The sequence below is a fragment of the Pogona vitticeps genome, chromosome 2, assembly GCF_051106095.1.
Source record: "Pogona vitticeps strain Pit_001003342236 chromosome 2, PviZW2.1, whole genome shotgun sequence".
In the NCBI taxonomy this organism is placed as follows: Eukaryota; Metazoa; Chordata; class Lepidosauria; order Squamata; family Agamidae; genus Pogona; species Pogona vitticeps.
In genome coordinates, this window is record NC_135784.1 from 160,394,734 (window position 1) to 160,664,024 (window position 269,291).

General features: G+C 41.9%; 5 protein-coding genes and 1 non-coding gene across 19 annotated transcripts in view; 2 read left to right on the forward strand and 4 right to left on the reverse strand.

Moving 5' to 3' along the window:
- Positions 1-8,896, reverse strand: part of SMURF2 (SMAD specific E3 ubiquitin protein ligase 2) — a 115,685-nt gene extending 106,789 nt beyond the window's left edge. The window contains exon 1 of the mRNA XM_072991003.2: positions 8,518-8,896. Within this exon, the coding sequence (XP_072847104.1) occupies positions 8,518-8,569 (52 nt within the window). The 5' untranslated portion in view covers positions 8,570-8,896. The remainder of the gene's footprint in view (positions 1-8,517) is intronic.
- A 59,030-nt stretch (positions 8,897-67,926) lies between these two features.
- On the reverse strand, positions 67,927-95,960 carry KPNA2 (karyopherin subunit alpha 2). 2 transcript variants are annotated; one of them, XM_020782330.3, is made up of 11 exons: positions 95,721-95,960; positions 79,125-79,226; positions 78,904-79,041; positions 76,726-76,814; positions 75,674-75,942; positions 74,724-74,818; positions 74,363-74,626; positions 72,176-72,409; positions 70,903-71,085; positions 69,353-69,502; positions 67,927-68,467 (listed from the first exon to the last, which is right to left on the reverse strand). In XM_020782330.3, exons 2-11 carry the CDS (start codon positions 79,197-79,199, stop codon positions 68,381-68,383), a joined length of 1,584 nt encoding a protein of 527 aa, XP_020637989.2. In that variant the 5' UTR covers positions 79,200-79,226; positions 95,721-95,960; the 3' UTR covers positions 67,927-68,380. The 2 variants fall into 2 exon arrangements, with proteins under 2 accessions (XP_020637989.2, XP_020637973.2); XM_020782314.3 differs by having other exon boundaries at positions 67,927-68,470.
- Positions 95,961-97,604: 1,644 nt separating this feature from the next.
- Positions 97,605-122,415, forward strand: C2H17orf58 (chromosome 2 C17orf58 homolog). 2 transcript variants are annotated; one of them, XM_020782350.3, is made up of 5 exons: positions 97,605-97,688; positions 113,702-114,313; positions 118,448-118,528; positions 119,920-120,111; positions 121,047-122,415. In XM_020782350.3, exons 2-5 carry the CDS (start codon positions 113,728-113,730, stop codon positions 121,235-121,237), a joined length of 1,050 nt encoding a protein of 349 aa, XP_020638009.3. In that variant the 5' UTR covers positions 97,605-97,688; positions 113,702-113,727; the 3' UTR covers positions 121,238-122,415. The 2 variants fall into 2 exon arrangements, with proteins under 2 accessions (XP_020638009.3, XP_020638003.3); XM_020782344.3 differs by lacking the exon at positions 97,605-97,688 and adding an exon at positions 108,464-108,671.
- TRNAR-CCG (transfer RNA arginine (anticodon CCG)) lies at positions 101,916-101,988 on the forward strand. The gene has a single exon. It is a non-coding gene; the product is annotated as a tRNA-Arg (tRNA).
- Positions 122,416-127,663: 5,248 nt separating the features above from the next.
- Positions 127,664-243,384, reverse strand: BPTF (bromodomain PHD finger transcription factor). 11 transcript variants are annotated; one of them, XM_072991017.2, is made up of 32 exons: positions 242,372-243,384; positions 218,843-219,665; positions 211,218-211,441; positions 202,694-202,903; positions 202,241-202,426; positions 199,242-199,415; positions 198,955-199,130; positions 197,875-198,230; positions 197,092-197,223; positions 195,660-195,789; positions 193,529-193,664; positions 191,701-191,952; positions 186,063-188,442; positions 183,628-183,752; positions 181,461-181,589; positions 181,189-181,339; positions 179,719-179,842; positions 177,815-178,067; positions 176,219-176,380; positions 175,166-175,317; positions 164,700-164,823; positions 163,679-163,899; positions 159,569-159,791; positions 158,283-159,199; positions 156,086-156,168; positions 155,171-155,396; positions 152,421-152,767; positions 147,552-147,725; positions 146,646-146,838; positions 145,677-145,761; positions 130,011-130,197; positions 127,664-128,568 (listed from the first exon to the last, which is right to left on the reverse strand). In XM_072991017.2, exons 1-32 carry the CDS (start codon positions 243,108-243,110, stop codon positions 128,532-128,534), a joined length of 9,831 nt encoding a protein of 3,276 aa, XP_072847118.2. In that variant the 5' UTR covers positions 243,111-243,384; the 3' UTR covers positions 127,664-128,531. The 11 variants fall into 11 exon arrangements, with proteins under 11 accessions (XP_072847118.2, XP_078240706.1, XP_072847114.2 ...); XM_078384580.1 differs by having other exon boundaries at positions 164,715-164,823; positions 179,800-179,842; positions 242,372-243,244; XM_072991013.2 differs by having other exon boundaries at positions 179,800-179,842; positions 242,372-243,244.
- Positions 243,385-252,853: 9,469 nt separating this feature from the next.
- The window catches only part of NOL11 (nucleolar protein 11), a 21,644-nt gene continuing 5,206 nt past the window's right edge, over positions 252,854-269,291 (reverse strand). Inside the window, exons 5-18 of one of the 2 annotated variants that reach the window (XM_020782289.3) lie at positions 268,750-268,807; positions 266,576-266,717; positions 265,494-265,691; positions 265,088-265,164; positions 263,629-263,752; positions 260,917-261,020; positions 259,789-259,854; positions 258,267-258,451; positions 257,151-257,276; positions 256,541-256,768; positions 256,289-256,367; positions 254,879-254,971; positions 253,457-253,564; positions 252,854-253,005 (exon numbers count right to left, since the gene is read on the reverse strand). In XM_020782289.3, the coding sequence (XP_020637948.3) occupies positions 252,892-253,005; positions 253,457-253,564; positions 254,879-254,971; positions 256,289-256,367; positions 256,541-256,768; positions 257,151-257,276; positions 258,267-258,451; positions 259,789-259,854; positions 260,917-261,020; positions 263,629-263,752; positions 265,088-265,164; positions 265,494-265,691; positions 266,576-266,717; positions 268,750-268,807 (1,702 nt within the window). In that variant the 3' untranslated portion in view covers positions 252,854-252,891. The remainder of the gene's footprint in view (positions 253,006-253,456; positions 253,565-254,878; positions 254,972-256,288; positions 256,368-256,540; positions 256,769-257,150; positions 257,277-258,266; positions 258,452-259,788; positions 259,855-260,916; positions 261,021-263,628; positions 263,753-265,087; positions 265,165-265,493; positions 265,692-266,575; positions 266,718-268,749; positions 268,808-269,291) is intronic. The other variant, XM_072991019.2, reaches the window with a different exon arrangement.

The following is a 269,291-nucleotide window of genomic DNA, read 5'->3' on the forward strand; positions in this document are numbered from 1 at the left end:
ATTTGAAGTGACTTGTAGGCAATGGAAAAAATGTAGCTTGACATGGAGGCCAAAATCTGACAAAAGGTGCAAGCTACATCTTTTTCCACCTTGCTCTTTGAGTGTACCACAATGAACCAGTCATTTATGTATGGAAATATCATTATGCCCTGAATTCTGAGGTATGCAGTGATTTCATTAAAAAAATCATTGCTCATAAAAAAATTGAGCATAGATAGACCAAAGAGGAACAATCTGAATAGGAATGTTGTTTGCCATGGCAAAGCAGAGAAAACGTCAGCGGAAATAAGAATCTTTGAGGTCTATTAAAGCAAAACAATTTCTTTCTTTTTGAGAAGTAGCAAAATTGTCTACAAGCTTGTATTTTGGTCTTTTTTGACTAAAGGTTGGAATCAGAGGATTTCTTTTTCCTTTTCTGCTGGTGGTGTTGATTTCAATTGTTTACAAGTGGAAGTTAGGAACTGGGGTTTCTTGGCTGGGATCTAGCTGAAGTAGGCTGCTCCTCAATAGTCTTAGTACAGGTAGATTCAGTTTAAAGAGCCTTCATGACAAGTTTCTTTGATGGAGTTTTACAAACTGAGACTTCAGAAACTGAGGAGTCCTTAGCCTGCAGAGGCTTTTCCCACAAATAGAACTTCAAGTGGGATTGACATTTTTTGATGACTACTTTTGTGAATTTTTTGCAGAACTGGCAGTATTGCAGTTGGTGACCCTCACCATGGCAATATAAGCATTATAAATGTCTGTCTGTGAGGGGGATTTTATTGTTGTAGGTAATGCACTGTTTGAATAGGTTCATTGGGGCCATAAAAAGATGGGAACAGCTGTTAACTGCAATACCAACTATATACAACTGGTTTGAAGAAACATATGGTAGGAGCTACGAAAAAACCTGAGGTGTTCTCTTAATGGTGGCAGAAACGGAACTGAGGACTATCCTCAGGGTGGGGAGCATGCATGGTAAAAGGACATGTCCTAACATTTTTATGATCTAGAAGATTCCAAGAACATTTGCACTGGTGCAGAACTAATCCATATGTATTTCACAGAAATCACATAGTAGAATACTACTATGTACAGCATGAATTACCTAGGGTTAACTTAATAAATACAGGAGGAAATAGTCCTATATAAACTTTTAGAATGTTCCTTTTCATTTAACTTATAAAATTGAGAATATGTAAAGAAATCACTCTGCCTCTGATATTTTACCCATCTCATATGATGGAATGACAATGATAATCAGACTTTCCAGTTAAATTATAATTCTAACAGTAAATTAATGCATATTCTACATTTAGATCTGGCACTTAAAATTAAGCTCATCTCTGAAAAGACTGGTACAAACAGAATGTCAGGCAATAAATAACAAAAAAAGGCAAGGAAACCTGGAAAAAACAACAATTTGTTGTATTCTGAAAGACCATGGGATTAAGCAATGACAGTCTGAGAAACAGGAGCTAAATCCTAAATTAACAGTTTCATAGGACAGTTATATCACAGTGTCTGCTTCTTCTACTTCAGATTAAAATATATAACTAGTTTCCTATTGATATTCCACTGAGTAGAACATACAGTACCACTAGTGTAGTAACATGGATCACACCACTTATTCAAGTCTTGCCATGGCACAAGCAGTACTGATTCACCATAAAGAAATCCTATTTTTTACTCATTGCCGATAGCAATGCTTGTACAAGCAGTATGATCCCATATTCCTATGATGGCAGGACTTATTGGTCAGCAGAAGCTCAATAGCACACACTGGCCAATTACTCTTTGCTCAGTTTTTAAGTGAGTTTCAACAGACTGAGAGAAACAAGATAGGTAAGTTTCAGACCAGGCTAAAACAAGAAACTAGGTTGCACCCCTTCCTTGGAAAAGATACCCACTTCCCTGGAAATATGTAATTCCACGAGACTTCATCTGAAGGAGCAGAAGACCTAAAGGAGAAAGAACTGCGTGAGCTGTCCCCTCAGCTAGTGACGTCTGAGCAGAAAATAAATATAGAAGTAGGGAAGACCAGAGAAAGTGAGGAGTTGAATGTAGAGGAGAGGAAAAGAAGGGAATCAAAGTGGAAAAAGGAGAAGATTGAAATCTGCCTAGTGGAAGAGAGGGAGGGAGGAGGAGGAGAAGGATTAATTTTGCTTGCGTGGAAGGAGACAGTTCAATATACCGAGAGGGGGAGAAAGGAGATGGAGAGAGAGAAAAGGAGGAAAGAAGGAGAAAGTGGAATATGCGAGAACGCGCGGGTTGTTGGAAGATTTCCTTAATTTGAAAGTAAGAGGGCTGCTACCTGATCCAGATAAATACTGTATAAAGAAAAGAAGATGTCGGAAGAAACCCTAGACTGGACGGTAGTGGTCTTCCCATGAGGACAAGGTCACTCAAGGAAAGTGATTCGACCAGATCCTTCCTTCAAGCACCCACCACCGGAGGGAGATTGGGCCAGACACCCTTGCTGTGGGAGAATATGCGTGGTTCGGAGTGCTCCCTTGAGGAGGCCCACAGATCAGGAACGTTTTGGTCCAGCCTCTCAATGAACCGTGTCAATTTACAGACGGAGTTATCATCTTCACAGTTTGGACACTTACCAGATCTTACTTGTTTTGAACCGATAGAAGTTATAGTAGATTCACCCCCATGTTAAATTAAATAAATCTGTTAAAGTTCACAAAGAGATTCAGTCGTCATTTCCCACCAAAAAGGAGGAACTGTTCCAGGTTTTTAACAAACCCAAACACACTTGGGTTGAGACATACACAGGGGCACACTGTCAGCTTACTACATATACTCTGATTCATCATGGAAATTAGTGAAAAGCAGGATGGAAATTCTTAGAATTTTTTCTTCCTATTCATGGTTTTAAAACAGCTGCCAACCCATCCATTTCACAGTTAATGTTAAAGTTTGCTCTTTTTTTGCCAACATGCAAACTGTCTGTGGGCTCTTTATCTTGAACATTCATGTTCCCCCTGCAAAGCAATAGTTCCAGTTAACAGTTGAGTCTTATAGTTATCTCAATAATACAGAAGCAGTATACTCTGCTTTTGAAGATAAATCCAATTGTTTGGGCAATGTCTTTGTTTATAACAAAGGAAAAGAAATGGACACATAAGTTTCAGTAACACTATTCAGTAGACAGAAGCCACTGAAATGTATTAAATATGAAAAGGGTTGGAACTTGTTTAAGCAGGAGAGCCTGGAATGTGTATTTGGCTATAATTTGGGGTACTATTCTGTTTTTCCTGCAACCTCTCCAGCTCAGTACTGTCCAGCCTGAGAAAGAATCCTGAAGGACTTGAAAGCCAGTACCTTTGTGTAAGATTAATGGTATTGTCCGCACTGGTTTTTCAGTTTTAAATATGGGCACCTATGACCAAGAGATTCAAGCTGTTCTCCACTTACTGACAATCTACAGAACCAGTAAATAAATGTGTCACTGGATCAACTTAACTGAAAAATTTAGACAAATTTTACAGTTCTATTAAACAACAAGATCTTAAGTCCTGTTTAGAAAAGAGAAATTTTCAGAAAATTGTAAACCAAGTCCATCTCCTCAAAAAAAAGTCAGCCACTACATAACCAAAGGATTATTATTTGCTGCAACTGCAATCTGAGAAGAGCAGTTATTATAACAATCAATTTAATTCTTTAGTGTGCCTTTATTTTTGGTATAGACAGATCTGCTTCACCAAAAGGAGCAACAAAGATTATCCAAATCAACCTCCACAGAAGTTTCAGGTTTTCTCACCAGCATACACACACACATACACACACTCACAGACAGAGAGGCCATCAATAGGATCATGACAGCCAGAGGCAATCCAGTGATTTTTGACAGCCCTCCCATCCATTCCAATGCTCCCAAAACCTTAAAGCCTTCCCCAGGGCAAAAGCGAGCCTTAGGGAGCCTTGGAAGCTAAGTTTGGGGGGGGGGGAGAATAGATGCTTTACTTTAATTTAAACTAATTACTCCAACACACAGTTTACACCATGCAAAGTGATGCAATAGGATTTTGTCCATTGATTTAAAACATCTTATTTGCTACTACCTACTTAACTTACCAGCACAATATTTCATTCAGATTATCATACCTATAGTGTTACGTCCCATGCTTACTAGCCTGTGTGTCAATTTAAGATCTTTTCACAAGTGATATACACATTGCAATCTAAAGCAGGTTTGCTCAAAAGTAAATCTACATGAGTTTAACAGGATTTGTTCATTAAATGTGCACAAGATAGCAACTGTACATTTATCATTACTGAATGTCATATGAACAGACTTAAGAATCAGTTTGAAGAAGTGCCTTCTCATACCATTAGTCTCTTTTCAGAAGCCAGTTCGACAAGAGAAATAATTAGAGACACCTTCTCCATAACCCATGTAAAATGACACTGCTGTCATGGGCAATGCTGAGTTGACAGTAGTAAAGTGCAGGGTAATACTTGCTTGAATTCTACTGCAGACAGGAACCAGTCCTTTGTATTACATATTGTCAATATCTGTACACACACTAATCTGTTATAGATTGTTCAGTGATATTTTGACAAGTAAGAAAGTCAGAGTGAAAGATATAGGGCAGAATCCTGTTGTCTGTCAGGCAAAATATTGTGCTCCACAATCTGCCATTGCACAAGTGGAGACTGATCCATCAGAATAAATGGGGCTTATGTGTGCATAAAGAAGTACTATATATCTCCTTGTCCAAATTCAGCTGGTGTTAATCTGGTTGCACTACAGACCACTGTGTACATGGATCTAACAGGATTCTGACCTCCGAATAACTATGGAAATGCCAGCTATCCAGAAAATGAGAAGTATGTCTATACAGCAGTTACAGAACAGAGATTTAAATAAACTGTTAAACACTTAGTGCAAAGGCATGCGAAACATTTCTTAAACATTCTTAAAACCTCACAAAGAATCAATCTTTTATTTCTAAATCAGGCCTAGGCTAAATATTTTATTTGGCTTCTCAGGACAGAGCAAGAAGTTGGGCATTAGCTCTAGATCAGTTCCTGGACATACATCAAACACTGTCCTGTCATCTATCCAGTCAGCCAAAACAGTGTTTCCATCTAAAAGTTTTTGTCCTGAAAACAGCTAATTGAATCCAGTTATTCCAATATATTTTTCACACTCTATCCCATCATACTCTGAGATCATAAATTTGAAATAAATGTATATTACATGCTGACTACAGAATCAGTACAGGGCAAGAGAAAACGTTAAAGCTTCATGTTAAAATGTAACAACAAAACATATCAAGATTCTTAGATTAAAACAGCTTCCTAACACTTCAATCCTGTATGTGTTTGGTCATAAATAAGTCCCATTTAGTTCAATTAAGCTTACTCCCAAGCAAGTGTGAAAACGATTGAAGTCTTATGTATTTCAATTCAAAATAAACTTAGCATTTAGAAGTTCCTAAAGCATGGGTAATCAAAACTACAGAACACATGAGGTTGAGGAATTCCAAAGTAAACCTTGGGAAAACTACTTATAACCTAGTCCTACACATATTTATTCAGAAGTGTCACTGAATCAGTGTGCTTACTTCCAAACAGATGAACACAGGACTAAGTCTTAACAACCACACTTTAGTGCTTAAGGTCTTTCTCCCATAGAAACTTCACTGAAATAAAGACTGTAAAGAACTTTCCCTGTAGAAAAGGGGAGTTTACATGCAATACCTACAATTAATTCTAACCAAAAAAAAATTACTTGTTCACAAAAGCTCACATCAAAATACAGTATAGCAGTTATTCTTTAAGATGTCATAGTGTTTTTTCTTTTTCTTTTTTTGACAAATGTAAGAGTGTGTGATGTTTTTCATTGGACCACTAAAAATCAAACAAATTGCAAGTTTTCATAGAGAAAAATCCACTTCTTCAGGCTTAACACAACCCCTTCATGGAGAGTACAGAAAAATTGAACACAAAATTGTACACAATAACAAAAAAGTCTCACTTCAATAATTCTTTTTGATAAAACCATAATATCTGCTCATGCATTCTACTTCTATCAACATCTTGGCATCCAAAGTCCCTTACAATATTCCTTAATTCTTTCATATAAAGCAAACTACTACAGTTTCCCCCACTGCCCTTCAAAGCTCCATTTCTACCTATCAAATCACACTGGCAAAAAGAGTGCACCACTCCAGCAACTGCTTGCTTACATGCATCCTTACTATTGAATAAAAATACAATGAGAAATAATTTATTCCTTTTGGCTCTTACATAAGAACACATCATGAAGCACTATCATGAAGTAGAATCCTATATTCAAATTCTAAGGGGGGAAATGGAATCTGAAGTAGAAGTACAGATGCCAAAGACAACTGTCTAAAAACACTTCTTCCCTTAGGCATCAGCAGAATTTTAAGTTTAAAAGCAAGCTTTTGTTTCATAATACTGCAGCTTAGTAAGCCTCAAAAACAGTACCATAACTATTCAAGATTCCAACAAACTTGTTCCAAGAAATTATTTCTAAGGTGTTTACACAGAGGAACTATAAGAACCCTATATAAGTAAACATACAATTTGTTAGTCTGAAAACTCAAAAGCTCAAGACAGTTACAGTGTTGTTATCATAATCATTACAGTATTAAAAGCTGGATGTCGTCTACAATCCTATGTAAATTTACCTGGGAGTAAGCTGCACTTAACACATTACCCCTGACTAACCATGTACAAGGCTACACCACAAGTTAAATGAAAACTTGTATATTCCTACTTTGTTAGAATTTACAAAATGTAAATATCAGCTTTCAAACTATGCAAAAATTATACAGTAATTGCATTTTAGGAAAAGTTAAATTAAATCGCTATTATGTCTGATTGGTATCTGCCATCCTGTTTTCATACACTTCTCTTATGGCTGCAATCCTACATACATTTAATTAAGAGTAACTCTTACTGAAAACATACATAAGAATGGATTATATTTGCCTTGTTTTTAAACACAAAGTACGGTAAACTTCAGATTTATTCTGCAAGAGATATCCCAACATTTTTGGAAATAATTCCTTCCTATTTTCACTCCCCTCCTTCAGACAGGATTACAATGACATAAAGCACTATATTAAAAAAAAAACCTCCTGAATGATCTATGTTTTAACATGCTGCAGCATGGGAAACTATACTGAGATAACCTTACACTACCTTTACCAGAAACGTTTATTCATGCAGGGCAAGCACAGCCAGACCAAAACAAACGATACAAAGAGGCTAACGACTGATTCAAGTTTATGGTGACAGAAGAGAGGATAAACTATCTCTTTGGCCCCTCGAGGTTGGAACTTAACACTGCTCCTTTAGCAGATTGAGCCTCCCGCATCGCAAGATCCATTACCTGATTCATACCTCACAAACTGTTTTTGCAGATTTAATGAATCGCCCCGAATCTTTAAAATTTTGAGGCTGGGGGAAGGGTTGGAAGCTGGGGGGGGTGGTGGAATAACATACACAACACAACGCTTCCTCTGCACGTTCAGTTTTGCTTTGAAAGAAGGCTTTGCCATTTGCAACAAGCAGCCCCTTCACACGTCGTCTCGTCGTGCACCCTTTCACCTAGAAACTTCCCAACTTCCTTGCCCTGCCACGAACACCTTAGCAATCCCCCAAACCGACCCACACACCGCCTTCGGCTGCCGAAAGCTTGGGGGGGGGGGGGAGAAATGTCGGGTGAAGACTGCTTTTTTTTTTCCCCTCCGGAGGCCCAGAGGCTTTCGAAAGCGTCCTTCAGACGGACTACACAGGTTCAATCTCAAATACACATGGAAACAGCTCCCTCGCTTGTTCCCAGTCGGTTGAGCCCTCATGCACTCCCCACCACCACCAAAAACCCTTCAGGTTCGGAACTCGTCCCGTGTCTTGTCTTTAAAATAAAATAAAATAAAATAAAATAAAATAACCAACTGTGTTCCCAAAATGTTCTCTCCCGACGGCTCCCCCCCACCCCCAGCCCCCTACAAACACATGGGGCCCTCTGGTCCTTCACCCTCCCCATTCAATGCACTCAAGCGCCCCACAACGTCGGTCCTCCCCCCACCTCAAGCCTCGTCCAAAACTTTCTGGGCCCCCTTCCCCCCCCCAAGGGCTTCTCCGAAAGACGGCAAGCAAAAACTAACCCCGAACTACTGCTTTCTTCAAAAGAACCACCCCAACACCCCTCACGACTTCAGACGCGCCTTCCCGCCCCCCCCGCCACCGCCGACGACCCAGTTCGTATTAAATACGGGCACTCAAAACACCCACAAGGGAGGAAAAAAGCAAGGGACCCCTTCCTTCATTCCTCCCCCCCCCAACACACTCCTCCTTTCCCATTCTTCTTCGGTCTGTTTCCTCAAAGGCTCCCCTCGGTTCCCTTCAGAAACCACAAGGAAAACAAGGCCCCGCGCCGACCCGGCCCCTTCACGGGGCTCCCTGGTCTCGTGTGAATGGAGCGCCCGTGTATGTGTGTGTGTGTGTTGGGGAGGGGTTTGTTTGCCCCTCCGACCCTCTCACCTGTCAGGCGTAGCTTGACGGGCCCGTTCCTCCGGGCCCCTTGGTTGGACATGACCCCGTGGGGACTCCGAGGGCTCGGCGGCGGCGGAGGAGGGTGCTTGCCTTCCCGGGGGCCCTCCCTGCCGGGGACGGCGTCGGCGTCGGGAAGGAAAGGAAGCCGGGGGACAGGGAAAGGGCGGGTAGAAGGGAGGGGAAAAGACCCGCTAATGGAGTCGGGCTGGACGCGGCTCAGAGAAGCAGGAGCAGCAACGGCGGCGGCGGCAGCCGCCGAAGAAGGAAAGCCCCGGATGTGCCCAGTGTCGCCATGAGCGGGGCGAAGCGTCAGGAGGAGGAGGAGGAGGAAACGCAGCCGCCTTTCCTTTCTTTCCGCCCCCTTGCCCGAGGCTCAGGCGGCGAGTACAACAAAGCAGGAGGCGAGACGGGGCGGAGGGCGTTGTTGACCTGAGGCGAGCGGGGGGGGGGGGGGAATCGCGGCTGGCTGTGCGTGGTGGACACAAAGGACCCGCCGCGCTCTGTGCCGCCTCCGCACCATCAGGTGCTTCAAAAATCTGTTCTCTTCACTCCCTTCCTCCTCCTTTTTCTCTCTGGCCTTTGAGGAGAAAGAGTAAGGGGGAAAGGCTCTCTTCTCTCTCGTCGCAAGAATGGGGAGCCCTTCCATACCCCTTTTCCCGGCCGGCCCCTGAAGGAAAGCGTGGCCCCGGCCATCACCCCCCCCACTCCCCCCCCCTTCTCTCTCTCTCTCCCCCGGACTCTCCGGTGCCAACGAGACCCCTGGGGAGGTGGCAGACGCATCGTTCCCTGGCGCTTGATGGATGCCCGTTCATGTTTCGGACCTCGCCGCTCCAAATCTGATGCCTGTTGTGACAAGAAGCAGCTCCCTCCCAGTCCAGTGGGACTTGCTCCCAAATCGAGCGTACACAGGACTTCTCTAAATTGTTCCAAACTTTTTACTAAGCTGAGGCAAACCTCCCTGTTCAAATATTTGGGCACCTCCCTTTCTGGGTGATCTTATTTCAGGGACCCTGGGAAAGAGCTGAGTACAGTACAGTACTGTGTTTCTCCTTCCCTGACGCTTAGGCACGCTTGACCAGGATAAAAGAAATATGCATCCTGATGGCAATGTAGTAGACAGAAACGTGCCCCAGGCGTGCAGTTATTACACCTTTATAGAAGAATCAAGGGCCCTGTCCCATCCAGTCCTAAGAAACATCTAAATGGGTTAGATGCCAACTAGCTTTCACAGCTACAAGGAGTGCTGTGAAAACTCTTGTATCTGGAGCTTCAGACGGGTCTCAGCCTGTCACCAGGAATTTGTAGGGGCCTCCGGTGTTCTTTGGGTGAACGCTTCCAAAAGACTTACTCTAGCCCTCACTTTACACCCCAATCGACGTCTAACACTCTGGCATCCTACCGTTCACTAATTTGACCTGGGAAAGGAAGGGTATTCTATGACAGTGGTACTCCAGGAAACACTGGCATGTAGAAGGCTCCATGTTTAATCCCTCACATTTCCTTACAGGAAAATTAAGCTGTAAAATATTTTTTCAGAAAGCAAAAGCAATATACAATATATACAGTATATATAAATATATATAAAAACAATATTTGGTAATATGGTCCTCTCTGTTTTTAATTTAAAAACAATTAAATCCGCCACATTTTAAAAGTTATGTAAAATACATTCTTTTATCTATTTTATTTATTTAGAATATTTTTACTCTGCCTTTCTCTCTAAAAAGGACCCAAGGTGGCATATATAATTGAAAAACAATATTTAAAGCTGAAAACAATTATACAACAGTGGTTTACATCATTAAAAGACAACATTTAGAACCAAGACCAATGAGTAAAAAAGGGCAGCTTACATCATTAAAAGTTAATTTTGTTGTTGTTTAGTCGTTAAGTCATGTCCGACTCTTCATGACCCCATGGACCAGAGCACAGCAGGCCCTCCAGTCTTCCACTGCCTCCCGGAGCTGGGTCAAATTCATGTTGGTAGCTTTGGTGACACTATTCAACCATCTCGTCCTCTGTCGTCCCCTTCTCTTGCCTTCACACTTTCCCAACATCAGAGTCTTTTCCAGGGAGTCTGAGATGGCCAAAGTATTCAAGCCTCAGCTTCAGGAGCTGTCCTTCCAGCGAGAAAAGACAATATTAACTCTAAAACAATAAGTATACAAATATTAAAAAAGAATAACCAAATACCGCTCTGAGGAATGGTAAACACAAGTAGTAAAAAGACACAGAGCAGCAATGCATAACGATCCATCTAAAAGTTACTTGTGGTCAGCCATGTAGCCAGTCACTCATGTAGGCAGGCACTGAAGAAAAGCTTGCCTGAAGAGAAAAGTCTGCCTACTTGTGGAAGGACAACAAACTTGGGGCCAGTCTGGGATCCTGTGGGAGGTAATTCCAAAGTCTGGAAACAGCAACATAGAAGGCCCTCTCCCGTGTCCCCATTAGACACACCCATGAAGGTGGCGGGACCGAGAGAAAGGCCTCTTCTGAAGATCTTAACACCCGAGCTGGCTCATAATGGGAGATGGTCTTTGAGACAGCTTGGATCCAGGCCCTTAGGGCTTTATAGGTTAAAACCAGCACTTTGAATTGTGCCCAGAAGCTAACCGGCATCCAATGGAGCTGCTATAACAGCAGAGTTTTTTTTAAAGAAATCCCTGTTACCAGCCCCGGTCAGCAACCTGGCTGCTGTATTTTGAACCCACTGAAGTTTCCTGACACTTTCCATCGGTAGCCCCATATGGAACGCGTTACAGTAATGCAGCCAGGAAGTCACTAGGGTGTGTATCACAGTGGCCAGATCAGATCTCTCAAGAAACAGAGGTAGCTGATGCACTAGTTTTAAAATGTGCTCCTTGCCACTGCTGAAACCTGGGCATCCAGGCTCAGAGATGCACCTTCTCTGCACAGATATTTGTGAATTGCTCCACATTTTCAGGAAGATGTCTTAATTCCTGTAGAGGTTTCTGATTTATTCTTGGTGGCATTCTCAAGCTCTACATATAAAAACTGCACACTAAAATCTTAAGCAATTGTCTTACATCATCCTAACCATTAATGAAGCAATCTAGTCTTGTAGATAAATATCAAAGCATATAAAAGCATACACACATGCTTCCCTTTATGTCATAAGACAGATCAATGTGAAGGCCTGACAAGCTAGTTATGTGGAAAAATTACTCACCTTACATGAGCTAGCATGTGGCTAACTTCAAAGCTATCATCATGAATGATCCACTGGTGCTGTTTAACATCTTTCAGAATTTACATAATCCATGTTGTAATTCTGAAGTCATCCTACTGAAAAGTCACTTCCATGCAGGTGTTCTAAGAATGTCAGAGGTTCACAAGTAGTTTCTATTTAAGATCACAAGCAATTAAATATTAATTAGAAGAACATGACAGATTATTTTAAATAACTGTTTAAAGCAAAGTATTTCAAAGGAAGTATAAAAACAGCAAACAGTCTGTATGTCTAGGCAAAACCTGCTGTATTTGAATTACATTTCGAAAATCATTGTCCTTGATAATCAGACAACGTCTTTGCCTAGAGCTCATCAGCCCATCCCCCAGAGTGTTCTTTCCCGCACCTTTCTGGCCCCTGCCAAGAGGCCTCTGCTTTTTGGATGCAGGTAGAATCACACTGGTTTAAATCATTTCTAGCATATGTGATTGCTGGGACAATACGAGTAAGCTTTCCTCTTTCCATTTGCCAACATTGTGAAGCAGCTTAATAAGCAAGCCACCTCTGGAAAGTGGAAGATTAATCACTTCCCCCACTCAGCAGACGACTGGGGAAGTGGGAGGAAGTGTTTCTTTACTGTATGTAGACTATCACTGATAAGCTACATTTTAGTTTTCTTTGCCCTATCTTAAAGATCCAGTTAAGAAATTGCCCACTGCCAAATCTATGGTGGTAGCTCCAGCTGCAGGCAGTTTCTCAACCAACCTTTTAAGAGAAGCCAATGAATAGATTTTTTAAAAAATATTTGTACTTGATGCAGCACATCAGCAATAGTCTATACAGTATAAAGTGTTTAAAAAAAAATTAAAACTTCCCATGCACTCTTCAAGGCAGGGGAAGTGATTAATTTGCCATTATCCTGAAGTGGCTTTCTTATTAAGTCATTTCATGATATTGGCAGGAGTCATTTCCACATGAACTGTCAGTTTGATTAGATTGTTCTAATCAAGACTGATCATTCCCAAGCGACCTGCACTAGCTTGCTCCCTGCTGCTAGTATAGCTATATTGAAATATGTATCTACCTTCCACTGGTCACACTGGATGATGATTATTAATCTAACAGTGATGAGAACTGAGAAATTCTAAGAAGGACAGTTACTGGTCAGAGTAGTAGAAAGTGACACTGGTAAAGGGTTTTTCAGAGATAACTGCAGTGATACTGAAGCTAACTTGTAGTAGTAGTGTGCAGAAGATGGTCATAGTAAACCACTTTTGAATGCTTTTTACCTTGAAATCTCTGTTTACAAGGAAATGCAGAACGAAACAGGTAGTGCTGGAAGATGAAAATGCCAGAGTGGAAGGCACTGAATCAGCTACCAAGGCTTGCCTAAGGATAATACAAGTAGTCCTGTTCTTAATGAACCAACTCAACTAAAGCTGAGACAATGTTCAGCTACTGATATGCAGAAATACCCTGTTTCCCCGAAAATAAGACCTACCCTGAAAATAAGACCTAGTATGATTTTTCAGGATGCTCATAATATAAGCCCTACCCTCCAGATAAGCCCCAGTTAAGTGAAACCCAGGCCTCCACCGTTGTGCAGCAACCAGAAGAAGATGACATGAATGTATTTGAATAAATGTATATTGTTGTACATGGAAAAAATAAAACATCCCCTGAAAATAAGCCCTACTGCATTTTTGGAGCAAAAATTAGTATAAGACCCTGTCTTATTTTCAGGGAAACACGGTAAAAAATAAAAATCTGAAGCTCCACGAAATAGCTGGAACATGGAACAATAGTATAAGCCAAGAAAAATTCAAAATTATAAAATTATAGTGCTGGAAGTAGAATGTGCAAACATTGTAAAACTTGATGTGAGAGAACCAAGATGGACTAAAATAGAACATTTTCTGTTAACTAATTACAAAGCATTTTACTTTAGAAAGAATCAGAAGAAATGGGGTGACTCCAACAGTGATGCATGATGTAGCACAAGCAATTATAGGCTGATATTAATCAGTCAGACTTCATGAAAAATCTATTGATGTAACCATAGCAATTTAATAAATAGATAGATAAACCATTGTTGAAGTCAGTGCTCCAACTACAGGTGCTGAAGAAGTCAAGTCAAAAGTTTTGAACTTTCAGTGTCAAAAATTAGTGTAAAGCTATAGAAGAATAAAACCATAATGTATAATAATATAATTGAAATGATATGCCTGAAAAATTTAAACACTATATAAAGCATTGAAGAATAAGCACACAGGAATGCAGAAGCAACAGTGGCTTATAGATTCAGATGAATGTTGGTGAAAGAATCAATAAGTGATCCCATGTTATTGACAGAAAATAGCAACAATCCAAAACAACTGCTGATGAAGTTTAAAGAAGTACAAAAGGAGGATTGCAGGAGAACAGAAGACAAAAAACATGACTACTGAAAAATTACATGACTTTAATGCAGACAGCGAAAAAAACTGAGATTATTAAAGATTGCTATATCTTGTTTCAATCGTCAGCCTAAATGGACACTACAGTAAAGACATTAGAAAAAGAATTAGATTCAGAAGGGTAGCTATCCTCTACTGTAACAATGTGCCACTCCAAACCAAGGCCATTATCATGCATACTGTAGTGTCCTTGGTTACTATGTTCAGATATGAAAGCTGACAATTTTTTAAAAAATGACTCATTTGAAATTGAATATTGAAAGAGGGCTTTACCATGGACTGCTAGATAACAACCACTGTAAACAAGTTCTAGTTCAAGTCAAACCTGAACTCTCAGCCCAAACTATAGTTAATAAACAGAGTCAATTATGACAAGGCAAGACTCAATGGGAGCTATAATAGGTCCTAAATAAATAAATAAAGGCCAGAATCAATTGGTAGTTGCAAAAATGTTTGCATAACTTGCTGCAGCTAATTGCAGCCAATTGACATCTCAATTGTGCAGTCAGGGACATGACCAGGCACAGGACCCAGGAATTCATCAGTTGGATGCAATTAGCTATAGCAAATTATGTAAACCTTATGCAAACACTTGTAGGATTCTGGATGATAATGTTGGGAAAGGTTAAGCAGCAGGAAAAGATGAAGGCTGGACATCAGTTGGAGAGACTCAACAAAGAAACCCTCTGTGAAGGAATTGGCCAAAAAAAGGGGGGTAATCACTCCTAATTGCCCTTTTAAAATGTACGTCTGTTGTTTTTGGGCCAAGAGAGAAACTGCCCCTTAGTTAAGAAACAGTGTACAACTGGTTTTTATCTATGGGAACCTAGCCAGAGCCTCCCCCCACATGGTATGTTAATGGGAGGGGGACTGCTTCAGCTGAATGACAGGGTGGGGGAAGAGTGAGGTCAGAAAAGTTACTTCCTTCTCCAAGTTTCAGAGTAATTGGGGATTTGGTTGGTGGAGAGTCACTGAAAAATTAAGAAGGGTGGGTATAAAAGTAGCTCAGACAATGGAACAAGCCTCGTCTCTTTTAGGAGAATGCCACACTTGTTATTCTCTTGCACTCTGCATATACTCTGGAACCATGCTTCACGTATAGTAAGTATTAGTGGTACTAAAGAAAGTGGCTTGCCTCAGGTATTTGAGTTTTCCTACCTTACAAGGGTGGCCCTTGGTTTCAAGCAAGCAGCCTTGGGATCCCTGGAGCACCGAAGGGGCGGACAGGCTCCCAGCGTTGGGAGGGGACCATTTAGCAAGATTTCCCCAGCCAGCACTACACTTGACCCTCCTGGAAATCAGTCGCACCAGGCAAGTCTGGGCAGTGTGGCTGAGTAGTTTGTGCTGACCTCTCTGCTGTGGCCAGAATCCTGACACCCTCCTACCTGTATAATGTGAAGTGTCTGAAGAAGGCTGTCTCCATATGAGACTCTGAACCCCAGAAAATCAGGAGTTTTCCCTATTCAGATATGTTACTGCCCATGTGAAGGGTGGTGACCGCTGGGGACTGAGGGTCTAAGGGTTAGAGCATTTCTCTCTGTCTTTGGTGAGTTTTACCAAAATTGTAATGCCAAAGTACAGTATGGCTTTTATCTCTGCACATTTGGTATCGGAACCGGCACGCCCAACACTTGGGGGCACATCTTGTTCCCAGGCGGTGGCAGGCACGCCCCCTCACAGCCGCAATCACTTTTCACTCTCCCATCCTCATCCCAACGGTATGGAAACCCAGCTCTTCTAATCAAAACTGTTTGTCTGCTGTGTGTTTATAAATTTTAACAGGGTTGATTATTATACTTTACTTGTTTTTACTGTTCACATACTTTATGTTTTAAAGTTGCTCCATGTTGCTTTGAGTGCTCCTTTTTCAGTGTAAAGGCAGGGTAGAAATTTAATAAAGAAAAAAAGAATTAAACTGAAAAGCTTTACAGTATATTAATGTAAATGAAGAGTTGTGTCACTGACCTAACACTAGGGGTCGCTTCTCACACTATATAAGTACTGTACAGTACTGTATAAGTATAAAGCTGTCCCTTGCACATGGATTCTGTAATAAGTGAGAACGGTGTACAGGTACAGTACTTACATTTTTAAAAAATCTATATACCAGTATATTACATTACAGTTTGTCCTACTCCCTTTGCCAGGCATGGACCCACAGATTTTATGTTTTTTTTTTAAAGAACATGGCTCACATATATTACATGTATTACCCAGATGTATATCAGCGAATCTCTGTAATTTGCAAAGTGGCCTCCGCGTAAATATCATCACCATCGGCTTAAAATTGTAGTGCTGGAAAGGAACCTATGGATCGAATCAGAATCACAGCATAAAGGCAAGCCCATCTCTCAGACTGGTGTTTGTTTGCTCCTTTTTAGTATTTGCATACTTACTGTTTTAGCTTTAATATTGTCTTTTAACGATGTCAGCTTTTTATACTCATTGTTCTTAGCTTTAAACATTGTCTTTTAATGATATAATCCACTGTTGTATACTCCCTGTTTTCAGCTTTAAATGTTCTCTTTCAAAGACATAAGCTGTATTGGGTCCCTTTTAAGGAGAAAGGCAGGGTAAAAATGTTTTAGATAAAAATAAATAAATGGAAATCCAGACATATAATAAGTTTCATATATCTCACACCAACTCAGATGTTTAGTATACCTCATGCTGAATAATATGATGCTAGCTGAAACCCAGCCTGTTCCAAGTCTAGGGGCCAGTATTATGATTATTTTAATGGTATATGGTATATCAGTGTTGTGGGATTAAGGAAAATTTCAATAGCACCATCTGTTTAATTGGATATTTTATATTTATTTAAAATAAATGAAATAACCTTTCCAGAGGTGGGATTAGCTTTGTATCTAGGAATTAAAACAATTTAAGAATTTGCCTGCTTATTAAGATGTAATCCAGTTAAAAAGTATTTAAGGTAATATTAAATAAATTATTTAGCATTCTGTCTTTTAATATCAAATAAAACATGTAGTGCCCAGAGGCCTGTATTTTGTGACTTGGAAGCAAAAGGCATTTAATATTTTAATCTAAAAGTGCTTTTCATAAGGCACTGATGGAGCATAGATCAATAAAATCCTCCAGATTTTCAGAAAATTGTATAATGAAATCTAAATGATTTCCAGGTTATTTTTAAAGGGTTATTTTAAAGAAAATTCAGTGAATATATGCAGAGTATCTAAGCATATCAGTAAATCTTTGTGTCTTTATATCGGTAATTTTGATTACTATTTGTGTGCTGTTTCTTCAAAGCATTTTCAAAATAGGTTTTAGGTTGACCTGAAATGGTGAAGCTTTAACAAAAAAATAAATAAATAGAATAGCCGTATTTTAACCATTGTTTCCTACAGCTATTTTGGACTGGAAAGAACTTGAAGACTTCACATATTTACCACTTACCCATGAGAGTGTCCATTTGAAATCACTGGAGCTGACATCTCAGAGGACATGTGTAGAAACTGCAGTATTTGGCATGCAAATTATGGAAAAACTGATTAAGCAAGACTAAAACACCCTTCAAGAGGATGCTTGACAGTAGTGCTCCCCACCACATCTCAGAATTAAATATTCTACCCAATTTAATCTATTTCTTTATCTGAATATACTGACAGTCCCACAGCTGAGCCAGTCATATAGGATCGCTTGTGGCAATGTGCTTCCAATGGCTCAGATGAGGGGATGATTTTTCAAGATACCCCCAGACCAACATTACTGGGAATATCCCGTTAGAACTTGATACGCCATCTATATCTTTTTCTACTGTCCAAACTATAAAATAGCAAGAGAGTGAGCCCTTTAAAATTGGATATTGGAATACTGCATTCAATCTTCTTGGATAACTCAAGACTAAAATTACTTCTGAGCAGCCTTTATAAAAATTATTTTGTGGATGTGGCAAATTTTTGTTTTAACAGTTTTTAAACAATGAAACTTGATACAATATATGGCCTATGGGTTTTTAAACCTAATAAACTTGAAACTTGAACCCATAACTAACTACTATAATTTATGAACATAGTGGGAACATCAATGGGCCTCATTTGCAGCAGTAATTCACAGATGAAAATAGTCATATACATATAATAATCATAACATTCCCCTCTCCTATGACTATCAAGAAGAGCCCCGAGGGTGCAGTGATTAAACTGCAGGACTGCAGTCAAATCTCTGCTCACGACCTTAATTCTATCCCAACAGGTTCAGGTAACTGGATGGAGGTTGACTCAGCCTTCCATCCTTCCGAGGTTGATAAAAGGAATGCCCAGCTCACTGGGTGGCAAGTTGTTCCTTGCATAATTATATTGTAAACCACCCAGAGAGTGCTCTGTGGAGCAGTATATAAGTTGAAAAACTAGAGGCTGTACTCCCAGTGTGGTTCTCTTCTCTTCTTTGATTGGTAGCCTACTCAACACAGTGCTTGTTCTTTGAATCTGTGAAGCACAGACATGTCCTCCATTTTGGGATGGAGGCATTGAAACAATATCCTGCTGTTCTGGTTCCCTTTCTCTTCACTGGAACTTTGACTCTTTCTTTCTTTGAAGTTTCTAACCTTCTGTTCTCTAGCATTTTTTTTTTAGGGGGGAGACAGCTGGACAATAAACAAAGCTCACAAGGGGGGGAGGGGGAATGGCAGCATTATGTTCCAGGATTTTCTCTTTCAGCAGTTCCTCCCTGTTTCAACCAAGCAGGAGTGTGGTTTCTTGTTTACACCTTCCACCTACATTCCTGCACCTTGTGTTAAAAACTTACTTTCCCCAAATATATGTAATGCCAAGAAGGCAATCCACAAAAAGACTAAAATCTTATATCTACAAGGTCATGGGAGTGAGACGATTTGGAGTCACTGACCTGCAAATACTCTTTGCACAGAGTATGCAAGATTTTCACTTGTAACCTTGAATACTCTGCACAAAACAGATAATGCCAACAGAGTGATGGATATTCTGGTCATCTCAAGATGGCAAATACCCATCCTTGCTATCCTCAGAAGCTGGTCCACACTTGTTACCATCCCTCTCAAAAGGACCCTGGAACCTTGCCATGCTCATAAAAAGGGCAGCAACCTCTGCTCTTACTACCGTCTCTGTTTCCAACACCATCTCTTCTACCATCACAGTTATTTCTCCTCACCAAACAGTTTACTCAGGTTATTATTTCTTCACCACCACTTTTTTAAGCACCAACTCCATTAAGGGATTGTCTATATTTAGTTGTTTGGCTTATTTTAGTTCTATCTCAGCACAATCCTGCCCATATCATAAAAATAAATAAAATAAATAAATATCTGCTTGGAAAGAATAGTCACGAACTCCAACTGGTTTCATTCCCATGACATGGGTCTAAGATGTCAGGCTCCTTGTGAATTGGTGAAATGTAAATTCGGGTGAACTAAGTAATTGAATTCTAAAACATTTGCCCACCATGAACATAATCAAGTGCATCGTCAAACATTCTTTGGGAGCACCAGATTCAAGGGGGTTTAGTAATTCAGAGAGAATCTTGTAGGCATTGGGCCTTCAATGGAAATGAAAGAGAGCAGGCACACAGATTTTATTTAGAAAGCTCTGAGACATGCAGTAGTTCCATAAAACTCTCCAACTGGTGTAATTGCCTCAGAAAATGGTAGTCTGTACTATTTGATGTCTTGAATTCTTTCTGAGAGACTAGCTAGCCACAGAGAAACATATTGCTATATTAAGTAGGTCTCAGTTTGATTTAGCAGGGCTGTTCTCATACTCTAAACAAGAATACACACACACGGTTTGTTAGATCAGAGAGGTAGAACTTCAGCATGATTAAACTGTATAAGACTCATGATTAGGCAAGGTAGCCAACAAAATGGCCCCTCTGCCGTTCCAGCCATACAGACAGCTAAATCATAATTGGTGATGGGGTTGCCATCACCATACCGGAAGAGAACAGATTCAGATAGGAGAAGCAGTCCAGGTCACATGTAGTAACCTGCCCAGTCCTCGAACACTTGACACTGTCCTCCGAATCTGCTGCCTGCCTAATGATAGGAGCAACTCTAGTATGAAATTGGGATTTAGAAGTGTGAGGCATGCTGGTAAACCATTGAGTTTCTGGTTTTAAAAACCACATGTAAAAATCTGGCCATGGAAACTGATGTTAGTCCCTTTCTGTTCTACAGTATGCCTTTTGCCACAGGTAGTTCAGGGGAGGGAGGGTGCCACCTCCAGTTTCAAGGAGATTAAATGTTTGGCAGTTCCACAAGGTAGTAACCTTCCTCCTCCATGAAATAATGCAATGGAAAATATGTGACTGGTAACTCGGGGTGTTTTCTGTCTTTGGCTCCTCTTACTCCACTTCATCGCCCCTTTGATAGAGGCATCAGTCCTTAAAGTAATGTCTCAAAGAGTTTCAGAAGCATAAGGAGTATTCTGACAATCAAAATAAAGATTTCCCCCCTGTTATTGTTTTAAATATCTGTGTGTATTCTATGGAGTGGATTTTGTGAGGTGAACATTCCAGTATTAACATTCAATCCTGTCAGACCATCTCTGTTTCGGTCTAGGCTGATATCACCAAGCAACACATCCTTTCAAGATGAGGTAAAGAGCACCATCCCAGAGGGAAGGGAGTGCCTTGCATCACCCAACAGCTCACTTTTTGGATGAAAGTAACACTGACACACTCAAAAGGGAGTTCTTTCCAGTCATCCACCAGCCGCCAAAAGGATAATGATTGAGCCTCTGTGTCTCATGGGTGGAAGGAAATGTGTAAAGGAAGGAAAAATGGACACGTCTTTGCAGGTCTGTGAGGGATGCCGAGGGTCCTGAGGGATGTATGAACAAACCTCACTATGAAAATTACAGGAGCTCCCTCAGGGTTTCATTTCACAGTAAGTGAGTTTTATCTTTTCTTTATGAACACTAAAAGGAATTTGTGGAAATAGAAGAGAGAAGAAAACAACCTTCCCAACAATGAACTAATTTAAAAAAAATCCTCCAAAGCCATTCCAATGAACACAACAGGACTTGGGTTCTTAAGTTTCCTTCAGGATGTAAGTAAGCGGTTGGACATCAGCCCAGAGAAAGGGTTGACCTTGGTGCCTTCCACAGGACTATTGAGTGCTCATCGGAAGGAAGGGCATGTGTGGCATCCTTCAGCAGGTCACTAGCCAGGTTGGGATGAGCCCTCATTCGGTGCCCCATCAGTGGCCATTCAGGACCCAGAAGCACCTGGAGGCAGGAAAGCAAGAGAACCTTTGGAAATGGGGGGAAAGGGTGGTATAAAGGGAGATGAGTCCGTAGCCAAGGGGGAGGAGTACCATGAGAAAAATAAGGTGGAAGGCATATGGAGTGATGCTTTGGAATGGCTCGAGGGACCACAGTGCCTGGTGGTCCTCTCATATTACTGCTATGCTGGCATTGATCCAGAGTGTTGCTCCCTAGGACCCAGCACCCAAAGGACCCATTGCAATTTGGGGACTGCAATACTTGCCAGAAGCTCCTAAGTCCAATGCAACTCTGGCATGGGTGGTTCAATTGGCAGTTCGAGAGGCTGCGAGAACTCAAAGAATACCAAAAAGGAACTTGAATGGGCAGGAGCACTAAGGAGCATGGTGGGGAGCAACAAAAACCACCCACAGGACTTTGGACGGTCACAGCAGGGGGTGAAGGTACACCCACATGCCTGCACCCCAACAGAAAGCACAAGGGGAAATTAAGGACTAGGGGTGGAAGGGAGACCTTTGTTTCAGAACAAAGTTCTGGTTAATTGACCAGTTATTCTCTCGTGTTATGACGACCCACCCCATGGGCCTCTTTGACATCCCCTTGCCCAGGGAGGGCCTGAGGAGACACATGAATTACAAGCTGCAAATGCTTTGTTAGTGAAATATCTATTGCCTCGAGTGCTTCCAAATACAGTGATCATATTTTTAGTGAACGTTATCACATGGAAAGCTAAGGATGACTGGACTAGAATGGACATATCTCTCCTAGAGCAGTGGTTCCCCAATCTTTTTTACACCATTGTAAAAAACCATTTCCCCAAAGACCGCGTGGTGGTGGTACTTGTTATGCAGTAGGTTGTTGGGGGATAGCTTTGAATCGCGCTCATTACATGTATTGTGCCAGGACAGATGAGTGGTGAGCAGGAGGGGAGCTGCAAATGAAGCTCCGCCTCCTGTCAGATCAGCAGCAGCTTAGAGCCTATCAGGAGCGCGGGATCCTATGAGATTCTGATGCCACAGGCACTGCTGATCTGTGTTGTGAATCCTTGGGGTCTTGCACTCAGTGGCTGGACAAAGATGGGAGCTGTAGAACCTGGTAGAACTGGGGGAAGCTAAAACCTGAATGGCAGGAGGCAGAAGCATTTCTCCATTGGCCTAAAAAATGTTCAAGCACATACTCAGATCTTAATATTAGTATAATGCCTGGCCAATACACATCCCATAATTTTACTATCCACACCTCAATATCACGGGGGCTAAGACTGACTATTCTCCAGGTTTCCTTACCCTGAAGAGCGCTCTGAAGTACACCTGTCTGAAGCATACCTGCTCATGCATAGACTTTAGTGAGGTCAATGGGCAATGCATCTCTGAGGTCAAGAGATCAAGCCCGGCAGCCCCAGACATCTCACATGATGGATGGATATACCAAAATATCCCATCTCAACATACCATTAGGACACCAAAGATGGTGAGGGCTATTTTTAAGCCTACCAGGGAAACATGTCAAGTTGCAGCCACCACAGGTTGCTCAGTCGAACCCATTTATTTGCAGAGACAGCCCTTCACATAATCAGTCTAGAAAACCTTCTGCCAAGCGGAGGCAAATGTGTAAGGGTGAGTAAGGTTCTCTAGGTGTTCTTGGACCACAGCTTCCATCATTCCTGACCATGCTAGCTGAGGCTGATAGGCAGTAGAATCCTCTAACTTGGCTTGCCCAGAGTTCAAGGTCCACCTAGGCTAGAGAGCAAAACTAAGGCCTACAGGAGGAGAAGGAGATATTCCCACCTAGGTAAAAGCAAAGAAATGGACCCTCTTACATTTTGAGGCAAGCTATGTCTTGGGAAAGCCCTATGTCTGCAAAGGGAAATGACTGTCGCCATGACTGTGGAGCAAGGAGGAAGAGCGGCTGCCATAAAACATGTTTTCCTCAAGAGTTTGTTATGTGCGAGGTGCATCCTTGGTATATCTGTGAACAATACATTTGATTATTTGGCTGAAATCCAGAAGTGACAAAAGATAGAAGCTTTTGTTGCAACACCTTGAGCATCACTTTGCTTGCATGGGAAATTAAAACAATGGTCCTATAGCTACTGCAGTTCTTGGCATTTCCTTTCCTAGGGATTGGAATATATATTGGGCATTTCTAGTCTGTCCATTGACAGAGCAGGTCCATTGAATCAGTGGGGATTTAGTGAATCATCAACTCTGTGGGTTCTGTGGTTTCAATTGGCCTAATTTAGAGGAGTAACATACCCAAGAGGATTCAGGAGGTCAGGAAATTATCTTCCAAACCCACCAAAATCACTCACCCTTAAACTAAATTAACTGAGCTAACTCCTTGTGACTTACAATTAGTTGTGTATTTTAGTGTTCACATCCTGTACTTAAAGCTTGTTCTTCTGTTGAAGATGAAGCCTATGATGAAGAACTTGCAGTTCTGGAAAGTAAAATGAAAGCTGCTCTGAAAGCATTCGTCGAAGTAAAAAATCACCAGGGGTAGATGGAATCCCAAATAGAACTGTTTCAAGCCACAGATAATTAATGTATCAAAATCCTAACAAGAACATGTCAGCAAATATAGGAAACAAATGGTGGCCCACAGACTGGAAATTTCCAATATATATTCCAATCCCTAGGAAAGGAGATGCCAAGAACTGCAGTAGCTATAGGACCATTGTTTTAATTTCTCATGTAAGCAAAGTGATGCTCAAGGTGTTGCAACAAAAGCTTCTCTCTTATATGGGACAAGAAATGCCTGACGTCCAAGGCAGTTGGGGTGAGATGTTTGGGACTGGGGAAACATGTCCTTGCATTTTTTCCCCTCTCCTCGATGGTCTGAAATATTAATTTTAAAATAAAAGGCACTCAAGATCACATTGCAAATATCCTCTGGCTACTGGAGAGCACTAAAGAAATCAGAAGACTGAGACCTAGAAGGGCAACAATGAAGGAACTAGAAATCATGTATAAGGAGATGTCACTGGAAAACAAGACCAAAAATACCCACACTCTTGTATTTCTGATCACCATTTATGGGTGTGAAAACTGGACAGTTAAGAAATCTGACAGGAAAAAAATGGATTCATTTGAAATGAAAGCTGGAGGAGAGGTTTGTGAATACACTGGATTGCCAGAAAGACGAACAAGTGGGTCCTAGAAAAAACATCAAGCCTGAACTATCTCTGGAGGCAGATAGTTCAGGCTTGATTTTTTGAAACAGAAGCTGTCCTACTGTCTCATGGGCACATCATGAGAAGACAGGATTCTCTGGAAAAGACAATAATGCTGGGAAAGGTGGGAAACAACAGGAAAAGAGGAAGACAACATATGAGATGGACTGACTCCCTAAAAGAGACCGTGGTCTTGAGTGTGCAAGAACTGAGCAGTGCAGCTAAGGACGGGACATTTTGGAGAGTGCTCATTCATAGGATCTCCATGAGTCAGATGATGGCACACTGCTGCTGCTGCTGCTGCTGCTGCTGCTGCTGCTGCTGCTACTACTACTACTACTACTACTACTACTACTACTACAAGTCTGATCTTCCTTTAAAAAGTTGAGGATGGCTTCTTGGAGAGCCATGAAATTTTCATAAGCAAGTCTGCTTCCTTGTATTCAAACAGCATTCTGACCACAAGCAAACTGTAATTTCCCAGAAACAGATAAAGGCTGTATGACTGTCTGGTCCAATACCTTGGGATTTGCTCCACTTATAAAACAGGTAAATTTGAAAAAATTTTTAACTGACCATATGATGCAAAAGCTCATTTGGATTGATCCAGCTGTTTTTGCCCCCAAAGTGGCTTCCCCCCCCTTTGCCTCTGAGAAGGGGGCTTCTCCTTCTTCAGCCAGGAATGGTTTGATTTTTAAAATACTTCTTTTCCCCATGAGTTTAGTTATGTTATGTTATTGAGAAGATGGGGGGTGTAGGAGGTGTTTCAATGACATAAGCAGTTGGGGTGAGAAGTTTGGGACTGGGGAAACATGTCCTTGCATTTTTTCCCTCTCCTCGATGGTCTGAAATTTTAATTTTAAAAACATATATATGATCAACGTTAAATCACCCTATCACCTTATTTCTGGGTTCTAATTATTATTATTTACACCCCATAAAAGAATTGGCAAAGGCAGGACCAGAGGAAGGAAGGAAAGAAAAATGGCTATGGGCTGGAATGCAAATCGTATCACATCCAGTATGAACGGTAAACTCCGGGCTCAATCCTCATTCCCTGTGTGAGCACTGACTGTGATTCCAAAACGTAATAGAGACTGCAAATCAGATCACTCCGATTTGGCTTCCCAATGAAGTCGCACCTAGAATAGCCAGAAGGAACATTACTTGAAACCCCTACCTCCCAGCCCACCCCCGCCCCCCACAAAGCACACAGATAACATCATGTATACATTCCTTTATGCCTGAGCAACATCATCTGAAAAGGTTCCTAAGTTACTACTGCTAATGGAGGAGTTGATGAGGCTTCTCCTGGCAAGCCTACTCCATCCTGTTTGCCAGACACAGTGTGATGCTGTAGCTGTGGAAACACAGGCTAGCATTAGTACCACCACAGCTGCCCAAATATATGGCACTCGGGAAACCACGTCAATTCACCAGCGGCTACACGCATTCCCCAAATTATCCTGTTCTTCCAAGGATGAGACGATAGCCAAAGTATTTAGTCAGGCGACATGCCCACATGTAACTTTTTCCTTTTCAAAGTGACCTGAAAAAAAAGTTACTCAGGATTGTAGGACCTGTAAGAGCAATGTTTATTCAAGTCAGATGATGGTGTTGTGTTTTGGTTTTTCAAGTATTTTCTACTTTGGAGAAATGTGAGTGAAACTTTTATATAAAATATTAAGTCAGAATGATGGACTGGAAGATCAGGATACTCTGGGAGCTTTTACATACACACACATTAGATATATGAAATGTATATATCGTATGAAACTGTTGCCAGGTTGCTGATTCAGATACAGGAAAGAAAAGAGTAGGAAAATATGCCCAAATCTATATGCTTCGATGTTTTATTGCAGCACTGCATCATATGATCTATGATTTTATAGACTCCAAGGTTTAGAAATAACAGAAATGTCGATGATGAAGGAATCAAACTGTATGTATGCTTATGAAAACTTTATTATTCTAAGACTTTGGTTTGTATAAAGAGTATAGATTCAGTGACGTAATGGTATCATAAAGCCAAATATAACAAGAAATCAGAATGTTCCTCTCACTCCCAGTTGCTGAAATCCACTCAGCAGTATCTTTACATAATAATCATGATGAATACCATATGAAGTATGAATTGCCCCAGCATAAATTTCTTTTCTCTTATGCCTGATTTTAATTATTAATTTCAAATGCTCAACTAGTTTTTCAAATATGGAAACTACTTAAAAAACTGAACAAGAATGAAAACTGAAAACGAGATCCTTTATTGGTCCCAGTGGGTGGAAGGTGTCATTAGAGATGATCTGAGGCTATTCAAAGGTGTAAGTAATTTGAAGATTTTTTTAAAACCACAGCAGATAAACAGGGAAGAGAACCCATGAAATGAAGGCATGCTGTTGGCCATCTGAGGCTTTGGAAGGCCGAGCATATGTTTGCCATTCGAGTTGTTATCTAGGATCAGCTAACAAAGAGAAAATGACAAACGGTATAGCTGTTTCTTTTGTAATAAGTGAAAAATCAAACTACATTTTGCCTTGCTACCTAGTACTGCTGTCACAGAATTTGGAAAAAGTAATTCATTGAATGAAGCTTCCCAGAATTACAGCCAGTGGAAATGCTGGCTGGGGACTGCGGAAGCTGTAGTTTAAAGTAAGTAACTTTCCCAATCCTTGCTTCATTCATAGCCGTAATCTGGTTGGTAAAGCAGTTTAGCTGGCATGTTTAGCTGACATGCCATGATTGGGTGAGAAGAGGATGGCTGAATTGCTCTCTGAATTAATGTAAATGCTCTCTTAAATAATCTAAACCTTGCCTTGAATAATGTATTGGGAGTCTTACTTTCCATCCTACACACAAGCAAGGAAACTGCAAGACGAATCCTGGCATGAAAAATATATAAGAGAAAAGGGAAAATGGTATTTGAGTCTGGTCGGATTCTCAGAAAAGCCACGTGGCAGTATTGCTTTTAATTCCAGAGATGCCTCTTTTAACATCCAGAGATCAAACTCTGGCCATATTGACTGTGGATTGATGAATGCTATAGTTTAAAAAAACACAAACTTCCCCAGTCTCTGGGTAAAGCCAGAGATATTGGTGTCTTGTGTTGCCTAGCCCCTAGCCAAATAAGCCCACCCAGATCTTGTGACATAGCATGAGGGGTGTGGCCCTTTGCTCAAGAGCCCCTCTAACCTCGGGCTCGTATGGAATAATGGATTGGGCCATTACATTTAGCCTGAAAAACTGACATACACCATTTATGAAGCTGTCACTGAGATGAAGAGAATCAAGATCTCCCTGCCCCTCACTTCACAGTTTTATGTGAACAACTTTACAAAGACACATTTTTCAGTGCTTGCATTTGGATGGCCAGAACTATATCTGGGTATCCATTATCAGTGGTACCATGGACTTGACTCCCAAGTACAAAACACGCCGTACTAGATGATGATCAGACATTCCTGTAGAAGAGCAAATACAGTACTAAGTACTGTATCAATGATTTATTATTATTTATTTATAATCTTTGTTGCAGAAATAATGCTTGCTTGTATTCAGGCAAGCTCATTCAGGATACAGGTCGGAAACCTTCCTTTGTTAGACTCCCTCCTTGACCATCATTGCTAGTGGTCATCCTGGCTCAAGGAATCTGGAAGTTGCCCCCCCCGAGTAATTTCTCCATACTCTGCTCCAGGATCGATAGTCCAGCAGAGCAGGAAACATGACACGCAAAGAGCAGTGTTCAGCAAAGCCAGAGTACAAAGGTTGAAGGAACACCTCTTAATGGAATGCTGAATAACGTGAACATTCGTATCAGCCCTCATAGACAGGCTGAAATTAAAAAGCCATAGCCCACACAGGAAGTCCACTATATATTTGAGAGGTCATCTACCTGACTTCATCATCTACGTTCTTCTTTGTTTTTGTACATCTCTCCCTTTTCTGTTGGGAGTTCAAAAAACTAAGCTCTCTTGTTAAAAACAGAACAAGTTTTGTGATCTCTGCTCGTAAATATTGCCTTAGTCATTGTCTCTCTTCTGCCTTAACACAGGCTGTGACATTCCAGATTGTTGAGTAGTACCATCACCAGGTTGTTGCATTTGCATCCTCCTTCACTCTTTCATTTAAAAATAAGTCTACGAATTTGTAGTGAAACAAAATAATTTTTAAAAAAAGGAAACATACTGTCTTTTCCCATTTATTTTGCTTTGCAATGCTTTTTTTGATTCAACAAAGGAAGTCACAGCTTTGATGTTACAAAACCTGAACAGGGCTGTTAACAGTAGGACCTTCTGGTGGGGGTGGGGGTGTCCCCAAAGGTCAGAAGCAACTTTCTGGAGCATAACAGCAACAACACTGACTTATTAAAACCCACACATGCACTACTACATTGCGTGCGTTATCACTGACATGCCTATTGAAGAGGACGGAACATCTGTTCATCCATTTACTTAATATATGCCCTGTCTTTTCTCCAATAAGGGTACTGAAGCAAACTTAATTAATTTTAGAAAAATCAAACAGTGTTAATGTTACAATAAATTGCAGCATTAAAATGTTAAAGATGCAACACCTTTTAAAAAATGAATAAAATGAGATAAGAAGCAGATTAAAATATAACAAATATAACATCCCCCCTCCCCACAATTTAAACCCCTTGTTTGGCAGCGAATTACTAGCCAAAAGCTTGCCTGAGCACAAAGGCGGAAAGAAAGAAAGCACGGGGAATGTCAGGCCTCCCTTGGGAGGGTGTTCACAACCCGAGAGCAGCCACTGAAGAGGTCTTTCTGATACCTTTATCATGTGCGCCTCTGAGGATGGTGGGACAAAAAGGAAGACCTCCTTAGAAGCTCTGAAAACCTGGAGAGCCTCATGCAGGGAGATTGAGTAGTTCAGATTGTCTCCAACCAAGCTATGGAGGTCTGCGTAGGCCAAACTGAGCTCTTTGAATTGATGCTCAAAACATTAGCCAGTGATGCTTTTCGAACAATGAATGTGGGTTCTCCATGTCGCCAGCACTGTGGCCCCAGCAGCTTCAATCCAGTGATGTTTCCAAACACTCTCCATTTATGGCATGTGTGAGCCTGGTCATAATTCTTCTGCTGAGGGGAGTGGGCTTTCCACCTCCTCTGGAGTAAGGGTGTGGCTTCTCTAAAGCAGTGACTCTAAAGGACCCTACTTTGAGTAACAGACAGTTTGGGAGAACAATAAACTCCCTGGGACCCATAGAGATTTATTTCTGTTATTCATTTGGCCATGGTGGCTGTAGCTTTAGTTGTGCCAATAAAAGAATTTGTTCATGCCTTTTCTGCCATTTCCATGGAGGGGGTGTAGAGCCCAGTCACAGCGTGTTACAGGAATCCAAGTTAAAAGTAAGTTCAACCCTACATGCAATAGTTCCAGGGAGGGAACAGTTAAACTGTACAGCTTACAGGTACTGTCTGTCCCAGCTCGGAGACTCTATGGCATAGAATCCTCCTCCCTGCTCCTTTTGCTCCCTGTTTTGAGTCCAGCAGAGAGACCTGCATATGAGTTCCTAAATCAGTGCTTCCCAACCTTTTTTGAGTTGTGATACCCTTTTTGTAATAGCCAAGTTACCTGCAACCCCTGCCATGTTTGCATAAAATGGTGGGACTCACAGTGTTGAATGTGAGATAGAATCAAGGCAAAATTTCCAAGGTGGATGCTGGCTGGCACTGCAGCACTCCCTTTGCCATTAACAAGGCAGGAGAAGGGAAGGTTATGGCGATGGCTTCTCACACTGGTGCATCCGTCCTCTGACTGGGAATAGTAGTAGGCATCCTTCAGTCTTGAGAGACTATGTTAACGTGCTCTAGACTGGACTTGGAGCAGCATTTAGTGCGGCTGAGAAGGCCAATTTGAGAGTGACCATCTCTTCCACAGTGAAGACAAATACAATCTGTTCCCTATCCAGCTCCCTGGTTTTGCTGGTTTCGTGACTGCCTCTTTGCCTCGGCCTGCTGGACAAGGGTCTCTTCAAATGACTGGGAATAAACAGCACTAAATTCATATTCAATGAAAAGTAACTGCGGTGACCCTCCAGAAAACATTTTCCCCACAATTTGAGAACCACCGTCCTAGATGTTTCTTCAGTTATGAGGCCTCACCAGAAGAACAACAAAGTTATCTCCTTGAATTTAAGTTGAACCAACACACATTTCTACTTATGTAAGCATTAATGAGCAGTAAAACCTAAACCTTGCTTTGATTTTACCAAAACTGAGGGCATCTATCACCGACCCACTCTTTTTGATCCAACTACAGGATATTGGCTTTAACCAGCATAGTGGGATAGTTGCTGGAGATGACTCTTTTCCAAACAACTCTACTAGTTTTACCCAAACCCCACATATTTAGTAATAGCTAAGGCACTTGCCATGATAGCCAGGTCAGAGATCTTCAGAAGCCCATACAAGCAGCATACCCGTCTCAATTGTGCAAAGGTTCCCTGGGCCAACACCAGGACCTCGGCAATGAAGCTCAGAAACTGACATACTCAAGTGTGAACCCCAGGTTTTTAGGAGGAGGGTAACCTTGCCTGGCATTGGCTGAATCATAGCAGGAAATATGGCAAGGGAAAGTCCTATATATATACACATATACATATACATATACATATACATACACACATACACACATACACACATACACACATACACACATACATACATACATACATACATACATACACACACACACACACACATATATATACATATATACATATATACATATACATATACATATATATATACATATATATATATATATATTTGCCAAATGCTGAAAAATCAGCTGTAGCCCTGTAGAAGACTGAAGAGAAAGAGACACGGGTACATGTCCATGATAATCCAGTTTATGGGACTGTGAGCAAAGAAGCCAAGGAATGCTGTCTAATATATACGTAGCTACTAGAGACTGAGTAATGATGTATGCAGGCCTGCCTGTGCTACAAGAGAGGAAAAGTGAATAAGTGGGCTCTTAGTAAGATGTGTTCATTCTGAGAATTGACCCTAAGAAACCTTTCTGGGCAACTTAATCAGGAGCAATTCAAATGATGTCTTGATGTTGTGGGTTGCTTTCTTTTTCTCAGTTGCATTTCCATAAAAGGGATCTCTTGTTCAAAAGTCAGGTATCCACGGGGTAAGTAAAGGACTGTAGTGAGGAACTCCAGCGCCCGTTGAGAAACCTATGTTTCACTGCCTGAGACAAAAGTGAACCTTGTCCATTTGCTTTAAGTACAACATATGTTCTTGGTTGCCCCCAGACAGAAAGTATATCAAAACAAGTCTGGACAAAGTAAAAAGGGGAAAAGAAAATGGGAAGAAATATGTGTGAGATCAGAGGAGGTGGAATGGATGGAGCTATTTCTCCTCCAGCACCACCACCATCACCACCACCATGACTTCCCCCTCAGGTCTTTCCTCCCTTTGATTCTTGGTAGTATGATTTATTTGGTTGGATAACTATTGACATAAGGCAAGAGGGTCTCCCAGTCCTCCTTTGTTCCTGCCATTCCCCCCTTTTTTTTAAACTAAATTCAAACGTGGCCAGCACACCTGGTTGTTCTCTTTGATTCCTTGAAATTTTCTGTCTGCTCTGTATGTGCAGACACAGAGGATGGTTTATAGCAAAGCAAACCAATGGCCCCTGAAGTTCAGTGCAATTTGCTCATACTGGCAAATGCACTCCAGAAAACGTTTCCGGCCCTTCTACTGGGAACACTTTTCTGTTCGTGGGGTCACCAGTCGAGCGTGTGACCTGCCACATGTCACAAACCTGCTCTGTCCATGGATGACAAATCCTCAGAGCTTTCAATTTCTGGGAAATTTTCAAGAACTGTTGTTGATTTGTCTGATACACTCTGAAAAACCAGGCTTGTACTTATCTTCAAATTTCAGGTTTCAGTTATGTGTTTCAATGCTCTCATGGTAGTTCAAATCTTTGCAAAATTCCACAAGCAATGACATTAGAATGGCCAGCCCTATCATTGGGAAGAATGAGGTGGATGCCTGCAGCTCCTGCAGTAGACTTGGGTTATTATGAAAGGAAAGCATGTGTTGACTGGTTTAATTTATTACTATACTTCTGTACTATCGGGGAAAGAAAGAGGTGCTTATGTGCCTCTCCATTTCATCACTTAAAACAAATTGACAATCTTTAGGTACTGTGACTTAGATTGACTTTGACTGTCGAATGGAGTGGAGGATATTCTTTGTTGATCTCTATCACATGCTAAATGTCTTGGGTGGGCCCAGTGAGCATCTCACAGGCAGTCCTGTTCACATGCCACTGCTTTTCTGTCTAGAATCTTGCCCAAAGCATCTAGTACAGTGGAGAACAAGATTCCTGAAGCTTTGGTTAATACAGTCAAATGGAGACAGATAGAGACACAACATGCTGGAAGCATTCTCACAGGGTGAGTCATTTAGACCAGTGATTCTTAACCTTGGGTTACTCAGGTGTTTTTGAACTGCATCTCCCAGAAACCCCAGTCAGGGCAGCTGGTGGTGAAGGCTTCTGGGAGTTGCAGTCCAAAACTCCTGAGTAACCCAAGGTTAAGAACCAGTGATTTAGATGACCTGCCTCCTAGCACTAGTTTGACCCATCACTCAAAGAAAGGATCCCAATCTTTGCCATGTAGTTCTCAAAGGAGCTACAAGGACACAATTTATTTTTACTGTTCTATCCATGACCAGTCTGAAGAAATGAGATTTAATGAAAAACCTTGTAAATGTGTGATTTTTTAGTGATTCAATGAAGGTAACCCCTTACTCTTGCATTTGCGTAATCCTGAACCACACAGCCTTTTCCTAATCGTCAAATGGCCTCTCAATATCGCCCCCTTGGCCCCTCTCACCATCACCCATGAGGACTTTTAAGGTGACTACAAAGTGAAGAAACATCTATTCACCAGATAAAACTAATAATTTGACTAATGTGGCTATAATTGTCTCGTTTTCTGCCTGCTGAATAAACTAAATTAAAATTCAACCTTCTAATAGAGGTTGCTTGCTATGTCTTCTATGTAATTCCAGAATAATTGGCAGGCTGGGGAGGCTAATGTATTTAATTAAGAATTAAGTGTTCAACTTAATATTTCTGATATTCCGTTTCCTCTCAAGAAGCAGCAAAATGTATTTCCTTGGCTGAAATTTCAGCTGAGAGACTGGTAGATTCTACTCCTCTTTGTGATATTCACTCTGATAAATTAAATTGGCTGAAACGATATTATTTTGGGGTGGTGGTGGTTTCCCAGCCATGAGAGGAAATTGAATGATATCAAAGGTGATTCCAGTTCATATCCAGTTTATTCAGAAAGGGAAGGTATCAAGTTCTCTCTGCATATTGTTTCTGCTCAAGAATTGTATGCATGTGGAGAAGTAAGGCAAGAGGAAACCTCTGGTGTAATTCCTGCCCCCAGGAAAGCCACAACATTAAACAAACGATTGCTTTTAATCAGAGATCAGGAAAGTTACTCTCTCTTTTTTCCCCTTTTCTGGGGGGAGGAGGGTGTTGGTTTTTTGAGGCATTGGTCATCATAGTGCAAAAAGCAATTTTTACATTTTGCTGGAGTACAGTGGGCCAAGATGAAATTATTAAACTGATGATTAAGCCACCTTGGAGAGTCTTCAACGTTTTCTGGTAATACCCGTGTATCAAATACTAGCTGTACAAGCTCCTTCTTATGGCTAATTATGACGTTACAAGAATTATTACTATGTGTCATTAAGTCCATTCTAACTTTGGGCACCCTAGCCTAGGTTTCCTAGGTATAACGTAAGCTGCCCAGGAGGCCTAGTGAGAAACTCTGGTGCTGTGGCAAAATACTCCACTGAGCTATCCAGCCATTCTTGGAAATCCTTAATAAGATGTTGTTTTTGTGGGCTGTCAAATCAGAACTGACTTATAGCAACCCTAGGTCTTTCAAAGTGAATGAGATATTTAAGGATATTTTATCAGATCCACACACATCCAGTGATTTTCCACAACTGAGCAAGTATATGAACTCAGGCCCCCCGAGTCCTAGTCCATTACTCTATCCACTACACCATGTTGAGTATCCCCCTAACAAGATACAAAATACAAATAAAACATTAGAAAGAAAATATTATTTAATTTGGCTGGATAGCTCAGTGGGTTAGGTATCTAGCTGTGGAGCAAGAGGTTGGAAGTTCAATTCTCCCACTGTATCCTCTGTGACTAGAGCCAACCTGTGTGGCCTTGGGCAAGCTGCATAGTCCAAGGGCGCCCTCAGAAGAAGGGAAGGGCGAACCACTCCTGAGTAGTCTCTACTTGGAAAACCCTGAAAAGAGTCACCGTAAGTCAGAATTGAGTTGATGGCACATGATTACAATTATTGTTACTCAGGACTGAAAACAGTATCGTGCTCCTATCAAAATAGAATGGCCCTAACATGTCTGCTAAAGAAAATCTGAATGTAAATAGAAAATGTTACTCGCCACACGAAGGGAGCAGCATTGTGGCTACTCACTGAAGTTACATTTGAAATGTAACATAGATACACTAGAAAAACCTAGTTCCTTCCAGGCTTTGTACCTTATACCCTGGTGAAGGTGTGTATGTATCCACCATGAGCAATAATGCCTCTGTTGCATCATTTATTTTTATGTAACTGTTTGGAAAATATTTCATATAGGCTAAATGCAAACAAACCAGGAGTTTTCATGAAGTGGACTGGCTGCTTCAGATAGTTGATAAGAATGGAAGCACACTGAACCAAAGGAAGTAGAATATTTGGGAAGGAGGAAACAGCTCTGGCCCTATGTACTAAAGGCAACAGGTGTTCAGAACTGGCAGAATCATGTGTAAGAGCTTTTTCTACCACTTCAGATTGCAAGCAGGGGTCACTAAATGGACGAGAAATTCTTTCCCCCTACTATAACATGCACACTCCTTGTTTCAGATGACATATAATGACTCTTCAGTGAGATGTTTCTCTTTGGCTATCACTTTGGTTCTCTTTTCCCTGAGATTATGGTTTAGAATTAATTAAACAGAGCATGAAACACACCCCAAAGACCATTAAGTAATGAAAGGGGAACTGTTTGATCTCTGTTGATAAGAGTGCTGTAGCTTTTATGTGATACAAGAAGGAGTTACACTGACTGCCCTTCCAAACTGAGGCAGAAGCTTGGGTTTGGGCTTATTGTTGTTTTGCAACTTCACATTGGAGCCTTACTGTAGTCTGCATTGTATTTTCACACGATGTTCCCACCTCAGTTTCAAATCTCAAATGGTGCCGCCTCCTGGGTCTAGGAGCACAAATCCCCTCAACTCTACCTGGAAGATCAGCATCAGAGTCTGAACATGGTCGAGTCCAATTTAATGGAAACAGATGTCCTAGAAATCTCCCTCCTGACCTGCTGGCTTTCTTTCTGTGCAATATTTTCCCCATGAGGAAATACTCAAATACAAAATGTGCTCCTTTGCAGAGTGAGTTGCTACAATTCATGAAATGTCTGCTCCAGATGGAATTTCTTCCATGTGTAGATAAGCTTAGAAAATGAGTAGAGACAGAAGTACGTTTCTGATGAAAAACAGGAATACCCCCCCTTCTAAGTTCAATGGCCCTGACTCCTTACTTGATAGCCATACATATGGAGCGGGGAAGCTGAAACAAGCAACATTACAGAAAAAAATTGCTTTTACTGTACAAGTTCTAAAGTATAGGAGCTGTCTCCCTTGAATGGGAAAATTAACTGGACTGCCGAGGCAAGAAATTTCTAGTTTGGCCATATTCAGAATAAGGATACTTCAAAACCAAATCAAATCAAATGGGCCGGAAGCATTGCTGAGGAGATTCAGTCCTGAACTAGTGTTTGCCCCACAACCTCCATATTCTGAAATGGATACATATATACAGAAGTATAAAAATATAGCAGAGCATCATCTGTTTACCTATTAAAACACTTTTAATGGGAAAATAATTGTGTGATTTGTACCTCATCCAATTGATTTGTTAGCCTCCCTTGGACTGGAAAACCAAAAATGGTCCATAACCTTTTCATTTTTGCACTGATGTACATGAACTTTGCAAACCTGAGAAACCCTATAGAGGAGAGTAAACCTGCTAGATTTCAGGCAGCTAGATTCAGGGAGGCACCTGTAAAGTTGCTTGTTTTTTAAAGGACATCGTGATTTCTGTCCCATCCAATTCAATTTGCACTCTGAACACAAATCAGTTTATAAATTCACTCAGCTGTACTCTTGAACCAAATCTGACTGTTGTGCTTCAATTGTATACATTGGCCTGAATCAAGCCAATTTGGTTAGTAATTTAGGATTTCTCCCAACCTAGTGCACAGCCAAAATATGTGTATATCTGAAGCATTTTGGACAAATTCCATTGTTCTGACTGAAACATTTATTGAAAATGTATACTCTGGCAACAGCCAATCTGCAATTAGACACCAATTGCTTATCAGACTTGGCAATGTGGCAGTGTCCACTGAATGGAAAGAACAGGTTGGCTTTATGGTAAAGCCATTCTTTCAGGGACAAGAAGTGCTGATTGCCTGGACTTTTGTAGGACTGCTCCAAAGGACAGAAGACTGGCTCCCTGCTCTCCATGGCCTTTGGGCTTATATTTCTTTGGCACAGAGTACATTTCAGTGTCTCCCTTTTCTTATTCTATGCACCAAGCTTCCTTTGTGGATGATGCAAATGGCCATTTTCCATCACGGGCTGACAGTATTATGTTTGGCATTAATGAAAGTGAGTGTTCCTTGACTCTGATTAACTCGCCTTAGGCAACTTTGGCACTTCCAATGACAAACCCTGTTTGACTTTCCTCAAAACACATGTGCTGAATTTGTTTAGGCAAACAGCTGCCTGTATGTTTCATCTACAGCTTTTGCTAAATACTCACATCTCAAGTCAGTGCATGAAAGCCATGCCTACTAGTCAGGAATGAGATGCCTTTGGGCCTGGTGTTGTTTTGGACTCCTACAATCCCTTACTGGGACTCCTGAGAGCTGAAGTCTGAAACATCTGGAAGGCCAAGGTGTCCCCCATGCCTACCATCAGCAATTGTTACGCTAGGAGCTCTGGAACGTTAGCAGACTAGAGTGTCTTTTCTTGCTACTTCCTGGGCACTCGGTGTGCCTTTGTAAAAGGAAGCAAGAGGTGGGCAGGTGAATTCTCTGAGTGGTCGTGCCTGAAGTCACACAGATTGATAAGATCTCACTCCTGCACAGAACCACAACTGGAACATTCAAGAGCTGGGTGAATTTTGGCTGAGATGGCTGGTAGGCTAGTATAGGAGACAGGTATGACAGAGATGACACCACAGTTCTTCAGGTGGAAAAAGGAGCAAAGCACTTCCACTTTCAAATGTAGAAGGCCCCGGTGGAAGGACATCTAGCTTCTAAGGGGATTTGCTGGGTGTTCTTAGGTAACAACAAGGTCTCTTGATGCCTGCTCTCCCCCACCTTGCTCCGTACCTGCCTGTTAGATGGCAGGTGCAATATCCGGGTGGTGAACTGAGGAGTGACTGTGGAAAGCCTTCAAAACTCACACTGGATATCAGAGGGACTGCAATAATCTAGTACGATCTCAGCCATCTAGGTGTTGCCCAGGGATTGAGTTCTGTGCCCTGCCCTGCTGAAGCAGCGGGGGCATGTAGTACGAGTCAAGCAAGTTAACTCATCAATGTAGGGGTGACCTTTCTTGCACAGTAGGACGTGAAACACCCAGTTGAGGAGACATTACTTGGGAGTGTTTTGGGATTCCTGGCTGAAGGTATTGGCACGGCCATTGCCAGTCCCTGTGATATGAATCGAAAGCAGCAAAATGTTCCAGGGAGTGCATGAGTTCCAGAAATGCAAGATGAGCCAGAGAAAGAAGTCCAAGTGGTGCCACCCTGATTATTTATGTAAAACATAGTACTGTAACAGGGTTCTTGATGTCAGCCTGGGCAACCTTGTATTTCAGGTTCAGTCTGAATGCTCCATGTGCCTTTATCACAGCAAGAGCTTGAGTATGATGATTTAATGATGAGACTCCACAGCTATTAAAAAAGACTTTCCATGTCAAAGGGGGACACTTGGATCTGGGTGTGGGTGTCTGTAGTTTCCTCTCCTGACATAAGCCATGCATGCCTCCAAAGAACAATGGAGCTCCCAGTGACCTGAGCTGCACAGTTATCATTGTGGCACACCAGGATTACTTGGTAGACAACCAGACAGCGCGTGACCACTTCAAAAATAATCACCAGTTTTGTCTATTTTTCAAGAAGTTAAGTCTTTTTCATGTTGTTGTTGTTTTGCTCTTTTGTTGTTGTTTCATTGTCGTTGTTGCTCTATTGGTTAGAACTTCTCCCCGAGAAACTGTGCATAGGGCTATCATACACGGCTGGTAGTCAATGACCCATATGGTGAGGGCAGCTGAGAAATAAACCAAGCAGCCAAGAAGACCAAGCCTGCAGCTCTCTTTGTCCAATGGAGTGGAGTGTCTTCCCCCTTGACCTGGAAGTCTTTGACAATAGTTTATTTATTTGATTTATACCCAGCCCATCTAGACCGAAGTCTACTCTGGGCGGCTAACAATAAGACATAAAAGCAAAAGTAATATAATTAACAACAGTGACAATATAATTCAAAATGGGGAAGTCATTAGGTGATGACAGGAGGGAAAGCCTGTGTAAAGAACCAGGTGTTTACTTTGCTCCTAAAAACACCCAGCAAGGGAGCCAGGCGGATCTCTGCAGGCAGCCTATTCCAGAGGCGAGGAGCCACTGCCAAGAAGGCCCAGTTTCTTGTTCTTTCTCTCCGGGCCTCCCTTGGTGTTAGGCCCCCTCAGCTGCCCATCCTGGCTAGAATTCGGGTAGATTTAGGTGGGAGGAGGCGTTCCGCTAAATATCAAGGTCCCAACTAGCTCTACCCATGTCACCCGCACGAGCCAGGAGGTGAGGCTGAGGAGCCTGACACCGAGGGAGGCCCGGAAGGAAAGAACTAGAAACCAGGCCTTCTCGGCGGTGGCTCCTCACCTCTGGAATAACCTACCTCAGGAGATTCGCGCTGCACCCTCGCTGGGTACTTTTAAGAACCAACTAAAAACGTGGATGTATAGGCAGGCCTTCCCTTCCAGTTAATTCCTGTCCTCTTTCCTTTTTTCTCTCATTATTTGATTTATTTTGTATTTTTCCATTGCAAAATCATTTAATTAATTGATTGTTATAATTTTTTCTTGAACTTGGTTTATGTTTTATGTTGTAAGCCACCTAGAGTGGTCGAAATGACTAGATAGGCGGGGTATAAATACAATAAACAATTAGTAATAGTAATAGTAATAGTAATAGTAATAGTAATAGTAATAATAATAATAATAATAATAATAATAATAATAATAATAATAATAATAATAATAATAATAATAATAATAATAATAATAATAATAATAATAATAATGAGAATGAGAATGAGAATGAGAATGAGAATGAGAATGAGAATGAGAATGAGAATAATAATAATAATAATAATAATAATAATAATAATAATAATAATAATAATAATAATAATAATAATAATAATAATAATAATAATAATAATAATAATAATAATAATAATAATAATAATAATAATTGCCATTGTCGTCTGCCGCCAAACTTGGTTTCTTTCTAATGGGCCTAATGAGTGTCTCCTTGAGGGCAAGGGGAACTTTGCCCTCCTGGAGAGACCCAATAATTATTGCAGTGGCCCATTTGGTTGTTACAGGCCTAGCCGCTTTTATTAGCCAAGTTGGGCAAGAGTCAAGGGAAGTGGTGATTGCACATTGTCCACCATATCTGACGTCACAGACAGAAAATGATCAAGCTTGGACAGGGATAGTGGAATAGGAAGTTGGCTCTTTCTTCCTGGACTCTATAAAGTTTAGTGCCTGGAAGTGGGTGAATGCAGAATGGTTTGGCCCAGAACTGTTATACAAGATGGGAGAGTGAGATGAGTAGAGGGAGCCGGACTGGAGAATGAGATTTGGATGCTAGCTTCTGAAGAACAGGGTCTATGACAATTAGACCTGGCTGTTACTTGACCTCAGAGCTCAGTGCTGATGCCCTTTGCACAACCTGATCTGGATCTGCTAAAGCAGTGGAACGAGAGGGAGATTCTGAAGTGAATTAAGGACCATACTCAATGGAATGAGAAAGAGAGTCTTAGTGTTCCTGATGTTCAGGCAGTGGTGAAGAGGACCAGCAAGATTAAGATGCAAGGAGTTATGTGATTATGGAACTCAAAGAGGGTCTTGCATGGTTGAATGGTGAGTGGGACAGCTGCTGGAGACAAAGACAAAATGAAGTGTGAAGGCAGGGTGGCTACTGGTGATAGAACTGATTGGGAGACCACTGAGTGATGATCTCCATTGGAGGTAAGTGGAGGAGCAGAAGAGGCTGTAAGATGGGTTGATAATTGGTAAGTAGGTATTGTGAAGTTAGGACAGTATGGGAAGAAGTGGACTGAACATGGGTCAGAAAAAGCAGTGGTGGCAGCAAAGATGATGAAGTATCAGCTGCTAGCCAAGAGATGGCGGATATGGCTCAGAGGCAGGAAGCCTGAACCACAGACATTTCTTTATATTGGTGGAAACCTTCACTGTAGTGTTGCTTTGGCTCAGAGTGGCACTGAGAATGCTGATTTAACTTTACATGGTACGATGAGAACAGTTGATATCAGAATGATAGAATTGTTATTACACAGGTCAGATCAATCTCCCCAGTCATAACGTTGATGAGATAACACAGACTGATAAGATGAAACAACTTCTACAATACTTGGCATGACAAGGTAGTGGAGGAATGACAGCCTTGATGGTTTTGACGATTGAAGGCTTCCTGCAAATAGAGGAAGGCACAGCATACAGTGGACAATTGAGTGTAGCTTGATTAGCTGCCTGGTTCTGATCCCAAGCAGGGAGTTTTGACTGATGCACCGTCCTAGAGGATCTGGCTCACTGGTGAAGTGCGGACTGAATGGCAACAACAACAACAACAACAACAACAACAACAACAACAAACCACTGAGTGTGCTTATCAAATGGGACAATTTAGCCACTACAGGACACACACTTCTTAAAAAGCAACATAGATTCCACAAACTACTAAGGTCAGGGAAAGGGCAGTGGGCAATTACCGTAGGCCAGTGGCTCCCAACCTTTTTAAAATTTGTGCACCATTTAACAGCCTAAATTGTACCCTTCATATCGGGGGGGGGGGAGAGAACTCGCCAGAGATTTCCTACTTTCTTGTCTTCAGGCTGCTTCCTCACCACTTCTGGTAGCGTGCACGAGGGCACCAGCCATAAGGTCAGCCTAATTGCCCCCTGGTTAAAATCCAAGGAATTTCCTCCTATATTAACTGCCATTGATAGGAAAGGAGCAGGCAGCACAAGCCCCCCCCTCCCGGGTGAGTGGTGGAACAAGAACGGACACCACCTTGGAGCAAAAGCCAATTGGTTGGCCTCTGACGTGATGGGTGGGGAAAGAAGGAAGATGTCGAGGGGTTACTAACTGCTCAGGATATAAATAAGCGACTTACACTGTTGTCCCATTTGCCTTTTCCTACCAATATATTTTTCACATACTCCTAAATGTCCTGGTTGATACCCTTGGGGGTACACATACCCCAGGTTGAGAATCACTGCCATAGGGTTTTTGTTGATGCTTTTAAATACATTTAAGTGGTAGAGGAGCAAGAATTATCTGAAAACTAATGTGAAAACTAATCTGAAAACTAACTCCTTCATGGATTGCTGCCTTGTCGTGGCGAAGGGGCTTGAGTAACTCAGAGAAGCTATGGGCTATGCCGTGCAGGGACACCCAAGACGGACAGGACATAGTGGAGAGTTCCGACTAAACGCAATCCACCTGGAGTAGGAAATGGCAAGCCACTCCAGTATCTTTGCCAAGAACGCCCCATGATCAGAAACAAAAGGCTAAAAGATATGATGCTGGAAGATGGGCCCCTCAGGTCGGAAGGCGTCCAACATGCTACTGAGGAAGAGTGGAGGACAAGTACAAGTAGCTCCAGAGCTAATGAAGTGGTTGGGCCAAAGCCGAAAGGACGCTCAGCTGTGGACGTGCCTGGAAGTGAAAGGAAAATCCAATGCTGCAAAGAAGAATACTGCATAGGAACCTGGAATGTAAGATCTATGAACGTTGGGAAGCTGGAGGTGGTCAAACAGGAGATGGCAAGAATAAACATCGACATCCTGGGCATCAGCGAACTAAAATGGACAGGAATGGGCGAATTCAGCTCAGATGATTATCATATCTACTATTGTGGGCAAGAATCCCGTAGAAGGAATGGAGTAGCCCTCATAGTCAACAAAAGAGTGGGAAAAGCTGTAATGGGATACAATCTCAAAAATGATAGAATGATGTCAATACGAATCCAAGGCAGACCATTCAACATCACAATAATCCAAGTTTATGCACCAACCAGCATTGCTGTGGAGACTGAAATTGAACAATTCTATGAAGATTTACAACACCTTCTAGAACTGACACCAAAGAAAGATGTTCTTCTCATTCTAGGGGACTGGAATGCTAAAGTAGGGAGCCAAGAGATAAAAGGAACAACAGGGAAGTTTGGCCTTGGAGTTCAGAATGAAGCAGGACAAAGGCTAATAGAGTTTTGTCAAGAGAATAAGCTGGTCATCACAAACACTCTTTTCCAACAACACAAGAGGCGACTCTATACATGGAAATCACCAGATGGGCAATATCGAAATCAGATTGATTATATTCTCTGCAGCCAAAGATGGTGAAGCTCTATACAGTCAGCAAAAACAAGACCTGGAGCTGACTGCGGTTCTGATCATCAGCTTCTCATAGCAAAATTCAAGCTTAGACTGAAGAGATTAGGAAAAACCACTGGGCCGGTCAGGTATAATCTAAACCAAATCCCTTATGAATACACAGTGGAAGTAAAGAACAGATTTAAGGAACTCGATTTGGTGGAGAGAGTGCCTGAAGAACTTTGGATAGAGGCTCGTAACATTGTCCAAGAGGCAGCAACGAAAACCATCCCAAAGAAAAGGAAATGCAAGAAAGCAAAGTGGCTGTCCAACGAGGCCTTAGAAATAGCAGAGAGGAGAAGGGAAGCAAAATGCAAGGGAGATAGGGAAAGTTACAGAAACTTGAATGCAGACTTCCAAAGAATAGCAAGGAGAGACAAGAGGGCCTTCTTAAATGAACAATGCAAAGAAATAGAGGAAGATAACAGAAAAGGAAAGACCAGAGATCTGTTCAGGAAAATTGGACATATTAGAGGAACATTTTGCGCAAAGATGAACATGATAAAAGACAAAAATGGGAAGGACCTAACAGAAGCAGAAGACGTCAAGAAGAGGTGGCAAGAATACACGGAGGAATTATATCAGAAAGATTTGGATATCCCGGACAACCCAGACAATGTAGTTGCTGACCTTGAGCCAGACATCCTGGAGAGCGAAGTCAAGTGGGCCTTAGAAAGCCTGGCTAACAACAAGGCCAGTGGAGGTGATGGCATTCCAGTTGAACTATTTAAAATCTTGAAAGATGATGCTGTTAAGGTGCTACATTCAATATGCCAGCAAGTTTGGAAAACTCAACAGTGGCCAGAGGATTGGAAAAGATCAGTCTACATCCCAATCCCAAAGAAAGGCAGTGCCAAAGAATGCTCCAACTACCGTACAATTGCACTCATTTCGCACGCTAGCAAGGTTATGCTCAAAATCCTACAAGGTAGGCTTCAGCAGTATGTGGACCGAGAACTCCCAGAAGTACAAGCTGGATTCCGAAGAGGCAGAGGAACTCGAGACCAAATTGCTAACTTGCGCTGGATTATGGAGAAAGCCAGAGAGTTCCAGAAAAATATCTACTTCTGCTTCATTGACTATGCGAAAGCCTTTGACTGTGTGGACCACAGCAAACTATGGCAAGTTCTTAAAGAAATGGGAGTGCCTGACCACTTTATCTGTCTCCTGAGAAACCTATATGTGGGACAGGAAGCAACAGTTAGAACTGGTCATGGAACAACTGAGTGGTTCAAAATTGGGAAAGGAGTACGGCAAGGCTGTATATTGTCCCCCAGCTTATTTAACTTATATGCAGAATACATCATGCGGAAGGCTGGACTGGAAGAAACCCAAGCCGGAATTAAGATTGCCGGAAGAAATATCAACAACCTCCGATATGCAGATGATATGACTCTGATGGCAGAAAGTGAGGAGGAATTAAAGAACCTTGTAATGAGAGTGAAAGAGGAGAGTGCAAAAAACGGTCTGAAACTCAACATCAAAAAAACTAAGATCATGGCCACTGGTCCCATCACCTCCTGGGAAATAGAAGGGGAAGATATGGAGGCAGTGTCAAATTTTATCTTCCTGGGCTCCATGATCACTGCAGATGGAGACAGCAGCCCTGAAATTAAAAGGCGCCTTCTTCTTGGGAGGAAAGCGATGACAAATCTTGACAGCATCTTGAAAAGCAGAGACATCACCTTGCCAACAAAAGTCCGAATAGTCAAAGCTATGGTTTTTCCTGTCGTGATGTATGGAAGTGAGAGCTGGACCATAAAGAAAGCAGACCGCCGGAGAATTGATGCCTTTGAATTGTGGTGCTGGAGGAGGCTCTTGAGAATCCCCTGGACTGCAAGAAGAACAAACCTATCAGTTCTAAAGGAAATCAACCCTGAATGCTCACTTGAAGGACAGATCCTGAAGCTGAGGCTCCAGTACTTTGGCCATCTCATGAGAAGAAAAGAGTCCTTGGAAAAAACCTTGATGTTAGGAAGGTGTGATGGCAAGAGGAGAAGGGGACGACCGAGGATGAGATGGCTGGACAGTGTCTGCGAAGCAACCAACATGAACCTGACACAACTCCGGGAGGCAGTAGAAGACAGGAGGGCCTGGCGTGCTCTGGTCCATGGGGTCACGAAGAGTCGGACACGACTAAACGACTAAACACACACACAATGAGAGGAGAAAAAAATCCTTGTAAAAGAAAGACAAATGGAAACTGTTCTTTTAGATGTTGTTCACATATAACAGTGGCTACACATGCAAAGTGTGGGAAGCGGGCAGGACTCCTGTTAAAATTCACTCAGCTGTTAAACAGTCCAGTTGTGTTCTTGTACAGATGCCAGGGGCCTGTTCGTGGGATTCAAAGAGATCATGAAGAAGTTGGGAGAACAACATGCTGCAAAGTGTTCTCACTTGTCTAATAGAATATGGTAGCCCTGTCAGATGGGTCTTGGCAGTCTTTCTCCTGGAACTCTAGTATTGTCCCAACCAATGATGCATAGGGCTTGCCATTCATTCATTGCCATTCATTCTTTTGCTCCATCAGCTTTATGTGTAAGACACCTAGTGGTGATTCAGATGAGATGCCATTGGCCATCCATCGCCCATCCACATTGACTCAAACATTCAGTTGATTTGGAGTTGTCCAAATAAAAGGAGAATAAAATGCAGACCTGCAAATACTGTTAGCTTGCAACTAGGAGGCCCACCACTGGCCATAGAGGTCTGGCCGATGGGAGTTGCAGTCCAACATCTGAACCCCTGCTCTCAGTTCTGCTCAACAGCACAGTGGAGCAGTGGCAGAGTCAATGGGAACTTATAGTTGTGGATTGAAGCAAGATGTACAAGCTTTGTCTTCAAGCTCAGCAGGTATTGGGGTGTGAAGTGTTAATTTCCCTAGCTGGCTAATTTAATTCCATTATTTATGTAAAATTTTCCAAAAGTTCTGGTTTGGTTTTTCCCTTCAGGTGCAAAGTTGAGTGGAATGGTTAAAAGTATGATCAGGAATCACCAAGTTCAAATGGCAGTTTAACCCTGAGTTACTTGGGTAGTTATAAGTAAGCAGTCTTGATATAGTTTATTTTGGACTGTTCAGATCTTGCTGGTCTGTTTCAAGCACTTCTTGTTACCAAGCACTGAACTGGTATTAATGCTAATAATAATTCAATTATATTTAGTGTTATTGGTACCCTCTGGTGGAACAAATGCACATTACACATAGCTATGAACAAGTGCTAACATGCGCTGGATTATGGAGAAAGCCAGAGAGTTCCAGAAAAATATCTACTTCTGCTTCATTGACTATGCAAAAGCCTTTGACTGTGTGGACCACAGCAAACTATGGTGAGTCCTTAAAGAAATGGGAGTGCCTGACCACCTTATCTATCTCCTGAGAAACCTATATGTGGGACAGGAAGCAACAGTTAGAACTGGATATGGAACAACTGATTTGTTCAAAATTGGGAAAGGAGTACGACAAGGCTGTATATTGTCTCCCTGCTTATTTAACTTATATGCAGAATACATCATGTAGAAGGCTGGACTGGAGGAATCCCAAGCCGGAATTAAGATTGCCGGAAGAAATATCAACAACCTCCGATATGCAGACGATATCATTCTGATGGCAGAAAGTGAGGAGAAATTAAAGAACCTTGTAATGAGGGTGAAAGAGGAGAGTGCAAAAAACGGCCTGAAACTCAACATCAAAAAAACTAAGATCATGGCCACTGGTCCCATCACCTCCTGGCAAATAGAAGGGGAAGATATGGAGGCAGTGACAGATTTTATTTTCTTGGGCTCCATGATCACTGCAGATGGAGACAGCCTGCTTCTTGGGAGGAAAGCAATGACAAACCTTGACAGCATCTTAAAAAGCAGAGACATCACCTTGCCAACAAAAATCCAAATAGTCAAAGCTATGGTTTTTCCTGTCGTGATGTATGGAAGTGAGAGCTGGACCATAAAGAAAGCAGACCGCCGAAGAATTGATGCCTTTGAATTGTGGTGCTGGAGGAGGCTCTTGAGAGTCCCCTGGACTGCAAGGAGAACAAAAGAAAGGTTACTTACCTGTAACTCTGGTTCTTCAAGTGGTCCTCTGTGAATTCACACTAATGGGTTAAATCTGCACTTGTGCAGAGGCCTCGGAATATTCTAGAGCTTAAAGTAACACTTTTGGCTCCGCCCCCCAGGACCTCATGGTCCGCCCGTCCTAACAGTTACCTCAGTTCCCCAAATTCCGCTGCTGCTCTAAGGTGAGACAGCCGTGACGGAAAGAGGGGAGGACGGGCGGGACGTGTGAATTCACAGAGGACCACTCGAAGAACCAGAGTTACAGGTAAGTAACCTTTCTTTCTTCTTCGTGGCCTCTGTGAATGCACACTAATGGGTGATTAGCAAGCTTGCCTCTGATAGGAGGAGGGACGTCACGGCAAAACAGCAGACAGGACCGCGCGTCCAAAAATGACATCCTCCTTGGCCCGCAGATTCAGGCAATAGTGAAAGATGAAGGCTGACGGAGTGGGCCAAATGTCAGCTGTGCAGGTGTCTGACAGCGGGACACCCTTGAGGAAAAGCTGTAGAAGTAGCCAAAGTTCCGGTAAAGTGAGCGTTCACCGGGCGCAGGCGATTAGACTTGCGGGGGAAAAAACAGTCCTGCAAACATAGAACGATAATGCTCTGCAAACATCTAGCAGGTGAAGAGACCTCTCTACATCTGTAGGCAGTTAGGAAAGAAAGTGGGCAGACTGATATGAAACTCAGTAGAAACTTTAGGTATGAAGGAGACATCTGGGAACAGTATAACTTTGTCCAGGTGGCAAAGTAGGAAGGGAGGATCCACCTGAAGTGCTACTGAAAGTAACTGCAACTAAGAAATAACCTTGAAAGTCAACAAAAGTCCAGCAATTGTGGTCAGTGGCTCAAACGATGAATGCGAGAGGCACTCAGGACAGTGTGAAGAGTCCACTGTGGTATAGACTGGCCCCGTGGAGGGTAAAGGTTTGCCGTACCACGGGAAAACCTCTTCATTTAGGGTAGCGAGTAGTAATTTTGGTAAATGCCAGCCAATTGCAGAAATAGAATTGATTGGTACAGGGCTTCCTGGAGTGTGATAATATGGAGTTTATTGAGGAGGAATTCTCCATGCCATGAGGTGAAGAGCTTGTAGACCTGGACGGTACGTTTTCCCTTGATTCTGGGTCAGAAGATGAGGAATAGATGGGGGTCTCAGGGAGCCTGACGACATTGTCAGCAGTGTTGTGAACCACATCTGTATGGGTCAGTATGGAGCTATGAGGATCACGGTGGCATTGTCATGTCATATCTTCACTATTATGCACAGTAGGAGAGGTATTGGAGGGAACATGTACATGAAGCAGCCCTTCCAGGGCACCATGGGAGTTTACCCCTAGTCCAGGCCGTGAAAGATAGATGGCACACTAGCTGTTCACCTCAATTGCAAGGGCATCTATGGCAGGGAGGAACAAAAAAAAAATCTCTTGCAGATTCTGATGAATGTGCAATGGTCCAGAGATCACTCGTGTATTTGGTATGTTCGCCTGCTCAGATGATCTGCCCATGTGAAGTCCTGGGCGGAGATGTGCACAGCAGACAGAAAGATGTGGAATTCTAGACACTACTCCCAAAACTGAACAGTCAGGTACAGTAGAGGAAGAGAATGGGTGCCTCCCTGTTTGTTGATGTAGTACATTGCTGTCGCATTATCCGTAGTAACTTGGACAGCCATGCCTAGGTTGAGAGTTAGGAGCGCCTGAAATGCTTTGAAGATGGCCAGCAATTCCAGATTTTTTAAAAAAGAGAAAGTTTTACTTCACTGACCAGGTGTCGTAGATATGAAGACTGGTACAGTGGGGTCCCCATCCGACCAGACTGGAGTCTGTCGTGATTCTCGAGGTAGGTAGGCGTGGAGCAAACAATCTTTCCAGGGCCAAGTCTTCTGGGTTGATTACCAGCAGGGTTGGTGTGCAAGCTCATCAGTAATCTGGAGGCATATGTAGGGCGTATTTTTCATGGGGTTAAACAGGGCAGATGCCAGGCCTGTAGGGACTGCCTCTTGAGCCTCGCGGGCTTTATGACAGATGTGGTGGAAATCATGAGTCCCCAAAGATTTTGGGCCTGATGGGCTGTGATCCAAGACAACGGAGGGGAGCGACATATCAGGGAACAAATTTAGACCATGCCATTCTGGGAAAGGAAAAGCTCTTGCCGGCCAAGATTCCAATATGGCCCCTATGTGAATACTCGAGGCGCCGTCGAGAGCTGAATGGCAAGGCGCTGAACTCTAAAATGGGCCTTCCTAGAGAGAATGGAGGTATTCGCAATGATCACTTCTGATGGAGATGTGGGAGCAGGCGTCACTCAAGTCTATCAAAGTAAACCAATCTCCTTGTCGAATTAGTGGAAGGATATGTTCCAAGGTCACCATGCAAAAACGGCGCTGGCTGATGAAGAAAAATCAGGTCCTTTAGGTCTAAAATGGGGCGTAGTGATCTGCCCCCACCTGGAGTGGCAGGAGATATGTCTGATTTTCCAAAAAGGATCTTTACCTTGTCTCATAGAGTGGTAGAAGAGTGAGTGTAAATCACCCGCTGAGCCGGTGTATCCCAAAACTCTATGGTGTACCCATAGGTGACAATGGAAAGAGCCCAGGCATCCGAGGTGATGTGGGTCCATGCAGAAAGAAGGGAGCAAGCATACTGAACATGTGACACAGAATCGAGCGGTGGTAAGCGGGAGGGAGTCACAGTGTCTGTTGGATTTTTTTGTCAACTTCCTATAGGAATGGTGGGGATGGTCGCGTTGATTGGATTGTGGTACTGAGCCAACTGTTGAGGGAGATATCTTCGTTGAGAAGTATAAGGTCTGTATACACTATAAGAGTACTGATGCATCAATGGGAATTTTTGAGATCTATAAGGCTGAACGTGGTACAACCATGCTGTTTTCCTCATTCTTTGAAGGCCATCTAGGGATCGAATAACCTAGAGCCATCAAAGAGCAAGTCCCCTATTCCAAATCTGACATAATCAGAAATGTTGGCTGACCTTAGCCAATCGTGTCTTTGTTTTTTTTTGTTTTTAGGAACAGGGATAAAGGGTACAAAAAGAAAGAGGGGATAGGAAAGGAAAAATGGTTTTGGGGGATAGGACAGCATATAGTATAACATCATCCAATCAATTCATATTACTAATATATATCAACTTTTTGCTTTTTCACAGTTTGATTACCCTCCTGCTTTTATCTTATCATTTAATTTTAATTTTATTCTATGTTATTCCAACATTGTCTGGTAGCTGCTGCCATTTATACAATACATCCCATTGTTCAGTTTCTTTTTGAATTGAACAGTCTTTTATCCCATCTGACAGAATATCCATTTTTTTCACTTCCCATATTTTCACCATAAGATTGTCTGGTTTCAGTATCTCTGCCTCCTTAAGATTTTTGTCATAATGCTTTTTAACTTTGGAAGCTGCATGGGTCACTGGATAACTCTCTACTGCATTCATATTACCTGGTGTCATGTCTAATACAGACGATTCTAAAGTCTGTACAACTTCATTTAAGTTTTGTTTGGCATCGACTGTCCCCTCTTTCGTCCCTTTCATCAAATCTTCTATTTTGCTAAGACCTGCATTCACTCGCTGGAACCCTGTTAATATTAGCCTTTGTATATTAATCTGCCATTCCTTTTCTATTTCTTGCACCACTATTCCAGAACTTTGGGATTGAACAGACCAAGTCTCCATTTGTTCTTTTGAATTTTTGGGGTCCATCTCAGGCTTTGGGGTTTGTATAAATACCACAATAATCACCCCCTAGAAATCCTTCCACAATTTCCACAATTTTATCAACAATTCAAACCCCTCATCATAAACCTCCCCTTAGATCTCCCTCCAATCTTTGTCCAAATATTGTAGTATAAAAATCAACTTTTAGCCCAGCAAATACAATATCAATTAGAACCGTGACGCAGTTATTTCTTCTTCTCCTGAGTTCAGCAAGCTTCTATTATTAAACTCACACGCGGTCTGCAGTCCGACAAACAAAACAACAATCACAGAGTCTCAAACTGTCCAGTAGATTGTCCTTGAAACTCGTCTTGTGATCTTCATTAACCCCTTAATGCTCTTTAGTCCAGTCGGCCACGTCAGCTCCTTCTCCCGAAAACCACCAGATTCTATTATTTATAGTTCACAAAGTCCAGAGAAGGCAAAGAGTAACGTATCCCAGCCACACTGCATCCACCGAAGTCTCTTAAATCCAGTCAGACGGTGTTGCTGTCTGGGATTCTTTTCCAGAAACATAAGATTTATTTTTCCATCTCAGACTCTCGGCTTTAGAATCAGCCTGGTGTTTTAAGAGTTCACTTGGAGAAGCTTAGTTTCGCTTTTGAGTCAGACTGATAAGATAAACCCGCCACTGCATTTATTCTTTCAGCCAAATATTTTCATTCTTATTTCAGCTTAATGAGGCTGTTTCATAAATCAGAGGCTTCGGCTTACTTACTTGTTATATATTATTAGTTTATATTGATTGCTCTCCTCTCCCCTGGTAAAGGGTTCCTCGCGGCTCAGTGCCAAAAAATGGCGCCCGCTCCAGTCCGTGCACGGTGATTTCTTCAGAAGAAAAAAGTCCGGGTCTGCCTCCCTTTCTTCTCCTTCTGCTGCTCACCATCTGCTTCAGAGAGACTTCTTCTAGACTCTCCTTTGATCCCCATTTCAAAAGGGGGATCCCGAACCGGAGGGTTCCAGTTTTCCCCAGAGAGCTCTTCTCTGGAGTTGCTGGCAGCACCGCAACAAAGCCCCGCCTCAGCCAATCGTGTCTTTGCAAGGTTACCCCAGTCATGAGTTGTTTGGAGGTGGCCTCGATAATGTGATGCGCTATCACACTCTCTTGCTGAGTGAGGGACATGGCGTCTTAATGGACAGCAAGCCCTTTCAAATTAAATGCTGCTGGGGCTGCCTGAAGAGAGGGTAGTGCACAGTTAGAGAGGTTGATATGGTAGGCGCACATAGCTGCCATGTAGATGAGCTTTCTAACCTCCTCGCTGCTCGGTGTGGTAGTAGATCTCGAGCGTGATCTGGCTTGTGTGGCATCCACATCCACATAAGGAGGAGGATGCCTAGTTAAAAATCTGTATTGGTACCATAGGTCTTGTACAGATTTTCTACAAGCCTGGACATTTTAGGGACAGAGAAGGGCTTTTCCCAGGTCTACTGAAGCAAGCAGAATAAAGATGGGATAAGGGACAAGCACAGGGAAGGCACTGATTCCTCATCAATATCTGCATAAACCTTATCAGACTCTGTTTGAAGTTGATGTACTGTTAAATCAAGAGCCTTATCGATTCTCTGTATCATGTTAGAACATGAATGAAATTCGGAAATGAGGGATGGAGGAAAGCCATCACAAATATCAGAGTCTGACAGGGTCAGGTTAGGAGTGGTCTGGTGCCATGGAGTCGGAAGATTCAGAGTCAGAGTCATGGGAAGTAGAAGAAAGTGGAGCATCAGAAGTGAAAAAGGACTTCTGGTTTCTTTTTCAGTATCCTTCCTCATATCATCAGTATTCAGTATCTTCCTTAAGAATACTTCCTCAGTACCAGGCGTTTCTTATGGGCATATATTGTTTTAGTCTTCCGCTTGGTACCGTGGCATGGTACCAGCATGTTTTACCCTCCTGGTACCAGCAAGTTTTAGCCTTCCGCTTGGTACCAAGGCATGGTACCAGCATGTTTTGACCTCCTGGTACCAGCAAGTTTTAACCTTCCGCTTGGTACCAAGGCATGGTACCAGCATGTTTTAATCCCCTGGTACCAGCATGTTTTAGCCTTCTGCTTGGTACCAAGGCATGGTACCAGCATGTTTTAACCTCCTGGTACCAGCCTGTTTTAACTTTCCGCTTGGTACCAAGGCATGGTACCAGCATGTTTTAATCCCCTGGTACCAGCATGTTTTAGCCTTCCGCTTGGTACCAAGGCATGGTACCAGCATGTTTTAACCTCCTGTACCAGGGAGGCTTCATGGTACCATCTCTTCTTATGTCTTTTGGTATCAGGAGATGATCTCTTTCTTCGGTACCGGAGCCCGAGGGAGTATCGGGACCTGGGAGGTCCATCGATGTTCAGGCATCTCCAGTAACAGAGGTTCCCTCGGTACCGATCGGTGCCTCTTCCTCCTGATATCAGGGAAGGACGGTACCGACGATGTCGAACTCTCATTGGAGGATTTCGATGAGGACGAGGAGGACTCGGAGGATGAAGTTTCCGCAGCAAGGCTGTATAGCAGACGCGGATAATACAGCTTTTGCATTTGCTGCCTCCAACGTCTCAAATAGCTCTTAGAGAGCTTGAGCGGTTGCAAGTCCTCTTTAGGCGCATGCTCTTTAGTTTCATTGGGGCGAAGATGTCGAGCCCTGTGGGGTGAGACCTTCGGTCCCGAGTGGCTCGGAGACCGGGAATCTCTAAAAGATGGCGCGAAATGCTTCGTTTTCGCCTTCTTGCTTTTCGCAAGTCCTCTTTAGGCGCATGTTTCTTCGCTTTATTGGGGCGAAGATGTCGAGCCCCGTGGGGTGAGACCTTCGGTCCCGAGTGGCTCGGAGACCGGGAATCTCTAAAGATGGCGCCAAATGCTTCGCTTTCACCTTCTTGTTTTTCGGAGAGGATGTTGCAGGGATAATTCCGGAGTAGGAGGAAGCGGGACCGACGACAGCGGTGAAGATGGAGGCGAAGAGCCCTAGGAAAGAAACTCAACAGGAGACTGAGGAGTGAGGACAGGCAAGGACGGGGAAGCCTGTGGTGACAGGCTAGGAATAGCCGAAGAATGAGGGGTTGGTGGTTATAAAACTAAGGGTTTGGCCTTAGTTTTAGAGGCTTTACTCTTTTCCCTAGGTTATATATGAGGTAAAGGGTCGGGTTCTGCAGACGCAGAGGCCGCTTCGATGCATACACAAAGATTTTTGTGCGACTCTCCAAGGCAATGCAGCTTTTAAAAGTAACCCTGGGAGATGAGGAAGCCTTGGAGGCCTGGGAACAGTCCAAGGGGGGGGGAAGGGGGGGAAGGGAGGGGGAAAGAGGGAAAACCCTCGCAAAGGGCCAAAACGCACACGTCCCCTCCTAAATAATAAAGTCTTGGTACTTTCCTCAATGAAGAATCGAACAGGAGCCAAATATTTTCCAAGAATTTCCAATAATTTCACGGAGTTCTAGCCAGGAGACCTAACTGCAGCAGCGGAAAAAATGGAACTGAGGTAACTGTTAGGACGGGCGGACCATGAGGTCCTGGGGGGCGGAGCCAAAAGTGTTACTTTAAGCTCTAGAATATTCCAAGGTCTCTGCACAAGTGCAGATTTAACCCATTAGTGTGCATTCACAGAGGCCACGAAGAAGAACCTATCAATTCTAAAGTAAATCAAGCCTGAGTGCTCACTGGAAGGACAGATCCTGAAGCTGAGGCTCCAGTACTTTGGCCATCTCATGAGAAGAGAAGACTCATTGGAAAAGACCTTGATGTTAGGAAAGTGTGACGGCAAGAGGAGAAGGGGACGACAGAGGATGAGATGGCTGGACAGTGTCTGTGAAGCGACCAACATGAATTTGACCCAACCCCAGGAGGCAGTGGAAGATAGGGGGGCCTGGCGTGCTCTGGTCCGCGGGGTCACGAAGAGTCAGACATGACTAAACAAATGATGAACAAGTGCACAGGTTGGATGAGACATAGCTCCCCTCCCCTGGAAGCAATGCACATTTGCAAGGGACCAATTCAGCAGCAGACTTGGAATCCTGTGACATGTCTAAAGTCTTGAAAATAAACAGCTAATGTTTATTTGGATGACATGCCTCCCGAGAGGGGGCAATAAGGCTGACCTGATGGAAGGGAAAAGAGGGCTACCTCCAAGTTTAATCACACCAGAGGAAAGGGAATTCTGCCAGATTCTGTACTTTTCACTGTGGTGTGATAAGGTGTGCCTGCTATAACATTTTTTGCAGTTATCAAAGCCATATAAGAATTCTGACATTTGTTTTGCATTTACTCACAAGCCCAGGTTCCAGAGACACAATAGTAAACATTGCATCTATCTCAATGTTTCTATAATTTAATATAATTAAACCAGCAATCCCCATTATATTATAATGACAATAAGGACCTTAAAATACCCCTTTAGTGGCTACCTAATAGGTGAAAAATGCGAGCAAGTTTGGAAAACTCAGCAATGGCCAGAAGATTGGAAAAGGACAGGTTACTTACCTGTAAACATGGTTCTTCAAGTGGATTCTCCATGAATACACACTAATGGGTTAAGTCAGCACTTGTGCTGGCCTCTCGGAATCTTCTAGAGCTGCAAGAGAAAAGTAACAATGTTCAGGTTGCCCTGCACTGAGCATGCTCAGCCCGCCAACGGCTCAGTTCCACATATCTGCCATGTGAAGAGTTGGAACATAGACTACTCGTCAGTGACGAACATGTGGGGAGGCCGGGCGGGACGTGTGTATTCATGGAGAATCCACTTGAAGAACCATGTTTACAGGTAAGTAACCTGTCCTTCTTCAACGTGGTTCTCCATGAATCCACACTAATGGGTGACTAGCAAGCACACTTACAGGATGGTGGGCCGTCACTGAAGCAATGAAGTCAAAACAGCCCTTCCAAACTTGGTCTCAGCTTTAGCCCGAAGGTCCAACTTGTAGTGGGTAACAAAGGTAGAAGCATTGGACCAAGTAGCAGACCGACAAATCTCTTGGATGTCGATTCCTCTTAGCAGGGCCGTAGATGTAGCCATGGCCCTAGTGGAATGGGCTTTGAGACCTTCCGGCACAGGTTTCTTTAGCAGTTCATATGCTAGAGAGATGGTAGAGACTAGCCATCTGGAGAGGGAAGAGGAGGAAGCAGGAGAACCTTTACGGGGCCCATAAAAGCAGAGAAACAGTCTGTGGGCCTTCCTGAAATCTTTAGTCCTGGTAACATAATAGGCCAGTGCTCTACGAACATCTAAAGCATGGAGCATGCGTTCAACGTCTGTAACTGCATCAGGAAAAAGGGTTGGTAAGATCAACGGTTGGTTAACGTGGAAAGCAGACACAACCTTAGGCAGAAACGTGACATCAGGATGAAGGACAACTTTATCCTTAAAGAACTGCAAATAGGGAGGATCGGCACGGAGGGCAGCTAACTCACTAGCTCGCCTAGCCGAAGTAATGGCCACCAAAAACAGCGTCTTGAAGGACAAGAATTTCAAGTCACAAGAGGCCATGGGCTCGAAAGGATGCCTTGTAAGACAATGCAAGACAGTCTGCAGCGACCACTGAGGTATTGGTCTTTTAGCCGGGGGTCGCATGTTGTCAAGTCCTTTGAAAAAGGCTTTAAGGGTTGGGTGAGAGAACCATCTGGATGACTCTGAACCCGGAGGTTGAAAAGCCACAATAGCTGCAGCGTAAACCTTCAGCGTTGACTTAGACAGGCCCAAATCGAAAAGATGCCTAAGGTATAACAGCAGAGTCGATAAGGCCACAGGTGAGGAATGCAGCCCACGTTCCTCAGCAAATCTAAGAAAGTTTCTCCACTTGTAGCTGTAAAGCAACTTAGTGGCAGGCTTCCGTGCCTTGTCGATGACCTCTGTCAATGATGGGAAATCCTCCACGCAGTCAAGTGGAGTGCATCGAGGTCTGGATGAAGAACATTCCCTCCGCTCTGAGTGAGTAAGTCGGGTTGCAATGGAAGTGTCACCCTGTCCACTGACGCTTGAGACAGAGTGGAGAACCACGGTCGACATGGCCACCAAGGGGCAATTAGGATTGCTTCTGCCCTCATCTGTAGTAGACGGACTATGACCCTCTGAAGGAGCGGTAGAGGCGGAAACAGGTAGATGAGGCCTGTCTTCCATGGCACCATGAAGGCGTCTCCGAGAGAGCCTTCTCCTCTGCCCGCACGGGACGCATAGAGTGGACACTTCTTGTTGTCTTGCGTCGCGAACATGTCCACCAGTGGATGGCCCCATCGTTGGCAAAGGGTGGTGAACACCTTCTGGTCCAATTGCCACTCGTGGGATTGAAACGGGCGACGACTGAGTTCGTCCGCCAACTGGTTGTCTGACGTGGCCACATGGATAGCCACTGGAAAAATGTGCATCAGGTAGCACCATTCCCAGAAATGTATTGCGAGAAAAAGCAGAGACTGTGACCTCGTGCCCCCTTGCTTGTTCAGGTAGTACATTGTGGTGGTATTGTCCGTTACTACCTGCACAGCTGTGCCTTTGAGAAGAGGAAGAAACGCCCTGAAGGCCTTTATCACCGCTAGCATCTCTAGATGGTTGATATGCAGGGATGCTTCCTGCGGGGACCAGAGAGCATGTATCTGGTGATGTAGACAATGGGCTCCCCATCCCACTGGGCTGGCGTCCGTTGTCACTTGTATGGTAAGTTGTAGAGGACGAAAGGGTCTCCCGATTAGCAGATGTGGGAGAAAGAGCCACCACTGCAACTGCCTCGCAAGTTCTGAAGTGACCCTGAGGCGCTTGTGCTGACTGTCTGCCATAGGGTTGAACAGGGCCATCAGCCAGGATTGGAGAGAGCGCATTTTGAGCCTTGCATGAGGCAAGGTGGCCGTTGTTGAGGCCATGAGGCCCAGCAGGTGTTGTGCTAGCTTCGCAGATACTGTCCTTCGTGGCTTGAACCTCATAACTGCTTTCCTTATTTTCTGAAAACGTTCTGGAAGTATAAATAGGCGGGCGTGCACAGCATCCAGCCTGGCTCCTATATAGTCCATCACTTGAGAGGGTTGTAAATGAGACTTTTCGTAGTTGATGGATAGGCCCAAAGCCTGTAGGGTTTGCAGAACTTGAGGAGTGTCTTGGTAGGCTTGGTGTTTGGACTTTGACACGATCAGCCAATCGTCGATATATGGGTAAATCTGAATCCCTTGGAGACGTAGATAAGCTGCTACCGGGGCCATACACTTGGTGAAGGTCCATGGAGCAGTGGAAAGGCCGAATGGGAGAGCTACAAATTGGTATATGGTGTTCTCGAAAATCAGTCGAAGGTACTTCCTGTAGGCCTCGTGGATCGTTACGTGAAAGTAAGCATCCTTCAGATCCACCACTACAAACCAATCTCCTTCCTTCAGCAGGTGGACGATCCCTTCCAGAGTAACCATCCTGAACTTCAGAGGATTGAGGTAGGTGTTGAGATCCCTCAGGTCCAGTATGGGTCGAAGACCTCCATCCTTCTTTGGTACAGCAAAGTATCGGGAGTAAAAGCCGTTCAGGATGTCTCTGTGAGGTACCTTCTGGATGGCTCGCTTCTGTAGCAGAGTGAGAATCTCTTCCTCTAGGACGGGGTCGAAGGATGTATGCCTGACCCATCCTAGAGGAGGTAATTCTATAAACTCCAGGCGGTAGCCGGAGCTGATAATTTTCAAGACCCAGGTGTCTCGAGTGATCTTGTACCAGTTCTGAAGGTAGGGAGAAAGGCGAGTCAGATGGTGGTTGATCCGGATGCTGACTGGGGAGTCAAAGGTATTGTTTGAACTTTCGGCCAGAGGGCTTGAATGACTGGCGCTTGCTGTGTGTTTTGAAACTGGAGGCCGAGGAAGAGGCCTGAGAAGGTCTTGCAGGTGGTTGTGGCCTAAACTGGCGGTAAGTGGAGGTTGAACCCTGCTGGTACGACTGCTGTTGGGGCCTAGGACACCACTGAGGTTTAGAAGGCCTTGGCTGTTGCTGTATAGCGTAAGATTTAGCCGTTTTCTTACTTTCATGGAGGGATTTCAAGTTCTCGTCGGTCTTTTCACTGAAAAGACCAGTGGCGTCAAAGGCTAGGTTCTTAATTCTGGCTTTAATGTCATCCATTATATTGGCAGAACGTAACCAGGCGTGTCGTCTCAACGTGATGATGGATGCCAGATTTCTGGGATTGGCATCTGCCACATGCCGTGAAGCCAGACGTTGATGTTTAGACACAGTCTGTGCCTCAGCATAAGCATCAAGGCATACTTGTCTGATGTCCTCTGGTGCCACTTGGAGCGCTGGGAGCACTCTCGCCCATAACTGTTTTTGATAGGCCCCCATGGCTACCAAGTAGTTGAGGGCTCTGAGGGCAAAGGTGGTCATTGAATAAAGCCGTCTCCCGAGCACCTCTAGGTCTCTACCCTCTTTATTAGTTGGTGTCGGATGACCCTTAGTGGGCAAACGTCCCGCACTGGATTCCACCACAAGAGTATTAGGAGCTGGGTGTTTGAGAAGGCACTCCGTCTTTGGGCCATGGACCCGATACATGTTCTCAGTCCTCCTTGAAAAGGTGGGAGAATCAGCTGGATGGTCCCAGTAGCCAGTGATAAGGTCCATGAGCTCTGGCACATAAGAAAGGCTAACTGGACGAGACCTGTCCTTGTGGATGTCTCCAAAGATGAGGTCATCCTCACGAGAAGGAGATTTCTCCACCTCCATCCTCAAGGTAGCAGCCATTCTCGCGTCCATCTGAGGATAGGATGAAAAATCCTCTGATGGGGATGAAGGATGGATATCCGCCGCATCAGATCCCAGTGGTTCTGCCGGTACCGGAGTCTCCAGTGAGGCGTCTGATGTTCCTTCGTCCTCGTGATCAGAGGAGGAAACGGAATCAGGTTCGTCCTCATCCTCCAAAAGCCGAGGTGCAACAGATTGTGGTATGCCCTCAGTGGGCTTGGAAGGTGTACTGGGTAGCGGTCTACTCGGGGTCGGTAAGGGCGCCGAGGACTTGTCAGAAGGTGTCGACGTCGGGAGGTCGTGCTTGGTAGACCGTCCCTCCGCCGGAGTAGCGTGCTCCTCGTTGTCTGGAAGAGGGCGCTTTCGACGTCGACCCTTCTTTGGAGGCGGCGTGGTGGAAGAAGACGACGAGGAATAGTAGGTCCTCTTTCGTCGACGCCGTCTATCTCTCGACATGGAAGAGGAATCAGAAGAGTAGTCTCGTTTATGCCGATGATGGCGTCGAGACCTCCTCCTCTCACGGCTGTCGTCGGAGTCCGATGAGGAGTAATCCCGACGCCGATGCTTCCTTCGTCTTTCGCCATCAGCAGTACGTTTTCGCTTGCGATGGCGCTTAGGTTTCTTAGGGATGGTCTCCTCCTCGGTCTCGAGCGCTGGGCGTCGAGGAGGGGCTGGTGCATTCGACTCGTCAGGTCTCCTCGGAGAGGGTGTCGGAGACTTGGTGGCCGGCGATCCCGGTGTAGACGATCGGGATCGAGACGCCTGCCCAGGTAGAATAGGGCTCCGGGGCGCATCGGTCAAGCCAGAGATGATTTTGTCAAGCTGGCTTGCCGTGAGAGACCTCTCGACAACGACCAATGGTTCCTGTCGTGGTGGAAGAGAGGCTCCAGGCTCCGACGCGGACTCTCGGTCCCGCGAAGAGTCCTCCAGGAAAGGAGAAGGGAGTGAGGTGGAGATAGGAGGAACTACCAGTGTAACCTCCTTCGATGTCGACCCTCCCTTTAGTTTCTGTTTCTTCTTTTTTAGGTGTTCCGGCTTCGGTGGAGATACGGAGCCAGTCGATGTGGAGGTAAGTACCTTCTTGGACGAGGTTTTAGCCTTGGACTTGGTTTTAGCCTTCTTCGGAACATCCTTAAGAGTGTCCGATGAGGTGGATTGGACTACTCTGATCTCTGACCGCACGGAGGAGGAGGATGGTGCTACCTCCATTTCCGATGGTTGCGAGGCCGACAACGTTTGCTTCCAAAGGGAATATCTGAGACGTTGCTGCCGTGCCTTCAGAGTCACCTTAGTGAATCTTTTGCAGTGCCGACAGTTGGAGACCGAGTGGGATTCTCCAAGACAGTACAGGCAAAGAGAATGTCCGTCCTGGAAAGGGAGTTTCCGGGAACAGGCGGTACAGAGGCGAAAGGGTCCTCTCCTCGGGGATGGTTTGTCCTTTGGAGGCATAGACTAACCGGTAGATGGAAGTAGACCAGGAGTCCCGAGTAACGGAGTGTTTGCCGGGCTTGGTGAAGGCCGGTAGACCAGGAGTCTCGAAGGCTATGAAGGCCGGTAGACCAGGAGTCTCGAAGGCTATGGAGCTTTCGACGGACGTAGTGAAGGCCAGTAGACTAGGAGTCCCAGGTAAAGGGAGGTAGGCCAAGACGCCGGATACCAAAAAATTGAAGAAATCTGGCAGGCGCGTGGCGCACCACAGGAGGCCAATTACCGTTGATCGGTATGAACAATTGGCGCGTGGCGCCTCAGAGGGTGGCCTGAAAGGCCAATTAGGCCAAAAGATGAGTAAGCAAAGCCGCCAGAGGCAAAAGCGAGGTCAAAATCCAGTCCAGAGTCAGGGCAACAACAGGCAGATAAACGATTTTCAGTCCGGTCAATATAAAACACGAAATATAGCCAAAAAAACAGGAGCTCAGTCCGAGAGGTTCCAACTTTCACAAGCGGAAAAAAGGAACTGAGCCGTTGGCGGGCTGAGCATGCTCAGTGCAGGGCAACCTGAACATTGTTACTTTTCTCTTGCAGCTCTAGAAGATTCTGAGAGGCCAGCACAAGTGCTGACTTAACCCATTAGTGTGGATTCATGGAGAACCACGTTGAAGAAGATCAGTCTACATCCCAATCCCAAAGAAGGGCAGTGCCAAAGAATGCTCCAGCTACTGTATAATTGCACTCATTTCACATGCTAGCAAGGTTATGCTCAAAATCCTACAAGGTAGGCTTCAGCAGTATGTGGACCGAGAACTCCCAGAAGTACAAGCTGGATTTTGAAGGGGCAGAGGAACTAGAGACCAAATTGCTAACATGCATTGGATTATGGAGAAAGCCAGAGTGTTCCAGAAAAATATCTACTTCAGCTTCATTGACTACAGCCTTTGTCTGTGTGGACCACAGCAAACTATGGTGAGTTCTTAAAGAAATGGGAGTGCCTGACCACCTTATCCAGATCCTAAAGCTGAGGCTCCAATACTTTGGCCATCTCATGAGAAGACTCCTTGGAAAAGACCCTGATGTTGGGAAAGAGTGAAGGCAAGAGGAGAAGGGGAGAGGCAGAGGATGAGATGGTTGGACAGTGTCATTGAAGCAACCAACATGAATTTGACCCAACTCCAGGAGGCAGTGGAAGACAGGAGGGCCTGGTGTGCTCTGGTCCATGGGGTCATGAAGAGTCGGACACGACTTAACGACTCTGGATCACCATGCTGACTCTGCGGTATTGAGGTATCCAGCCGTGTGAGCCTCCAGCAGGGTTTCAGATCCCCCTCCCCACCTCTTAATGAGTATTCCATTGTTAACAAGGTTAAAGCTGTGGTTCATATGTGCCCTCCTGCAAGTTACTGTTACCGTACCAAATTCGAAAAAAGGAAGTATGTATGCCAGTCTTCTGGCTACTTATACAGTACTTCAGAACTTTCTTTTTCCTCACCTCCTTTTTCTGATAAGGTGGACAGTGCTTCCCGATTTTCTTCACATATGGACACAGAGAATGCGTCACCGCTTATGTACCAGTAGATGTTGTTCGCTCCTCTGCCCAATCCGAGTGGACAAATGGAGGTCAGACTGCTCAACAAAAGAAACTGCCGGAGATCCATTTCTTCAACTCTGTTGCTTTTTTGCCCCTGTTGTCCCAGGGCCTGGCTACATTGGGGCGGGGGTAGCAATCCAGTGCCTCCGGATCAAAGACAAACAAATTTGGTGCCTGCAGAGTTAGTGGTGCATCTTTGTTCCCTCTCTGCAAAAGCGTCTTGCAGAGAGGCTTTTTCCCTAGTTTCTTTGCCAAACTGATAAAGGTGAAACCGAAAATACCACTTCACGTAAAAGTACTGCTCTTGCCCAAGAGTTTTATCTCCTTGCTTCTCAGGAGATGGAGACTAGACATGAAACACCATTACCTTCCCACTGTAGTGGTACCTATTTATATACTCACATTTTGCATGCTTTCAAACTAGGTTGGCAGAAGCTGGGACAAGTGACGGAGACTCACTCTATTGCATGGATTCGATCTTACAACTGCAGGTCTTCTGACCTTGCAGCACAGGGGCTTCTGTGGTTTAACCCACAGCACCACAATTAAAAGGCCATGCCAAATTTCCTGGGGGGAAAGTGACAAAAACCAGCCCAAAAGAACCCCCCCCTTCATTACCACAAGGATTTTCCTGCCCTAGGGACTTCCATGATTTTTGTTCCTCTTGGGTCAGATCCAGCTTTCAGTCTAATTTCCTATCTTGACCACCAAGTCCAGCCCAGAGCAGTAGTCCAGCCAGCCCCTCCCAAACTCCCAACCAAAATTTCTGACATACTGTGTCTTCCCACACCTCCAGTGGAGGGATCATCTTCTCTGCAGGAAAGGGCAGTTTCTGATCAGTGGGTACTACAAACTATCAAGGAGGGCTATAGTACAAATTTTCACCAGACTCCCAGGTTACTTCCTTCTTCAGTCTCGAAGAATGTGAAATAGTTTGCAGTTCTTTCAAAAGAGAGTCATCATCTTCTTTAGGCTTCCATTTTCAATTCACAACAGTAGTGTTTGGTCTGTCTTTAACACGATGGGTGTTTACCAAGCTTCTGCATGGCTTCACTTAGCACCACAGATGTTTACCAAGCTTCTGGTAGCCTGGATAGCCTTCCTTCACAAACAAAGAATACAAATTCATTTTTCACCTGGCAGACTGATCCTGTTTTGTTTCACCCTCTCTGGAGCTCAGAAGGACATGCAAACTACCCTGTCAATCCTCTCAAGTCACAGGTTCATAACTCATCCAACTACAGTGGTGCCTCGCTTAGCGATTGCTTCGTTTAACAATGTATTCGCTTTGCGATGGGTTTCTTTGAGGAATTTTCCGCATCGTTTAACGATGTTCTCTATGGGGGAATTTCACTTAACGATGTCCGTTTTTGCTCATTTAAAAGTGTCTTAAAATGTTTGAAACCTGTTTTAAATGGTTGGAATAGTTAGTCCACCTTGTGAAACCTATGCACACTTAGTTTGGCTTTGTTCTGAGTCTTCGTTAATTTTTGGTGAATTTTTATTTCCCTCATTGAAAAGCATTGGACGGACAGTTCAATGGATTTAAATGGGGAAAACAAAAAATCACCAAAAATTAACGAAGACTCAGAACAAAGCCAAATTAAGTTTGCACGTGTTTCACAATGTGCACTACCGAATCCAAGCATTCAAAACAGGTTTCAAACATTTTAAGACACTTAAAAATGAGCGGAAACAGACATCGGAAAGCCATTCAAAAGCACTGAAGCCGGCTTCAGTGCTTTTGAATGGCTTTCCGTTGGGGGAAACATTGTTTCACTTAGCGATGTTTCCTATGGGGATTTTCGCTTAAGGACGGTAATCCGTTCCCATTGGAACGGATTAACCGGTTTTCAATGCATTCCTATGGGAAATGGTGTTTCGCTTAACGATGTTTTCCCATAGCGATGGGTTTTTTGGAACCAATTAACATCGTTAAGTGAGGCACCACTGTATCAGGCGGTTCAAGCCAAATACTTAGTCCATTGGGGGGGGCTTACTAGATACTTAGTTGGAAATGGTCTTTCCAAATCCAGAGAGGTTGTTGAGAATCAGAAAGGGGACAAAGTAATTTACCTACAAAACATCCACCCATCTTATGTTCTTAGCTTATCTGCTGGATCTGGTAACAGCTTGCCTTTTCCTAGTCCCAGGGGCATACCTTCACTCATCTCCTCTAGTTCTGTCTCCAGACTTGCCAACTGGACATTACCAGGAAAACTTGTCTAGTCCTCTCCCTGTTTCCCTCCTCAGAGCCTCTGGTGGAAGAAAACAACCTTGCCAATCTCCACAAAAAGGTCCCCATGCAGGAGCCTCAGAAGTTTTAATTACCAATGCCAGCCTTTTGGGCTGGAGATCCCACTCTTTTGGACTCATAGTCCAAGGGAATCACGGTTTCTCCCAGGAATCCCTGATCTTCTCAGCCAGGAACCTCTCCTTCACTCAGATCCAGCCTGGCTCAGATCAGCCTGATGGAGATTGAGAGGGTCTTGCTGTGGAACCTGGGGCACTCTGAAAAATATTATCTACAGTACTCTTCTGGACATTTGTCTGCTAGTGTCATAGAAAGCATTGCTCCCACTCTACAGCAGGTATTGCAGTTATTGGCATTCAGGATGGCCTGGATTTGGGTCTCCATCCTAGTACACTGTGCAAACAGACACAATCCCTCTCTCCTTTTTTCAAGAGAAAATGAAAAACCACAATTTGCATGCCTACCCTGAAAGTTTCTCTGAGCAGCACACATAATTCAACCATTATACATATTTCCTTCGTGGAGACTCCTAGCAGTTCTCAAGGCACTCACTATCTAAACTTTCAAACTTTACATCCTCTCTTTTTTATCTTTTCCCCTCAACATGGCTTCCTAGTTCCTTATTACTTCAGCTCATAGAATTTCTGAACTCGTCTTTCATTCCTAAATCTAACATAGCCTTCTCCAGGTCTCAGGAGATTGCACATACTGTATTTCCTTTCATTGCCAACCTGAGTCAACCCTTAGAAAAGCTGTGGCATAGGCTTCATGTTAAAAGGTCAGTCAAGACTGTATCAAAAGAATGATATCCTCCAGGAAATGTAGCTTTCATTTCCTTTCCCAAATCTCTGAGTAAAGTGGCTTCCCTTTCCATTTTCATCAAGTGGATTAAAGCTTGGATATTTCTCCTCCCCAAGTCCAGCTATATCGCCATCCATTCCATAAGGGTGGCAGCTACTTCTGCAGCCTTCTTGGCAGGTGCTCCTCTGGATTAGATTTGCAGAACAGCTACTTGCATTCAGCATTCGGGAGACACTGCAAAACTGAAATACATCTTTCAGCAGCAGCTTCCTTTGGGATGCACGTTCTTCAACAAGTTTTTTCTAATTGAAATAAACATCTCCTTTCCTGCAGACCTAGGATTTGCTTGGGCAGATCCCATTCCTGGACAGCTCCTTTCCACAGAACGAGAATGGGACATCAGCTTACCTCCATGAAGGTCGTTTCTGATCTGTAAAAAAGATGGCCAGATACATCCAGCTGGTTGCTGACTTCACCTCTGCCTTAATCCATTGGCACTTTAACCTACTTTCTTGTCAAGCTCCCCCTTTCTCTGACTAAGCTGGGAGCATGACTGCTAAATTCTTCTACATTCCCCCTTCCTTCCTGGCCTAGGCTGAGAAAGAGATAAACCCATTTCTGAATGGTCCCTTCTCCACAGACGGAAGCCAATGTACCATTCCCATTTGCTCTCCAACTTTTTCTTTCTTTGAAGCAATAACCTATTTTGCATGCCTTTCCTAAACCAAAACAATGCTTCTAGACCCTGTAGCTGTGGCGGCAAAAAACATCCAAATCTAGTAGTTTTAATTTGTGGGCAATTAATGAGCACCCACTTTTCTTTTAAATGCAATTTCTTTTGATCAAAAAAAATGCAGTTTAGTGAGTGACCAAAGGCTGCTACTTCAAACTACACAGATGTGCTTAGATTGATTTTAAACCCCATTACAGCTGCTGAAATATGTAGTTCATTTTATGAGGTCAAGAGGGCTTTGAACAATCCAGCCAGCAAAATGTAGCAGAAAAGCAAACATTTTTCCTCTATATTCTTCCCTTACCATTGACATTAGCAGGTCATTAGTTATTTCTAAAGCTACACTATGATTTGTATTTGTACCACTCACCTAACATTATAAACTGAAACATATAATCAACCACTATTCTGCCAAAAGTTCATGTTCTGCTTCAAGAATCAACAAAATAAAAGTCAGAACTGATCACTGGCCTCTGCAGAAGGAACTGTCCTTTGTGGGAACCATAGTAATAATGCAACAGTCTAGTCTCTCCCTTAATACAGATGTATTAGGAGCTAGGCATTTCTCAGTCGAAGGAAGTACAGTGGTGCCTCGCTTAACGGGCGCCCCCTTTAATGAAATCGCATAGCGATTAACTTTTTGCGATCGCTTTGCGATGTTCCCTCTGGGAAAAAATCGCTTTGCAATGATCGGTACCCTGTTTTGCTTACCGATCATCGCAAAGTGATGATTTTTAAACAGCTGATCGGCGGTTCCAAAATGGCCGCTGGGTAAAAAAAATGGCCGCCCGCTGTTTTCTGGGACGGATTCCTCGCCTACCGGGCAGCAAAAATGGCTGCCGTATGGAGGACTTTCGCTTAAAGGTGAGTCTGAAGCCCATAGGAACACATTGAAGGGGTTTCAATGCATTCCTATGGGCTTTTTAATATCGCATAGCGACGAAATCGCTTTGCAGCGATTTTTGCTGCACTGATTATCGTCGCTATGCAAGGCACCACTGTACAAAAGTGTTCATTTGGGAACAGTCAGCCATTAGCGAGTGGTTCCTGCAGTTTGATTCCCCATCTTCCCTTATGCCAAGACATTTTCAATTGAATTGGGGGGAGTTTTCTAAGAAACGTCAATGGTCAACATGAAGGGATTCGAAAAACATATGTACAGTATATGGTAAAAAAAGATTAACCGATTACACCTTGGAATTTTTCTCATTAGGAAGAATAGTAAATGTGGCACTGTGCATGTTTAAAAATGCAAGGTAGGTTATATTCAGATACCAGTTTATTATGTTTGAACAAATTTTGTTTTTAAAATTGAATGGAGGCTTCATTGAGAGAGCACAATGAGCTCTCAGTGGCAGGAACCCTTTTGAGATGGCAGGTTTTCCAAGGTATTGTTACATTGCTTCAGTTTTGCAAGGCAGTGTGAATGTTCAGGAGATGTCTACTGAACACATCAGATCTAGGCAAATCCACTCAATGAAGAGTAAATCAGAGACAGAAAGAGAGGATGAAAAGACGTAACAACGAAAGAAAAACATACAAATATAGGAAGACAGCTAGTTCACAGGGAACATACCCCCTACTGTGAACTGTTCAAGTACTTTCATTTGCAACAAAGTGCGACTTCACATTTCACATAGAAAAAAAGCCAATAAAGTTGGAATGGACAGACAAGAAAGGCTGGGGGGAGCAGGATGCTCTGCATTACAAATGATTTAGAAGTTGAAAGCATCACTATTGTCTTGAATCTGGAAAGTGTATGCATCCGTACTAGACTGTGGAACAACATTTTCATCTTCCTCCTCCTGTAAAAACAAAGGTTAAAATACTTATGACAGTGCTAAAAGCAAACCATTCAAAAAAGAGTCTTATGAAGACTGGTGCTAAATTGTGGCAGTTACTAAGACTGATGAACATGTACTGTTTGTTGTTACTCAGCACTAGCTTCCACGTAAGTAACCTTAAAAGGTACAGAATGTTATGGCATAAAATAACTAAATACATGTTAACAACACACTGCACAGAGACTTACAATGGACCCTTCACGTACGCACAGCTCGACGTGCGTACTTTTAGAGGTACAGACTTCTCCGGCCACAAGATTTCCAATCGACTTGCAGCCGGACAATCGACCTACGGGCCAGAAGCGGGGAGGTGGGGAAAGCGCCAAATTCAAATTTGGCGCTTTCCTCGCCTCCCCCTTCCAGTCTGTAGGCCGCCGATCGTGCCTCCGGATGCCTTCCAGGGCTTCTCCGCCACCATGGGAGGCATCTCGGAGGTCCCCCCTGCCACCGATCATGCTTCAGAGGCACTATCAGCGGCGGGGGAGGGGGGACACCTCTGAGAGGCCTCCGGCAGCAGTGGGGAAGCCGTCGGGCAGCGGCAATGGCGACGGCGGGGGGCCCCTGGAAGGCTTCGGACAGATAAGGTGTCTTTATTTTAATTTTTTTATTTTTTGGGGGGGGGTGTTCTTGAGCCAGTTACTGATTACAGGGTTTTCAATGTATTCCTATGGGAAATGGACCCTCGACCTATGGACTTTGACCTGCAGCCACCGTTCCAATACAGATTAATTCTGTAGGTCGAGGGTCCACTGTATATGTGTTAAGCCCCAAATATATTATGTTACCTCACCGCAGCTGTTATGAAACAATGAGACTGTGGCTTTGTTGGCTCAGCACACTCACCTCTGCTGAGAAATATTTCTCAATCAGATTTGCTGCAGCCTTGTACACCAGTTCATTTTCATGGGATTGTAGAGCTTCAATTTTATCCAATCCGCCACACTCTTCTATCATGATGCACAGCTTTTCAGTCTCCCCTATTTTCTCAGATGCCTATGGAGATATAGTATGTTTAAAACATTTGAAGAATTAGCCCCAGTTAAGCTTTGTTGAGACTGAAGCAGGATATTCATTTTCACAGCAATTTTAAATTCAAGACTTAGGCCACAATCTATTACTCGGGTATCAGAAAATTAGTTTTACTGAACTCTACAGGAACAAGCAAAGCACTGTACTATTAGCAGACCACATATCTTCTGCACTGCTGGAGTTTCCCATCACGGGAGCAGCAATACTGTACACTAGCTGTGTATAGAACTAAATTACTCTCCAGGGTGCTGCAGTTATTTTTCCCTTGTATTTTTTTATGAATTTTAGATTTCATAGATGTGTATCACCATATAAGTTGAATGCCGGTTGTTATGTGGAGTTTAAACCTGTAAAACACGCAGAGAAGTGCTTGCACTAATGGAGTGTTGTGTATATATAGTCAGGCAAATGATGTAGTGAGGTCTGAGGCTTGAACAGTCTGACAGTATATATAGGTGTGAGTAAGAATGCATTCTAGACTCCCTAGCCAAGGTCTGGCCCACAAGTGCATTTCATAATATTAATATTAATAATATTAATAATATTAATAACATTAATAATATTATTAATGATATTAATAATATTAATAATAATATTATTAATGATATTAATAATATTAATATTAATAGTATTAATATTAATATTAATATTATTAATATTAATAATAATAATAATAATTTGATTTATACCCCACCTATCTGGGCGACTCGTCCACTCTAGGTGGCTTTCTAGGTTAGAAAGATTGTTGACCGTTCATGACAGTAAATGTTCCGTCTACTCAGCCAGTGGATTTAACCCTTGAAAACAACTCACAGAGGTAGCAAATACATTTAACTGTGACCAAACCAGCCAGGTTGGATCTGCAATGAATCCTGGTATGGTAGCAATCCTGAGAAGTGATTATTCAAGATTATGAAATACTGTTGGTTTGAAACAGTTCATCTGGCAAAGGACTGATTACAGTGCAGACAAAGAAACTTGAATCTCATAACCTCTATTGGTTAGTCTTCAATGCTACCACTCTGTTTCCCTGAAAATAAGACCTAAACTGAAAATTAGCCCTAGTATGATTTTTCAGGATGCTCTTAATATAAGCCCTATCCCCAAAATAAGCCCCAGTTCAGTGAAACCCAGCCCTCCACCATTGTGCCACAACCAGAAGATGACATGACTATATTTGAATAAATGTAGATTGTTGTACATGAAAAAAATAAAACATCCCCTGAATATAAGCCCTAATGTGTTTTTGGAGCAAAAATTAATATAAGACCCTGTCTAATTTTGGGGGAAACACAGTAGATGTAAAACATGTTTTCCCCATGCCCCAAACTGGAACCCCATTGCTGGTTCTTTTGCCAACTTACCACAAAGATGTTACTAATGGCATCCAGAATCACTAAGACAATTTTGCCATCTTTAACAGTTAGAAGATTTAGCAATGGTTCTAGCACACCAGCCTGAACAAGGTATATGATCTGGCCAATTGTTCCACCACTCGTGAAGTTGGTCACAGCCCATACAGCTTCCTTCTGAGATTTGAAATCCCCCTGTTTTAAAAACACACAATAATTATTAGGGAGATAGCAGCAACATAATTTGGAAACACAAAAGTGCAAAGACACAAATCTACTACAGAAAATAAAATTCTGCAAAATGCTTATGAATATCAATAGAACAATTCATAGTGATGAATTAGAATTTCTGCTGAGCCCATCAAGTGCTTTCTAATAATCGAATATTTAATAAATTTGCTTTATGTGGGAAAAACTACAATGGTAAGCAGTGGCCTTTCCTGAATACTATTTCTATGACAAAAGATTATTTCTATTTTGAATTAACAAGACTTCATTTCTATCAACTTCCTTTTTTTGTAATCAATTTACTTTAAAAAATCCACAAGATACACAAATACTTTTCTTCTTTCAAAGAATACTGATCCAAAAGAGCATTTCTTCCTAACAGAATGCTGAAAGAGACATTTCCATCTTTTTTCCTTTCCTTGTATACTGCTTTGGAGGACTCTCCAACAACACTGGGAGTATCAGTACTGGGGGCTGAAGAAGGTGGGAGAAATTGCTAACAAGGCCCTTTCTCCTACTTTCTTTCCACTGGCAAAAATGTTGTGGCTGTGAACAGAAGGCCCCTCAGAATGGTTCCAGTGGCAAAATAAAACACAGGATCCAATTTAATACACATTTTCTCTGAAATGTATAAAGTGATTATGAAAGCTGATTAATTTCATATTTCAAATGAGTAAAAACCAAGCCAGAACAAACAAATGTTACATCTGATTATCGTACTCCCCATCAAATGGAAAGCAGCCATGGCTTTAAAATATTTGGATGTCTATATACTTAAGGGAACTGAAACAAATCTTTAAGGCACAGCATGAATTTGTGAATACAGTAAATTTAAGGTGTAAATTTTATTGCATTGAGAAGAATTTCACCTACACTTCATTTCTTGAATCTTTACTGTATCATCACTCAAAAACCTACAAAGCTATAGAAAACACGACCAGCATACAGCTTTCTTTCATTTTAATATCAAAGATCCATCAGAAGAATCAACAGCACCAAGAGGACAGAGAAGTACCAGATTATTGGGGGTGGGTAGGTAACTGTATTTGTTTCTTACCTTTTTCAAAATTGCAATAAGATATGGGATAAGCCCATGCTCCACTACTTTCTGAATCTGGTCCTGCCGGCCAGCAGTGATGTTGGACATGGTCCATGCAGCTTCTTTCTGGATGTTGTTTTTATGGTGAGTAAGCAGGCTGGGAAAGACAGTGAGTGCTCCAGAATCTATTACAACCTGCGTCTGTTCATCAGTCCCTGTTACAATGTTTCCAATGGCTCTTAATGAAGGAGTCTAGGAAAAAAAAGTTTTGGCTGTTTAAGAAGAGAACAAGTCACATGGATATCTTTAACTCATTGCAGCAATAGTTAACAAAGTGAGCCCTTGCAGCATCTTCACAGCAAGTCCACAACCATGGGTAGACAAGTACTGCATGACATACTCAGCAGCACAAATGGCATTAGTACTCACAACAAGACTGCCACCGCTGGATTAATTCACTTTTTTCCCCACATGGCCATTTGTAGACAGCAAGCCAATCACTCAAGGACCAAACTCCCTTCCCTACTGCAACCACTTTGCTTGTAGCAGCAGTGGAGCAACATATTGCTGACAGCGTAAGAGGGTCTTAGACCCACAGTGAAAAACTCTAGAGACTGACTTCTACAGTTTCTCCGAAAATAAGACCTAAACTGAAAAATAAGCCATAGTATGATGTTTCAGGATGCTCATAATATAAGCCCTATCCCAAAAATAAGGCCCAGTTAAGTGAAACCCCGCCTTCCACCATTGTGCAGCAACCAGAATAAGATGACATGACTGTATTTGAATAAATGTAGATGGTTGTACATAAAAAAGGAAACATTCCCTGAAAATAAGCCCTAATGCTTTTTGGAGCAAAAATTAATATAAGGCCCCGTCTTATTTTTGAGAAAACAGTCTATCTATCTATCTATCTATATCTATATCTATATATATATATAAAACAGTATATATACTTACAATGACAATAAATTATTATTATTATTATTATTATTATTATTATTATTATTATTATTATTATTATTATTATTATTATTATTATTATTATTATTAAGGGACCACTATACTGTCAACATGACTGGTTTGCCTCAAGGAAAAAATTAAAAGGATTGTTTCAGCCACAAGTATCAGAATGGGACAGTCTGCTTTCCCCCTGAGCATTTAGTTTCTTTTTGAAACATGCACAATGGAGTTGTGCTTCAGTGAGGCTACACGGGAAAGGCCACAATGGGCAGAACACATTTTTATGTACTCAATTTCCAGCAGAGAAGCACCAGATAGCAGCTAAAAGGAAATACTTTTACCAAGGCCTTGGAAAGCAGCTACCAGTCTTAACAAAATATAAATACTTTGAATTCACCCATTTTATAAGCAGAGCAAATCCTGTGGTATTTGACCATGTAGGTGAAGTCTTTGCGCATGCCTTATATAAAGGGAAAACCCTATATGGTCACATACCAGAGGATTTGTTCTGCTTCTAAAATGGGTAAATTCCAAGTATTTTTTACTAGCCACATGATGCAAAAGCTAATTCAAATCATTTCAGCCCCTTTTTGCTTCCAAAGTGATTTTCTCTGCTGCTAGGGGGGTTCCACTATTTCAAGCTGGAACTATTCAAACAGGCTCCCCCCCCTCTGGTTAGTTGAAATACATTCTTATAAAGCCAGGCATATGTGCAGGTGGTATTTTGGTGACATAGGCAGTTGGGTCCAGAGAGTACTTGCCCCAACATTCCTTCTTTCCCACCCAATCGTTGTCCAAATTCTTTTTTTTAATCCTTTCATATATGAAATTAGTGCTAGATCACTCTATCGCTCTATGACTGGGTCATCATTATTATTTCCCATATTTATGGCCCCATCAGCTCTCCATTACATCAGCAGAGGCAGGACCAGAGGAAGGAAGGAAGAATGGTGCACTTTGGGCTGGAATGCAGATCACATTGCAACCAGTATGAATAGTAAAGCCCTGAATCATTCTTCAGCCCATGTGTGAGCACTGTCTGCAATTTCAAATGTAATGCAGGCTTCAAATTGAATTCAGTGTAGTTGCATTGCATTCCTATGAATAGTGGCAAGAGTAAAATGCATCAAAACTTAACATTCTTGCTTCTCAGGAACCTGCTACTTGTATATTCCAGATGAACTTGAAACAGCTTATATGAAGGATTATTTTAATACTGAACAATGTCTACTGATATCTTACCATTATGGGAATTTCTCCACACCCCAGAAGCTTCACTAGTTGTGGTACCAGGCCAGTTTTTACTACTGTTTCAATTCTGTCATTTGAACCATCTGTCAAATAAGAAATAGCCCAGCAGGTGTCTGCCAAAACCTCATGGTCATGGTGGTGCAACAGGCGAACTAAAGTAGGAAGGATCTGCTCAACAGCTTCTATAGGTGGTGCAGGGTTCTTATTACGACAGAGGTTAGACAAGGTCCAGGTTATATTGCGTAAGTAGCCAACCTGCAATCAAATGAGGAAATTGAATTAGTAATGCTGCTGCTGGTGAAACAGCATTCTTCTAGCCCCAGAATTATTACAGCAATGGCCACACACTTACAGCTAGGGAAGAAAGATCAGGAACAGCAAGCAGAGCCAAAAGTGGGTCAAGTGCACCATATTTAATAACTAAGTCCCGGTAAGCAGAACCATCACCTAAGGGGAGAAGAAGTTAAGACTATCAAATGAAAATGACAAAATGCATACCAAATAAATTCTATTTTAAAGAGGAATGCCACAGGAAAACCATTTGGCACAATGTAAGCATTACAAGCAACTGCAACTGCCCATGAGAATCACCAGGTGCCAGAAGCAGGAAACAGGTTTCCAACTACTTTATTCAAACAGCTTGTGTTACAATGGAGGTTAACACTAAAACTAGCCACTGGTACCCCTCAGCCTAATATGCGGTAATCAGTAGAAATTTTGCAGTAAGCATCCTAACTGGAGTGTCAAAATTGACAGCATGCTTTTAAATTCTAGCCCAAAGTCTCTGCACCATATATAGTATCTCTGGTGCATCCTTCCTGGCCTTCAAAGACATCACTTCTTGCCACCCTAATTCTTGTCAATGAGTTCAGATTCCATATGCTTATAGAATGATTTGATTAAGAAACTCTATAATACTAATCATATTGTATTCAGATCTCAATGCCTAGGCTCAAAGCTGAGTATGCTTCTCATACTGAGAGAATTAAGAACGGAGGTACATTCTCAAAATAAGTTTTATTGGCAAATGAGTATTATATTTTGAAATAAACCCTTCCATTTTTGTACATAATATGTATTTCTTGAAAGAATGATGCAAACAATTCCAGTATCAAACCAAAACTAACAAGACAAGAACACTGTGGCACTTAAAGACTAACTACTGTCTTTAAGGAGCCACAACATTATTTTCTATTTGCTTTGGCCTTATATGCTAGTTCAGACTAACATGGCAACTTCTTAAAAAAAACCAACAAACTCCTCCAATGTATACAGTACTTCAGCTGCATTTCTATACCATACCTGCAATATTTCCTAAAGCCCACACAGCTTGCTCACTGATGTGAGTATGGGGTGAAGCCAACAGACAAATAAAGGCAGGAATTGCTCCTCCATCCACTACGGCTTTTGTCTGGTCTGATGTGCCAGAGGCAATGTTGGTCAGTGCCCAAGCAGCTTCAAACTGAATAGGGCTGCAATCTGCTCTTCCCAAGAACGACACAAATTTTGAGATCAAGCCAGCCCGGATTATCTGGTCTATAGGGGGCTGCTTTTCTCTGGAAAGTAGTCTCCTATAAAAAAGAGCAAACAAGTTGGTTTTCTCTCTTATCATTCTACAGACACATTCACTACACTGAGTGTACCATTCAATTTAATTGATTACCCCTAATTCTCTGCCATGCATCAACTTTGAGTAATGCTGTATTGTATCTACTAGTGGTGCCTAATTACCAGTCTAGAGTTCTTTGGGAAACTAAAACCCTTTTACTTCCCAACTCCTGCCCATGGGACTTAACACTTCCTACTTTAATGGCAATGCTCAAAGAGGATGTTAAAGGATGAGATTTTCACATTTACACCACAGGTCTAGCATTCTGAAGCAGTCACTTGTGACTGTGTGCACAGTTGTCGTGAGTGTGGCCTCCCAGCTTCTAAATTCTGTCATAACACATTAGGGGTTATAGTTACTTTCAGGCTTTATTATGCACATTAAGCTTTTGTGAGAAACAGTTAGTTGAAATCTGAATATCCATGCTCCAATACATGTTCAGGCTTGTGCCATCAATGAGCTAATAGTTACGTCCCATATCCAGTTATGTACTCAACTAATCAATGTTCAGGATAAACCACATCAGATAATTTGATATTTAGATAAGAATACTGTTTGACACCCCAGGTAGATTATTTTCTTCAGCATTGAGAGCGTCAATAGAATTTCTAGCAATCAACTAATCCATTAAACACTTCAAATCATATTTGAACCTTGAGATCATATTTAGTGTCTTGTTCTTATCCTTGGTCATTGGTTCACCATATGAACATTTCATGAAAACTAACTGTATACAGTTAGTTACCTGGCAGCCTGTGTAGCTTGCAGCTGTAATTCCAAATTATTGCTGTTGATGCCTTTAACAATGTCTTCAACAGACCAATGGACAGTGACCTGAAGAGGAGAAAAATAAAACAAGGTTTCAAAAATTAAGCATAGAGCAGTGTAATGTAGGTATTGAATATATGGTCATTTGATCTCTGACAGCCTTTAGTAGGAGCCACTACTGTTTCAGAATTGCTTCCCAATATCCAGATGCTTTCCAGGATGTAAAATTTGGCCTTAAAATAGTCCCTTGCTCAACTCTTAGGCAAGGCCTTAACTTTTTGATACTCAAACTATGCATCTCTTTTTGCTAAGTAAGTAGAGAAGTATAGCTTAGTAGTAAAGCACATGCTTTCAACGCACAGGAAATTCACAGTTTATTTCCTGATATCTTCAACCAGGGCTGGGGAAAAATCGTGGCTGAAGCCTTGACTCTGCTATAATGCAAGGCTATCAGAATGTTGCCACACTGTTCCAAGTATGTAGGAATGATTGTTTATTAAAAAGATAGATAAGATGTAGCAAGACTTGGCAACCTCATACAGTGTCCTGTCCCAAACTGAGAAATAAGAAAAATATTCCTTGATACTTACTTAGTAGTCTGAATGACTGAACTCGTTACACAAAACCAGGAAATACTGAAGTTATTTTTATTAAACATTTATCAGTAACTATGTTGCCTCCTTATTACAAAAATATAGAACAATGACATTACAGTGATGCCTCGCAAGATGATTACCTCGCAGAACGATTAATCCACAAGATTATTATTATTATTTATTGTATTTATACCCCGCATATCTAATCATTTCGACCACTCTAGATGATGGGTTTTTTCGCTAGACAATGTTTGAGTCCGTGTTTCGCAAGATGTTTTTTTTTAAAGACCGATGCTTCACAAGACGGGTTTTTTCCCCATTGGAACGCATTAAATAGATTTCAATGCATTCCAATGGGAAACCACGTTTCGCAAGATGGGTTCTTTTAGACCGATGCTTCGCAAGACGTTCCCCCCCATTGGAACGCATTAAATAGATTTCAATGCATTCCAATGGGGAACCGCGTTTTGCAAGACAATGTTTTTTATGGACGATTCACCCCCATTGGAATGCATTAAATAGATTCCAATGCATTCCAATGGGGAACCGTGTTTCGCAAGATGATGTTTTTGCAAGACAGTGATTTTCGCGGAACGAATTAACATTGTCTTGCAAGGCACCACTGTACTTTAAACACCTTATTTCCAAGTTCTTTCCATTGTCAAAAGTCATTTTCCAGGTGCCCCTGTCAGATAGTCACAAGAGATCCTTTTCCGTGTCCCATACTGAATGCTCCCCTCAAAGAGCATTCCTATAAGCATATATTAAAGTAATTTTAGGAGCAATTCAACCACTTTTTATTTCGCTTACACTTCCCTAGCATTTATGGAACTATTTTTAATGCTTCAAGATCTTTCCACTTCCTTCTGCTGTTTCTCTTTTACTTTGAGTTTCTGTGCTAGACTGAACTGCACCAGCTTTCTTGTATGTCATTTATCACAGTATTTAATATTTGTTATTTACAGTGGTACCTCACTAGACAATGATAATCCGTTCCACTGAAATCGCTGTTTAGCGAAATCATTGTCTAGCAAAAAGCATTTCCCCACTGGTATGGATTGAAACCTGTTGAATGTGTTCCAATGGGGAAGAATCATGTTGTCTAGCGAAGATCAGCCATAGGAAAGCCGCTTTGCAAACCGCTGATCAGCTGTTTAAATCGCTGTCTTGCGAAGCTTAGGTCCTGAAAACACCTGTTTTGCGAGCACGGAGAAAGCTGTCAAAACCGTTGTCTAGCAAAAATCGGTTTGCGAAGCAGGGACCAAACATTGTCCAACGAAATTCCCCCATAAGAATCACTGTTTTGCGAATCGCTATAGCGATCGCAAAAAGTCAATGTCTAGGGAAAAAACTGTCATGCGGGGTAACTGTCTAGCGAGGCACCACTGTACTTGTATGCTGTCAGAAACCTCCAGTTATGAAGTTGTCCCTAAGCGTAATAAACAAACAAATTAATCAGTGCAAGGCAGGTTCTTATGCTGCGGCAGTTTCTAATTCAGCACTTATGTGCTCCAAATGAAGACAACATCCCTCTGATCCACTTTAGCCCAAATACCTACCTGATTGCTCCGGTTTTCCTGCAAAGGTGAAGTAGCATCATCAGGGAAAGTGCCAACATTTCTTCTTTTAAGCAGCTGATCATCTTTTTTGGCTTTCCTCAATTCCACATTTACTTCCATTCTCCGCCGCCTCATCTCCTGGTGAAAACACAGAATTTAAAAATGAACATTTATAATTACAAACAGAAACTAAAGCTACAGTCAGGTATGTAATTACTCACATTGGAGTCCTTCCCCTTATTCTTGAATCTGTTGAGACGGACAGCTGCTCCACCAGCATTCTCATTGGTAGACATTTTGATCCTGATGTAGACTAGTGTAATCTGGAAAAATATTTAATTGTTTAAAGTTAAAAACTGGAACTGTAACAGTAACAAAATGACATTGTTTGTGCATCTAAAACATTCTTCATTTAACCAAATTCTGCTCCCTCATGAAAAGGTATATACCACAAACCACATATGTAAATAATTTTGCCTTCTAAAATGCCTCACTAATGTTGTGATATTTTAATATGGTTGTGTTTCTGATTTTTTTAATGTTATTTTTATTTTATACCTTGAAAACCCTATTTAGGGTCACTGTGTTACTTGACAATACAACACATAGTGGTCAATCTTGTTCGGCTTTAATATGGTTTTGCTGCTTTTAAAAATATGTATGGGTTTTTTGTTGTTTATTTGTTATTTTTAGTGCTTCTACACTGCCTTGGTAATTCTTGCAGAAAGCCAGTATAAAGATTCCACAATTAAATAAGAAGACAAGCATTTAATGGAGCATTTGGAGCTCCATTAAAAAAGAGATGCATCTCTAACACTTTTTCTTCATGGTTAAGTTACAAGGATGTCAGTTGTACTCAATTCCAGGCAGGGATGGGGACTTGAGTAAGAGGACCTGCAATCAAGTCAAAATGACTAGATAGGCGGGGTATAAATACAATAAATAAATAAAATAAATAAAATTTAAGTCACATGGGTGACTTGGGTTCTTTTTTTCAATAACTCAGACTTGTAACCCACCCAACCTCTCCCTTTTTTTCTGGGGGAAAAAGCTTATTTTTAATAGGGACTTGGATTTAGCACCAAAGGCAAGACTTGCCAACACCCCTAAATACAGATAAATGTCTTTATGGAAATTTAAAAATTCCCATTTTGACAAAAACAGAAAGCGATTTATTTTGCTCGTCCAAAGTTTCAGTTGAGTCCTCTTTAGGACAGTACTGTATTCCCTCCGAGGATGGCTTCACTTAGGGGATGTACTAAACGGATGATCACTGAAAGGGATGATCGGGATGATTGCCTGCAGTTCACCTCCAAGCCCCTAGATGTCACTATCTTTTTTCACTTAAGCTCAATTTAAACAAATAATAACCAACATAAAGCTTGTAAATATGTATGACTAATCTAAAAACGGGTTATTAGTGCATATATGTATACCTGGCACTGGTCTCTGTGCGTTTCCTGTGGGATGATGGCTGTATCTTTCTGATTTACGTGGGATGATGGGGTTATTAGTGCATATATGTATACCTGGCACTGGTCTCTATGCGTTTCCTGTGGGATGATGGCTGTATCTTTCTGATTTACGTGGGATGATGGGGTTATTAGTGCATATATGTATACCTGGCACTGGTCTCTATGCGTTTCCTGTGGGATGATGGCTGTATCTTTCTGATTTACGTGGGATGATGGGGTTATTAGTGCATATATGTATACCTGGGACTGGCCTCTATGCGTTTCCTGTGGGATGATGGCTGTATCTTTCTGATTTACGTGGGATGATGGGGTTATTAGTGCATATATGTATACCTGGGACTGGTCTCTATGCGTTTCCTGTGGGATGATGGCTGTATCTTTCTGATTTACGTGGGATGATGGGGTTATTAGTGCATATATGTATACCTGGGACTGGTCTCTATGCGTTTCCTGTGGGATGATGGCTGTATCTTTCTGATTTACGTGGGATGATGGGGTTATTAGTGCATATATGTATACCTGGGACTGGTCTCTATGCGTTTCCTGTGGGATGATGGCTGTATCTTTCTGATTTACGTGGGATGATGGGGTTATTAGTGCATATATGTATACCTGGCGCTGGCCTCTATGCGTTTCCAGTGGGATGATGGCTGTATCTTTCTGATTTACGTGGGATGATGGGGTTATTAGTGCATGTATGTATACCTGGCGCTGGCCTCTATGCGTTTCCAGTGGGATGATGGCTGTATCTTTCTGATTTACGTGGGATGATGGGGTTATTAGTGCATGTATGTATACCTGGCACTGGCCTCTATGCGTTTCCTGTGGGATGATGGCTGTATCTTTCTGATTTACGTGGGATGATGGGGTTATTAGTGCATGTATGTATACCTGGCACTGGCCTCTATGCGTTTCCTGTGGGATGATGGCTGTATCTTTCTGATTTACGTGGGATGATGGGGTTATTAGTGCATGTATGTATACCTGGCGCTGGCCTCTATGCGTTTCCTGTGGGATGATGGCTGTATCTTTCTGATTTACGTGGGATGATGGGGTTATTAGTGCATGTATGTATACCTGGCGCTGGCCTCTATGCGTTTCCTGTGGGATGATGGCTGTATCTTTCTGATTTACGTGGGATGATGGGGTTATTAGTGCATGTATGTATACCTGGCGCTGGTCTCTATGCGTTTCCTGTGGGATGATGGCTGTATCTTTCTGATTTACGTGGGATGATGGGGTTATTAGTGCATGTATGTATACCTGGCGCTGGCCTCTATGCGTTTCCAGTGGGATGATGGCTGTATCTTTCTGATTTACGTGGGATGATGGGGTTATTAGTGCATGTATGTATACCTGGCGCTGGCCTCTATGCGTTTCCTGTGGGATGATGGCTGTATCTTTCTGATTTACGTGGGATGATGGGGTTATTAGTGCATATATGTATACCTGGCGCTGGCCTCTATGCGTTTCCTGTGGGATGATGGCTGTATCTTTCTGATTTACGTGGGATGATGGGGTTATTAGTGCATATATGTATACCTGGGGCTGGCCTCTATGCGTTTCCTGTGGGATGATGGCTGTATCTTTCTGATTTACGTGGGATGATGGGGTTATTAGTGCATATATGTATACCTGGGGCTGGTCTCTATGCGTTTCCAGTGGGATGATGGCTGTATCTTTCTGATTTACGTGGGATGATGGGGTTATTAGTGCATATATGTATACCTGGAGCTGGTCTCTATGCGTTTCCAGTGGGATGATGGCTGTATCTTTCTGATTTACGTGGGATGATGGGGTTATTAGTGCATATATGTATACCTGGGGCTGGTCTCTATGCGTTTCCAGTGGGATGATGGCTGTATCTTTCTGATTTACGTGGGATGATGGGGTTATTAGTGCATATATGTATACCTGGGGCTGGTCTCTATGCGTTTCCAGTGGGATGATGGCTGTATCTTTCTGATTTACGTGGGATGATGGGGTTATTAGTGCATATATGTATACCTGGGGCTGGTCTCTATGCGTTTCCAGTGGGATGATGGCTGTATCTTTCTGATTTACGTGGGATGATGGGGTTATTAGTGCATATATGTATACCTGGCACTGGCCTCTATGCGTTTCCAGTGGGATGATGGCTGTATCTTTCTGATTTACGTGGGATGATGGGGTTATTAGTGCATATATGTATACCTGGCACTGGCCTCTATGCGTTTCCAGTGGGATGATGGCTGTATCTTTCTGATTTACGTGGGATGATGGGGTTATTAGTGCATATATGTATACCTGGCACTGGCCTCTATGCGTTTCCAGTGGGATGATGGCTGTATCTTTCTGATTTACGTGGGATGATGGGGTTATTAGTGCATATATGTATACCTGGCACTGGCCTCTATGCGTTTCCAGTGGGATGATGGCTGTATCTTTCTGATTTACGTGGGATGATGGGGTTATTAGTGCATATATGTATACCTGGCACTGGCCTCTATGCGTTTCCAGTGGGATGATGGCTGTATCTTTCTGATTTACGTGGGATGATGGGGTTATTAGTGCATATATGTATACCTGGGACTGGCCTCTATGCGTTTCCTGTGGGATGATGGCTGTATCTTTCTGATTTACGTGGGATGATGGGGTTATTAGTGCATATATGTATACCTGGGACTGGCCTCTATGCGTTTCCTGTGGGATGATGGCTGTATCTTTCTGATTTACGTGGGATGATGGCGTTATTAGTGCATATATGTATACCTGGGACTGGCCTCTATGCGTTTCCAGTGGGATGATGGCTGTATCTTTCTGATTTACGTGGGATGATGGCGTTATTAGTGCATATATGTATACCTGGGACTGGCCTCTATGCGTTTCCAGTGGGATGATGGCTGTATCTTTCTGATTTACGTGGGATGATGGGGTAAATAATTTCAACACTATATGGAACTTCAATTTCTTCTGCTAACACATTGGACTATTTAGAATAGTATATATTTCTTGAGAAAATGAAATAGTCATTTGTGTGACTGAAATGCATTTATAGTGGGTAAAGTAGTCCAGGCCATAAACATTGTTGGCTAGTGTGTGTAATGTGGTCTACTATAGGCTTCATATTTGTGAAAAGTGGGGGGGGGGGTAGTCTCATTGGTGGTCCAAGATATCGCCGTAGTGTATGGAGGTCTTTAATATAGTATAACATGTTTAAGGCTGGGTCCACACTGGAGTTTCCAAGTTCTGCTTAGCTGTTCCGTCTGAAACAGCTGAGTGGCACTTTATGGACCTATTTTTTTTTGTTTTCATCCTTATGCACACACAACAGAAGGGACACCCATAGACTTCTATGAGGATTCCATAAATGTCTGTAAAATTCTGTTAATTTTGAGCATAAAAAAATAAAAATAAGGTTTTTTTTAGGTATTAAAACTATAGTGTACCAAAAACTACACATATTTGGTTTCACTTGAATAGTATCAACCTGCACAATAAAAGACAACTTGTCATTTATATGAACTATGAACTCCAAAAAAAGTAACCACTCTCAAAAATTGCATAATTGCATTTTTTTCCACATTTTACCCCACATAGTAATTTTTTACTGATTTCTTAGTACATTACAGGCTAAAATAAACAATGTGAACACAAAGTACAAGCACAAAAAACAAACCCTTAAGCCCCTTTTGGTCGTAGACCAAAAAAATAAATAAATATTATGTTCTTGAAAGGCGAGGATGAAAAAACGAACGCTCAGAAAAAAACAAATGTATCAGGAAGGGGTTAAAGTGTCCCCACTGCTCATGATCATCTGTCATCTACATAGATGTATACATACACACATGTAACCACACAAATATGCTCCGATATACTGTATACACCCCCAAATGCAACTGAGTAATCCACAAGCAAAAAATTGGTACAAACTTTTTTTTAAATACTGTTTAAGAATAAAATAACAAAGCAAGTAATTAGTGAGATGTAGTACAATCTCTATCAAGTGGTGGGAGGTAAGCTTTTCCTGTATAAACATTTTATGTAAACCAATTTTTAAGAAGGTATTTTATCTCTTTTGCATTGTAAGCATATATAATATGTTGGTATTCTTCCTTTTGATGCTTCACATTTTTGGTGATACCACTTTCGACATATGACACAAAAAATTTGTTTCTCTTCGTGTTCTAAGTCTAGAAAACAATGGCTTGATGAGCACATTGTCCAACCTTCTGCACTGCCATAGTGGGATGCAAAATTTCTTATGTCCTCTTCTGTATTTCTTTCCATTAGTTGTATCATGGGTGGATTATAAATTAACATTTTTTGTGATATTCTTTGGTGTATTTTTTCTCCTTTTTTTTCCATGTGCTGGTAATCCAGTAGTTTCACCACTTCATCTAGCCACTTTCGCACTTTTAAACTGTCAAAATTTTTTATATATTGAAGTCCATTACATATGCTATATGTGTGGATTAAAACGTGTAATCCACAGTCATAGGCATTGTTTTGTTTTGGGCAGTCTGCACTTACTATCCAGGTCCATTCAGTCTCTAGATACTGTACATTTGAACATAAAGCATAAATGCCATAAAGTATTTTTTGTATTATTTGGCAATACTTGTCATATGCATTGTTTGACAATGAATCCAGTATTATTACTTTCTTCTGGCGAAGATCAGCAACAGCTAAAAGCCAATGTACCCCTCCACCATACAAAGATAGGTCTGTATTTATAGGAAAAAGTAAGGCATCAAAGTTTAAAAGGGACATATGATCTGCCAGTTTTAAAAAAGGCAAGTACCCTCCATTGGCCACAGCATGGAAATAATGGGTTGGCACAGCAAAACAACAGCTGGAAAGAGCAGATGACTTTATAATGTTTATTAATGCAGAGTCTAAAATGTCTCCTTCCAGCCAAGCCTGGGGTTTTAGACATGGTGTGCGCATGTCAAAGTCGCCTTCAATATTGTGCCAGGGATAATTCTCTTTCTGAATGTTTATCTTCTTTGGGGTACTTGTGTTTTTTGGACATGGGAAATCCTCAACAATTAAATCAACAGAATTACTTTCTGATGACAACTCTATAATGGATGTTTCCTCTTTTGTGGCAAATTGTGTACTACGTGCAAGCATTGAATCAGGCGCTGGTTCTGTTATATATGCATAATCTTCTTTGCGTGGTTTTTTGCGACCTGATTTTCCCTCACAGCGCTTTTTTCTTGCTTGTTTTCTTAATGTTGATAGGCAGTATGAAAAAGTGTCTTGTATAAAAATTCCAGTAGCTTTTTGCACAGCGATTATATGAAAGCAGAGACCAGAGCTTTTACATGAGCAACTTGGCTTTGGGGATAAAAAGACAGAATGCACTTCTTTTTTAAAAGGATTTTTAACTATAAACACCTGTAACTGTGTATTCAGAGAAACTAAATTTCTTTCTATACATAAATTGGCTATGGAAGTCTGTGTCATTCTTTGACATGATTGTTTATTTATAGTTGGTGTTGTATCCGGATTCTGTGATTTTACCTTAAAAACAATTTTTTCTATGGGTAAGTAGTCTGGAAACTGTGTATGTTCTGTTGGCCTTTTCAAAAGATCTTGAAATGTAGCTTTTAGTCTAAATTTTCCAAGGCCATATTGAGCCCTTTCGAACTCATACAAATAAAATGTCTGTAGATGTTCAAAACAAAGTAGAATGCTGTCCAACGGTAGTTCCTTCCAATCAGTTGCATCCTTTAAAATGCGATTCATACTTTCACTGACATTATTGGTTGATGTTTTGTTCTTAAATGCATGAAACTGTTTGGTATAAAACCTGCTTGAAAATTGAAACATTGGCTCATGTAGGTATTTTTCAAAATAATTGCTAAAAGACTCAGACCACAGTATTCTAAATTGCTCATATTTAATTACCCACTCTTCTTTGCTCTCTGCATTTCGTAACTGTTCAATGTGATCTTTTAAAACTTTGATGTCGTCTTTTTTTCCACCAGCATGTTTTACCCAAAATTCAACATCTTTTAGGATGTGATTTCCACACAAAACTAGTGGAATGTTGGGTAAAACTTTATTGAATGCACTAATTATTCCTTTTTCACGATCAGTTACCACAGGAATATGTTTAATGCTGCTCAGGTCTAGACTAGGTGAAAGTTCACTTATAAATTTTTCATGGTGTTTTTGAAATTTCCGTTCATGAATCATAAACGCAACAGGAAAAATTGGATCATTTTGTAAAATAGTATTTCTTAGTACAAAACTAGAAACATAGAAGTCACCAAGGTTGAATGTTGTATCATAGGAAATCATCTGATTAGTTGTTGGATCATTTTGTGCCATGGTTAAAAGGTCTTTTGCTAGATCGGTTATTTCCTTTTTCCATGCTAATACAACAAGATCTGGAAAAAAATTAATAATTCGAATAAATTCTATTTGGTAAGCAAGCTGTAGTGTTGCAAACAAATCATCTTTATTCCTCTTCTTAAGGTCTTCAGAGTATTTTAGATTTTGAATCTGTTTCAAATCTCTGGGACGGTTTACTGCAATTCTCGCATTATCTCCTTCTGCAGACGCTTTACTGTGCATCTCAGAATATATATTTTTTAGGAGCATTATGTTTAATACACTCTAACCTTCCTTCCACAAATAATGATGGTGTTGATGGTATAAATGGTTGGAAAGATTTCGCATTACCATGTTGAGTAGGGTGATAAAGTGAATGATCGCCAAGATAATGAATTATTACAATGTTTTTCTTTGGTCCCGTGATATATTTCCATACATTTTTCTTGAACGACAAAATACATTTTTTTCCTCTGCCATTAGGATCCTTTATTGCAAAATACCTAGAAAACAAATGCGTAAAATACAGTTTAAAACTGAGCAAAACGTCTTTAATGATTATCAACATAAAAAAAATGTAATAAACAAAATAATAATAATAATAATAATAATAATAATAATAATAATAATAATAATAATAATAATAATAATAATAATAATAATAATAATAATAATAATAATAATAATAATAATAATAATAATAATAATGTACACTGAGGCAGTGTTCACACGGAATTTTGCTTGTTGTTGCACAATATGTGCTGGTACACCGCAAAAAAAGGCCCATGATGGAGCCGATGGGATTTGGGCTACATGTGCTTTTGTTTTGTAGAACACACGGTTTCTGGGCGTCACAGCATACATTGGAGAACAGGCAGAGTCTAATGGATTAAACTAACCAAGCTGCTATTGCAGTTCTTGCATTAGTTTGCAAAAGGGACAGGTGTTTGTAGGACCCTTCCTAACAGGGACAACATAGAGCTCAGTGGAAGGGTTTGCCTTAAAAAGAGGAGCTCATGACGCCTATATTGAACTTTTGCCAGTCAGTAAGCTGGTTTTACATATTGCTGCAATATATGCTTATAGCGACACACTGCTAAATGTACCAAGATATAAGCATGTATTGCAGCAATATGTAACACCAGCTCACCAACTGGCAAAAGTGAATGAATGGGGCTCATGGCACCTACATTTAAGTCGAACCCTTTCACCGAGCGCCAAGGTGTCCCCATTTGGAAGGGTCCTACAAAAACCTGTACCTTTCCAGCACTAATGCAAAAGCAGCCACAATGGAAGGAGCGTTCAAAACCACCATGGAGACCGTATATATGTGTGTGTGTGTGTGTGTGTGTGTGTGTGTATACACAAGTTAACCCGTGCAGGATACTCGTGCATTCTAGTCAAATCAAGCTACTTAAGATGTTAAAAAGGTTCTTGTCATGCGCTTCGGCCTAGCCCAGGCCTCCTCAGGGGAAGTGAGTTACTTCCCGAGGCAAGAGCCCTTTTTTAACATGCCCTTTCTGATGCTGCCACCTGCTGGCTGTCAGAGGTAGTTTTGGCCACAGCCACACACACACACACACACACACACACACACACACCCCACTGGGATTATATATATATAATTATAATTATATATATATATAATTAACAAAAGGATACTATTGTAACTAACATAAAAAGATTACACTAAGTGTACTTACGCTTTGTATAGTTGCATTTCAATAAACCATTTTCGCTGCTTGTTGTTTCCACGTGAGATCCATCTGTACTGGTCCCTTGAATAGTCATTCTTGTGTAGGCTTTCCAGAGCCACAAAAATGTAGACTTCTCCTCCTTTTGGAGCCACTGGTGGTTGGTGCATGACACATTCACCAGATATATCATTTTTGAATACTTTTTCAATAAGATCAGAAATGTATTCATATGTGAGTTCTTCTTGAAGATGTTGTAAAAATGGTCTATTGGCCATGATGAAAAATTCCAAAGACCAGTTTTCAGCAGTAACAAATACTCAAGTAGCTGGAGTTATGAGCACCTTCAAAGATCTCAGAGGTCCAACAGATCTGACTTACCTCTGCATCACACAGGGTTTTATGCTTTCAATTAAATGTATCTTCTTTGCATCTCACAGAAAGGACATGTGACCAGATTGTTGTATATTGGTAAAGATACATGGAGGTCATAAACAGGTCAGAATAATTAACAGAAATTATCAAGAGGTAGACAAAGATAAGAAGAGAGAATCCCCCACAAAGAACTTGATATACTTTAATAATGCTTAGGCTGGGTCCACACTGGTGTTTACAAAGTCTGCAGAGCTTTTCCATCCAGAACAGCTCAGTGGACTGAATGGGCATATTTCTTCCGTCTGCATGTGTATACAGACTGAACAAACGTGACCTCTGTAGACTTCTTTGGGGGTTCTGTAAGTCCATAAAATTTTGTTATTTTTAAATGGAATAAAAAATGTGTCATGCAATATTTTTTTTTCCTTCAGAATGAGGGGGGTGGGGGGGAGTGGGTGTCTGCAAGGGGACAGAGCCTAACAAGGGATTCAAAAATGGTTGCATACAATGTCTAATGTTGGCCATACATCAGACTAAGGCCAAGTCCACACTAGGTCCGTGCAGCCTCCGTTCAGGCTGCACGGACCTAGCCGGAACATAGACGGAGAATGCAGCAATTCTTCCGTCGATGTTCCGTACAAGCCTAACCATAGGCTTGAACGGAACATCGGCGGAAGAATGCTCCGTCGGTGTTCTGTCTACATTCCGTGCTAGGTCCGTGCAGCACGAACGGAGGCTGCACGGACCTAGTGTGGACTTAGCCTCACTTAACCACAACCCTCCAAACTTTCATCCATCAAACCTGTTTGTCCAACTAAAACAGCGCGGCATAAATCTAACCAACTCTTCATCAGACAAGCCAACCTGCTGACCTTCTGTCCAACTTGAGATATCACCGGAGTAGGCCGGATTCACACTGCTCTATTGTCCCCCATGGGATTGCTGTGGCTTTCTTACAGCATCTGTTAGGGTACTGTCTGACACCTTTTAGTGTGGTATCCTAATGGATACAGTGAAATAGTTGCAAAAACACTGTATGAACTTCTTCTGCATGGTTTCAATAAATAATTTTTCTCAAAGACTGGCTATACTGAATAATTCCAGCAGAACCACAACTTCCAGCATCACAAACTGTCCATAATAGATAAAACAATAAACTAGATCTGTTAGTTTGAACTCTAATGCTGGCCATACACTAGGATGACATCATGCATCGTGTGGTCACAGTATATTTTTATGTAAGATGTTGTTTAAACGCGCACTCCCGCTCGACGTTCGTTGAATCTTATGTTCCTTCTATTTGACCATAAGATCCATCAATTTTCTTTGCACATCACGTGCGCATTGAGTGTGCCAGAATGTGCATTGGTAAATATAGGAGGAGTCAAATGGGAGTTGGTCCTGCAGCGAGTCATCCCAGTATATGGTTAGGGTAACCCTAACCACAAACCTTTAAAGGTTAATTTCATAATATCGATGATAGGACACTCGACAGTCAGAATATTACCCTTGTGGAGGTTGACCTTGCAGAACAGACGATCTTCTGCAAGTCGATCATTTTATATAGTCAATCTTGCACAAGAGCCGATGTTCTGCTTGTCGACTTTCCACAGTTGACCTAAGGAGAATTGACCTACTGGCCATAGACGGCCAGATCCCCAATAAACTAACCTGTCACCCTTGAGAGTAAATCAGCTATTACAGACAAAACTGGTTGTGGTACAATAGGTCTCAGCTTGCCTTCACAGACAGGTGATGCAGGGTTACAGGTTCTATCACAGTATGTGCCTAAAGTAAGGGTGCGCTGTACTGATACCTGGATTATCAACACAGCAGTTCCAGCTGTTTAATCGATGGCCGTTAGGTTAACTGTGAAAGTTTGATGGGCATGAGGTCAACTCATGTGGAAGGTTGAATTATGGTTATGGGTTGTAGTTGGAGTTAAGATTAGGGGTTAAACATAGGGTTTATTGTTAGGGTTAGGTTTTGGGCCTACGGTTTGGGTTTAGGGTTATTTCATTTTTTAAATATTGTGTTTTAATTCTGTTTTGTTTTTAGCCCCATTATGGGACTAGATTAGACTATGCGACCGCTTGATAGCAATACTGCATTACAATATACTAATTACAATATACTACCTATAAACAACTGACCAATACGGTCAAATATATGGGCCAATATGTCAAACTAGATCATATGCACTAAAAAAAAGACATAAACTACAGCCTTTATTAAAAATGATACATTTTATTAAATATTAAATAAACAGACAATAAACAGACAAAAATAAAAAACCCGATAATGGATGCAGACAAATGCTGGGTTGATATGCAAATTATTGGGGAAGCCTGTCCTAGGTGTCTGGTACCCTTTAAAGCTAAACTGTGCTGCTGCTGTACACTGCTGGCTACGCTGTAACCTGAGTACACTATGGGGAGATATCAGATACAGACTTCAGCTGTAGTCTTATCCTTTCCTGCTATGTCTAGCACCTGGCCATTGGAGCCGGCCACAGAACAGCCAGCACCAAGGCAGGTGAAAGCACCTGATAAGCTGCAAACAAATAATACTCCTTATATAAAATAAACATAGCAGCTGTGCTGTGAATGGTAACAGGCAAGTCATGAGCTCCATACTAAAAAAAAAAAAAAGAATTGCTTTGAACACAATTGCTACTTTTTTGGCAAGTAGCTGTTTCTATGACCTATTTGTGTGCTTACATTCCTTCATTTATTTATTTTCTTTTATACTGGGATTACATGTTTGATGGGTCCATAACAGATTACCAGTTTTCCATATATTTATGGTTTCAACATATATTTGCTGTTCTGGAACGAATTAATATTCCATGTTGAGGGACCACTAAAAAAATAAAGCCATCATCCCACTGGAAACGCATAGAGGCCAGTGCCAGGTATACATATATGCACTAATAACCCCATCATCCCACGTAAATCAGAAAGATACAGCCATCATCCCACTGGAAACGCATAGAGACCAGTGCCAGGTATACATATATGCACTAATAACCCCATCATCCCACGTAAATCAGAAAGATACAGCCATCATCCCACAGGAAACGCATCGAGACCAGTGCCAGGTATACATATATGCACTAATAACCCCATCATCCCACGTAAATCAGAAAGATACAGCCATCATCCCACAGGAAACGCATCGAGACCAGTGCCAGGTATACATATATGCACTAATAACCCCATCATCCCACGTAAATCAGAAAGATACAGCCATCATCCCACAGGAAACGCATAGAGGCCAGTGCCAGGTATACATATATGCACTAATAACCCCATCATCCCACGTAAATCAGAAAGATACAGCCATCATCCCACAGGAAACGCATAGAGGCCAGTGCCAGGTATACATATATGCACTAATAACCCCATCATCCCACGTAAATCAGAAAGATACAGCCATCATCCCACAGGAAACGCATAGAGGCCAGTGCCAGGTATACATATATGCACTAATAACCCCATCATCCCACGTAAATCAGAAAGGTACAGCCATCATCCCACTGGAAACGCATAGAGGCCAGTGCCAGGTATACATATATGCACTAATAACCCCATCATCCCACGTAAATCAGAAAGGTACAGCCATCATCCCACAGGAAACGCATAGAGACCAGTGCCAGGTATACATATATGCACTAATAACCCCATCATCCCACGTAAATCAGAAAGGTACAGCCATCATCCCACTGGAAACGCATAGAGACCAGTGCCAGGTATACATATATGCACTAATAACCCCATCATCCCACGTAAATCAGAAAGATACAGCCATCATCCCACAGGAAACGCATCGAGACCAGTGCCAGGTATACATATATGCACTAATAACCCCATCATCCCACGTAAATCAGAAAGATACAGCCATCATCCCACAGGAAACGCATCGAGACCAGTGCCAGGTATACATATATGCACTAATAACCCCATCATCCCACGTAAATCAGAAAGATACAGCCATCATCCCACAGGAAACGCATAGAGACCAGTCCCAGGTATACATATATGCACTAATAACCCCATCATCCCACGTAAATCAGAAAGATACAGCCATCATCCCACTGGAAACGCATAGAGGCCAGTCCCAGGTATACATATATGCACTAATAACCCCATCATCCCACGTAAATCAGAAAGATACAGCCATCATCCCACAGGAAACGCATAGAGGCCAGTGCCAGGTATACATATATGCACTAATAACCCCATCATCCCACGTAAATCAGAAAGATACAGCCATCATCCCACTGGAAACGCATAGAGGCCAGTGCCAGGTATACATATATGCACTAATAACCCCATCATCCCACGTAAATCAGAAAGATACAGCCATCATCCCACTGGAAACGCATAGAGGCCAGTGCCAGGTATACATATATGCACTAATAACCCCATCATCCCACGTAAATCAGAAAGATACAGCCATCATCCCACTGGAAACGCATAGAGGCCAGTGCCAGGTATACATATATGCACTAATAACCCCATCATCCCACGTAAATCAGAAAGATACAGCCATCATCCCACTGGAAACGCATAGAGGCCAGTGCCAGGTATACATATATGCACTAATAACCCCATCATCCCACGTAAATCAGAAAGATACAGCCATCATCCCACTGGAAACGCATAGAGGCCAGTGCCAGGTATACATATATGCACTAATAACCCCATCATCCCACGTAAATCAGAAAGATACAGCCATCATCCCACTGGAAACGCATAGAGGCCAGTGCCAGGTATACATATATGCACTAATAACCCCATCATCCCACGTAAATCAGAAAGATACAGCCATCATCCCACTGGAAACGCATAGAGGCCAGTCCCAGGTATACATATATGCACTAATAACCCCATCATCCCACGTAAATCAGAAAGATACAGCCATCATCCCACTGGAAACGCATAGAGGCCAGTCCCAGGTATACATATATGCACTAATAACCCCATCATCCCACGTAAATCAGAAAGATACAGCCATCATCCCACAGGAAACGCATAGAGGCCAGTCCCAGGTATACATATATGCACTAATAACCCCATCATCCCACGTAAATCAGAAAGATACAGCCATCATCCCACAGGAAACGCATAGAGGCCAGTCCCAGGTATACATATATGCACTAATAACCCCATCATCCCACGTAAATCAGAAAGATACAGCCATCATCCCACAGGAAACGCATAGAGGCCAGTGCCAGGTATACATATATGCACTAATAACCCCATCATCCCACGTAAATCAGAAAGATACAGCCATCATCCCACTGGAAACGCATAGAGGCCAGTGCCAGGTATACATATATGCACTAATAACCCCATCATCCCACGTAAATCAGAAAGATACAGCCATCATCCCACTGGAAACGCATAGAGGCCAGTGCCAGGTATACATATATGCACTAATAACCCCATCATCCCACGTAAATCAGAAAGATACAGCCATCATCCCACAGGAAACGCATAGAGGCCAGTGTCAGGTATACATATATGCACTAATAACCCCATCATCCCACGTAAATCAGAAAGATACAGCCATCATCCCACAGGAAACGCATAGAGACCAGTGCCAGGTATACATATATGCACTAATAACCCCATCATCCCACGTAAATCAGAAAGATACAGCCATCATCCCACAGGAAACGCATAGAGACCAGTGCCAGGTATACATATATGCACTAATAACCCCATCATCCCACGTAAATCAGAAAGATACAGCCATCATCCCACAGGAAACGCATAGAGACCAGTCCCAGGTATACATATATGCACTAATAACCCCATCATCCCACGTAAATCAGAAAGATACAGCCATCATCCCACAGGAAACGCATAGAGACCAGTCCCAGGTATACATATATGCACTAATAACCCCATCATCCCACGTAAATCAGAAAGATACAGCCATCATCCCACTGGAAACGCATCGAGACCAGTGCCAGGTATACATATATGCACTAATAACCCCATCATCCCACGTAAATCAGAAAGATAAGATAGTGACATCTAGGGGCTTGGAGGTGAACTGCAGGCAATCATCCCGATCATCCCTTTCAGTGATCATCCGTTTAGTACATCCCTTCACTTAGGCATCCCTTTAGAATTTTTTAAAAATTATGATTCAAAACATTTTTCAACTTGAAGCTAATCAAAGAAAATTCATACCGTCTTATTAAGACAAGGTTTTAAGTCATCTCTCTTTGAACAAAGAACGGGACAACGAGGAGAGGGGGTGGGCGCCAACAAATGACCAGCAACTCTTCCCCTGGAACTTTAACGGCACGAAATAACGTTGTTTCCGTTAGGAACTTCGCCCTCCCTTCCCAGTTAAAGGAAAACAGCCTTTAAAAGCAGGAGAAGGAGAACCGCGCGGCGGCGGCGGGGAGGGGTCTCTTTTCTGCACCCCCATGGATGGGATGGAGGGATGGGATGGATGGCCCAGGCGTTCCTTCACTGGGGCTGCAAACCTCTCGGATGCGCCAACGGGGTTGCCGTTACTTATGCCAAAACTGCCGAGGATAACGACGGCAAGACCCGCATTTTGAACTTTCCTATTTTGCATTCCACGTTGTTTTCCCCTACAATTTTTTTAAACACCTACACAGGGAGTTTCCTGAGCATTCCCTCCACCCCTAAAGGACGGACACACACACACAAACGCCACGAGGAAAGTGAATCTGAAAACGTCTACTTTCCCCCCACACACACACACACAAACCCTCGCCATTTAACTTAATTTTATAACAGAAAAGGGAGAAGAACCAAAGAGATAAAAAAGAGGGCAAAATAAATGCCCGCTCCTCTTGAGAAGCCCTTTTAAGTCTTCCCCCCCCCCCCTTCATCGGCTCTTTTGCCAACCTGAGGCTCCCCCCGTCTCCTCCAAGCCGCCCCCCCCCCGGCAGCGGTACCTGCAAGAGCGAAGCCCGCTTCTTTCCGACTCTACCCGCAGGACAGACCGGGCGACTCTCCCAAGGCAGCGCCCGAACACGTTGCGCCTCCCAGGCTGTGGTGAAAATTACTCCCACTCTCTTCCCCTCGCCTCTCCCAGTGTGATTTAAACTTCCAGCGTCTTCGCTCTCTCATTGGCCAATTCGAGCAAAAGCAAAGCTCTTATTGGTCAGTTTGAAAAGAAAAAGAAGAAGATAAAAGCCGTCTTGCCCGGCGTTCTTAAGGGAGGGGGAGTGGACGACGAGCCTACGATCTCGCGGGTGTTGTACGAAACGCCAAACGAGGCGGGCTTGTCCCAGCGTGCAACGCGGCCGCTGAGGCGGCAAAGCCTCGCGCCGAGGTCACGTGTCTTGATGCTCAGTGGTTTGGTTGGAATCTTGGTGTTTTTTGTTTTAAATAAAAAGTAAAGGATACGTGTGTACAATATTAGATTGCCAAAGGCGAACTCCTGAGTTGTTATGGAAAATAAATGGGAGGGTGAATGACTTGACACACAGTCGAAGCTGGCGCGGCAGCCTGATAGCATTGCTGCTAGTCTTCGTGTTTTCAGATTTCGAGGAACTTGTGGATGAAAAGATGACGGGTTAGGAAATTCTTACTAGAAACATCGATGTGTCTTACGGAATCATGATGGTTTCGCTCTGAAATTAAAAGATACAACAGAGTGATCTCTGCTATTTTTTAGCTGGTAAGAGGGGTAGGCAATAATAAAGAACGTTTTAAGCAAATGCCCACATTTTTAAAAAATATTAACTATTTAATGTTTATTCGTTCCTCAACGAGCAGAAATTATTCTTTAATTTTTTTAAAAACATTTTGGAAAATAAGTGTTGAACTCAATACCATATCACACTTGAGATAAGAACTGGTTTGCTTGTTTTTAAGATGCAGAGCGCTGTATTTGCTGTAAGCATTAACAAACGGATCATTTTGATTTTGAAACTGACTACAACTTGGTCTCCAAATAAGTCTCACTTTGCAAACCTAGCACCTTTCTATCATCAATGTGTCAGTCCCATATATATTTGAATTACAGTGTAGAAACACCACTGGAATACTTTTCCAACAATAAAAGTGATTTTATACTTTTCACTGCAAAATAATGCAATTATAAGTTATTTCAATTTAAAATGCATATACACAGAAAAAAGAGAGGTCCAAATATGTTTTTAGTGCTTTATCTGGAAATGTGTTTTATTTTCCAAACATGTCGCATATCAAATGCTTATGAATGACTTAAATAAATTACTAGTTATTCTGAGAAATATCCATATATCTAAGAATTTTTTTCTGCCATCAGTATAATTGGTTTGAAGAGAGCAACTCTGGTATTTACATTTAGAATGCTATTAAATGAAAACTAAGAATGTGAAACTTGAGTTTGGCACAGTATATACTTACATATAGAGGGAGACTCATTCAGATATCAATAAATTTATGAGAATTAAACTAGCAACAAAACTGAAATTCCAAATTTTGCTAATTCCTTCACAATGGCCTAACTTCCAGATTTAAGATCAGTTAAAATAAACCAATTTTCTCCATAACAGCATAGTAAGCTGCAGTAGCAAAAGCCCATCAATGGGGATTTAGAGAGTTGACTCTTCAGTAACCTCCATTCAAGTGGACCTACTCTAATGCCAATTTATGATTCAATTGGCCTACTCTAGTGCAGTTTACTATGCTAAACAACAGGGGTTTGGCCAGATTAGAGACTGTAACACTTCAAAAGTCTTCCTCAGATCCTACCCACATATAGTAGAGGATGTTGAGATCTTAAGGGTATGGAGAAGTTGAGTAATTATCTCAGCTGGCATTATTCTCCATATAGAACAGTTATTTGTGTGGAACTCAGACTTTCCACTTGAAGAATGAGAAATCTTCTGGGTGTCCTTGGATAAATGTTCTACCGGCCACTGGACAGAAAAGTGAGTTATACAGCTCTCCTAGTGAGATCATTTGCTCTTATTCTAAGAGATTTTATAACTGAATGGTTTGTACTTTTGTTGCTCTTACATCCTGTAGTAATGCTTTTACCTATCATTTTAATTATGTTTAATTATTTTTAAATATTGAATAATTTACTGGTTTTAGCTCTTAATATTGTGTTTTTAATAATGTAAAATGCCTTGGTTACTTTTTAAGGAGAAAGGTGAGGCAAAAATATTTAAAATAATTAAATCACATACTGTATTTATTCTCCCACTTCTGAAAAGAAAATTAAATCGAACAATTTAATCAAGGAACTTATACTTCAGGTGCAGTAAAATCCATAAATGCGGTTTACGCTGCCAAAAATCATTTGGAAGAAATTTCAGTCACATTTAAAAATATCTAAGAATATAACTAATAATCTTAAGCAATTATACTGACACACATCAAATGTATAAAAGTGTTCTAAGATGCAATTTCTCTTACCCAGTTATGCCAAGCCAACAGCTTCTACCATGTGTTGGTGTTAATTTTTTATTTTGCTGCTCTTTGTTTCATTGTACTTCCATGTATACTTAACTTGCTTTCGTTATTTGCATGAACTCGGTCAATAAGACTCTTACTAGCCTAAGTAATTTTTTCTGTTTGCTTTCATTAATAAATATTCAGCTCGGAAGCATTAATTTTAATAAACATACGACAGCACCAACCAATCAGCCCATCAGGTAGCAATTAAGGAAAATTTCATTTTCTCTTTTATTTTTCAGTCTCTTATAACAGTGTCTACCTTACCCTTGCCTGTGGGCACTGTTTCAAACATAGCATTGTGTAATGGGCTTTATTCACCAGTTACCACTGAGATTTGTATCATTGCTTGTAAGTAACTAGTGTGTGTAAATTTTGTGCTTACTAGTAAAATATCAGTTAAGTATTGATCATTGTTTTTGAAGCCTACTGTATGCAAGCCTGAGGCTTACCAAGGCATATTCACAGAAATATACTCCCTATTGTTACATTGTCTCTAAAGGCAAATGTTATGATTGATTGCTATTCGTAAAAAGAGCAGTAAATAATTTGGGGGCATCTGAGGAAGCAGCCAGCATTGCTGAAACTAAGCTACAGGGAAACCTGGCAAATTGGTTATCTGAAAGATTGTGCAATGTCCATATCAAATGAGATTAGTAAAAAAATTTTTTTTTGTTTTGTTTTCTTTAGCATACAAACTTGGATTAAAAATTATATCCTGGTAGAAATCTGTCAGAATGTACTATACTTTTGTGTTGGTTCTAATGGATGTGGCATGGTATCCTCCTGATAACGACTAGTGTGATCCTCACTGAAAAATGTACCGGCTATAGGGAGTCTGGAATAGGCAGAAGCTGCCTCATCTCATGGATCTTCTGGCAGAACTGCTACGGTGACTAAAAGATATGAGTGATGGGCAGAACAGCCAAAAAAGGGGGTAGGACAATATGTATGAGAGAGAAAGTACAATACACCAGCTCCACACCTCCTATGTCCTAAGGACACAGCTATTCTGCTGCATGAAGATAGGCCAGAGTGAAGAGTTTCCTAAGTAATTTTTAGCATCCTTGTACTGGGATGGGTTTCAATTCAGCATGGCTTCAGCTGGCCCCACATCCACTGAGTTAGCCAACAGCCATCTTGCCTTGCTAGGACTACGTATACAAACTACAATCCTATGAACTCAAAAGAAGCTGTACTGCAAGAATAATCTCAGATATTGTACTAAATACTAATGGTGCAATCACAAATACCAAAAATGAAACCTGAAAATATTTACCTACAATTGTAATTGTATATACAATATATGAATGCTTTTAATACAGGACAGAAAAATAGGTGATTAATTTTAAAATCCAACATATAGGTAACAAAGGTAGCTTTTAGAATACAAATACTGTAGTGCTGAGACTGATGCAAATTTCCTTTCAGACTCCTGCATTCAATGGGGCTTTTGCCTCAAACTGCTATTTTATTCATCTTTGAACAAAGAAATACCTTATTGCCTAGAATGAACCTTATGGGAGTCTGATGTCTGCATCAATAGTTTTTTAAAGGTTGTGGTTATACTATATAACGGGCATTTCAACCCACTGAACACAGCAGGATGGGTGGGTGAGGTGTTCTTGCAGGTTTTTTGGTCCCCACCTGAGCCTATTAGTGCCTAGCCTATTTATGTATCCTGTAGGACTCGAAAGCTAGCCTGTCGGTAAAATTTTAGGGTTCTTACAAAGGCATCAGGCACTCTTGATGTTGGGTTTTGCAAAAGGACCATACTTCTTTTTGTTCAGCTGGACAAGGTTTGCCATTTGGACATGGCTAAATCTCTCTTGGAAGGGCAGTAGTGAAGGAATTAGAGAAGATCACCTACATTCCTTGGATTTCACAGATGTGAAAGCTGTGCAATTAAGAAAGCTGACCAGGCAAAATTGATTAGTTTGAAATACGTTGCTGGAGAAGAGCTTTGCAAATACAGTACCCTGGGTATCTGCAAAGATACAAGTCAGTGCTAGAGCAAATCAAGCCTGGAGACAAAAATGAGGAACACAGAACCTGTCCTGCTTTGGGCAGATCATAAGGCAAGATTCTCTGGGAAAAAATGCTGGGAAAGCTTGAAAGCAGCAGGAAAAGAGGAAACCAAATACGAGATGCACTGATTCCTTAAAGTAGGGGTCTCCAAGCTTTTGACAGTGAGGGCCACACCGGGTATTTCCAACATTTTTGAGGGCAGAAGGAACAGGAACATGCGTACGTGTGGCTGCACACATGCCCCCCACCTGTAGACACCCATACACATGCACTGGCCTGTGCATGCGCACCACCCACTTCTGCACATGTGCATGGGTTGAAGGGAACAGGTCAGATAAAATGGCAAGGTGGGCTAGATGTGGCCTGTGGGCCGTAGTTTGAAAACCCCTGCCTTAAAGCAGAGGTCGTCAATCTCCAGTCTGCAACCTGGTGCCAGGCCATGGCCTGAGCTGGACCGGGCTGCGGAGACAGACCTCCGCCCCTCTGCATTCCCCTCCGCACAGCTGCTTTGCACACACGCATGCATGCCAGCGCCGGTGTAAGCGCTCCCCCACCCCTTCACACATGCGCCCAAGCACCTGCGCAAAGGGGTGGGCACGCGTGGGCATGCAGGTGCTCCTGCACATGCGCGAAGGGGAGGGGGAGCGCTCACAGCAGTGTGAGCTTGGGTGGTGCCCCACCTTCCGGTCCACGGCCCCTTTAAGGACTGCTGCCTTAAAGGAACCACAGGAAAAGGGCAATTGATTCAGGGCATTTTGGAGATCCTTCATTTATAGAGTTGCTATGAGCTGGAGGTGACTTGGCGGCCCACAACAATGATCTGGCAGCTTCACTGAAGCCCTAAGGCTCCAATACTGTGGTGGGGACGAAGATCCAAGAAGCTCAGTGGAATTTAACTCACAGTAGATGGGATGGGCAGTGATGGCGAACGAATCGAAGGAATGAAATTGCGATCTAGACATTAAAATACGTTGTCATTAACCTGCATGAAAAGCTGTCCAAGGCCTCTGTGGCAGCCACCTGGGAAGCTACAAAATAAAAGGGTGCAAAGTACAATAGAAGAGCTCATCAAAGCAAATATAGGTCCGATCACGCGAAGCTGGTCTTAGCCTTGCTAACCGGTCACGGAAAAATATTGACGGATACGAAATACAAACGCAGGAAATGCAAAAACAAATTCAGGCGTCATGCGTGAAATGTCCGACGATGAAGGGAACACCTGAACGGATGGCAATGGGGAGCGCGGGTGTGGGGGGGGGGGGAAGAGAGAGAAATCAATCGGCCTCCTACAGGAAACCAATGCAGGTGAGAGCAGGAGACGGGAGAAACCTTCGCTCTTTGGAAGCCGGGGCGACACGCCACATGCAAGGGCGTGGAAACGGAGCTCCGGCGTCCCGCAAGAGCAAGGGAGCTTCTGACATGCGCAGAACAGCCCGCCGATCGGGAAACGGGGCGGAGCGCAGCGCGCCGGCCTCTCTGGCATCTCCGCGGACTCGGGCGAGGGGGCTGTGGTTACTGGAGCGCGAGGCGAACCCTACCCCGAGGGCGTGGCTTATTTCATCAGAGCCGGAGACAAAGTCAGAAGAAAAATGGATGGCCAGGAAGTGGGCGGAGTTACGAGTGGTCGGGAGGGGCCCTTAGAGTGCGGCGTTCACCCTTTTTTGCCGGGTGACCCAGTGGCCTAATGGATAAGGCATCAGCCTCCGGAGCTGGGGATTGTGGGTTCGAGTCCCATCTGGGTCGTGCCTGATGTCATTTTGCACCAAGCTTAAAATTGTCGTCGTACTTTTTCCCAGCTTGGTAGAAGCTTTCCGAGCCCTCATGACAGCGCGTCCGCCAGTCGCTGATACAGTTTTGAATTAATGAGGCATTATTCAAAGGAAGAAGCCGCTGAAACGTTGCAGAAAGGGCGGTTAAGGCAGGTGCCTTCAAAGGCTGGGTAAAGCGCCTCCGTACAGTTCTTCCATGAGACGGGGGTAGGAAGCGCGAGTCAGATGGGGATGCCGCTCGCATGCCATTAAGCAGGGCACGTACGGAAGAAGCGAGTGGGATAGTATTTATGGGTCCAGTGATTACAGTATTACAAAATTAACCCCTTGCAGAGACCCGGGGTTAATACGAAGAGGGAGCTTTGAAGGACGGCGCAACGAGGCGTCGTCTAACTTTTGGTCCCTCGCCCCTTTGAACCTGACTAACCGGTGCAATCCCCGGCGTGGCGCCTGATCAGAATTCAGCCCCATTTGCTCAGTGGCGCAAAAGGCCTACATTAAGCCGGCGTCTTAACTCTTCTGGAAGAGAATGCAAATCTAAAATCATTAAAACAGGGAACGTATTCGCGAAGGCTTTCACGGCCGGGATCGGATGGTTGTTGCGGGTTTTTCGGGCTCTTTGGCCGTGTTGTGAAGTCTTCAGAACACGGCCTAAAAAGCCCGAAAACCCCACAACCACCAAAGCAGGGAACGTTGGCCCCAAACCTAGCATTATTTTAATACCTTATTTTTCCTGTTTGAAAGGCCTGAGAGATATACGTACTGCAGCGTTGCCTGGGTTTGCCTCAGAACCTCCACAGAGTGAGGCCGCCGTTGGAGGCGGACTTTGGGCGAGCAGCAGAGGGCAGCAAATTCTTAGGTTCCCAGTTTGTTATTTCTGAGGGCGGGTGTTTGTTTGTTTGTGTGTGTGTGTGTGTCTGGGGGAGGGGGGGCTCGTGGGATTTTCTGCCGAAACAACTTGGCTTCCTAGCTGCAAGGGTGTGACGTGTTTGGAGCTGGGGATGCCGTGAGTTCGTCCGGATCGGGCCGCGGAATGTCCTGGACTGGCTGAAATCTCTGGGGTTCTCCTCAGAAGTTAGTGCCATGGAGTCCAGTGTTAACGGGTCTCACTGAAAGGAGCCTGGGATTGCAAGGGGGCAGCGATTTTACGCCCCAGTTCCAGAACTAAACACCAAACGCAAATTTAGTGCTGAATAAACGTGAAGGAGGGCACACGGCACAGTCCTCCTCTCAGTTTTAGCCTTCATTTCTATATCCTCTGACTCTTCAGAGCAGCAAAGAAAAGAACTCGGAATTAGTTTCAGACATCTATATATTTACCTTCATAAATCTCTCTCTCTCTCTCTCTCTCTCTCTCTCTCCCAGACAACGTTTTCCCTCTTTATTTGTTATGGGATGGCACGAAATTATTAAACCTTCTTCTTGACATCTTTTTCCGTAAAATTCTTACCAAATGCCAAACATCCTATGTTATTCCTATTTAAAATGCTGATAATAACTAACAGATAAAAAAGGGACACCACCCCCATCTCATATGTACTGTTGCTTTTAATGAATCAGCCCAGTAGGCTTTTCACAGCAATAAAATAAAACAATAAAATAACAATTGCCATCTATTAATGCTTGCTTTGCTCTGAACTGAAGGGGAAGTTAAGCCATTCTAGGGGCTGGGGTTTCCCACTTGCTAAGCACCCCAACCAGCACGGATCAATAAGCAGGAGCAATAGCAGGCCAGACCCACCTCCACAGGTAGTATTAGGCTGTCTTAGGTAAGGGGGAAATGGCCCCTTCCCAGCCTCGCCCCTATTTGACAGAAGCAAACAGAGCTGTCAGTTGAATCATATTTCAAAGCCAGCTGCATTCAGGCATCATATTATCTCCCTTACCTGAACAAGTTAAGAAGGGAGTGTATTTGCCCCACCCCTACCTTCATCACTCTCCTTATGTGGAAGTGATGGGACAAGTCCACTTTCCTCCCCATGTCTTTACTAAAAATAAATACAGTACTGAGAAGGCTTTAAGACAATGGGACAATATCCTGCATCACCTTGAAGGGCAGCAGGCCAGGTCAGGGAGTGCAGGATAGGTCACATTAAGTCAGAGCAGGAAGCTCAGTTCTGCCAGCAGAAAGGGAGTATTTAGGGGACCCAGGACAAAAGGTAGAATAGCTTCCATGGATACCCTTCCACCAGGAGCTGCTCCCTGAGGTAGCCAGAGTCTTGTCCTGGTGGGAGGCACTCTTCAGCATTCAACCATTTGGCAAAGTGTGTTGTTTTTGTTCTCCACAGGTTGAGCCTAGCCCCTTGTGATCTAATATTTAGAGTGTGAGATGTGTGCAGACTATTCTCAATTTTAGCCATTGTCTAGGGGGCTAGTGTCCTTGAAATGGATGTCTTTGGTACTCTATTAACCTCTTTTTGTTCATTATTTGCTTGTACCTCTTGATATACTTGTGGAAAGGGAGCAATGTCAACCAAATAATAAATATTTTCAGTGGGGGTTAATTTCAGGCAGCCAGTAATAATCCTATGTGATTGGCTGCATCTGAGTGTTTGGCATTTGCTGATTTATGGCACAGGGTACTAGCATACTTTGCTGTGGACTGGCCTTGTGGAGCTGTGGTTAAACCGCTGTACTGCAGCCAAAACTGTGCTCACGATCTGGGGTTCAATCCCAGGTAGTCGGCTCAAGGTTGACTCAGCCTTCTATCCTTCTGAGGCCGGTAAAATGAGTACCCAGCTTGCTGGGGGGGAGGCAATGTGCAGCCTGCATAATTAACTTGCGGGTGAGGAGTGGGTAAAGAGCTGCTGTTGCTGCTTCAGCACTGGGAGCAGGCATAGCATGGCCCTAGAGATGGTGTTATATTGCAATTGATAGCCGCCTTAGTCCGCAGAGTCAGTGATAAAGGAGCATGGAGGTTGCAGTCCAGCAGCATCTCAAGGGTCACATGTTCTCCACTCCTCTGCAACAGAATCATGCCCTCACACAGATAAGAGTTGGGCAAGGCTTGCAATCCTACAACTGGACTGAGTCTGTTGGACTTTGGACACATCATAAGAAGACAAGATTGATTGGAAAAATAACAATGCAGAGAAGAGTAGAAGGCAACAGGAAAAGAGGAAGGCCAAAACAAGAGATGGTTTGACTCAGTAAAGACTTTGAATTGACAAGGGCTGTTGACAACTGGCCTTTTTTTAGATCACTAATTCATAGTGTCAGCACTTTGACAGCACATAACAGTAGCAGCAGCAGCAGGGCTTGCAACTGGTCCAGGATGTGATAGTGGAAGATACTGTAATCTTCACTGGCTCCCACTGCACTTACATCATTGTGCCAGCATGTAACCTTTAAAACCTGAAATCAGGATTGAGCAACCTCCAGCCCTCCAGATGTCGTTTCAACAGTCCAGTGACCACGGATGTTGGGATTTGAAATCCAAACCCTTTTGAAAAGTCACAGAATGCGCACCTCATTCTGACTGACTTAGGCCAAGGGTGTGGCCTTCCAGATGCTCTAAGATCCCAAGTTCCCATTAGCTCTAGACGGCATAGTTGATGGTAAGACATGCAGGGAGTTTCAGTCCAGCAACATGCTGGGTGGCAGCATGTTTCCCATACAATATACTCCCAAGTGAGCCCCTCTGATCACTGAGGTTATCTTGGAAGGCACCAGCTCTGTGTATCCCCACAATCAAGATATGGTGAGTTGTTAGATTAAACAGAAAATATTGTTTGGCACTGCCCAGGTATTTGGATTCCCTGGCTTTGCCATGTTTTTGTATGCCTACTCAAGTGGCAGTGAACTTCCTCCAATCAAAAGCTTCTTTCTAACCCCTCTCTGTTTTTTTCTGAATTGTCTGTGTGCTGGCAAAATATTCTTAACACCAACTCTAATGGGAGTCTTCTTGATTTAAATTGCCCCTCTGTTCTAGCCCAGCAAGGGAGGGACAGCTTCTTTGGGTTGGCATCTTCAGTCAGACCCTGAACTCACCTATGGCTCCTTGCACCCTTTCACTAATCACACTGTGTGCTATTAATTTTATACTTCTCTGAGGGCCAATGGTTGCACGTGCTATAAAATATATCAACCAAAGGCTACCATTCTGAACAATGATGCAGCAGGAAATATAGAAGTGAAGGGGTTCATCATGATGGTCTCCAAAGATTGCCCTCCTCAGGGACAGTCCAAAACGCAAGCACTGGTATCCCTCCAGATCAATAAATGAGAAGTGGCTCTTACGTCAATGGCATTTAAGTGCCAAGACACCCCTAGATAGTTTGCATGACAGCAGGGATCCCACACAATAGTATTCTCTCCCACCTCCTGTAAGGATTGCAGCTAAGCCTTGAGGGAATGTTAAAACATGATGGGAAGAGAGGTGGGGTGGAGGGAGCAGAGGATGCCACAGACCTTAGGACTAGGAAAGTTCTGGGATTTGAGCCTGAGAGGCCTGGCTCCACTACCCCATGATGTAAGTGACTCTGAAATAATTTCTCCTTTTAAAAAAAGTATAGTGTGGCAGCAGATTCTTCCTCCCTCCTTTTGTTTCCTCCCCATGGCTGATAGGTATATGTCCTCTGTTGGATCCTGGGGATGGAGAGAGCTGGGAGTTTTTCTTTTCCAGAGACAGTTTGAAGGGGCAGACAATGTTTTGTTAACTCTCTTTGTTTTTGTTTCCTCCTGCTTATTTTTAAGCTGTTTTTCAAAAGGGAAAAGACTGCACAGCAGCTGTGTCATGTTCATACTGCTGCACTTTGATGATGGTTTAATTGTTTATTCATCTTATTATATGTGAGCTTTCCCATGGAACTTTTTTGTTTTTTCAATTAAAAAAAAACCCAGGAACCGTCCAGTTCAATATCCTAATATATCAGGCGCTGCTGTTTGGCTGCCTAAGCCTAGAGCTACAAAAGTGGGCCCACCTTCTGCCATGAGCTCTGGTCATCATCATGTCTCTTCAACCCTTGGACTCTTTCTTTCATGGGCCTCCTTCTTCTAAGGCACAATGACTCTTTTTGAGGTCTGTCCTAAAGACTGTAGGATTGGTGATTCGCTACAGTATTATTTCCAGCTTTTCTCCTTTCTCTATGTTCACTTAGGGTGTCCAATTTTTCTTTGCCTCCTGCTTTTGTGTTGCCTGAAAACCATAGAATTCTTCTCTGCCAGAAATTATGTTCTTGTTGTCAAGTTCCTTCCTACTTAAAGGTGACCCTAATAGGATTTTCAAAGTACAGTACAGTATGTGAAATGTTCAAGGAGTGGCTTATCACTGCTCTCCTGCTCCCCAGTGAGCCTATAGCCAAATTGTGTGTGAATTCAGTCTGTCCCCTGATTTTGAATATGCAGCACCAGCTCATAATATGCCAACCCATGGCATCAGTTTGACTATCAGTGGTACCATTCCATAGGAAGTACAAATTCTAAAAAGCTGATTGGCAGTGATTCAGCACAACAGTAAGTGAAATTATATTGAATATTTGCCTGAACTTACAAACAAATTGTCAAGGCAGCAAAAAAAAAAAAAAAAAAAATCCTGATTGTTCACATCTTAAGGATGAGGAAGCTACTACCTCAAGATCTAACACCAGAAATAGTTGCCCAAATAAAGAACTATTTTTCATAATTTGAACAAAATCCTTTGAACCAAGAAATTGTGTAAGCTGGGCAACAATTACTTCCTTCAGTCTTAGAAACCAAAAAAAGTAACAAGATAGGACTCATGGAAGAAATGAACATGTCAGAAAAGAGGCAAAACTTAAGGCCTGGAGATTATTGAAGTGGTTTGCCACAGCTGAGCTAAAGGCCCAACTACTCAGGTAAACATTTTGCCAATTGGCTCCTCCTCTGAACATCACTACAAGAAATCAGAATGTGGATTTGAAGGAGACAAGCATCTGGGGACCAGTTACCTTGCAGGACCATTCAGCATAAGCAAACTGGAAGAAGCTACAGTATTTGGAGCTGCAGGAAAGGCAGGGCAGCCTCCTGTCTCTGGATTAAAAAGTATTAATTTGTGGACAGCATCAGGTTTTCAAAAGTCGCCTGCCTCTGCACATGGGGTTCCACTCAGCCAGCATTGCTCATCAGTGTTGATAATGTCTTTGCTTGTTCCTTTGTGTGGTGATCACATAGCGGTGGGGATGAAAGCTAATATCAAGCAGGCACGCCACCGGCGAGTGTGTAGCAGGCAGCCCTGGTAAGCAAAGAAAGGTCCCTGTGCCTTGAGATCTGTGTGCGCGCCAGGCTCGATGATTGGGGCCAGGACCTACATTTTGCACCGACCCTCAGAGATCTGCTCGACATCTCCGGCGTGCTTTCCCTCTCCCAGGTCCTCCTTGCCAGCGGGTTGTAGGTCGCGGTCCCTTTGTGCCAGGGGCCCGAGGAAGGCTCTCGCTGCCAGGGGCTGCCCCCGCTTGGTTTTGCTTCAGTGGCTCGCTCGGCCAGTGACCGGTTCCCGTTTTCCCCTCAGGATGCCTCTCATTAGCATGAACAGGGGGAAGGGCCAAAAGAGAGGGCGAGAGAGGGCGAGAGAGATTGAGAGAGAGAAAGTAAGTGGGGCTCGGGCTCGTTTTTACTCCGGGGGAAGCCTCCCTTTGGCCATGCCCTCCCGCGCTCTCTGGCTGCTGTGCTTCGCCTTGGGTGCCTCCTCGGCGGCAGGTAGGTCGGCTGGCTGGCCTCCCTCAGGTGGGACCGAGAAGGCACTTGGCGGGCGGGAGGGCCGGGGGGGGGGGTGGCTGACAGGCGCCTCGCTTCGCCTCTCGCCGGTCACGGTTTCTCCCCTCAGGGACGCCTCAGAAAAGCCCGGGCCGGTCGGGGGTGGGGTGTGGGGGAGTTTAAGGGGCACAAATAGAGCTCCCGGGCAGCCGAGGTGGGGGGGACGGACTCTCCGCTTCGCCCTCCTTCGCCTCCGCTCCCCTCCCAGAAGCGCTTCTCGTGCGCGTTATCGCCGGCAGGTGGGCTCGGGCTTCCGAAACAGGGAGACTCTACCCGGAGGGGGATTTGTCAAGAGAGCGGACACCTGCTCCGGCGGTGGGGAAGGCGCGGGGCAACAGGTGCATGTGTGAGTGTGGGTGTGGGTGGGCCGGGGGCGCGTGTCAGGTGCCGGAGGAAGGGCGGCTGCGTCGCTCGGCTGCCCACCCACCACCACACACACACCCCCACACACACCCAGGGGCACGGTCTGCTCCCTGACGGTGTGCCCGTCAGCGGTTAACTGGGGCCTGAAGGAGACAAAGAGCGGGCAGACCAGCCGCAACTAAGCTATGGCTGGTTGCTGGACACCTTTCGAAGGCAGGTTGCCCCCCCTCACCCACCCACTCGTTTCCTGGGCTGTGCAAAACGGTTGAAAAGCCGATGTGGTCAGGCTGAAAGCCCCATGGATAAGGCAGGCGGGAAGAAAGAAGACGAGAGCATGCCAAAGAAGTTTTCTTGGTGCCTTTCAACTCTCACGCCTCTTGGTTTTCAGCTTTCCTGGATTAAAAATAACTTTTTGTTCTTGGGTGGTGGTAGAAGAATCTGTTTCATGCAAGAGAGAACATTCGCAAGCTTGCAAACTCTTTGTCTTTCGGACGCCTTCTGGCAGATGTTGAACGCCATGGGGTTTGCTTTTGAGGAAACTTGCTTGGTTTTGCACTGGGAGTGACTTGGATGTGTTTTATTAAATCCTCAGCCACAAGCCCAGACACCTCTGACCTCCATTTCTCTTGTTCTATATGTTTGATCTCAGATACTGCAAAGGATTGTACATTGTACATACACCATAGTAGGCATCTTTGCTTGGAAAATTTGCCACATTTCCATGCAGGGATTAAAAACGGAAAGGGTTCCTGCAGCATTCACAACCTCAATGCCAATTTCCGTACTCAGAAAAAGCTCCCAGATTCCCCATTATTCAGAAAGGTCACAAGATGCATTTCTTTAGACAAAGTGACCCTTTACAGAGGGAAGTAACAGTTGCCATTCGACGGGCCCAAATACAGAAATATATTTGATGTTGCTTTACCTATTAATCCTCTATGGCCTCTCCCAATTTGAAGAGACCATTGTCCAGCAGATCGAGGCAAAGAGGCAGTCCTGAAACCAGCAAAGAGCTGGACAGGGGACAGATTGTATTTATCTTCCGTGTGGAAGGGATTGTCACTCTCGAATGGGCCTTCTCAGCCACACTAGAGGCTGTTCCAAGTCCTCTATTCAGAGCACATTTCCATAGTCTCTTGAGACTGAAGGATGCCTACCCAACTGTCTTTCCTCCAAAGACCTTCAATCCTGGGAAACAGAGGCTGAGAATTAATATCCAAACCAATTTTGCTGTGTAAGGTTTTTTCTCCCCTTTGGCAGAATTATAAAGATAGGATTCCATCTGCCCTACTCCAGTTGACTCTTTTTTAAAAACTACACTTCCAACAATTCTCCTTTGCCACAATGACTCTGGTGGCTCAGGTATTCTAGGAGTGGTTTCTTTTGTATTCAGGAAGGCTTTCACAGCCGGGATCTAATGGTTGTTGTGGGCTTTCCCCCCGGCTCTTTGGCCGTGTTCTTCCTGACATTTCGCCAGTCTCTGTGGCCGGCATCTTTCCTTTTGTCTTTGTTTCTTAAGCAGATTTTCTAAACACTGTCCGATAACACACTGATCTCCTCATGTTCTTGTCTGGGCAAGATGCATCTAATCCATGAAACCTGGAACTTTCCCTTAAACTGCTATCCGTCCTATTTTATATATGGTTGCATAGTTGCCCCAGAGTAAATAAATATGACCCTCTGATCATGAATGCCCAGAGGCCTTACCTCAAACATCATGGACATAATGAGAGAGTGTGTTTTCATCTGATAAAAATTAAAAACATGACATGAAAAATCTGTCCCTTTGAATAACACAGTGATGGTGATGGCCTCAGACAAAACCCCAATAAAGGCCTATTCAGTCAAAGAGGAATAATGAGGTGGTGGGAGAGGCAACAAGGATAAAAAAGCTACCACTGTGTGTGTGGGTACTCTCTCTCTCTCTCTCTCTTTCTCTCTCTCCCATACACTCAGCTTCTTTGCATGGATTTCTTCTCCCTTCATGGCAATGTTCTTCCTTCTCAGGCAGTATCAGGCAATCTTTACTCTCACCAGCTGTTGTCATGGGAAAGGGACAAGTAAATGATGAAGTCAACAGGCAGGAGACTTTAGAATTGGAGCTAAACTAGCGGTCAGAATCAACAATAGGAACTGCATACTAAATATACAAAGTTTGTGGGTGTATAAAAGTTTATGTGCAAACAGTATTTAAAGTATCCTGCACACTAACAATCTAAATGCAAGATGGGAAAGAAGGGATGAAATAACATAGCTAATCACCCACAAATGATCCTGTCCAAGATAATTTCAGTCTTGGGATAATTAACATGAAAATCAAATGGAAAGAATCACTTACTTTGTGTTGCCAAAGTGAAGGGGGCAACGAAAGGCAACTCCTAATTCATCAGAATGTTGGAGCTTTCTTTTATTAGGGTTCTCATTTCCTTCATTTCTTCTCACCTTTTAATAAGCAAGTGGAGCAGTTTGATACAATAATACTTTTTAAAAAAAATAGCAATATCCGGAATTGTATTGGTGTTTGCTTAAAAGGATTTAAGCCAATGACCAATCTAAAAGGGAAGGCTGAGTTACTATTTATAAACTAATTGGAAGTACTGTAAAGGAATTTAATATATTCAACAACACAGTTAACTCTGAAAATAAAACACAATACAGACAAGTGTAACTTACAAATCCAAGTTAATCAAAGGTGTAACCTTAAGTATTCTTATTTGGAAATCCATCACAGCAGTGAATAGGACCACCTGAGTGAGTATGAGTACCGTAATACAAAGTACAGGGCTACAGAGTTCTTTTGAGCACTCTCAGAAAACTGCCTTGCCCAACTGGGGATCGAAGGCTTAGGCTGAAAATCATTCTTCATCCATCTGCTGAGCTGGTGACAGGCCTTAGGCAGGGCAGAGGACAGGGTCAACAAGGCTTCCTGTGGATGGGAAAGCCAAACAGCCATGTTTGTCAGAGACTTTTTAAACAATCAGACCAGGATGCAGTGTGAACCTTGCTCCCCGGATGCTCCCTGGGACATCCAGGATTCTTTCTTTATTTTTTTAAGAGAAGAGACTGTTTATAAATTTTGCTTTTAATTTGTAACAAAAACAGGGGTGGGTGGGGGGTGGGTAGAGTTACATCTCCAAGCTTCTGTTTCCTCACTTGCTGGGCTGCTTTTCTTCTTTCTTCCTTCTTCTTTTTAAACTCTGAGCTCCCAGGTCTCATCTGGGAGATGCTGGAGCAGTTCCCTCGGCTTAATCCAGCCCTTTCACAATGTGAGGACGGTGAAGGGCTTTTAGGCATCAGCTGGATAACAGCAGCTCCCTAGTGGCTGCTCCTTCCATGCCAGAAGCACCGCTGGATTGCTTCTGACAAGAAATACAACAATGACGACAACCATCAGAGGGATTCACAGTTTAATGCTTGCCTTGAATCAGCTGCCCCACCTCACCACCATGTGATGCCCTTAAGATGTGTTGGACTACCATTTCCGTCCTCCCTAGTCGGCAAAGTGCATGAGGCCAGGGAAGACTTTAGGTCAATGCACAGCCTGTAAGATGTATGAAACCTCTGCCTGTTGGTACAGCCTGCAGAGTCTCTACAACCCCCTTGTGACTACCCAGTCTTGGGAGAATAACCGTACTGAAAACCATGTTTCGCCTTAGAAGAAGCTAAAAGGAATCACTTAAAAAAACATCCATATCCCTGCAAGTGCAACTTTATTTTACAAAGAGGCATGTAATTTAGTTCAAGGTGGAATGGTCTAGATACCTTGTTTTAAGGGAGAAGCAGGGCCTTTCCCCCATAAGTGGTGGAGCAAGGTTGTGGTGAGGTGAAATTGGCTCCTGGATCCATGCAAGGTGCCCATTGCTGCTGCAGATGGTAGAATGTAGCTTACTGTAGCTGTTTAAATCCTCTGAGAGTTACTAACCTGATATTCCTTCAGACGTTTGTGTTGTAGGCACAGGATTTTGGCACAAATTCATACCTGATCCCCCTTGTGGAGCTGGTGAGAACCAACTCCAGCTTAAGTGGCACAAGAGCAGATGGTTCTGACCTCAATGTGTCATGCAACGATGACAAGAAGAGGGGAGGGGAGAAGTGCGTTTGCCATTTTCATGGTGTTATCTGGATCGTTCGTGTCCATCAGAGGCCACAGAAATCAGCCCAACAGTCAGTTGCATGTCACATCCTCATTGTCCAACTCCAAACCAAAGCCTTCACATAGTTAACAAACAAAAAAAAAAGAGCAAATACAATTAAAGCAAGAGCATTGACTAACCTCCTTTCCACCCTTTTTCCTGCCAGTTAAGTTAAAGCCAGAAGCAGGAAAAGTTCCCTAGGAGGAAGTACAGATCCCAGAATCCCCAGTCAGTATAGGCTATGGCTATCCCAGTGAGAGATGCTGGGAGACGGGGTCCCAAATAAGTACCTCCTGTAAGTGCTGACCCAGATCTCAAAAAGCAAGTCCAAATACAGAGTGTTAGAGTTCGCAGTGCTGGCAAAGTATATTAATATACTTGGAGTTTGGAAGAAAGAGGTCAGTGGTGAATACCCCACAGGCTGCTCACTCAGATCCCTGCTCTTACTTTCTCTTTTTTATTCTTTTTGGCTTGCAGGGTTACTGCCTTATGCTGGAAGGCCCATGCCATCATTCAACAAAGATGCTTATGGGTCAGAGGACTCCACTGTTAGGCAGAGCAAGTCTCTACTAAGAGGTGGCAGCATCTCCAGGGATGAACAGAGAGGACACCAGACATTGCCTTTGGGCGGCATCCAGAAGACGAGAGTGGTCCACACACATCAGCTGTCCTTGGATAAAAAGAAAAAGGCCAAACACCAAGCAGAACACGAGAACTACACAGGTTTGCGGAAGCAGCCTGCCCAGCAAGGCAAAGGCTTTCCTTTCGGGAGCCACCAGGAGGGGCCAGAAACCAACAGGATGCACACAAATCGGCTCCAGCTAGAAGCTGCCAACAGCATCTCTGCCTACTTTCACCCACTTGTCTACTCCTATCGTCAAGACCGATTGCTGTCAGAAGCTCCTGTTTTCAGAGATACAGAGTTGAACAGCGGGCGGATCTCAGTGAGCTTGGATCACCTGAACCGACCAGGCAAGATAAATCCTTACTACAAACTCGGCCATTCCTTCAGAAATAACCCCGAACCCTCTTGGCTCACAAACCGACAGACGCAGAGCTGGCTGTATCACCCGCTTACCTTAAAGAAGGGTAAGGATGATCAAGACTTAGGGAGCTCACTTTTTGGTGGTCCTGGTGGCATCAGTGGCATTGCTATGTTAATCCTGAGGCTAGTCAGAGTTTCATGGGTTTTAGGTTGTAGTACAGTGCACATTTCAGGAGCCTCACTGAACTGGGTGAGATTATGTTGACACAAAGTGAGTTAGGCTGTGGAGCCAAAGGCTTGTAATTTAATTCCCCATAGACCTAATAGAACAGCCAACCTGTATGGCCTTGGGCAAACTGCACAGCCTTACAGCGTCCCCAAAAGAATAAACTGGTCAACCACTTCTGCGTAGTCTACACTTAGAAAATGCTGAAAAGGGTCACCCTAAGTCAGAATTGACTTAGGAGCACACAATTTATTATTTTTAATCATCCATATAACTAGGTTATTATCAAATTTAAGGATCTCTAAACTTAGTCTATTTTCTTTCGCACAGTCATAACATCGACACTGATTCCACTAGATCATAATGGCTATGTTGCACCTGATATTAGAAGTCGGTGTTTTAAAATTAAAATATTCATTTATTACTGCAATTAGCACTTGGTAGCATTCACACAGGTAAACATGTGTGATAGGGTTCCTTGTCAGAGTCTGACAGTTCTTTAGTTTGGTGGGAAACAACAAGAGAGAAGATTCTTTAACAACAAATTCTTTATTATCAGAACTCGTAGGTTTCTCAACAATAACTTCTGTAGGGTCAACGTGACCAAAATCTACAGGAAAATCTGTCCACAATAACGGTAAATTTTCTCCATAACCTTCCTTCATCAATGGGGAGAATGTCCATATCGCTCCTGGCCGGCTGGCTTTCTCAAACACCCACTCCTCACTGCACATATAGTCCCGCAGCAGGGATGACGAGACCAGCCTCCCTCGGCTGGCTTCTCATTTGACTGGAGAGGTCCTGGGTGGATTACCTTCTTCCAAGGACCCCGTCCTCGAGGGTTATACCAGCACGGTCCATTCTTCAGGTCCTAATCTTTCTATTGGCAATTTCACTTCACCCCCTTTTCTATCTGGATCTATACTCTTGCGACGTTTATCTCTTATTTCTCCCTTCTGAGGTATTTTAAACACTTTCTGTCCTCCTCCTTCTTCTGCCTGCCATTCGTCTTCCAAAACCACCACCTTTCTTGTTTTCCCTGACTTCTCTCTGTCCTTCCTCCGTCGTCAAGAAGACATCTATCTTCTTTCTTCTTGTCTTCCGTAATTCCTCCCCCTTTTCTCCCACCTTCAGCTCTTTCGCCTTCTCTGTAACCTTAGCTATCTCTCTATCTCTATCCTCTCTATCTTTTTCCTCCTCTTCTAGTCCTTTATTCTCCAGTTCACAACATGTAAAAATTGATTTAATTAATGCTGTAAAATAGCCACAGCTGTTGTTTCCTTCCTGCTTCTGATTATTACAAAATAGCTGTTTTCACTACCTTGTTGGTTTAAAGTGTTTTCTGTGAAATCACATAATGTCTTACCAACTGGAGGAGCACCTCAAAACAACCCTATTGTACTTTGAGAGTATGCTGTTCTCATTGAGGCAGGAAGTCAAGGTCTTGCACATGTCTAAAGTGCAATGGGAATACCTGAGACCATAACTAGGGGAAATAACTCACGGGCAATTTTATCTCTTCAGATGTTCTGGATTATGACTCCTATAATTTGAATCTATTGGTTTGCTGACCAGGGTTGACTAAGAACAACTGGAGGGCCACGGTTATTCAAGCCTGGTCTAAAAGGAAACGTAGTCTACGCCCTTGAAAGGACGCTGTTGCGTATGTTCTCGGCTAGCAGTCAGGACCAGCTGGATCACTGGGCAGATTGGGACAGATGCTCCAGGCAACAGCTGCTGGGCATCACAGAACTCAGGAAATGTTAGTTTACCTAATTTTTTATGAACTTACTTCCGCTGATAGGGACATCTGTGTCACATCTGCCTTTCAGATGGCATGCCAAAATAATTGGACTGTCCCTTGGGTTGAGGGACAATAGTGTTGTTTACTGTTCTCTAGGCAGTAAATATCTCAGGCCAGTAAATATCTCTGGAGTAAGTAATAAATGTAAAAAGGTGACCACTGATTGGAAATAAACATAAACTGTGATGAGTGCCATATACTATTATATGAATGGTTTGGTGTGAAGAGAGGCCAAAATGGCACAATACTGGAAGCAATGTTTTCTTATTAAATGAATAATCTCTCCTAATGTAGATTGGATAATGATACAAAAGTTGGTGTCTTGAGTCATACAACCATGAGCCAAACTTTAATTGTGAGGGGGGAAAATGCCTGGCAAGAAGTGTCTGTCAATGGAAGGAAACATGGACTAGAAAAGACATCAAGACACATTTGCAGTGTCCAGGACAGATCCCAAAGAATTATTTCCTTCTTCAGAGTCTGAATAGTTTCATCCATATTTATGCCCTTATCTCTGATCCCAGTTGCCCATATCAGACTTTTTGAGCTCCGTACAAGGATAATGCTCTCTCTTCATATCCCATCTCAGGCTTCCTCATTCCTGGTGTACTGCCTGAACCAGAAAGTGAGAATATGAGAGTGTAAGGTTGAGGTGTTGAAGACGCCATGTTTCTTAAGAAAATCTAGGGGCAGTAAGGTCTGCTGACACTTGAGTTCATGCCTTAGTGTCAAGACCAAAGGGCCTAACTTGTGACCCTGGAGAAGACAAAGAAGGATGAAGTATCTCCAGCATCAAAACATGTAGCTGACCTGAAGAAGCTGAAATCAGTGCAGTAGTGAGATCTGAGGACATGATAATTGTGTCCCCATTCCAACTTGCAAGAGCCTGAAAGATAAATATACCCTGTTAGGTAGATTGTTGAAAGACAGGACTTCTGAGTTAACTTTCTCCCAAATGGTACCTGTTTCATGTTTCATGTGCAGGTCTAGCAAGGCTAAGGAATCTTAAAAAGGGTAAAATGGTGGTCTAATAATAATTTCCAGGGTTTTCTAGGCATAGAGTACTCAGAAGTGGTTTGGCATCATCTTCTGGCAAGGGGGCACCCTGGCACCATGCTCCTTGACCAAGGCCGTATAGGAGGCGGCCCAGTGGGGAACTAAACTCTGAACCTCTGTCTCTGCAGCTAGGTACCCGACTCAGATAGTGCTACAGAGAGGAGGACATTATTTTCATTAGACATTAGGGGATGTTTTTTGATTAGACCTCACTGCCTAAGAGGGAAATGCTCCATTTAAAGCAGACAATTGACTTTTAATATAGAAAAAGGCAGCAACTCTTAAACTCAACCCCCTGGAGGAAAACCAAGAAAAGTTGGGGAGATCTGCTTATGGGTGAATTGTCCTAGGAGGGAAGAAAGTAAAAAAAGGCTTCCAGTTGCCTAAACTGGGGGCTGGGTAGAAAGAATCCATGATTGTAGGATAAAAACACAATAGTCAAAGAGAGGCTATGGTGGAAAATACACATACAAGAGACATCTCCCGAACCAAAACAGGAAAAACTGAGTGTTTAATGCAGGAGAGCACTGATATCGTGGAATCACACTGTTTACTCTCCAGTAATCCTGATTAATATGGCTTTAGATCATGTTTTCTATAATTGGAGAAGCATTTGCAGATCTTACTCTTGCTTCCTGCTTCTTGTTCTTGCAGCAAGGTCTTCCTAATGTACAAAGATTTTAAAATTTATTAAGGAAGTGTATTGGGGCAATGAGAGCCAATGTGGTGTGTAGAGGACAAAGTGATGGACTTGCATTTGTGAGATTTGGGTTTAGATCCCTGCTTGGCCATAGAAACTCTCTGGGAAGCGGCAGTCACAAATCACTTGAACGTCTCCTAGACCCTGAAAAGGGCAGTATAATCAGAAGTGACATGATAGCACACACAGCAACAAATCAGAGCAGTATCTTCTGAAAACACAGTTACTGTACAACAGAAGTTCTAGGTTGTCTAGGAGTGCAATCCTCCACTTTCTTCTCTGGGAGCAGGTCCTTATTGGGTTTATTTCTGAGTAGTCATGGAAGGGTTGTGCTCTAAATGTCTTTTGAGAGCGGATTACTCCTTTGTTCTGCTGCATGATTAGTTTCATTAGCCCCTCATCCCTTGTTCCTCGCTTGAATTCTGCAGCTTTAATGCTGGCTCTTGTTCCAGATGCCGAAAACATGGAGGCATGCCTAACTGACTGCAAGAAGGAGCGTGAAGAGGTGGAAGCTTTCTGCAGCAGTGAATTTGGTAGGCCCAGACACAGGTTTATGTACTGTTCATGCTCAGATCACGTGCTTCAGCTTTATTTTTGCCATCATTAACCTTAATGCCAGCCCTGCTGCCAGCCAAAGGGCAGGTTAAGAAATGGGGGAAGGTAATCCACATGATTGTCAGTGGCCAGAAGTTGGTTTCTTGACACTTGACTTAATGGTTAGGGTTGCTGGGAATAATGGGAAGTATTTTTTTTTTTGTTCTCTTCACCCTGAAGGCTGTGAGGCTTCCTTCCAGGGATTCCTTTCCATGTGTGGAAACATTTGGAGGCTGTAAGGGGAACATTGTTTATTTCTTAAAATTATCACCACTGGTAAAATCATCCCAACGGTAGTGATTTTTGGAAATTACACACTCCTCCCATTTCATGCCCCACCTCCCATTACTTCCCCACAATGACAGGAATTATATAAGAGCCTCTGGATCTTCAGGGCAAGGGGATCAGACATTTTTAATTTCTTAAAAAACAACAAAAACCCACGGTGGTTGATGACATCATCAGCCTTATGCAGAGTAAGTTCCACTGCTGGATTCCAGCAATCAGCTCCTTTGTGTGTGTGTAGCTATGAAGGTATGAAGTACTGTAGATTTTCAATATTCAGTTTATCTATTTTTTTTAAATGATGCTTTTGATATATCAGTCACTCTCAGCTAACAGGATAGAACAGGGTAAAAAAAACAAAAGTCCTCAACCATGTTGCAAAATAGGGGAGGGGAATCTATGGTCTTCTAGGTGCTGTTGGACTACAATTGCCATCAGCCCTAGGCAACGTATCAAGTGAAGAATGATGCGAGTGTAGTCTATAGCCGTTTCCCATTCTTTCTCAAAAACCTTTAAGCCTCATTAACATCTATGAATAACAGTCTCATTTGTGGGAGGAAGAAATGGATTTGCCCTATGTTGCAGTAGTTCTTGTTTGGTGTTTGTGCAGCACAGATAGATATTTCTATTGTTTTACTGCAGTTGGTTTGGTCATATTCTATGTAGTGGAAATAATCTGAGACATGATTTCCAAAGATGCTGAAGGCATCATTTGCAGTTTATCAGGTTATACCACAGAAATCCTAACTGAAAAAAAAAAGCTTATGAGATCAGTCTAGAATTTTACTGCTCATTCTCAAGTTCAATTGTACATTCTTATTAAGAGGTTGGTGATGTCAACTAATTTTTTATGGCCAATTTTTCCTATTTTTATTAGTTTTGTACTTGACAATGAGATCATGGGACTTATTATTTATATGCACACTGCCTTCAGGACTCAGGTTGGAAGGCAGTTTCTAACCCTTGTTATAAATAGCTGCACATCATTCACAAATTAGTGTCAACATGGAAGCATAATTTTTTACCCCTTTCTCTTCCTAAAAAGTGGTGAATGGGATTGTTCACGATACCACCATGATACACAAAGGAACACGATTGCTAACGCTCTTGGTAAACAGGAAAGGGCTCTACAAGACAAATCGACTGTACTTCCAGCCTGATGGCTTCTTCTTTCAAGTTCACCTGCTGGTTGTGGATGCCTTGGACTGCAGTAAACCCTGCCCAGACTTCAAACTTGGTAAAATACCGAAGTAGTTCCTCCTCTTCTGCAAATAACTTTGAGTGTTAATGGCAGTGTGGTCGATACTATAGGTGATATGTTAAAAAAAGAAAGCTTCCTCATATCTATTTATATTTTTACCCTACTGTTCAGCCCCAAAAAGGTTCTAGAGACGTACCAAGCTCTGGAGTAAGACAGACTTCGTTTATGATACAAAAGACACAACACAAAGGAAAAAGGGTTGGGAGGAAGGAGGTAAAAACAGAAAAAATTCAAGCTTAGTCAATTTAGTTCAGCAAGGTCAATGATCATGATTGAAGGACAACTCCTTTGCCCCCGTCTGATGCCCTCAGAAGTAGCAATGCGTAGCAGGAGGGATAAAGTTACTGAAGAAGCATTTCCAGGATTAAGAGTAATTAAAAAAAATTCATGCCAGGCTTATCAAGATAACAAACAAAAGCCACTGAGGACCTGAATATATTTAGATCACATTCGCAACTGCAAGTTTCTGATGCTCCAACTCTCTGTGCAAGGTGGCAGATATAACTGTGCAATGAAGAGAGAATGGCAGGCGTAGCGTTAGGTACAGTCCACTACCTTGAATGATTATTTGCAGTGAATACAATTTAATAACACAGCCAAGATGATTAAGGTAAACAGGAGTGCCATTATCATGGGACCCCCATGGCTAGACTGGCAGAGGATTGCCAGAGGGTTGGTTGATGGGTCAATGCCATAATCTGCACCAAAAGGCCTCCCAGGTATATGCCATGTGCCTGACTCAACAGCAAAGGGCTAGCATGGAACCTGTGCCTCATTTCAGCACAATGAAGGTACAGAGATTCACAACTATGTATTGCATCCGATTTGCCACAGCTGCAACGACTGCTGCGGAACTGACTCAGAATGGGAGGCAAAGGCACTCACTAAGGTTGGGACTTGTTGTTTTGCAGGGAGCAGATACATTGTGATGGGTCAAATCTACCACAGGCGGTGGCAACTACCTACCATTCTGCAAGAACAGGTGAGAGGGCGCCTGAGGCCAGGAGATGGGCTGCTTTGGATGGGCAGTAGTTACATGAAAAGATTCAACCGAAGGCGGGATCAGAAAGTTCAAAGGGCAGCTCACACCAAATGCAGATGAGAATGCACAACCACCACAGCTTCTTCAGGGCTAAAGTTTCTTCAGGGCTTAAGACCAACTGTGGTCTTTGGCACAGACTTTATGTACTTTCCTGTAAAACAGCCTCCGGGTCTCCTTATGATGGTGGGGAGAATGGAGTGCAGTGGCACTTTATAATTAACCCAGTTGCCAAGATATGAGCTTCCACTGGCTTCAACAACTTGACATAAAAGCCATAATAAAACAGGTTGCATTTCAAGGCAAATAGCTAGAATTTGTTACAGCTTAGTCAATGGTTCTGCTTTCCATTTGTAATGTACTTTTATTAGTAATCTTTTCTGTCCTTTTATTTGCAAAGCACTCCCCCCCCCCACAAGCCATTCAGTATCTTTTTGATGAATATCAACATAGAACAGGTCTTGCTGAAAACAGGTGCACACATTTTTGTGTAAATTATAAAATCTGAGGTATAATTACCTGATTGTTACCTGGAATCGTCTGAGGCCCCAGTCTTGAACGAGTTCAGTCCCAGGTCTTAATCTGATTCAAACTGTACTTCTCCCAAGGCCTACTTATTCAAACTGGCTTTAGCATGCCACATCCTACCTATTTTGTCTGAAACTACTACTTATTACTTAGAAAGAATCATCCGAATTCAGAAATTGCAAGCTGTCTTCAGGAGACATTGAAGCAAATGCTGACAGTTATTGGCAACAACTGGTGTGCATGCTTCTAGAGAGATCCACATGAAAGCTAAGAGCTGCTCTCAGTCAGAATGACAGTCTATATTATTCATTCGTTTCCCACATTGGCCAAAGAGAACCCTTTGGGATCCTTCAAGCAGCACATGAATGCAAGCCGCCTCTGCTCTTACTGCTCATCAGCCTTTGTCACCATGATTAATAGCCACAGATGGTCATATTAACTTCAAGGAGGAGCAGCTCTACATGCATCTACCATAGGTGCATAGGTTTGGATTCCAATTACCACAAGCAGCTTTTTGCTTAGGAATCAGGTCTTGTCATTTTCTTCTTTTCACTATAGCACTGGCAACTTCTCCCTTCCAAAGCAGAGCAGAGCAAAGTGCTATCCCTAACACTGGAATAGGAAAATAGAAATACCGTGTTACCTTAAAGACTAACAGACTTCAATGTGAGCTTTTGTGGATGACAATCCACAATCTACTGCAGAACACATGGGCTGTGGCATGACATCCTGGAGTAGGGAGGGTGAACAGACACAAGCGGGGGTCTTGCATCACCCATGCCATTACATACGCTCCTGTCTGCTTATTTAGACATTATTTACATTAGGGTGTTTCCATTAGCCTGAGTTACACACAGAGCATATCGAACTGATCATCTGCTTCAGATCTCATTGCTCCAAGCCAAACAAAATATTACATGAATTTTCTAATTTGACTCCTACAATGTAAGCCTATTTTGTTACCAAGTTCTAGTGTTTGTAGAAGACATACACAAATAACAACCGAGGATGGAAAGTGCTATCTGATTTTTGGGCAGTTTTAATACTGAATTGCACAAATATAGTTAAAACTACTGTACCAGTATATATAGATGATCTTATCTTGGAGGGCTCAGAATTTTTAATTGGACATTTGACCAACAGAGCTGTTTACAGAGGTTAGTTATGGTATAACATCCCAGCCTCTCTGATACGGCATGGAGGACATTTCTGTAGCTCTGTAGCCCTGGCCAAAAAGGAATCTTTCAATATAAGGTGATTGGCTTGGGGAGAGGGGGGGAGAGAATGCTGAATAACTGGCAACACTTACGGCCTATCCAAATGGGTATGTAAATTGGTATACTGTACACTTGGTTAGGCTTGGTTCAAAATGTTACCTTCATGTGTCTCCACTTAGATTTATCCATCCTGCCTCTTTAAGAGCTCTTCTACACCTTCCGGACACATTGGTAGGCATGCACTTTTTGCTATGATTCAGTGCAATCCTAGTTAGCTTCCTGCGAGGCTTGTGTGGATGGCTAGCTTGCACATGAATGGGGTTGCGGGCAGCATTAACTGAGGTGATAACCCTGTGACATAGTAGGTGGGTTCTGTCACTAAAAGAGAGGACAGAGAAACCACCTTCTCTATTTTCATCTTTAAATATAGATATATTTCCCTAAGTGATGCAGTGCAATTCAAATACCATCATAGGTGGACACATTGTTCTTTCACTATCCCACCTACCTTAATTAACAAACAAAAAAAGAAAAAGAAAAAAGAACAAGGGAAGCCACTGCAGCTGGCTGAATGCTAGCTGTGAGAAAAGGCGGAGAAAGGGGCTAGGATGACTCCAGGGGCTCAGCCCCAGCAGAACCCTGGCTGAGGAGAAAGATGGGGAAAAGGGGGCCTGCTCCTTCCCTCTCCCCAACCTTCACGTCAATGTTTTCCCCTCATGCCAGTGCTGCTGCTGTCCACTATGTCTTCTTTATGCATGAGTAAACTAGGCAAATGTACTCACAAGTGAATCGAGTACACTTAACACACCTGTGGACCCTTCTCACAGGAGAATAAACATCTCCATTGTGAATCGAAGGATCACTCTCACTCGGGTGAAGCATAAAATAGGTGGCACTGAAAATAAGAACTTTTTACATGGAAACCAGACAACTCCAAATTCCCCTGTCTGGACAGGCCCTCAGTCTCACAAGACAAGGAGAAAGACTCCAATACTACCAGAGGTGGAACCTGAAACTGACAGGTCTGTCTTGAGTTGACAGCCTCCATTTTAAAACTTATTCATAACAAAGAAACCTGGCATGCAGATATGGCTATGTCTTTTAAAAAACTACTTCCTTCCTCCCCTCTGCACCATCCACAGAAACAAATAATCATGGTAGTAGAAGTAGGAGCACCTGTGCCCAGGCAAGGGCACAGAACAAGTTTAAATCTAGACAAAACTAATACCTCATGCAAATCGTCTGCTTAATGAGAGGGGGTTAAAAAAAGGGAAGACTTAATTAGCATAGGCTGCAACTGGAATGTTTGCTAAACACCAGATACAAGCCATGATTGAAATCCCACAGGAAATTTTTAAAGTTCCAATGGCAAACCATTATCCAGAAGTGTCCCTGCTAAATTTCTCAGGATTTCATACATTTTCTGTAAGAAAAGCATTTGTTTGGTTAAGGGTGGGGGAAATGACACACATATAATGAAGATGTCAGAGCTGAAAAATTTCCAGGATATCTTGAATAAAGGCATTCTGTCAAAATGAGACTTCCTGGCAGCCATTCAGACTAGTGGGAGGAATACTGGGGGTGGGGGTGGAGGGGCACAGCCTGCATACAGATCTTCCTCACATTTATTTCTCTACATCACACTCTATATTTAGCTCCAATCTGAATGCGTATGGAATCAGATTCTTCCATTACGAAGAAGATAGACTAGTGCTAAAACAGTGTGCTTTCTAATTTCCTTCCTAGAGAATAGAGAGGGCATTTGTTTTATCCTGACCTAAACTATTAAGGAATCTGTTACAACCGAAGTAACAGTTTCAAAGACTATGTTACTGCCTTCCAGGTGTTGATCTGATCTACACTTTCTACTTATCAAAGCTTTTCATTCTCATCCTTCTCCACTCTGATCTGATGAAGTTTCACCCCTTTCTTGCATGGATTTCCTGTTAAAAAACTGTGGTTGTAGCAGTAGTAATAACAATAGCTTGGATCCTAATTTCCTGTGGGGCTTTCCTGCTTTTCTACTAGAGATTGCTGTGTTATATAATCCCATGCAGTTCTGAGCTTGTCCAATCCCCCAAAGTAGATTCTCCAGATATACTGTATAAGGAAATGGCTTATACAGGAACCCTAGCAGAGAGAGTACTCTGTCAATGTCTAGTGTGTTTGTATTCCAAGAGCTTCACAGAAGGTGACCCAACTCGGACAAAATGACTGATCGACCAGTTTGCTGTTTTTGAACACATTTCATAGGCAAAGAGGGCAAACAGCAAACAACAATGGTACACATTCCATGATTCCTCTAGCAAGCAAAGAGAATGCAATCTGAGGCTAGAAGTGGGCCGTGAATGTATTAATAAGCCATCATTGTTGTTTTACTAGTTATAATATAATCTGGTTTTTCCTCCAATGACTTCACGTGAGCATATCTGGGCAGCCCTCCCCCATTTTATCCTCACTACGAGCCTGAGGGGTAGCGCCACAGGCCCAGGACCATCTGTTCTAACCCCCAGGGACCACTGGGGGTTAGAACAGGAACATCCCCAATCCCCCTCCAACACAACGACCACTACTATCCTTACAACAGTTGTGCAAAGCAGATTAGTGTTATCCCCACATTGCAAGTTTTAGACATATAAGCATAACACTTCTTCCCTGCGCAAAGTAGTCAAAACAAGAGAAACCAATAAACCCCCACAAAACCTCTGCCCCACAGAGGCCAATGTTAGAACTCTTGGAAATGCCCGCTTTATATTTCCCTCTTCAATCTGTGTGCATGTTTACACACATGTATGCAATTAATCAGAAAACTATATTAGTTAAAATAATAGAAAATTTAGAACTGCCGCTGATGTGAAATCAAAAGTAGTATATGTTAATGGTGTTACTATAAATTAACAGCTGGTCCATATAAAATACACATATTTTACGCATACTTCTAATATATATTTTAAAAAGAGCAGACTGATAAGACTGTTTTTACTGCAAAATAACCATTCTGAAAAATTTGTTCAATGTGCTTTGTGCACAGTGAGGCAAACATTCTGCAGTTGTTCAAGATATTTCCATTCTAACCTGAGTCTCCAGAAATGGGCTCTAATCCATCCCAACCACCCAACCACCAATGAACACAACTAAGGAGCAGTTCAGAACTTTTGAACCCTTTTTATACATGGAACACCAAATTAATCCATTTGACCGAGGAGCTATAATTTAAAACTTTCCTCAGTTCATTCAGGAGACTCGATAACCACATTAAATATCTCAGAGTAAATGAAGGAACTTTCTTGAATTTTAAAAACGCGGAAGGGAGAATATGCTGCACATTGTTTCATTTAAGAAAAACTGAGTAAAGTATAATTTTCTTTATTCCTTATACAGAAGTGGTATTTAAAATGTACACACATTACACTGGCTCATAAATAAAACTTCAAAAAACCCTAAAAATTACCATAGTTGATACAGCTAAGAATTATCTTCATGTATTACAAAGCAGTAGGAAAAAAGGTGAGGCTTGGTAAAAAGTGTATGAAATTAGCATTTTCCTCATTTCATAATTATTTATATGAAAAATTCCCAAGAATTTCTGCACAGTCTGGCAATGCCAAGTGCTACATATGTTATTCGAGACAACTGATGTTTCATTAGGAACTCCACCAAATCTGATGTCGAACAACATTACTTTATTAGTCTAAGATGAACTGTCCCTATTATGTACAAAAGAGTTATTCTTCAGTTTGTCACAATTTGTTAAAAACAGTAATCTATTGCCTACAGGTAGGAAATTTCTCTTCTCAACATGGTTTTTCAATGTCAGCCATATGTACGAATAATACAGAAATATTGTGAAAAGACAATATTTGTAGAATTTAGGTTGAAAAAAATCCTTCTTTATAAACATAATGCATACAATATGTAGCATTTCTTTCTAAAAACTCCTAATATACTAACACACAAATACTTGTCTTCCTACTTTCTTAAAAAAAATAATAAATCGATGCCCTCCTCACAATGAACAATAACTTCCTTTTGATTTCACATTGGTTAAATGACAGTATCTATGTACAAAAGAATAGGCTTTCATAGAGAAGATTAACCCCGAAGTATCTGTACACCTGAGCCTGTACTTATAAGAATCTTGTGGTCAACAGCAATGTCTAAGAAAGTAACAGAAAATGTTCTTGCATAGCAGGGTGAGGTTAAACCCAAGGAAAGCTCATCCATAAACAAATTCTGGATCACTGAAGGGCAAAACTGTGAATTAGTGCAAAATCTAGTTAAGATACGTGTAGAGGTACGGAAACCAACTGCTGTTGGTTTATGATGCACATACAAAAATATCAGCAAACGTGACTTGCTAGAGAGTAATAAAGAAAACCTGTAAGGACTCTCTCTCTTGTTGGCTTCATCTTTTTACATACCTTTCCCTAGTAGAAAAGTGAAAAATGAAACACACTTTTGAGACCATTTTTAACCTCACACTATCAATCTGCTCATTACCTCATTTAGCAATGGGAAATGATCATTCTCACACAACTCCTTTGCCATCAAGATGAAATATTTCTGGCATCACAGTAGAATTTTATTATTTTTGATTAAAAACTACTAGAAACACACTTGGGGTTTGTTTGTCCTTTTTTTTTCCCTTGCCACATTTTCATCCTACCTCAGACCCTTACACTTCAGAATAAACCTCCAAAACTTACAAACATGTTAGTGAACATTCAAAAGACACCTACATCTGTGGAGAGAACAATGATCTCCATTTATTTTGTTTCATATACATCCATATTTTGAATTTTTAATACAAAAAGAAAAAAAATTAGAATCTGACAAATGTTTACAAACAAGATACCTTCAAATAGATTTTACTCATATCAGTCCGGTGCAGAGTAAATGACATTGTACTGTTATACTCAAGGCAACAAAGTCTGTAGTTCATTGACCACTCAGCCCGACTTTTATGCAAGCTTAATTGTTTTCATCTACCATGAACAATAAACTCATTGTTGATTCCCAGTTTGTTTGTGCACATGTGTACATAGCAGCTCCTTTCATAGAAAGAAAAGACATCTAGAGGTCATCTTGTACTTTTACCTACAGGAATCATGGGAAGATACAGAATGGGTTACATATAACCAGGGCTTGGGGATTATAAGAAAAAATAATTAGCTGACAAATGAGGGCAGCGATAAAAAAAGCGTCCTTTTGCAACAATAAATAAATACAGTCAAAAGTTCTCTGTGTGGACTTTAAACCAGCTTCTTCACTGAAGAACAGATGTGACATTTCCATGGAGTTAGAGCGCGACCCCATTTTATTGTATCATGTTTACTCTTGCTTGTTTTCTCTCTTGTCCATCAACAAAATGTTTTCCTGTTTCTGCCACAACAGCACAATTTCATCTTGAGAAGAAAACGATGCTGCTGACTTTCATTCATTTGTCCTTTGGACAAAATTAGTCGAGAATATAATCTGATGTGACTGATAAAAATGCAGTTTACATCAAGACTTGTCAGGACGTCCTGACTAAAAATCTCTGGCTTCCCAATTTAAAAAGTTTCAGAGAACCAGATTCTTCCTGTCTGTGTATTAGGGCAACACGTGGAACTTTAAGAAGCTGTAGACTGCAGTTTGTTGTTATGAGACCTGCAGAATGCAGAAAAGGGGAACAAGTAAGCACCCTTTGTTTAAGAGATCTCAACTGCTTTAGAAGTAGAGGCCAAGGACTTGGTCATGCTGTTGTTCCTGTTCATCATTCAGAGGTAAACTCCATAGAGCAGAACAGCCTTTCACTACACAGACAGCCTCAGTTCTGCTCAAACACATGCTGAAATAGAAAGGTCAACCCTGAAACAGAAAGATCACTGCATACCTAGAGGGAGGTACATACTATCAGCATGCACTCAGTTTACATTGCTTTAGGATTTGCTATGACAAATACATGTGTACTGACTGAAACTATATTAAAAATAGCACACTTTTCTTGCAATGACTAATGAATTTTTCTTTTTGGAAGTTTTTTAAAATATTCAAAACAAAATAATTGGTATTACATAGCTTCTGTAACTGTTATTGGCCTCACATTTGATAACAGTATTCAAATAATGGAGATTTATTTTCTGACATAGCCACGCATAAGACTTGATTCCACATCAAACCACAGCTTAAAATTAAACAACAAATATGAATTTTGAAGTAACAGTTAATGACATGGTACAATGAAAGAGCAAGCAAACATCCAGTTCTGATTCCCGTAAGAAAGGTCAGACTAAAGTTTATCACAATCTGCAAAAAAAGAGAATATGGTGGTATGAATGAAGCAGTAATGGGAGTGGCAACCGAAAAATAAGAGTTGATGATAAAAATAAATATGAGGAAAAGAAATGACAGTTTGAGAAGCTTCATCTGAACTGCTATTTCTTTTGCACATTACCATTCCATCTTTACTCCTCACAGAAGAAATGCAAACACATATCTTCCAATGCCAAAGGATCACTGTCTGTTTTATACTACTATACTACTAAACAGAGATGGGCACAAATCACTGGCTCATTTATCAGCTGAGCAAGTGTTCAGCAGCCCTGCCTCCTCCAGCAGGCGAACAAAACAAACTGGCATGAACTGCCAAACTGGTTTGTGCCCATCTCTACTACTACACTTCATCAGATGGAGTTTGCTGTAATTCACTACACTTATGTCAAATAACATGTGTTACGTCTTCAAGATGTACAAAAGTTCCATTTTGTTTTCACTGATTATGACAGGAACTGATTTAAGCAGGTACTTAGCTCTCACATCAATACTAATGGCAATTGTAAATGCTGTACCTCTGCCCCACCGGTAAGTTCTTTAAATTAGGTTGTAATTCAGACAAAAGTGGCCCAATACTTCCTAAGGATCACTTCTTTAATCTGATAAAAGCAAACTCTGCTAGTAGTTCACTCATACCACTCCACTGAAGGTTTCTCTTACTGGAAAATTGTGTGAGGAGAATGAGACATTTTAAAAAAATGAGAATTCTAAGTTTGAAGTGGCAACATGTATACCATTGTTAACAAAAGCATGCACTATGGATAAAAGCTACGCACCTGCTTGCTTTGAATCCTTTTAATTTCTGTACAAAGTATGACTCCAGAACCTCTGCACACTGATAAAAAGGAGAGTCATTTGGATTGTAGTAACGACAGTTATCGAATATTTTGGTCATGTCGGCCACAAACTCTGTCACCTTTTTGTAGTAACGTTTCAGGATTCTTTCCTCCATGGTGGATAGATCTTAAAAATAAGCAAATGTTATTCAAAAACAAGATGTTAGTGACCCAGTCACTTCACTCCATATCCTGAATGTATGGGAGAAAAGAGATGTGCGTATAGTTGTTAACACATATAGTAAGAGAAGGATGAGAAATATGGCCCGCTGCTGTCTGGTGCCGACAGATCCTGCTGTGGAACTCCACCTGGAACAGCCAACGTGTTCTTGACCTCTGCTTTGGGATATTATGTAATACCAGGAAGTGAGAAGCAAGAGGGCTGATGGTAGAGCCATTTACCAGTTGCCAAGAATATCCACACTATAGTCATAAAAAGGCAATGTGCATCATCCTTTGCTATAAAATGCATAGTCCGAAAGTGTTCTGAAAGCGGAAAGAAATTTTAATAAACTTGCTAATGTTTCAACTGAAGACACCCTGGAACTATATGTCCCTAATTTCCTGCTTTTGTTTTTCTTTTCTTTTTTTAAATTTTATTTTATAGGTTAGGTGTAGGGATAGGGGACTGTGAAAAAGGACCCAGTTTTATAATTGCCAGAGAGAGTGTGTTGAATAAAAAGGTAAACTATGGGTTTGTTTACATTTATATTTGCCTCACAATAAGCTGTACTCTAAACAGAATCAATTTAGAAATCACATGGTAGTCCCATGGTATTTGGATTGGTGGGTGTGTCCTCTTGGGAAAACTTTTAATCTATTTTAAGCGATGCTGCATCTTGATTGCGAGGGTTAACACTGAATTTGTGGTGAGGAGAAGAATCCAAGCGTGGATCCTCATGAATCCACTTGATTTTAGCATGGGATCTGCATAAAACATTGTTAAATCACATGTTCCATTTATCCTCACAGAATTCACCACAGTAACAAAGGGTGCCTGGCTTTGCAGTGGTGCAAAAACACTGATCAAAGAATGGATCCTTATGAATCTACATGGTTTTAACATGGAATCATGCCAAACCACTGCCCAAATGGTACTTATGATTGAGAGTGGTCTGGGAATGATCCTACATAAAAATCATGGGGATCCATGAGAATCTGTTCCTCAAATCCATGTTTTTTGCCCAAAGACATCTCTTCACTCCACCAACACTGCACTTCAGGCTTTCCCATTTGCCTCCCTCAAGATTGGACAGTCTCTCTCTCTCTCTCTCTCTCTCTCACACACACACACACACACAGAGAGAGAAAGAGAGGTTACCCCAAAGTCCCCTCAGTTCCCAAAAGAAAATCCGCCACTGTCAAAGAGCTATATAAGAGGACAAAGTGATGGACAGAGGGGAGGCAGGGCGGGATGTGTGAATTCACAGAGGACCACTAGAAGAACCATGGTTACAGGTAAGTACAGTGGTGCCTCGCTTAACGAGCGCACCGTATAACGATGAAATCGCATAGCAATCCGTTTTTTTGGATCGCTAATGCGATCGCTCAACGAGCTTCAGATAGGGAGAATTTCGCTTTGCGAAGATCGGTAAGCGTTTCGCTTACCGATCTTCGCAAAACGAAGCTCCGATGATCAGCTGTTTGGTGGACAAAATGGCCACCTGAAGCCTCAAAATGGCCGCGCGCAGCATTTTCGCGCCCTCCCCTCGCTTAATGAGGGTGCGAAAATGGCTGCCGGCCATAGGAAACCTCGCTGAGCGGTGAGTAGAGGAGCCTTTTGGAACGCATTAAACAATGTTCAATGCGTTCCAATGGCTTTCCCTGCCCCGTTCAGCGATGTTTCGCTATAGCGAAGGTTAATCCGGAACGGATTAACCTCGCTATGCGAGGCACCACTGTAATCTCTCTTTCTTCTTCATGGCCTCTGTGAATGCATACAATTGGGTGATTGGCAAGCTTCCTTACCGGATGGTGGGACATCACGGTAGAAAGGAAGTCAATACTGCTCTGCTGAAAGCAGCATCTTTCTTTGCCCGGACATCTAAACAGTAAATGTGTGACAAACGTTGATGGATTGGACCATGTAGCTGCATGGCATATGTGAGGGATTTCTATTCCTCATTGGAAGGCAGTGGAGGTAGACAGTGCTCTAGTCAAGTGAGCCTTCAAGGGTTCAGGTGGTGTTTTGCCTGCCAGTTCATATGCCAGTGAAATTGTTTGAACAATACACCTAGCCAACGTTTGAGGTGAAGCTGGTGAACCTTTATTAGGGCCATGAAAGCATAAAAAGGTGCCTTGATGATTTCCTAAACAATTTGGAATGTCTAATATCAAGCATGTGGAGCATGCACTCAAAAGGTGTAGAGGGAGATGAAAATAGGGTAGGCAGTATTATAGGTTGATTAAGGTGAAAATCAGATACAACCTTAGACAGGAATGAAACATCTGGGTATAGAGTGACCTTGTCTGGATGGAACTGCAGAAAAGGTGGTCTAAAAGCTGTCAGTTCGCTAGCACGTGTAGCTGATGTTATGGCTACTAAGAATGATGTTTTCAAGGAAAGCAGTTTGAGGTTAGTACTAGCCATCAGTTCAGAGAGAGGCCGGGTTACTGCGTTAAGGACAAGCTATAATGACCCATGAAGGCGTCTTCAAAAGAGCTTCTGTCAATACCGGCGCAGGAACAATGTACTGTAGTTGGCATTTGGTATTGTTCTTGGTAGTAAAAACATAGATGGAAGGCGTCCCCCATCGATGGCAAAGAAGGGGAAGACTTCATTGTCTAGAGACCACTCATGTGTCCTTGTTGTAAGGTGACTGAAATGGTCTGCAAGCAGCTTGTTGTCCATAGCAACATGGACTGCTACTGGGAAGATGTGGTGAAGGTAGTACCATTCCCAGAGCTCGACAGCTAGGTACAGTAAAGAACCGGGGGTTAACCAACTTGAGGTCAATGTTGAGCGACCTCTATCTTCTGTGTACTGCCTTGCTGACATAATAAAGAGCTGTCGGATTATCCATAGCAAGTTGGACTGCACATCCTGCAATGATGGGTAGGAAGGCATGGAAAGCTTTGATAACAGCAAAGAGCTCTAGGTGGTTGATGTGTAATGACTGCTATTGTTTTGTCTAGAGTCCATGGATCCCGTCCCAACGGGCTGGCATCCATGGTAACCTGTATCATGAGCTGGAGAGGGGAGAAGGTTCTTCCAACAAGAAAATGTGGGAGAAGTGTCCACCATGTAAGTTGTTGGGCTAGTTCACTTGTGACCCTGAGGCATATGGATAGATTATGTGTCATGGGGTCGAATAGGGAAAGGTACCATGACTGAAGAGACCTCATCTTTAGCCTGGCATGCTGGATAATGGCGGTAGTGGATGCCATGAGCCCGAGGAGGTGTTGGGCTTGATGAGCTGATACTGAAGCATGAGGTCGGAACAGTTGTATAGTACGTTTGAGTTTCATTATTCTCTCATAAGGGAGAAAGTTTTGGTTTGTAGGGAACCTACGTATGCCTCTATATAGGTGGCTGTCTGTGATGGTTTGAGATAGAATTTGGCATGGTTCACCTTGAGACCAGGATCTTGAAGAGTGTCGAGAGTAATTTAGGTAGCTCTGATGGCATAATAGTAGGAAGCAGATACTATCAGCCAGTCATATAAGGGAATATAGTGATTCCCTGAAGGAGGAGGTAGGCAGCAACTGGTGCCATACACTTGGTGAAGGTTCTTGGTGCCGTGGAGAGTCCGAACAGAAGAGAACAGAACTGGTATGAGATGCTGTCGAATCGGAATTGAAGAAATTTGTGGTGACTCGGATGGATAGAGATGTGAAAATACGCGTCTTGGAGATCGATGATAACAAACCAGTCTCCCTGGGAAAGGAGAGGAATTATCGTGTCAATTGTCAGCATTCTGAAATGCCTAGGCCAAATGAATTTATTGAGGTTTCTAAGGTCAAGGATGGGATGGAGTCATCCATCCTTTTTCGGTACAGTGAGGTATTTAAAGTAGAAACCATCATGCAGGGCAGAGGAAGGGATGAAGATTATGGCTTGTTTTTGGAGAAGAAGGGAAATTTCTTCTGGAAGTGCCAATGAGTGGGGAGTAGTTTTAATGACAGTGAAAGGTGGAGTACGCTGAAATTCGATGAAATAGCCCTTTTCGATAATCGAAAGGACCCATTGGTCCTTGGTGATTCGACGCAATGCACTGAGGAAAGGTTTGAAATGGAGTGGAAATAGTGGTGGAAGATGGAAGGGGTTTATTAATATTACCTACCCTTCTTCTGTTGGTGTCGAAAGGGTTGTCGACATGGTCGCTGTTGCTGGGGTCAAAAGGATGGTGCGGTAGATGGTGACGGGCCAAAATAAGGTCTATCCTGCATTTGTGGCTTGTTGTGAAGGTGAGAAGGCCAGTGTGCCGTCCTCTATAGAGCAGAAGCTGGAGGAGAGTCAAGGTTGTGTGGAGGGAGTGTTAGTGGAAATAGAGCAGAGTGACACGGCATGGAAGGGGTCCCTGGAGGTGTGTCTAGCAGAGGATAAAGGAGAGGCGTGTGATCTAATTGTGTGGGAGGAGGTTATAAGTGAGGGAGTGAATGCACGGGAATTCAGAATTGTGACCGGTGGGGAAATACCTGAGAGGAAGGATCGTGCTGTGCAGACTGAGCTGAGCAGCGGATTTGGAGAATGGCATGGACTGTTGAAGAACTTTCCAAATCTCCAGCTTGGAGGTGGGTTACTGTCTGACCCGAAGGATTACCGCGCGAAGGGGGAAGATCTTGAGCCTCTAGAATGGACCGTGGTTGTGTATCCACACAATCAGCGTGGGGGCAGAGGGTGATCCGTCCCAGTCCCTCTTTTCCCCACCAACCACGCGAGGGGGACTGGGCGAGGCATCCCTGCTGTGGGACAGCCTGTGGCGTGAGGAGTACTTCGTTGAGGCCGATAACGGACAGAGAGCGGTTTGGTCTGCCCCCTCTGTAAGAAGTGATCTGATAACTCCAGATGTCAAAGTTAAAAGTTATAGAATATTGCCAGAGTTACGTTTGCTGTATCCTTTTGAATCTGTCGAGTTGAGTTTGTTGAATAATAAAAAGAAGAATGTTCAAACTTCTGAGATGCCTCCAACTATTTTTCCCGCCCAAACACAGGGGCCGCCCGAGCAAGATCATGAACCCAATCACACTTGTATGTATGGTATGGTTGGAGGAATGGCTGAAATGGCTGTTGGACAAAGGACTGTCTGTGGTACTGGGGTCACTGGTATCGAAATGTTTGCTGGGTGGAATATGATTGAGCTCTTTTCCAAATTTTATGACGGTTGTCCATTACTTTGTTTTTTCATTGAAAAGGCCAGCGGCATCAAATGGGGAGGTCTTAAATTCTCGATCTGGTGTCATCAGATATGCCAGCTGATCTAAGCTAGGCATGGCGTCTAAGGGCAATAGATGTAGCCATCGCCTTAGACGCGGCATCAGCAGTGTGATGGGAAGCAATTCTTTGCTGTTTGGCCAGTATAGAAGCCTCAGCATGAATATTTAGGGCTTCAGTCTTAGAGGACTCAGGAGCTGCTTGAACAGGGAGGATCTTATTCCATAGTTGCCTATGGTAAGCTCACATAGCAGCTTGATAGTTGGTGACTCGAATAAGAAATGAAGTAAGGGAGTGAAGATGTCTGCCCAGAATATCTAACTTTCTTCCCTCCTGGATGGTAGGTGCAACTGATGATTTGTTGCGAGCTCTCGATTGACTGGATTCCACAATAACTGAATTCTGTGTCAGATGTTTGGATAAAAAGGCAGTGTCTGTTCCATGGGTTTTATAATGGTTTCCCCCACATCTTGAAATTTGTAACAATGAAGGGGGTTTGTCCCATGATTCTTTAATCAAATCTAGCATGGCAGGTATGAAGGTAAGGCTAAGCGGAGTTGTCTTCTCTTGATTAATATCATCAAAAATTAAGTCTTGTTTAGGAGGTGGTGGTTTCTCGATTTCTAATTGAAGTGACTTAGCCATCCTCATCATTAGCTGGGAGTAAGAAGTAAACTCTTCCGAAGGTGAGGGTGGATGATTTTCCGCTACATCAGATGTTGGAGTGGGCAAATTGGAGGGCGATTCTGGAGAAATATCAGAGGCCGAATCAAGGGTCAATACGGACGATTCAGAGCATGGAGACTGATGTCGAGATTTTGATGTGGAGAACTCTGTTGAAGAAGGCTGTTGTGAAGCAGGGGGTACTTGGGTTGTAGAGTATCTTTCTGTATCAAGAGGAGGAGGACCCTTATAGGTGCTCGTAACGTGTAGAGATGTGTTTTGAGGGGGAGGATGTTTACAAGAATGCTTGTAATGCTTTGACTGTTGTTCCAATGATGAAGTAATGCGCTTGAGGGCCTACTTGGTAGCAAGCGGGATCTGGTGAGTCGATGTCAAGTGTGATGAGTAGGAACGGTGTCGGTATCGAGGTGGTGATGGAGACCCAGAAGGTGAATACAGTGGTGCCTCGCATAGCGAGGTTAATCCGTTCCGGATTAACCTTTGCTATAGCGAAACATCGCTAAACGGAAATTAAAAAGCCATAGAAACGAATTGAACTTTGTTCAATGCGTTCCTATGGCTTTAAAACTCACCGTTAAGCGATCTTCCTCCATAGCGCTGCCATTTTAGCTCCCTCAGTAAGCGAGGGCAGGGCGCGAAAACGCAGCGCGGACCTTCCGGCGGCCATTTTGGAACCGCCGATCAGCTGTTCTCCCCCGCTTCGTTATGCGATATTCGCTAAGCGAATCATTTAGCGAATATCGCAAAGCGAAAAAACGCCATAGGGGCCATCGCTGAGCGAATGCTCCAGCGATGGCCCACAGCACCTCGTTAAGCGATTTAATCGCTCAGCGGGGCGCTCATTAAGCGAGGCACCACTGTACTGAGGTGGATACGGCAAAGCATATCGGACTCTCTTGGGTTCAGTGCAGTAAATTTGTTCCAGTAAATCTTCAGGGAAATACGGATCATATTGTTGGTAGTATCAATCTCTGAGATCTTTTCGTGGTTAATACCAAGAAGATTCTGGGTAGTAATAGTAATTTCTGTGTGTAGGGTCATACTGCACTGGTGACAAGTGTCGTGATGTTTTCGAGGGGAGTGATTAATTGGATTTTTTTTAAGCTCTAGAAACTTCTGAGAGGTCCTGTGCAGGTCCTGAGCCAGAGATCTGAATCGAAATTGCCCACCCCGATGATGCAGGGCTCGAATGGGCCGAGGCCTGGCTGGAGTGAATGTCAGTCGGAGAGAGGCCAATACTTGGTGACAAGCTACCAGTGGAAGTTGGAGCCTGGGCCGAAGGCAGAGGTGGTTCATCTCTGTCTGACATAGATCCTGAGGCATCTCTAGACCTTTCCTCCAAAATAGGGGATGGAACTGTCGATTGGGGTGGTTGAATCTGAGTAGATTTCAATGATTTCTTAGACTTTTTTGAAGTAGTCTTATCTTTTTTCTTTTTAGATGATTCAATTAATGGAGCTGAGGTCCTCAATGTTGATGTCGACTTTGTTCTTTTCCGCATTGGACTAGAGACCGGCCTAGGAGGCTCCTGGTGATCAGGTTGACGACCTGGGGACAGTGCAGTGTCCATGGCGTCCGAAGGTGGATTGAGAGATTTCTCCCAAAGGTAAGATTGAAGCCTCTGAAGTTGCAGCTTAACTGCAGGCTTTGTGAGCCTTTTTACACTCGGGACAAGAGTGTGTTTGGTGCTGCTCCCCGAGACAGAAAAGGCAAAAGTTGTGGCTGTCAGTGAGCAAGATCTTGTTATTGCAAAGTACGCACCACTTGAAAGGCCCGGGGGGGGGGGGGGCATAAAAGACAAGGGAAAATTGGAGGGAAGATGGGGGAAGGGGGGAATCAGCAAAAATGGGGGAAAGAGAAAAAACTGAATCGAACTGAAGGTAGAACAAATCTATTTAGAGGGGAAACATCCAACAAAAAAGTGATTGAAATAACAGAAGAAGCAACTACCGATCACAGTAAACGCTCAATCACTCTCGCTCTCTCCGAAATAGGTCTAACCTAAGCGGCAGCTAAAAGGAACTGAGGAGACTTTTGGTGGGTGGAGCATGCGTTCCATGGGGGAACGTCCCACTAATCACATGTTTTTAAGCTCTAGAAACTTCTGAGAGGTCCTGTGCAGGCGCAGAACAACTCAATTGTGTGCATTCACAGAAACCACAAAGAAGAAGAGATATTTAGGGGCTGATGTCAGCTGCCTGGTTTCCAAAGCAGCGCCACTGTTTTCTCTTGCTTTCTCTCTGCCCATTTTAAACTTTGTTCCAAGAAAGGCTAGATGGGGAGGAAAAGTGGGGATAAATAAGGAAAGGAAAGGAAGAAGAAAAGGCAACGGAAGATAATAAATAAAATGGAATAAATAAAATGCCTCTCCTCTGCTCCTAAGTTGTTCCTAACACCCATGCAAATGGAGAGGTAGCACAGCGACATAAAAATGGGGAGCAATTTAACGCAACAGAGGAGTGCACATTGGGCAGGTCAATTCATAAAACTGCAAGTTTTAACTGAGTTAAAATAAATGGCCTCTGGTGGAGGAGTTTAAGTAACACCCACCCAAGGGGAAAAAGATCTGAGGGTTCTTGTACATCGCGTAGAAGGCTTTAAAAAACAAACAAACAAACACAAATGAATTAAAACTTGCAGGACCTGGTTCAAATCCAGTTGGTAATGGGACCGAGTGCTACATTACTAGAAGAAGAAAAGGGGAAGTAATATCTCATCTGATCAAAATACTAGTAATTCATTAGAAAGAAAAGTGGAGAGTTTCTGACATCCATTTGCACCTGACAAACATATTTCTATGTAAACTACAATTACTATGGTTGCTGACCTTGAGCCAGATATCCTGGAGAGGGAAGTCAAGTGGGCCTTAGAAAGCATGGCTAACAGCAAGCCCAGTGGAAATGATGCCATTCCAGTTGATTTATTTAAAATCTTAAAAGATGACGCTGTTAAAGTGCTACACTTAATATGCCAGCAAGTTTGGAAAACTCAGCAGTGGCCAGAGGATTGGAAAAGGGAAAAGATTAGTCTACATCCCAATCTCAAAGAAGGGAAATGCCAAAGAATGCTCCAACTACCATACAATTGCACTCATTTCACACGCTAGCACAGTTATGCTCAAAATCCTACAAGGTAGGCTTTAGCAGTATGTGGACCAAGAACTCCCAGAAGTATAAGCTGGATTTCGAAGGGGCAGAGGAACTAGAGACCAAATTGCCAACATGCGCTGGATTATGGAGAAAGCCAGAGAGTTCCAGAAAAATACCGTATTTTTTGCACCATAAGACGCACTTTTCCCCCACAAAACAGGGGGGTGGAAAGTCTGTGCGTCTTATGGAGCGAAGAAAACAGATTATATTTTCCTGTTTTCTTCTCTTTAAAAATTGGTGCGTCTTATGGAAAGGTGCGTCTTATGGTGCGAAAAATATGGGTATCTACTTCTGCTTCATTGACTATGCAAAAGCCTTTGACTGTGTGGACCACAGCAAACTATGGTGAGTCCTTAAAGAAATGGGAGTGCCTGACCACCTTATCTATCTCCTGAGAAATCTATAAGGGGAACAGGAAGCAACAGTTAGAACTGGATATGGAACAACTGATTGGTTCAAAATTGAAAAAGGAGTACAACAAGGCTGTATATTGTTCCCCTGCTTATTTAACTTAATGGCAGATTAAAAAAGTAAAAGTAAAGGTTCCCCTTGATAGTCAGTCGTGTCCAACTCTAGGGGGTGGTGCTCATCCCCGTTTCCAAGCCGTAGAGCCAGCGTTTGTCCGAAGACGGTTTCCATTGTCACGTGGCCAGTGTGGCTATACATGGAAAGCTGTTTACCTTCCCACCAAGGTGGTACCTATTTATTCGCATTTGCATGCTTTCGAACTGCTAGGTTGGCGAGGAGCTGGAACAAAGCGACGGAAGCTCACTCCGTCGTGTGGATTCAATCTTACGGCTGCTGGTCTTCTGACCCTGCAGCACACAAAGGCTTCTGCAGTTTAGCCCGCAGCGCCACCACGTCCCTGGCTAATTGCAGAATACATCATGCAGAAGGCTGGACTGGAGGAATCCCAAGCCGGAATTAAGATTGGCGGAAGAAATATCAACAACCTCCGATATGCAGATGATACCACTCTGATGGCAGAAAGTGACCAGGAATTAAAGAACCTTGTAATGAGGGTGAAAGAGGAGAGAGCCAAAAATGGTCTGAAGCTCAACATCGAAAAAACTAAGATCATGGCCACTGGTCCCATCACCTCCTGGCAAATAGAAGGGGAAGATATGGAGGCAGTGACAGATTTGACTTTCTTGGGCTCCATGATCACTGAAGATGGTGACAGCTCCATGAAATTAAAAGAAACCTGCTTCTTGGGAGGAAAGGGATGACAAACCTCGACATCATCTTAAAAAGCAGAGGCATCACCTTGCCAACAAAAGTCTGAATAGTCAAAGCTATGGTTTTTCCAGTAGCGATGTATGGAAGTGAGAGCTGGACCATAAAGAAGGCTGACCCCCGAAAAATTGATGCTTCTGAATTGTGGTGCTGGAGGAGACTCTTGAGAGTTCCCTGGACTGCAAGGAGAACAAACCTATCAATTCTTAAGGAAATCAACCCTGAATGCTCATTGGAAGGAGAGATCCTGAAGCTGAGGCTCCAATACTTTAGCCATCTCATGAGAAGAGGAGATTCCCTGGAAAAGACCCTGATGTTGGGAAAGTGTGAAGGCAAGAGGAGAAGGGGACGACAGAGGATGAGATGGTTGGACAGTGTCATTGAAGCTACCAACATGAATAAGACCAAACTCTGGGAGACAGTGGAAGACAGTCAGGCCTGGCCTGCTCTGGTCCATGGGGTCACAAAGGGTCGGATACAACTTAACTACTAAACAACAAAAGGACCCCTATGGCCTGAAAATATTTTAAAAAGGGAAAAGAAAAACCTGTATCTATCCATATACAGTGGTGCCTCAACTTACAAACTTAATCCATTCCAGAAGATGGTCGTAACTCAAATTAGTTGTAGGTCGAAGTACCATTTCCCATAGGAATGCACTGAAACCCTATTAATCTGTTCTGACCGGTGGAAAAAATTGACCAAAAACAAACAAAACCAACCAGCAAGCCCCATCGGAACACGCTGCGGCCAACAAAAGCAACACACCAAATAACAACAACAAATCGCAACACAGAAACATAACCTCCCCAGCCCAAACCCACCCTGCAAAACCCCGTATGTACTCACTCAAAAGCAGAAAGGAGCACCAGGCAGTCCGAAGCCTCCTCCGAACGCACACACTCTAACTGTTGGGGCGAACGAGATACAAAGAAGCAGCCTCTTCACCAACCAACAGTTAGCAATTTAAATTCCCGGCCTTTTTCCTCACCTTTTTTCTGACTGCAACTCAAAGCTCCGGCCACAAATCGAAGGAAAATTTTGTGGCCTGAGCTGGTTGTAACGCGAATTGGTCATAAGTTGGGACGTTTGTAAGTTGAGGCACCACTGTATATATATAACAATGAAGTTACTACAACTGGCCACTACAGGGAGTCAGAGACCATGCTATACAGAGAGGTTGCTTTCAAAATAGCATTCCCTGTGTTTTCAGCATCTGAACTGTGGGGACTTGGAACTGATCCCCCGTCAATATGGAGGGTCCTGCTGTGTGTAAATTTCAGCTATGAGAGCTTAACTGAATCTAAGCAGACATGAACTATGTGGACAGAGAGTCACTGCAAGCTCCAAAATGGAAGACCATGAGCTCCACATTTTATTTCACACAAAATCTAACATCATTTATTTAGAACATCTACATATCGTTTTTCAACTAAATGCTCCCAAAAGGGTTTTAGATAAATTGGGCACCAAACAAATCACAGCCTATATTTATCAATCAAGGCCCTTGAAGCCAATGGCCACAATCTTCTTGGTGACTGGTGCAGGTGTAAGTTAAACTGCCCACCTCACGGTGCCGAAGGACCTAACAAGACGCCTGTTATGTAACAAGTACATGCCCAATAGTAAGACGATGCATGCCTCATTAGATAAGTGACCAACAGGATTCTGACCATTAGATCTTTAGGTATTGGAAGCATACTGAAGAAGGCCCCTAGGGAAATTTCTTTAGGAAAATTGTTCCCCAGAAGAAGCACAATACCTAAGAAAAGCTCACTCTGACACCCAACTAGCCTCCCTTCTGTAAAGGGAGGCATACGCCTCCTCCTCCTCCTCCTTTTGTCTATGCAACCTCCACTATTTCAGCTGCAGAGGATTAGAGTCTGACTTGTAACCCCAGTGATTCCTTTATCTGGAGACAATTCTGAAAGCTCTTCCACCTCTTCCTGTCACCCTATGTAGTGTAGAGAAGGAAGTTCTCTAATACCCCTGCCATGGTATGACTGCAAATGTGAAGTGTTTCCCCCCTTCTGGTATTTTACCACTGTTTGTTCAGGAGCCTCAGATCGGTTCTCTTTTTCCTTTCCCAGCTTCCTCCTTTCTCATCCAAATTACAATTCAAACTTCCAGTTTCATCAGAAGGGAGCGAATCCAGAGCAAAGAGGGGAAGGAGAAGAAGAGACAATTGCACAACCAAAAGGAAGACTATTAAAGGGGAAAACCCCCACACTTATATAATACAGTGAAAGGCAACAGAAGAACAAGCAAGCAGAATAGGGAGGTAACATTGTTGGCAGGGAGAAAAAAAGGAGGTTAATGATCAGAACAACATTGTAATATCAGAGGCATAGAAGAATTAAATGGTTCTCTAGCCTCTGTAACAAAGGATGGAAAAAAGAAGTTTAAAAGTTGAGAGTTAAGTGAAAAAAACCAACAGGTGCCAAAATAAAAAACAGTGCTAGGATTTCCTAGCGCAGTGGGTCCACATGTGAGAAGGGCAGGTGGTATCAGACTGTGTCCTACCCACTCACCCACTCACAGCAGGCGATGGAGGACAAAGAAATATCTTAGTTTAGTAACATTTCATTTAATAAAAGAGATCAGTCAAGAAGAATCAGGAAGAAGTCTGAAAAAGACAAGAAAGGAGGTGGTGAAAGATCTGTAGCAGAAATGCAGAATTGCAGATGGCTGGCATAAAAGTGACAGCTAACTTGGATCTCTCAAGAAAAAGAACAGAAAATCAAAAGTAGTAAACTGAAAGGTAAGAATGAAACCAAAAGAGCTCATCTCGCACAACTAAGATCATGTGAGAAAAAAATGAACAATGATCAATAGACTGAAAACAGGCAGTGAGAAAGCTTTAGGTAGTCCAAGAACATGGACAAAGAGAGCTACAGTTAATTATAATAAACATGACCAGAAGAGAAAGGGCGATGAAGAAGCAGCAAGCAAGAACAAGCAATTCCAAGAGAGGTCTACATTTATAGATTATTGCTGCATGAGAGTACAGCGAATTATATTGTGAGGAAGAGCAATTCAACATTCTATATGGCAATTCTTAAAACTGAGGAAGCCCAAACAAACAAACAAAAAACTTTTAAAGTGGATTTCAGGTCAGCAATAATTTTGGCACAGATATAGCAGTCAGTCTGCTCTTGTTCTGTGCCAATTTGGGGATTTCATTTTATTTGCTCTTGAAGGGTCAGGCACAATTTACAGTAACAGTTTCCAAAGTCTCCTCTCTCCTCACTTTGAAAAGGCAGAAATTCAACCTGAGCAGCTCTTGCTTTACCCAGCAGGAAGACTGGCTTTTCCTCCTGTCTCCTCTGGCTGGCTTTTCATTTAAAAATAAAAAAGCCTTTCATTTTTTTGAAATTGTCCCATTTTTCTTTTCTTCCCACCTCACCCCTGATTATCACATTTAGAATCATATAGTTCTGGACTGTGTGATTATCAATGACATTTTAACACATTAGAATTAATGGTTCCATATTTCTGGGCAAGCTTCCTCAAATGGCAGTAGATGGCAAAGAATACAACAAATGGGGAAGTGTCAGTCCATGCAAAGCCTTCTAACCCAAGGAAATCTTTAGTGGCACTAAGTGCTGATTTGTGAGGAACTGTATCTCAGGACTGCAGCCTGATCTGCAGTTGCTCGCACATAAGTCTTATGAAACGTGGCTGAAAATCCAGTGAAGTAAATGGAATGGGTACTTTATCTGGCACGATAATAAGAGATTCAAGTAAACACACACTTTATGTGTTATTTAGATTTTTTGGTTCCAAACTACCCTTCCAGCAGGAAATGAGGATAAACAAGGAGTACGGGAGGTGAGGAGAATGAAAGAAAATAAAATAACAAGAAAGCACCCTACACAGTTCTTTCCCACAACTAAACCCCTTTTTACGTAGTATGGATGCTTTTCACCTTGGTTTCCAGTGACATTATTTTCTAATTCTGCCCTCCCTATTATTTCAAAAGAAGAGGGGACACCTTTTAGAAAACATTCAGACAATATGTTTTTACAGCTTTTTGTCTGATACTGCTTTTCTTCCAGGAAATTCAATTTAAAACAAAACAAAACAAAACACCCCCACTTTATGAATACGGCAAATGTGCTTCTGTAACCAGAATGCAAAAAACAGGGCAGCCTGAAAGCTGACAGCGCCAATGACAAGGTTCGCAACCTTGGGCAACAGAGGAGTTCTTGGACTGCAATTCCCAGAGGTTTTCACCACCAGTGGTGCTGCTTGGGATTTTGAGAACTGCAGTCCAAGAACACCTGGGTTACTCAAGGTTGGGAACCACTGGTACAGGATACCCTCTTGTGCTCACTGCCATTCACAAAGAGACACCAAGCAGGGTAAAACACCAGAACTCGACTCGTTTTTCATTAGTTAACCACTTCTCGCCCAAACATAAAGCAATCGTCAGGGTTGTTGTTCAACACGTTCTCATGGTGGCTGAAGTCCTGTTGCTTAGCGTAAGGCAAAGTATTATTCTTCGGCAAACAGAGCACCCTGCTGTGGTTCTGGGGGCACACACACACAAAACAAAACAAAAAACAAAACAACAAAAGCATGTGCACATGCTCCTACGATTTGTAGCGGCAGCATTTTATTTACAAGTGGGAATGGATAGAAAGTTATGTTTTCACTTAAACTATGAATGGGATTTCAGCCTCTGTCCCTTTACCATTAAACAGTTGGCTGGACATGTGACTAGGCTTTTTCAATGCCAGCACCAAAGATATGGAATGTCTTTCCTAATGAAGCTTGGTTAGTTCCCTGCTTCTATTCTATTTTTTGAATAGAACATACTCGTGTTGCTGATTTATATGTATGTAAGTTAAACTCTATAATTCACTGCAGGTAACTGCCACTAATGAAGTACTGGTTGCAATACAAGTGTATGCCTAGTATTGCCACCAGTGCCTTGTTAATCAGCAGCAATTCACCTTGGTGAGTTATATAATTTAACTTGCACATCCATAAATGATCAAAAGGATTCTGGTCATTGTCTCTGGCATTCCCAATCTGTAGAATGAGCATATTCTTGACAACAGACCTATGGATGAAAGATAGCACACATTCACCAACTATTTAACTATTATTAACTAATCAATTCACCACTGTAATAAGGGAGACACACAACACACTCACCCATAGGTTCTTTGATGACAGCGTAATAATCTGGAGCATCATTGGGATCTACTGGTTCTAGAAAGGGCCATGCCATTTTGTGAGCCTGTTAAGAAAAGGTCATGGATTACAAAAGATAGTCAAGATGAACTCTACTCTATCCTAAATCTAATGTGTGTTAATTGTATGGTACTGGGATGGGGTGGGGCGAGGAAAAGTCATCTGCAGAATTTACAAGAATTGTAGCTACATTGACTGAACTGGAAAAAGTTGGCTCTGACTCCAGGGCAGCTTCCTCTGATAGGATTCTGCTCAGGAGCCCTAAATAAATCCAAGTCCATCACAAAAAGATATCTTTTACAACCCTATACAGTGGTGCCTCGCAAGACGAGTGCTTTGTTTTACGACAAAATCACATGACGAAGTTTTTGCGATCGCAAAACGATGTTTCCTATGGGTTTTTTTCACTTTGCGATGATCGGTTCCCTGCTTCGCTAACCAATTATCGCAAAACGACGATTATCGCACAGCTGATCGACGGTTTCAAAATGGCCGCCGGGTTAAAAAAAAATGGCCACCCGCTGTTTTCTGGGACGGATTTCTCGCTGCATGGGCAGCGAAAATGGCCACGCTATGGAGGATCTTCGCTGAACGGTGAGTTTCAAGCCCACAGGAATGCACTAATCGGGTTTTCATGCGTTTCTATGGGCTTTTTAAAATTGCTTTACGATGTTTTCGTTCTACAGCGATTTCGCTGGAACGAATTAACATCGTAACGTGAGGCACCACTGTATAAGTTTGTTGGGGAAGTGAATTAACACAGTGGTCCTCAATGGCTCACTCTCCGGGGAGGACTTCAACTCCCAGTATCCCTGTCCGTTAGGCTTTACTACCCGAGGCTTCTGGGAGCTGAGTTCCAAACCATTTGGGGGATGAAAGGAAGACAGGCCTGAACTGAATGACCTTCTCCAGCCAAAGTCTTACTCTTACCTGCAGTGAACGTAGCACTCTCTTCAGCCCCTCGTAATCTTTATCTGTCAAGGGGCTGAGTACTGTCATGGCATCTTCTGTGGACTGACACTGCGGACAGACATACTCGTCGATGAGATCTGCCTCGCTCTGCAAGATCCCAACGCAGCGCCCATGATACCAGTTCTGGCATCGATCACAGCCAATGTAAAATCTGTGGGAAATTGTTAACAGCCTTAGTTCCTAGCGCATGAGAATCTTCCCCAGTTTTAAAAAATCCTAAACAGAATCAGGACCTCTATTACTGAAAAATGCACATACATTTAGAAGTGCAATCCCAGTGTCTCATTATCAACAATGACGAACCAAAAAACAACGGAAACAGCTGCAATTTAGCATTTTTAAAGCTGAAAAGGAACATAAATGAAGCCCTAAAACACATACAGTTGTTATATAAGGTTTTTCTTTTCTTCTGATCAACTGTTTTTCAATATACTATTAACATATCTGTAGAAGAATTGATGTCATCGTCCTACAGGTACAGGATAAAAGGGGTCATATGAAACTTAATACCACACAGATTCCATTACTATAATCATGTCTGAAGTCTAAACTAAATACAACATTAATTGCAATAAATTATTAACTCCTACACATTACCGCATTTTCTTGAAAACCTGATGCAAAAAATCAGAAGAATGATCTTGCCCTGAATAACATCATGCTTTTCTGGTAATATCATAAACTGCACTTTTCCTGCATTGCAAATACTGTACACAATTCAGAGACATTAGAGAGATGTTTTAAAAGTGATACCACATGATACAACATTTGTGGAACAATATTTATTTTGTTTAAGAAACACATCACCAACTCAGAGCAGTTTTCTACCTGAATATTAAATAAGAGGTTCTTGTCAGAACTCACTGTGACTCATCATAAGGTGTTCTGCAGATACAGTACAATTCCTCACTGCTGCCCTCTTGTGCCCGTTTACACTCATTACAGATGTACACATCCATTTTCTTAGCCTCCTTTTCTGTGATGCCAACACATTCTCCATGATACCAGTTAGTACAAAGATCACAGCCAATATAGAACCTAAAAGTATTTACAATGAAAATGACAATGTAATTGTCATTTCAAATGCCATGGCACTTGCTAACCTAAATGTCTGAATTAAAAAAAATTTCCTTAACTACACCAACCTATCCTTCCAAAGCTAGCATCTGAAGCTATTGTACATAATTTTCAAAGACCTATTTCAACAGTTTGTTATTCTGGTTGTTTTTTTTTTTAAGGTCAGTTGATATGCACTGAACTCTTAGAAATATGTAAACGTCTCAACTGGGAATGTACAAAGACAAGGCCAAAGAAAAAGATCTATGTTTTCAAAACGGAGTAGCTACTTGAGTACAGCAACAGTTCTGATGTTCTGAAAACGCAGGTCTTCATTGTAAAACAAAGTGAAGCGCAGACAGCACTAGAAGTTACAGATACTGTACATTAAAAGGAGCATGCATACCAGCCATGTGTAAAATACATATTGGTATAACATGACATGAAGGAAAATGGGACAAGTGGATGCACATTTTAATGTCTAAAGAATTGCCTGAAATCAATGGAATTTGACTTCCCAACGTGAAAAATGTAGACCATTTTATCAAGAGTACCTGTTATCAGACAAGACTACATGGCTGTTTTGATATGGCATGGTAATGAGGTTAAAAGAACAGGCATTTCTATCAAAAAACCTCATAATGTTAAGTCTGAAAATCTACCATTTACTAAGGACAGGTTCTTCCTGTAACTATAGTTCTTCGGGTGGTCATCTGCAAACTCACACACATGAGTGCTCTGCCTCAGAGGACACCACTGTGCAGGCACAGGCCCATGTGCATGAACCACAGAGAGGATAAAGAAAAGTATCTAAATTCAAACATGACCTAACTAGAACTATGCAGGAGAAGGGCAATAATGTTCTATGTACATCCCTGGCTCAGGCCTGACAAGGCACAGTGCAATGGGGCACCACGTGAATGAGCCTCAGGCCCAAGCCCCTACCCACCCCTTCCTCTTGTCCAGTTCAATTAATTCCTTTTGGGATCAGCCATATTGCTGAATTCATACTCTGGTCTGTGCTTGTCTTGTAAAACACAACTATAAAACTGGGTTGTTGGTTTAGATTCACTATTTGTCCCAAATTAGGGAAGAAAGGGGGGGGGAGGATCGTGCGATCCCAAAACTCTTCTGATTTAAAACCAGCTGAACCCTCTTTAGAGCGTTTTTTTGTTCCTCCGTCTCCCCTTGGGTACTGTGTGAGCAGTCAGCTCTAATACAAAAAGCTGCAGCATTTAGATGCCGAGTACACACACACACACACACACACACACACAATTTTTAAAAACCACCACTCTTTGCAGCACCACCAAAGATTTCCTCTTTCAAGAAACTGGTGTCCTAAATTATAATGTTTTTCCGCTTGGATTCAACTGCAGTCACAACAATCGCAAAGTCTAACCAAACAGCTTTGCTGGAAGAAGGCCAAGCAAACTGGTCTTAATGGCTGAAATTTACAATCCTTTGCAAGCAGAGGAAGCCCAAATAATCAGTAGGGATTCGGCGAGTCAACTCTTCCCTAAGTTTCAGTGACTGAATGGGCCTACTTTAGTTGCAACTAACTACTGGATCTTGGCCAATGACTCCTCCAGTGTAGGTCCAGAACCCCACCCCATTTGGGGGGGGGTATCTTCCTTCATGCGCAACTGCAGCAGTAGGCTTTCTGTGCAGGTGCAGAAATCCTGTTCGTGTGAGTCACCACAAAGAAGAAAGACCCACTTCATGAGTGGAGTCCTGCTGAAGTTGCTCTGAATCCAAGGTATAGGCTCAAGGCTCGTTTGTTGATCTCACTTCTATTAACTTCTTAGAATACTACAGCTACCATTGCTATAGTGTTTCTCATAGACTTGAATGACTCACGTCCTCATCTCCTAGGCTATCTTCACTTAGCATTTTAAATGGGAGAGTGCACATTTACAAAAAAAATTACATACACAACACATGAATCATTAGCTCCCCTCATCAAATAAAACTAAAAGCATGAGGTCAACACAAGGCAATTAATGGCTTTACTATATCTTAATGTCCTTCAAAATGTGAATTATATAACCTTCCAACAAATTCTCTCACAATACATTTAGAGCTACACTTATCCTTCTAATCTTTTTAAGACTGCAAGGGATTATTATGTTTATTAAAACCTATTTTTAAAAACACTAAGCCTATTGATTCAAGTGCAAAATCTGCTCTTAAGAGCGTTTCCGTAAATTAAATAACACACTCATACAATCAGACTTGAGTGAATTCTACTTGACCATGTTAAAGAAACTATTTTTTTCATCCAAATTTTAAATGGGATTTTAAATAAACTTAAAATCTGAAAACAAGGACAGGTAATACTGTACACTTATTAGACCATGAAAAAAATCACACACATAAACCAGCTTTCCACTCCACACCAGTCTTTATCAGGATGGGCATTACAGAGCTGGGAGTGGCATAAAAGTTCCAAAATCTATGACTAGTTCCAAAATGAGACCTGCAGAAATAGCTGAGGAAACCACTGGTTTCAGATTTTACCTCCGCCAGCTAGAATTAGAATGCCACTCCCACTCCTGCTGGATAAAGGGTTGCTACTCACTCAGCAGCCACCCTAGATCAAAACACATGGTTCCTTTTTGGCTGGGTCTAATAATGCAGCAGTGGTCCAGTAAAGGAATCACCTGCCTGAGTATTTATACAAGGACCACCTTTTTTCTTTTTGCTATAATGAATCCAATGCAATCAACAGACCTTAGGTTAATAAGTTAACTTCCCCAACAGAATTCAGTGGGTCTGTTCTCTGAATTTAACCTATGCATTACTTCAACTGAACAGTTTCCTTATATTGTCCACAATTTATAATACGTTCCAACACAGAGAAATTATGCTATATCGGCACGTCTAACTGACAACACAATCTTCAGACATAATCCTATTGAGATCACAGGGTGGGGATGGGGTTACTCACAGGAAACAGAGCACAGGATGGCAGCCTAAAGGTAATCTGTGAAGATCAACTTCTTACACCTCAATAAAATGCTCACTTGCTTCTTCCATTAGTATATCAGACAAAATAAAAAATAAAAAAACCCCCAAATGTTGTAGTGCTGTAAAGACTTAACTGCTATACTTTTGTGGATCAACTTCCTTAGGCAAAGAACTGAAGCTATATAACTGTCATATTTACAGATAAACCCATGACCACGTGGGATAAATATATAACGTATACCACACACACATAACAATCATACAATCCACACTTACGTTGGTGGAAGTGGACTTGATCCATGAAATCTCACATTAAAATATGACAGTTTTTTAAGGGGCTACAATGTTTTTGCCTTTGTTTTTTAAAACAATCTGTCTTGATATTTTTGCACAGACTAACATGACTATTTTTTCAAAAACTCCTCTTACAACATACCTGTCATCATTTTGTTCCTTTACCTGCTCCAGTCCACAAAAAAACTCACATATCTCTCTCGCTATAAAGCAGGTTTCAACCTCTGCTAAATACAAACCAATGTCATAGAAATTGGTTCTCTAATTCAAAAGACTGTATATGAATTTTTTAAAAGACAAAAAACCCCAAAGCTTTTCTCTAGAAGGTTAGCTAAGGAAGTAACAGACAACTTTTTCAAGATTCTTGTATCCCACAAACAGGGACTGCCCACAACAGCTACAACTTATCAATGAATTGGAGATCAGAGCACAAGACCAATCAAAGGCCACACTCATTCTTGCAACCCCAAAGCTTCTCTTAAAAAAAACAAAGTTTCATTGAAAAGCCCCGTTAACGCTTTCAGTGTCCACCGACTCAAAACACGAAAAATTTACCCCCACGCCGTATTGGGCAAGAAGTTCCCAAGTTTTTTTTTTAAATCAAATTTCTGTTTAAACATTTGGTGGTGTGGGGGTGTCGGGCAACCCAGGATTTTGAAGTAACTTTGTGGCTATACTTTTAACTACGCGTGGTTCTTAAATCTCAATAAATTACAAGTGCATAGCAATTACCATTCTATTAGAATATCCTGCCCCTCACACCCTAATGTTTCCACCATTAAAATGTATAATAAAGTATATTTTCTACTTTATTAGCAGGGTGAAAATAATTTTCAGAGAACTGCAGTTCTCATTTTGTTCAGGATTCTGAAACCTACAATAGTTTTTTAAAAGAAAACCCATTTAAAAAGCATTTAAGAATTTAAAGAGAAATTTCTGGAACACTGAACAAAATGTATGGTAAATAATTATTTCCTCTCTGGGATTTGTTTTAGTTATAAAATTTATACCCTGACCTTCAACAAGTTTTTTTTTTGAGAAGGAAGAAATTCAACCCCCAAGTAACTTTAGAGGAAATCCAGAGTCTGCTGGAAAGAATACTAGCCTATAATCCCCTGTGTTTCAAGCAGCAGCAAAAAGAAAAATGAAAGAAAAAAAGGCAAAGTAAAAGATATGCAATGTCAGACTGACTGCACAATGGAGACATGCAAATAGATAAAATATGAATCACAAAAACTGAGAGACAATTAGTAATAAAACACACAATTCTGAGTGTTTAGATCTTCACTTCTTTCTCTGTAATTCTACAAGAAAGCAGTAACTAACTTCCAACTCCATTTTTATAACATTCTTAACTACTGCTTAAATGCTAAAATGAATGTATAATACAAATATGCAACATTTTGTACTCACTTAGATTCATCGTAAGGCGTTTTGCAGATGCAGTAAAGCTTTGTGTCCTTCTTGGTTTCCTTTGAGGTAGTAGAAATCATTTTCTTTTTCTTGGATTTTGAAGAAGAGGATTCCTTCTCTTCCTCTCGCTTTCTTTTATGGGATGAAACAGATGTTGTGACCGTGGTTGATGATGCAATGCTGGTAATGTGTGGTGGTGGAGGGGGAGGCGGTGGTGGTGGTGGCGGTGGCGGTGGAGGAGGAGGAGGTACAGCGGCTGCTGCTGCAGCCGCTGCAGCAGCAGCAGCGGCTGCCTGGGCCTTTTCCTTTTCCCTCTTAATTTTAGCCAGATCCTTCTTTAGTTCTTCCTAAGGAAAATTGAAAGCAACAAAGTTAACCCACATAACTTGACAATAAAATTAATCCTGGTTTACCCTATTAAAGAACAATGTAAACTCGAAGTGTAGAGAACTAGTTGATATTTCTATATCGGTAGCTCTTCTTTTCTTTTCTTTAAATTTCAATATGGTGAACCTCCCTAAGTGGGATTTCTTAGGCCACAGGGAAATTTCAGTGTTCTTTTGTGAAAAGAGAAATTGGTTTCCAAGGCAGTATATCTATGGAAATCTATGTTAAGGGAAGATTCTGTTCTCATCATTTTATCTTTACCTTAAAATAAAAGCAAGGTTCTCTCTAAGGTGTGCGGCTGCATGAGTGCGTGCAAGTCTGCCCCCCTCTGTGTAGCGTCCCTCCTCCTCCTCCTCCTCCTCCTCCTCTGCACACCCACAGCGATCATTTCCAGCCACTTCTGGTCACAATGGAACCCTGGGGGGGAGTCACATGCAAAAGGGGCGGAGCCCCACCCTGTGACGCTGAAATTTAGGGGGAACATTGTGCTGGGGTAATGAAAATTACTTCATCTGCAGCCACAGATTACTACTAATCAAAGAGCTTCTCACTTTGATACTTACTGTTTGACTATAAACTCACTGAGTGTAAATTGGCTGGCTTTTTAAACAACTCTGAATCTAATTAATCTAATTAATACACGAAACTAAAGGACAGAATCATCTTTTGGATTCCTGTGTGAATTAGACTGCCTCTAATTAAGGAGTCCCCGCTTTGATCTTAGGTCACCCCCCCCCAAAAAACACAAACCATTGAGGTTGCACAACATGAGATTACGTTTAAGCAACGAGGGAAATTAAAGTGGGGATCTCTCTATGGAGCAGCCATCTGCAATGGCAGGCGACACAATTTCCCTTATACCTTTATTAACCTATAGAAAAAGATTATGGTCACAGAGAACGTATTTATCAATATGTTAACATTCTTCTAGAAATAAATAGTTCTGCATTGGCTTTTTCATGTGCATTATCAACTTAGTCTGTTTCTGAAGTCTAATGAAATGTCTCAAAGAAAAGATTCTAAAAAAAAGGAAATGTTTAAACTATAAAGACTCACATACAGAAAAACTTGAGCATTTAGTCTAGTACCAACCCTACTATTTGAGCTTCAGTCATATACAATTTTATTTGTGCTGTGAGCATTAGAAAGGAAGAAGATGCTCTGAAAGATTTTAAAATTATTCCAATTTTCATTCAGCAGAAGTTAAGCATAAAGAATACGGCCTGGAGATTAACAAATTTTCCCTCGTAGACAAATCTCGTATAGATATTTCAATAATCAAGGAGAAACCTGCAACAGGATAATTAAAGCGATGGCAAAATACAACCATATCACACGATAGCAAAACATTTACCTTCACTTAATTTTTATCACAGCACAAAACCCCCACTGCATTAGATGTATGAAGTATCACTCAATTAAAAACAGCCACATGAAATACAGTGGTGCCTCGCTTAGCGAGTGCTTCGCTATGCGATGAATTCGCATAGCGAGGGGGTCCGGGCCATCGCTGGAGCATTCGCTCAGCGATGGCCCCTATGGCGATTTTTCGCTTTGCGATGATCGCTAAGCGATTCGCTTAGCGATCTTCGCAAAACGAAGCGGGGGAGAACAGCTGATCGGCGGTTCCAAAATGGCCGCCGGAAGGTCCGCGCCGCATTTTCGCGCCCTGCCCTCGCTTACCGAGGGCGCGAAAATGGTGGCGCTATGGAAGAAACATCGCTTAACGGTGAGTTTTCAAGCCATAGGAACGCATTGAACGAAGTTCAATGCGTTTCTATGGCTTTTTTAGTCCCGTTTAGCGATGTTTTCGCATAGCGAAGGTTAATCCGGAACGGATTAACCTCGCTATGCGAGGCACCACTGTATAGCTAAACAGATCATTTGGACTACTCATTCAGTCTGAATTGAAAGGTGAGAAGTGTTAAAATATTGCACTTGAGTAATGTGAAAATTACAGCTAACTGACTAGGTGCTAGTGGCCATGTCTCAGCTGCACATTACACATGTGACCAGACATGAGCCTGAGATGTGCCACACTCCTTCAGCAATTAGCTAAGGCAAGTTACACAAAATGTAAGCAAACACAAAAAGGATTCTGATCACTGCAAACTACATGGAGCTTATGAGAAAGGGTGAGCAACCGGTGTCTACAAGGAGGCACATGCTTTCTTCTCCAGAATCCCGTTCAATTGTAATGTATGCAGCCAGAGGCATTGCTTTGCAATGCCATGCTAACGTGACACAACAACAGCTTCCCTACCCACCCACTCCTGAAGAACTCCTGCAGAATTCCAAGCATTCATTCAAACATAAACACATTTAGTGGAAATATGTCTAAGGCAGGAAAGGTTTAGCTCTACCTGCACTTCAATCTGTAGATCTTTGTCCAGAAGTGCTCTTTTCTTCAGTATTTCAGCTTTAAGTTGTTCCTTGTGTTTGAAAAGCAAAGCTGAGAGTTTGGTTGCATTTTGTTTGCTACGTTTCTGCTCCACGCTCTCTTCTCGCTTTCGTTTCTTAGCTGCCTGTTTTTCTTCTTTATCTATCTTATCCAGAATATATTTCATTACCTGGTTGCACACAATCATTCTAGAGAAGACATGTAAAAGATACCATTAAAAAATTAATAAAGAAAAAAAAGATGTTGTTAGCATGAATGGCTCAAAAATCATGGCTAAAGGTGAGGTACATTCTAGGAGAAGAAACAAGCAAGCAAGAATCACAGTCTCCAGATGAGAACAACAGAACTTTTAAGTTTGGCATAAGTACAACATGAACGTTGCAGAACAGCCTACAACATATAGAAACAGTTACCCCACTCTCAAACAAGAAGTATTCTACATTCTCTTCTACCAGGCACATCCTTGGACCACTAAAGATGGCATTAGATGTGTAAGTATCAAGACCTGTTTCAAACATACAGAAAAATACTGTGCAGTGTTAAGACAAAAAGATGCTTGAAAAAGATTCTGCTATCCAATTCTGTAATACTGTAGGCACAAGTGGCTGTCTGTTTACTTACTAAACTGGTGCAGAGGACCAGAGACCCGGAAATATAACTTCAATGTGTCAACTAATGAGAATATAGAATGTAACTCAATTTGCAGCTATTCCACGAAAACTACCCATGGGAACAGACTACTCTTGTGAGCAGTGACATCTCTGGATGGGTTGGCTATGATAATGGATGTTGTATCACATATTCTACCAAAAGCAGAACTGAATGATACCATACACACACAACTACTTAATGTCTGCCCAACAACAGTCCTTCTTACCGTTGATTCTCTTCACGTTCAGCAGGAGTCAGCGTCTTTTTCTGCTTTAAGTGCTCTATCACAGCATTATGTTTCATTACCACCTTCAAGATAACAACAAAATCAAATATAGGATAACTTTGGAGCACAAGAAACAACATGAGAAAACTGCAACACTTTCCAACCAAAAGGCAAACACAAACGTGAGGGCCGCATGGCTTAAAAGTTAACATGCTTGAAAAAGTGAAAGCAACCTTCACTTGGTTCAACAGTCGCCTGAAAAGGAGGAGGAGAAGGGAAAGAGAGAATGAGGAGAGGAACCGTTATGTCTTTAACGTGCCAGGTAAAGAAGAGGGAAGGAGAGAAAGAGGAGGGGGATATATGCGCGGGAAAAGAGGAGCGGGATTAGAGATTGAATTGGGAGAGCTGGACCCCCTAGAATGGACTGTATATGTTTATCCTCAAGGGAAACATCCCTTGAAGAGGGTGGTTCTTCCTGAAGCAAACCCGATGATTCAGACGACACGTGAAGGGGATTGGGCTTGTAATCCTTGATGTGGAACTATATGCGTGACAGGGAGCCATCCTTTGAGGAAGCCCACAGACAGGGAGAGGTTTGGAACTTCTCTGCCCTGAAGAAGACTGAAGAGTCTAAAGCATTCACTATGTTAGGGAGTGATCCTTTGATGTTATCTGGTTCTGTTGAACCTACAGAGGTTACTGTTGACCCTCTTCCAGTTATTGAAAGTAAAAGTTATTTGAACAAATACAGTGGTGCCCCGCATAGCGACGTTAATCTGTTCCAGGATTAACGTCGCTATCCGGATTCGTCACTATGCGGGGGGGGGACCCCATAGGAATGCATTAAAATGGGTTTAATGCGTTCCTATTGGGGCGAAAGCTCAGCGCTACGTGGGGAATCCTCGATCCGGCTGCCATTTTCGCTGCCCAGTAAGCGAGGGCAGGGCGCGAAACGCTGTGGGCTGCCATTTTGCGGATGCGGCGGCCATTTTGGAACCGCCAATCAGCTGTTTAAAAAATATCACAATGCGACCGCAAAAAATGCGTCGCTATGTGAATTCGTCGTTAAACGGTGCGCTCGTTAAGCGAGTCACCACTATATATGTATCCTGTGGTTAATGCAGTCAAAGTAGGGGAACTGTCTAAAGATATCAATGAACAGTAACATTTACTTCAAATGGGTCCTTTTAAGGAGAAAGGTAGGGTAAACATACATAAAATACATACTACTTATTTGTTACTCTAAAATTTAACTTTTGAGGTGGTTAGGGGAATTTGGCATTAATTAAAAGTTATTTGTATTTACAGTGTTATTAGTTAACACATTATTAATGATTAGTGATACTTGCTACTAACAGGTAACAACAATATGCTATTTTTTTAAAAAAGGAAAAACCAACATACTGATTTTCTCACTAATGCTTTCAAATTGTGTGATTCTATTCTACCAGCAGCATGGAGGCTGCAAGGAGGCTTTTAGCAGCACACGTGTCTTTGTCTATTCAAACAACCCCCCCTCAAAAAACAACAACAAAAAGTCGGAGTAAGGCAGAGATGGACAAAGTACAGCCCTTGGCTTCCTCATCAGTTATGCTGTCTGTGGCTGATGAGATTTATAGTCCAACATCTGAAGGGCTGTACTTTGCTTCACTTGGTTCAAATCAACAATTTAGAGATTAGGAGAGAAGTATGGGAGTGTCTAACTACCTTCTTTTCATTTAAACTGTCATTCGTTCCTTCCTCCATAATTATGCCCATAAACATTACAAGGAAATTATCAGTTGTACAGTTCTTGATGACTATATGATTTTTCTGTACCATTTCCCCAAATATACTTTGAATATATGACATATTTTTTCCTAAGTCCATCACTAGTATGCCATAGGACTATTCTGTTGCTTTCTGAAAAATCTTGTACAATAACAAACTCTATGGTAAAATAGTGCAAAACATCTAAGCAATCAAATTCAAGTCTCTGTCTCTCTGATCAAAAAGCAGAGAGACACATGCACCAAAATTTTTTTAAATTCAGAATATTTGTTATATTCAAACAGAGAGCAAAATTAGCTGAATAGTATGGACTTTGGGTGGGGTAAGTGGAGGCACAAATGGTACACTAAATTTCAACTTAATTCACGTTCCCAAAAGATTCACAACATGTACACATAGCACGCAAACAGCCTAAGAAGTGGGTTACCTGTTTCTGGATAATATCACTCTGATTAGAAGCTTGAAGGGAGTGTTCACGTTTAATTTCAATATGCTGCTGTTTTTTCTTCTGCTGTTGCTCTCTGAGCTGCTGAACCCTTTGTAGCTGTTCTTGAACACTGGCTGCTTGAACAGTTACAACGTTCTGGATCTGATGAGCTTGGACTGGGCCAGCTTGCTGGATCTGAATAGGTAACTGAAGCTTAATCTGCGGAGGCAACCCACCTTGCTGCGTCTGTATCTGAGCCACCACATGAGACTGAAGCTGGGAGAACACCTGGACCTGCTGCTGAAGTTGGGGCACTGTGATAACTTTAGTCTGTGGCGGCTGAATTTGCAGCTGGGGCCGTGGAGGCTGCACAGAAACCTGACTCAGATTTTGTGCAACCGGCAAAGTTTGGACTGAGGCTGAAACCTGGGACTGCTGAGACTGGATCTGCACTGAAGGATGTGGCTGCACCGGAACTGGCTGGTGGGCTGTGGTTTGTACCTGAGCAGGCTGAACGGTCTGGACTTTTGGCGAGGTCTGTGGAGGCACCACTGTCTGGCTCTGGCTCTGAACTTGAGTTAAAGGCTGTCCTTGCACAAGGCTCTGAGATGGCGCTTGAGCAGCAGCTGGCGTTACCACTGATGTGGGTGCTGCGGGTGGCGGTGCTTCAGAGGTAACTGTGGGGACTGGAAGGGAAGCTGGAGCCTGAACTTCAGGGGTTCGCTGAGCTTCAGCCTGCGGTGGAGATGGAGTAGGTGGTGTCTGTGCTGGAGCTGGAGTCGGAGGTGGACTACTCAGGGACGGTCCTTGTGGCTGGGGTGGGAGCGGAGCTGGCGGTGGTTCATTAGCTGGAGGGGCTGCTGGCACTGGCTGTGTTTGTGGCTGGGCTAAAGAAGTCTGCTTCTGTTCCCCTGCAGCTGGAGAAAAGAGACACATTCAGCACCAAAATAGGAACAGACTATGGCTTTGGTCCCTAGCTGCACAGCCGGAGATTGTGAGTTGGATTCCCTCTCCTTGTGCCTCCTTGATAGTGGCTTGACTTGATGATCTAGAGTAGACTGAGTCCCCTCCAGCTCTGCAGTTCTACAATTATTATATTTTTATTTCGCCCCTTGCTGTTTTATACCACTTCACTAATATAAAGTCCTGGATAATCAAAAGCTTCCACAGCTCTTTGCTTAGTCATAGTAAAAGTGTTGCCCAACTATGGATTATTTTTCCTCCTATGGACTTGTTTTCTTTGAGAGCCGAGATGATCCCCCCCCCATTTAGCATAAAACCCTTACCTGAGGATGAGGTGCAAACGGTTGTTGTTGCCGTGCTTGTTGTAGTAGCTGCTGGTGGCAATGGGGTGAAAAGAAACCGTTGAATTGTGCCGTTTGGCATCGCGGCTTGCATTAGTTGTTGCCCTGGTCCAGGTATTACAGTGACACCTTGAGGGATCAACTGCAATTGGCCAGTGGTTTGACCTTGTCCTTGAATTACCACAGTCAAACCCTGACTGCCACCCTAAAAGGGGAAGGGGGAAATCAATCAAAGAAACAAAAAATCCTTAGTGCCAGCAAACTTTTCCAAGGGAATAAAACAAGCGCATGAAATCTGATGCTGAGGTGTAACATGGGTTTTGAAGTATCTGAACAGTCAGTGGTCAAAAAACTGTTAAGCAGATCTGCATGGAGACAATGTCATCATCAATGGCAAATCACCACTGATTAAACATAATTTCAGAATGCATGTGTCTCGAACACAATGTGACAAAGTCACGCACACCCTAAAATACCCAAAGAAGCTTTTAAATCAATGGTGATTTGCCACTGGTGCTGATGTCACCACTGCTGCACAGAGCTGCACAACAGCATTTCAGCCAATGTGTACAAACAGGCATTTCTAAAAGATTCATCTATAGCACCAGCCAATGAAAATTAAAGTAAGGCAGAAATGGAGACGTGAGATATTATGACATGAAACTTTTTACTAACGTCTCTAAAAACTATATCTAGTGGACCTGAATGCGCTCAAGCATATACACGTTATCTTTAATAAGTAATAAACAAAAGTACAAATTTAGTAGGAAACTAAAACCAAAGTAATAGCTCTATGTATTTTGTCACTTACTACATTCAACTAACATATTAATGCATGTGAATGCAGCCATGGATTTTTCTGAACACACCCATTCATAATTAATAGAGGGCCGTTGGTCTGCAATTGTAATTCAAAACATTTCAAGTCAGACTTTAAATAACATGTCCAGGTTCCAAAGTATGCAGTCAAAATGCTCTTGTCACCTGGAAAACCTGTGTGCTCCCTATTATAAAATGCAACTGCTTTGATAAAATGGATTAAGATCTTACTCTACTTCCACAAAGAAATGAAGAGGAAAGAGGAGTTGAACACTTCATCAGAGCAATGATTCACCTTATTTAACTCTTTTCCACTGGTGACCAGCCTTGTAGGAAGTTAACAAAGCAGAGCATAAAAGAAGACCCAGGCTTATCCCCCTCTGACAGCAGCCAGAAAGCCAGTTCCTCTAACCATAAGCCCTAACACTGCCACTTCAATACTGAAACAGAAATATACAGATCCACATTATAAAAACCTTATTTTTTGTGAAGAAACAAGCAAACAAAAAGGCATTTCTGACATGCCCTGGTTGGGTGAAATAAAAGAACACATTCCAATAAAAAACAAGGCTAACATATGGAATAGTTATGGCTGAAATCCTGTTGTGTAGCTACTTTTTTTCTCCTGAAATTGCGTAAGATGTTGCGATGTTTGAACTAAGGCAGGAAGTCTTATCCAGGAAGCTATTCCACAGAGACACTGTTTTGTGGTCAGCAGCATAGGCAGTTGTGTGATCTGCATATGGCCCACTGCATGGTCTGTTGTCCAATCAGACATCTAGATTGTCTGGTGAACTGTTTGCTGCTGCTGCGAGAGCTACTCTCCTGCCCTCCACTTTTGATTTTGATCATCATCATTGTTCCACCATTCCAGATTAGTTCTTCTTTCTCATTCATTCATTCATTCATTCATTCATTCATTCAATTCATTCGTTCGTTCATACGTACGTACATACAACTGGTGCCTCGCTTGACGATTACCTCGTTAGACGAGAAATTGCTTAACAATGAGTATTTTGCAATCGCTATAGCAATCGCAAAACTATGTTTTAATAGGAGAAAATCGCTTGACTTTCGGTTCCCTGCTTCGGGATCAGATTTTTCGCTTTACGACAATCATAACTGCTGATCGTCGGGGTTCAAAATGGCCACCTGCTGTTTCAAAATGGCTCCCCGCTGTGTTTAGGAAGGCTTTTTCACTGTACAGACACCAGAAAATGGCCGCCCTATGGAGGATATTCGCTGGATGCTGAGGTATTTTGCCCATTGGATCGTATTGAACCGGTTTTCAATGCATTTCAATGGGTCTTTTACTTTCGCTTGACGACGATTTCGTTCTACAGCGATTTTGCTGGAACGGATTGTCGTCAAGCGAGGCACCACGGTACGTGCATACGTATGTACGTACCATGCATGCATGCATGCCTTTTTGGATTCCTTCTAGTTTAGCCTTTTTATGTTATTTATGGGGGGGACTTGCCCCCTTTCCTTTATTTTTGCTGTTACTGGGAATACCCATTCTTTACCTGGTGGACTGCTGCCAGAGCTGCTGGACTGAGAGATCTCCTGAGTCCTCATAGTCTATCTACTCAAGCGGGTTGGGGGGGGTTGATCGCATTTCTTGCTCTTAGGGAATGTGTTTTGATTTAAATTTTCTCCCTTGTGCATAATGAAGTGGTGGTGCATTGTTCTTGCTTTTCCCCATGGGATAAATTTTTTAAACATTTATTTTGTTTAAAAGTGAATTAGGTATTTTATTGTTGCTAGTGGGCAACTTACTTGTGGAAAGGGTGCTTCTTTTGTGAACTTTTTACACTGGCATTCTTCTCCTGTGTATTTAACGTATTCTACTACATATGTATTTTGATGAGTTTGGCCAACTGTTCTATGTTTTTGTGGAAATGTGCAGGCAAGGAAATATGCATGGATTGTTTTCCCAGAGAGAATCTTTCCGCTGTGTGATGGTGCAGCCAAAGTTTTAGCATGTTTCTTTTCCTTTGAATTTTTGGGTGCTTGCCTAGCTTGCTAGCTGCTTTTTGAACTGGTTGGTTGGTAGGTGGGTCTATAAGCAACGGAGCACGGTTTTCTTTTTCCTCAGTGCACAGGCCTGGCACTGGTGGCATCCACCGCTGGCATCTTGATGGAAAGCTATTGGTGTTGAGAAGGGCCCACTCACAGTCGGCAGGCGGAGTGGGCTGAGGAATGAACTACATGGATGCTGCCCTAGAGCTTTCCACCTTGGAGTAGTGATGCAGAAGAAGGAAGTGTATCAAATACACTTCTCGGTTGCTGCGGATGTCCTCAGCCCACCATGTGCTTGGGCTTCCGGGTGCAAGGTTTTCCTCAAGATTAACCTGCCTCTTCTGGCTACCCCATCCTGCCCACAGTGTAGGAGAGAGGACAGGAGATTGGGCAGCACCTCTCAGTGTCATTAGCCATGTGCAAAATAGAGAGGATGGGGTAAACTAAAGTTTCCTCTCAGTGGCAAAGCCTCCCTGCCCCTGCTTCAGGGCTTGGAAGGAATAAAAGAAAGTTCTAGGTTTTCAGAATAATGCAGTGGTGCCTCGACTTACGAACGTCCCAACATACAACCATTTCGAGTTACAACCAGCTCCGGCCGCAAAATTTTGTGTTTAAAAAAGGAAAGAGTTGTATGTCTTCTAAGAATCACTGCAGTTTTGGAAGGGGAACCGAGCACTATGAAGAATGAAAACTCGTATATATCTCCAGATGCTCCTCGTAGGGAAGTGAGCTTGTATTTTAGTGTTGATTTTGTGTTTTGTGTATTTATGTTTTGTTTTATGTTTTGCTGGGTAGGGGTGTTATATTTTAGTATCAGGAATAAAAAAGAGGGGGTGTCAATGGAGCTGATGGTCAGGATGATACTGGGCCTGAGGTCTGTATGGAGGTCACTGAAATGATAAAAACAGTATCAAGCGCCTAACTAAAAGTGGGTGGGTTTCACTCAGATCTGTATTGACACCATGTGAAAAGACTGGTTCAATTAAGCTTCACTGGTAGCTTTCCACAACTCTTCTCAGAGGACAAAGTGGAACTAAGGCTCTGGAGCTCAGGCATCCTGGGACATCCCTGCTGAGGTTGTGGGAACAGGGTTCATGCCAAAGGTTAGCTCTAGAACACAGGCACCAGCCTCATATGGATGGTATGAAAAATACCACAAAGAACCTTGCAAGCTTTCTCTACTATATTTATGATCAAAGTAAAACAGTTATAGGCATACTGTCACCATGAACACCAATGACGACTGCTTACCTGCCCTTGAGTGAGCTGCGTAAGCTGTGCCATCGTAAGTTTCACTTGACCTTGCTGAGGACGAGGAGGGTGTGGCTGTGTGGCTGGTGGCTGCACATGCTGTGAAGGCGTTCCAGGGGCTGTTACTACCTTCTGACTTGTAGAAACGGTGGTAGCACCGGACACTGCTGTTGAGACAGGCTGACCTCTGATGATCTGAGTCACTACTTGCTGTGTCTGGCCTGTATACAGAAAGAATTCATAGCATTAAAAAGCTATTTCATATGCAAGAAACTCCACTGAAAAAATAACTACTACCCTTTATCCCTGTCCACTGGCAAAATTGGTTCAGTGACTGAGAAAATCAGTGGCCCACTGACCAACAGAATTAAGAGTTATATCCCTTTGTTTCCTTAAAAGAGTGCCAATATTTTGTTTTGGAAATCACATAATAGCTCAGTGTTCTGTTGCATTATTCTTTACATACCTCTTTCCACTTTAATTCTAACAGAGGCCAAGACAAACAGAATCACATAGTTAGCTCTAACCACTGGAGGGGGCGATGACTCTGACCTTGCATTTTTGAAGAGGAAGCTTCCAATACAGTACCAGGTAGAGTATCATTTTAAATCAGCAGAGACTTTTTATAACCAGAGTCTGCAATAAAACTCAACTGCTCAATTAAAAACGTTCAAAGGAAAGCTTTTCACTATGCAACTGGAAGCGTGGATCTAAAACAGCCATCTGGATTTGAGCTGATGTATTTATGTATTTATGATGTATTTATGATTTAAACTGAAAATAGATGATTCAACTAGGGAAAAAAACACTAGCTAAATGTAGCAAAATGTAGCACTGTGTTTCAGTATTGCTAGGCTCCTTCTTCTAAATAATCTTAAAGTTTTAAGAGAAATGTACCACAAATCCCTTAAGGTAGTAATGGTTCAATTATTAGTGTGCATGATACAAAAATGGTTTTTAAAATGAAGAAACAAACCATGGGTGTCACATACTGGAGGTTTAAAAATCAAAATTAACCTACTGGCTGGAAGAATACCTTGCTGTACCACTACAGGTGTCCGAATGATCGTCTTTCCTAAGGCTGATTGCTGAAGTGGTGCCCTTATGACCGTCATCCCAGGTCGGAGAGGAGTCCCAGGTATTACCTGCACAAGGTAGAAAGAAAACACTGGGTTTTCCCCCCCTTGTACTGACAGTGGAGGTAAGCAGGCAAAAATTCATTTCTTCACAGATCTGTCTAAAAATGAAAATAAGGATTTGAAAACAAAATTCTCAGAAACGGAGAAGTTACTACCTTTAAAACTTCTAACTGAATTCCTTTTGCCACCTGTAATTTTTTAGTCTCATTTAATGTTGTCCAATCCTTTAAAATGACACTCAAACTACTGCAAAATCATAAACTTGCTGTACAATCACAAAATTCTTTGCACTGTTTTTTTAAAGCCTCATAAAAAGAATAGGTTGCTTACCTGTAACTGTAGTTCTTTGTATGGTCATCTGTGACTTCACATATGCGGGTCTAGAATTTTCTAGAATCTGTACAGAATGTTAAGACACGCTATTCACGTGCATGATCCCCTACTCCAAGGATTGTTGCTAGTTCCCTCAGTCCACTGTTGACTCAGAAAGACCAGCAGTTCTATGATGGACTAAGAGGAGGATGGGTGGGTTGTGTGAATTCACAGATGACCACTTGAAGAATTACAGTTACAGGTAAGCAACCTGTCCTCCTTCTTTGTGGTCTCTGTGAAATCACATATGTCAGTGACTAGCAAACTCACTTACTGGCTGGTGGAGTGTCACATCAACTCAGAGAAGATCACAGTCCTGCCAAATGCAGTGTCTAGCTTAGCCTGGATGTCCAGTCTGTAGTGCTTGATGAATGTCGAGAGTTGCAACCAAGTTGCTGCTTTGCATATACAGTCGTGCCCCGCTTCATGCTTACCCCGCATGACGTCGAAATTGCTTTACGGTGAGTTTATTGAGATTGCTGTTGCGATCGCAAAACAATGGTTCCAATGGGTTTTTTTCGCTTGATGTTGATTACGAGCCTGCTTCGCAAACCGTTTGTTTGCTAAATGACGATTTTTCCGGCTCCGCAAAATGGCTTCCCTTCGTAAAATGACTTCCCTCCCTTCTCAAAATGGCTGCTTTCCGGACCACTGCTTTGGAAGACAGCGTTTTTAAACAGCTGATCGGCGGTTCTCTATGGACAATCTTCACTGGACGATGAGGTATTTCTCCACTGGAATGCACTGACCAGTTTTCAATGCATTCAAATGGGTTTTTTTTCTGCTTGACAATGATTTCACTTAACAGCGATTTTCCTGGAACGGATTATCGTCGTCAAGCGGGGCACCACTGTATCACTGAAAGGTATTCCTCTGAGGAATGTCATGGAACTAGCAACAGCTCCAGTAGAGTGTCATTTCAGAGGGTTAGGCAGTGGCTTCTCTGAGCTGGAGGTAGGTGAGAAATGTGTGTAGAATCATGGGTTGGTTAAGGTGAAATTCAGGCACCACCTAAGAAGGAAAGAAAGGTCTAGGTCTAGGACAAGGATCACTCTATCCTTGTAAAACAGCAGAAAGGGCGGATTACAATCAAGGTAGGTCAGCTCACCCACATGCAGAGGTCATAATGACAAAAAACAAAATCTTGTACAAAGTCATCAGTTCAAATGAGGGTTTAAGTAGTTGGGAAAGCACCAGTGTAAGACACTGGGGGACTGCAGCTCTGGTGTCTGCACAGACATTCTGCAGCCCTTTTAAGAATCTCTCAAGAAAGGGATTCCCTAAGAAATGGCAGGCTGCAGAACTCTGCAGTTGGGAAGTCGTTATTGAGGAGAGGTGCTTTCTTCAAGAGGACTGTGAAAGACCTTTCTGCTTGAGGTGTAATAAGAACCGGAGCACCATGTGGAGCTTTGGCGGAAAGTGGCGTCTTTGTAGCAACATGGCAAAGTCAACACATTTTTGCCACTTCCATCTATAACTGTGTCTAGCAGACAGTTTCTTTGATTCTTTAGCTTGGAAGAATTCTCCAAGCTGTAAGTCTGAGACAAGACAAGTCTGGACGGCAGACTGTGCTGTTGTCTTATGTGATCAAATGCAGTTAGTGGGAGGAGATAGACTTCTGACATCATTATCCTGAGGGTGGCAAATCAGAGTTGGCATGGCCACCAAAGGGCTATCAGTATTGCATTGGTGCTGTCCTGGCAAAATTGTACAACTCCATGCAGAAGTGGTATGGGAGGGGAAAAAGCAGAATTTCTTCTACATCCAGTGAGTTCCAAAGATGTCTTATGATCTCCTCCTGCAATCTGCTTTTGAGAAGAATTATCTGCACTTCTAATTGCTTTGGGTCGCAAACAGGTCCACCAACAGGCACAGATGTTATCAAAGATTTCCTGGTCATAGGGAAAGGTCCCCGCAGGCTCAGCAAGTACAGTAAGATTCTCAATTCTCCCTGGCCATGTGCATGGAAATGTGTCTGTCCAGGAACCATTTCCAAGCTGAACTGCAAAGCATAGGAGGATTTTCAGATTATTCCTGCTGTTGTCAGATGTCATCTATGTAAGGGATGACAACAGTTCCCTGCAGCCCAAGAAATGCAGTGACAGCTGTCATACATTTGGTGAAAACTGGATACCTTAGGTATGTTATTGCTTAAGGTAAGCACAGAAAGTGGTGGTGATGCGGTCAGATGGTGATGTGAATATGCATCTCTTAGATCTATCAGGGCAAACCAGTCCCCCCTTACTGATAAAAGGCAAACCTCTCTCTGGCACCAATGTTCTGAATGTATAGATATTTTTGTATGAGTACAATATGTCTTCCTATGCAGGTGAACGGTGATCTGATCTGGAAGACAATGGCTCTGGTGGGTGCTTCTTTGGGGTTTTCTTCAATTTAGACATCTCAGAAATATGGGGATGGTGCTTCATGGTACGTGGTTTTGCACTTTTCGGAAAAATAGCATGGTCCTCGTGTGAAACTAAAGGCTGGCTTTGATTCCTTCAGTGTTGGGAGCATTTGGGCAGTCGTGAGGCTGAACAGCACTCTGATCCTGACCTGTGTGCTGACGGCTGTGGCGATGGAGACGTTGAATCTAAGGAAATGGTATTGGCCTTGGTTAAGGTAGAGGCCATCAGAAACAAAATGTAGAGACTTGCTGGTGGCTAGATGTCCTACACGCAGGCTATGCAGTAGATCTGGTAGGCTTCCAGGACCTGCTGCGCTTAGAGGTGGGGGGAATTTAAAAGAGGTAAGACATATCCCCAGAGCCCGCAACAGCTGGTTGTGGGATAGTGCAGCTTCAGTGGTTTGAAGGACTTCAGAACTGAAGTCATCTGAGTGAGGTTTGGGCAATACAATATGGGGGAACAAGGGTGGTAGTGGAGGTATTTGGCTTTTTTGGTTTCTTGGGCTGAGCCTTTTTAGACTGAGCCTCAGCTGTAGCCAATTTCTTCTTCCTCTTCTGCACTGTTTTTGGTGCTTTAGATGTGGATGATTTGCCCCCAGTTTTGAGGTTATGCATTGAGGGATGTTGGTCTGGCCTGATTCAGAGACCTGCACCTCAATATACTTGTTGGAGGAAGCATCAATCTCTGAGGCTCCCCACGGCGGATTTGTTGTGTTACTGAGGTGGAAGTTGTGCGAGCTGAATATTCTGATAAAAGTACTGGTGGCCTGGGGGGGCTTCTCCCACAGGTAGAACTTCAAGCAAGTCTATCGGTATCAGATTGTGACCTTAGTAAATGTTTGGCAAAACTGACAATGTCGCAATAGGTGATGCTCACGTAAACAACACAAACACTTTGAATATCCCTCCATGAGGGAGGATTTTATTCTTACAGTCCACACTGTAAGGCCTATGGGGGCCATAAAAAGAAGCAGAAATGACTGTTAACTGCAAAGTGTCAAATGAGAGAAGATAAAAAATATTGAACTAACTTCTATTTTTTTTAAAGAAACAGAAACAACCAAAGTGAGAGAGAGAAAGGTAAGACGTAAAAACAATACACAGATTACATACACATGATCTAACTGTAGAGGAAAGGTGACAGGTTCTGAGAAGAACTCCTGAGGCTCTCTCTCAGTGGCGGTAAGAAGGGAACTGGGGACAATCCTTGGGGTGGGGGAGTATGGGCAATGAACAAGATGAGTTTTAACATTCTCTACAGGCTCTTGAAGATTTTGAGGTCATTCACACAGAGAACAACTCAAGTGTGATTTCACAGAGACAATGAAGAACTTCGTTTTACAAGTAAAAACAGGGAGGAAGTGAAAGAAACAATTAACAGGACGTAAAAGGGTCCCTTACGTCACAGATTGGCACACCCTGCAAGATCACTGGATATATTCCTCAGTTCCCCCAAGGGCCACATATTGATGGCAGTGGATGGGTTCAGAGGCAAAGTACATAGAAGCTCAGTCAAAGGAAAGCATGGACATCTTTTTCCCTCTTTTTCTCCTCCCCCTTGCCCTAGCTCAGACATTCATCATCCATCTATACTATTTCCCATTTATACTCACAGTCTCTCTCTCTCTCTCTCTCTCTCTCTCTCTCACACACACACACACACAAACACGACTTTCTCCCTTGAGACCCTCAACCTCTCCATATTCTCAGCCTTCTTTGCGATCTGCCTGCTCCACTCCTGCTTCTCTTTAATTCTTTCTTCTCCTGCATGAGCTCTGAGATTAAACCAGAGAACTCAAAAGTTCTAGACAACCATCTGAGTATGGGCACTATGTGGGGGTGAGTCCCAGTGCACTTGATGGCCTTCTTTTTTCAGCAGATGCAATTATGTACTGGGAATACTGAGGGGATGAGGATGCAAATGCTCTTCTCTATGGAACTACAGTGGTGCCTCACATTACGACGTTAATTCATTCCAGCGAAATTGCTGTAGAACGAAAACATCGTAATGCAAAATTAAAAAGCCCATTAATGCGTTCCTAGGGGCTTGAAACTCACCGTCCAGCGAAGATCCTCCATAGCGCAGCCATTTTCGCTGCCTGTGCAGCGAGGAATCCGTCCCAGAAAAGAGCGGGGAGCCATGTTTTTTACCCGGCGGCCATTTTGAAACCGGCAATCAGATGGCCAAAAATCATCGCTTTGTGAGAATCGGTTCCAGAAGCAGGGAACTGATCATCGCAAAGCGAAGTTCCCCCATAGGAAACATTGTTTTGTTATTGCTTTTGCAATTGCAAAACCTTCAACATAAAGCGATTTCGTCGTAAAATGGAGCGCTTGTAATGCGAGTGTTCTTCTTTCCCCAACAAAAAAATAACATGCGGGTTGTACAGAAGGGAGAGAGCTGTTGGTTACAAGTTACTTGGTAAGAAGAACGTATTGGGGGCATTTTAGTCAGACCTTCGGAGCAGAAACATATAGCAATGAAAGAAAATCACACATAAACTTAAGGTGATCCCCAAAGAAAAAGGGTATTGCCTTTAGTGTTGCTAAGGTTCAATTTTGCTAAATTTACGGGGGTCTACAGACCCTTGCATTTCCCTGCCCCATATTCCGTAAACTTAAATTTTTCAAAAATTATATTTTAGCCACTAAAAGATACAATGTTTAAACTTCTGTTTAAAAAAGTTAAATCCAGTTTTCAGTTTTAATGACAGGTTGCTTACCTTTAGTGTTAACTGTAGTTCTTCAAGTGGTCAACTGTGAAGTCAGACTATTACATTCATGCCTACGCAGAGCCAATCTTTGGAACCTTTCAGAGCTAAGATCCCTCCCTCCCTCCATTATTTTGGTGGGAACCCAGCCTGCCTCCTACACCATGCATGTATAGTGCACCCTAGAAGACTGGCTACAGTTGCAGACCACCAGAAAAGGGTAGACACTGGGCAGGTGGGCAGGACACGTGACTCCACCAATGGCCACTCAAAGGCCCACAATTATACTGAAGGTAAGCAATCTGTTCTTCTCTATGAGGATCACACCACTGGGAGACTGGAAGCTGACTTACTGGAGGTGAGTGTGTCACTGCAGTATGGAGGAAAGGACCACCTTGCCTCTTCTTGTATCTTGGCAAGAAGTCAGGTGCAGACAGTAGTGCCTAATAAATGTGCAAGGCTGTGCCCAGGTGGCTGCTTTACAGATGTCATTTAGGGGCATGCCTCGGAGGCTAGAAGATGCACTGATCTGATTGAGTGAGATCTAAGCCCTTGGGAACATGACACATGGAAGATCATAGGCCAAAGAAGATGCGCTCAGTGATCCAGTGGGCAAAATGTGGGATGATATTGATATGCCCTTTCTGCAGCCACATTAACAAACAAAAAGATGAACAGATTTTCTAAATGGCAAGTTACTGGAAATGTAGAAGCTCAGAGCTTTCCTAACATAAAGGGTGTGCCAGAGAGGATAAGCAAATCCAACTGTTAGGATGGAGTGGGTTAAAAGACCCGAGTAACTCATAAGGATGTGGGGTCAGGCAAATCGTGTTACCACTGGATGGTGAGAACAGAGTAAACTCTAGCAGCATGGATGGATTCTGGGAGAAGGCTGTGAGGGCTACCTCTTGACTGAGGTGAAGATATCATCTTAAGGAGGAAAGAAACATCTATCTAGCTGTAGCACAATCTTGTCAACATGAAAAATAAGGTAAGGGGAGTCAGAATGAAAAGCACGGATCTCAGATGGCAGAGGTGACTGCAACGAGGAAAGCCATTTTTCAGGCAAGGAGGTAGATAGAGCAGGCAGCCATAGGTTCAAAGGGTGGGTACATCAGGTCAGGTGTGTGAAAACCAGTTAGAGACGAAGGGGGAGCAAGGCAAGCAAACATCAGAAGCAAGGTTTCTAAGTTGCCAAATAAACCTCTTCCCTAGTGGATCAATGAAGAGGGAAGAATGATGATGCACTGAAATCGCAGCTACATCTTGATGGAGCACAAAGAAGGAGTTCTATCTTTCAGTTAGAGGAACTGTAAAACTTGAAGAGCTTTCACAGGACTGTGGAGAGGACAATTTCTCCTGGGCAACTGAACAAAACTTTTTTCCATTTTGCTGATTAGGAAGAGAAGGTGAAGGGCTTCCTGGGAACCTATAACACTTCTAGAACTGGCTAGTGAGATCCTCAAACTGTCAGTCACAAGGACTGTAGATCTCAGTGACAGACTGACTGACTGTCATGGGAGATGATGTCCAGTCACTGTGGTAGGATGTGGGACAGTTGCAAAAGGGGGATGAACCACAGCTCAAATTTGGGCTCAAAGGAGTGATCAGGATGGTGTGGGCTCTTCTTTATTGAAGGTGAACTACTACACAGGAGAACTGGGGAGACTGGAGGAACCATGTAGAGAAATCCCCTTGTATACAGGATTGTGACGGCACTGCCCTCCAAACCAGGGCCAATCCCCGCTCTACTGCAGAACCTGTGGCACATTCTCTTGTGTGGTGTGATGAAGGCAATCATTGTGAGTTTGCCCCATTTCTCCAGCAGGATTTGGAAAGCAAGAGAGTGGAGTTCCCATTTGTAGACCAAACAGGACGTCCTGCTGAAGGCACGCACTGGTGAGACTGTTCTGGGAGCCCACCAGGAGCGTAAGGGACAGGAAGAGTAGAACAAATAAACATTACTGTCTTCCTTGTTTACATAATGCATGGTGATTGTGTTATCAATTACAACTTGGATCCCTTCCCCTGCGACCAGATGGACAAAAGCATGGAGCACTTTGGAAACTGCCAGAAGCTCCAGGGCACTAATGTGAAAGCTGCCTTCCCATAGCCTCCACTGGTATTATATTCAAAAGCCATTGCAGTGTGTCTAAGTGTTGAGGCATCTGTAGTGATGGTGATGACCAGACACAGTGGTAGGAAGGGCATGTCATCTTGCAAGTTGGGAAGAGACATCCACTTGTGGATGCCGGAGAGGTTAGGCAAATCCAACTGCTATGATGGAATGGATTAAATGATCTGAGTAGCTCATTTTAAGGGATGTGGAGTCAGGCAAATCGTGTTACCACTGTAGTGGAAGCCATCAGTCCCAGCAGACACTGGGTGGTGAGAACGGAGGAAAATCTGTGATGTGATACCATGAGGGCCAGATGGACAGTGTGCATTGTGCAATGTGTCTCTTAGGAGGATGGCTTTTGTTATGCCTGCATTGAGGCAGGCACCAATGTATGAAATGCATGGGGATGGGGTAAGATCCAATTTTCATTTGTTGACTCAGGGTCCTAGAATGTGAAGGCACTGCAGAGCAAAATGAAGGTGATGGAGAAGACATAACCAGAAGCCTGCCACCAGGAGGCAGTCACTGATGTACAGAGATGTACACCCTTAGTTCGAAGGAATGCCATCACTGATTCCTTGCACTAGGTAAAAATGTAAGGGGTTATGGCGAGGTCAAATGGGATGATGCAGAATTGGAAGAGATCTTAGTTCCATGGTGAATTAAAGACAATGCCTGTAGGTAGAGCTAATGGGAGTATGAAAATAGCCTTTTAGGTCGATGGAAGCAAACTAGTCTCCTTGCTGCTGAAAGAGGATGGAGGAAAGTATCACCATCTGAAACTTTCTGTTGAAGTTGTACTGGATGAGCCATCTTAGACCCAGAATAGGTCTGAGTATGCCATCTGATTTTGGGATGGTGAAGTAGAGGGAGAAGAACCCAGTGTTATAGCTGTGGGGTGATGACAGGCTGGACTGTCCCCCTGGCCAGGAGAGAGACACTTTCCTGTGGCAACTGGGTGGGACGGGGACAAAGCGGCTGAACAAAAATTTCCCATCAGTGGAAGGGTACTGAACTTGATAGCATTGCCCTTCTATATAATGATCAGCTGAAAAGGCAGCAAGTGTGACAGTGAAGGACAGTTTTGGAAGAGGGCCTTAGCCTTAGTGGCCATGTGAAGATACAATATACAGTGGTGCCTCACACAACGATGTTAATTGGTTCCAAAAAAATCAACGTTGTGTGAAACATCGTTCTGTGAAACACCATTTCACATAGGAATGCATTGAAAACCGGTTAATCCGTTCCAATTGGAACGGATTGCCATCGTTCAGTGAAAATCCCCATAGGAAACATTGTTGAGTGAAACAATGTTTCCTATATTGGAATGTATTGAAGCCGACTCAATACATTTCAATGCCTTTGCGAAGTCCTTTTTCACTTCTGTAAAAGTGTCTTACAATGTTTGGACGCTGTTTTAAATGATGGCAATGGTTAGTCCACCTCCTGAAACCTATGCAAACTGATTTTGGTGTTGTTCTGACACTTCGTTAATTTATGATGATTTTTTGTTTTTTCCATTGGAAACCATTAGACAGACCATCCAATGGTTTCCTATGGAGAAAAAACAAAAAATCATCATAAATTAACGAAGTGTCAGAACAACACCAAAATCAGTTTGCATAGGTTTCAGGAGGTGGACTAACCATTGCAATCATTTAAAACAGCGTCCAAACATTGTAAGACACTTTTACAGGAGCGAAAAGGGAGATTGTTGTGTGAAAATCCCCCATAGGAAACATCGCTGTGTGAGGCAGCAAATTTAACAGAAAAAGGCATTGTTGTGTGAATTCATCGTTGTGTGAGGCACTCGTTGTGCGAGGCACCACTGTACAAACTAATGAAAAACAAAACAGAGGAAAGGGAGAAAAAGAAGTTCAATATGAGGAAGAAATGAAATGAACAGGGAGAAAGCAAGAATAACCAAACAGTAGCTCAGCAAATGTTCCAAGTTGCTGATCTTCCCAGGCTGGGCAGTTGAGAGTTCTGACCCTGAGAGAGGCCTGGAAAGAGAGAACCAGAAACTGGGCCTTCTCGGTGGTTGTTCCTCAGCTCTGGAACAAGCTCCCACCACAAACCCAATAGTGTCATTCACAAAGACCACAAAGAACCACCCTATTATCTTTATAGCACATAAGCATGGCTTTAAAATTTTAAATAATTACCAAAAAAACGCAGATTAGCCTCAGATACAGTATGCCTAACCAGTGTAGAATACCAATCCGGTTAGACCAGGGTGGACAAGCCTGGTGGATTTGGGCCAATTTTTTGTCCCTACGACTCACTGGGGCCTCAAGGATGTTCCAAAACAAACAAACAGCCCCAAACAGAAAACAAAACCAGAAGTGGCTGAAGTCCATTTCTAGTATAAAAATATAGTGAACATCTGTTGTGTGCATGCATGTAAAATGGTTCAGAGGAGTCTTGTGAAATTTTCAAGTCATAAACTGCTATCCCTGAAGCTTCTATGAGTGATACTTCAACTCTTTCTGGGAAAGAGTGGTCTGGGGGCAGAACATATGATCTGAAAAGGGTCATGTTCCTAGTCCACATTTTCAACACCCTCAGGGCAACTGCAAGGTTCAATATTCTGAAACTCCCAAGACATCTCCTAGTAGTAGTCTACACTGGTAGCATACTAGTACTCCATAATAAATGCAACATCCAATCTCAACACATTTCAAAGTAGTTCAAGCCAGTTTTACATCGTTATAATGATAAAATAAAAATCAGTCTTACTTGTGAAGCACTTGTTGTACACACAGTCCCTGCATTATTTGGCCTAATAGTTACAGTTGCTGTCCTTGGCTGGAATGAAGTAAATGTTTGCTGGTTTGCTCCTGTTGTCGATGGAATGATACCCAAGACTTTCTGCTGGACTTGAACTACACCTATTAGGAAAATAATGTTTCTATTTAAAAACACTACTGTACAAGGTCACAAGTTAACACCTTCATATTAACACCCTTCATATTAACACCTTTTCTATGAATGCACAGTGCCAGGTAGCATCCACTTAAATAAGAACACCACAACACCCTAAATGCACAACTGTAGAACACAACAGACTATGTTTAGTGTAAAGTTTGCAACCTCGCACCGTTAATTTAATTTGTAACAAAAAAACCCTCATAACCCTTCTATCAGATAACATACAGAAGGGCCCTACAAACATAATGTCTGTCATTTTAATGATTGGGAGTCTGAGAGCAGTTTTCCCAACCTCAAGAAATTTTATATGATACAGCAGCACCAATATCAAGGCTAACTAGTTTCTCAATGTATTTCTTAAGCTGGTTAGCATGAAAGGAGGGAAAAGCATGAAGGATGCAGCATGTATATTAATGGATTAATCCTGCTCTGAACCACCATTAAGAAAATCTAAACGTTAGGTATCCAACAGTAGCTGAATAAGTCAATTTTTTTCCCAGATCAAGGTGAGAAAAGAGGGTTAAATACAACTAAAAGCATTACAGCACAGGTGCCAAGCCATATTGTTATGGACGTTTCCTAACACACCAAAAGGCTGAAAAGCGGCCTTGAAACTCTGAAATAAGTCTATTGTTTTCTAGATGAGGCAATGGCATGCAAGATTCTGGGGGTCATTAAAGGGACATCAAGAGGTATATAATTTCATGTGACAGCTCCCAATGAAAAACCTAAAAAAGTCAAGAGAACACCTTTCTGCTTTTAAAAAGTATATCACAGGTTCTACCCGGAAAGTACCCAAATTAACAAAAAACAAAACCAAGAACAAACAAAAAAAACCTTAGTTTTATTACATGCTCCTACCTCCTTGAGTAGCTGGTACGTTAACAGCTACAATCTTGCTATTTGCTGGGAGAGGCAACTTTGTGATCACTTTCCCTGCCATTGTTACTGGACTGCTTGCAATCTGGAAAGTCTGGCCACTGCTGGATATGGCTGTTGCTGAAGTTGCTGCTGTGCTCGTTGCTAGTAGAACAGAAATGGTGGTCAGCTTCTGATTCTAATGAATTAGTACTTTAATGGAGGAAAACACCACTCTGGCTGCCTTGCATTGGCTGCCCGTTCGTTTCCGCATTGATTTCAAAGTATTAATGATGACATATAAAGCCCTAAAAGGTTTTTGTTGTTGTTCATGTTTAGTCGTTAAGTCATGTCTGACTCTTTGTGACCCCATGGACCAGAGCACGCCAGGCCCTCCGGTCTTCCACTGCCTCTCGGAGTTGGGTCAAATTCATGTTGGTCACTTTGATGACACTGTCCAACCATCTGGTCCCCCTCCTCCTCTGTCATCCCCTTCTCCTCTTGCTGTCACACTTTCCATCAGGGGCTTTTCCAGGGAGTCTTCTCTTCTCATGAGATGGCCAAAGTATCCAGCTCTCACTTCCATACATCGCTACTGGAAAAACCATAGTTTGACTATGCAGACCTTTGTTTGCAAGGTGATGTCTCTGCTTTTTAAGATGCTGTCTAGGTTTGTCATCGCTTTCCTCCCAAGAAGCAAGCGTCTTTTAATTTCGTGCCTGCTGTCACCATCTGCAGTGATCATGGAGCCCAAGAAAGTAAAATCTGTCACTGCCTCCATATCTTCCCTTCTATTTGGCAGGAGGTGATGGGACCAGTGGCCATCTTAGTTTAAATGGTTTAGGACCTCAATATCTAGCGGGACACCTCCTCCCACCTAGATCTACCTGAATCACTCATTCTAGCCAGGAGGGACAGCTGAGGGGCCTAACACTCAGGGAAGCCCGGAGAGAAAGAACAAGAAACTCTATGCTTGGAAGAAGTACACATTTATTTCCCAAACCTGGACAAGCATTCCCTATTTATCATTACCAGCCACTACCTTTCAAATATCCAGACATAACTGACAATTTCTTCAAGGAGACACATCACAGATGCATACAGCAACTAAGACATATAAAGTTACACATGGCACACTGACCAACTGCAGTACTAATAAAAACCTGAATAATGCACTCAGCCATCTCATACAATCATTCATATGACTACCTCCACAAGTGTGAACAAATGCTTGCAGCCAGAAGGTGCTGAGGTGAAGATTTCCTACGTAAACTGGCACCTCCAAGTGGAAGGCGCTCATGGTAATCTGTGCAAAAGCAGAGGATCTTTTTCAGCTGCTGTTCACACAATGGAAATACCATTCAGACTTCCTAGGAAGGTCTCTGAGCTGCAAGATTAGCAGTACTCTCCTATACTCTGAGAAACGATTGCTATGAGGTGTCTTGGGACCAAGTCTCATCTCAAAATTTCAGAGCATTACCCCCTTCTGTTCCAGCCAGCAGTTGCTGGTGGACTGTCTGATACAGGAACCACCTCAAATACTGTGTATCAAAATCTAGCATTATGCATACATATGTGAAGTCTAACCTGATCACTTACCTGTTGAAGGCTGGCCTTGCTTAACCCAAGTAGCAAATGTCTGATGGAAATTTTTGCTCTGTTGGAATGTTACTGTAGCTGGAGATCCCACTTTGGTAGCTAGTACCACTTTGGCTCCGCTGGGCACAGAACGTGGTAACGAGCTTACCACAACCTTCTGGGGAGTGGAGACAGTGGTTGCTGCACTACTTGTTGTTGTAGCTGTAGCGGCACTACACACTGCAGGCGATTGCTTCTGTTGTTCCAGTCGCTTCTAAGAGTTACAAATCATAATGCAATGAAGAACAGCCCACTTAATAAGATCAGCTCTTACTTTACAATAAAAACTGAAATCGTACAATGCTTGTTAAGAAGCCAAACCATCAAACATCACAGGACATACTACTGAATGAACATGCACAGGATGACACTGCATGCTTAACAAGTCATTCCATTAATTTTAAAAGATTTTTTTAAAAAGTGGGTTTCCAACGTAATTGCAGACACAGCTAACAACCTGAAAGCTCCAAAAGAACAAGTATTTACAAGCTGTAAATTGCTAAGCACTGGAGCCCTGAAAAGATCAGAGCTGGCATACCACAGCACCAAAGCGGGGGAATCTACTTTGAATCTTTTATCTACTATGAACTCTTCAGGAAGCCTTTTGGAAACAAACTCGTAGCTCAGCCTAAACAGACAATCTGCAGATGACAATGATAATCTGCCGTAGAATTTTAAGATAATAGGTTGGATCCAGACTTGTTCCTCTGCAAACTGAACAGCGTTTTCTGCTTGCAGAGAAAACAAGGACGGGGAGGGGGGATTTTGCTGATATGTTTTTGCCTTTTCTCTCTCCCTGTCATCTTCTAGTACACTATTCTGAAGAATTGGCAGCCTCTGTAAAGCAGATCCGAGAAGCACTGAGGGCTGCAAGGGGGAAGAGAGTAATCAGTAAGTCAACCCCCCTCTACAAAACCATGTGTGGTTTGCCATGTTATGCACCCTACACATCTCTGGGTTCAGTTTACTATATGTGAAATATTTTGAATAATATTACTTTATTCTTCACCACTGTACTGCTCACATCTCTTCAGAGCTGTGACGGAAAACATTACTACTAACACTCTGTTAGGTATATAAAAACAGAAAAATCAGATATAATGAATGAATAAATGCTCCCAATGTTAGATACTATACTGTTTAAACTATGAAAAAGCACTCTGAGGTGTCATCCCAGCTCTATCAATAAGACATTTTACACTGCTCTTATTATTTTGGAGGGCATTTCCTTGTTAATTTTTCCAGCTTTTTTGTTCTTGTTTCTGCTTCTATTCATCATTTTAGTTATTATAATATTTTATCTTGATATTTTATATTTGGGTAGGCATTTTGTCTAAAAGGAGGATATAAATGTTAAATGACTGTCACGTAAAATGGGAGACAAATGTTGAAAGAAGCTGAGAAGAATGACACAGTTCTTTACTGGACAAACAGGAGGATATTATGATGGACAGATTCTGTGTCTTAATTTTTACACACAAATCAAGTAAATTAATTTCCATTCCAACATGGAAGCATCTCTTGATTACATACTTGGTAGGGAGCCAAAATTAATAGCATCACATCTAGACAAATTAGCTATCAGCATAACTTCTACCCTAATTCTCTTTGTAAGAGAATTTGGATTGCAAATAATGTTCCAAGGAGCCAGTCCAATTCTACAGCACGTTGGTTACAGAAGTTATAAAAATGATAAAATTTAATGTAGCAATGTGTGATTGCTATAGGGATATGTACGTTTCTGCCCATATGAAAATGGCAGGAAAAACAGCTAAGGAAGAGACACTTCCATGTTTACGTTTGGATGCACGAATGTGCAAACAATGTAAACTTCAACAGGCCAGACGACTAAGAGGCTACCCCACCTGCTGGGCAGCTAATCGCTGTTGTTTTAGTTGAGCCTCCATTTGGGCCTTGAACTCCTCGGCCTTCTTCAGTTCACTAACCTTAGCCTGTTGCTCAACTGCTTGTGCCTTTTCCTTCTCCACTCTGCCAAAGAGATAAACCAAAAATTAACACTAGACATTGTGTTAACGGTTATCGAGAACTCAATTTAATATTACATGAAGCCATACTTCAGCTTAACAGTACACTGCATCATAATTCAGACCATTTTCTAATGCTCGTACTTTGAACTTCCCAGATCTACCTCTCTGTGAAGAGAAGGGCTTCTTCCATTCATGGAGAACAAGCATACTTCATTCATAGAGGCCTTCCACTGGAAGAAGGTAGTAAAGAATGATATTCTCAGACACCCACTTCCCTGACTGCCACCAGCACCACAGAGCAAGCTCTTTGTACATGAGACATATATGAAATGGAACATGGGAAATCAGAGAAAATCACCATGCTGCCTTCTGCCTTCTAGCACAAGCAGAACTCCACTTAGTACAAACCTGGAGCCAGTGATATATGCCAGCATTCTTGTCAGAATATTTTCAAACTGCACATTTGCTCACACTGACTGCCTGGCATGCCTCCTGCCCAGCATAGCCAATTCTCTAGCTGAATTGTTTTAATGTCAGGAGGAAGTGTTTCAACAACAGAATCTTGACCAGAAGGGTCAAATTTGGATAGGCTTAACACCTTGAAAGGAGATGCAGTTAGAACATACAGTTAGAATTGTATTGCTAAGCAAAGAAGAAAATTAGGACTAAAGCTCAAGCTGTAAAATGGAAGTCCCTACATTAATGTCTGATGAAGTAAACTGACAAATCAAAAAACAGGAAGGAAGTGTGTGGGGAGTGTCAAAGTGAAATCAAAACATAGAATGCAAGGGCGCACAGTGGTACTGCAATAAAGAGACAATGAGAAAGAAGAGAGAAGCTGAGGTTTGAAAAGGGATATGAAAAGATAGGCAGATGATAAACCAGGCAGTAAGCTGAAAGTCTTGGACATGAGTGGAGGAACCAGAAAATTGAAAAGTAGAGGAAGGTACACTTATGGAAAATTAGTGCCAAGACTAGAAAGATAATCCAGTCAGAAGGTAATGGTTTATGCAAACAGTTGGAGAGACTAAGGTGCAGGGAATAAAAAAGGGACCACAATTTTTTTCCCTTAACTTAAGATACCAATTGCCACATATCTGGGTTCAAGTCTCTAAGATTTTTTTTCTTATAACACTCTCTGACAACAAAGAACACAAATCAAAACACATCTATTCACCAATGTAGCTTTGTTCAGTTTCTACTTGTAAAGTACACATGGACTTCAAAGTCTTCCCCCACCCCACCCCCAGTTTTAATTTTAAATACAACATCCATCAATGCTGATGCAATATTCATTCAGCTCAATATGACACAAACAAATCAAAATACTTCATTCTGTTGGCTTACCTTTCAGAAAATGCTTTTATTTCCCATAGCTCCAATTCTTCCTCTGCTACCCAAGTTTCAATTATAACTGGGCCTGTTTGCTTTGGAGTCTCTGGCCTTTTAGGCCTCAATGCACTTGATCGAAGACCTTTCCTTTGAGGTGTAGGAGTTTCTATAGAAAAAATTATATGAATAGTTAATTTATACATAAATCAAGCCTGAGGTAATAAAAAGTAACACCTCGAGTGGCTACACCGCTTTCAAGCCAGTCAAGAGTCTGTATGCATGCTTACCTTTTGGAGCCTCTGGAACACCAATAGGACAAATAATTTTTCGTATGCAGTATTCTGATCGAATTCCATATGGTCCAACATCTCTCCGCTTGATTATTTCAGTTGTTGTAATTTCTGTTTCTGTTGTTTCTATAAAATATTATTCCAGAAGATTCTTTCATTAAGTTCTTGCCACCATTACAGGGGCACTGTGGAAACACTAATATCTGAGTTAAAAGTGCACATGGTACAGATGTAATATGAATTGTAATAAACACTGTTATGCTCTAATAATTGTGCAATGTGTATGTTCTCATATATTTATAATATCAATGTTAAAATACAGAATACAGAGAAATTCATAATAAAAAAGAAATGAAACATTCAAGTGCAGTGACATCACTGGAACTTTATACAACTGAAATATCTAGTCTGCCTTCTGGCCAAAAGGCCCCTGAGACGGCATAAATAAGCACATTATTTTAAAGAACAAGAATTAAAAGAGAGAGCAATAAAAATGTCAAAATATGACAATCCCAGCCAGAGCTTTATATAAAAGCTGCGACAGCAATAGTTTTGGGGTTACTAAGATTTCTGAACTATCGAATCTTAACTAGATCTTGTTCCCAAGTGGAACAGAAATATGTTCCCTGTTGGCTAAAAATGGAGGAATAAAAGAGTTCCATCACTTGGATGCTTCCATGCTGCAGGACCTTGCATAGTACAATGAACTTAGCATATACGGCTTGGGTCCAGGCTATCTGAAGGATGGTATCACACCATACGAGACTTCTTGGCTTTTAAGATCTTCTAGAGAGGTCCTTCTCTTGGCTCCACCAACTTCCCAAGCTCCTTTGGTGAGGACATGAGAGAGGGCTTTGGAATGCACTGCCCTGAGAAGCCAGGATGGCTTTCTACCTCTTTCCTGCAGTCCTCAGGCAAAGACCTTCCTCTTCAGGAAGGCTTTTAAGCAGTAAGCTATATCAGGAATGCTGGGTTTTAACTTACAGATTATTCATGTTTTTCAATTGTTTTAAACTTGATGTTTTAATCTTAATATATTGCTTTTAAAATATGCTATTTTATTTATACAGTGTTTTTTAAATGTTTTTTGAATTGCCTTGGGTCCCCTATGGGGCGAAAGACAGTATATAAATAATTTAAATAAATAAAGTAGCAAGGTGGAGTGCCATTTTTGGGACCAAATAAGTACCTTTGGTAGAAAAGTGACATATACAGGCAACGAACTAAATACTAACAGTTACACCTTTGAGTCTGCGGTGAACAGTGTAACTTTTGGCAGCACACTAATAGCCTCTTTTGGACTTTAAGTATGGCGGGAGCAACAATACTGCAGCTGTGTTCTTGATCAACTGACATTTAAAATGGCACTCAAGGGCGGCCCCAATGAAACTCTTTAAAAGAATTAATCTCCAGCCAGGGTCTAGACACTATGGAAAAACATGCATATAGCTATTTGCATTCCCCCCCCCCCCACAAAGAACTGAAGCTTGTTAAAGTTTCTTCACACGATTATAGACACTTTTGTGTCCAACTTCAGGTCTGGGTATTCTCTAAGCTGTGGATGTAATTCTTAACAGGGAGTACAGCCCTATCCAAAACAGGACATACTCCCAACTGCAGAACGCACCTCACTCCAAATTGGTAGGTGACCAATCCTGAAGCAGTTTCATAGAGATGGTAAAACAGCATGGGAAACAAGACAGGACCTTGTAGAAACCATATTATAAAATCGAGAGTAGAACCTCTATCTTTCCAGAAATACCTTCTGGAATGTATCAGCCCTTTAGGGACAGAACCAAGGTAATACAGTACTTTTAACCCTGCCCCCAAATCCTGGAAAATAAGGTCAGTACTGTAGTACCAAAAGCTGCTATGAGGTTCAGGACAATAACCCATGCTCCCACCCACAGCAATCTCCCTGTCAGTAAAGGTTGCTTAAGAGCCTGGTCCTAAGTCAATGACAAACTGAAAGGCATTACAGGATTTTAAGTGTGCCTCAACTTCAGCCATGTTGAAGTGAATTTATCCACGACGTTAACATTTTTCAAAATACTGATGCCATAAAAACACTCATTTCAAATGGTTCCACTCTTGTAGTATACCATACATTTTGAAAGAATTTCTAAATATTAACACAATTAAAATTCTCCTTTAAAAATGCTACCTGTGCGTGTAGTTCCTCCACCAGGTGGGGGTTTTGCAGCCATGTCATCCCACTTTAGACAGGCCCAGAGTAACCTCAACATAAGGCTAACCCCAGCCAAAGATTTTACAGTTTGAAGTCGATACCTGGGAAAATTTATAAAGAATATCACACACTGCACACTTTTTCTACTCTCTTAGTCTAAATGCCACAGGTCCCAGAAAGAAAGGTGAGGTTTTAATTTCAAACACCATTTAAAATCTAATGTATTTTTGCACGAGTGAATGCACATACAGTGGTGCCTTGCTTAACGATTACCTTGCTAAACGACAAAACAGCTTGACGATGAAGTTTTTGCGATCGCAAAATGATGTTCCTATGGGTAAAATTCACTTCACGATGATCGGTTCCCTGCTTCAGGAACCGATTTTTCGCTAGACAACGATTTTAAAACAGCTGATTAGCAGCTCTAAAATGGCCACCTGTTGTGCAAAATGGCTCTCTGCTGTGCTTTAGGAGGATTCCTCGCATTACAGGCACTGGAAAATGGCCGCCCTATGGAGGATCTTCGCAAAATGAGCAGGTATTTCGACCATTGGAACGCACTGAACCGGTTTTAAATGCATTTCAATGGGTTTTAAAATTTCGCTTGACGAGGATTTCGCTTAACAGCGATTTGAATGGAACAAATTATCCTCATCAAGCAAGGCACCACTGTACAAACATATATACATATGCAGTCCTGCACTGCCACATACTGAATTTCATTAATTTAAAAGTAAGCTTTAGAAACCCAAACAAGCCCAAAATATTTCTTGAACAGGGGGTACCTAGCTGACTTTCTCCCACACTTGTGTACAAAAATACAGTCTTAGATTAACTATGAATTGGGCTCTGTGGATGTTAACTTGAAATCTAAGGTGTTCTTGCAGCAGTTGTGATGACCCTGACATAAGAAAGGAACATGATGTAAGACAACGAAAGCAATGGCTTATGAAAGCAAAAATTAGCATTTTGGAAGTGTGGGCAATGTTCCCTCTAAGCTGCATGGGTTCACAGCTGTGTACCCACAGCCAGTGTTGTCATACATTTGATTCTGGTGTTTACGATACAGTAATCTTTTAGTGTTTCCAATATTAAAAAGTTCCCACCAAGGCCTTTGGAATATTGTCAAATTAAGAATCATGCCAATTTGAAAAAGCATTCACAATTTTTTGTGATCTACAACAGTGCACGTGACAGTACCAGTGCACTTGCCTAGCTATCTCACACATGCTCCCCCTCTGTAAGAGTTACGTAGCATGAGGGAACAAAGCTGCTTTGCACCACAAAATTGGCTGGGCCAAAAGGCTGCTTGGTTTCTCAAGGAAGAGTTTTCCCCATCCCTGACAGGCGTTTTTCCACATGGGCACCAAGCAAGTTGGAGCAAAGCCCATTCTTGTCCAAAATAAAAAATAAAAAATAAAAAAAAAGCATAGAAGTTGAGATGTCAACCCCCTTGTAAACAACATGTTTTTTAGCAAGTAGAACGGGACTGCTTGATGAATAAACCTTTTTCAGAAGGCTTCTTCCTTTGTATTTCAGCAAATGCAGTGAGACCCATGATGGTGGATTAACCATCCCACGCACCTGCCCTCAGCAGTCAATGCATGGTGATGCTAAGGGAAACTTTCCAAAATCCCCAATGTGCCCATAGGCCCTGTCCAAGCTCCCCAAGACAGCCTCTAACTTATAAAAAAGGAAGAAACATAAGGCCTCATGATGAAAATCATGCCCACAGAAATCTCCACAGAATGCAGCCCTCCATTTTATGGCTATTTCAGCCCTTCTCTCCATGACTTTCTTTAAATATAGAAGCACATATTTGCTTCTTGCTTTGAAAGAAGGGGTGAGGTGCATCCAGCAGATCACGGAAAATGGGGAGGGTAAAGTTTTCTGACTCTGCATAGATGCTGATCCTTGTTGTGGAAGATAATCTAACAATAACCACTTTTATGGTGTGTAAGGTAATTTATGCTACACGCATTTTAACTGGCTCAAACCAAAGGGGCAGACACTTCTGTTTGAGGGTCTTGAGCACTTTCAGCATATTTGAGACTTACAATATATAAACCAACTGTTCACCATCTCCTCTAGTGCACACAGACTACAGGTATTCCCTCATGCAATACCACTCATATGATCTGAAAATATATTAAATTCAGTGGGACAACAAGACAGCCTTTTTGCTTGAATTTGCATGCAGAAAAATGTTCCTGTTAAATGAGTACAATTTAAATATCTGGGAATCAAAATACTTGTACAGTATACCAGACCTAATATTTAGAAAGCTGGTAACTGAGGTGATAAACTTCATGCTAAATTATGATGATGATAAATAGTGATTATTATTTACAATGTTTTGTAATGTAATTTTCCACCACTGGAATTAGTTTAAAGGATTATTAACACTGTACCTCCAAGTGATACCAAAAGTCGGTCTTGGGGAGGGATACGGCCAAATATCCAAAGCAGGCTTAGCTGTATAGTTGAAACAGGGAACCTCTCTGATTCCTCCTTTTCTTGCGAGCTTCTTTAAGTCATCATTGGGCAAAACGAAGATACTCTTTTTGCTGCTTTTGGTGACAAATTTCCTGTAAGAGGGCAAAGCTGTTCCAGAACGAGTCTTTTTAGGCCTTGAAAATTTCATTAGCTTCACTTTGTCTCTTGTAGAATACTCCTTGCTGACTGTCATAGAAGTCACCAAAGTTCCTCCTGGAGTAGTTAAGGAATCAGTCACAGTTGTTGTAACCACAGTTTTACTATGCTCCTTCACACAAATGACATCGACATTGCTATCCGTATTGGGAGTGGTAAGCTTTTTTACAGTGGTAGTAGTGGTGGTAGTTACGGTGGATACCGAACAGTTTTCAGCAGATGATACCACAGTTTCTGTATCATCTTTGACTGCTGACACCTCTGATACTTTATAAACAGTTTTGGATTCTGTAGAAACAGTTGATGTTGTGGTCACTTCTGTAACAACTGCTTTTACCATGTTTTCTCCATTGACACTTTCAACTTTACTGTGCGTCTGTAATCCATTCTGATCTGCAAAATCATTACTTAAGCTAGATTCCTCACATGAAGTCACAGGAGATAGAGTAGATTTCTTGACACAAGGTGACTCAACATCCATGCATTCTGTTTCCCTATATGCACTGTTTTCATTACAGGAATCAAGGCTTGGAATTGATGTTTCATCAACTGGACTAGATCTTTCAGGAGAACATTGTTTCCTTTCGGTATGATAAGCAGACTGACATGTTTTATCTTGAGATAAATCATGCTCTTTAGAATCACTGTCTGTACCCACCGAATTCTGTAACACCTCACTGTCCATATTTTCTTTCTCACCCGTATCTTCAGCAGCGACATCACCGTTCATGAATGGTTTTACAGGTTCACTGGATGAAAATGGTTTAACCAGAGGATTATTTTGATTGAGATTACTGATTTTAGAGTCAGTATTACTCTCTGTTTGTGCAATGGTCTCTCGTTTTAAGAACTCTTCGTCTGAAAATACCTTAAAATCATTTTCTTTTCCATTAATCTGAAATGCTGCTGGTTTTTCTTTCTCTGTATGGGCATCCAATTCTCCATTTTTATTATTATTTTTATCAGCCATGATTTTAATTTGGTCAAAGCATTTATTCACAGAACTTGGAGGACCACACTTTGTTTGGTCTGGTTTTTCACCATTTGTTTCAGTGATCTGAGACTTCAGTACTTCATCCATAATACTTTCCTCAATCATGTCAGGAATTTGAGCTTCAAATGCCTTTTCTGAAATGAGTTCAGTGTGTAAGGATTTTAGGTCTCCAAGAGTTTGCTTCGGATTTAATCCAATTTTGGGTTCAGACGATTCTTCACTGCTTTTCAAAAGACTGTCCTTTGCTTGTGTGGAAACCATGCCAGAACGATCTTTTAAACTAGAAGTTTCGACAGAATCGCAGTCTTGTTTTTCAGGTTTTATTGTTTCATTTCCTCTCACAGCCAAAGATGAAGGATCTTCTTCACCTCTACTTTCTGTTATCACTGGCTGCACAATCTTTTCACACTGAGACACTGTGGCATCTGTTTGTTTTGAACACTCTGCATTGTCCTCTAAGATGCCACATTTATTTGTGTCTTTGTTTTCCACTGCTTTGGAGTCAGCAGTAGCAGAACTGGGAGCATCTTTCTCTTTACTCTGTACCTGAGTTTCATCTATGTCCATTGGTTCAGAAACACTTTCATTACTACCCTTTGCTACCAGACTCTGAGTATCTGGGCAATGAATGGAGCTTACATCCCCATCTCCCTCTAAAAGTCTATTCAAGCAAGGCAAAGATTGGGCTGATCCACTGGTTTTGATAAAGTGCAGGTTGCCAGGTGACAGGTGATCTTTAGTGGAACCTTCAGTCTGATCTGTACCCAAAACATCAATTCTGTTTTGGGCAGTTCCATCCATTTGCCTTCCGTCCCCTGCCTTGACTATTTGTATCTCACCCACATTCTTCTGTGCAAGAGACTTACAACCTGAAGAGTTAGCACCAGCTTTAAGCTTTATTCTTTCTAACCGCTGCTTTTCTTCCAGTGTGAACTGTTTTACTCTTCTTTCTAGCAATCCATCTAGTTTTGAAGATTTTACTTTCTTTTTATAATATGTCCTTAAATGGAAGCCTTCACTAACATTGATTAAATCAACAGTGATTGGGATTTCTTCATATTTTGCAGAGGTATCCATTTTGACTTCATCAACCTCCATGGGTTCTTCTTTGATGCCTTTATCATTTGCATTCACTTCTTTTTCCTCTGTAAAGAACAACATTGATGAAAGGCATTTTTGTATTTTACATATGTATCTGTAAGTCAATATTATGGCTGAGTATGTAATCTATACATGTATTCTACTACAGTCATGTGAAAAAGAAAGTACGCTCTCTTTGAATTATATGTTTTTACTTATCAAAACATAATAAAAATCACCTGGTCCTTAGCAGGTCTGAAAATTAGGTAAATACAACTTCAGGTGAACAATAACATATGACACATCAGACTGTGTCATGATTTATTTTACAAAAATAAAGCCAAATTGGAGAAGCTATGTGTGAAAAACAAAGTACACCTTATGATTCAATCACCTGTAAAACCACCTTCAGCAGCAATAACTTGAAGTAACTGTTTTCTGTATGACTTTATAAGTCTCTCACATCATTGTGGAGGCTCCGGCCCATCCTTCTTTCCAATGCTGTATCAGTTCACTGAGGTTTGTGGGCATTCGTTTATGCACAGCTCTTTTAAGGTACTGCCACAGCACTTCAATCAGGTTGATGTCTGGACTCTGAGCCATTGCAAAACCTTTTTTCTTTTCTTTTTCAGCCATTCAGTTGAAGCTATGCTCATATGTTTTGGATCATTGTCCTGTTGCGTGACCCAATTTTGGCCAAGCTTTCAGTGTTGGACAGATGGCTTCACATTTGATCCTAGAGCACTTTATTATAAAGAAGAGTTCATGGCTGACTCAATTACTGCAAGGTGCCCAAGTCCTGTGGCTGTAAAACAAGCCCAAACCATCAGCTCTCTACCATTGTGCTTGACAGTTAGTAAGAGGGGTTTGTGCTGATATACTGTGTTAGGTTTTTGCCAAATGTGGAGCTGTGCATTATGGCCAAATATCTCCACTATGATCTTGTCTATCCGCAGGACACTGTTCCAGAAGTCTTGTGGTTTGTCCAGCTGCAACTTTGCAAATGTAAGCTGTGCTGCCAAGTTCTTTTTAGAGAGAAGAGTCTTTTTTTCTGGCAACCCTTCCTAACAAACCATACTTGTTCAGTCTTTTTCTAATCGTACTGTCATGAACCCTAACATTTAACATGCTAACTAAGACATGTAGAACCTGAGATAAAACTCTTGTGTTTTTTTTCAATTTCCGTGAGCACTGCATGGTCTGATCTTGGGGTGAATTTGCTTGGATGTCCACTCCTAGGGAGATTGGCAACTGTCTTGAATGTTTTCCTCTTGTGAATAATCTTCCTCAATGCAGAATGATGCACTTTAAATTGTTTGGAAAATGCCCTAGAACCCCTCCCAGATTGATGGGCAGCAACAACTGCTTCTCTATGATCATTGCTGATGGTTTTGTTCCTTGGCATTGTGTTAAAACACACCTGAATGACCAGCAAACTGCTTAAACTTTGGCTTTTATAGGGGTGATCACACTTAGTGATGATCAATTACTCAAGAAATGACTCAAGAGTATTTGGTTAACAGCACCTGGCTGCTGCTTAGCCTCTGAATTCCTATGGAAGCAGTAAGGGTGTACTTAGTTTTTCACACATGGCTTCTCCATTTTGGCTTTATTTTTGTAAAATAAAGCATGACGTGGTGTAATATGTCATGTGCTGTTGTTCATCTGAGGTCTTATTTACCCAACTTTCAGACCTGCTAAGACCAGATGAATTTTATTCTGTCCTGATATGTAAGGTAAAGGTTCCCCTTGACAATTTTTGTCCAGTCGTGTTCAACTGTAGGGGGCAGTGCTCATCCCCGTTTCCAAGCCATAGAGCCAGCTTTTTGTCCGAAGACAATCTTCCGTGGTCACATGGAACGCTGTTACCTTCCCACCAAGGTGGTCCCTATTTATCTACTTGCATTTGCATGCTTTCGAACCTCTAGGTTGGCGGGAGTCCTGATATGTAAAACCATTGAATTCAAAGAGGGTGTACCTTCTTTTTCATATGACTATAGACGTATGAACAAGATGCTACTAAAATAAAAAAAGCAATATTGCTTTATAGGTGTTTCCCAATTGATTATATCACCCATAAAGACATACTATTAGCCTACAAATGTGAGGACAATCCAGGGAATACATGAAAAACTTTATACTTTCTTGGAGCATAATAAAAGTTGATCAATCCCAGTCAAACAGACTAAATTGACCTAAACAACTTAACATGTTTAGATTCCAAGTAAAATCTTTAACAAAACAATAAAAGATCAAGCTTTTGACAGGAAAACATGTCCTGTCATTTTCAGGCCATTTGTATCCTGAAGATGACAGGATGTGTTCTTCTGTTGAAAGCTTGATATTTTATTATGTGTTTTTTTTTTTACTTGGAAGCTCAACCCATTAAGTTGTTTGGGTCAATTTTTGGCTCATACATGTATGCAGATCCATGTGGGCTCCTGGTCAATAAGAGGGGCCTGAAGTATGGTTTGTTTCAAAGGCAGACAGGAGAGAAGAGGTTTCTACTTCAGTCTATCTGTGAAATGTAAAAAAGACCAGAGTGAGCTCAGACTACCTACACTCCCTCGGTGAATGTTGTTTTTCATATATTATTATCATGGGAGCTGAAATCTGCCATTCTCTCTATCACAGCTTTGTTGGAGTTGGTTTTTAAGAATGAGGATGGATCAGGAAGGATGAAGGAAGGGCCAAGCTACAGTGTGATCTTCTCTGGTGGTTCCCCTTTAGAAGGTGGAGCAGAGAGACCATGCAGAAGACCACCTTTTGATTCCAGATGGTAGTCAGGGCTGATGGTGCAGAAGGGTATGCTACTTCCCTCTGCTGCCACTAGGACTAGCAGCAGCTGTAACCATCTATGATGTGGCCTTTTTACTTCAAATGGTTATTGTTTCATGTGGTTAGTTCTATGCTCAGTCCATTTAAGCTTGGCCAACAAATACAATACATTGAAACAACAATAAAATACATTAAAACAACACTAACACAATAAATCTGTCTGACAAAACAGAATAGACAACCAAGATAAAACCAGCAGAGAATAACATAATTCAACATACAACAGCTAGTTAGAAACAACAGAAGCACTAAAATGCCTGAGAGTGTGAAAAGTTCTTCAATAGGTATCCAAAAAACCTATAATATGTGCATCAGACAAGCCTTTTTGGGGAACTTAAGGTACTTTACACTTGCAAACTCAGCACCATTTTTAAATCCTCTCCTGGACTGATTTTAGGCATTCCACTTTACATATAAACCTTTTGTACTACACAGAATTGACAGATAAAGTAACTACATGTAAAAATGGAGAAAATGCCTATTACCTTCTTCTGCATGATCTGATTTTTCCAAACTCTTATTGACATCCGTTTTTTCTTCATTCAGCTCATTTTCCTGCTTGGTGCAATTTTTCTTTGTGGTCTCGGAATTTTCTGTTTCTTTTTGGTCCTTTTTGTGTGGCTCACGGGTGTTTTTTATTCTGTCTTTGAAAGAACCATGCTCAACTTTTATTTTTGATGGATTTTTCCTTTTATCCAGTTCGTGCTGTTTTTCTGTGGTGGCAGTAGTATTCTTTGCTGATAAGAAATAATGTAATTATTTATAGAATTTCTATCCACCTGTCAGTGTAATATCCTCAGGGTGGCACATATATCAAAAGTATTCAGAGTTACTGGATTTTTTAATTCCTTAACACTGTTTTTTAACCATGTCTGCTAAAGTCTTACCCTAGAAGTTTGAAATATAACTAGTAAAAGCAAAATTCAAAACACATACTAGCACGTTCTTCTCTATCCCCATTTGAAGAAGAAGAAAAAGAAATAAAGCAAAATGAGCCAGTGGGAAGAATCCAATTGGTTAATTATAACAGCATAAACGTAACATGCAACAGTGAATTTATGAAAATTGATGCTTGGATCCCTCACCACTTGCCATCTGCTTGAATTGGAGCAAATGTGTGATACAAGCAGAAAAGTCATTAATTAGCAGCAATTCACCACTATAATTTATGCCACTGCACTTGTGTCTGCATAACTAACCACTAGAATTCTAGCCACCTTCAAGTCAGAGGAAAACATTCAGCATACTGGATTAGATCTAGACATGATGTTCCAAGAAGGAAAATCTCATGTTTCACTGAAACTACTCCAATTCACTGCAGATTCTCACTAAGGAAAAAAGGCATTAATTTTGACCATTTCTCCTACCACTGCATGGTCAGTGTCATTTCCACCAGCAGGTGGGTCACATAACCCCATACAGTAGACTTTCCAATCCCCTTTGTTTTCAGGAATGTTGCTGGACACCAATTTAACAGATTAACGAAGAGCCACTGCAGTATTGTCATTAAGGTACTGGACATGGGCAATCCAGGTTCAAGGTGCTACTCAGCTGGTTCACTCACTGGATGACCCTGGATCAGTCAATCTTTCTCAGCTTAATTTACCTTACAGTGTTGTGGGGAAGAGTTCCACACACGACACACTTTGAGCTCATTCAAGCAAAAATAGAATATAAAAGTATACACTGCAAATAATAACAATAATAGCAACCACAATAATGAAAATAACAATGGGCCAGATTATGATTTATGTTTGTGTAAGGTTTGCATAACTTGCCATTGCTAACTGCAGCTAAGTGGTCAGGTGACAGAACACAACTCAGTTGTGCAATCAGGTGCACAACCAGGCATGCAATCAAGACATGCCCTGGCACCCCATCAATTAACCACCATCAAGCATGGCAAGTTACGCAAACCTTATTGGAAGATCAATAGGATTCGGTTGACAGAGACAAACTTATTTTTTATTTACTAAATTAAAATAGAGAATAAATTATTCAATTACTCCAGAAATCAGTTATGAAAACTACTTCCCACTATTTCTGGCTGCATAAGTTAATATGCAAAGATAAATTAAACACATGTACATAAATTTAACATTAGCAATTTTCAGAGAAAAGTTCTTTTATGTATTTGAATTATTATCATAGCTATCTGTCTAATACAGTGGTTTTCCTGATTTACACAGAAAGTGAGGAAAGTAGCAAGGCTATAGACTGAAAACAACTTCTATAGAGGAAAATGTTGTATTTGATACAGCTAACTGAACACATAAGTGATTCTACTTCAAAACAAGGATTTAAAACACTCACCAGGTAGCAATTTTCTGTAACTGACGTTAGTATTTCCCGGTAACCTGGGCACAAATCTATGAACATGAGTTTTGCTAATCCATATCCATCCACCATATCCTGTTACTCTGTATTCTTCCCCTTTTTGTTTCCAAACCTGTTAAGCATTTTCAAATACATTTAATTGCAATACAATTTACTGTACTATCCTCAATTTATTAATTTATTAGTTAACATTTTACCCCACCTTTCTCATGAAAAGAACCCAAAGCAGCTTACATCATAAAAAGGACAATATTTAAAAGCTAAACATATACAAGTACACAAATATTAAAAAAGAATTATGTATTACGTTTAAAATGGTAAATAAAATCAACACATCAATTCAAAATCAATGATATTTAAACAAATGCTACAGACACTTGTTAGTAGGCATGTTCTAACCCAAACTAGCAATAATCATGCATAAAGAAGAGATGTGGCTGCCAATGGAACAACCCATTCCTGCCAAAATCACCAATGCACCCATAACACACATGATTCTACACAGCAGAATGGAAAAAGAAGGCAAAGCCAAGGCAAACGACATGTATTCTACCTAGCTAATTTCTAAAATTCCCACAGTCTTTTAAACATGAGTACTTCTCCCAACTTAAACACACACACCCCTTATCAACTTTTCAACAGTTTATCATTTACAACTATAATCTATTTTTCCTGCAATGAGCTTTGCGTAGTGTGTAGGCATGGGATTTTCTGATTTTATTTTTCACTACAACTCCCAGACGTACAAGCTGGATTTCGAAGGGGCAGAAGAACTAGAGACCGAATTGCTAACATGCATTGGATTATGGAGAAAGCCAGAGAGTTCAAAAAAACATCTACTTCTGCTTCATCAACTGTGCAAAAGCCTTTGACTGTGTGGACCACAGCAAACTATTGCAAGTCCTTAAAGAAATGGGAGTGCCTGACCACCTTAGCTATCTGCTGAGAAACCTATACGTGGGACAGGAAGCAACAGTTAGAACTGGATATGGAACAAATGACTGGTTCAAAATTGGGAAAGGAATACGACAAGGCTGTATATTGTCTCCCTGCTTATTTAACTTATATGCAGAATACATTATGCGAAAGGCTGGACTGGATGAATCCCAAACGGGAAATAGGATTGCCGGAAGAAATATTAACAACCTCAGATATGCAGATCATACCACTCTGATGGCAGAAAGTGAGGAAGAATTAAAGAACCTCGTAATCAGGGTGAAAGAGGAGAGCGGAAAAAATGGTCTGAAGCTCAACATCAAAAAAACTAAGATCATGGCCACTGGCCCCATCACCTCTTGAAAGTGAGCCACAGGTATTGCCTTTTCTTCATTACAAAGACTGAACAGCAGGCTTTTTTCTCCATCACTGAAAACTGTTACAGTGGTAAAATATAATCAGACTCTGGCTATATCCCTACTACTGTTACTGGACACAAGTGCTTGTGTATAAGAACAACTGATGAACTGAAACACTGGGAAATAAGTACACTCATTGATTATTTTTGGATGGCTACATTTTATTTCCAAGTTGATTACCATTCCTTCATCCAACTCTGTCCTTTAGAGAAATGCTCCACTATATACAAGTTAGTGTATATTTTGGAATTTCAAGTCAATGGAAATGGATTAAAACAATCTGCATAAAAACGGAACTGTTTTTTCCTACTTGACAAATAACTTCGAGATAAATTTCCACAACATGCTGTATTAAATGTATTAAATGAAGTTGGATGTGGTCAAGGGAAAATTAAGAAACTGGATAAGCATGACTTTTCCGTAACACCTGGTTGTGAAGCCAGAGGTCAGGATTCCCTATTGTGTCCTGTAGGAGAAAAGCCAAGCTGTGTGTTCCTGGACAAGCCACACAGTCCTGGAAGAAGGAAATGTCAACCACTTCTGAATGATCTATACTTAGAAAACCCTGGGAAGGGTTACTGTTAAGTCAAAACTGACTTGACAACACATAATTATCATTGTTATAGATATTGATACGTATACAATATCCTCTATGTGTTAAAAAGAAATATTATTTTAAGTTTAATTAAAGAGCAGCACCAAACAGATTTTCCTTTTTCCTTTTTTTAAAGATTTCTATGAAGAAGCAGTACCTGGTGTTTTATAGGAAATGTGTATTTCACCCATGTTGCTTGCTGCATTGTTTCCTCTTCCTCTTGCTTTCTTTCTTTCTTTTTGATCTTCTCCTTATCTTCTCTTTCAATAGCTGTCATTCTGCGTAACCTAATTACAAAACACATACTATGATGCATATTACTTCGGTTCAGTATTCTTCAGATACACAAAATGTATAACATTGTACTACAGTGGTGCCTCGCTTAGCGATTGCCTCGTTTAACGATGTATTCGCTTAGCGATGAGGTTTCTGGAGCGATTTTGCGCTCCGTTTAACGATGTTCCCTATGGGGAAAATTTGCATAGCGATGTTCGGGACCTTGCTTCGCTCAGTGACGACAGTTTTAGGTCCCGTTTCGCTTAGTGATGTTCCGTTTTTGCAATTTTAACTGTGTCTTAAAAGGTTCAAAAACGGATTTAAATGCTTGGAATCGTTAGTGCACCTTCTAAAATGTGTGCAAACTTAATTTGGCTTTGTTCTGACTCTTCATTAATTTTTGGTGAATTTCCCCCCCCCCCCATTGAAATGCACTGAACCCGATTTTGACATCCTTTTTTTCTTCATTCAGCTCATTTTCCTGCTTGGTGCAATTTTTCTTTGTGGTCTCGGAATTTTCTGTTTCTTTTTGGTCCTTTTTGTGTGGCTCACGGGTGTTTTTTATTCTGTCTTTGAAAGAACCATGCTCAACTTTTATTTTTGATGGATTTTTCCTTTTATCCATTTTTTTCTCCTCCATTGGAAAGCATTGAATCTGATTTTGACAGCTGTCAAAATCAGGTTCAATGCATTTCAATGGGGGGAAAAATTCACCAAAAATTAACGAAGAGTCAGAACAAAGCCAAATTAAGTTTGCACACATTTTAGAAGGAGCACTAACGATCCCAAGCATTTAAAACCATTTTTGAACCTTTTAAGACACACTTAAAATTGCAAAAACGGACATCGCAAAACCATTGAAATGCACTGAATAGGCTTCAATGCATTCCAATGGAGGATACATTGTTTTGCTTAGTGATGTTTCCTATGGGGATTTTCGCTTAAGGATGGCAATCCGTTCCCATTGGAACGGATTAACCAGTTTTCAATGCATCTCTATGGGAAAACGTGTTTCGCTTAGCGATGTTTTCCCATAGCGATGTGGTTTTTTTTTGGAACCAATTAACATGGTTAAGAGAGGCACCACTGTATAAGCTTTCAGAGTACTTCAGCACTATTGAAATGAATTCAACAGAGGTCTGACCTTCATGAATGCATTGCAATGGGGAGGGCAGTAAGGGATAGTCAGATTTCAGTGTACCTGCCTCAGTTCCCATAACAATCATTTTCACACACTCAATATCTGCACAAAATTAAACTGTTTCTTATACAATAAGAAACATAGACATGTTTCACACACATAGACATCTTACCTTGTATGTCCCAAAGACTCTCTCCAGACTGGCAACATCACAACTGGTTTAATTGCACATTCCAATATAGCCAAAGCCAGTGCAAATTCTCTAGGTTTGCTACACATCTGAACAGCTTTGATCCAGTTAGACCTATAGCCAAGGAACGAATGAAACACTTTAAGCTTGCTACATGTAGTCAGCTGTCTGTCTCTGTTGACTGCAAATCATATTGAATCAACAATGATTAAAACTATCTTAATATCACTAAAGCAACCATGTCAGTAACATAATAAAATTTAAAATCAAATGCTACCTCACTTCTTTCAAGTACTCTTTGCTACAATATCTTTGTTTCTATATGCATGTGTAACTCAGGCTGCAAGTATAGTGAAAAAATACAAAACTAACAACTATATCTTGCTTCATTTGTTTATTTACTTATTTGTTATATCTGCTCTCTAAAAAGCACAAGGTAGTATATAGGGTTTTCCTCCTCCCCACATTCTCATCACAATAACTCTATGAAATAGTTTACGTATATTAAGGCTTCTCAGATTAAATTAAGAAAGTGTGACTGGCCCATGACCACTGGAGAGTTACATGGCCCTGTGGGTTTGAATCCAAAGCTCCAAAGTTCTACCCTAACAGACTTAATATACCACACTGCCTCCAATTCCTCTGCCTCCCACTCAGAATTTTCCATTATGAACTCTTTAGGGCAGGAATCCACCCAAAGCATCATAAATGCTGACAGTACTATAAAATTAATCAAATACTGATTGAAAACACAAAGGAATTCACCTATGTGAAGCCCAGTTGGGGTGAAGGAATGAAGACGGGATGTTGTTCTCCAGCTGAATAATTGTTAGCCTCAGGGTAGATATTGTTAGCACCTTTGATCCATGGACAGAGCCATTCCATTTGAACTCTCCAGCAGGGCTCAGACAAAACTTATGAGAGAGGTGCCGCCTCTTGTCATGGTCTTCCCGGTGCTGATGTTTGTTTAATGCAAAAGAATTGGTGGCATACTGATTGTGGTATACACGATACTTCCCTTCTTGACCCAGCTTAAAATAATTGTTGATGTTTCCTTTCATCACTATTTCTTTCTTGGTGTTCAGTCGGGAGATTTCCCCTTGGGAATTGACCACAAGCACCTTAATTCAAGTAAAAACAAAAACAAAAATTAAACAGACACCCATTTTAAAACTATGTATCTGTTGAGACTTAGAATTCAGTTTTTTTTCAAGAGCTGAAACTTTGTTATCCTTAATAACTATAGGGAGCAGGGGAATGCACAATTTTTTATTTCCAGCTCTTTTTTTGTGCTGGGCAAGCGTGGGGAAGCTTCTAAGACCCAGCGCCAATCAGCTGTGAGGCGGGGAGGCCAGGAGGGAAGAAGAGTACAAAATGGCTGCCACTTCCCTGCTGGGTCCGGGCTCCAATGGTGCTGGGAAGACTGGCAGGGGACCTCTGAAAGCGGCGTTGGGCGGGGGCTGCCTCCCCACCCCCGCTCCCATCGCAAAGTGGGCCCTGCTTCGTCTTGTGAGGCAGGGCCATAGGAACATTCATCTTGCGCGGCACCAAAACCCTAGCCAGACCCATTCAGCTAGTAGGTTTTTCGTGCCACAAGGTGTTTGTCTTGCGAGGCACCACTGTATATTGGTAGAAATCCTGTTGCTTAGTATATTAAGTTGCAACGAAACTATCTGCAACTTACTATGGTAAGAAACAGGATTTCAGCAACGTTATCATAAATCTTTCACTTCAGGGTACCATACAGTTTTATTGTCTTTGGTACACCTGAACCAGTTGCCCATGTTTTGCCAACATTCTTCAAAGAGGACTCTGTAAATAATAAGTTTCAAAATTATCACAAACCTCTTTGCCTTCTTTAAATAGCTTATTTGCTTCATGTGCTGCTGCAGCAACCTGCTGACTTTTCAACTGGCTGAGTTTGCTATCTGGATTTCGTAACCTGGTGACCATTCGTGTGGAGCCTGGAGTAATTCTTCCTGTGTTTGGAGAGTCACTTCTTTCACCATTAGATTTATCCCCTGTTAATATTTAAACACAGAAAGCCAAATAATTACAAGACATTTCAGAAAATATAGACATACATTTTAAAAATGAAGACTAGGAATCAGCAGCAACTGTTTTACATTTACCTAGCTCTTCTGAACTCTGTGATCCCACATCAATATTCTCCACTTCATCAAATGTCTTCTCAACCTCATTCTTAACAGAATTTGTTTCATTGCTACTGCTGTTCTCTGGATCAGACAGGAGTGCTTCAGCAGATATATCAAGGCTCTGGTTGGAACCTGTCTTTGCTGTTTCACCTGCAAAAGATAATTATTTTAGGTACTTAGTACTAACTCAAAAATACTTCAAAAAGATGACAATCCCAATGTCAGAAGGAGTGGAAGTGTCAATAACAATAAAAAGTACATTCAGGAAAAACAGAAATTGATAATTTTTTAAAAATCGAAGTAATTAACAAATGGCATAACATACCTTTCATTTTATGAACAGACAAAAACCTACGTATTCAGAGTTTCTGTAGGAGAAAGCCTCTGGCTTTTAATTCTAACAGAACTTTTAGTTCTAACAGTTAAAGATGTCATTTGTGCACTTCAGGAATTGAGTAAGAACTAAAGCATGCTTTCCACAAATTGAAATGCTGATTTCCTCCCTCAACCTGCACTGTAATGAGAAGGTCTAAGTTTGTGTATTCTCGCTAAGATTAAGAACTCATGGTACACTGACTGTAGTACACAGGGAAGGGGTTAGAAGAGGACTTTTCACAAAGGTGTATTTGCTTCTATAGATGTATATAATTTGCTTTGTGATGAAAATATGTAGGCAGGGACATATAGAAAAGATTAACCAACACACTTATGGAATCACATGTAAGTATAAAGTCAGGGAGGAAAATATCAACTACTAATTATTATGGAGAGAAGTAAACAGTGCAGTCTGTGCTGGTTAAATACTTCTATTCAACTTATTAGAAGTAACCTGGAGTTGAGGAATACCAAACCAACAGACAGAATGGAAAATGACACTATACAATTCACAACAAGATTCCAAATGAATGGTGACAAAACTGCTTGTTCAAGTCATGCTCAAGAGGTTGGGTTGGAAAAGTCCATATAATTAGCCTCCTCCTGTGGCTGTGATATTCACACAGATAATGCAGCCATACAGAATAGCATTATAAGGACCCACTTATCTTACTGATCTCTATACATGATAGAAGTAAACAGCGCAGTCTGCAAAAGTGCTGCAGTTTTGTACAATCTTACTGCACACATCAGGTTAAATCCAGCGATTTAAGAGGTGAATGGCAGATGATTTCCCTAACCACTCCTCCTCCCAGCAGTGCTCTGAAAATCCTCTTTTAAAGGACATCAACCCTACTAAATCAAGTGGACAATACCATGGAGAGCCAAATGAAATGAAGCTCCCACCAGTTAATTTTCAGTAATTTTTATCACCACTCCTGCTCCACCAACTTTAGAAGGGTGCCTGGCTTCTGGGAAAGTTTTCTGCTTTTGCCCACTTACATCTGCAGACATCTCTCTAGAGCCAATTGTTTTTTATAGGTACATCTTATATAGCCAGTGTTTTAAGGTTCCCTTTTGTCCCCTTTGTTTAGCTACTCCTGAAAAGTGTTGATCAAAGTGTAGCTGTGTTCTGATAAAGGAAGCATTCATGTTTTCCAAATAAAGGCATTGTTAAAGAGCATAAAAATAAGACCAAACTCTTATATATAAGAGCCTGCAATCGTAGCCACAGCAGCACAGGTACTTTAACTGCTGAGCAGCAGGACCATCTGGTCTAAAGAGCTCATGCAGTGCCAAATTAGCTTATCAAATTTCACACTACAAGGAAATTCCATTCTGATACAGTATGAGAAACTGAAATTTACACACAAACCAAAAGGAAGCAGAAATGGGTGACAGGAAGGTGATTTTCAAGCCCCTATGAAATGTTGAATTTAAGACACCCTGATTAAATCAGAACAATGAAAAACACAGTAACCAAAAATGTCTACCACCTTTAAACAACTGGTCAAACCATCTCAAAACACCCTGGCTTGTCCATTCTAACATTTACCTCTCCTTCCTTCACGCAGCCAGGAAGAGTTCTGAAGCTTTAGGCAAAAGTTCAACTGTGTAGACCTGCTGGATTCCACTGCTTCTCTGGCGGAAACAGAAAGAAACTACCCTCTCCCTCCACAGCCCCCACCTTGTGACACCCCCCCAAAAAAACTGCTAATAATTACTGGGAAGCCCTCTATAGAAAATTGCTGGCACCGGCAAGAGCTATAGCAATGACCAGAAGCATCAGAATCTAGAGGCAGTATAATGCTGGATTCTGACCATCATTACCAGTTTTAATTTAACACAATATGCAGTATTATCTGAATAGAGAATTGCAATTAACATTACCTGATTCAGTCCAACAAGTCAACTTCAGAAGCTGCCATTTTTATTAGATTACTGGTAAGCAACATTTACTGCCCCCAATGTTCCCTCTAAGGTGTATGGTGTGCACACAGAGCTCCATGGCACCGCACAGTGGCAGCTGGTATCGATGCCTTACTTCTACTTTTCCGATGAAACCCTGTTCCTCATCCACAGACAGGCAAGGCTCCCGTGCAGCGAGGATGAGAATTACAAGGAATGTTGACTGTCCCACATGGAACCACAAATAGTGTTCAACAAAAATCAAAAAGAAAAACTTGGGAAGGGATAAGGGCCATAGATCAGGCTTGTGCCGGCTATACTAAACCATGTATAGCCAGCACCATATTGGTCATGGCCAATATGATTCAAAGGACATTTTTTTACCACAAGAGACTCTTACCAATGCAAGAGTTTATGATAAACAAATATAATAACACATACCATGAACATCTATACTGAATATAAACCAACTGTAAACATTTGAAGGACAAAGAAACAACACAATATTTGTGTTAGATGTAGAATACAAATAGCTCAATCAAAGACATCCCCATCACAGAGTGAGGGATGGCACTGCAAACAATCAGCAGTAATAATATACAGTACATTGTAAAAAGTATTACCTGATGTCCATTTACAGAACCATTATTACCCTCTAATTTACAGAGACATTACTATAGTGGTATCTGTACCTGAGACATCTTTAAGAGGCTCTGATGCCAGACTCTTGTCTCCCCCATTATCAACAAGGACTTCCGAGTCACTTTCCATTGTGTTCTTCCCTTCAGAAGTATTAGCCTCTCCCCCAGAAGAACTCGTGATGTTGCCCCCACCAGGCGATGTCACCGAGGTCCCTTTATCTCCATCTGTTAGATCTGCTTTCAAACGCACAACAAAGCGTCATAGATATTTTTAAAGCCAGCTTTAAAGGACATATAATGTTATCCATAGAGAAATTAAGTCCATAAAAACAACTTCTACGAAATCAAATACGTAGTATCACTAGAGAGTGATGATTAATCATAATTAATACCTAACAATAATTAATTAATAATTAATACCCAATAATAAATGCTAACAATTTTTTGAAGTATTTAAGTGACTACTCTAACAAATACATTGATTCAAGCAAGTGTCATCTTTACCTTCTTTGCTTTCTTTTTCAGAAATTTCCTGCTGTGGCATTTCTTTGTTTATATCTGACTGTTGGTCTGAAACTTCCTCTTTGCTAATATCAGTCTCTGCACTATCTTTATTCTCAACATTAGCTTTTTCTTTTTCCGTCTCATCATCCACTGAGCTTTTATCCTCCAACGTTTCACCCCTTCTGACTCTGGCTGCTTCCAGAATTTCTTCTACAGCAAAAAAACAGACAAGAGAGACCAAGTTGAACTTTCTCAAAGTTGGGTAGATTTAGCAGGGTGCTTGTTCCCAAGGTACCATCAACAGATTCACTGACAGAAAGTACACTAGCCAAATTCAGATTTGTGCTATCCTGAATGCAAATGTATTTCTGCTTTACTTCTCCATGTCAGGGGTCAGACATTACACAATGGCACCATAGAATCTAATCTGATAGAATAAAAAGATGATTTTTGTACAGAGGTCAAGCAATATAGATTACCTCAGAATAATGCCAGATAGCATGTGTAATTACCTAGTTAGTTAGTTAGTTAGTTAGTTAGTTAGTTAGTTAGTTAGTTAGTTATAGTTAGTTATACATACATACATACATACATACATACATACATACATACATACATACATACATACATACATACATACATACATACATACATACATACATACATACATACATACATACATACATACCCCACCCATCTAGACCAAAGGCCTACTCTGGGTGGCATATTTATCTATACTATTTTATAATGAAGATACTAGAACAGTGCACAATGGATTAACATGAGCAAAATATAAAAATTACCATAAAAACACACTAGCATTTATTAGTAAGGGAATATTCATTTAAAAACAGCAAAAACAGAGAAGTGTGCTTGCATCCTAAATTCATTTTCAGCACCATCCCACAGAATGAATGCCCTGACTACGCAAAAGCCTTTGACTGTGTGGACCACAGCAAACTATGGCAAGTTCTTAAAGAAATGGGAGTGCCTGACCACCTTATCTACCTCCTGAGAAACCTATATGTGGGACAGGAAGCAACAGTTGGAACTGGATAAGGAACAACTGATTGTTTCAAAATTGGGAAAGGACTACGACAAGGCTGTATATTGTCTCCCTGCTTATTTAACTTATATGCAGAATACATCGTGTGAAAAGCTGGATTGGAGGAATCCCAAGCCAGAAATAAGATTGCCAGAAGAAATATCAACAACCTCCGATATGCAGATGATACCACTCTGATGGCAGAAAGTGAGGAAGAATTAAAGAACCTCGTAATCAGGGTGAAAGAGGAAAGTGGAAAAAATGGTCTGAAGCTCAACATTAAAAAAAAACCCAAGATCATGGCCACTGGCCCCATCACCTCCTGGCAAATAGGGGAAGATATGGAGGCAGTGACGGATTTTACTTTCTTGGGCTCCATTATTACTGCAGATGGGGACAGCAGCCAAGAAATTAAAAGACGTATGTTTCTTGGGAGGATATCGATGACAAACCTAGACAGCATCTTAAAAAGCAGAGACATCACCTTCCCGACAAAGGTCTGCATAGTCAAAGCTATGGTTTTTCCAGTAGCGATGTACTGAAGTGAGAGCTGGACCATAAAGAAGGCTGACCGGCGAAGAATTGATGCTTTTGAATTGTGGTGCTGGAGGAGGCTCTGCAAAGAGAACAAATCTATCATTTTGCAGGAAATCAACCCTAAGTGCTCACTGGAAGGACAGATCCTGAAGTTGAGGCTCCAATAAGAGAAGACTCGCTGGAAAAGACCCTGATGTTGGGAAAGTGTGAAGGCAAGAGGAGAAGGGGACGACAGAGGATGAGATGTCAGGGTCATTGAAGTGACCAACATGAATTTGACCCATCTCCGGGAGAAAGTGGAAGACAGGAGGGCCTGACATGCTCTGGTCCATCGGGTCACGAAGATTCTGACACGACAAAACAACTAAACAACAACAGCATACGGAACGCCCAGCTCCTGGTGGACTTCTCAAGGAGCACATTCTCAAAAGACCTCAGTGATGCAAGAGACCCCCCAAAAATGAGAAAAAAAGCATATCTTCAAATGCTCGTGGCAAGTAGTGATTAGGATAACAAAATTCTACAAGCTGATATTTCCTCAATATCAGTCTATCTCCCACCAGGCTCAGTCTGGAAATAAGGCTGAGCTGTGAGATGATTAAAAATTCAACTAAGATTTCACCTAAGATGGGTGTGACAAGCAATTTCACCTAGTCTTAGTATCAATTTGTTTATTCACTGCAATATACGTAAGGTTCCAGGTCTAGATGTAGGTCCTAGTGCCACCAAATAAACAGTCTGGCTGGAAACAAACACAGACTGGAGAAGATACTGTATCTATGTCCTTGCAAAACACACCAAGTATGCCTCTCTCCCAAGGGGAGGCGTGGTCATAGCAAGAGATTCTTCCCCTCTCCTTCCCCCAGCTTACATCTTTAGCCTTTGCACTTTCTGAGGTTTCAGGACTAGATACAGCCACATCTGGCTCTTCCCAAAGAAACACACATTAACTAACAACTGGGCTGTGGGATCTTGCAGAACACAGCAGAACCAAAAGGGCTGATCATTAGAAACATGGGGCAGCTGGTCTTATGCACTCTGACCCACTTACAATGAATCCTTCTTTATTTCATTCGTGATGAAAGCTGTAATCGTTACAAGGTATTATGACAAACCAAGTAAATCCAAGCTGGTCAGAGAGGTCAGTGAGTTAGGTATCTGGCTGCGGAGCCAGAGGTTGAGAGTTTAATCTGCCACTGTGCCTCCTAGTAGAAGAAACAGCCTGTGTAGCCTGGGGCAAGTGGCACAGCCCTAAAGTGACCCCAAAAGAAAGGAACAGTAGACCATTTCTGAGTACTAAGTCACAATCAACTTGAAGCCACGGAATTGTTTTAAGGAAATCAATGACAATAGTCAGCATCACACCAGTCACCTCCTTTTAAAGGCACATTACAGCAAGTTATCTAGAAATAAAAGAAGCTGAGCCAACAGAGGTCAGGAAGAACCCTGTGGCCTACAAGAAGCTTCTAAGAATATTAAACTTTTTCAAAGTGTGTCTGAATGACAGAATATCTGAAATTACTATCAAACCTGTAATAAAAAAGCAAGAACATATATTCTCTGATACCTCACCACAGTTCCTTAAAAGGTCTGCAGTATCTGGCAATCTGACACAGGGCACATTTTCTGATATAAAACTAGAATAATAGAATAATTGAGTTGGAAGGGGCCTATAAGGTAATCAAGTCTAACCCCCTGCTCTATGCAGGAATCCAAATCAAAGCATTTCTGACAGACGGTTGTCCAATTTTCTCTTGTATGCCACCTCCTGATGTAACTGGTTCCATTGTCATACTAGTCTAACAGCTAAGACGTTTTTCCTGATATTCAGTCTAAAACTAGCTTCCTGTAGCTTAAAAGCCATTATTATGTTTCTTGCAATCTGGGATAATAAAAAACAGATCCTGCTCCTCTTCTGTAGAACTACCTTTCAAGTATCTGAAGAGTGTTATCATATCACTCTTTAGTCTTCTTTTCTCAAGGCTACAAAATTCCCAGTTCTTCCAGTCTTTCCTCATAGGGCTTAGCTCCAAGTCCCCTGATCACCTTGTTGCCCTCATCTGAACTTTCTCCAGTTTGTCTGCATCCTTCTTAAAGTGTAGTGTCCAGAACTGGACACAGTAGTCTAGATGAGGCCTAACCAGTGTGAACAGAGGGTAACTAGTGCCTCATGGGATTTTGAGACTATACATATGCTAATGCTTCCTGAAACAGAATTTGCTCTTTTTTGCCACATCATACTGTTGGCTCTCCCAGAGTTCCTCTATATTACCACTACTAAAGGAAATAGTGTTGGTATACAATGGTTTAAATATATACAGTATTGTGCAAAAGTCTTAGATCACTATTAGATTTGTTGTTTTAACAATGGTATAATGACCATATATAATTATTTCTCTGTCTCTTTATTACAGTACAACCAGAAAATATAGGAAATTTGTATGCAATACTTAAAAGCAGGGGAAAAATCAGAAAAAACAACTTCTATAGGCTAAAGTGGCAAATATTTAATGTGACATTCCCTTACGCTTGAGCAATAGCAAGTACTTCATCCTCATAAACCTAAATGGAATGGAACCTTAATTACTGTCATTAGAAGCTCGCTAATAAGACCAACTTTCAATCACACAAGTCCATTCAAAATGCCAAAGATCACAGAATACAACAGACATAAAATCATATTTTTGCATCAGCAAGGCCACTCTTAAAGGAAAGCAAGAAACAAACTCAATACTCAAGATGTGGTTTTCAAGCTGTTATAAAGAAATCTGAAGAATCAGAAGAGGTCAAAGACAAAAAAGCAAAACAAATTGGAAGGCCAAGAAAACTTTCAAAATCAGATGAGGTTTTTCAGATTATCTTCTTTGAGAGACCAGAGGAAGTCCAGCAAGGACTTGGCTCAGCATCTGGCAGCTTCACTGGGATCCCAAGTTGACCCTTCTACAGTCCGAAGCAGCTTAATCAGGAATGGTCTTTGTGGAAGGGCAGCAGCCAAGAAACACTTTTTTGGAAGGGGAACAGGCTGCAAAAGCTATGATATGCTAAGCTCACAACGAATGGAATAAAGATCAGTGGAAAAGAGTATTATAGCGTGATGAATCCAAGTTTGAAATTTTTGGGTCCAATCATCAATGATATGTGAGAAGAAGAGTTGGTGAGAAATGGAAGACTGAGTGATTGAGGCCTTCAGTGAAACATGGTGGAGGGTCAGTCGTGGCTTGGGGCTGCGTTTCTGCCAGTGGGGTTAGTGATACTGTCAATATTGATGGATTCATGAATGCTGAATGCTGGTTTTTTTTAATTTTCTGTAAACATTTCCTGTATTTTTTGTTTGTATCTTAATAAAGAGACTGAAAAATGAATATGGATGGTCATTAAACTTGAATTTGTGTGGCTCATGAAATGCTGTGCTTATCACTAAGGAAGCAAACAGTGCCTATATGATGCTATATTTGGAAAGACAACAAAATTACCTTGCAGTTCAGACACTCTTGATGAAGAGTGAAAGCAAAAGCAATCCACATTGAGTAGTCTGAGAGATGTGTAAAACAGAACATGTTACATACACAACTGCTAACAAGCAAGAAACTGATATTGAGTCTATGGTGCTGGGTGTGGCTGCAATAAAATGTGGTTTGCAATCTGGAGGACGATTATTCTTACTAACTGCATTTTTTCAATATAGCATCAGAGACATAATAAGGCTAAATATATTGGCTGCTAATCAGGATAGAAATGACACAAACATGTCTGTTCCGCAAGAAGAATACTAAAACAAATTATCCATTTGGAAAGTGAAGGAGATTTTTATTTCAGACTAGCTTTAAATCACTCCTGAAATAGAAGTTGGAGCTGAAAATATAATTCCAATATAGCTTTGAGGGAAATAGCAAGCCATCATCATCAGTAGCAAGAGATAGCAGTACTTATCACAAAGTACTTCTCAAACAACTCTGAGACTGAAAATGTCTCAATACTTAAAATAAATAAAATAGCTAACCATAAAGAAGGAAAGGGCTGCATTAAAAAGACTTGTTTGTGCTTACATACACACATTTACAGTGGGGTCTTGACTTGAGAACTTAATCCGTATTGGAAGGCGGTTCTCAAGTCAAAAAGTTCTCAGGTCAAATCTGCATTTCCCATAGGAATACATTGAAAACCATTTGATCCGTATCTGCTCTTTTCCATCCATAGAAACTAATGGGAAGCTGCTATTCCGCCTTCGACCACTAGAGGGGGATATTTTGTTTCTTTTTTTCTTACGTCAAGAAAGGTTCAGGGAAGGCAGGGAAAATACAGTCCAGGCAGTACAGTACCAGGCAGTCCGAAGACTGTCTCCCAATCCACTCTCTAAACGCTAGGAGGAGTGAGGAAGCAGACAGGCACCCTTTTCACCAGCCAACAGTTAACTGAAAGTTCCAATTTTGCACTTTCCCTGCCTCCCACGTGGTTTTTTTTCAGTTCTTAACTCAAATCTAAGTATGTAAGTCAAGTCAATATTTTCCTATGAGAGCGGTTCTTAAGTCAAAATGTTCTTAACTCGAGCCGTTCTTAAGTCAAGACCCCACTGTACATGCTGTTCTGAGTCATATAGTTTTAGCAAGGAGTTCTAGAATGTCAACAATGTCATTCTGCTTCTCTGTTAATATTTTAGTATTGTTTGTTAATTATGGAATTTCATTTCAGAATTCAGATAAGGCAAACTGGCCATTCAATAGATGAATATAGCACTTAAGACAAGTGCTAAAGATACAGTGGTGCATAGCGATCGCTCCGTTTTACGGCGAAATTGCTTTGCGACGCTGTTTTTGCAATCGCAAAAGCAATCACTTTGTGATGGCCCCTATAGGGAAAATTCGCTTTGCGATATCGCAGGGAAGCGATTATCGCAAAGCCCCCATTTTCGGCCAGCTGATCGGCAGTTCCAAAATGGCCGCCGGGTAAACAAAATGGCCACCTGCTGTTTTGCCTCACTTTAGAGGCACCGAAAATGGCCGCTGCAATGGAGGATTTTCGCATAAGGTTAGTTTTTAAACTCATAGGAACGTATTAAACACGTTTTAATGTGTTTCTATGGGCTTGATGAAATCGCTTAGCAGCGATTTTTGCTGCACCAATTAACATCGCTAAGCGAGGCACCACTGTACTACATTTGAAATCCTGTTCCATAGCTATACATGTGGAAAGGGTGATGACGCCCTAGTAGGTGGAGATTTTCCATCATGGAAGACTTCATCCTTTTCTCCCAGAGCTCCCATGCAATGAAAGGTATTGTTTGGAAGTGAGAAAAGCTGCAGAGGGAAGGGAGAAGTCTTTCACTACCAAAAATCTCCACCTGTTGATGACATCATCACCCTTCCACAGGCGTACCTATGCTGACAAGAATTCTGTCTATGGATTGTAGCTTCCTATCAATAGAATACCTTCTTTCATAGAATGAGAAGGCAACTCCTCCCACTTTTCAGACAATCACTGTGCTTTCTCAGAGGTCATGTTCAGGCATTACTTACTCATTTATTTGCAATATGTGACCAGGGTAGTGCTTAACCTTCTCCTTTCTCTATTACCTTCTCTAACAGTACAGTGAGATACCTGTAGAGGAGAGGTTCTTACTTGCATGAAGGTTCTCCATACATGCAAGAAACCTTGAAAATTAGGGATGTCCTTCATCTGGAGAGTTTCCATGCAAGTTCAAACTCTCTTCTATAGACACACCACTCCCTGTATAGAGAATAGAAAGACAGATCGCAGCAGAGATGCTAGGCTCTCCCTGCTCACTTACTGGAGAAAGCCAAGTTAATGCCTGAATGTGGCTATGGAAATCTACTCAAAAGTTGGGGAGAGGACTAGAAAAGACTAGGGGTGTTCAGCAGAAGGGGGTAATCCCATTGCTTGAGCAGAAGCCAATTTGTGTGACATTTAGTATTTAAGCCTTTCTTAAAGACATGTTTGCCATTAAAACTTAATCCTTCATCAGGACACATAACTGTTAACTAAGGTTCCTGGTAAGCTGGGTGCATGCACGCGCACACAACTCCACTTCCCTCCACGCAGCTCTCTTCCTTCTCGGAGCAGCAATTGAGTGAGGTTCTGGTTGTGAATGAACCCAGCACACAGACGGGTGGAGTCAGGTGCACATGCAGGGGTGAAGCTGTGTGCATGAGAAGTGGAGCCCTGCCCAGCGGGGCTAAAAATTAGAGAGTACATTGCTGTTAACTCATTATAAGAGTTACTACAATTATTTCAGGTACGTAAGCAAATTCATGTTGGTCACCGAAGCGACCAACATGAATCTGACCCAACTCTTGGAGACAGTGGAAGACAGGAGGGCCTGGCGTGCTCTGGTCCATAAGGTCATGAAGAGTCGGACACTACTTAACGACTAAACAACAACAAAAAGCAAATATACTATATATACTTTATATTACTTTATTCAAGGACATCTATATGTTTAAGCAAGAAAAAATTAAGTGGAACTACCCGACAGACTGATTACGGAGCATCTGAATTTGGCATTACAATCTAATGATGAGTCATTAGGAAATTCTGCAAGTTGACAATGTAGAGTTTTTAGTACTCTTTTACCCTATTAAAACACAGAGTTTAAAGCATGCACGTCAGCACTTTTCCTGAAACAGCAGGAATGACCCCTGAACTGGTACTTGTCATTACTCAGACAATATATGAGGACGAACAGCTTTAACTGAACCTTTTCAAACATATTCATGCATTCTAGGGTCACTAGATGTTGTTGTCAGAGAACTGTGATTTCACAGCATAAACCTAATAGAATTTGGCTTTAATAATTTCATGTCTTTCCCTCTCCCCCCATAAATCTTTCTTCAGAGGAATACAAGATCATGAGATAGGTAATCACAATAGGTTTGGCAATGTGTTGTGCACCATTATCAATTCAGAACTAGTGGAGTAGAGGCTCACCATTTGCTGCAGCAAGGAACGATTTATTGTTACCCCGTGCTTTATTAGTAAGGTCTTCTGTTATATCCATATGCCGATGGATTTCTTCACGCATTTCTTCCACAGTTTTGCAGAGATCAGCTTCCCAGTAATCTTTGTCAAGGCATTCAATTAATTCTGCCAGCTGGACTTTTGTGCTATAGTACCAGATTTTCTTATCTTTCTCACATTCTGAATCTTCTTCTCTGTGACAATATTAAAATAATTGTGTATGAGACAACATAAGGATAAAAGTTACATCTCTATAGTATGGGAGGGAAAAAAGGAATAACAACAAAAAACACCCAAGACTCACTTTTCCTTTTTCTTCCAATGCACTTGATGCTAACTATTACTAAGTTTTAAAATATATCATTATAACAATCAGTTGCCAAAATGAATTTTAAAATTGCTCTAAGTTTAATCTGTATAACAATAAGGCTCAGCACATTACCTAAGAATGGTATTCTCAATACACAAGTATATTCAAACTATGTCGTGCTGTATTATAATACTCCCTCCAGTACAACTACATTCCTATAACAAAAGGAATTTTAGTAAAGACATTTTAAAAATCACAACACACTGGATAATACAGGCAGTTCCAATACCAGCACAGTCTTACTGGCAGTCCTAGCTAAAGAAGATATATTGATGGAACATCTATACTAACACAAATGTATATTATTCAATGGGTCTAACCATTTGGGACTACCAACAGGATTTTGGTCCATATCATCTCCATCAGGAAGTGGCATTCTGTTGTTTTTCACATACTTCTAACTAACCATGTCAAATATTTATTTATTTATTTATTTATTTATTTATTTATTTATTTATTTATTTATTGGACTTATATACCGCCCCCTAGCGCTACAAGCACTCTCCGGGCGGTTTACAATTTTAATTATAAAGGCTACACATTGCCCCCCCAGCAAGCTGGGTACTCATTTTACCGACCTCGGAAGGATGGAAGGCTGAGTCAACCTTGAGCCGGCTACCTGGGATTTGAACCCCAGGTCGTGAGCACAGTTTTAGCTGCAGTACAGCGTTTTAACCACTGCGCCACGAGGCTCTTAATGGCCGGCAGATGGTCTTTGGCTCCTTCTGTCAAAAAAATGTAGCAAATAATTGATGTTTTATATATTCTCGAAGGCTTTCATGGCTGGGATCCTACGGTTGCAGGTTTTTTGGGCTGTTTGGCCGTGTTCTGGAGGTTTTTCTTCCTTTCGCCAGTCTCTGTGGCTGGCATCTTCAGAGGACAGGAGTCAGAACTGCAACAAAGCACAGAGTTCTGACTCCTGTCTCTGAAGATGCCAGCCACAGAGACTGGCAAAACGTTAGGAAGATAAACCTTCAGAACACGGCTAAATAGCCCGAAAAACATAGAACAACCAATTAAGGTTTTCCTCACCATGAAGTCCTCTATACCAAACAAATGTGGTCCAGTTACTGAGGTACAAAACCATTCTTAGAAGCAAAGAGCTTAGTCAGAGATAAACAAAGATTCAAAGAGAGAATTGTCAATTTTCCACAGATTATCTACGTTTAGGAAACCACATATAATGGTACAATCATTAAGAAAGAAGCACACATTTTAGAGCAATCATAGTAGCTAGGCAATAGCTTTGCCTGCCTCTTTGCTAACAGGATGAGTGAGGACTATCTTGTCAGGCTTCCATCTCTCTGCAAGTGGACCAAACCAAATATAAATATTCTTTTCCTTTGGACTGGAGAAAGCACTCTGAAGATACTTGTGGGGAAAATGATACAGTCCAAAAATACTGCTTTGGAGTTTTACACGATCTCCATCAATTACGAAGAAACAATTCACTTTTACAATCAAAATCAGTAGTCCAGGAGATGCTTCTATTTGCAAATATATAACTGAAACAAAGAATAGGTATACAAAGGGATAAAAGTAAAGGCAGAGGAATATGCCCATTCAAGTGGGTAAAGCAGAGAAGGGATTAAGAATCACTATTTAGACTTTGTAAAGCAGAAGGTCATTTTCTGAAAGCAAAATCGGGCATTTCATTTATCCAGCTACTGCAAGTGGCAGCAAATGTTGTTCTTTCACATCTATAGGGAGAATGAACAACCAGGAACTTCTTATAGGACCACTGCATGTGTTTAGCTACTATCATTTTGAATACAGGTCAGTTCAATATGGAAAGGCTTCACAATGAATAAAGTATTTAAAAATCCTATTTTTAAAGCGTGCTGCTTATATATCGCCCCATAGCGCTTCAAGCACTCTCTGGGGGTTTATAAGTTAATTATGCAGGCTACACATTGCCCCCCCCCCAGTGAGCTGGGTACTCATTTTATCAGCCTCAGAAGGATAGAAGGCTGAGTCAACCTTGAGCCGGCTACTTGGGATTGAACCCCAGGTCCTGAGCACAGTTTTGGCTGCAGTACAGCGGTTTAACCACTGCACCACGAGGCTCTTCTTTTGGAATTGCACATCTCAGCCTATATAGCTAGCATTACTGCAAAAAACAAAGCTACATAAATACCAAACCTTTTACCATATTCCCCAACATGTGTTTGTATATTTGTTTTGTTTTTTGTTTGTTTAACTTCTGTGCCACCTTTCTCCTGGTGAGTGAAGGTTCTTCTGATGCAGTTCTCAGGGATGGAGTCTAGGGCTTGAATGATAAATCAGTGGCACAGAACATGCTTGGCATACAGAAGATCCCAGGTTCAATCCCCTCCATTTCCAACTCAAAATGCCAACCAGCAGGTGCAGCTAGGAACACTGTCTAAGACAGAGAAGAACTACTGCCAGTTAAAATAAACTATGCTGGACTACCTCAGGGCCATAGGCAGTCCCCATCATCATTTTTATGGTCCCCTTCCCGGTCCCCACCGCAAGATCCCCAAACAATGAACCCCAAACAGCCTGTCTAGTACCTTTATTCTCCTTCCCCAAATGTGATCATTTCCAGCCATTTGGGGGCACGAGTCCAACCTGTGACACAGTCTACAGCCAATTTTTCATGTGGACTACTGTTAAAACACTGGTAAACCACAGATCTACACCGATAGCTGCTTTGTTAACATCCTTTGTAAACATTAAAGTACCAGATCTGAAATTCTAATGGCCAGACTACAAATGCCAAAGCAACTTTTAATATGACAGTGGTGGCTGATGCATACATATACAAAAATTATATAAATTCATGTTAACTTTTAGAATCTCTCTCAGATCTACCTTATTCTCCTTGATATTTTATGGTGGTCTACATCCATTACAACAACCCTTTACTGGGACCCACAGCACTTCCTCACAATTCCCACTGGGCCCAAATTTTTAGGGCTGCTGGCACAGATTAATGCTGAATCATATCCAAAGGTATCTCACAGAATTCTCTGCTTCTCTGCACCCATCATGTTAACTCTTCTACAGCAATCTTTGCTTTCTTTTATGACTCTTCTAAAACCCTTAAGAATTCCCACTGTGGCATTTATTTATTATTATTTTATTTATTGTATTTATACCCCGCCTATCTAGTCATTTCGACCACTCTAGACGGCTAGAATCATGAAGCCACATGCAGTCCTCTAAAATTGTATTCCCTACTTTCAACAGCACAGTGCAACACACTACCAACCAACCACTGAGGAATTATACAAAAAGACTGATTCATTTGGCCACATGGTAATTCAGAATTATACTCAATTAGCCATGCAAATTAATTCCAATCTTATTATTTACCTAAAGGTAAAGGTAAAGGTTCCCCTTGACAATTTTTGTCCAGTCATGTTCGACTGTAGGGGGTGGTGCTCATCCCCGTTTCCAAGCCATAGAGCCAGCGATTTGTCCGAAGACAATCTTCCATGGTCACATGGCCAGTACGACTTAGACACGGAACGCTGTTACCTTCCCACCGAGGTGGTCCCTATTTATCTACTCGTATTTGCATGCTTTCGAACCGCTAGGTTGGCGGGAGCTGGGACAAGCGACGGGCGCTCACTCCGTCACGTGGATTCAATCTTACATCTGAAGATCTACAGACAGCACAGAGGCTTCTGAGGTTTAACCTGCAACGCCACCACATCCCTACTATTATTTACCTATCTACACCTAAAAGGATGACACTGACAACAAAAACTCTGTATGCCAACTTGTATGGCTCTGCACTCTCATCCTCACCTCTTTCTTGGAGAAAAACATACCTGATACTTCCTCTTGCCTAAAAAGAGGGAATAACTCTACATTTCTGTACACTGACCAAGTCAGCTAGATGAGAACTGCTGCTCAAAATATCACAGCGATGTTGGACTGCCTACTCTGTCGGCTTAAATTGCCTATGTTGAGCCCTGCCAATGGGGCACAAACTGTAATGTCATACTCACATGCCAACACCTGAAATTGATTTTGATGGTACTGATCTCCTCAAACCATTTCTTAGAAATTGTAATTTAATAACAATAAGTAATACTGCCACATGGCAGCATCATGTACTTGTAAGCTTTAGAAAGGGAGCAATACACAGTTTGGAAACAGTGTACAGACATATACAGTGGTGCCTCGCTTAACGAGTGCACCGTATAGCAATGTTTCCGTATAGCGATCCCTTTTTCGGGATCGCTATACGGAAACATACCCGATCTTCGCAATGGGGAAAACCCGCATTGCGAAGATCGGGTATTGCGGCGGCCATTTTGGAGCCGCCGAACAGCTGATCGGCGGTTCCAAAATGGCCGCCGGAAGCCCGGAAATGGCTGCCGGCAGCCGTTTTCGCGCCCTGCCCTCGCTTAGCGAAGGCGCGAAAATGGCTGCCGGCACCTGGAATCCTCGCTGAACGGGTAGGTAACAAAGGTATTGGAACGCATTAAACGAAGTTTAATGCGTTCCAATACATTTCCCCTACCCATTTAGGGATGATTCCGTATAGCGAGGGTTAATCCGGAATGGATTAACCTCGCTATACGGGGCACCACTGTAATTAAATGTTAGTGCCTTCAGATCTAGACCCTACAGTAGACAGGAGGTTGCCAAAAAGGGCATCACAGGCAATATGTAGCTCCCTCAGAAGTAGTACTGTACTGTAGTAACTTTTACTGAAACACGACCGCCAATGGTTCAAATTACCAGGCCACACTCCTTGTCTGCAAGGACTATGGCCTGCAGGCAAATAAGATAAATGGCAAGGTGGATTTGATCTAAATCTTGATTTAAATTTGAAATATAAGATTTGTTAATAACTGCAATTAAAAATCAATTTATAAATTTAAATGGTGATTTAAATCAATTTAATTTTAAAAAATCATTGGTTTATCCACTCTGCCCTCTGCCCTCCTGAGATTGCTCACCCTTGCTGAAGACCCAGGTTTCAAGACATCCACAACAGCTCCAGACACCGGGCAAGATCTAAATAATTCCTCCATTTACAGAAGTTGTTGCTCTCTAAACTTCATTCACTGATCTAGACTGACTGTCTCCATGCTGTTTCAAATTTCACAGTGACTCTCATTTCTAACAAACGCTGCAACCAATCAACTTTGCCAATCACGACTAAGATTAGTGGAACGGAAACCTCCACCTTGTGTTCTAAGCTAACCTTGACAAGACAGGCCAACAAGGAACATTATTATAATTTTACAATAAAGGATCTTTGAAACCAGCAACTGGGATACTGAAAAAGTCATCCTTGGGAAAGCATTTCAAAAGAGATCCCACTACAACTTCAGAAAACTATACTAAAAACCCTATAGCTAAGACATTTTTACAAAGTCATTGCCCAAGATGTCCTGGCAACTTTTGCAAAAACACCGTACGTAGTTCAAAATTTTGTTTCATCATGCACTACAGAAAAGTTCTGAAAACTGTTTTGCTTCACAAGTCATTTATTTACTCTGCATTAGCTACTTCACTGTAAATGGGTTTTTTAAAAGGACTCTTCAACAGCATGGCTTTTGAGTGTTTTGTTAGAAAAATCAGTAGCTACTCCTATGAACATCTGCTGAATGTCATTTTATTAAAACAAAAGCACTCTATGGCCATTTATGGATGTCACTTCAAATATCAGCTTTTGTAGACAGGTCACTGGAAGAGGGGACCACATCACAGCAGCCTTGCTCTGCTTGAAGTTACATCAAAGCCCTCAAAATACAGTGGTGCCTCGCATAACGTTTTTAATTGGTTCCAAAAAAAAAAACCTTATGCGAAAAAAACTTTATGCGAAACACCATTTCCCATAGAGATGCATTGGAAACCGGTTAATCCGTTCCAATAGGCACGGATTGCCGTCCTTAAGCGAAAAAAGCCATAGGAAACATCGTTAAACGATACAATGTATCCTCCATTGGAATGTATTGTAGCTGACTCAATAGGTTTCAATGGCTTTGCGAAGTCAATTTTTGCAAAATTAAGTGTGTCATAAAAGGGTCAAAAATGGTTTTAAATGCTTGGATTAGCTTCTGCACCCTCTAAAACGGATGCAAAAGTTAATTTGGCTTTGATCTGACTTTTCGTTAATTAATGGTGAATTTTTTCCCCCCAACTTTTGACAGCTGTCAAAATCTGACAGCTCCATTATTTCCTATGGGGGAAGAAAAAATTCACAAAAAATTAATGAAGACTCAGCAACTGTTCTAAATTCTTGGGTTCATTAGAGGACCCCCTAAGTTGTGTGCAAACCTGATTTGGCTTTGATCTGAACTTTCGTTAATTTTTTGTAAATTGTTTTCTCCCCCATAGGAAAGCATGGAGCTGTCAGATTTTGACAGGTCCATTGGTTCCTATGGGCCAAAAAACAAAAAATCACAAAAAATTAACGAAACGTCAGATCAAAGCCAAATTAGGTTTGCACATGACTTAAGGGGTCCTCTAACGAATCCAAGCATTTAGAACCGTTTTGGACCCTTCTAAGACACTTTTTAAATTGAAAACAAAAAAAACGTTAAGCGAAGCAGGGGACCTAAAACCAAAAACGTTAAGCGAAGCATGGTCCCAAAAACGCTATGCGAAAATCGCCCATAGGGAAAAACGTTATACGAAGCACAATCTGCCTCTGAAAAAATAAACGTTAAGCGAAAAAAACGTTAAACGAAGCAAACGTTAAGCGAGGCACCACTGTACCAAGAAATCAAGAGTATCACCAGGAACCAATCAATTGCTATTCTGGGAAAATGATGGTAATGTCACGGTTACCTTAATTTCTCAAATAAAACCATCTAAAATACATTTTATCTAAACAAATACACCACCACAAAGCTATCTCTGCCAGAGAAAAAGATGGATCATATGTTTTTAGCAGAAACTGAGCAGTCACTATACTCACGTGCCTGGTATTCTAAATTCTAAACAAAACTTCTCCGTTTATTTATTTATTTATTTACATTTCTATCCTACCCAACTAGTAGTAGAGCCACTATTCTGGGTGGCTAAGCTATTACTCTGAATGACTATGCCATTACCCTATGAATACAGGATCCCCCCTCCATTGCCACTCCAAAACACAGCAGTGAATCCAATGAATCTTACACAGAAAAGCAATCAACTACATTTGGCCACTAAATCAAACAAGGATGCTTTGATGATAGGTAAGCATAAAAGATATGTAATAATATGTTGATATGCTTAGAAAATTACTTACATAATAATCCTCCTATTCAGGAACCAGTACTTCCGTCGGTTTCTGTCATATCCAATAGGTTCGTGTCTAATATATGGTTTATTTTTTTGGATTTCAGCAATACAGTCCGTTACTCCAGGCACCTTATGTGCTACACAAACTTCACACTGCCATTCATCCTCTGGTACTTCTTCAAGAGGTGGTTTTACACACTCCAAGTGGTACACTGCTGAGCATGTTTCACAGCAAAGCAAGTCTCCCAGTTTGTGACAAACTCTACAATGGTCATCATATTGTATCACACCTTCTGACAGTAATTCCTCACGTGCAATGTTTGTTGTAAGAAACTGATCCACTAAAAACTGTAGAACCTTGATTTTACTCTCAACTGGTCCATAAGGGTAGTCCTCTGACTCTTGGAAAGGAAGAACATGATGATACTCCTTGTCACTCTCACAATATACCCGCAGAACCTCTGGCCACGTCATCCCGTCTATGAAATACAACGTGGAATTAACACTGTCTTTGAGGTCCGCAGGACCAAAGGTTGTATTTGAAGTGTCTTCTTCACGTAAAACAGCTTTTAAAAGCACTATATGCATTTCTGCCATAAGTGTACACTGTTCTTGACTAACAAGAGCAGCACAGAAGTCCTCAAAACGAAAAGGGGACAAGCGCAAGACTGTGCCAAAGTTCCGCAGTACCTCATAGATGGCAATAACATTCATTATATGCTCATTAGGCACCATTAAGTCCTCTGAGGATTTAGGCAAGTCAAGAGGAGGGATGTCTTTTTCTTCCAATATTGGAGAACGTGGACGATGTACTCTTTGTCTTCTCCTTCCTGTAAACACAGAGTAAAAAATAAGGACTCACACACAGGAAAGAGAAGAAGATATAGCCATACTTACAGTCCTGGTTTAACTTCAACTTTCCAGTGCAAACACAAAGTTATCACCCCTTTCTAACACGCACAAATTTCTAAAACAAACAAATGAATAAATAATGCTTACATTAATAAGTTATTGCTAGAGCCACAAATAATTAAGTAGCTGAAACATCATTACCATAACACGGTTTCTGGAAAACTACATTAAAAACTGATAAAAACTAACCAGAATAAAATTGAGATTTCAAGTTGTTTGAGTCTCAATGGATAGCCTAACCATTTTTTAACAATAATGAAACTGAAGAAAAAGGCTGTTAATTTGTTCACTGCAGCAGAAAGGTGGTCTTAGCGGCATATAAATTCCCTAAACATTCTTACGCTGTCAGGATATGCTCTGGTGCAAGTCCGTACTGCAGCAGTTTTCTCTGTATCCTTTTCTGAACCCTCAACTTACACAGTATTTACCTTCTCTACATCTCATAGCATATTGTTTACTTAATAGGAATAAAATTTAGGATTAGTAGGTTCATAAATTAATACATTATAAATCAACAGGGAAATATTATACAGTATTCACTTCAGACTCCCTTGAGGTATATCAGGCAGGGCTATTACATTTTGTTATATAGAGGTAGAGATATTAGGTTAACAGCTCTTGTGTGTATGTGGTTTTCATTGGAAGGGAATGCATTTTGTTGCAGCAGAATCAGATATTGTTTTTCTCCGGGTAGAATCTGCAGGCAGTATGAAACACAGGTGTAGTAGAAGTAGAAAGCACTTGGAGGAAGCTGCAGACATGCTGCCTGCACCCACTGCAGCAGCTTCTATTGAGAGGAACAGGAAAGGAAGAGGAAAAAGACAGCCTACAATTACCATCATGAGCCCCGCAAACAAAATTTTTTCACCTATATGCTTTATTCATCACTGACACAGACATTATAAAACAGCAACAAGCAGCAGTACAGGGCATGTGTGTCTCTGCCAAGGAGGTGGCACAGAAGCCTTTGGTTCAACATGGGACAGATATGAGTGAAACTCAGGACATGTTCTAGGGACATCTTTGTGCAATCAAGCCAGGGCAAGGGGGCAAAAAAGACGATAAAGAAGGCAATTTTCTCCTAAAGAGCTGATGTGCCAGAGAAGGACAAGGATATCATCAGCACTCAGAATGATAAGTGCCAGCTTGGGCAGCAGCAGGGCTGCTACTTTGTGGTCGGGGGAAAAAGATTTATAAAGAGCACAAGACGTTGCCTGCCATATCCATAGCATGCAGTTCCATTATATTCAAGGAAGGATTTATCTCCAGTCCCAGCAAATTTCACCTGTGCAAAGCAACATTGTGGTTGCTGGGAACGTCACTGAAAACTTATTTTCCTTAAGGTCAATCTGACATTGCTGGGCTTCCCTGAAATCCCCTGTAAGCAAGAAAGCATGGCACACTCTCTTCACTAAACTAGTCATGCCTCAGCCCGGTTACAGCAAAGTTCTACATGGAGCATTTTGAAAAACTGGCCCTGGCTTTGACACCCTTCGCACCCACAGTCTGGTTCCAATATGTGGATGACACATTCGCAATTTGGAACCACGGTGAAGAAAAATTGGCAGAATTTCTAAATCATCTCAACAGCATCCAACCAAATATGCAATTCACCATGAAAAAAAATAGAGGGCCAAGTCCTGTTAGATGGCATGGTCGTATGCAAAACTGACCTCCTATTGGGACACAAGGTCTACAGAAAACCCTCCACACACAGACCAGTACCTACACAAAAACTCCAACCACCACCCACAGCAAAAAAGAGGCATAATCAAAATACTGGTAAACTGTGCAAATCAGAACTGTGAAGCTCAATTTCTCAGCACCGAACTCAACCATCTGAATTGGGCCCTACAGGCAAATAGCTACTCCAAAAATGAAATCACAAGAGCCATCAAACCAAGAAAACAACACCAAACTGAAGAAGAAAAACAGCCACCCAAAAATATAATATTTCTGCCATACATCAAAGGGGTCACGGACCATTTGAAAAAACACAACCTACAAACAGTATTCAAACCCACCACAAAAATACAACAAATGTTACATTCAGCAAAGGACAGAAGGGACCCCCTCACCATTGCAGGAGTATACCGGATACCTTGCAGTTGTGGCCAGGTATATTGGAACCACAAAACGAAGTACCCACACCAGAATCAAAGAACATGAGAGACACTGCAGACTAAAAACAACCAGAAAAATCAGCAATAGCTGAACATGTCCTAAAACAAGCTGGACATGAAATTCTATTTCAACATACTGAAATACTGGACAAAACCAGCAATCATTACATTAGATTACACAAAGAAGGCACTGAAATCCAGAAACACGAGCAGAACTTCAATTATAAAGAAGAAAGTTTAAAACTCAACAAAGCTTGGCTCCCAGCTCTCAAAAATGCAGCCTGCAAAAGGTCAACGAACTCTACCCAGCCACAAGGACCGGTGATCACTACACACAAAAGACCAGCTAACAACACCCATCAATCACAGTGACAGATAATCTCTCCTCCTTATCACAACAATACACCCACAACAAAAACAAACTGATCACCATAAAATCCATCTCCTGAAATGGACAAAAGCTGATCCCACAGCTATAAATACTCAACTCCCAAACTGCACCAGAGCACAGAGTGCTACTCTTGACCTCTGAAGATGCAGGCCACAGAGACTGCCAAAACGTTAGGAAGAACAACCTTCAGAACACGGCCAAAGAGCCCGAAAAACCCACAACAACCATTAGTCATGCCATGCTTCAGTCTGCTGCCTCCTGCCTCTGTCTCTTTCCTTCTTCCAGCTGTTGCTCGAAGATTGTGCTCAGTTCTTCAACTGTGTTGTGCCCCTTGGTATTGGCACAGGCCCACCTACCATAGGCTACCTGTGGCTACAATCTCCCTGCCCAGGCTATCTGTCTACTTTCCCAGGGTGACAAATACTACTGCCATTTCCTATTGGCATTCCCACTGTTCAGGATTCAAATCAGTATGCAGTATGCCATCATTATAGTAATTTCCTGTTTCCTTGTCACTGTTGGTTGTTGATGTGCACTCTTTTTTGTTTGACACAATCACTGGGAAGGTGTAAAGAGGACACAGGGAAATCCTTTTAAAATGTTTTGCCTGTGTTTTTTTAAAGGGGAAAATAATGAATTCATAGTATTCCTACTGACTGTAACAAGAGTTCCAGATACTGTATGTGGAAATGCTGAATTTTCAAAATTCCAAAATCTAAATGCAAAGTTTGGTGCTAGTGCACATTTCTAATTTCTTTACTGATCTTCCATTTCACTGCCATCAAACTCATGGAAGATTTTTTTCCTAATTATTAAGTAAATGAAGTATGACATGGCCCTACACTGAAATCCACAAAACATAAATGAGCCAGGGATACTAAAACATAGCCAAATACAACTCAATTGATGACTATTAAGATACATGAAACATATTTATGTCTGTACTTCTATTGGCTATTTGTACACCACGTTAGGATCTACAAGAGTGCTATGTGATTTTCAAGAAAATAGGTTCTGCCAAATAACACGTTATTTTAGTGTGCACAAAGTTTCCCCTTTAAAGGCACATTTCCCATTCAAAACAAGAATCAGATTCACTATCACTCTGCATGGAGACTTCTTCCTAAATTTGTCTAGTAAGAGTCAGAAGAATGTTGTCTGACTACACAGGTCTCCCTGCAGAAAAGTCTATTGTGAATTCTTATCCACTCTGCAAAACAGATTTACTTTGCAACCCTATACATCTCATTTCAAAAGGATGCCCCACTGAGATCATCAAGAGTTATTCCCAGAATGACTTACCTTTCTTCTCACATATTGGTACTAACTAACTACTAATCTATCAGTTTACTGGATATTTAATCTCAGCTGCCCATTCATTTTTTAAAAATGGGATCAAATCTAAAAAACTGGGAATTGAAGATTCAGATATTTTCAATACCCATAATTCAAAGCCTTGTTCCTCATGGGAGGTTTTTACTAAAAAGTGGGGTTACTTACCTGTAACCATGGTTCTTCAAGTGGTCATTCTGTGAATTCACACAAAAGGGTTAAATCAGCGCCAGCGATGATCCTCTCGGAATGTTCTAGAGCTAAAAGAAACAAAGTTGTAGATTAGGTACACTGCGCATGCTCCTCCCACCCAGCCTCAGTTCCATTTATCCGCCACCAGAAGCAGCCATGAAGCTGAACAAGAGAATCATAAAATCAGTGACGGACAGTGGGGAGGCAGGGTGGGATTGTGTGAATTCACAGAATGACCACTTGAAGAACCATGGTTACAGGTAAGTAACCCCACTTTCTTCATCGTGGTCTTCTGTGAATGCACACAAAAGGGTGACTAGCTAGCTGACTCACCGGATGGAGGGACGTCACTGAAGAACTGATGTCAGCACCGCTCTCCCGAAGGAAGCCTCCTTCTTAGCTCTCACATCCAATCTGTAGTGGTCGACAAACGTAGAGATGTTAGACCATGTGGCCGTTCTACAGATATCGGGTACATCAATGCCACGTAAGAGAGCTGTAGATGAGGCAACTGCCCTGGTGGAATGGGCTCTGAGTCCTTCAGGAGGGTCTTTATGCAGGAGCTCATAGGCCAGTGAGATGGTAGACACAAGCCATCTCGATAGGGTCGACGGTGACGCTGGTAACCCTTTCTTACAACCAAAGTAGCACAAAAAGAGTCTGTTAGATAAACGGTACTCCTTAGATCTGAAGACATAAAAGGCAAGTGCCCGCCGAACGTCCAGAGTATGGAGCATGCGCTCCGTGTCATTAGAAGGATTCGGGAACAACGTCGGTAGAATAATAGGTTGATTGAGGTGGAAATGGGACACCACCTTGGGAAGAAAGGAGACATCGGTATGGAGGACCACCTTCTCCCTGAAAAACTGTAAAAAGGGCTGATCCACTCTGAGAGCAGCCAGTTCACTAGCACGGCGCGCAGAGGTAATAGCCACTAGAAAAAGGGTTTTAAGTGCCAGAAGCTTCAAGTCACAGTGCGCCATGGGTTCAAAGGGTGGTCGCGTGAGGGCGCGAAGAACCAACTGCAAAGACCACTGAGGGACAGGAGGTCGAACAGGTGGTCGTAAGTTTGCCAACCCCTTCAGAAATGCCTTAACAGTCGGGTGAGAAAAAAGACGAGAAGCCGACGAACCACGAGGTTGAAATGAAACAACCGCTGCGATATAAACCTTCAAAGTGGGAATGGAGAGGTTGAAGTCAAAGAGATAACGTAGAAATTGGAGCAGGGTAGATAAGGTTGTCGGAGACGGAACTAACCCTCTAGAAGCCGTAAACTTTAGGAAACTTCGCCATTTGTAGGTATACAGCCTCATGGTCGATGGTTTCTTAGACATGGCTAACACCTCCTGGATTTGCGGGATATCCTCCACGCGTGGAGATGCAGCGTGTCCAGATCCGGATGGAGCATCTTGCCTGCATGTTGTGTCAGAAGCTCCGGAAAAAGAGGAAGTGGGAGAACATCTGTGGACATCCGCGACAATGTGTGGAACCACGGTTGACGGGGCCAAAAGGGTGCTATCAGAATGGCCTCCACCGCCTCGTCCCTGATCTTGACTAATGTTCTTTGAATAAGAGGAAAGGGTGGAAACAGGTATACGAGACCGACGTCCCAGCTGACCATGAACGCGTCTCCCAACGACCCCGCACCCCTGCCCGCTCTGGAGGCGTAAGCGGGACACTTTCGGTTGTGCATTGTTGCAAAAACATCCATGACTGGAGTGCCCCAACGTTGGCAAATGTGTTGGAAGATCCTGTTGTCTAGTTGCCACTCGTGCATCTGGCTGGTACGGCGGCTGAGATTGTCCGCCATTGTGTTGTCCTCCGAGGCAATATGTATCGCCACGGGGAAGACATGATGGCGGTAGCACCACTCCCAAAACATCACGGTGATGAGAAGTAGCGACTGTGAATGCGTGCCCCCTTGTTTGTTCACATAGTACAAGGCCGTGGTGTTGTCCGTGACTACTTGGACACCCCGACCTTGTACCAGAGGTAGAAACGTCTTGAAAGCCTTGAAAATGGCTAGGATTTCCAAGTGGTTGATGTGCAGTATCTTCTCCTGCGCTGTCCATAGGGAATGTATCTTGTGAGGACCACAGTGCGCACCCCAGCCGATGGGGCTCGCATCTGTGGTCACCTGTACCGACAGCCGGAGCGGTTGAAATGGGCGTCCTATTGCCAAATGTGGAATGAAACCCCACCATCGGAGTTGTCGAGCTAATTCCGGGGTGACTGGAAGCCGTTTGTGCTGACAGTCCGTCTCTGGGTTGAATTGTGACAGAAACCACGCTTGCAGGGACCTGAGTTTCAATCTGGCGTGAGCCAGTCCTGGGGTCGTTGAGGCCATCAGACCGAGGAGATGCTGGGTGTGTTTTGCTGTGACTGTTGCCCCGGGTTGAAACTGCCGGATTGCCTTGCGTATTTTTTGTATGCGCTCTGGTGGTAGAAAGATGCGTCCTCTTCTGGCATCTATCCTCGCCCCGATGTAGTTGACAACCCGAGATGGGACTAGGTGAGACTTTTTGATGTTCACGGTGAGACCTAGGCCGCGTAGAACATGTAGTACATATGTTTTGTCTTTCAGAGCGCGGCGTCTGGATGTGGAGACTATTAACCAATCGTCTATGTACGGGAATACTTGAACACCGTTTAGACGTAAGAACGCTGCTACGGGCGCCATACATTTGGTAAAGGTTCTGGGAGCCGTGGCTAGGCCGAAGGGGAGGGCCAGATACTGGTAAATGGTGTCGTGAAAAAGGAATCTGAGGTACTTGCGATGGAAGGGATGTATCGTTATATGAAAATAGGCATCCTTTAAGTCTATGACGAGAAACCAACTGTCTTTTTTCAACAGGTGGATTATCGATTCCAAGGTGACCATGCGGAACCTTCGTGGATGGAGGTAAGTATTTAGTTTTCTCAAGTCCAAGATTGGTCTGATGCCTTTGTCCTTCTTGGGGACGGCGAAATATCTTGAATAAAAGCCGTCTTTGATGTCTGAAACGGGAACTCTTTGAATAGCATTTTTCCGTAGCAGGGAAAAAACCTCTTCTTCTAGGACAGGATCTGATGATGTAGAGAGAACCTGCCCTAGAGGAGGCGATTTTATAAACTCCAAAAGATAACCGAATTGAACGATGTTTAATACCCAAGAGTCTCTTGTAATAGCTAACCAATTCTGGAGATAAGGAGAAAGCCTTGTTCCGTGTTGTGTTGGGACTGAGATGACTGGGTCAAAGGTACTGTTTTGATTTTTTCGCAGGTTGTTTGAACCCCTGACGACGCTGAGAATGCTGAGGACGGTAAGTATTGGAAGATGAAGCAGTAGTGGCAGACCTAGTTTGAGCCTGTCCCTTGAATTGTTTGTACTGTGAGCCTTGGAAGTACTGATTGTAAGGCTTCTTCCAGTGGTATCTGTTATATTTAGGCTGAGGCTGTATATAGTATGATTTGGCAGTCTTTTTTGCTTTATGCAGTTCCTCAAGGTATAGATCAGTTTTGTCACTGAAAAGTCCCGAGGCGTCAAAAGGCAGATTTTCTACTTTCGCCTTGACATCATCTAGTATGTTGGCTTCTCTAAGCCAAGCATGACGGCGAAGAGTGACAGCAGACATCAAAATCCTAGCTGCAGCCTCGACAGAATGTTTTGTAGCTATACGCAGATGCTTAGAGACAGTTTGGGCCTCTTCATAAGTGTTGAGAAAGTCCTGTCTAGCGTCCTCAGGTATCATCCGCAGCCCAGGCAAGACTTTAAGCCAGAGCTGCTTCTGATACGCTCCTAGTGCAGTCTGGTAGTTGGCAACTCGTAAAATAAAGGCGATAAGCGAATAAACTTTTCTGCCAAGGACCTCTAGTTTTTTGCCTTCCTTATTAGTGGGAGTGACGTGTGATCTCCCCGTCGGTTTAGTGCAACTAGTTTCCACTATCAAGGAATTGGGAATAGGATGTTTAAGGAGGAACCTGGTGTCTTCTCCTGAAATCCTATAAAGATTATCCGTACGTCGAGACAAAGAGGGAGTGTTAGATGGTTGCTCCCAGAATTCTTTAATTATATTGGTCAGAGCAGAGAGGTAAGACAAAGTAGGTGGAGGGGAGCGCTCACTATTGATGTCTCCAAATATGAGGTCCTCTTCAACTACAGAGGGCGCATCCACTTGAAGCTTGAGCACCTTAGCCAACCTGGAAAGCATCTGTGAATATGAGGAGAAATCCTCTGATGGTGAGGAGGCATGAGGGTCACCAGTGTCAGAGCCTACCTCCTCACCGATTGGCAGCTCCCCTTTATCATCCGGAGGGTGAGGCTCGTCCTCCGACTCAGAGCAAGTATCAGAAAAAAGAGCATCGTCCTCAGAGGAGGGAGAACGCCTCCGTTTTCGTGGTGGTGGTTGAGGTCGCGAGGGCTCCCTAACTGGTTGCTGAGGAGTAAATGGTGCAGAAGGAATGAGAGCCGAGGCATCCTTAATGTGCTCTGTAAGATTAGATGGTAACGGGGGTGGCTCGGCGTCGAGACGATGTCGACATCGATGCCGCCGCGGCGGAGGTGAAGAGGATGAGGATGATGAAGTACAAGCATGCCTTGCCCTCCTTCGACGTCGACGCCTGTCCTGTGATGTCGAGGAGGAGGTAGAGGTGTACCTCCGACGATGTCGGCGTCGACGCCTCCTCGGTGGGGAAGAGGAAGATGAGGAATCCTCCGAAGAGGATCTCCGTCGACGTCGAGAACGCCTGTCGGGAGACCGACACCGGCGTTTCGCAATGTGCTTCCTCTTGCGCGAGCGCTTCCTCGGCGACGACCTCCGTGTCGATGCCGATGAGGAGGAATGAGCCAACGACGCCCGCCCGGTAGATACAGGGCTATGGCGCGGAGACACCAAGCTTGCGGTAGCACAAGCAAGCTGGCGAGGCGTCGGGGACAAAGCCCGAGGAACATCCAGTGGCTCAGCCTGTCTAGGAGGTAGCGAGATCGGTACCTCCGACAGGGATTCTCTGTCTCTTAGAGACTCCTCCAAAATAGGGGACGGAATAGGAGCAGGAGCAGATAGCAATTGTTCGGTTGCCCCCAGCTCTTTAACCGCCTTTTTCTTCTGTTGCTTCGCAGGTTTGGACGCCGCGGTTTTGGAGGATGGTGCCTTTTTCTTTGAAGGTTTGTCCCCAAGCTTATTTTGAGCCTTGGTGCAGGATTGACCTAGGCTGGTAGAAGTCGATGGGGTAGCGGCGGAAGTAGGGAGCTCCATAGATGATGGTTGTGAAGCAGCCAGGGCAGCGTCCCAAAGATGGTATTTCAAGCGCTGCTGGCGTGCACGAAGGGCAGGTTTTGTGAAAGCCCTACAGTGCTTGCAATCCTGGGGGGAATGCGCCTCCCCCAAACAAAAAAGGCACTTTTCGTGTCTGTCTTGAAAGGGGAGCTTGCGATTGCAGTCCACGCAGCGACTAAACGGGCCAGACGGGGACATAAGCTGCAAGCGAAATCCGCCGCACCCAGGAGACCGTTGGTAAAGGCGGGAAAAACCCGATTCGCCACAACCAGGGGAAAAACCAGTGCCAAGTCCGAATAAACAGTCCGTATCAGGATAGGAGAGGTTAGAATAGCCGATAGTCGTACAGGATCAAAAAACCGAAGGTCAAAAGCCGAAAAAAGTCCAAGAATAAGAAAATATATCAGAGCTCTAGCCGAAAGGAACCACTTCGCCGAGCGGAGAAATGGAACTGAGGCTGGGTGGGAGGAGCATGCGCAGTGTACCTAATCTACAACTTTGTTTCTTTTAGCTCTAGAACATTCCGAGAGGATCATCGCTGGCGCTGATTTAACCCTTTTGTGTGCATTCACAGAAGACCACGATGAAGAACTTCATTTTAGATTTACCCACTGCAGCAGACACAAACTACTTCTAGATGGTGGTCTACTTACTATAAAAAAAAGGGTAATGTAAAATAAAAATGTTGTTAGATATTCTTCATACATACTCAATGTTCTTGTACTTCAAATCCCAGTCTTAAATTATTAAGTGTGCACTTTAACACAGACAGAGCTATTCTACCATAAGGAAAAACTAATACAGCTTGCCAATGCAACACTTCTGCCAAGAATTTCTAAATGATGAAGCATGGTCAAGTAACAAGGCCCTGCTCCCTTCTAAATCTCAACTACAGGACAGACGACTCAATGGCAAAACTTATTTAGATCACTAGTGGAAGGGAAAGCAAGCAATAAGGTCACTGCACCACCTGCTCAAGATTCCTGAGACCTAAATTTTTCTGAGCAAGGATAACCCTTGGTGACCAAACTGCTTCCAACAGCAGAATCAGAAGAGGCCAATCACCCCTCCTCATTATAATCTCCATTCATCCTCAATCATCTGCTCTAGAGTCTAGACAACCAGGAAACCTTAGAAAGCCAGCTTTCAGGGAGGCACTAAGGCGTTCTGGAAAAGAGAGGGGAAAGTCTACTATATTGCACTGCAGTACCAATGCAAGACTAGATGGAGGCTTAGACAGCCAACATTTCTGGGTTTAAAACAATTTAACTAAAACATTACAAAAATATAATGCTATTTCCTTTCTTTGCTGTTCTAGATTGAATTTCTTTCTGGAAGGTATGACTGGTGTGCACATATTCATTCCTTTTGATCATATGGAATTTCAGTGAGGGGATAAACTGCAGTTAAATCTGTGCAAGCAAAATCACTAGAAGAGCCTTCCAATCCCTTACCAGACTGGCAGGTTTTAAAAAGAATAGGTTTTCATTGTGTTCAGTCCACTTCTTCAAATGCATGGCCCATTAACTAAATAAGTGGGTATTTACAGACATGCTTGGAATGAAGGGAGATGTAGAACACAATATACAAAAGGTACAGTGGGGTCTCTACTTAAGAACGTCCCTACTTAAGAACAATCCAACTTAAGAACAGCTCCATTTGCTAAATTTTGATTCTACCTGAGAACAGAAATCCAAGATAAGAACAGGAAAAAAAACCTTTCCTGCTCTTTTTTTAACCATAGGTCATCTTAGGTTAAAAAAAGTCTCCCCCTAGTGGTAGAGTACGTATTAACCAGCTTTGCATTAGTTCCTATGGGAACTAATGCTTCAATGTACGAACGCACCTCTACATAACAAAAAAACAGCCAGAACGGATTAATTGGTTTTCAGTCCATTCCTATAGGAAATTTTGCTTCAACTTAAGAACGTTTCATCTTAAGAACACCATTCCAAAAGTAGAGGTTCCACTGTAGTTTCTATGGACGGAAAAGAGCAGATACGGATTAAATGGTTTTCAATGCATTCCTATGGGAAATGCAGATTCAACATAAGAACTTTTCAACTTGAGAACCACCTTCCAATACGGATTAAGTTCTTAAGTAGAGACCCCACTGTACAAACATTAGTGATCATCTTCCAGCAGTGACAATTTAACAGGTATTGGAAAGTGCCCAAAAAGTCTAGTAAAATATTTAAAATAATACATGCATGCTGTCCTTCATCTGTACAAAACACAAAGTAAAACCTCTAAACCAATGGTTCCCAAACCTGGGTTTCCAGATGTTCTTGGACTCTAACTTCCAGAAGGTAAAGGCTTCTAGGAGTTTTAGTTCAAGAACATCTGGGGACCAAAAGTTAGGAAACACTGCACTAGGCGAACTCTAGCAGGTTGAAGGTAACAAATAAAAAAATTGAGAGGGAGGGCAGAAATGCAAAAATTACAGGCAGCAAGAACTGCCTAAATAGTGGTGATGCAGTGAGCAAAATCTGAGTGGCAATACAGCTGTCTTTTCTCAACAATGTTCTTCATACAGGATGATTACGGAATGCTATTTTTAATCCTAGCATGTAGGAGCATTGGGCCTTGATTTTTACTTCCTGTTTTAACCACACAGCTTCACTGCTAAGAGTTAAATGCTTGTTGACAATGAGAAGAAGCTTGCCTCTACAGCAGTGTGAACTGCTGTAGGGAAACATTAAACAAATGCACCTCTTTCTGACAAGTGCATCAGACCTCTGCACCTCTTAGCGATATAAACATTCCTGAATCTGTCTTTCAGCTACACACCCTAGAGATCTGTCCTGTTCACGGCAAGCAGAGGTGTACTGCCTACTGTAAATGGAGGAAGTCACACCACCCACAATATTTTATGAAATAATAATTGTTCCATGTTACAACCTTGAAAAGCATTATCAGCGGTATGTACAAATGTGTATACTGTAATATGGTACCCATTTATGCCATTTCTATCTTCTGACAAATTTATTAGCATATAAAATAAATGCCACATTACCCTCATCTAGAAAAATTACTAAAATGAAAAGTAACTGTTACTAAAAACTAATATAAATGCAATTGATTTCAACCGACTGACTTGGTTCAAACTACGTTAAAGTTATTAGCTCACAATGACTACAAAATGCACGGTGTTTCTCTAATGACAAAAAGGAAAAAAATACAGTGGTGCCTCGCATAACGTTTGCTTCGTTTAACGTTTTTTTCGCTTAACGTTTATTTTTTCAGAGTCAGATTGTGCTTCGTATAACGTTTTTCCCTATGGGCGATTTTCGCATAGCGTTTTTGGGACCATGCTTCGCTTAACGTTTTTTGTTTTAGGTCCCCTGCTTCACTTAACGATGTTTTTTTTTTCAATTAAAAAAGTGTCTTAGAAGGGTCAAAAACGGTTCTAAATGCTTGGATTCGTTAGAGGACCCCTTAAGACATGTGCAAACCTGATTTGGCTTTGATCTGACTTTTCGTTAATTTTTTGTGAATTTTTGTTTTTTGGCCCATAGGAACCAATGGACCTGTCAAAATCTGACAGCTCCATGCTTTCCTATGGGGGAGAAAACAATTTACAAAAAATTAACGAAAGTTCAGATCAAAGCCAAATCAGGTTTGCACACAACTTAGGGGGTCCTCTAACGAACCCAAGAATTTAGAACAGTTGCTGAGTCTTCATTAATTTTTTGTGAATTTTTTCTTCCCCCATAGGAAATAATGGAGCTGTCAGATTTTGACAGCTGTCAAAAGTTGGGGGGAAAAATTCACCATTAATTAACGAAAAGTCAGATCAAAGCCAAATTAACTTTTGCATCCGTTTTAGAGGGTGCAGAAGCTAATCCAAGCATTTAAAACCATTTTTGACCCTTTTATGACACACTTAATTTTGCAAAAATTGACTTCGCAAAGCCATTGAAACATATTGAGTCAGCTACAATACATTCCAATGGAGGATACATTGTATCGTTTAACGATGTTTCCTATGGGTTTTTTCGCTTAAGGACGGCAATCCGTGCCTATTGGAACGGATTAACCGGTTTCCAATGCATCTCTATGGGAAATGGTGTTTCGCATAAAGTTTTTTTCGCATAAGGTTTTTTTTTTTGGAACCAATTAAAAACGTTATGCGAGGCACCACTGTACATTGTCTCAACATGAGTACAGTGGTGCCTCGACTTACGAATGTCCCTACCTACGAAAATTTCAAGTTATGAAAAGCTCCGGCCGCAAAATTTTGGTTCAACTTGCGGCCAGAGCTTTGACCTAAAAACTGAAAAGGGCGGGAAATTCAAACAGTTGGTGGCAAAGAGGCTGCTCCTTTGTAACTCTTTCGCCCCTCGGTTAGAGCGAGGGGTCAGGGAACTTTTTTACTCCCGCCAGGCAGGAGGAGGGAGAGGCAGGGGGCAGCTCCGGATCGCCCCCGGGCGCAGGAAGCCGGCACACTCCCTGCCCATCCCTGGCACGGGTCTAGTCATGAGTAAGGCCCACCAAAAATGCAGGTCTACTCACGAGTAAGGCCCGCCAAAGGTGCTGGGCTGAGCTGGGAGGCACTCCTCCGTGGACGGGGGTGTGCAGCAGTGCAGGAGGCTCCCCGCCGGGAGTGCATGCCATTGGAGGCTTCAGTCTGCCCGGCAAGGTGCTGCTTTTTCGTTTTTAGAAACTTCTGGGAGGGTTTTGGCTCAGGGGGTTATGTTTTTGTGCTGTGTTGTTTTTGCAGTCCCATCATGGGGATTGTTCGATGTTTATTTGGGGGGCAGTTGGGTTTTGGTTTTTTTTCAGCGTTAAGGGCTCGCTCTGTTTATTTTTGGTTGTTTTTTAAAAATCCCCAGTGCCTTCAGATGGGGCTTTCTGTGTGCTTTAATTTTTTTTGTATTTTTTTTAAATGCTAGAACAGATTAATCCTGTTCCCATGCATTTCAATGGGAAATGGTGCTTTGACTTATGGAAATTTCGAGTTAAGGCCACCGTTCTAATACAGATTAATTTCGTTAAGTCGAGGCACTACTGTACTGATGACAGAGCGTCTTCTTCAACTTGTTACTTTTCCAAGGCTTTGGATTAAGACCCCCACCAGCCCTGATACTGTCCATACTGTAGCAGATACAAATTATGGTCCCAAACATATGGGGGGCACTGAACTGGGGAAGACTATATTAGCAACACTAAACATGAATGTGTCATCAGTTGTTGGGTATCACTATTGCAATTTTTTTACAAAAAATATCCTTTAAACTCATTACAGCAGCAGCGTAACTCCCAGATGAGCACAGTTCATGTATATTAAAAGTAAAATCAGATAATCAGGTGCTGTAACATCCAAAGCTCTTCTGAAGAGGAAATTAAAACTGAGTCACACAGCTTTAAAATTCAAAACATCTAATTCGCACCTAATTTTTTTCAAAGCTCTCCTCTTAGGAAGTGCCTCATGGAATTCCTGTATAATCAATCTGTTTTTCATCTTGAATACTGGAAAATCTCGATGAGTTAGGTTTATAGGAAATGTCATAGGTACAGAAGTGCCTCTGAAGATGTCTCATGCCAAGCTCCCAAAAACTTGTTCACCCCTTTCGATTGCAATCATAGATGTGCTAGATCCAAAGTCAGATTTATTGACTGTGCAACCTGGGTTGTACATTATTATATTAATCTAAAGGCTGAAAATAACATAGTACAAGTAGTTTTACACATAATATGTAATTTATGATGATAACAGAGATTATTTTACAAAAAATGTAAGGGCCACAATGTTGTTAACTTCACCATGAAACAAGCATGTGAGGGAAATACTACTGAGGACCATTCTGAGATTTTTTTTTTACCCTAACCCCAAATGTTTGGCCCACATTTTCTTTTGTTTTATGCTGTTTTTCTCTGCAAAGGAATTAGAAAGTAATAAACAACAATGCATAATGCAATGAACAACTGATGGCTATTTTTCAATGCACTAACTAGTGTTAACTGCTTTTTAAAAAATAATATGTTACAAAATTTATCAAAAACAAAGCAAAGAATATCAACGGAAATAAGTAACAAAAATGAGAGACCAATCCATTCTTTAGTCAACTTTCCAACAGCAGTAACTAATGTTGATTTTAACCAGTCCTTTTCTCCTTACAACTAAGAACATTCCTCCAAAACACATATGCTTGAAAAGCCCTTGTCCATATTAAAAAAGAAAAGTATGCAAAGTTACTATAAATAGATCTGTTGCATTGTGGTCCATCTACCATAATGTGTCAGCCTTATTCTGACAATGCTATTTTCCATGCTGTTGATAGCCACCCATTTATGGTATATCCTGCAGCTGTTTTCTGCTGTGTGAGAATCTCGTCTAGCTGTCACTAAAAAGACTGCACAAGGTCCTGATGAAAAGAAATATTTATGATTGTCAAGAAGAAATAGATAACCTCATACAGCTCAGTGATCCTCTGATGTTGCTACCTTTCCAAATTAGTTTTGGCTTTGTGTATGTAATGCAGCTTAACTTGGGCTAAGTATCATCTTTGCAGACATGTTGCTTTCTCCTTATTTATGCTCCAGAAGATTTTAATGGCTCCTTTCTCCACGTGGCTTTCAATAGCATGTATTTTATGATGGACTCAGTATCTGTCTCTCTCATGGTGTTCTCTGCCTCTATGCCATCTCACACATACATGGTATTAACAGCACTCTGTTCATGATTTTCCTTTGGCTACTGGAACACATTTTCAAACACTGTTTAATGTTTTTGTTTCTTCACTTTTACTGATCAACTTAATGGGAAAACGTATTTGAAGAATATGAGACCAGTCTCTGTAGATCCTTTAGCATTTCTTTTATCCTCATATATGAAATAGGTTTACATCTGACTATCAGGTCTCTTAATGCCAAAGATTCCTTTCTCAGCCTGTGACCTAAATTTTAAATATGTATCTAGGATTAAGGAATACGTCACCTTCACTAGGTAGTGAAATGGGAAAAGCCAAGAGTTTTACCTCACTGATTTCAAATGTTTCAAGTTGTTTTCAGGCAGGAATTTTTTAACTGCATTCATGTCTTTTTTTTTAAAGGACACAAATATTAAAATACCTTCAGCAGCAGTTTTACTTAAATTCATGGAAGGGACTGGTCATTAAGAGTTACACACATTACTTGCTGTTCCAGAATGAATCATAACATAGGCTGTAATTAGAAAAGCCAACATCCCAGTGCTTTTGCATGTTGGTGAAGTCTGTTGTCTGTTAATGAACAGCTTTCTCCTCCCACTGCTACGCTATGCTCATATCTTCTGAATAATGTATTCACCGCTGCTGCTGAACTGTGGTCCTTCCCAGATTTAAGAATGGTAGTAAGCTGAAGTTCCCTTCAAGATGTTGGTGTTCTGCTCCTTTCCTTTACTGTCTCAAACAGTAGTTCCATAAAAGGTATAAATCACAGAATGATTTACTAAAATCTCCTATATAACCACTAACTACAGGACTTCTCCCATCTTATGTATTTTTAAAATGTCACCATTACAGTATTTCCTCTTCTGTTACTGGCTGATCACACAGAGGAAAGCAAACCCCTGCTAAAATTTTCTGTAAATTTTATATTCAAGTGTGTACCTGGGGATTACATGACTTTTCAAATGTACATTAAGTTTACATACACACTGGTTTTAAATTAATTTTAATTTGTCTCTGTGTTTGAAGCTTATGGTACCACCATCAATTACTTTGCTGGAAGTCAATTTATAGAGCAAAAAGGCCTACACTCGTTTGAAGCCAGTGTGCATGATATAGATGACTAACATATCTGTCCCTCCTCCTGCCACAGGACTCTCCCTCTTGCAGGAATGGACAGGACAGACTTTAGATGGCTGCACCATAGCATCTAGTGTAGACCACAGCCAAGAAACAATGAAGATACAGTATTAGAGGGGAGAATGCAATGTGTATAACCCTCAACTATGTGTATTCGCTAGAGGGCTTTGGCCTATCAGTGAAAGGCAATTCTAACCCTTACAAAGCCAGGTACCTTTTGTTAGTTACCTGGTAGACCTTTGGTCTAGATGGGTGGGATAGAAATCAATCAATCAAACAAACAAACAAATTCCACATTAAAACATCCTCAGATTTTTCATTTCCAGTTATTCACCACATTCCACAGATCAACAATGAATATTTGTACTATCAAAGTCCTCACCAGAAGACAGAACTTTAAATGCTACACAAGAAAAAGTATATATTTTTCTATATAAGAAGGGAAAAAATCTCTGAAATTAATGTGTATGTAAAATATAGGGAAAGCAGTTACCATTAGCAAAAAAAATTTCACTTTACCACTTCACCAGGCAGCTTCCTGCACATAGCTTCTTTAGATCACTGTTGTTTTTCTTTCTCCGTGAAATAATCTACTCCTATACCCTAGTATTTCACTCTTCATGCTCTTTGATCCCTGTTGAGCACTTCTTCCTTCAGAATTATGAGTCATGCAATCTTTGGAAACTAAAGGTGGCCCCTAAGTTTTAAACAGGGTGGATAAAAATCAAACTGTAAAAATATTGCTGTAATAGAAAGATAATTGATGATTTAAAAAAAAGTTTGGGATCCTTAAAACCAGAGTGGAATTATTTTAAATCAAATTTAAATGTTTAAAAATTGTGATTTAAATTGAGCTGATATAAATTACAATTTAAATTTTTTAAATCACTTTTATTAAAATCACAAAAGATCTGATTTTTCAAAATTTAAATTGTGATTTATATCAGTTCAATTTAAATCACAAATTTTAAACGTTTAAATTTGACTTAAAATAAATCCACTCTGGTTTTAACGATCCCAAACTTTTTTTAAAAATCATCAATTATCTTTCTATTACAGCAATATTTTTACAAAACTATAAAGCCCTTTAAAACAATAGGGACATTAAAATAAAATAGGTTCAGCTTCACTGTACTGCTGCTTCTTGTTTATCATTCAAGAACACTGGAGTGGTGCAGAGGACCACTTTCTTGTCAGTATGCTATTGCTTTATTGTATGTTGTGGCCCTTAACATTGCAAAACTGTAAATCAATCAGAAAATTTTGAAATGAAGAACAGTACTGACTTTATTTTAACAGCTGGATGAGAATTTGTCAAAATCTTTACTTGTTATCTCCTGTGGCTCACATACAGACTTACAGATTTCTTGTTCCACATGCATTAATCAGATCATCTATACAGGGATGTACATGCTTCCGGTTGCCTAATGTATGCTCTTTAGGAAATTTACATTGCCTATAATGCTTCAGTTCCCTTCAACCCTTCTGATCACAACTCCCAGAGTTCATCCAGAACATAAACTGTGTCATTTATTCTTGAAATAAACTAACATTTTTCATCTTCATACAAGCATGAACATGTTCATCTGTGCTGATAATAACGAAGATTATGCTACAATGTTCTTGCCATTTCCCAAAGACGGTGTGTTATATAATCAGTTAATCAGCAGCATTTGATATATTTTGCATTTTCTTTCTCTACATTCCCACCAATGCACCTCATGCATCTGATGTAATGGGTTTACGCACAAAAGCTTGTGCCAAATGAAGCACACTGGTCTTTAAGGTGTCACCACACTTTTAAAGCAAGAAATAAACAACGAAAAAAAAAACGTTGTGGCACTTTAAAAATGTCAAAGAAGTAGATGATATTCCCCAAAAGCTTAGATTAAAATATAGCAATCAGTCTGTAAAGTGCCACATTTTTTCTTTTCTATTTTTGTTTTGTTTTGTGTTTTTTGAGGAAATGCTTGCACAGACTTAACACAGGTACAACTCTTGTGCTCCGTTGCTTTTAAATGTTTTTAGTATTTATTTTATTTACTGTTTTTAACATGATACTTGTACAATTATTTTTAATATTTGTTTACTTACTGCTTTTAGCTTTTAAATATTGTCCTTTTAATGATGTTAGCTGCCTCTAGTCCTTTTAAGGAGAAAGGCAGGGTAAAATATTTTAAATAAATACTGTATATAAACTCAGAAAAATAGACTTTTTAATGTTCTAAACATTTAACAAACTGCCTTCAGAGAGCCAGTGTGCTATGGTGGAGAAACAATCAGACTAGGACTCAGAAAATGCGGGTTCAAACTTCCACTCAGCATTAAAACTCACTGGGAAGAAACAATAGTAAACCACTCCTTGAACATCTCAGGTACCTTGAAAACCCTGTCCAGGATTGGCGTAAGTCAGAAGTGGACTGAGTGTGCACAACTACATTTGTCATCACTAAAGCAAGCATAAAATAAAGGGTCCTTTTGGAAACAACTGGCTAACAAAAATATTGAAAAATTTAAAGAGCAATTAAATGACAGAATGGTTACCAAAGAGGTAAGATTTGAGAAATAGAAGGGATGTGATGCTACTTATAGCGTAATCCTGTTTTGTGTGAAACTGTGTGGCGACCTGGTTGTGTATCAGAAAACGCTCAACAAACCAATGAATACTAAAGGCAGTTTTCAGTTCTGCAACTAAAAGTAGAAGTGAGGTATGGTAGGCCTCAGAAGAGTGTCTTATAAAACCCACAATGAAGACTGCCTAGCACCCCAAGTTTGGACCCACCAAGTAACACGTGGGTCTGCCATGCAACATATGCAAAGTTGATCAAATACCACAAAGACAGGATCTGCTCATGGGTGACAAAAAACCTAAAAATTCTATGTGATGTGATTTCAGGACATGCTGCTGTAGATGGAACTTCCCAGTCAGACCCACTGCAGCTTCACCAGTAATCATGGCCACTTGCACCAGCATGCAAGGCATAACGACTGCAAGTCACAGTGGTCGAAATACAAACAAGTTACTATGGAAGCTCAATAATCTCTAGCTCCATTTATTTCATTTTTATAACAAAGCATATACTTTTTTGACCCACAAAATAGCTTACTAATTTTACAGAGTAGCAATCATATATTAACATTTTCTCTTTGCTGGTTTAAAGCTGAGTTGGGTAATCTCCAGAGTTCTGGTCTAGTCTAGATTCAAGCACTCAGATGCTGAATAGTGGTCTCTCTGAGCCACAACCCCTCAAAGCTCCACAACTGGCTTTCCCACATCTACCTGCCTGCCTCCTGATCAGCATTTGTCAGTCACATTAGGAATATAATGTAAGGAATCTTTAGAATACAAAATTATAAATGTCCACTTAACCAGATTCATTACCATCAGTGGACAACAGAAGGAACAAAGATGCTAAGCAAAGTATTTTTTAAAGTCACAAGAAACAATTGCAAAATAATTGTTTCTAGGACTGTGCTGTGTAAGCCTGCTGCAGCAAAACCAACAGAGTCTCTTGTAATACTTTAAAGACTAACAAGTGTTTTGGTATGAGCCTTCATAGATCCCAGCCCACTTTTTAGATGCATGGAATGTAGCCTCAGTACGTAGAGGCTATGCTAAGGAAGACTGTCCACTGACTGAGGGTACACTCCATGCATCTGAGGAAGTTGGCTGAAACCCATGAAAATTTATGTCAAATAAAACTTACTAATCTTCAAGGTGCAACAATCCTCTGTTGGTTTTTTGGTTCAGTGACACAATGTTTATTAAAGTTCTTCAAAAAGATCAATACATGAATCACTTTGAAGAAGGCATCTGCGCTAATCTATGGTAGCAAAAATTTTAAAAAAGTCATATTAAAAATCATATTATCAACAAACAGTGATAATGTATGGTCTTCTAAAGGTGCACAACTATGAATCACAATTCATTCATATATCCTAGGTACAGCTAAATATTAACAATGCTACTAAACAATCTGGACGGTGTCACTGAAGCTACCAACATGAATTTGACCCAACTCCGGGAGGCAGTGGAAGACAGGAGGGCCTGGCGTGCTCTGGTCCATGGGGTCACGAAGAGTCGGCTAAACAACAACTAAACAATTTATTTCCCATTAACAGGACTGAGACTACCATTGGAGATGGACAACTAAAATATTTTATCTTAACAAACTTTAAAACTCCTTCATGAAATAAGTTAATTCTGAGTCTACAAAATATTACAGAAAAAATTCTGACTTTGTAGCACACCCTAATAAATGTACGTCAGTGCATCTTTGAGAATTCAGTATCTACTTTCATGCCCATGTCAGAAAGCAATTTGATGCTGTAATGGCAAAACAAGTCTATGAAAGTCTGCTTTCACTACATTTTACAAAGCCACTCCATTAGATGTATTTAGTAAAGTGAAGCATTTCAGTAAGTATATCACATTTTGTTTTCTGATAAATGGTTAGTTCTCATCTCCTCACCTTGCATTATTCACATCCAGATCCTGGCATCTGTATTTTCTTTTTTAAAATGTGAGTATCTAAAGATTGTGTGAAAATGTTCTCTCACACTAACTTAACAGAGTTAAGCACATGAGCTATTGCATAATAATCACTGCCTTAATTAATTCTACTTATACTTTCAAAGTGCAGTCCATAAAGTTATTGAAAGTAGATTCTGTTCCACACCAGAATTAAAATCCTACCTTTAGAATATACTACCAATATTTTCAAAGTGAACATGAGTACTTGGAATGATCAAACAAGGTCACAACAAATTTAAAAACCACCAAAACAAATAAAACACTGCTTTAAATTTAAACTAAATGAACAAGCTATAAAAGCCTCATGAAAAGATAGTCAGTTTGACTTTCCAAGAAAATTATCACAAAGTCAGAAAGAAAACAATTAAGTCAAATATGGTTTTATTAGGAAGTTAATGCACCTGTTTTCTATTTTATATAACCTCTGATCTGTATAGTCAGGTAGCTCTCTTTTAAGCTTATAGGCATCCTATATACATCATATGCCACATTTCCCCCCATTTCTGCAAACCCAAACTGATGCTACAGGTATCCTTCTAAACGGAAGATGAAAAAAAGAGAGAACCACCTCTTCTCTCTTCCAGCACTACAGAATTTTAAAAATGTATTAATTGATGAACTACGACTCTGCCACAGTTATACTATAAGCACCCACCGCGAGGTCCTCCGCTTGTTTTTCCAAGAGCCCCCATCTCGATGTTTATTTTTGTTTGCTTGCCTGGAAGCCATCATCCCACCTTCCGTGGCGAAGCATCAGTTTCCAGCATCGCCCCATCGACTGTTCCTCCCTCCCGGTTCGCACGACTGTAAACATCCTTTTTGCGCGCCCCCTCCCGAAAAAGCCTCTCTCTACCCCCCCCTCCAACCACCACCACCTGCAAGGGGGGCACCTCTGAGCAACCGGATCGGGCATCACTTTGGAGCGAGGTACGAATCCTTTCTCTCTCTCTCTCTCCCTCGCCCCCCATCCTCCTTCCTCCCAACTTCATTACCCCCCCCCCCAATACCTGGGGTGCTGCTGTAGGTGCTGTGGCTCCGGAAGCTGCTCTCAGTGCAATAGCTGGCATCGTCCTCGTCCTCCATCCCTTCGGGGTAATCGGAGTCGCCCGCCTCCTCTTCCTCCTCCTCCTCCTCCTCTTCCTCCATGGCCACTCGGTCCTCGTCGGAATCCGGCTTCGCCTCGCGATCCCCTCCTTCCTCCTCTTCCTCCTCCTCGTCGGACACGGCGCTCTCGTCGTCGTCGTCCTCCTCCTCCTCGCTCTCATGATCGTCGTACACCACTTTGCTGCTGCTCCGCCTGGAAGAAGAACCAGCCGCCCCAGCCCGGCCGTGGCTGCTGCTGCTGCTTCGGCTGCCTCCGCCGCCGCCTCCCCCCGCCGCCGCTGCTGCTGCTGCCGCCGCCGCCCTGCCCCGGCCCCTACCGCTACTGCCTCCCCCACCAGGGGTGCTGGTGGTGCTGCTGCTGCCGCCCTTCCTTCTGCCGCCCCCCCTGGGGGTGGTGGTGGAGGCGGCGGCGATGGAGAGCGAAGCGGAGGCCTGGGCAACCCCGGCCCCCCTCGGCCTGGGCCCTGCAGCCGCTGCCGCCTGGGCCGAGGCCGCCCACCTGCCTCGGCTGCTGCCCCGTAGCCGGGACCTCAGCCCCCCAATGGGGCCCGGCGGGGCGGGGGGAGCCGGGGTGCTCGCCCGAGCGGGGGCCGCCGCCGCCGGCTGCTGGTGCTTGGGCGGCCTGCCTCGCCGGCCCCGCATCGCTGGGCGCTGGCTGGGGCGGTGAGGGGGGGGCAGAGAAGGAGAGGGAGGTGGCGAGAGGCGAGCGAGGGCACTCGGGTTCCGGGCAGGCGGCTGCCGGGGAGCTCCTCCCCGCGGCAACAGTTGTGGGCCAGGGAGGGGGCGCCGACGAGCTGCGAGGGCCGAGGGCTCAATTCGAATCGCCGGCGTCCCGCTCCGGATCGCCACCGGCCGCCATCTTGTTTCTTCCTCTCTGCCTCGGATCGCTCCGCTCTGACTGGGGGAAGCGGCGGCGGCAGGCAGGCCCTGAGCGCCTCACGTGACCACAGGCGCCTGGCCTAGTCAGCGGAGCGCCGCCAGGGGGCGTCGGAGGGCAAGCGCTGCCGCGGCTGCTCTTTGCTGAACGCGGCCGCCGCCTGAGCCGTCCGCGGCCGAGGTGCGTTTGGCGCCCGGCGCGAGCACTTACTTGTTCATCCTCTGAGGGGGGGGGGAAGCATCCCGCGCGCCCCGCGAGCCTCCGACACCTGTTACCTCCCAGCAACGATGCCAGGAGACCTTCTCTTTTCCCCGCCCCAAACCTGTTTGCAACCTCAGTGGATACCAGGCGCTGCTCTAGGGCGGAACCGAAGTTACTACGCATTTGTATACAACAACTCGTAGAAATATGTGTGTTTCAAAGCGGCGCCCTTTTGTTTGCGTTCAGGCTTTAAATGGCTGCGCAGGAAAAGCGGAGCTGGTTTTTCAGCGGCTAGCCTGGAATTTTGCCCCTGCCGCCAACCTCTGCTGTTCATGTCTCTAATAAAAGACATATAATGGAATAAGGCTATAGTTTTTGCAGAAACAGCCGTGTTCGCCTGTGCCAGCGTGTCCTGGGGGAGGGGGGAGCGGGGGAGAAAAAGTAAGAAGACACAAAAACGTTGTGGAAACTGGAAGACTTAACTGCCATTTTTTAACGTGAGCTTGTGTGGATTAAGTCCCCTTCCTCAGGATAAAGCTGGTTTTCTGTAGCACATATGTCAAATTACTTCACCATTGACCCCCGCGATTCTTAGTGCCACAGGCAGGACACCAAAATCTGGGTGGGATGAAGGTTTTTCTTGACAATTGCTAGGCATTTCCCCTCCTTCAACCCCCTGGGCTCCTCGAGGCGCACTGACCCTGCTGGCTAGGGATTATTCATGGGTGACCTTTTGCCATGCTGATCGTCACTATAGGCCCTAGGTGCTCCTGCTAATCTCCCATTTCCCCCATGGACCAAGTACAGTGGGGTCTCTACTTAAGAATGTCCCTACTTAAGAACAATCCAACTTAAGAACAGCTCCATTTACTAAATTTTGTTTCTACTTGAGAACAGAAATCCAAAATAAGAACAGGAAAAAAAACCTTTCCTGCTCTTTTTTTAACCTTAGGTCATCTTAGGTTAAAAAAAATTCTCCCCCTAGTGATAGAGTACGTATTAACCAGCTTTGAATTAGTTCCTATGGGAACTAATGCTTCAATGTACGAACGCACCTCTACATAACAAAAAAACAGCCAGAACGGATTAATTGGTTTTCAGTCCATTCCTATAGGAAATTTTGCTTCAACTTAAGAACGTTTCAACTTAAGAACACCATTCCAAAACGGATTAAGTTCTTAAGTAGAGGTTCCACTGTAGTTTCTATGGACGGAAAAGAGCAGATACGGATTAAATGGTTTTCAATGCATTCCTATGGGAAATGCAGATTCAACATAAGAACTTTTCAACTTGAGAACCACCTTCCAATACGGATTAAGTTCTTAAGTAGAGACCCCACTGTAACTACTGTATAAATTGTACTGTATACTGTATACAGTAGCAAAATACAATGGACCTTTCTCAAAAGAGAAAAAGAAAAGAGAGGAAGTCGGTGTTTTTTTAAAGATATGAAAGGTGCAAGACAGGAAAAGGTAGAGAAGACTATATGCAACATAGTTGACAATCAGCTTTTTCATCAGACCATGGAATGGTTCCTATGTGGTAGGATCTGAGAAGCATTTGCAATTTTCCTTAAGTGCTTATAAATATTTTTACAATTTCCTGCCTGGTTCACTGAGGTCACTTACAAATTTATTCCTTTTTATGAATACATTTCATTTTTATTTGATTCTGTTAGATTTTACACAGCAACAGCGGGCACATTAACAGTCGACAAATATTTGAGGATGGGGGAGACATCCATCCATAGTGTGGCCTTTGCTGGACCTGGTCCTCTGGTAAATACCCATCTCAGCTGCAGATCTGAAACACACGCAATCCATTCTAACTTAGCTTTAGGCCTGGTTGTGGGACAGAGATGGCTTTGATTGCCTTGGTGGACCCCTGTTGGTTCTGCTGGACCTGCCAGTGTCTCACAGTATCATCAACCATAATATTCAGTTCTGTTCCCCATTTTGTTAACTGCCCAGAGTGGGCCTTGGCAGCCAGATGGGCAATATAGAAATTGAATAATTGAATTACTATTTATAACACTGACAAGAAACAATTAGAAGTTTTGTGGACAGGTGATGATAACACATAGTGAATCTAGCTCTCCTCTCCATCTGATTCTAAGGAAGCAGTATAAGGGCTTAAGCAGTATCTGATATTAGTGATGGATTGGATGGATGCAAACAAGTTAACACTTCATCTGGACAAGACAGATGTGCTCCTGGTCAGTCAAATGGCAGATGAGGAAATAGAACTCCAGCCTGTACTAGATAGGGTTACATTCCTCCAGAAAAGTCAGAGCTGCAGGTTGGATATTTCATTGTTGCAATCCTGAGCTTGGATGTACAACTTTCAGGGGAGGGGGGCCAGGAGTACATTTACACAGCTAATGCTAGTGTGACAGCTGTGGCCATGCTTTGAGATGTTTGATCTCTCTACAGTGGCAGATGCCTTAATTACTTCATACCTGGATGACTGCATCACTCTCTACATGGGGTTGCTTTTTAAGAGTGTTTGGAAATTTCATCTGGTTCAAAATGCTGCAGCCCAGCTGCTGACTGGCACATGACTCCCCAGTTACATTAGCTGCCAGTCTATTTTCAGACACAATTAAAGATGAAGATTTGAGAAGCTTGGGTCCTTGCTCGCTGAAGAACCACATCACCTCCACATGAGCCTCCACAGCTTCTCAGATCTTCAGGGGAGGCCCTTCTTTTAGTCTCAGTGCCCCCCCCCGGCTTGATTGGTCAGGATGCAAGAGAAGGGCTTTTCAGTGGTTGCTCCCAATTTATGGAGTGCACTCTCTCGCAAAGCCAAGTTGACCAGCTCCCTCTTGTTACACCAACAAGCAAAGGGGTTATTTGATTTGAACAAATGGAGTATGAAGAACACTGCTTTGCTTCGTTTAGGTTTTTTAAAGCTGTTTTAAATTACTGTATGACTTTTAATATTATTGTGTTTTAATTGAATGTAAGCTGCCTCCAGTTCCCTATGGAGAAAAGGTGGCATATAAAATAAAATATATTGCAAAGAGAAAAGTTATTCTCAAAATAGTGAAATTGGATTAGATTTCTTGGAGTTTTCACACATTCTAAATCCAAACAGTTATTGTTGGTCCTGGAACTACTTCCAATACAACATGGCCTGCTTTGTTTCACAAGGGGTAATGTTGTCACTTTCAGGCACCATAAAAGAAAGTGCATGGCAGACACAGAGGTCATATCAAACTACCAGTTCTGCTTTCTGATAATGGTCCAGAACTCCAACAAGTCCTTCCTCAGAATGCCACATTTGCTTTAATTCAGCATTTGACAGTACTAATTTGACCTGTCTAAGGAAACTGTATGCAAGTATAACACCCAACCAAACTGCTCCTGGCAGGGAAGACCAACCAGTGCATCATAAAAAATAAAATATTAAAAGGATGTTCAGAGTGAATCCAATGAACATTCTACTGCCTCCATGTTGGCTGAACTAGAGGAAGCCATAAGAAGATGTAGGAGTGGCAAAGCAGCTAGATTCAATGAGAACTGTACTGAGCTAGTTAAGCATTTTGAACAAAACACAGAAAATGGCTCTTTCAGCTCTTTTTCAGCTGAATGAACAAATAAATTTCAAAGATACGGCCAAAGATTAAAGTAATCACTATACTGAAACCAGGGAAAGAACCATCAGACCCACCAAAAGCTATGGGCCAATCTCCTTGCTGTGCTACTTATACAAAATGCTACTTCAACCATCTAGCCCTTGAAACTGAACCTCTTCTGTTTCCACAACTGGCAGGCTTTAGATCTGGAAAGAACTCTACTGCTCAAATCTTAAATCTAACCCAGCACATAGAAGATTATTTTGAAAGACGTAAAATAACTTGACCAGCATTTGTCGACCTTATAGCGGCATCAGCTGATACTCAAAAAGCTCTAGGTTTTTACGAAAGATCATGGACTAACAGAAATGGTTGCCATTCTACTTCAAAACTGAAAGTTCTTTGTTGAATTTCAAGGGAGGCAGTTGTTGGAGAAATCAAAGGAACGGTCTCCCACGGGGTAGCGTTATTTTTTAAAATTTACACAAATGATGAACCAACATTCCCACATTCCAGGAGTTTTATTTATTCTAATGATCTTTCCTTGACAGACCAAGGGAAAAACCTATGAAGCCATTGCTTTGAAGCAAAGTAGAAAGATAAAAGAATAAACAAGAAAAATGGGTGGTACTTTGATACAGAACAAATTTTCTGTGATTGTGGAGAAATTCAATCAATGCAGCACTTATGTACATGCCATTCATACCCCACCATGTCTACAAAAGAAGATCTAGTAAATGGCCAAGATCATGCTATTGATGTAGCCCACCTCTGGTCAAAAACAGTCTAATTATCTTAACCTTTTAATTTGTTCTTAATTTTACCTATACAGTATTTCATATATGTCCCTAATAGAGATGGGGATATTTGTATTCGTAAACAAATACCAACATCCCCGTTCCTGGTGTGCCTAATGCAGGTCTGGCCCTCGGAACCAGGCCATCCACTCACACTTTGTCACGACAACAGCCTCCCGCTCTTCCTGACAATCGCAGAATTAACTCTGCCATCTCCCTGCTTGGCTGGCCTCTCCAAGCAGAGGGTGGGAGGACAAGTCTCCCCCCATGGCTGCTTAGTGGGAGGTATTTGAATTTGTTTACAAATATGTATCCCCATCTCTAGTCCCTAATTTTAAATTGTGCAACACTCGGATACAAATAAAGAATAAGAACAAACCATTCTTATTTATACTGTAGCAATGTGTGACTGAACAATATACAGTGGGGTCTTGACTTGAGAACTTAATCCGTATTGGAAGGCGGTTCTCAAGTCAAAAAGTCTGTAAGTCAAGTCTCCATTGACCTACAGTGCATTGAAAACCGATTAATCCCGTAACAGGCCGTTTTTGTTCCATTTTGGTTTTTTTCTGGTCTGTAAGTCAAATCTCAGTCTGCAAGTCAAACCTAAATTTTGCAGCCAGAGAAGTCTGTAACTCAAAAAGTCTGTAAGTCAAGCCATCTGTAAGTCAAGGGTCCACTGTACCAGTGTGGTGAAATGGATAAGAATGTCAGACTAGGCTTGAGAATACATACCTGAGTTCAAATTGGTCCACAGAAACTCACTGGAGGGCAATAAGAGTAAACCACTCCTTGAGCATCTGACATATCTCAAAAATGCTATTAGGGTCACTGTAAGTGGAAGCAACTTGATAGCATTTAGGAACAAAGAAACACACAGAAAAATGTATCCAGCCCATATGCATCTGCCACTACTTAAGAAAACAGTTTTGCATGCTAGCGGCTGGAGGAATTTTCTGGCCAATGAAGTCTAGATTCAGAATTCGTGTAATGGGCAATTAAAATATGTGATGGCTAAACTTGTTTAAGATGATATTAAGTATTTGCACTTCCTTCTCTTAGTGTGCTTATTTGAATAGCTGTTAAATAATAACCTGTAGGTATCCTTCAGTCTCAAGAGACTATGGTAACATGCTCTGAAGAGAGGTCCTGGAACAGTGGCTAGTGTGGCTGAGAAGGCCAATTCAAGAGTGACAACCCCTTCCACACTGAAGACAAATACAATCTGTCCCCTGTCCAGCTCCCTGATTTTACTGGTTTCGGGACTGTCTCTTTGCCTCGGCCTGCTGGACAAAGGTCTCTTCAAATTTGGAGAAGCCATGATGCACCACCTGCCCCCAGGCTGAACGCTCAGATGTCAAGGTTTCCCATCTGTTGAGGTCCATTCCTAAGGTCTTCAGATCCCGGTTACAGATATCCTTGTATTGCAGCTGTGGTCTCCCTCTGTGGTGATTTCCATGCACTTATTCTCCATACAGGAGATCTTTTGGAATCCGACCATCAGCCATTCTCACAGCATGCCTGAGCCAACATAGACGTCGCTGTTTCAGTAATATATACATGCTAATAATTCAAGCTCATTCTAGGATTACTCTATTTGGAACTTTGCCCTGCCAGGTGATACCAAAAATGTGTTGAAGACAATGCATGTGGAACGTGTTCAGCTTCCTCTCCTGCCATGCACAAAGGGTCCAGGACTCACTGCAGTACAGGAGTGTACTCAGGACACAGGCTCTGTAGACCTGGATCTTGGTATATGCTGTCAGCTTTTTGTTAAGCCATACTCTCTTTGTGAGTCTAGAGAACATGGTAGCTGCTTTGCCAATGTGTTTATCCAGCTTGACATCTAGAGAGTGCATGTCAGAGATTGTTGAGCCAAGGTACACAGTCATGAACAACCTCTAATTCTTGTGTAGAGATGGTAATAGAGGGAGGTGAGTCCACGCCCTGGCCCATGACTTGTGTTTTCTTCAGGCTGATTGTTAACCCGAAATCTTGGCAGGCCTTACTAAAGCAATTAATAAATTGTTGGAGCTCTTCAGCAGAATGGGCAACAACAGCTGCACCATCGGTGAAGAGGAAGTCCCACATGCATTTCATCCTGGACTTTGGTCTTTGTTCTCAATCTAGAGATTAAGGAGCTTTCCATCTGATCTAGTCCGGAGATAAACACCTTCTGTTGCCGTTCCAAAAGCATGCTTTAGCATGACAGCAGAAAAGATTCCAGAGTTGGTGCGAGGACACAGCCCTGTTTCACTCCACTTTGGATGTCAAAGGGATCTGATGTTGAATAATAACCTAGAACTAGTTAATAGTGAAATGCAACTTGTCAAGCCATGTACTATCATGATGAGGGAGATGTCATTAAGCCTAACAGACATTTGAATTCTGAAGGTGGTATTTGTGCTTTTAGAGTGGGAATGAGCAATGGTGACCCTCCCTTCATCTGTGGCTTGACTCCCTACTTCCAGCTGCCCTAAGCAGCATAGCCAATGGTAAGGGGATAAATGAGCTATAGTTCAGCACTGAAAGGGCTACAGTTGCCAACCTCTGTTTAAGTTCTCTGTGTGTGTGTTAAAGAAAGGGCAATTCTCCAAATTTGCATTGTTTTGGAACATTTTATTTTCAGCATGTGAAGATAACCGAGACTCCTTTATGGTAAACCAAATAAAAAAAATATAAAGCAAAGCAACAGCCTCCTGTTTCCAAGAACAGAGTTGTGTTGTTAATGGTAGAGCTTTTTGGAGGTCATAAATTCAAAGAGTCACCGTAAATTGAATGTGACCTGACTGCAGATAACAGTAACAGAGGGAGCCATTTAGGAGATACTGGCTAAAATCCTGTTCTTCAGCACAGCAAATTGCTACTAAAATAAGCTCATTGACTCATTGGGGAATTGGTGAGTTAATTTTGCCATAAATTCCATTAATAGGGCTACTCTAGTGCAACTTACTATGTTAACCAACATAATTTCAGCCAATGAATAGATATTTTGTCATGCAGAACAGTATTTGGGCTCTCTGGCTCTTGAGAGACTTTCATCTTCACATTCTAGAGCTATTTAGGGATGTGTTCCATTCATCCATGATCAGGAATTTATCAATGGCTTTAGCCCCCATCTCCTCTTACTTCAAGGCAATAGGACCAAGAAAACACTATTTTTTTTACTGCGGGAAACATTTGTTGTGTCTGCCATGTTAATTTCAAAGTCCCTGGTAGAATATCACTCCAAGGCACACTGTTCCCCTGGCATCCCAGAAGCAAGATGGCAGGGCACAGTAGTAGTTCTTGCTATGTAAGAATAAGCTTTTTGCTGCTGCCAGTGTTGTCTTGTTTGGCTTCAGCCAAATCTCACCCATCTTTGCTGGTAGTGATGTGGAGTAACTGTTGTACCATTGTTTTTTCTGCTGCCTGACCAGGGTAAGGTCTCTGCCATATCGCTGCTGCTGGCAGCCCACCTTTATTGAGTACCCCTAGATACGTGATGCAGACACAGTTAATATATTTAATTGCCATAATAAGAGGGTGGAGTAAATGCAAGAGGTACCAGGATGCATCTTCGATATGTAATCAGAGACCTGATGGGGCACCCAACCAAGACACACCTTGGTACCTTGACTATCAGCTACAGCAAGTTATTAGGTGTAGCAAGTTGTTCAAATCTTATATATCAATGGGATTCTGGCCCCAGTGCAGCTCTTTCTACTCTGTGTACATGCAAGAACAGTATGTCATTTCATCTGTTCCAGTATATTGGACAAGCTGATACCTTACGAGTCCATTTCTTCCTGCAAAAAAGGACACTCTTTTGTTTTCTTCACACAATGCCAATGCAAAGCCTTTTTTCCACCCACCACCAGCTTCTAATGCTGACCTCTTTCAGGATGATGAAAGTGCATCATTTTGAAGAAAGGTCAACTTGAGAACTTCCCATCCCTTCAGTTTGCTTATTAGGAGAGTATTTTCTGCAGGGCAGATGATAAACACCCTCTTAAGACATCTAAAATGTTTCTATGCAATACAGCCAGACATGTTTCAAATGCCATTATGAATCCCCTTATGTTCTCCTCAATCAGCCATATTTAATCACTCATAGCTCTTTGACAGTTTAAGGAGCAATCAAAGCTTTTTTGGCTGAAAGGCCAATGACACTTGAGATGTGGAGTAAGGCCTCTAGGAGGATACAATCTGCAAATTCTGTAAGATTGAAATCAAGAGCTAACTATTGTGATGATTTCCCATTGTATTTTTAGAAGAGGTAGCTATCTTTGTGCTAGCACATAAGGCCAAAAACCAAAGAAAGGAAGCGGACTTGTCCATGAAAACTCACATTAAAATACAGCAGATAGTCTTTAAGGTGCCACAATGTTTTTGTCTCCTTTATTTTTCTTTTGTTTTTGGCCTGATATGTTCTGTGTTATGAAGCTACTGCTGCCTATGCGAATGTATTTTGTAAAATAAACCTTGCCATTTTCTGATTCAGATATAAACAGTGCTTGTCCAAACTTCAGCTGTAGAATATCTACCAAATATCCAAATACTGTCCAAATAAAATTGCAACCCAGTGACTGATGTTTCAAATTAAGTTTCCATTCTCCAAATGGCAACCTTTGCCTAGTTTCCATTGCAATGATGAAATGAATAGTGAACCATTTCCCCAGGTTTTGATAGGGGAGAGGCACCTTGTGTCCCTTGGCAATTTGCTGGATTGCTGCCCCCAGCAGCTCAAGGCAACCTCAACAATAGCGAAGGATGATAGGAATTCCAGTCCAACCACTACTGGAGGATCCCCAGTTGCTAACTCTGACTATAATTGCTCTTCATTGTGAGAACGTCCACCTTCTAAATAAGTACTTGTGCTGAACTTCTCATTTCCCTCTTTCTTGATACATACTAGCACGAAAATAAGTGAATCTTCAAAAGCCACAACAAATTTATGACAATAATAATTTTATGCAAAGTATGCCAAGTTCAAAAAAGTTTAAGAACTTCGATAGAATATAACCCCATATCTTCTTGGCGCTGGATTCTCTGTAAATGTTTAAGGCTTCCTTCAATTTTGTTGAGTTCTGAGTAAAACCGTACCTGGAGAATGAAAAGAAAGTAAAAAAAATTGGGCTGTATCTAAATATGAATGTTAACAAAACACCATTTGTGAAAACAAAAGGTAACTGCTGTCAAAATCTGGCACATAGCAAACTACTGTAGTTTTCTAGTTTTCTGTAGAGTACCTACATCAGGAGTATGGCAAAGTTCGGCCTCCAGGCCATTATCAGCCACCAGCTATGCTAGAACTGGTTCTTTTGTATGAGAAGAGAGGTAATCACTCCACAACCCAGAACCTCCCCAAATTGTAAAAATCAAAGCTGGAAGTGGACATCTAATCATCTTTGGCCTTTCAGAGCCTGATGCATCCCATTTAAGATACTGGGCATAAATCTGTCCCCTCAGTCCAGCAAAGTTACTCATCCCAATCCACAGAGACAAATATTACCCTATATTGATAGCTGCAGCAACAAAAGAAAGGGAAACTTACTTGGGCTCTAATAAACTTGTGCAGGTTGAAAAGCAGCCCTCTTGCTTCTGGCAACATCACAATAACTGTAAAGTGAGCATCTAGCAGAAGGCACATCCAGTCCATGACCTGAAATCAAGCCAGAGTCACAAGCTCTGTTAAACTTAACAATGCGACATGACAATACTGAGCACATTTTTTACATGGAAGTCAGTCCCAATAACAAAAGAGAATTTTACTAAATGTGTGGCCAAAAACCCAAGCTTACATTTACAGTGATAACATTTTACAGAATGTAACTTTTCGTAACAGTTGGTCAGATTTCATTTTGCAATTGGGGAACTTAACAAGTCATTTGTTTCCATTATCTGAAAGGCCATGTAAAAGAAACCTTTCATTCCTGCTGCAGTACCTAGATTTCACCCCACCCCCCCATGAGAGGGGAGAAAACATCCTTCATAGGTAATTCATAAGCTACATACCTTGGGGTCTGCTCTATTTTATAGGTCATGTTTCCATTGTAGCTACACTCAAATCATGAACAGTTAAATAGTTTGTACATAGAAATGATGATCTATTGACTGAATGTAAGCATAGATTAGCAACGACACTTTTTTCTAAAGGAATGTATAATATTTGGCATTTTTAAGTGTAGCTTATTTACTACAGCAATATAATTTTGGTTGTTGAAAATTAATTGAAACTTCCGGCATAATTTCACCAATAATTCTATGAATGCATTAGTGTGCAATGTAGATCTAGTTAAAAGTAACCAAATCAACCAAGTGCTTTTAGGGGCAGAAACTCTTAAGATAAAGAATACCTCCTACATACAACCACTTCCTTATTTATTTTTTAAAAATATTCTTATTATATAACAACAAAACAATCACATTCATAACAAGACCCAAACTAAAGTAAAACAAAAAGTATAGTTGACAAAGATCGGTGGTATGGACCAGATTTTGTTAATTCGTGACTGCAACTTGCGAAAAGAGAAAAGGTAGCTGAACAGTGCTATTGTGTTCACAAATGTTAAATTGCTTCCCATTGTTGATAGACAATGTCTTTTGCCCCAAATTGAGAAACAGACCAGTCCCATGTCATTTATACTGCCAGCAACTTGAAGAAGACAGGATATTTATCCTGTAATCATGGTAAAGAGGAGCAACTTGTTCTATACTGCCATTTCTGCTGCTTAAGGCATTATCTCAAATCTTGAGCTGAAGTATTACACAGCAAAGTAAAGCCATCTACCACGTTCAGACAACTATCCTTATTCATTTTAAGAAACAAATTGATTCTGAATGTGTTAAGTGTGCAACGGAGGAACGCAAATGCAGAGATAATTTCTCTTGAACGAAAGAACAAGGAAACCCTTGAACCAGGACTGTCATGGTCCTACCACCAAAATATATAGCTAATTTTCATGTTTTACTTTACCTGGTTGGTGGTCACACAAGATATTCCAGGAAGGTCTGTGGCAGCCTTTTCACTGTATTTCAAATACAGGTATTGCAAATATTGGAGAAATAACTAGAAAGAAAAATATTTTTTAAAAAGTTTAAAATAAAATGAGATGCCTGAATGCCCATTTTTAAAGAACTGGTTAAAATCCTGTACGTATGCACATCTCAAGGCTGCGCACAATTGAGTCAGAAGTATGTTCCCGTCAGCACTCCTACTGGAGCACTACAAATCAGTTATGCTGGGGCGACATGACCAACTGCGCAAGTGCATGACATACATGCATTTTGTACACAACAATCCTGTGTTACCAGGTGTAATGCCCCGACATATTTATACCAGTGTACAGTGGTACCTTGACTTACGAACATAATCCGTATTGGAACGGCGTTCGTAAGTTGAAAAGTTAGTAAGTCGAGGCAAAATTTCCCATAGGAATGCACTGAAAACCATTTAATCCATTCCGGCCATTTTTCGTTTTTATGTCGAGGCGCTGTTCGCAAGTAGAGGCATTAGTTCCCATAGGAACTAACACAAAGCCAGTTAATCCGTACTCTACCACTAGGGGCAGAATTTTTCTTCTTTTGACCTAAGATGATCTTGGGTCAAAAAAAGGGCAGGAAAGTTTTTTTCGTTTGTAAGGCGAGGCTCTAATCGCAAGTCGAAGCAAAATTTTGTGAACGGAGTCGTTCGTAACTTGAAATGTTTGTAAGTAGAGCCTTTCGTAAGTTGAGGTACCACTGTAACTTTATATAGTGTCAGCCTGAACAGGATATTGGCCAACAGATCTGTATTTGCAACCAACCACTTTAAAGCAATTAGTTGTTTCTCACATTCCTTAAAACTACTCAATTCAGACATCCCCCAAAATCATTACACCATGTTGACTGTGTTCCAGACAGAAAGGAACATGGATACAACAGCCCATCTCACTGCACTGATTCATGATTCAAATGTCATCAAATCTACATCTTCCGTACAGTATCCTATGAAGAAGTAAAATATTAGTCCTGAATCTAGCAGGATTAAGGCCACACAGCAATTTTATTTTCATTTCTTACTTACATCTGCATAACAGTTGTAGAAAATCATCAATTTACCTTCATTACACACATAGGCTAAGATTTACACCACTACTGAAAGTTTAAAATATAACATCACTGAAGATGAAAGAGACTTCATTGAATTAATGACAGATGAAAGATCATTCAGTGGATAATTTAGATATTTTTATACACACACACACATTTTCTATTATCGGACACTAATCCAAAAAAGTCACAAGATAGTCAAGTGACAGCTTTGCCAAATGAATGATCAAGCAAGAATCATCCTACTTAGAAAAAGAAACACAATGTGTCTTGGAAAGAGAAGCCAATTACTTACAATGACTTGTTCTGCAGATAGATCTTTTAAATGTGGCAAAAGAATAGTTTCACTGTATGCTGACTGAAGAATGGTATTTCTGCACATGATTAAGAGAATAATGTTGAGGATCAACATATATTAGGATTTCTATCTGCACCCTACCCCAAAGGTTTTCCAACAGCAACATTTTAAAAATCAAAGTATTTTGTGTAGTTCATAATTCAAACTGACAATTTCTCCCAAGTTGTTTCTTCATTCAGTAAAGGATACAATAATGTTGCCTTCTGTGGTCCCACAGGGCATTTTTCACTTGTGTCTGTCACATGAGATTTCACGGCTAATTGCGGGTCACAACCATCCTCCTCCAGTGGTTCAGAACTGAAGCCATTTTGTATAACTTTAGATTTTTTCTCCACTGTATTGTTGTGTTCAATATGAACACAACCTGCCACAGAATCCAAATTCACATTCATTGTTTCAAGACGATCATCACTAATGCTACAAAGAACAAAAAGAATGTTAACAAAACAGATATTTGTGACATTTAAAAAAATAATCCTAATTTGGGAAGATGATTTGAACTCATGCGTGTGTGTGCATGTGTGTGTTCTTACACTTCACTTATGTTAAGAAACTTCCCTTTACAAGTCAAATTAGTATTGGCTGAACAACTGAAAAATGCTGATAATTATCTTGCAGTTCAAGTACTATCCTTCATTTCCTTTATGATTCCCCCCCCCCCAATGCAATACCTGTATGGCATGAAGTAGCTCCAAAATATTACTTTGGAGTAGCTCAAGAGCTACTATAATAGTTCCAATAGCTCAGAGTAAAAATGTTTGAAGAAGGATCAAGTGCATAGAATTACTTTGATACTCACCTCAAGAAAATCTTCAGGCAAGCACAAGTAATTGCTTCTGGGATGTCAGGAAACTGCTGCAGACACAGCTGTAACAAGTGCACATCTGTTTTCTCCAAGGCAACTGTCATCAAGTCTGGGCACAAACTAGGGCACAGGATAAGCAGTTAATCCCCGGAGAGATTTAAGTAATTTGCTCAATATTAACTCCCCCTCAATAAACATTTTCCGGAGGTTACCAGAAGTCTAGAAGTTCAACAAGAGACCAAATTCTGACAGCCACCACAACCACCACAATGGCTCCGCCTACTTCCATCTATGGCGGATTGCTCAGCTGCGACCATATCTTGATGGGGGGGGCCCTCACTACTCTAGTCCATGCGCTCGTAATCTCGAGATTAGACCATTGTAATGCACCCTACATGGGGCTGCCTTTGAGGTTGATGCGGAAACTTCAAGTGGTCCAGAATGCGGCAGCCAGGCTTTACTTAGTGGGGTGAGAAAATATTAGCATATCTCCCCCACTCTCGCTGCCTTGCACTGGTTGGCCATCCGTTTCCGCACTGACTTCAAAGTGTTAATGATTATATATAAAGCCCTAAATGGTTTGGGACCTCAATATTTGGCAGATCGTCTTCTTCCACCCAGATCTACCCGGATCACCCGACATAGCCAGCAGGGACGGCTGAGGGGTCTGACGCCGAGGGCGGCCTGGAAGGAAAAAACAAGAAACCGGGCCTTCTCGGCGGTGGCCCCTCGGCTGTGGAACACCCTCCCTACCGAAATTCGGCTGGCACCCTCGCTGGGTGTTTTTAAAAGCCAGTTAAAAACTTGGCTGTTCAAGCAGGCCTTCCCTCCAGTCAATTAAGTGATTTCTCTCTATATATTTTCTTTCTTTTTTCTCTCTTTTTTAAGTCACGCCATCTTGGCAATATCTTGTTTGGAATTTAATTGTTATAACTGTATTTTTGTGATTTTATCCATGATATAATGATGTTTTTATCGATGTAAGCCGCCCCGAGTAGACATGGTCTAGAGGGGCGGGGTAAAAATCTAATAAAGAAACAAACAAACAAATAAACATTTTTCTACTCTCTGTGCTTCAGCAGAAAAGATGAGGCAAGAGCTATCAGTCACCTGTAAGAGAGGCCTTGTGTCTGGATTAGCTGCACCAGGCAGTCACGTGGATAAAATGACAACTCCGCTTTACACCTGGTCACAAGAGCGGATGCCACATGCCCAACAGATGTTTGGAAGTCTGGCATCTGAGTACTGGACAAAAACACTGTCACCTTCTCTTCAATTGTACTCTGGGAAGAATCCTGAATAAGAATGAATAAGAAGCATCTTCTCATAAGCCTTCTTCCACTCACCATTCACAAGATTCTCGGCACTACATTTTTAAAGAAGTAATGTTGCCTTAAATTGAACTAACACACTACCAGAATGGTGGAGCCAGCTGCGAATACAGTATCGAGCTCAACCAAACCACTGCAATTTACATTAAAAGTACTTCCTCTCCCTCATACTTAAAACCTGGACAAAACGACTTTCAGTTTGTCTAAAATAATTAATCTCTCTCCCTTTATATCTTTAAAATGAAATATATAGTTTAAATGGACCATAGTGCTCTCTTGTTTTAAATGGGTTTTTAATATTGATTTTATTGGCCATTTTAAATACAATACTTGTTTAATTTAAAAAAAAATTTGTATATTCACTGCTTTTAGTTTTAAATATTGTCTTTAAATTGCTGTAAGCTGCCTTGGGTCCTTTTAAGGAGAAAGGCAGGTAAACATATTTTATTTATTAGTTCAACTTCAACTTCTAAATAACGGTAAATAAAGAAAGAAAGAAAATAATAATAAAACTATGTCAGCACTTCAGCTCTGGAACTCTAAACAGATGCTACTTTCATTGGATCTACAGTGTCTGCAAATAAACTATTTTCTATAGCAAGTCTAGCCTGCAAAAGAAATACATGAGTTTGATCTATACAAGCTCCAATTGTTATCTCCTATTCATGGAGCAGCTAATGCACTATCTCTCACCTATGTACTATTGTGGAAGACTTCAGAGTTGAACTGCATCTGGCAATTAGATTCTGCCTTTTAACAAGAATATCTACAATATGAGCAAACAACGGGATGGTTCTGGAATATGCTTTCCTGGAGTGGTCCAGTTCACAGAACGCTTTTGCTCCTGTGGAGGAATTCTGCTTGGAATCTGTTTTGGCAAACCCACCCGCCTTCTACAGCTTCGAGAAAAATTTAAACTTCTCTAATGATTCAATCAATGTAAGTTCAATTATAACACCTACTACAGGATTCACATATGTTAACTGTAATTTGTTCTGTTGGGGAAAAAAAGAAAGATTTTATGTAATTGTGTGTGAGAGAGGTTTCTCACCTCTCTCCTATTTTCACCTGGTTCACACATGAAAGATATACCAAGATCTCAAAAAGGAAATCGATGCCACCCGAAAAATGCCTAGGCTACTATTAATTCTAACTAGAAAAGACCCAATGAATCAAGGGAATGAATTTAAGGGATGACTTACCAAACCCTAATTGATTCAATGGATATAACTTTAGCTAGAACTCACATCTGCTTCCACTGCCGCTTTCCTGCTTTCACTTTAAGGATGTTTCATATTTACCTTGATCATTAAAATAAGTTGTTCCACTGCTAGAGTCTCCGACTGAATGCCCCTTCTTGTCCTCAACTGCAATATTTAACATACAAAGTAAGATTCTTTGACAAAAACAACCCGAAGTTCCATGAAAGCTAAACAAGTAATGCTAACATCTTCAATAGTAATGAGAGTCCTATCACAATTCCACTCTGACTAGGAACAGTTTCAGAAATTTGGTTTGAGGGTTAAGGCATATTCTGTTCTGTATTCTGCTGTGCACATTAAAGTGGAGAGTGTTGTAGTACATGACATTAAAAATTTAATAAAGGAAAGATCAATATTTATGCACCTGGTCTGGCCTTTTTAAATGCTAACATTCAACAGGGTGGACAGAAAAGTTCAGGATGAGAAAACACCACTCTGTGGCTTTTATAGCAGGAAAAGTCCATTTAAGTTTATTAACCAACATCTCTCTTTAGCTATCAAAACAGATATGGGCAGAAATTACTGTCTGACAATGAACTACCGGGTTCAATCTACACTAATCTTACCGGGCCTTCTGTGTAAAGCAGGTATATGGCTTTCTAATCCAATTTAGGATTTACCCTTATACATGTTTTATTCATAAGCTACACTTTAAGTGGGCTTATTCCAAAATGCATATAGTAGTATACCTAATATTCTAACACAGCAGTCATGAGTGAAAGACCATGCTTGAAACCTATGGTTCACACACACATATTTGCCTGTCTAATGGCAGGGCACGTCTGCATTCCAAAGGATAGACATGTATTTCATCCTGAAATTCGTTAAGTGGGAAAAGGGAATTTCCCAAGAGGTGGAAAGATTCCATGGCAGTATCACGGAGCAGAAATGTCCTCTCAACAATCCCTCCCTGCATTTTTTTTATTTAATTGCTGCAATTTAACCTCCCTCTCTTACTTGCCAAAATCAAGGACCAGCTCCCTCCTTGCTTGTTGGAAAACTGGTTTGCTGGAGGCAGCTATTCAGTAAGGTTGCTCACTATCAACTGTATAAAAGCAATAGGTTTGGAGTTCTTGCAAGGCTGAGAGCTGTTCACAGCCTGCTCCTGTAATGTGTTTGTAGTAAGAGTTAAGGAAGCTAGAGGAAGCAGCCATAGGACAAACATACCATCCTTTTTGCTTCACTTTTGCCAAGTGCAGGCTGATCGGCCTGTGCACCTATCAAATCATCCTCGGGAAGCACATTCCAATTCACAGAGACGGGCTTAACACCTGGAAACAAAATATACATAGCATGCATGTGAAAGAGTCAAACTGTATTTGCTACTCAAATGAAAATGAATATAAAAACAGAAGTACTGTGGCACCCCAAAGATTAACAGAGTAATTACAGGATGAGTTTTTGGGAGTTACAATCTATTTCCCTGACATTTTTTGAAGTAGATTGTAATTTACAAAAGCTCACGCTGAAATAAATCCATCTACAATACTTTTGTTTTTAGGTTTCATTTTAGTTTGGCATACTGAAACATACACAGAGATGTCTTTGGAAGGTGCTATAACTTTTATGTGCATATTTAAAAAAATGTGATTCTACTGCAATTATATAAGGCTGGTCAAGGAACTCAATTTCTATAGTCCGCCCTGGCCAGAATCCTACTTTATACTCAAGCAGGCAGAAGGAGAATTATGCAAACTGTCGCAGCTAAATGAGGACGTGTGGACGGCTCATTGGTTTCCTTCTCAGCACCTTGTCAATCACCTGCAACAACTTTCAAAATTCCTCTTGCAGATGTGTAAGTATCCAATAGGATAGTGGCTCCCAACCTTAAGTTCCCAGATGTTCCTAGACTGCAACTCCCAGAAACCCTTGCCAGCACAGGTCAAGGCTTCTAGGAGCTGCACTCTAAGAACATCTCGGGGCCCAAAGTTGGGGACTTCTACAAAAGGATATTGGCCATTCAGTTCACATAAATCCCTTTCTCCAATCATCTTCCTCTTCTGTGTCAGAATCCCACTGGAGAGAAGCATTTGTCATATATTCCAGAGGGCTTTTGCTTACAACTATGTTTATAATGCATAAAGAGTACCCAACACAAGCAGTTTTAATTTCAACTGTGTTCCTAAATATTTGGTGGGTTTCGCCATTAGAACAGCCAGGATTGGATCAAGCCTGAAGTGAACAGAAGCATGCTTAGACCAAGTTCACACCTAATATAATCATATGTAATGCATAAAGAGTTGGCTTGTGTTGAGCTCAAGGAGCTTCTACCCACTAGCCATGCCGTTTTTCTAGGTAACTTTGCCAAAACCTAATTCAGTCCTCAAGCTAAAAGGCAGTCTCCTCAGCCTTTAATTAAAGGCTGCTTTTTCTAGATTATTTGTAGCAGCAATTTTAGTAATTACAGACTTTCCCTTGCTCATCCTGTAGCACCCAATAGCTTCTCAAAGGGATTCCATAGGTGCTTTGGGACCTTCAGAAGAGAAATTGAATTCCAAATAACCTGTAGCCACAGGATTTCAGCCATTAATTCAAAATATGCTATTAAGTCCATTCTGATTTATGGCAGAGTTTTCTATGCATAAAGTAATTCAAGACAGAAGTGAACTGATGGTAGACAAGCACCACCCTATCCTATTCTATTTAAACCATGTGAGCATTACTATTTGCACTCCTAATTATTTTACCACTTAGTGCTTTTTTCGGTGTAACGAGAGCAAAAGATCCCTTTCTATTCTCTGGTTTCTTAACAGAAACAACACTGTAGTGTAAGACGTGCGGGAGCTGTAAGCAGTTGAATAACCCTACAGTTAAAGGCTCTGGATATAAATAAAAATATACATCAATGATGCTACTCAATCAATAATAAATATCTGAATACTGAAGGGAGTATTCTATCTTGCCATTCAGCCAGATGGCTTCCAACAAAACAAACATGACTATGATGGCCAATCCCTAAGAGTCTTTGTTTGGAAAATTATCTAAATTACACATGGGGAAGAATCTTCACAGCAAATCTTCTTCCATTAAGTCTTTGGCTTATTCCCCTAGATCTCAGCCGCTGCACACACACACACCCCGTGAACCCATGCCCAACAGTGTTCCGTTGCAGTCTCTCAGCTCACCCCTTACTTCTGTCATCTTCAACCCCTCGTCTTTACCATCTATACTGCAGGTACGAACCACAATCAGACCATAAACCCTTTTGACCAAGAGGTCTGCCCTTTTGCTTCCTCTGTTAAGTGCCATAAACCTGAGTGATGCTAAAGAGCTTAAACCAAGTGGGAATTTTTTTGGAACTGGTTAAACCAAGCTGGCTGGCTAGGTCAATGGTTTAGGTATTTTGCTGCAGAGTCATAGTTTGAGAGTTCGATTACCTACCGGGGAATTTAAAAATTAAAATTAAAAAAAAAAGGGCCAGCTTGTGTGGCTTTGGGCAAGCTGCACAGTCCCAGGGCACCCCCAGAGGAAGGAAATGGTAGAGCACATCTGGGTATCTCTACTTGAAAAACCCTAAAAAAAGGTCACCAGAAGTCAGAATTAACTTGACGGCACATGATGATGAAACTAATAGGCCTTAACTTTCAATCTGACAAGGAAACATTGTTCTTGGGCAGGTTTAAAGCAAGAAAAGGCTAGGAACAATGCACTTCTCTCCCCCTCATTTTTTTTCATGTTTTCTCTGGTTATGCAAAACACACACAATTTAGAGCAAAACATTTGTAGACCTGACACATTGAGTGACATGATGCCTTATTATAAAATAACCTAATTTAAATGTTTAGGTGGAATAGTTTTATCTGGTTTCCCAGAAACATTTTAGTGAAAAAGGGTGTCGGTGCGGAAGCCAAACACAAAGCTCTGTAATTAAATTCCTACCTGATGTCTGCACATCCTTGACTTTCCCCACAGCAGCAGCTAAGGAAGATGTTTCACACTTATACAGGATTACTGCTAATTCCTTACCGTGTGTTATGAAGAGCTTGTCTCCATAACACCAGCACTAAAATATAAATAGGCACATGGTTAGGAAGTAGAAAACAGAGCAATAAAGTAAACAGACAAAAAAAGGCTTGCAGAGCAGATGACAATGAACAGTAAGATAACTGAATGTGCACAGCACTCTAAACCATTATGCATGGTAATGTGCACAAGCAGAAATGAGTTACATGAAGCCTCATACCTATAGCTTCATTCCCTTCGTCCTCTTGAGTGGCCAAGACCACTGGAGAGGCTTAGAACTACAGGCTGTTGTGTTGTCTGGAGCACTGAATGCATTCATAAGAACCACATTTATTTCAATCAATTAATTATGAAGTCTATCATAATTACTAGCGGGAAAATTTCTTTGACATTTCATATTTTCTCTGCAACCTACATTTGAACACATAAGCGGGTTCAAACACATTTATGAGAAATCTGGTCTTTCTCACCAAATTACTTATAAACATATTCAAACCTACTCATAAGCCCAAATATAGGTTGCAGGGGAAAAAAGACAGACCACAGAAATCCTCCACCTCATCATTATTAACCACAATTCCAGGTCCTTATGACATAATAATGAATTGTGTTTCACTAGAAGAAGAGATCAACTTTTCCTAATGCCTCCTTTTGGCTGCACAGGAGGAAAGGAAATGACAGCCTATGTGAAGTAGAAACGAAGTGCAACTTACGCATGTCACACTAAAATATGATTTAAAATACATTGGTGCCTCGCTAGATGATGATAATCCATTCCACTGAAATCGCTGTTTAGCTAAATCATTGTCTAGCAAAAAGAATTTCCCTACTGGAATGCATTGAAACCTATTTAATGCGTTCCAATGGGGAAGAATCGTTGTTGTCTAGCGAAGATCAGCCATAGGAAAGCCGCTTTGCGAACCTCCAATCAGCTGTTTAAATAGCTGTCTTGTGAAACTTAGGTCCCGAAAACACCCGTTTTGCAAGTTCGAAGGGAGCTGTCAAAATCGTTGTCTAGCGAAAATTGGTTTGTGAAGCAGGGACCAAACATTGTCCAGCGAAATTCCCCCATAGGAATCATTGTTTTGCAAATCGCTATAGTGATCGCAAAAAGTCAATGTCTAGCGAAAAAACTGTCATGCAGGGTAACTGTCTAGCGAGGCACCACTGTAATGTGCAAACAGTTGCATTTTGTGAGTGCATGGAGAAATGAGGAACAATTTAGTAGCTGTGTGCTGCATTTTTTTTCTCCAAAAGCTTTCTCTCTCTCTCTCCCTCTCACACACACATACTTAATTCATATGCCCTGTGCGTGGACTTTATTATGAACTAGTTGCAATAAGCTTATTAAGATGAGACAATTATCAGAGCTTACTTGGCCAGTAGTTCCCTGCGGTAATTCCTTTGAAGCTTGCAGTGTCTGAAACTTTATATTCCATATGGAAAAGCAATCTACAAGTAAGAAAAACAAAAGGCATCACATGGAATGCTGTCTCCCTGTCAACAGTTGCAGTCTAGGTACGCTGCCTGGAAACTGATCAAAAACGTCTGGCAGTCCATGCACAACATAGTTGACACATCAAAGCTTTTCAGCCGAACACTGCCAGGGAGCTGGAATATCCATCGGATATTCCAGCTAATTATTCTTCTGTTTGTAGGAATACAGTTCACACCTTTTTATAAGATGCACAACTTATCTCCACAAGGCCTGATCTACCAGCTGCAGAACAATCAGGGTTCTCTGCTTCCGCTGAACTCCTCCAGCCCGGACACTGAGTTACCTTGAGCGTTACTGTTTGGTGAATCCAGACGTCCCATTATGGCAATGTGATCTCTATCAAGAACAGCGATTGAAGTGCCTTTAAGAAAACTGCCAGATACTTCAAGCCTGATCAGAAGTGACTTGAGTAAAACCTGTTCCTCCTCCGAGACTCTCTTTGGTAGTGGTGCTAGAACCTTGAAAACACATCCATTTGAATCTGTAAAAAAAAGGAATCGCATCACACAGTGATTAACATGAGCATTAAATACAGCTTGGGATCTGTAAAATATTGCTGAAACAGAAAAGGCAAGCTTTCCTTTATGAATATAGTCTTACAAAAGGGAAAATGAGGTTTACTCCTGTGCTCTGCCATTTCTTTCCCCCTTTCTACCAGATTCCAGAGAAGCTCTCTGCAGCAAAGACACACTTGCCTCTCCTTCTGAAAAGATTCTCCAAAATCCAGGCTAACCCAGGCATACCACATACTGGAGAGTCTGAAGGAGTTGGGAAAACCTCGTCTTCTTTCTCCACATTTTTTTTTTGTTCAAAGCCAGAAACTATAGGGACAGTCCAGACTTAAAGCCTGCTGTTCTCTCACATTCCTCAACCCATGCTTTTGTTATCTCACAGAGAACCCAAACAACCTGCAGTTTAGAATGTTTGAGACATCAATTTTATGTGTATATAACATCCAACTGTAATCTAGAACTACAAGAATAAGCATACTTTAAAGAGTGGACAAGCATGAACCATGGACTGGGGCACAATGGTAGGAGAAAACAGCTTCCAGATTATAGTTTTCCTACAAGCTAGTTTACCATCCTCATGTGCTGTGTGTGGATAAAATTCCAACCCCTGAGTCATATTTCAGTATCGCATGTAAATGCACACACTGTGAACTCAAGTTAGATATATACATACTGTACTATGACAGCAAAGATTATACATATGTGACATTATACCATGAAAAACTACAACATGATTCTCCTATTTATAACAATTTTAATATCTAAAGACAGCCAACAAGCAGTACTGTACTTATTTTCCTGCACTCCCACCAAAGGAAGATGCCCAGCTAGATAATTCAAGGTAAATACTTACATAAACAAAGCAGCGTGATAACTTTGTTTTTCAAATATCCGGCAAAACTCAACGGAGTAGAAGACTCACTCCCTGCTTCAAGTTTAAATTTCTGAAGGATGCATGGATTATGCTGCTGAATATATATGAAGTAATTCATATCCTAAAGATAAAGGGTATTTTAGTCATTTCCCAGATAAGTAGTCCTAATTTTAAAAAAGACATTAAAAGTAGATAGAAAACATTAATCACTTTAAAAAGTTTTTTTGTGGGTGGGGAGGGGACAAAGACACCAAAATGAATTCTGGAAGTCACAATTATACATGAAGTAATGGGAAAATGTGCATTAAAATTGGTATTATGCAGCCACATCAGCAAAAGGACATCAAAAGGAAGAAGTTGTGAATGGTATTAAGCAATATTAACGACTTAGAAAATGTGCAGGTGCACTTACCCTGGTCAAAGAAATAGAAGGCATGTCAAAGCTAAACTATGGACTATGTAGATGCAATTAGCATTCTAGCTTACTTGGCTGGGCTATATCATTGATGAAGAGAAGCAACACATTCACAGCTAACTACTACAGAGTAATTACGCTATCGATGGAAAACAGAAAAATGAAGCCATCACCTGTAATTTAGTACAGTAGGAGCCCCCCATCTGCAGGATCAGTATCCGCTGATTCACTTATCCAATGCCTGAAAATACTAAATAGTCCACCCATGAAATATGTATTTATACAGTGGTGCCCCGTTTAACGATTACCTCGTTGTACGATGAATCCGCTGTACAATGAGGTTTTTGCGATCGCAAAACAATGTTTAGATAGAGAAATTTCACTTTACGATGATAGGTTCCCTAACTCAGTGGTCCCCAACCTTGGGCCTCCAGATGTTCTTGGACTTCAACTCCCAGATATCCTGGCCAGCAGAGGTGGCGGTGAAGGCTTCTGGGAGTTGTAGTCCAAGAACATCTGGAGGCCCAAGGTTGGGGACCACTGCCCTAACTGCCCTGCCCTACAGCTACGTAGTTTTAGCTGCCTACGTGGCAACACCCAGTAAGCGAGAGAGACTGGGGCCACGTGTCACAACAATGGGGATGGGGAGCAGAAAAATTTGCTACCTCCGCAGCAAGGGAGGCAAGCAAGGGGTGGGGGGGAACCAACAGAGAACCGTAACAGCAAGAGTTAAATGGGAGAGGAGCCGCCGCCGCAGCCAGTCAATGCCAAACAGGCAAGGGCTATAGAGTAAAGATCTCCCAGAAGTGTGTGTGTGTGGGGGGGAGACCAAAATGACTCGGCACAAAAAGGCAGTGGTAGGGAGTGGAATGCCGCCGTGGCAGCAAGCGAAAACCAACAGGCAAGGCAAACGAAAAGGCTATGAATTAAAGGTCTCCAAGAAGAAGGGGGGAGGTAAAAATGACTGTAGGAGAGAGCGAATCTGAGCCTTTCCTAAAGCAACGCCAAAGCCCTCACTAAAACAAGGGGCAGCAAAAGGGGAGAGGAGAAAAAGGGAAGAAATGTTGCAGCCAGGCAATCCCGGGCAGGTTTTAAAACCACCTGCCTTCGCCAAAACGCTGCAGCACACACAAACCACAGGGTGGTTTTTCTCCTGGTGTTGGAAGTTGGAAGCCCTCCTTTCAGTCACACACAGTCCCAATAGTCCTAGCAGTTGCTTCCTGACGATAAAAAACAGCTGATCAAAACAGCAGATTGTCGGGTTTTCAAAAGGGCCACCCGCTGTGTAAAATGGCTCCCCGCTGTGCTTTAGGACAGATTCTTCGCAAGACAGGGAGCAGAAAATGGCCGCCCTATGGAGGATCTTCGCTGGACGCTGAGGTATTTAGCCCAATGGAACGTATTAACCGGGTTTTAATGCATTTCAATGGGCTTTTTTATTTCGCCTGACGTCGTTCTACAGCGTTTTTGCTGGAATGGATTATCCTCGTCAAGCGAGGCACCACTGTACATTTTCAGGGTGTATGTACCAGAATTGACCATTAGAGGGAGCCAGAGACTATAGCTTTCACTACATCCACCTTTTTCGGTAGAGGGGGTTGGGACCAATCTCCTATGGATACTTCAGTCCTACTGTATTGCAAATTAAACTTCAATATTTAGATATATATTAGATGTAAGTGTCCTTATATAACAATATATAACTTATTTCAATAATTTTACAGCTTTTAACACTCACCTTCTCTGTAATAAATACAATAACAGGTTGATCAGCTGCCATAAAAGCATCACTCCACCTAAAAGTAATGCAATCATTACTACAGTAAAAGTGAAATTCATAACACTGCTTAATAAAATAGTGTATATGTTATGTGAAGTAAAATTCACAGCCCTCTCAATACATGTTACTCAAGTTAATTAACTAATTTTGGTCAAATATAGGAAATTAATAGTTTCCCGTTTCCCAATATCCCTTTCTTTGGTAAGCAGATAGCCTTTGAGAAACTTGGGGGGAAGGGATGGAAACAAATATGGCACATCAAAGACCCAAGGGCGTACATGTAGAGTTGTGCGGGTGTCACTGCTTCAGGTGATGGAATCTGTCCCCCTTCTATTGCCTCACCGAGGCTACCTTGAAAACCAGCTCTGGGGCATTTCCCCAGACTTCCAAACAGATTTCAGTGGGCCAAGGGGGAATCTGAAGTAGAAAAGAGAAATAGCCCATTGCTACCGGAACCCAACGCTCCGTCAAGAGATGGCCAGTGTTGTATCTTGCTCCGG

Excerpts from the sequence above, each read along its gene's own strand:
- KPNA2 (XM_020782314.3), bottom strand. The coding sequence starts at position 79,199 with ATGTCTACCAATGAGAATGCTGGTGGAGCAGCTGTCCGTCTCAACAGA. Across the intron at positions 75,943-76,725 it reads CAAGCTACACAGGCTGCCAG|GAGACTACTTTCCAGAGAAA; the intron begins GTAACTAACTGT and ends TCTTTTTTATAG. Across the intron at positions 69,503-70,902 it reads CCATTAGTAACATCTTTGTG|GCATCTGAGAAAATAGGGGA; the intron begins GTAAGTTGGCAA and ends ATATCTCCATAG.
- C2H17orf58 (XM_020782344.3), top strand. The coding sequence starts at position 108,485 with ATGCCTCTCATTAGCATGAACAGGGGGAAGGGCCAAAAGAGAGGGCGA. Across the intron at positions 108,672-113,701 it reads GGGTGCCTCCTCGGCGGCAG|GGTTACTGCCTTATGCTGGA; the intron begins GTAGGTCGGCTG and ends TTTGGCTTGCAG. Across the intron at positions 120,112-121,046 it reads CTGCCCAGACTTCAAACTTG|GGAGCAGATACATTGTGATG; the intron begins GTAAAATACCGA and ends GTTGTTTTGCAG.
- BPTF (XM_072991017.2), bottom strand. The coding sequence starts at position 243,110 with ATGCGGGGCCGGCGAGGCAGGCCGCCCAAGCACCAGCAGCCGGCGGCG. Across the intron at positions 152,768-155,170 it reads ATCTACAGATTGAAGTGCAG|GAAGAACTAAAGAAGGATCT; the intron begins GTAGAGCTAAAC and ends AATTTTCCTTAG. Across the intron at positions 147,726-152,420 it reads ACGCCTTACGATGAATCTAA|GTTCTATATTGGCTGTGATC; the intron begins GTGAGTACAAAA and ends AAATACTTTTAG.